The sequence below is a fragment of the Ambystoma mexicanum genome, chromosome 11 (assembly GCF_040938575.1).
Source record: "Ambystoma mexicanum isolate Mex_15411 chromosome 11, UKY_AmexF1_1, whole genome shotgun sequence".
In the NCBI taxonomy this organism is placed as follows: Eukaryota; Metazoa; Chordata; class Amphibia; order Caudata; family Ambystomatidae; genus Ambystoma; species Ambystoma mexicanum.
Window position 1 is genome coordinate 843,129,175 of NC_090934.1, and position 288,358 is coordinate 843,417,532.

The 288,358-nt window shown below is 44.3% G+C and overlaps 1 protein-coding gene across 1 annotated transcript; it reads left to right on the plus strand.

Moving 5' to 3' along the window:
* Positions 1-63,878: 63,878 nt before the first annotated feature.
* LOC138503802 (3-galactosyl-N-acetylglucosaminide 4-alpha-L-fucosyltransferase FUT3-like) lies at positions 63,879-221,599 on the plus strand. The gene is made up of 2 exons (XM_069623804.1): positions 63,879-63,991; positions 212,321-221,599. Exon 2 carries the CDS (start codon positions 212,329-212,331, stop codon positions 213,382-213,384), a length of 1,056 nt encoding a protein of 351 aa, XP_069479905.1. The 5' UTR covers positions 63,879-63,991; positions 212,321-212,328; the 3' UTR covers positions 213,385-221,599.
* Positions 221,600-288,358: the final 66,759 nt, after the last annotated feature.

The following is a 288,358-nucleotide window of genomic DNA, read 5'->3' on the forward strand; positions in this document are numbered from 1 at the left end:
CTGTATGTAATTTTAATGTGATGCTGAATCTTCTTTATATTCAAAATCTATGGTTTGTATGGCTGCCTGGTGTTCAATGATGGTATACAGCGTGCGGACATCCCAGGTTGCTAGTGGGTATGAAGGTTTCCAAAGTATTTTGTCAACTGCCTTTATTGTGTCAGTAGTATCCTTGATAAAGGCTTTCAATTTTGATACTTGTGGTCTTAGCACGTTATCGATATATTCCGAAATTCTCTCTGTTAGCTAGCCAATACCACTTAGTATTGGCCGACCTTCAGGAATTTTGTCTAATTTTTTGTGTATCTTCGGCAGAAATGACATGGTCGGAAGAATTGGATATTTGTTCACTAACGCAGATTTTTCATCACCTGTAATCAGACCCTTTCTGTGCCATCCATTAATTTGTTCTTCCACGTATGTATGATTTCATTTTTGGGGTTTCCCGGTAGCTCCAAGTAACACGAAGGTGTTGATATGTGGTTGTATGCCAGCTTTATATGATCTTGTCTGTCCATTACAATGATATTTCATCCCTTATCCGCCTCCTTTATAACAATTGTTTTGTCCTTCTCCAGATTTTTCAATGCTATTCTTTCGCCCTTGGTCAAGTTCTGTTTATTTGATTCAGGTCTTATTTCATCATACATGTTATATATGTCCCTAGTTGTTGCTTTATAAAATACCTCAATCATATTCTCATTGGAGAGTTGTGGTGTAAATTTAGATTTTGGTTTGAGTTCCTTATACACGAGGCATATGGATCTGATTTTTAATTCATTTAATGTACTTTGTATTCCACTTTCTTCTTGATCTCCTAATGTTTTTAGAAGGTGAATATTCTCTATGTCTTCCATAGTAAATGCAATTTTAGTGTATCTTTCCTCTGTTTATACAACTCTATTCTTTTGCGTTGTTGCGAAAACCTTTCTTAGCCTTAGTTTGCGCACAAATTTAAACAGATCAATCTGTGTATTGATAAGATCCAACTTGCTCGTCGGGGCAAATGATAATCCTTTATTTAAAACAGATAGCTTGTCCTTAGTTAGAGTACGAATTGATAGGTTAATTACCAAATTTGTTATTGCTTCTTCCTGGCTGCCTCCCGGCGGCCAACTGCATTAGATGTCGGAAATCCTCCAGCGCATCTGGGTTGCCTGTGTCTACAACCCCCTCTCCCTCCTCTCCTCCTTCGGTATGAGTATTCTTGGTCTGTGCGTTTGGTAATTGAAAACTGACTTGTTTCTGGTTTCCCAATCTGGTTCCTTTCTTGTAACTTCTTATCTGATTTAGAAAACCAGCACTTTTTTGACTAATATCTTTAGACTTGTCATTTTGCAGTTCCTCTCCTTCCGCTCCCTCTTTATCTGATTCCGAGTCCACCTCTGAGCTGCCAGAGAATTTATTTGGTGTGCTGGCTTTTGATAATGGTTTCGTGAATTTGTCAAATTTCTCCTGGAACGTATAAACACAGTCTTCCTGATAATCCCTTTCATCCCTGAAGAATTTAGGAAGGTTCCTCAATTTTATATCATCCTGATAATTTTTTTGTATTTCATACATTTTTTTATAGTTTTTGTCCTTGGTTGATTCTAAAGCTTGAGGTTCCGTAATTTCCTGAGTAATTGTTTCAATTTGTTCCATTGCACGTTCATGTTCCCTATCAGCATGTTGAATTAATATTCTTAGTATATTATCAGAACTTACGTTTAGATTTTGTTCCCATTCATTTGCCAGGTCTTGATCCTCATCCTTTGAAAAATCCGGAAATATGAGCATTCTTAATCCTCTCAGTATTTGTTTTTTACTTAGGTAATTCTTGAGCGATATTAGTTCCCAATACTTATCAATGTCTTTTCTGGATGCTCGTTCTAATTTTATAAATTTGTATCTTAAATCTTCTGTTGTTTTTATGCCCGGGTTTGAGAATATGTGTTCCATACTTCCTTTTGGAGTAAATAGCTTACTAGCATCCTCTTCTCAATTTTGCATATATTCTGCCATCCTCAAACTTCCCTGTCTGGGTCGGTAAACTGTTGTACCTATGTATACGTATAAATAGAGAGTTTTTTTGGGGATAAGTGTGGGTACAACTTCTTCTATTGGTGACCTTAATTTATTTTGACGCTTCTCAGCAGCGTCGCATCAGTGTGGCAGTTTTTGGAGGATCCAATCCCCTACCTCCTTGGTTTGAAAACAGATCAAGTGGTTTGCCACACAATGATTGCGCGACACACAAGTTTAATAAAAGACACGTTTCTTCATATTCTGTGAGTTTGATCAAATGAAACAACTCAATGTGCAACTTAAAGAGTTTTCCCTTTGAAATCACAAAGCCCTCTGGTTTACACGTGTTTCGGCTGCTCAAGAGCCTTTCTCAAAACAGTTAGGGCAATAAAGCAACCCATTCCTAATCAGATTCAGATTCTTACTCTGATTTCAGGTTAGTATACATTTTTGTTAATCACATTCATGTACTGACCACAAAGGAGAACAAAAAAGATGAGGGGTTGGGTTTAGAATTCGTTACACATTGTTCAAAATTGGACAAAATCAAATAATTAAAATCAAAAGATCATCCCCAATGCAATAACGGATAGTAGTGTCATATGGTACAGATAGACATGAAACACAAACAAGAGAAAAGACAAAAAGAAAAGAAAAAAGAAAAAAGATTGTTTTAGCATAATTTGTCATGTACGTAGTGTAATTCAAATAATTCACTTCTTTAGCTATTTGTTCCTAAAGTTCCAATATTAACCTCATTTCAGCTTCACATTATACCATATTCCATATACTGATATTTATAGTGTGTAACCAATTTATATGTTAATGATGTAGATTTACAGCATCTCACATCTGACACTGTCTCAGACAAAACGATAAAGAAACAAGATAATTCATCTTAACCATCGTTTTTCACAAAAAATCCCGGGTAAATCCCTACAGTCCAAAAAATATAGGATAGGTTTTCAGACTAATTTCAAACTAATCACAGTATTGTTTAAATATATTGATTAAATCGTCCTTATTTGTGCACTTTTAGTGTAAATCTCATTCTAATTCCAAAAGCATAGCGTAAAGTGTGAATAAATGTTTAACATATTTTGTTATTCTGGTTAAAAGTGGGAAGGGCTAACTACATGCTGATGAACCCAAACCAATTAATTATCAAGGTGGCCTAATTAGTATAGTCAGAATTATAGTGTTTGGTAATTTATTTATTTATTACCCAGACACCCCCGCAAAGTCCGAAATGTGGGAAAAAAATGCATTTTCCGCACATTTAGCTCGGCTCACCTATCGAAACACACCCCCAACAACACATGGCCTACTGTCCCGCGTTCCCAAATGTGTTCTGATGAAAACGGTACCTCACATGTGTGGGTGCACCTACCTGGGCGCCAAGGGGAAAGCCGAAAACACAAGTAACCCCAAGTCTGTTTTCACACCTGAATTTCAGACTCTCTGCCGACCGGCACACCATACAGATATGGGCTTTGGATGTCCAAGCGACCAAGGAAAACAGGAAACCCCATGCATTTCCGAAAAGAGGAAACCCGTGGGAATCTGCAGAGGTATGATTTGCGCAAATCGTCCCAGAATCTATTACCCAGACACCTCCGCAAAGTCTGAAATGTGGGGAAAAAAATGCACTTTCCGCACATTTTGCTCCGCTCACCCATCGAAACACACCCCCAACAACACATGGCCTACTGTCCCGCATTCCCGCAGGTGTCCCGATGAAAACAGTACCTCACATGTGTGGGTTCACCGACCCGGGCGCCAAGGGGAAAGCCTAAAACACAAGTAACCCCAAGTCTGTTTTCACACCTGAATTTCAGACTCTCTGCTGACCGGCACGCCATACAGATATGGGCCTCGGGTGTCCAAGCCACCAAGGAAAACAGGGAACCCCATGCATTTCCGAAAAGAGGACAGGCGTGGGAATCCGCAGAGGTATGATTTGCGCAAATCGGCCCAGAATGTATTACCCAGACACCCCTGCAAAGTCCGAAATGTGGGGAAAAAATGCATTTTCTGCAGATTTCGCTCGGCTCACCCATCGCAACATGCCCCCAACAACATGGCCGACCATCCCGTGTTCCCACAGGTGTCCCGATGAAAACGGTACCTCACATGTGTGTGTGTGTGCACCTACCTGGGCGCCAAGAGGAAAGCCTAAAACACAAGTAACTCAAAGTCTGTTTTCACACCTGAATTTCAGACTCATTTCCGAAAAGAGGACACCCGTGGGAATCCGCAGAGGTATGATTTGTGCAAATCGGCCCAGAATTTATTACCCAGACACCCCGGCAAAGTCTGAAATGTGGGAAAAAATGCATTTTCCGCACATTTCGCTCGGCTCACCGATCGAAACAGGCCCCCAACATCATGGCCTACCGTCCAATGTTCCCATAGGTGTCCCGATGAAAACGGTACCTCACATGTATGGGTGCACCTACCTGGGCGCCAAGGGGAAAGCCTAAAACACAAGTAACCCTAAGTCTGTTTTCACACCTGAATTTCAGACTCTCTGCCGACTGGCACACCATACAGATATGGGCCTCGCGTGTCCAAGCCACCTTGGAAAACAGGGAACCCCATGCATTTCCGAAAAGAGGACACCCGTGGGAATCCACAGAGGTATGATTTGCGCGAATAGGCCCAAGAATTTATTACCCAGACACCCCTGCAAAGTCCGAAATGTGGGAAAAAAACGAATTTTCTGCACATTTCGCTCGGCTCACCCATCGAAACACGCTCCCAACAACACATGGCCTACCGTGCCGTGTTCCCGTGGGAATCCGTAGAAGTATGATTTGCGCAAATCGGCCCAGAATTTATTACCCAGACACCCCGCAAAGTCCGAAATGTGGGGGAAAAAACGCATTTTCCGCACATTTCGCTCAGCTCACCCATCGAAACACGCCCCCAACAACATGGCCTACCGTCCCGTGTTCTCACAGGTGTCCCGATGAAAACGGTACCTCACATGTATTTGTGTGCACCTACCTGGGCGCCAATGGGAAAGCCTAAAACACAAGTAACCCAAAGTCTGTTTTCATACCTGAATTTCAGACTCATTTCCGAAACGAGGACACCCGTGGGAATCCGCAGAGGTATGATTTGCACAAATCGGCCCAGAATTTATTACCCAGAAACCCCCGCAAAGTCCGAAATGTGGGGGAAAAAACGCATTTTCCGCACATTTTGCTCTGCTCACCCATCGAAACACGCCCCCAACAACATGGCCTACCGTCCCGTGTTCCCACAGGTGTCCCGATCAAAACGGTACCTCACATGTGTGGGTGCACCTACCTGGGCGCCAAGGGGAAAGCCTAAAACACAAGTAACCCAAAGTCTGTTTTCACACCTGAATTTCAGACTCTCTGCCGACCGGCACACCATACAGATATGGGCCTCGGGTGTCCAAGCCACCAAGGAAAACAGGGAACCCCATGCATTTCCGAAAAGAGGACACCCGTGGGAATCCGCAGAGGTATTATTTGCGCAAATCAGCCCAGAAATTATTACCTAGAAGCCCCGGCAAAGTCTGAAATGTGCCGAAAAAACCAACATTTTTCACTTTGTCGGGGGTTCTGGGTAAAACATTCTGGTCCGCTTCACGCAAGTTGGACCTCTGTGGATTCCTACTGGTGCCCTCTTTTCAGAAATGCATGGGTTTCCCAGTTTTCCTTGGTGACTTGGACACCCTATGCCCATATCTGTAGGTTATCTCCCCAAACCCTTTATTGGTTACCAGTGGGTTAGCCTTTTCCCTTTGTGGCTAGATTGGTGAACCCACACATGTGAGGTCCCGTTTTTGTTGGGACATCTGTGGCAACACGGGAAGATATGATATCTGTTGTTGGCGGTGTGTTTCGGTGTTTGAGCAGAGTGAAATGTCTGGAAATTGTGTTTTTTACCCCCAAATTTGGACTTTTCCAGGGGTTCTGGGTAGTAGATTCTGGGCTGATTTGCACAAGTCGGACCTCTGTGGATTCCCACCTGTGTCCTCTTTTCAGAAATGCATGGGGTTCCCTGTTTTCCTTGCTGGCTTCAACGCCCTATGCCCAAATCTGTAGGTTGTCCACATGAACAAAATGGGCAGTGGCGAAAGGCTTGGTGTTACCAGCGGGTTACCCTTTTCCTTTTGCGCCCCCGGTAGGTGCACCCACACATGTGAGGTACCGTTTTTATCGGGACAGTGTGGGGACGCAGGAAGGTAGGCCATGTGTTGTTGGCGGTGTGTTCAGCCGTCCCTGGAAGCAGATAAGAGGGGGGCATCTCATGCAGCCCTCCCTGGGGTCAGATGCCCCTTCCTAGGAGCAGATATCTGCCCCATGGAGGGCTACAAGGGGTGCCCCCATTTCCCCTTGGGGTGAGGGGGGAGGGCCACCCCCCTTTTCTGTAAAATATACCCCTGGTGGCTAGTGGCCCCCCACTCCCACCCAAAATTCCCTTTAGTTTTTTTGTTTTTGTTTTTATTTTTTATTTTGCCCCCTTCCCTGGGGGCCAATGATCAGCCATCTGCCCCCAGGGGGGCCCTAACCTGCAGGCCCCATCCTTTGGGGGGCCTGCACACTTATTCCTGGTGGCCATCCCCCCCACACCCCAATTGAATGGGGAGCCACCTCATGTACTCCTGCCTGGGGGCATAAATCTGCCCCCAGGGAGCTCTACAAGGGGTGCCCCCCCTTTCCACTTGGTGTGGGAGGGGGAGGGCCACCGCAATTTCAGTGGGCAAAACAATCCCAGCCCCCCACCCCCATTGCTTTCTGTTTTTTGTATTTTTCTCATTTTTTGCCCCCTTCCCTGGGGGCAGATGATCAGCCATCTGCCCTCAGGGTTGTACACATATGTGCCCCCATGCTTTGGGGGCCGGGCGAGGGCTGCTTACTGTAAGCAGCCCCCACCTTTCCCCCGCATTCAAAGACATCCCTGGTGTCTAGTGGGCATTGCTGCCCACGATCCGCAGGCAGCAATGCTGTCACAATGGGTGTCAATGGAAAGGGGATAATCTCCCCTTTTCAATGACACCATTTCCGAAACAATCCCTGGTGGATAGGGCCCCCAAGCCCCCTCCCCCTTCCCATCACGTATTTTGCATTTTTTTGTTTATTTTTTTATGCCCCCATCCCTGGGGGCAGATGGTCACCTGTCTGCCCCCAGGGGTCTTTATATATGTGCCCCCATGCTTTAGGGGCTGGGGAGGAGAGGGCTGCTTACTGTAAGTAGCCCCCGTCTCCCTCACGTCACAAACGTTTCCCTGGAGTTTAGTGGGCATTGCTGCCCGCGCATCGAGTGCTCTGCGCCCGATCCGCAGGTAGCAATGCCGTCACACAGGGTGTCATTGGAAAGGGGAGAATCTCCCCTTTCCAATGACACCTCCCCTTTCCAACAACGCCTCCCCCGATCTCTGGCTTGAAATACAGCTGGAGATCGAGGGGGAGAAAGGTGAACACTCACCTTTTATTTTCACCGCCGCACCCGAAATGGCTGCTGCAGTGAAAATTACTTTCACTTTCACGTCGGCGTGCTCTACGCACGCCGACATGATACTGAAGGTAATCCGGCCACCTGGCAGTGATGGGGGACCTCCCCCCTCACATAGCCCGGGGGTTGGATTACAGTTTTGTGTGATCCCTGCTTTTCAGGGATCACACAAAACAAAGTGCCAAAAAGGCAACAGGGAGGGAATTCCAAGGGCGAGAGACCTCATCCTTGGCACTAATGAGGTTAACCAAGGGGGATTAATTAGGCGGTCTCCCCCTGTATGTTGGACTTGTGGGATGACAGGGCAAATTGTGCGTACATGTGGGAGTCAAGGGATATACAGAATGGCCAATTCTCATGAGGGCAGACAGCTTACCCTCCATCATATAGCGCACAATCTAGGGAAGGGGTCACCCAAGATCAGACTATGTATCAGGCACAAGCGCCACAAATAATAGAGGCACAGAACCACAGCAAGCATAAATGAATCCACCACAAGGGCAGTCACAACACGCCCCCCCATGCAAACACAGCAGTATGCAACACAGGACAAGTACTGACACCCAGAATAGGAGATGTCACTGAAGTGGGAGGGAATCCTTTCACAGGTACAGGGGTATGCATGTACCCACAATAGGACAGCTCACAGGGTGACTTGGTGTGTTCATTACTATTGGTGACACCAGACCCCCAATAGGAACCAAGGGTCAATGAGACTTTAAGAGGCACGTGTTTTTTCTTTTTTAGTAGACACTGGGGCTACTAGCTCATGTATATGAGAGGGAAAATATCCAATGTCAGGATGAATGCTGAAGGGTTCTCTCTAGCTACAAGTTGAGTTCCTTTTACTGATGAATTACCAGTCTCCATAGGAGTGTGTGACATTCTGCTCCATTATGAACTCACAGCAGACACCATTTTGGGAAGTGACTTAATGACAAAACTTAACATGACTATTTCATTTACTGACAAAGGTATTGTATGTTTCTCTCCTGGCATACGTTATTTAAATGTGGGTGAATTTACCTTGACGTTCACAGGGCTAGTGGCTCTGCAAGGTCTTCCAATAGAGCCAGAAGTTGATGGAGATTCAAGGTAGTGAACTGCAGGAAGAGCAGGAGCTATGGAAACGAAAGGGGTGCTCCTTATCCCCCACAGAAGCATTATGGTGACAGGATAGCACTGGAAAGCCGGTCATGCAGTAGCATTGATGAAAGTAGCGCTTGAGCAGCTGCACTACCATGCACATTTAACTAGGGAGTCTTGCAGCAATGATTGAAGAAGACTGGGTTATTCCAAATGTGTTAGAGCACGTTGAAGTCTTTCTAAGATGGGGTATTTGTGAAGTGCTGAGATCCGATAAGGGAACACATTTTGTCATTGAAGTGTTTGAACAGATAGGATTATTGTTGAGTATTAAGCACAAGCTTTGTTCTGCTTATCACCCACAAGTGATGGGAGTATGTGAGAGACTCAATGGCCTCCTTAAAGGAAGGATTGCCAAGCTTAAGCTTATGTTGAAGAAGGGATGGCTATATTGCCTACCCTTAGCTTCATATGCCCTAAGGAATCAGCCTGGTTCGGACCACCACTTCACACCCATGAACTAGTGACTGGAAGGTGAATGAGAACGCCTCTTACACCTCCATTGAGGAGTATAAGTGATGCCCAGAGTACAGCAGAAATGTTAGGAAATTAGTTACGTGTGTATTTAACATGTATAATGTGTAGCATCGCTCTCATTTCAGATCAACTCAAGCGCCAGGGAGGTTGCACTCCAGAATTACTATCAACACCTAGATTATTTGTTGTTGACACTGTGCTGATTAGAAGCTTCACTAGGAAGTGGCACAAGCCAAGATTTAACTGACCTTTTACAGTAGAAAATGTTACTCCCTCAGCAGTGAAAGTCCAAAGTAGATGAGCCTGGATTTAAATGACACAAAGTTGTATGGTGGCGAGACCGAGCTTCCCACAGTTGTCGGCCCAGAAGCAAGGCAAGAAGAAGTTCAGCGTGTGCAGACTCTATCGATGACAAAGAGGAAGGACGATAAATCTACTGGTTGACTAAAAATGCAAATTGCATTTGGACTGTGACTCCCCTTGGACACTAGTTATAGATATTATAGCAGCAGTGCAATCTCTGCCAAGAGTTACAGGAATCTTTTGAAAATGAACTTTAGAAAAGCATTGATGTCCCACAAATATGGCTGATCTAGATTTCGAATTTGATGATTGGAAGCGAGAGCAGTACCCCGATTAATTTCTCACTGAATATTTGTTTGGTTGATTCCATGGTCTTAACTGACGGGGATGCTCATAGACTTATTCTTGCTGTTTTTGTATTTATCCTTTAAGCTTATCATGCTCTTGTCAGAAGAAATTTTGGCATTTACACTTTTTTACAGGATCCTAAGAATGACCATGTAATTCGAAGACTGTTAATTGCAATAGTAGAGGAGGTGATGCATTTTCAGCAATAAAAGTGCTTTTTTCCTTACTTAAACAATCGGAGTAACATGAGGAATGTTGAAGCTAATGTGGTTTTAGAGAATGAGCAAGCTCAACAAATTCCATAATGGCATAAGTGGTGGGGACTCATGTGTCGGTTTGTGATATACATATGTACAATTATGCTTTGTGTCTTTATCTTTCTCCTGATTTGCTTTTTCTAGGTCATTGATTTCAATAAGGCAGGTGTTCCTTTGATCCTCCCTACTCCAGGAACTGTAGTTTATCTGCCTATTACTGATGAGCCAAAACCCTTTGTGTTATCTCCTCACAGCAGAGCTATGATAGAAATATTTCCATGAGCTGCTAACCTTTTGAGAGGGAGATACAGAAGGAATGTGGAGGAAGACAATGATGGGCTAAATGCATATCTAGATAGTACAGCACACCTGGGTAATAGCATGTGGTATCAGCACATGAAAAAGGTGGGGGAGAGAACATCTAATGAGAGTTGCTATGTCTGCGGCCTCAGACCTTATGCCAGGGAAACTTCCAAATTATTCATAGCTACAGAAGAACCAGTGAAAGAAAGCCAATTGCCTGATGCATCTTGCACTCTGCCTGACCAGAAGACAGTTCCAGGGTTGAACAGCATCCATGGTGTGGATGAATAAAGCAACAAATCAAAGAGAAGACAGTATGTGCAAGATTTGAAAATGAGAGAAGCCAGAAACAAGGCACCAAAAAATAAAGTATGAACAGTCTGGAATGAACAAAGCAGGAATCAGGTTTGAAGAAAACAATATGTTAAATTGCCAGGCAAGAATTAGGACGAGATGCAGAGATGTTGGGAAAGAGGACAATTGAAAATTAAAGGAACAGTGCTGACTCCAGAAGGATGGGCTGATGGATTGGTTGTGTGCAGAGCAGCTGCAGTAACGGGACAGTGCAAAGACGTTGTGTTAAATGCAGAAAAGGAATGCAAGGATCAGTGGCCAAAGACCGTAAAGTTGTTGACTTGACATGGGTCAATGATAAGGGAGGCCCATTGCAGATAGTACCCCTAAAGAGCATGTCCTTGCGCTTCAGAAATAATGGTACGAGGAAAGTTGGAGAGACTGTTCAGTGTGGCCGAATTTTCTATTTACCAGGCATGAAAATAGGAACACGGGTCTTGATGGATCATTATTGGGCTTGTGGGGTCCAGAGCCTACAAGAAGCTGCCCAAGGATTGGGGAGGGATATGTTCCTTGGTGCTGATTCATGTTCCAGTGCTAGTGATTCCTCAGAGTGATCTGAACATTGAAGAATTTCCAAAAGCGGATGCCCATTTGAGGTAAAGAAGGGGACTTGAATTCATCAGTCGAACCAGAAGAGAGAACTATTTCTCAGCAACATCAATAGAAGCCTTTGATGCTATTCCATATGAGCAGAGGTTGTTCAGCCAGACTTCAGCAAGATTCACAAATATCATGATTCCTAGGATCCAGACGATGGCCAATGTGAAGTGGTTGCAAATCAATCGCTGGGAGCTTCTACAGACGATCAACACCACCATAAAAGGATTAAATGCTATCAGAGAAGAGTTGAGAGCCATACAGCTGATGACTCTTCAGAACAGATATGTCCTGGACATAATCACAGCAATGGATGGAGGAGATTACACCAAAAAGGGCCATCATGTTGCATGTGCATAACTTCTCACGAGAATGGGACCTTGACAGAGGCCATAACGTTGTTGACAAGCCTACACAACAAGATGGAAGACGAGACAGAAGATATTGCTGATGACAGTTGCTTTGCATCGATCTTCCCATGAGTTCCACAGTGGATGGCACACATCTTCAAGCTTCTTGGAGCAGTGCCGGTGATGATAATGTTTGGATTCTGTGTGATAAGGATTATAATCGCACAGTACAAGAAGACAGCAAAGAAAGCAGAAGGAATGAAGATCATGAATGATCTCGAATCAGGATTTGAACCCAAAGAATTGACTGATGAAGAAATCACAGGATACATGGAGGCTAGCATTGTAGCACCTCAGGGAACAAGGTTTTGGTATCCAAAGAACCACAAGAAGTATATGGGACAATGGGTCTTTTGTAATCTGAATGGACAGTGCAGTTACATGAACTGGAGTGTTGATGAACATATCAAATCAGCCGGTTCTAAGAAGTGAGTGATGAAGATCTGGACTCCAAAGAAACACTTCTTCAAGGGAAAATGCCAAGATGTAGATGTCGATGAAGGTGTGGTTGATGAATCAACCAGAAGGGGGAGTGTAGAGTAGCAGCCAAATGCCTCTGCAGGAAGACCCGCCCCCCTGCTGCATGCATGTTGAAAGCCTGAAATGGAGCCAAGCATGACACTAGTAATTGTGACCATACCGCGACGAGTGTTCGAAAAAAGGTATCCTCTAAGAGAGCCATATCAGATGTATGATTGAAGAGATGATAATCTCTTGGAAGAAGTTCCCGAAGGAATATGAGAATGAGAAAAAGAGGAGCCGGTTAGGTCACAGAAGATGAGCATGACACACGGAGAAGATTGGCTGAAGAAGAGGATGTACAGATCTTATGGAATCTGATGATGAAAATAAGGAGTTGAGTAATCGTTCATATGTGAAAGAAAAATGCGAAGAGCACTGCAGAAAATGCCAGCCGTTTAATAACTGTACAGACACAGCAACGCAAGTAGACTAAGTAATCATAAATGCTGGCTATACATAGTGAATAGACTACAGGCGGCGACACCATTATATAGAAACTGGACGTTGGTGTCACATACTTTAGTAAGCTCTAACCCACAGAGAAAGAAGGATGAAGAGATGTACTTGTCACAGCAGAGAATTAGTTGAAGATCACAGACTTGAAGAGTGAAGCTGTTTGGCTGATGTCAAAGGCTGAAGCAGCCAACAACTGGTTATCTATTCTTAAAGGTAGCAACCGTGAGAAGCAGAATTGTTCTTTGTTAAGTTGCAAAGAGAACACCATGAATGGCAAGTTTATTAATTTGAGACAATTAAATGCTGCAAACCAGGCCAATTTGCGGTCTTCTGTCACGTGAGTCAAGCATGAAAATAGAAGATGGGCATGCAAACCGGAGTCTTGATAAGAGTGTACCCACACTCGCTTATATTCCCAGAGAAGAGAAACTATTGCAAGGCCAAGTTCACAGACAATTGCATGGTAGGAGGCAAGATTGATGAGAGATATGGGGCTAATTGGAAAGAGAGACATGGTCACATCCACCTCCTAGCACCTAGGGTCTGGGCTTACATACTGCTAGTGAATCAAATGTTCCAGAAGGATACAAGCGTGCAAACCAATTGTAGAACGCCATATAACAAAGGGCCTTATAGTTTGAAGAGCCAATGGCACACTGTATATCTAATAACTGTCAAAGATGACTTGCACTAGGGGTGGGCATGAGTTGTCCATCTGACTGTAGAGACCCAATCACAAACCGTTCCTGTATAGAAAGTATACTTGGATGTTCCCTTCAATCCAATCCCGATTCCCCATAGGTTTGTCTTTTTTGCAACGTAGTATGATGCCACGTATGACACATTTTTAGTAAAAAAAAATGTTTTCTATGTGAAATGTTTGAGAGCTTGAGCGAACATCCGTTGATGTCCGTTGTAACTCTCTGTTCTAGAAAATTGATAATAAAACAGTCATATAAGACTTTGCCAGCTTCCTGAGTCGGTCTTATTATTTGGTGTAAGAGTTATTCTGATCCCATCCATCACATGACTTCTTACTGAATTAAGGACTTTATGTTCAATATGTCATAAATCGCCCTTGGAAGTGCTGGCAAAGATGGAGATACACATAACATGGCTGTATATGATCCCAGTTTGACGGTCTTGTCTTTCTCCAATATGGCCGCCAACCCTTTAACACCAGGAGAAGTGCATAGTTTCCCTGCGTTGTATCCGTCTCTTGGACTACGCTGCTGGAGCATGTTTTCGTACAGTTTTCTTCTGTTCCTCTTTTCTACCCTCCGCTTTTGTGTTCTTGTCTTGCCAGTTCTTGTCACCATGGTGGTGGTTTCTTTCCATCTCAGGTATTTTTTGTGGTTTCCGTAATTTCTTGCTCACTTTTCTCTCTCTTGTGTTTACTTTTTCTTCTTCCTTGACTATTGTTTACTTTCACACTTTTCGCCTCGATATCTCTCGGCTTTCTGTCTACTTACCTATCTTTTGTTTCTTGTCTTTCCCATCTGTATCTGGTAGTTCATTTACTATATTTCATTTTCTCCTACTTTTCCACTCTCCCGCTCGCGGCTACCGGTAGCACCTTGCCTCCGGTGGCCGCGATCAGCTTACCTGCCTGTTCTTTATGGGTCGCGTCTGCCAGTGTTACTTTTCCTTGTCTTCTGACGACCGACAACACATTATTGCCGGCTTCCTCTTATCCATACTATCTTCCGTCTTATTTCTTGCAATTTGCTACCGGGACTTACATTTCTTCTGTAGTTCGGTCTGCAGCCCTTTTCCTATTTTTCTGTTTCCTCCCTCCTCTAATCTATCCCCAGTCCATAGGCTGTCTTCTGTGGTACGCTTGCTAAAGGAGCTCATCCTTACTTTCAAGGAAGATCACAAGTCCAGGGTCCTACCATAGACTTTCAGTTCTTATTTCTCCACTTCGGATACAGATCTATCACCTTGCTGTATCATCATGAAAATTCATCCTTTCTCAGTTACCATCTTGAGTACAGCATTTTTGGGCAAACAGTATCAACACCAATCAGGTTTTTTTTCTGCCAGAAGGTTTTTTCCCTGATCTTTTGAGGCCTTGCTCCTTGAGGATCCCCTGGATTGGATTCTATGTCTGGTCAAGGTGGCCTCCGAGGGAGCTCGCCCCTGTCTCCGTCAGAAGAAGAAGAGGAAACCTAAGGAACTCAAAAGACCATACAAGAAGAAGGACTCTGAAACTCCAGACAGCTCTATAGAATATACAGGTGAGGAGGAGTGTCGGGAGTTACCCCCACGGTTTGACACAATATGATTATTCTAGACTGGCTCCCATTGACTATTAGGCTGTTATCAGCATAGGACACAAACGCTGTCAAGTTACGTTGTAGTCCCACGGGAGTCAAGTCAAAGAACAATAGATCATTGGCAAAGGCCAACCAGTTTATTTTTGCCGAGCCTACTCGGGAAAGTGTTTGAAGTCTCCCACAGGCTTGCTTTGTCAGAAAGGTAGATGTTAAAAAGAAGGGGCACCAAAAGACACCCTTGTCTGAATCCCACTGAAGCTTTTATGGGCCTAGAAAGGGAACCATCCTTCGAGATTCTAATCTGAACATAAGTGTTGTGATTGAATAAGGAAATCAGCTTAACTAATGCTGGGGACAACCCCTCCCCCCCTGGCAAGAGTGTATGTGACTGTTTAGATCGATTCACTATGTCAAATGCACTTGCTAAGTCCAAAGAGGCCATATAGGCCATGGCAAGAGTATCCTTGGAAACCAAAGCTCTAACATTTGATAGAATAGTTGTATTACGTGTGGTACCGACTTGTTTGCAAAAGTCGATTTGGCTATATGCTAGAATGTTCAGTTTGTTTACCCACAAACCCCATTCCTTCAAAACTATGGTGGTGAATATTTTACTAATAGCACATAAAAGAGCAACATGTCTCTTGTTTGATGGATTAGACTGATCACCGTTTTCTTGTATATTGGAATTATATTTACTATACTCAATAAAGCAGGGAAAACACTTGTATCCATAATTTCTCTAAAAAGATGACATAAGAAGGATTCCCATGAATCAGGATCATGTTTCAAGGTTATGGGGGCCAAGCTATTGGGACTGGGCACTCTCGACCCCTTGCTTTTCCGAATCATCTGCCCAATGTCTATTGGATCAAAAGAGGTCCAAGACACTGCATTCGATAGATCATTTGTTAGATTGAGCATCCCAATTTTATTGGGTTCCCTAAAAACACTTGCAAAATACGATGCCCATTTATCTTCGCTTATTACACATGATACTACAATCAACTCTCCTCTACTTGCTTGTTTGTCAGTTTCCAGAACTGAGACACAACTTGTTTTAACAAATATTAAATCCAGAACTGAGACACATCTTACCTGGCTGTCTTTCACAGCAAGGCACAGTTTCATACCCTTAGTGAAATTCTGATAATAATGTTTAATTTTCCTTTTCTTTTTTGATCATTATACTTTCAGATAGCTCTTGGCCGTAGCCAGTCTAGAGTTGTCAACCTGTGTTTTAAGACACTCTGCAAAGCATCTTCAATCTTCACACAGGAGAAGAGATTAACCTTGTAATCCTGAGAGAGCACCCGCTAAGTGCATTGGTGCATTTATTTAGTAGAAACGTATTCCATCTTATCCTCAATCATTTTTTATAGGGCTCTATAAAGGGTAAACATCTACAGATTTGCAATGTAATAAGGGGAAGGGTCACAGAAAAGGTTAATGGGAAGTGGTCTCACATATAGTTTCTGTATCATTAGTGGAGAACAACAAAAGTATGAAGTGGTGGAAACAAAGATGTGGTCAATCCACGAGACGGCATGCCGGTGAGATTATGTAAAAACATGCTCCTCATTCTCCAAATTGACAGGGCGCAGGAGAGAGAGGTCCCATATCTTAAAGAAATGGCACCATGCACCACCCCAAAGCCTAGCCCTAGAATTCCTGATTACTGGAGGCCTTATATCCAAGTGGCAGAGGTCACCCGCACAATCAGAATTAAAATCTCCCGACTACAATATTGGCTGCATGACCAGTAACCAACCAGGCTTCCATTACGTTGTCCATCACCTCTTGCAATTCTGCTAGTGGTGTCTTGTCAAAATAAAAGGGTCTAAACTAATAAACCTATTACCAATCCTTACATCTATATACAGATAGTGTGGGAAACAATGTTATGCAAAAGAAAAATGTTGCCAAGTCAGGATATTCAAGCCATTGGCTTCCCTTCCCTATGTTTTCAGCATGGGACACTCGATCTTAGCACAGTCTCTGGCTTCTCTAGCATGAGGGTGTGGTTCAAAACTTCAACATCATGGCCTTCTGTGCTTACGTCTCTTTGCCATTCAAAGTCTCTTTTTCAGAGGACCTGATGTAACACAAAAAACATCAAAGTTCCTTTTTCTGCATGATTTCACATGTACAAATTTTCCCAAAATTCAGTTTGGTCTCCCTTGTTCGGGCTCAGACCGGGGTTCCCCCTTCTTTTGGCTTGGACCCTTTTTTCACAATGTTCACAATTCGGCCTCCCTCGTTCGGGCTCGGACCGTGGATCCCTCTCCTTCTGGCTCAAATCAACTTTATCTACTTTATTATAAACTTTCTTTACTGAATCAACATCGAAGACTTTCGATTGTGCACAGGATTTTGCTTGACCCGTCTCAGGGCCACTTCGATTCACAATCCTTTGCCACTCTTTCACCTTTGTCAACTCTCAGCTGGATACCTTACACAGACCTTCAATTGAGTACCCACGCAGTGCCGGACCACTCTGTCAAAGGTATCGTATCTTGGTTTCAAATGTCAATCACTCATTTGCAGTTCAACTTTACTCACGTTGTTTATCACACGCGTTTCATACAATGTTCCTTCCAATGCTCACCGTACAATGTTGCTGCTTGCAACCTTTGCTTCAACACAGACTGGTCTTGTATCCTTCTCCCCAAATCACTGGCTGTGTTGATTTCACTTACGCTGCATTGTTGTTGGAGCCAAGGACAATACCATGGCAGCTGGCGATTCTCCCCTCCTTGTTTATCGACGCAGAGGGCTCCGAGGAACTCCGGCACACAAGGCAGGATTCCTCAGCCTGGTTTCCTGGTCTTAACGCTTTCTACTCTCGAGGCTTCATGAAAGTAACGGTTCTTTGTCGAAAATATCAAGGGAACTTCCCAACTTGCGATTCCCTTCTGTTTTGACGTCTTTCTCCTCTTGTTAAACTGGCATCTTGGAACTGCTGTTTCCTTGTGTGCTTTGGCTCACTCAAAGTGTGCTCTTGTGCTCCGCCTTTTATCCATGTGGAGAAGTTTAATGGAAGTCAGGTGTGTGTGCTTGTCATTAATTGGCCGACCTTGCCTGACTATTGTATTGGGACATGTTGCGTTTACGGCTCAGGTGTTAGTTTGTTTTCTCTTATAGCGGGCTGTCTGTGAAAAAGTGTTTGTGTTGTAAAAAGGGGGGGAGGTTCAGTTCCTAAATATTCTACCTGGTAGGATGGGGTAAAGGTGTTACAGGGAAGGGGATACCGTGTCTCACCATCCGTTGTCCCACTCCCCGAAGACCCCACATCTAGGGGATCCTCCTGCACTGGTCCACCCCCAGGAACTGGACCCAAAAGCTATGGCCGTGTCCTGGCCACCTGGTTGACCGATCCCCGGGGACTAGTGGGTGAGACACATTCTGGTTTCTCAGTCTCCCCTGGAGTGCCCCATCAGCTGCTTGAGGGGGAAAAAACCTGAAAACCGCTCATGGAAAGGATAGAAGAGTACATAGTCTCTTGGAACAATGACATATCGTACTCCCCTACCAAATGCTTACAATGTGTCCGCTCTAACGAGTTATTGAAGCCAGAGCAGTTCTAGGAAAATAACCTAAGGACACTGTTGCACCGTGTTGTGCCAATTATAGGGTTAAGACCCCAAGATAATTAATGGCAGCGGTAAAAGGCCTTTGCCAAAGTGCCCCCTTCAGATTTTTTGTGTATCATACCCCATACTTTCACAACCATTATGCACACAACAATCTATTTGTTCTTGATTAGCAAAGTGGATCACGTCAAAGTCCATGGCTCTCATGGTATCAGACTGTTCCCAAATGAGTTTCGCTACCAGTCTTGAATGAAAGTATCCAATTAATCTATTAAGGCCAGAATGAGGAATTACAATATTATCTATATCTCCAGAATGAATTTATCTCAATGCTGGAATCACTGTGAAGATGCACAATAGCTTGGAGCTATTCAACTGTAGCAGTCTGTTAACTTGTGTCAGGTTCTGCAGTCTAAAAATTTAAATATTGTGATCTAATGGCTTATTTGGAATCTTTGCACCAATTCCCTCTCTCTGGGTACCTTCAGGCATGCATTTCCAAGTTATTACCGAAGTAGACTGGGTGGCAGAATTAGAAGAGGACCTCTCCAAGTGAGTTGAAACAGTTTTCTCACACACCTGAATAGAATCACCCTCCCGTGGACGTTCATCTCCAACCACCTCTCCTTCTACTATAGTAGGAACCGCTGACGTGTCTACTTATTTAGCCATAGATATAACATTCGTTATTTCTGGCTGAATTAGCAATGATGGGACAAGGTTAAAAGAAAGAAAACAGTGTGTTTTGAGTGTGACATGTGTGAATAGAATGGAGAATAAGTCTATGTGTGTGTGGGCAAGAGAGAATGTATTTCTATGTGCGCATGCATGGAAGAAAGCATGCCATGTGAGTGAGAAAGAGTGTGCCGTAGCCAACCATTCTGTCCTGAAGTTGACGCAAAAGAAGGGCAGTTGCCTCAGTACTGGTAGCAACTAGCAAAGCTCTATTGTTTATTAAACGTCGAACCCAACGTTAAATAGTAGATCACCAAATTTATTTGTCCGGAATGGTGGGGCAGCACACCCCTCTCCCCTATAACTGGACCATGCAAGCATGTCTACTGCCACATACATCCTTTTCTTCAAAGCAGCCTCAAGTTTTTTGTCTATAGAACACCTTTCAAAGTCCTTGTACTTCCTGGATAGTTTTCTTACTCAAGCCAGTCTTGTGTACACTGCTTTACTGTTGGTCAGTTCAGGACACCCTAGATAAGACTGGGACGTTCACTAAAACCTCTGTTTCTTCTTTGTGTCACATAGTGGAGTTGTTTAAATCACAGTATGCTTTTCTTTTCTTAGGCTAGTTTGATTGTCTCTTTAATTTCCAGCACTGGAGCCTGGGAGCTGCTGGTGGGGGGGGAGGGGTTGTGGATGGGGTTGTGCCACTCTCCCAGCTGGAGTTAAATATACAGCCCTCTAAAATTAACTTCTGAGTCTTAGGCCCAATGAGGACCCCGAGTGCGGTGTGCCAATCTGACAGTTTGGCCAGGGTGGCAAAATTCCTTACACCAGCCATGTTTACATGCTGCAGCGTTTTTATACACTGGGAAAAGATACACTGAATAGAAATATAAATGCTATCTCAGAGCTGACACACACAAGATGTAAGAATAGCACTGCCAGGCACGTCCAATCATTCCAGACTGGCACTCGTGAAAATACTGCTTTAATTCAGATGGAACAACCCAATGAAGGGCACTCTCTATATCACATCTCTACATTACAGAGGAGCTGGTTGTTAGGTATGGAAGCCCTGTTATTACATCTAACCATACTGTAATGGAAGAAACCGCAATGTATCAAGCAGCATGTACAGCTACGAAATAAGTAGCAATGTATTGTTTGCAGAGCAAATCTTAATTGAGTTGTTCATTTATTGAAAATATCCCAATCCTAGGACATTTCCAATTTGCAGGAAAATTAATCCTTTCCCCAAGTTATTTAATGAATTTCATAAGAGTATTGCGCTTGAATTTTTTACAAACGTTTATTTTTTCACTATAAATATTGAGCACAATTCCGGGGAATGCCCATAAAGAATATGGCCTAAACATGCCCATCCTTAGTTAAAATATTAATAAGAAAAAAAACACTTTTTGGTATAGCACTTTCTGCCATATTCCACCCATGTTAGTGTTGATGGTAATAATGTATTGACCCCGTAAGGATGAGGGACTGGGCCCGGTCTGCCAAGATTCAGACCGGTATCCTGCGGGTTGAAAACGGGTATCTGGGGCAAGTGCATAATTCTCTGAATGTTAACAATGAACAGCCTTAACGTGCAGACCACTGGCAAAGCCGTTTAGACATTTCATTCAAGGCACAGAAGTGGAAATGTTAAGAAAATAAAAATATATAGAAAGGCTTGCGCTTTGCATGAGCATTTCTATACTGAGCATAACAATACAGGAAGGGGGGGCGTGGCTTAGCGGCTGATGTAGTGAGACGCGCCGCCGAGGAGCTCCGGAGCGATCCTGACAAAATCCGAGGAAATCTAGCATACATTGATTCCAGAAGACTGCCAAAGTCTCCCCGCAGAGACAGAAACACCTGCTGCCCACTCGGCGAAGCCCCCGGAGGAAACCGGGCAGTGGAAAAGGAGTTAGACGGCCAGAGGTAAATCGGCCAGCGAAATCAAAATGGCGGGCATGCGAGCTGTCGGAGGACCCCGGCCGCGTAATACAGAATGAACTGGTGAATCCACAGGAGAAGGACACATCACGTGCATACCAAAAAGTGTGCGGTGGACCCAAGCCTGAATCAACCCCGCAACGGAGATCGGCGCAGCCGGTGGAAGTGAAACGTGAAGGCGGGAAGCCCCTGAATAGGTGAGGTGACATACGCAGCAGGCACGAGAAGGCCCAAACCCAAAGCGACACCCGCGAGAGCCTAACGAATACACCCGCCGGAAGATCCGAAAAACACCGGGAGCAGGGAGGTGGACAAGCTACGGCACGTGGAGTGTAGGCAAGACCGTTACTGGCGACGCACGCTGAGGACAGCTCCCCCGCGATGCCGAACAAGAAAGCAGAGGGGAAAACCAAGCAAGTAAGCATGGAGACTTTTACGACGGCGTCGCCGACACAAAATGTCGCCCCCCGGTGGATGACACGTCGTGCCCTGTGGAACCCGCCAACGAAGGCACGATACTGGAAGCAATCACCTCCATGAAAGAATCGCTTGAAAACAAAATGGACACAGCAATCGGGGCCCTGAAAGCATCTCTAGAAAATTAATTGGATACAGTAATGGTAGATGTGGGCCTTCTCCGCCAAGATGCGAGGAACCTAACAGAGAGAGTGACGGCGACGGAACAGCAGGTGCAGCAAAATACGACGGGGCTTGCAGTAATGCAGACACAGATGTCGGAGGTACTACAGAGAATTAAGGTTCTAGAAAGGAGAGCAGAAGATGCAAAGAGGAGGGTACGGAGGAACAACATCCGCATAATTGGTATTCCGGAAGGTGAGGAGGGCAAAGACCCCACTAAATACGTCGAGAACATGCTCCTCCAGGAGTTCGAAGTAGGTGCACTATCCCAGGGCTTTGTGGTAGGGAGGGCACACAGAGCCCTGACTGGAAGACCCCAACCGGGCACCCCCCCGAGAGCGATGATTGCTAGGATCATGAATTACAAGGACAGGGAGAAAATCCTAGCGTTCTCAAGGAAGGGGGGGGGGAATCATCAGGAACTTTTCCAAGATCACAATGTATCCGGACTATACGGCCATGGTACAGAGGCAACGAGCACAGTTCGGTCCGACAAAATAACGCCTCAGGACCGCGGGGGTGAGATACATGCTCCTGTTCCCCGCTAAACTCAAGGTGATACACCAAGGCAAAACATGTTTTTTCGACTCCACTGAAGAAGCACACAGCTGGATGGACGCACAAGGCTTCCCCCAGTTGAGGCAGAGAAACGCTAATAATCCTGGAAATAGACCCCGATGAGAAGCAACAAAGGCAATCTGGAACAAGAAAACAAGCATTATATAAGTTAAATGGAGCTAGCAGTAAGCATGGAGGAGCAACCGGCCCCACTTTAGCTGCATTGGCTGAGAAAGGCGGCGCCCTCGAGAAGAATGAACTATCAGTTTGGAAGTCAGTTTTAAGGCATCACGCTGCGGCGAGTCTGCGCCCATTACAGGAGCATGGCGAGAGAAGCAGCGGAGCCCGAGCAGGGGGAGGGTGGCTGGGCGTTAGTTTTTCAGTTTTTGTTAAAGTTATGGACGTTGGATGGAGTGAATGGGCAGTACAAGGCACAAACTACGAAAGAACCATTGTAGAGAACACTGAAATAATACAGACAATTAGCGACCGGAGCAACATGGGACAGGACCCATGTGGCAGCAACAGTCGCTGCACTGAGAGGCATAGATCCGTGACCAGGACACCGAGGGAGATGCGAATAAAGCGTAGGGTGCAAGGACATGGCAGTGGGACACGGAAGCCGAGCGAACAAAGGAGATCATGGAACCGGATGAACTGACGATAGCCACCTGGAATGTGAGAGGACTCAATGCGTATGTCAAGAGACTTAGGGTTTATGCCTGGCTAAACCGGATGAAAATCAAGATAGCGATGTTGCAGGAGACACACCTCACAAGGGACAGGCAGGCCAAGGAGGACAAGAAATGGGGAGGACAGATTTACAGTGCCACATACTCAAGCTACGCACAAGGTGTACTAATATGTATTGCACCGGGGGTCCCATTTCAGCTACTCAAGCAAGAGACCGACACAGAGGGACGGCTGGTATTGGTGCATGGCATACTAGAAAACAAGGAGGTGTGTCTGGTCAACACCTACGCACCGAATACTGATGCAAGGGACTTCTTCAGGAACATAGCGCCCAAGTTAGCGCAATATAGGGAAGCGACGTTGATCTGGGCCGGCGACTTCAACTGCACCTTGAATCCCCTCCTCGACAGATCTGATAATAAACACAAGAAGCCGGCACCTCCAGCCAAAGAACTGTGTGGGATCCTGGAACAGCTACAGCCAGAAGACGTATGGAGGCAGGTACACGGGGAAGGGAGGGGTTATACGCACTACAGCGCACCAAATGGAACATTTACACGTATAGACTACATATTCGCGGGCAGGGAATCACTACAAGATATCACGGGAATCACTATTAAAGCACGCACACTCTCTGATCATGCCCCAATAGTGGCGACATGGGCGCACACCAATAGGAAAGCCCCTATCCCAACGTGGCGACTTCGAGCAGAGGCCCTGAGGGAGGGCGAGTTTGAGGAACACCTCCGCGAGGTGATCGATGATTATTTCGAGCAAAACGAGGGCAGTGTGGAGAGTGGTGCTGTATTATGGGACGCATTCAAGGTGGTACTTAGGGAAGCGGCAATAGGCAAGACAGGAGGATTGACGGGGGCGGCAATGAGGGAATTGAATGAACTCGAGAGGGTGATTGAATTGAGAGAACACCGAGCGGGACTATAGGGGGAGGAACCTGGAGAGCTGATAGAGCTGCGGACCAAATGTATGTTACTCTGGGAAAAACTAGGGAGGCTAAATTATGGGAGGTACCTACAGCGGTTACACACGGAAGGGGACACACCTAGCAGGCTCCTGGTCTGGCTTACAAGGCAAAAGAATAAAAAAGATCCCATAACGGTGTTAGAAGATCACACTGGGGCAGAGGTCAGGGACCAAGGGCACATTAACGCAATGTTTGCGCGTTTTTATGAGCAACTGTACGCCCCGAATCCGGAAATAGACCCGGAGGACATAACAGATGCACTGGTAGAAATAGGGTTGCCGAAGCTGAAGGAGGAACAGGCTCAGCTGCTGGACGCACCCCTCACGGTGGAGGAAATAGTGATGGTGATCGCAGAGCATCCCACCGGTAAAACCCCGGGCCCGGATGGGCTTCCGGGGGAAATCTACAAGACGTACAAGAGCGCCATTGCCCCGAAATTGCTTGAGACATTCCAAGACGCATACGAGACCATGCGTCTCCCAACGAGCCTGTCGGAATCGATAATTGTCCCGATTCTCAAACCAGGGAAGCCCTCTAGGAAATGCGCCTCTTATAGGCCAATATCCCTTATTAATCAGGATGCCAAAATATTAACGGCGGTCCTAGCCAACCGCTTAAAACAGGCAATATCCATGCTGATCCACCCGGACCAAACGGGCTACGTTCCGGGAAGGAACACGTCCTGGAACCTCCGCAGACTTCACCATGTGATAGATGAGACGAATCGACTGCCAGATGACAGTGTAATAGTGTCCTTGGACGCTGTCAAAGCTTTCGATTCTGTGCGCTGGGAATGGCTGATGGGTGTACTCGCCCACTTTGGTATCGGGGAGGGGTATCTCCGGTGGATCAAGTTACTATACAGGGAACCCAGAGCAAGGGTGAAAACGGGGCGATTCATCTCCAAGGAGTGGAAGATACACAGGGGAACCAAGCAGGGGTGTCCGCTATCGCCAGTGTTATATATTCTGGCTCTAGGGCCATTTGCGGTATTCCTTAGAGCAGAATATAGAGATACCGGCCTGGACATACATGGGGTGCTCCACCAAATCTCGCTATACGCAGACGATATGCTCCTATTCGTACGCAAACCAGCCACTAACCTCCCCTGCCTCCTAGAGGCGATCGGGGCGTACACTAGGCTCTCGGGCATAGCGATCAATAAGGAGAAGTCTCTCCTCTTCCCTTTGGCAGGACCGTAACACGTCCCCACCCATTGTTTGCCGGACCTGGGTCTGACGTGTGCGCTCCGCACCTTTAAATATTTGGGTATAGGGATACATCATAATACCGTTGATACCCATGCATTCAACACGCTTGCCGCTCTAGATAAAACGCAGCGGTCAATGACCTTCTGGGGGACACTACCACTGGGAATGATGGGAAGAGCAGCCCTCCTGAAAATGGTGGTGCTGCCCCGCCTACTATACTTCCTCACGAACATCCCATACAACATACCCAGGGCCTTTTTCACCAAACTAAATACAATAGCGCGTTCATTCCTATTGGGAGGAAGGAGAAATAGAATCGCAATAAGGACCCTGCAGAAGGACTATGGAGAAGAGGGCATCAGACTACCGGACTTTGAGAGGTACTATTTAGCGGGGCAGCTGCAATTTGCAGTAAAATGGCTGAGGGAAGACGAAACAATAGACACTCGTATTTTCCAACCTGCATTGAAACAGTATTACCTAAGGGAAATACTATGGCTCGATAGACCCCGGCTCAGAACCCTGCCGAATATGCTTAACATCGCAGCGAACTTATGGAAAAGAGTGTGGAAACTTCAAGGGGTAAAGGATCCGCAGTCAACGCAAATCCCACTAGCGGGTTTCCTGGGGGGGAACACAAATACATTAGCAACATACCGAGCACACTGGGAGGCTAAAGGGGTAGCACAAATTGGAGACCTGAGAAGGGAGGGAAGGTGGGCGGACTTCCACGAAATGGTAGATGAATATGAAGTACATACGGGTCAATTTATCCTATACACCGGCATGCTGAGAAACATCACGGGAAGATGGCCAGATTGGGAAGACCAGGACGAGGAAACACCATTAGATGTATGGTATGACATTGCAGAGGGAACACATACGACCTCTGGGTTGTACGAACAACTATTGAAGGCCAAGGGCCCACAGGAACAACACACGAGGCAGTGTTGGGAGGAGGAGTTGGGGAGGCCCCTCAGCGATCAAGAATGGACTAGGGCCTTACGATACCCAAAAAAGGTATCCAGAAATGCGAGGTTCAGGCAGGCACAGCTATACGTCACGCATAGAGCGTATCTCACACCCAAGAGGATGAATAAAGTCCATACAGGTGCTCAAAGCGGGTGCCCCCGTTGCTCGGCGGAAGAAGCAGACATGGTACACATGTTCTGGTCCTGCCCAGTGATAGAGGAGTTCTGGGATGGGATCAGGCTCAAGATAGCAGGAAGTGGACTTCGAATCCAGACGGAACACCCGGAAAAGTACCTGCTGGGCCTCTTCTCGAGAGGGGGTAGGCACGATTCACATTTGGCAAAGATGAAAGATTTGATAAGCATACTGGCCAAGAGACGGATAGCGATGACATGGAAGTCAAAGGAGGGCCCGCGTGTGGAAGCATGGTGGTCAGACCTTCAGAAGTGGGCGCAGGCAGAGACAGTGGTGTAGGCAAGAGCAGTGATAAGAGGGGAAGGGGAAACTGCGCACAAGCTGTCTGCATGGAACACACTAATGCAAGACCTTTTTGGCCACTCGGAGGAGGGAAGCTCTGAAGACCCCTTGGAAACCGAAGACCCCTAGGTGAAATAATAAGGCCAGCACCAAGCCCAAGAATGGAACATTGTTCATACTAGACCTGGTGCTCGACTCCACGGGGGGTCCAGACCGAACTGACATGGTCGCTGGGGAAACTATGAAACCACAATGGAAAGACAAGTTCCGCATGAAGTGCCAATAAGCCATCTACGTTAAAGTTGTTTGTATGTTATGTGTTTGTTGTTGTTCAAAAAACCAATAAAGACATTTTTTAAAAAAACAATACAGGTAGGGGACTGAAAAGAAAAAGCTGTCTGGCTTGCGTTTTCCCCTGCACCAGGCTTATGAAAGGGTCGGCACGGTGTAAAAGGCAGCCGACAAAGCGCATATCAGATCTTAAACCTTTGCAAAGGAAGACTGTGCTCTGGGATTCATTGATTGTTTATTTATTATGCGCTTATACACAAGTGTTTCAAAGCACAACCTTGAAATACTTGTTTATAGGCGCGTTATAAATGCCATATCAGATCATAACCATGCATGGGAGGGGAAGACTTAGGGAAGACAAGACAAATGATCTTTCTAGGAATCGTACATTCAGATTATGCAGGTGAACAGAAAAGGAAGTGCATGGGCGGGGGCAATGGGGACCAAGTGCGCTAAGTCTGTCAGAACATGGGTTAAGTGTAGAGAGATACCACTCTCATGGGCTGTAACCGATGTGCAGTAGTGCTGTGGCAAGTGCGAGTTCAGGGGGCAAGTGCATGAGACTGGCGAGGAAAGCTTGGGACATGTGAGGCTCTGAAGGTACACTAGGCAGCCAGTCAGCGAAACTGAGCAGAAGTAGAGGAGAGGAAGAGAGAGAGAGCAGAAAGAGGTGGTTAGCAAGGGGAGAGGAAAAGAGAAGAGGAGGCGAAGAGGAAAGTCTTGAGGAGTTTCCAGAATTTAAGGAGATCCGCCTCAAGACAGAGAGAGGCCAGGAGGCAACTACTATACCCCCACACACTCCAGCAGAGAACACTTCGGGACAGATTCAAAATCATTTTTGAATCTGTCCCAAAGTCATTATTGTGCAATTATTAGATGAGCAACAAATAGACGTGCATGATTCTCAAAAGGGTGCATCTCAGAGATGTGCTAAGGCAAACAAAATGCACAACCATTGGTCAAAAGATTCTTAAAGTGGGTAGAACGCATGTGAAGCAGCTACATAAAGCATTCAAGAGGGAAGTGACCAGCAAAGGTGGGCACACATGCTGAAATAAGTCAATTCACAAAGAACATTATTTGCACCCAAAAAACTCCCACCACAAATTCTTAAAAAAAGTGGAGTAAGTGGTCCAGGAAAGTATGCAAGTCAATCTGCAACAGAATCCCCCCAGATGACAGTGGACATCAGAACACAGGGATACCTGTGATTGGGTGACACATCTTGCCACCTGTGACTTACCCACATGAACCCCTGACCCATTTAAAGCATGCCTGACTAAAAAAGAGATTCTGACAGGATAACTTGAAAAAGTATTTCTTAAAAACACACCAGAATATAAACAAGCATTGGCAAAGCCAATAGTTGTGGCTTGTGTACAATTCTTAGGCATTTGCCAGGCACCGCTATTAGATGCCCATGTGCTTGCACCAGTTTGCAACTACTACTGTCAATGGCCAGTTAATACCATTACGGCAGTTCCTTGCAAGTGCCTTTCCAATGTTTACTCGAAAGCCCAAACTGTACCAATGCGTGTATTTATTGTCTTCAATCTAACCACATCATCACGTGAGTAACACAACTCCATGTAGGGGAGTTTCTAGCCAACTTGGTGCCCGGGGCAAAACGCTAGACTGCGCACCCCAAACCCCCGACCGGCACACATCACTCTGAAACTAAACCTCTGTGTTGTATGACAAACCCTTCAATATCAATATATAATTGCGATACAAATGAAGCTGGTTTCATTACATTGTAATTCAAGTACTTTACAGAAGAAATCTAATGTGAAAACCCAACTGTTGCTGCCCAAGTAAATGTTTTTCTGTCATCTGCTCCTAGGGAAGGCCTTGCCTGAATGCAGTTTCAAACTGTTCATACTGGGACACTGCAGTGTGACCAGCCTGCCGGGATCTGAGGGCCCACTGACCACTGGCCCTGTGTTGGAGGTGTTCTGTTCGTACCCCCTCACTTGCATGTTGCAAGGGGCAATGCTAGAATAAGCATATTAATTATTTTCTGATATTCCAAGATGGACAGTCTGGTACACTCTTATTGCACTCTTTCAAAATACCTCTATGAGAGTGGGAAAGGGGACAAATAGCACCAATGAGGGTTCCTGTATGCTTTGCATTAAATCACAGAGCATTTCAGGACTATAACAGTGATCAGAGATCTCTGTTTGATAAACCAGTCTGTGATAAAAGGGCTGTATATATGAATCTCTAAATTCATAACAGACGCATGGCTTGGTGCTCACATCACGGTTCACAACACTCACCCTAACATTAACATGTTTGTAACCATGAACCATACATACCTAAAAAGCTTAAGTTTTTGGATGTGAGAATAAAAATGCTGGAACATCAGCCACTCAAATGGGGTACAAAGGCTCTTTTGCTTCTTGTAATGAGACTATTCAAGTGCAGCTTCAATGTTACAAGCAGTTAACCCTCTCCTTTAAGTCTGAAAAATGCACTTAAGGAGTGCTGTGACAATGAGCTGTCTCCTGTCCTCCCTACCCTCCCAATCACTCTCCGAACCCCACATCACGATTTGAATTGCCTAAAAATGTATGCATATGAATGCAGGTGCTAAAAATGAAATTCTTTACGTAACCAAGGTTTCCACAAAGCACTTCAAGGGATCAGACCTCGGGTTCTCAACATTTCATCACATATCCCTAAACCCATTGCACAAGATCATCACTCAAGACTCGGATGCTTCTGTCCTGCACTCGCCTGTCAGCACAGTCACTCCTGACGCACATCACAATGCCTTTAAATTCCATTCAAAGCTTACATTAGATTGCAAAATCACACCTTCTTCGAACAAGAACAGTTTGCAAGTAACTACATTTAGTCTGCTATACTAGAATCTCTGGTGCACTGACTGGCTGGTGAGACTATGTCTGCCTGTCAAATCAAGTGATACGAGACTGGGGGAGGACCAGTGCAGCAATAATGCAATTCTATGTGACAGTATTGGAGCCACTAGCAGACGAGCACCGGGGTACACCATTTTGTCCCTACACTTATTAAAACTGTCCTATTGTAAGGGTGTAAATGTAATCACTTATAAGCACTCCAACTTTTGCAGTTGATGTCAGGATGAGATTACATTATTTGCACAGGATCCCACACTTACGCTATACGCTAAACAGCGAAGCCACCCACTCTGCAATTTAGGCATGGCCACCTTCTTCCATGCTTTACTTGGAAAACATATTTAAGTTTTGGGTGTCAAGGCCTACAACAATACTGTTGTATATGGTTTGCTTGCAAAATACATACATTGAATAGTAAAGCATCATGACAACATGTAAATCCCTCTAGCAGCATGTTGAGCCAAATTAATATGTACCTACATTTTCCACATCGTGAATGGAAAACTATAAGATGCAACATATCTATTTACCCACTTTATTTTCAGCGCTTTTAGACACACAATAAAAAAAGTTGTGTAATAAACTCACTTAGGTTTGGAGAGTTATCACAAACCTCCAGCATGTAGTTATGTATGGTTTTAAGAACATGTTACTAAGGACATCAAAGCAAACTTTAGTTTTTAGCATAGGAAGCTATTTGTCATGCGCCGGCAGTGGAACTGCTGGAGACGGTGGAGAATGTGTTAGTACAGTTGGGATTGGAACCTTAATTGTGGTCTAGTCTGCCCCTAAAATGGCCACCGCCTCCATTTCTACAGCCATTTCCTGTCGCTCAGCGCGTTGTATCCGTCTCTTGGAAACTAGCGCTTTGCTTGTACTTCATTCCCTGTTGTAGCAGCCTTATTTGTAGCTCGCTTTCTTACTACAGTGTTGCGTTGTCTCTCTGTCTTTCTCCGTGTCTATCTATCTTTTCTGCCTTCTTGGTCATTCTATGGGTTTGAGATTCATTGTATCATTTGTTTACTTTTGGTTTCTCTCTTTCTTGTTGTTCCGCTCTTCGGGGGTTATCTGTTTGCCTTCCCGCACCATGCAGTTATCTTATTCCTCCTTACCTTAAATCTGCCTTGTTGTCTCCTCTGTTCGCTCCATCACTCGTAACTACGTTACGAGTCTTCTGACTATACTCGGCACCTTCTCCGGTCTCTCTTGATGGTACACCTTTTCCTTACCGTCATCTTCCATCCTTCTTACGCTCACTCTTTCCTTGCTCTTCTACTCACTATCTGTGCTTTATTCTATCAACTGATCTTCTAATTTCTTACAGCTTCCTTCTATCAATCTGCCTTTTGTTTTCTTGGTGCTTTGGCTGGGGTGTATTTACCTTTCTATTCTGTCTACTCTGTCTGTATCGCTATTCTTTAGTAGAAACTAAGATTTTGGATTCTACACTTACCTGGAGTTAATTTGGATTACAAGGTCCATTTCTCTGTTGACACTCGCAGTTGTAATCTGTTCCAATTGAATCAAGAGTCGTTCGATCATCATGATCTGCAGTTTTGTGGTATCCTTGGGCTGTTCTCAACTTCCTTCAAGATTAAGAGGACTACTACTTACCAAGTTCTACTGCCACGCTTAACCTTAACAACCACAACAGGGTTTTTTTTGCCATCAAGGCTTTTTCCCTGGACTTTTGGGGGCTTGCTCCTCGGGGTTCCCCGCAACCTGTGAACCCAAGCAGGTCAAGGTGGCCTCTGAAGGAGCTCGCCCTTATTTACATCAAAAGAAGGATACGAGGTTCAAGGAGACTAAGATGCCTAAAAAAAAGAAGGATTCCGAGACCCACGAAAGCGCCTTGGAAGAGACAGGGGAGGAAGGGGAATGGGTAGAATTATCTAGTCCTGACACTATTAGACATTATGGGTCTGAACAATATTTTAAAGGGTGCTTTATTTTGTTGCTCTCTTTAACTGTCACATATTTGCAAGGTGACTGGTGGTCTTTCTGATGACAAAAGAAACATGTTGTCGAGTTCATTATGGCACTGGCTGCGGAGGGACATGTTTCAGGGGGGCTGCGACTCGGGGGAAATGGGCAGTGCCTGATCATCCGAGCAGATTGTAGATTTGCCTCAGAAGAAACAAAATGCACCCAGGACCATGTTTGATTTAGTAACATTAGAATGTTATGAACTCAGAGCAGGTGACGGCATTGGGACTCCCAATGCCACCTCCCGCTCTTAGTTTGTTTTAGCAATGTTAACACATTAATAAAAATGAAGTCAGAGACGGTGGCAGCATTGGAATACTGAATTAGTTTTATTAGCAGTATAACATTACTAAAACAAACCCAGAGCTGCCTCCTGATCTGAGTTTGTTTTAGTAACGTCACCACGTTACTAAAACGAATTCAGACCCGGCATCCTTACCTAATGTGCATGCTGTCGAAGATGTCTGCTGTGCATAAAGAAACACAGACTGGAAAACCACTGACATCACTCACTACACAGCCAATAAGGTGTTCCTCACAAGAAAACCTTGACCAATCCCCCACAAGTCACTAGATGTACATTTGCAAAGCCATTTTAATCCCAAACATAACTCTTACAATACCTGGCCCCATTTTATTTACAAACTCTGTAAAATATGTAACATTGGGGGTATATGGACAGTGCTATCTGAAGCAAAATATAGGTTCACGGCGAGCGCATGATCCCCCAAGCCAGTGGGAAACATCCCAAAACATTGTGGAAACTAGACAGATAGGAAGATCATTTAATTGATTTTGGACACCAGTCCACAAGTAAATTGTTCAAGTACTGTATGGGAGAAAAGTGATATATTGGTCCTGAAGAAGACTGCTGTTCTAAAAGGTCAAAACACGTGTTGGCAGGATTAGGCTAATCACAAATAGAAATTAAATAAGGATTTGAAAGCAGAAAAGTTTACCGAGATCTCATATGGAAGAACCAGAAAAGATTACATGTATTAATTAACAGTGACCTGATATTTGGAAGGAACTGAACATTTGTCTATTCGCAGTGGATAAACCAAGACGTTGTTGACTTATACTGTGTGTTAGACTCATTAGAGGACCGTGAGTCTGGATTGGCAATCCTTGCAGCAAGGATATGTAATTGAGTGGCTACAACCCCTAACTAATTCAGTATTTAGGTTTACTGGTTTGCGCATCAGAGTAGAAGTCCCCCCTCCTTCAGTCCATTGAGGGTGTACCTGTTTTAACTTTAAACATGCTGTAAATATTTTCAAAAGCACCAATCAAGTGAAATAACTTTATTGTAACATTAAAATATGGCGGCCATCATTTTGGATGGAAAAATGGCCCACAAATCCACTACACAGTAGAAATTCAGCTAAAGAGTCCAAAAAATGGCGTGTCATGGGCAGGGATGGGTGGGAATGGGAGGAAAAGCCCATTGATTTCACTTCGCAATTGCTGTTAAATGGGTCGGACACACAGTCAAACTACCATGTATCCATCCTCATATGCCAACCTGCATTGAGACGCATTACAACAAACCTGCATCCAAAGCCCCTGTTTCAAGCTCTCATGTTTAAGCTTTTTTTTAAGACCTTAATGACAATAGTTTCAGCTTTATAGGTAGCACTTTCAGCGCCACCCAATAGCCAAAACTAAAAATGAAAGGCAAAGCACCCTAACCCCAACTGTCAATGAACACCCAAGTGCAAACCAAAGATGACAAACAATTGAAGTATATACAAAGGTGCTAGCAGTCATGCCGCTAGCTGTGGTTGAGGGCTGGCCAATTCCTGAGCCTCCTTCCCCTCCATCAGAAGCCCCTGCAGGTGTGACCTCATGGGCTGGCAGAGTCAGTTGACTGATGGAAATCCTGCTTGGCGAGGAGCTGCCACTAGATGGAGCAATCATTGCAGCTACATATCCCTCAAGTGCAGTGGTATTCAAACCTTTTTATGCTGAGACCCACCTTGAGTAAAAATATTGATGCTAAGCCTCCCCTTAAGTAAAAATATTGCTGCTGCCCCGCCCCTGCCTCATATGCCATTACTGCTATATTTTCTCTTATAAGCAGTCACTGTAATCCCTTTTTGAAGAGCCTCACGCCACCCGCCCTCCCTTGGGAATTCTTCAGGCCACCCCCACAGTTTGAAGACCACTGCTCTAGGGCAACTGTGATGCTGAGACTGCATGGGCTGTGTGCTGACTGAGAGTTGGTGTTGGCGCGTCTCTTCCTCCCAATTCGAGTACAGGTGTCGGGTAGAGCAATGTGGGTTTCCCTGTCTGGCAACAAGTCTTGAGGGTGTCCAAGCAGGCAGGTGCTGGACTTTTGGCCTCATCTTCCTTGACATGTGAATTGCACCATTAAATGTGAACATTTTTGCACTACTGTTGCACAACGATTTGTACTGTTTGGCCTACCAGGCATTTTTGGGGTGTTTCCGTTGAGATTTCATGCATCACAAAATGATGCACAATGCCGCAAGCACATCTGTGCCTTTGCCCATCTCATTGAGATGCACATGATGTTGAGAAGCTGCCCCTTTGGGTGCGTAATGTCATGTGCAAAAGGATTGGCACAGGCTACTTTTGTTTTGAGAATTAATACACACAAACAATTCTTATTTTGTTCTCACTTGCGTGTTCTTGTCATGCAAAGTGAATAATTATTTTGTGAATTGGGTGCTAATTTAACATTCAGCACACTGCAATTTGTGAATGATTTTAGTACAATTAACTCACAACACGATACAATTTGTACATTTTAGAGGTATGGGTACACAATAGGGTTAACGGGCCTTCATACACTGTGAGAATCCCAATGACAGTTATCGGAAACTCAGAAATTGGTGCACTATGTTAATGCTGAACATATAGACCACCCAAATTATAGAGGAATATGCCACTAACGTGTTAAAGTGTGCTTAAAGCTAAGTGCCATATCTGAAGAATAAAGGTGGGGATTATTTACAGCACAGAAGAATTTGTGAATTCTGCTGCTCTAGCGAACTTGCAGAAAAGTGCATTGTCTGTGCACAGTAAGGAATGCTCTAAGATTGCGAATCACATGGATAACAAACACCCCTGTGGTATTCTGTCATATCAAGAAATGCTTTACACAATCACAGACCTCAGAGGTGACTTTATGTTCTGAGAATGTACTCGATGTGTGTACCTTTTTCTGTATAGCACCAGACAAAGCAGCATTTTGTGAATTTTAACCGTTCAATGAAAAATTATTGTTGGGATATAATTTTAATGCCATGAGACCCATCGAACAAGTTGAGATATATTTTTAATTGTAAGAAAGAAATGACTATTTAAGAAATTAACATGTATCTTCTGTGAAAAAAGAAATTGAGTTTATTGTAAGCACATGAAATGTTTAGTTGAAGGCCTACCGTGTTCGAAATATGTTTTATCAATTTTTAGCATGGGTGGGCCTCACATTATAAATTATATTTTTGGAAGCAAAGCATCTGCTGCACAAATGTGATTATTGACCCCCCCATACCTTTGATTAGATCGGATGGGTATGCATGAAGGAAGGATGAATGCATGAATATTCAAAGTAATACGACGGGAAATAGGATATGTTGGACAGAAACCAGCCTGGTCCAATCTGACAAAATGTTTAACATCTTACCCATAAGTGGACAAGAGATAGCTCTCAATGGATTCAAGGTTATTGGAAATCTCTTTGGGATGATTCAGATGAAAGAAAGCAGATTGATTATAAACAAAAGGACAGGTAAAAACATAAAAATATTTATGACTGCTAGACAGATATTAAGAAAAGAGGTAAAGGACGAAATCAAATGCATTAAGAGTGATGCGAGAATTAATGAATTGGAAAGAAAACAAAATATTGCGAAGTCACGTATGAAATATAAGAATTGTCTGAAGGGATATAAGAACAATTTACAGAATGCCAATTGGAAAATAGTATTCAAACTTTGTAGGACTCATGATGCAAAAAGAAAAATGTTGGTACCTTTATAGACAGTATATTATAGAAGAGAATAATACTGATGTTAATATAATCTCAATTGAAGCTTGGTCTGAATATATCTCTTTATTATACTTTGAGGAACAGAGGTTCAAAAATATAAGCAAGATTAGATGGAAGCCTGAAGATATGGTATTTCCTTTTGGGTTAGAGAATGTTTTAAGATTATTAAAAAACTGAAATCCTCTAGGGCTCCGAGGCCAGATGGATTGGCAAACATTGTGATTAAACAATACCCAGCAAAATGGGCAACAATCTTATATACTGGAGTATGGAGGAGTGGTAAGATACCGGACAGTTGGAGGGAGGCCATATTCATCCCAATTTATATTTATAAAAAAGGGGGCAGAATGTGCCCTAATAACTATAGGCTGTTATGGCAGACTCCAGCTGCAAGATTTTCTGCTTATTATTGTTAAAAATGATTAATAGGTGGCCTGCTGCAAATAATCTTATCTCACCTCTGCAAACAGGCTTGACATCAGGCTTCAAAACGATAGATAATATGATGACGTTGAACTATGTTGTGGCTGAAGCAATAAAGAAAAAAGTACAATTATATGCCTGTTTTATAGATTTCTCTAGAGTGTTCAATTATGTGAACAAAGAAAGATTGTGGGGAAAATTAGAAAAATGGAAAATGTGCCCCATAGCTCTGCACTTCCTTAAAGAAATGTATAGAGAGAGAACTGTAACCATATGTGTGAATAAAGGAAAGGAAAGTTCATCCCCTATTGGAACTAATATGGGACTCAAACCGCTCAAACAGGGCTGTGTGACATCGCCGGCTCTATATAATTCATGTGTCTGATGTGGGCGAAAGTGTTGATGGGATAAATAACTTTCCACCAAAGATTGGAGAATTGGCTATAAGTTGGATGTCATATGCGGACGACACCATCCTGCTGGATAAGATACATATAGGACTCCTGTTAGGCAGAATTATATGCAGTACCCTTTGGGAACACCACACACAATTAAGACTACAAGTGACAGTACAAATTCACCTTTGGTACAAGCCTGTACTACACAGTAAAGTGGTAGCGAGGGCTGAGCTGCCAGACTTATCTCAAGAGTAAGTGAGCAGTATCAATAGTTACAAAAAGGACAGTAATTACTATGATTCAAAAAAACACTGACTCGAGGTTTCTGAGTAAAAGCATATACATTTATTTACACATCGGTTGTAAAACATTTCACTAAAGTAAAGCAGTTGAAAAAAATCATACTCTTAATACACTACACCACACCCAATAGATTCTGGACAAGGTAGGCTCAAAATGAAGTGTGAGCAAAATGGCACTCCAGCAATTTAAAAGGGAGGGAAATACAGAGTTAGGCAGAAATTGAGTAACACCAACAAGTAAGTAAGCAGGGCAATCTAGAAAAAGGAACTACAGTGATGAAATCAGATTCAAACAGGGCCTGGCCCAAAGTCAATGGGTCAGAGTCTTTTTCTCAAGATCACACCGTTCAGGGTAGTTCGCGGTTAAGTCTTTGCCAAGAGTTCAAGAAGAAGTTGGTCGGCAGAAAAGGTATTTTAAAGAATGGAGAAGGACAAGCCCTCGGATTGGCAAAAGGTTTAACACACTTTCACTGCGGCTGAACGAAACGGACAACCGGATTTGAACAGCACCTTAAATGGAGAAGAAGGCTGTAGCTGAGGCGGACGTTCCTGGCAGGTCCTGCAGGCTCACGGTTCCTAAAGTGACTGTCGGACTGACACGAAGTAGGAAGACTGGAGGGTCCTGCACTGCCCATGGAAGAAACCAGCAGCAGATCGAAGCAACGAATGAAAGGTGCGCTCCTTAAAACGCAAGCAGGGTCCGTTCCTCCTGGCTATGCGGTTCACTGTAGCTCTGCACAGCAAATTCGACCAGAGAAGGGAGACCTGACGAGCAGTTTGGTAGATTAGTTGTTCCCACCAGATCAAGGGGAGAAGATTCCTTGAAGATCTTCCCCTTCATTGGAGTATGAAGATTCAGACCTGCAGCAGGGCTTCAGCGGGCGGTTCAGTCGTTGTAAGGATCCTCTTCTGTCAGCTCCTCTTCGGTTCTTTCGTTACAGTGGTGACTCTGCCTTCCCAGATCCAGAGACCTGCTTTTTATGCAGCTTTCCCCGATTCACAGAGCCTGACTTTCAATCACAAAGCAGGGTGACTGTCCCGCCGGGACAGTCACCACAGCCAATCAGTTCAGAATGCGACATGGGTCTCCAAGGAGACCCTGTGCAGGGAGTCCTAAACCCATCCCTCACATCCTGTCCCCCCAAGACATGCAGGCGCCTAAGGAGGGCTTCTGTGTAGAAGCCCGCGTAAGGACGGTGAACAAAGGAACCAAACCTGGTTTGGCGCGCAGAGAAAAACACGAGAAAGACTTTTACAAAAAGAAATGGCGACTAAACCCAGCCAGAACTGTATAAAAATGTATATGGTCTAGCGGGTTTAAGTTCGAAGCTACCAACATAGCCTAAAACAATACCAGGGTTATTTAAAATAACCGCTGTAGGGAAAATAGGGTAGTTAACACTGCCACCAGCCAAGTCTTAAAGAAAATTGAGCAAAACAATGCTCGAAGATAAATAGACAAAAGGGGATACGTATTAACCGTTTCCAGAACTCTACTTAAGATAGTTTGCACTGGGTCTGTGCGTTTTAAAAGAGACTAATAAAGTCAATGGCAACTTTACATGTTCTGGGAGACAGAAGTCAGTCCCAGAAAATGGAGTTGGAGTTGGGAAGCCAAAAAGACAATCCTGTGTCACTGCACTGAAGGTGCTGTATAACACACAGTAAAAGGATGATGCCTATGGAGTAGGTGAGGATCCACAGTCTATGAACACAAGAAAATGTTAAATACACATAGCAAAACACATGTAAGAGTGGGAAAAAAAGGCTCACACTCTTACCAGGTGAAAAAAATAAATCTTAGAAATCCAGCAAAGCTGCCGAGGGACTCAGTAGGTAAGGGAAATTAGCCAATCTTGAGAATTCTCCCTAACAACTCCAAAGGATGCTAAGTGGACTAAATCGGTACGCCAAAGAAAATAACCTTAACATGAATGTGAGTAAAACTAAGATCCTCATATTCAGGGAAAAAAGGTGGTATGAATAAAAGGGGCAAATTCTGATGGAAAGTTGACTCACAAGAGATTGAGGTAGTGGAGACTTATCCATATCTGGGAATGCCAATAAAAGATAATCGCCCTAGACAATACTTTGAGGACATGATAGAGAGAAAGGTGTTAAACATATTTAATGTTATCAGAGCCTATATGTCTTCAAAGGGAGGCCATTCAATTGAGGGATCATTGGAAATATATAAGACTTTTTCCCCAGTGCATTGTATACATTACAAATGGTGATGTCTAGATTTACAAGGGATTTAAGTAAAATTGAAGGCAAACTTTGGAGACCAGCACTGAAATTAGCTAATTCCACTCCAATAGAAGCCATCAGGTGTGAGTTAGGCCTGACTCCTTTAATAACCTTATGGAAAATTAGATGCTGTAAATTATATATACAAATAACTCTGGAAGAAAAAGAATATGACAGTATGTTGAAGAGGACAGGCACCATTTTGAATAAACAAGTCAAAATTAATACAGCAATGAAAGATCTGGAAATGACTGCTCTCACTTTTATGAATATGATAAATATGCAATTGTCAAATGAAATAGATAATTTGAATTCCCTGTATAAAATATTGAAGAAAAAAGCTTTACGATGGGATTTAATTAAGTATTTGGATAGGTTAGCTAAGAAGAGCAGGTTCTCTACATACTGCCTACAGGGAATGTTATGTAATAAATCAAAGAACTACCTGTGGAAGGTTGGCAATAGAGAATTTTCCAGATATATTATGTTGCTGAGATTACATATGTTACCTAGTTATGAATCTGTGGGAGCTTGGAGCAGTGGTCCCATTGAAAAAAGGATCTGTACGTTTTGCAAATCGGAGATTGAGACGTCTAGGCACTTGTTCACTGCCAGTAAAAATAATGGAGGGATGGTATTACAATGGTTACAAGGACCTCACATGTGATGATAGAATGATTATGTCAGATCAATTTTGGTCCAATATTTACATGGCCGAGCCTTTGGTGTATGTGGGAGCAGCATTTTATATTTGGAAAATAATAAAGTTAGAAGGGGATAAATTAAGATTAGAGTTTCAGACAGTAGAGAAATATTATAGGGTCAAATATGAGTAAGTACGCATTACACGTACTATATGGAATTATCACTCAAGTAGGTGGATGTTAGATAGTGGTAATAAGAAGAGAACAACACACTGTAATATACTATTTTGGAGAAATGTCTTTTAATAGGACCTAAAAGTCAATGAATTAATAGGAATAGTAATTTTATTAGTATAAGGATGGTTGTAATAGTAATTGCAAGTTTGTATCTGAAATGCAGTAATATTGCAATGTTTTTATTAAGGTTTTTATGAAGAATCTTATTAATAGTGTAACATGTGGTATTTGGAATTATAATGAATTACTATTATTATTGTGATGTATTCTAATATGATGGATTGTTATCAATTGCTATCAAGTGTTTAAGGTTGTAATTAACCAAACACACTATAATAAAAAAAAAAAAAATTAAGCCGTGCAGTCAATTATGCCTGCTTTTGCACTGATTTGTGCACTCTGTAGTGAAAATGGCTAAAACTACATGCATGGGACCTGTTGCCACATAACAAGTCAACTTTGTGCAATTTACACTTTTAAATGAAGGGACCCCCCCTGTGCTGTACAATAGAGGATTTTTCAGGCTAACATTATTTTGCATTCTATGACTTATAGTTTTGCATTCAAGATTTGGAAAAACAAATGCACAAAGAAATATATTTGGCTTAACATATTTCTTTAAGTATTGATAATTTGCTTTACTATGAGATTTGTGTATTTTTCCATAAAACACTATACGACTGTATTATTGTAATTCTTAGAAGCCAAAACTCAAATAATTGTACCAAGGACAGCTTAGAAGATATGTCAAGTGCAGAAATTGCAGAGTAGGTTAAAATTCCAGTTACACTGCTTAACCAAGTTGTGTGATCATTTAATCTCTTTGTGACTTCACTGCAAAAAAAAACATTATTAAAAAAGACTGCTTTACAATGGGGCCGATTTCATGATTTTAGGCATAAAGTGGTGTCTGCTTATGTTGCTCTATTTCTGGCCAACGAGGCCATCACTCAGAGTTGTGTTATTGTTGAAGTGACCCTCTCTCAGTTCCCATATCAATAAATTGACAGCAGGCATATATATATATATATATATATATATATATATATATATATATATATATATATATATATATAGTTTCCCCATCTAGTTACTGCAGCAGAGATCATAGCAAAACGGACTGGCATTCATTTCCTGCCCTGCTGCTATCAGTAATAGAAGTGCCTGGACCATTCAGAGTACTACCCTAGATGAAAACAAGCACTGGCAATTCCAAGAGTTATGGCTTTTGTGCAAGCAGAGGAAAGGCATTTGCCAGGTAGCAGCTGCCAAATGATGTGTGTTCCTGGGCATATAATAGCAGTGTCTAGCAAATGTCTACCTAATATCGATACACATGCCAAAACTGTGATTTGCCAATGCTTGTTTTTACAGGAATTTGGTGAAGGACATGCATGGTGTTTATAAAGCAAGTGGCTCAATACACACTTGGTTATAAATACTTTAATTATACTGGTAGCACATTAAAAGCTCTGATAAAGCCATTACCACTTAGAAAACTGCTTTGAAATAACACAGCAGGCACGTCAACTGTGAAGTTTGATGTTACAGCTTGACAGAGCTAGCTCAAAGAGATCCAAAGATAATGCATTTTGGGCAGGGAGAGGCAGGAATGGGGTCAGAATAGCCATGTGGATTAGGATTAGCCTGGCTATGGACAATCAATGCGTGGGCAAATAAACAAACACAGAAGCTCTAATATGTCATGTCTCCCCTGCCTCTACTCAATGCAATAAATGAGTCTTATATATGGTGCTTTAGTGCCACCTAATAGCCATAACTAATGAGTGAAGCTCTTTGCTGTATTGGGCTATGCTCTGTCTTGCCCTTCTCCTTTTTTCACATTTTCTTGGAGATTTAGGATCTGTAAGTGGTGGTGTAGGGGACCATCACAGGAGCAGGGCAAAGATTATTTGTTGCAGGTCAGATCTGAAAAGATAAGGCTGTCTATAGTGTGTAAGATTTATATATTTTGTGACTTGTCTAGAGCAGCGGTTAATGTGTGCTCCAAGTTGCTAAAGTGAACTAACGTGTGGTTGTCTGGAGTATCTGATTGTTGCTTCAGGAGTGTGTGAGAAATGTGTCAGTTTATCTGTGGTGGGTTAGTGAGGTGTATATTTTTATTTTCATTTTATTTGTATTTTTTTATTGTGCATTTGGTTAATCAAAAACAACCTTAAGCACTATCAACAACCTTAAATTCTATCTACAATCAACCTTAAAAAGTTACATTACAACAATGAATCACTTTATCCTAAATACAATCAAACTTAAAAAGTTACATAACAACAATTAGTACCCGGCGAGGGCGCAATCAGAACGAAAGAGCCATTCTGATTGGCCCTCGCTGAGTCATTACCAGGCCGGGAATCCCCCTGTCGGAATTCCACAGCCTTTGTCCTTGGCGGGGGGCATGGCAACCCCTCAGCCAATGAGGATGCTCGAAGCGGGGCTATCCCCGCTCCTAGCCTCCCCACAGCTGAGAGGCTGCCTTGGCCCCTCGCCGGGGACTCAGGTAAAGCTTTGACTTTTTTTTTCCTCTCCCTCCCTCATCCAACCTCCCTTCCCTTCCCACCCCACTTACCTTTTATCCTTTGTCCCCGGACGATGGCAGCCTCCTGCCGTGTGGAGACTCGGAGCGGGGCCATCCCGCCCGAGCTCCACACGGCTGGCGGCTTCTATCATCCCCCGCCGGGGACCCAGGTACGTTTTTTTTTTCTCCCTTCCCCTCCCTCCTGCCCTCACAACCGCACTTACATTCTTTTGTTTTCAGGAGCGGGCGTGCTGGAAACGCTTCCGTTTCCAGCGTATCCGCTCCCGATGGCCGCCATTGAAAGGGAAAATGGACTCAGTTTTCCCTTTCCATGGCGGCCATTTTCTTTGACGTCTTTTTTTTTTCTCCCGAAACGCTGCAGCTTTTAGTGCCCAGGTCACAAAGTCTTTGCGGGCCGGGGTACTAATAGCTATATGCCCCTCAAGGCGGGGGCATTACTGACTCTGGTAATGCCCCCGCCGCTCGGGGCATATTGCTTAATTAATCACTTCATCCTTAATTAAATCACAGTTCTTAGTTTAAAAAGAAGACCATTAAAATTGGGAATGGCACGGTTTAGTACACAGTACAAGCAAGTCAGGGATCTCCTTCCCCTACAATGAATGCGGTGCACAAAAAAAAACGCTTTTTATTTCTACAACACAGATTCTTCTTGAGAAGGCCTCCAACCCGTCTCGCACCCAACCTCCACACATACCCCATGTCACAATGGACTAGGAACCAGGCCAGTGTGTATCAATAAGACATTTACTAATTTGAACAAATTACAACAGGCACCAAAATCGGATTTGGGATCTAATTCATAGAAACTATATGGGGAGCAAGCAAAGAATGGGAAAAATCTGTTTTAGCACACAATGGAAAAACTGGGTTTTAAATTAGTTATCACAGCTGCTATTGGAAAGCACAGAAAGACAGGCAGGGCTTTAGAGAATACTATTCAGCACCCAAGGGGAAACAACGGATTTAGGATATTCAACACATGGGCAAGGGGAAAGAAAGGCAAATGGAAATTCGTTTTTTTTCTCACAATGAGGAAAGAGGAACAGAATGGGAAAATCGGTTTTTGGGGATGTTAAACACTATTTCAATGGGACAGAAAATGCAAATGGGAATTTGTTTTCACTGATGCTTAAAAAGACAGGCAAGCTATAGAAAACGAGGTAGCTCACTAAAGGAAATTAGGTTTTGGGTTAGGGTGACAGATGCAATAGGAAAATGCAGTTTTAGATGGAAATTCGTTTAGCAGGGCACAATTTAAACACATGGACACATTTGTTTCTCTGATCACAATAGGATTAATTCTTTTGGGCAACACTTTGTAACTATAACAATTCACAAAACACTGGGAAAGGATGGTCGGTTTTGATTTCCAATCATTCGCATCCCGTGAAATGAATGGGGAAATGATTTAAAAAATATACTAAGGATTTACACAGGCAAATGGGGATTCCTCAATGGGAAATTGCTAAAGTACACATGCAAATAAGGGGTTCTTCAATGGGAAAATGACTGCAATAAACTGATACACAAGGAATTCTTTAATGGGAAAATGATTGAAATACACAGGCAAAGAAGGAATTCTTCAATGGGATAATGACTGAAATACACAGGCCAAGAAGGGAGGGCCTTTTTCCATGGGGGAATCTTTATGGCAATGCTGAAAGAATATAGGGCTTATGCAATCTATGGCTTGGGCTATATATACTTGCAGGAGAGGTCTGGACTGGACAACAGGTAGTGTCAGGACACTGCTGGGGCAGCCAACGGGTCAGTCAAGGATTCCCTCTTTCCTCCAAGGGGTCCCAAAGCAACATCCTGACTCCACTGCAAGTTAGGCCTCACTGTGCTGGGATGGTTCTGCAGGTTTCGCCATCCCGTCGCCTCAGGATTTAGTGGGGGAAAGCCCTGATTTGATGCAGGGATATCTAGGTATAGGGCAAGTTATATCACTGATATCTCATGGATCCCACGGAAGCAATTGGTTAATGTCCAATCCTCCACACTCACCTGTGTGTTGATAGGTCCAGCAAATGTGGGAATGCTTTGGACTGGCTAGGGGAGGAGACCCCTCCATCATCTTTCTTTGACAAGGATATTAGTCTGGTTCAGGGACATAGAAATCTCACTGCATGACAAGTGCCCTTAATTTTCATACTTTGGCACATATGAAGGACTTTGTTAACACAATATTTTACTGCAAGTCAAATGACACTACTCAGAAGTTGGTATGTCATTCCTATGCAGAGCTACAGTTTTCCTCATTTACTCCAGAACTATATCCATGAAAAATATGGCGCTCGGTCAACGTTATTTGAATCATATTTTACATGTTTCCTCAACTTGCCATAACTCTCAACTACACAAAGAAGGCCCCATGATTTTTTCATAAATTACTTGAGTTGTGTAGGTCCTGCAAAAATGTTTTTTGGGTGACCAGCAAGGCCTTTTTTACACCCTTTTCGAAATCCTACAACGGCTCTTGTGGGATAAATATTCTTGATTTTATATGATAGAAACCATTTCTCCCATTTTACACAATTGGCAGTGAACTACCTCCTTGACTTCTGGCCACCACCCTTGCAGTCCCTGTCCTTTGCTGTGACGTCAAGAGGGGCTCTGTGTTGAGATTAGATTGTATATTCCAAGCGCTAATAGGCAGCTAATGCAAGTTTTTATGGCAGCTTGTGCGGCTTAGGGTCATAAAACTGGAGAGCAGAACCGTCCTTATCTCGCCACACTGCAAATGAGATTTCTACATGTATTTAAACTGTATATTTAAGGGAAACACTCCTGTTTGAAGTTTACAGGTCCCTTTTGGTCTCCAGGACAACCTAAGGGGAAGAATTCAGAGTCACACCTGAGGAAATTTCAAGCAGGCAAGCAGGCCAAAGCCTTTCCCCCTCATCTGAATTTGACTTTTTACTCGCATTTGAAATAGACATGAACTTTTGAAAGGCACACAATTAATCTGTTGAAGTATCACTGCCAAATTGTTCCCTGCATAAGGTGGTTAAAGGATGACAACCTAATTACACTTTTAGAGGCTTTACTGCACATCTAACTGTGCAGAGTGTCACTCTAGAGACAGAATCGAAATGTCACTTTGTTAGTTTCAGCAGTGAAAAAGCCTTCATTTTACTGCAGCAGTTTAAACCCAGTTCAGCCTCCCAGCATAACAGAAACCAAGTTCATATTTTAAAAATCTTGCATACATTTTGTTGAGCATATCTTTAGTGTAAAGCGAAAAACGGAATTCATAATTTTATTTAATGGTCATGAGAGAAGGCAATCTGCTTCACTGCAAGTGCTGCTTACAATGCTGACATCCCATTGAGGGTTCTGTGGACTGTAGTTTCTGAGAATGTTACTTCAGCTCTCCATGCATTTTGGCAAACCTTGCAATGAGTCTTTCCCTTATGCCATGTAATTGCCATTTGTATGCCTCTTTATGTTTTGAGGCCCAATTTCATTCCTTTTTGCTTTGAAAGTGCAGGGCCTCATTTCCACATTATTTCGGTCCAGGGTTGGGAATTTGGGGAGTCCTCATAACTTGCTCTGGCCTTTTTATTTCTTGCATCCAGGGGCCATTTCACGCCACAGGAACCAACTATGACAACACGCAGATCTCTAATAATTAAGTTTATCCAATTAATACAGGCTTTCCATACTAATTCATCATTCAAATAATCCTTTAAATAATACATAATTGAAACATTTAAAAAACATTCTCTATCTTGTTTCTTGCCTTTTTCCACACGCCAAAGGCTGCATTGGACATTACCAAAGAACTAGCTCCTATAAGTAAGCTCCAGAATTGATCTTCTTATTTTTTTTCTTTATTTGTTTAGTTGAAATATACAACTTTCAAATTATTCATCAATTATTTTTTTTGTTTCCTTTAATACAAAACAAGCAAGAAAAAAAACAAACATAAAATACACAAAAGGCCGGCATAAAGCATGGAAGTGACAATAAAACAGATATAAAGCACAAAAATTACAATATGTAATCATCAATACCTTTGACTTGATCTGATACCTTCATAGAATATACACATAATATACATGAGTGCATTCCGCCCAGCCTATGATAGTAGTAAAACGCAATATATTGTTACACAAAAATATTATTGCATTAAAAGAAGCAAACTGTCGAACATTACAAAAGAGAAAAAAAAGGAGAAAATAGGCTAGCTAATCCTTAATTGTTCCCAGGTGCATTCGTTGGTGGCACAATATGAAGAAATTGGACTATTGCTATTTGTATAGTGACTCAAGGATTTGTAAAAAGGAGATGCCACAGTTGATCCCCATCCACATGTCTCTGTACAAGTAGCTTTTTGTCAAAACATCTGCGTCTTACATCATTTAATGCAATACATTCAATTATCAAATGCTGCAATGTTTCTTTCTGATAAACATGTAGACAATAGCGACAAAAGTTTGATTTTGTGGTTATTAGATTCCTCCTACACATTATATCTCTGGTGTACCACAGATTCAATCTAAATTCTCAGGAAGCTATTCCGAAAGTGCTGGGAAGGGCCTTTTATTAAATAACTCGCCAGGGTACCATATCTTTTAGAGCCAAATGCCTGCAAATTGAAATCTTTATGGTCACCGCATTTAGCTAAAGTTTCGGACCAATCATGCTGAAATATCTTGACCTTTGCTCTATCAGGGTTAGTTATTAAAAGGTCTATAGTCACCGCAGCATCAGCTGCTGCATTCAGAACATGATTCTGCCACCTCATGGCAAAGGTTTTTTGGGAGGTTAGAAGGTTGTTTGCTAAAGCCACCAAGATGGTTGATTTCTTTAGACCGTCTAACATTTTGCAAAGGAGGGCACATTGCTTCCACGTCACCTGTGAATAGAGCGATAAAGCACCCAACTCGTATCGTAGTATCGCAGATGGTGTACTACGAAGTAAATGTAGGAGGGTTTTCCAATAAGTGGCCTCAATACGATCCCAAAACAACCGCCCTTGAGGAAGAGCAGCTTCCACCCCATACAAAATGATAGGTGTAACTTTCATTTTGTAAAAGCTAAAGATGTGGCATAGCGAAAATTTACCAAACCTTGCTGTATTATTTTAGATTGTAATATTAAGGGTCATAATTTACTTTCAATTTCACACATTAATTTTTCATTAGTTTTCTTGTGTTGTATAGTAACACCGAGATACCTATATTGTTTCACATTTAGGAGATCACATTGCTGTAGTTGCCATTTGTGTATAGTTTTCCGCCTCAATGCTTTCCCATTGCAAACCATAACTTGGGTTTTTTGTGTATCGATGACTAAATTGCAGTCTAATGCATAGGCTCCAACCTGTTTGAGCATGTTTTGGAGACCCCTAGGTGTTTTGGACAGCAATATCAAGTCATCCGCATGAAGTAAATAAGGTATTTGTAGGCCCCCCAATAATGGCGGGTTACCCACACAGTTCTTAATCGATATCCCAATATCCAGGATGAAGAAATTAAATAAGAAAGAGGCTAAAGCACAACCTTACTTCAGTCCTCTTTGAGTTACTATAGTTGGGGATAAACTACCATTAAGGTCTGTTCTTACCAGCATAGTTGTGTCGGTATGTAACAACATTATTAAAGCTAGTAGAGAGTGAGGACAATGATGTCTACGCAATTTCGCAAATAGCAGCGTCCTGTCTACAGAGACAAAAACAGCTTTAAAACTGATAAAGGCCAAGTATAACAATTGGCCACCCGCTGCTAGGTGCGCTTGCATCACATTAAGGGCAAGAATATTAGGTATTGTTCCCAGTCCTTTTACAAAGCCCGATTGTAAAGGGTTTTATAATTGACTTATATCCTCCCATGCATTAAGTTCACTCAAAATTAACCTGGAGAAGATTTTTCCAGGGGCATCCAACAATGAAATAGGTCGATAATTTACAGGCAATGCACGGTCACCTTTTTTATAAATGGGGACCGTGATCTATTGTGTCTATGTTTTCGGCAATTTTTGATATTGATTAATGGCCGAAAAAATGTAAGCCAGTATGGAAGCCCAGATCTCTGGATGAGACTTCATGGCATAATTTGAGATACCGTCAGGGCCTACAGCCCGTGAGTTACTGGCTGTTTTTATTAGCCTCAAAATAGCACTTTCATCAATCTAAAAAAAACTCTGTTACATATGTAAATGTCTCAAGGGCCCTATACCCAACTGGAAGTGAGTATAAGCATTCAAAGTAGGAGACCCACTGATCGGTATCTACTTGAGTGGTTTGAAGATCAAATTGATGCGTACCAGGGGCTTGATTTCGTACGGTCCACATTTTAGCAGTGTTTTTTTCTGCTTGTGTTTTCAACATATTTTCACCCTCATTCTGATATAGCAACGCCCTATGCCCATGCATCCAATTTTTATGGGTTGTTCTAATTTTTTGAGAGAGAATTGCTCTGAGGGGAGGAGGTAGCCTTGCAAGCTTTCTCAACTCAAAAAAGATTTTTTCCTGAGTTGGACTAATTTATCGAAGGTGTGAAGATGACTCACATATCCACCCGCCGCTACCCTCCGACGGCTGAAAGCTTGAATTGTGTCACTGTAAATGAGCCCCATCTCGGAGCCTTGATCATCATTTTTAACATTTGCTTGTGTTAATAATTTGTTAAAATGAATCAAGGCATCCTCTGTCCATCAGAGCCGATTCTTACCCGAATTTGCTACTAGACAGCCCTTCTCTTTTGAAAGCTTAACAGATTGATCCTCACCATTGACAAGCCATTCAGCACAAAGCATGTTGTGATCGCTTACATCATTAGTGCAGATGTGAAAAGCTTTCAATATTGACCACAAGGCTACATTTACATAAATGTAATCAATTATCGATGAAGAGTTGCCTTTGTGCCAAGTTGAGGCCGGCGGGATATCAGATGCAAAAGCACCATTCAACATGAAAAGACTCCTCTGTTTTACAAGACAAGTGTGAGTGTCTCACACAGGGTCGCTTACCCTTGTCCATAAAGCAATTTAAGTTCAAATCACCCGACAAGATTACATAGGAGATGTGCTCATCTCGAGATATCAAATTCAGCAAGCAATTCAAATCTCTTAAAAAAAGATCATCAGAAATCCCAGCTACATTCCAGTACACATTGAGAATTGCATATGCAGCATTAAGATTTTTCGCTTTAATCAACAACATGTACTTGTTGGGAGCAGCCCAAAAACTTGAACACAACCCATTTTTGGTTTTAACGGCTATCAAATGGCCAGAAGAGGGTCGGCCCAAGGAGGCTTTTGATGCAGAATTTAAATGTATCTCATGTCCAACCCAGAGGGGCAGGTCAATCAACCAATCAACCAAGTCTCCTGTAATAGGATAATATCATACTGACTCAGATTGTATTGGTCATTATTCAAGAGATGTTTAAAGCCACTTGTGTTCCAGCTCAAGAGAGCTATTGTGTGCTGCGAGACAACTGGAGCTAGTTAACTCAACTTTGTACTGCACACACATCCACACGTTGGAACCGATGATTGCGACTTCTCTAACCCTCTGGCCTCATGGGATTTATTTTTTTAGAGTTTTATCTAGCACTTTTACACCAGGTAATGGAATGGTCCCATGGTCATCAATACAGAGCATAAAGCCTAAATCATGTAAAGAATCCTTAGACTGCTAAATTACGTTTTGGACCAACCTCAACTGTATCCACAGCCTTATAGCGTTAAGGTTTACTTTATCGACAAACTCAGCTAATGTTAGGTCAGAGGACACTATGTCTTCCAATGAGTGAATATCAGAAAAGATCACCAATGCAGCGCTACGATTCAAATCAAATTAGGGTACACGGGCTAGGCATACACTTCAAAATTAAGGAGTATGGAGCAGGCCTCTTCTTAGCCTCCAAAGTATCCCAGTTAGCCTCGTTATTATGACTTTTTTTTCAAATTAACCACATTGGGGGCCATTTCTTTAGGAGACTCAGCAGAATTGAACTTAGGCAAGGCATTTTCAATAAGAGTCAAAATGGCACCAGAGAGCTCCGAAGGGAGCAAAGGGGAAGTTAGGGACACAGGGGCACTACTCAAATTAGAACATGAGTCCACAGGAGGCAGAGGGTTTGTAACAGATCCCTGAGGGGAGACAAATGATACCGCTACTTGTTTAGTGACAGGTAGCCTGGTGTCCTGAATCTGGTTGGCTGCTGTCTGTGCTAACATACAGGGAACAGGTTTCACAAGTCTATCTAGATGTGGGGGAGTATGGCCAGCCATATATGCATCTATAGCTCTCCGAATTTCAGCTCTATGCCTCACCACTTCACTCGTCACAATACCCTTCGAGCCCTTGTTTATATCCATACCTTTTTGTTTCTTTATATTAGTGGTCAGAGCACTAGACAATGGAATGGAGTCCACAGAAGTCGGGAGAGAAATTTCCCTTACCAAATCATCAAGAGGTTGATAAGCAGAGGCCTGCACTGGTTTGAATCCAAATAGGTTGATTTTCGATTTGGCCTGATGCATTAACATATACTTCCTCTTGATAGTTTTGGATACAGACATTTTGTTCTTACACAGCATTGTAATGGCATTAAAGAATTGTTTTGCTCCAGTCTTCCTAGTGTTTTTAAGCAGAGGTTGATTTTTGGATAATTTGGTAGCAGCAATATGGCCATTGCTCGAATCACCACAAGATTTTATGGGTGCCAAAGGTATGTCAGGCTCCTTAGTTCCTCCCTTCGATTGGGTAAAAATCGAAAAGAGCTTTTTGGGCTCATTATTCAAATTAGCTACCAAAGGGACCTGGGTGGAGGGAGCCGGGAGCGAAGAGTCATACATAAAGGAAGGATCACTCCTACCATCATAAATAATTGCTTCAAAACAAGGTAGAACACCAGCAGAAAGAGGAGGTTTGTTGGCACATACCTCATTTGTTTGACAGGCAATGGATGAAACAAATATTTTTGGAGGAGTAGGATGGGCACATGTCATAAGCAATTGTTTATTTGTGTCAGCCCTCTCTTCTTGCAAAGATAGGATTTTTTAAAATATTTCTTCTTGCACCAATAGCCTTCGATCAAGAACATTATATAAATTACCTAAAGCGAACAACGCCAAATTCATTGCTGATAATTTGACCTCAGTCGGAATATCAGTATTGCACCGCTGTACAGATGTATTAGTATTATGTGTGAGTGAGCCGGCAATATTGGTCTGGGAATGTGTTGACATGCTGACAGATTTAATAGAGATGTGTGAGACTTCAGAAAACATCATAGGAGAGCCTGAGAGGTTTTCGGACAAGCACTTGTCTGAAAATACAGAATCCTCCGGGTCAAGATCAATGATGGCAACATCCTCAGAAGGAAGGACAGAATCGAGCATAGAGGTCAAGGCTCCAGAAACTCCTCCTAAGTGAACCAAATCACTATTGGAATGTGCAACACCAGGGGCAACATCAGGTGCCTTAAAAGCTAAGTCTAAAGACTTAAGAATGGCAGTGTCGGTTAAAGACATGTCATTTACATGAGGTTGTTTAGACTGCGCCAAAGTGGAACAACCTCCAGTAGTGTTCACCGACACCAAACATTTAGGTAATTCAAAGGCAGGAAAAGGTATGATATGCTTAATGCTCCCACTCGAAGAAAAAGTAAGGGCGGTATTCTCTACTGCTATGTTTCTGGCTCTATGGGCCGATAGAGAGCCCTTACAAAACAACCGAATATCAGCATTAACCAAAACAGGGCCATCACTTTTGCCTCCAACAGGAGTAGAGTATTCATGGTTAGAGGTTTTAGAATGTCGCCAGGTCTCAAACCAGACAAAAAGGAATCAAGTCTCTGCAGCATGCCAGTTTTAAGTGACGACCTCATTCTTTTTAGTGAATTACCAAGCAGTTATCAAAGATCTCAGGCCACCACAACAGAGACAAAACAAATGCCAGAACAGAGCCCCAGGCCATCATGCGCCGTGCACCATGAACAGTAAACAGTACTTTGCTGTACTTTCACGGTGCGCTCGAGTGCAATGACTTCTGGGTATGGGTATAAGTAGGAGGGGCCCGAGGAGGAAGGGAGTGACTGCCTTCAAGGGGTGGAGCCACCAGTTGAATGGAGACTTTAAAGCAAAAAACAAAACAAAAAAAACAAAGATAAGACTTAGCGTCTACAATGCAAAAATGAAAGCACAGCCTCGAGTGTTTAAAAAGACTCGAGCATTAAACAAAGACTCGAGCATCAAAGTCCACAAAGTCTCTGTGATTTCACCTTGCTATTAAAGGGCCAAGTACCCTTTGGTGCCACTGCGAAATGTACAGTACTTTGGTGTACTTTCACTGTGCACGCGCAAGTGCGCTGACTTCTTGGTATAAGTAGAAGGGGGCCGAGGAGGAAGGGAGTGACTGCCTTCAAGGGGCGGAGCCACCAGTTGAATGGAGACCTTGCTATTAAAGGGCCAATTACCCTTTGGTGCCACTGCGAAATGTATCCTCCAGGGTGCAGTCGAGCGTGCTACCCAGCACAATGTCCAGTCCACAGGAGCACATGAGCCAGAAAGTCAGCGCCCGCAAAGCACCACAACACAGTAAACAGTACTTTGCTGTACTTTCACGGTGCACTTCTTATATGTTCTGGATATCTTGGGCAAGTAAATTATATCCTTTGTGGTATTGCTCAGCTAGCTGGTTGAACTGCATTAGAATGTGTCTGGCAGTTTCTATCTTTATCTTGCAAAGTCTGCATAACCTTATGTCACTAGGAATTCCGCACGGGGCCCCTGTATATTCGTATTTGGGTAATATGTTAAAGTGAAGGTAACTCCCATATCTGCGGAATTCTATACTACAGATCTTAGCAACATATGTATAAGTTTTATTGTGTAAAAAGCCCTGCCTACTATACTGGGAATATCTATTTTTACTACTGAGCTGAGCTATCGAGTTGGCCTTGTCACCGACTTGCATTTTATGTTTTTAGTTTAATGTCTACTTCAGGGCCAATTTTGTTAGGGGGCAAATCTATACAGGCCTCAATCTCTAAATTGATGTTATCAAGATGGTCATATACCATTTTCCTTAAAGCACCTAGGAAAAGATTTGGATTTGGAGATTGTAGGTCTCCCGAAAAAAGGCCAGCTAGGGTCAGGCCAGTGTTTGGGGCAGTGATCAAGATTAGGTATAATCTACAGCATTTTACATACCACTTTGCTCTTAAGGACTGTTCTCCCAGTTCTAGGGGAAGAGCCTCCACTGGAACTGACCTAGGTACTCCCAATATTGTTCTAAGTATTTCCAATCCTTCCAACCATCCTATATGATGTTCTGCAAGGAGTTCCAGCCCATATAGAAGGCCCGGTATTGTACTGGTGGTATAGACCGTAAGTAGCCCTTCAATGTTATTCCCTCCAAATATGTCTAGATACCTTTTAATGCCCCTCCCCCCATTTCTTCAAAGCTTTACCTCTGATATGTTCCCTATAAGCCACATGACGGGAAACTATGTATATGGGAAAACACAAATATATATATTTCTCCATTACCTCAACTCAGGTGTCACCCAATTTCCATACAAAGGGAAATGTCCTCCTAGTTTGTGTCCGCAGTACCATTACTTTGGTCTTGCCGGCATTAATGGCTAGGTGATTAGAGGTGGCATGGCTCTGAAAGGCATTGATGAGTCGTTGGAGCCCAATTTTCATTTTATCCACAAGGACTGTATCGTTAGCATATATCAGCCGTGGAGCTGGCATGATTCCAATTCTGGGTGGGAAGTTGTGAATCGCTCTAAGGGTTTCATCTAGATGAGAGATGTAGAGGTTGTATAACAATGGTGCCAGTCCACGGCCTTGTTTAAGTCTGATATTTACTTTTAATTCGGCTGAGGTATCCCCCTCTTGATTTGACCGAATAGACATGCTTGTATCATGATATAGTGCCATGATAAAGCATAGCAAAGATGAATCAAGGCCCCATTTCCTGAGTTTTTCTCAGAGCAAGGGCTGAGACATTGTGTCAAAGGCTCTGGAGGAATACACATAGCAAAGATACAAATTCCTCTTTGTCAAGGTCATCTCTGATGCAAAGTATTGCAAAATGCACGTCCTTAGTACTGTGCTATGGGATTTCCTAAATCCGGTCTGAAATGTGTTTATTCAATTATTTGTGTCTGCCCAAGACTGTAATCTCTTCAATAGTAGTGAGGCGAATATCTTTGAGCAGGAATCTATCATTGCTAGTAGCCTAAACTTAGAGGGTTCAAGCCGGTCACCTTTTTTGTGAATAGGTATCGCCATAAACTTTGTCCAGCTTTTGCGTAGACTGCATGTTCATATCATTTCTCAGAAACCACATTCCAGGACTTGGGCCCAATAATCCGGGTTTGTTTTGTATACAGTGTTGGGAACACCATCGGGACCCGGGGCTCTGGATGAATGCATGCGCTTAAGGACCAGTTTTATGTCCAGGATATCAAATGTCAATTTCAGTGTGCCATCCGCCGGTTTAATCAGTGCCACTATCTGCAGATTATCATCAGAGAAGTAGAATTTGATGTATGTTAGCCATATCTTTTCAGCATTGGGATTTAGTTCTTCCATCCCCTGATCAGCCATGCCTCTACGATAATATGCCCATAATGTACCACTATCATTAGCATGCAGTAATTTAAACATATTTTTCCAACTTGCACCATGCATGCTAGCCTTATGCTGGCAAATCCAATATTTAAACATCATTGTCAGCAGAATCCACGCAGCTCTTTGTTCAATAGTCAACAGATTTGAGTTTCTCTTTATAGTGGCCCGGTCTCTATGTAATTGTTTTTTCTTATCATACATGGCCACATCAAACGGGCCTCTTGTGGGGTGATTCCTAGGCATCGTCGTTCACCGTAATTTCTCTGAGCTTAGTATGAGTGTCAGGACTCTGTGTCATGACCCTGGCGTCTCCCGCACTTTGGGACTGTTTTTTGTATCCCTACAGCCCCCTACCAGCACTTGACACCTGATGTCTGCACTTACCCTTGCACTTGCCACCAGCTGGCCGCACTTTTACTTTTGCTTTATTTATCTATTTATGTTACTGTCATTCCCATGTACTGTACTGCTCCTCCCCCTTCTCCTTCCCCTGCATTTGTGCGATTTCAATGTCACCTGGCCTAGTAAGATCGTTGTCTCTGTCTTCCCTCTGTTCCCCTCCCTTGCCTCGTCGCGCCTTGAAGCACTTCTGTATAGGCGTGTTATAAATGCCATATCATATCATATCATATCATATCATATCATATCATATCATATCATGTCCCAATCATAGTCAGTACATTTACCATCCATTCGTGGCCAAGTAGCACATGTGACTCCAATCTATCCATGTTTGCATTGGACCATAAGAGTCTATGATATGATATGATAGGTTATTTATAACACGCTTAATACCCAGAGGTTTCTAAGCGCGGACCCGGGGATCGAACCTGTGTTACTCTTTGTCGTCTTGCTTCCAAGGAGAGCACGTTGCTGCTGAGCTATCCTCCCGAGACAATTCCTATTACCTTGGTGGTTAACACAAATACCTCGGCATACAAGACTTTTCCCAGAATTAGCAATTTCCATGTTGTAAGACAAGTTCAATAAACTATGCTCACTGGGTGTATTACAGACATAAGAAACAACACTACATGAGTGCCAGAGATCATAACTCACATACACATAATCCAAGCAAGATGACAAAAACACTGATCTGGCTCCAATTGCTAAACCTCCCGTTGGCCCCCCGCCTCAATCCACTGGAAAATACACAGAACATTATAACCATCAAAAGCAAAACAATCAAGTAACCAGGTCTCTTGTAGAAGGAAAATGTCACTAGACAATAGCAGTGAGAGACCAGCTGGGTTGGACAAAAAAGAATTAAAGCCACGGGTGTTCCACGAGACCCATTTGGTGCTTTGAGAGGTAACCTTAGTATCAGGTCACAGTCCTTTTTCAAGAATCCATTTATATATGGCTTTACAAGCAGGCATCTTGGGCCTAGTCGTTGTCATTGTAGCCAATAAACTGGACCTTTGATTTGATTAATTAGACTTGAGTTTGTTCATTTGGTTACCTACATGGCGGGTCGGTCTTATCTCTTCATAATCTACATATGTAGTCCGTTTCCTGCATAAAGTGAGCTGGAATTCCATTCTTTGAAGGGCTGAGTGATGGGTGCTCAATAGGGTTGTCACCGCTGACGAAACAAATTCATGGATCTTATCTATTGAGGGATAATCAATAAGGATATTAATGATACCAAATGTGAATGCAAATTGAATTTAATTCACTATTTAGGCTAGAATAAAAAATGTCTTCACAGCTTTTTGGATCGCTACGTATGTATACTTTAGACCCCCACCATAGCTGTATCAACAGGGGCAAACCCCTTTTTTGTTATTAGAAACACATTCAATGACAGCCCAATTCATTGGGCTATCAATTTTAGGGAATTCCATGTGCACAATGTCCTCTCTTTGAATGCTTCTAAGTTCCGGGATGGTATGAAGAAGATTCGTGACAAAGCCACGATTCATAAATGGACTCTGTGCGCTAGAGTTCAGTTCTTCTGTGTGTATCCATTTCCCTAGTGGGAGAGTTGCATAGTCATTACAATTTGATCTTGATTTATCCTCTTGAAATCCTATCTGTGTGTTGGTGTCCCAGTCGTTTATTAGGTTTCCATTAATAGCATGCCTTTGGGTCATTTGATGTATAATAATGTCCTTGCAAACTGCCATAGTTTGAGATGGTGTATGCCAGTGCATGGTAGGCTTGCCGTTCATGGGTAAGCAATTGCTTATTTCAGCCAAAGGGATAACTACAGTTGACTCTTGTGATCGTTTTATGGGGTTCAGACCTTCTTGGGCCACTAGGACATTTACTTCCAGAGCTGTTGGGGTTACACCTGTGTTTATAAATGGGCCATGAGAAAGTGTAACATATTCTGCAGACTCGTTGAAGCTTGGCAAATGTGTTTCTAAAGTTGTTGTTTTTGCAGGGCCATTTCTTTCCAGCCATCTATCAAGAGGGCCACGTAGGTTCACTTCTCTCAGCGAGCCATCTTCTTGTGTGCGGCTGATCCTGGTGAGACTGGATTTCACACTCTGTGCTCTAGTTAAAACTGTGGAAAGGCTTTTTGGTGGTCCATGTATTTGTAGCCATCTGCCAAGGGGACCGTGTGAATGGTCATTTCTCTGGAGGTCTGCTTTGTGAACAGAAGGGGCACCAATGTGAGTTTTCAGTGTGGTCTCAGCGATGTTAGATACGTCACTTGATAATGTGATGCTGCCAAAGTGGGTAACTTCTGGTTGAGTAGTGGAGGCAACTTCAAGTGGCTTATTTGGAACCCACCTTACATTAGGAAATAATAAAAGGGATTTGTTTGTACGAGGGCACAAGGAAAGGATTCTCTGTTTTAGTCGGCTCTTTTGTCTTTTAGTTGTATGCCGTGGCGGATTCGCATTGTCATTATGCGTTGTCTTTAGAGCCATATTATTAGCAATAGCAAATTATACGTTTTGTGAGGCATTAGAACTAATATCACAGGGGATCAAAAAGTTAGTAATCTCTTGGTGCTTGGAGCTTGGTCTTTTGTCTCTCTCCGCTAAATGGAATTGGCGCCTAGTGAATAATCATTCAAAAATAATCGAGCCGCCCCAAAATTCCATGTATGAGGATCTGCACATTATGTACATTGATGCAAAAATGCCCTCAATCATAAAGATTACTAAAAAAATCAATCTGATCTTTGAGGATATTCTGGTGGCAAAAGAAGATTTATGTGCTAGATTGCCTTCCTGTAAACGTACATTTCAAAAGCATGAATGGTGTAGACTGATAGACAAAGTCTATGGTTATACGTCTTACGCCGAATATGGCAAATATCTTAGAAAATGGGGGGAGAGACCAATGTACATCATGAAATTCCCGTGCTTTAAAGTAAGAAAAATGGACATGGGCTTCAGATTCAATCAACTGCCCACTTATGCAAGAACTCAATATTGGGACAACAAAATGGGCAATGGCGGTGCAGGAAATTGTCGTTTTGTGGTAGAATGCAAGAAAGGGAAACATTAAAATATCTTGTTATGTACTGTAACCATTTCGAGGACATTAGTATCAGAATAGTTGATCATTAACTCGTAACCCGATCAGAGCTGTCAAGGAAGTCTCCATGGAATAGATGCATGTGGGGTAATAATCAAATTCTGATTCTTAAATTAGCAATGATCCTGGGTATTGTTGGAAAGAACCTTGATGGAAAAAAAGGACCCTACGGGATCTGGTTTCTCAAACTCAGGTACTTAACAGATTGACTATTCGTTGTATATATAAAGAAATAATCAAATGTTATTAGTGCAATTTTAGCGACTTTATATTTCACATTTCTATGATGTAAATAAAATCATCAGTGTATCATGAACATTGTAAACTGGTAATAGAAATTATAGAGACGTCGTTACACGTGACCACCCAGAAAATAGTAGGGATGTACTACTGAGAATATTCTTCATGAGTTAGATCCTATACGTATGTTTGCACATATATACGTTTTATGTTGTAATTTAAACTGTGTGTCATTTTAGGTAATTGTTTAGTTTTATATAATTCTTTAACTTATTATTATGATGCAAACATAGATGATGTGATTGATTATTGATTGTACTAAACATGAATCATGTATTTATAATATTAAGGTTTGGTCCATCTGTTAGGCATTTAATTATAAATGCTAATGATATTGGACGCAATTTTATGTTTGATTTGGAACCGTTTTGTAAATGTGAGAGAAAAACCCTTATTTGGTCGAAAATAATTCTTTCTTCACTCTTCTTAACGATTTTTAATGTTTTATGTATCTTAATGTTTTTTAATCTAATTGATTACTTCTAATGTATTATATTTCTATATCTTTGTCCTAATTGTAATCCATGAGAAGAAGTGTATTTATAAAGTAAACCAAACATAATTATAAAATAATTTAAAAAATAATCTCTTGGTTTCTGTGCATGGGCTGTGATACTAAATCAGTCGTCGATGGTGTAATAGATAAAGCCGGGTTCACCTCAGCATTAGTCATCTTGAATGTAGGTTCTATTTCTGGTCTCACATTTGGACTCTGCTGACCCTCATATGTAATGTGGTGTTTAGGGAAATTTGGTGTTGATATTTGTCTTCAGGTGGTGGACCTTCCTTGTGTGATCTGCATTGTTCTGCTGCTGAAGATGTGTGTGTCGATATGCTTTATAAATTTAGCGGAGGCAGAAATGTAGGGCCCACAGCATCTAGTCATTGTACTAGGACTTCCTATCTGACTTTCCACTGACACCTCAAAAACACTACAGACATAGAGCCACTGAGTTAGGTTGACCAGAGGTCCTGGTATTCGGGCCTCTGTCCCCTTTTTTCATTTAAAACCCTGTCCCGGTTTTGTGAAAAGGCAGCGTGACCATTGACAGAGTCTCGGGTGTGACTGTAAAAGTCCATTTATAGAACAATTATAAGCCAATAGTTTATCTACTTTATATTATGCTGTCCAGAGGCAGCTTCGAACTCACAACCATGCTACAGAGACTGTGTGTAAGAACTTCATTAGCAAGACCTCAAATAGTAATCAGAGCAAACATTGCTTTGTTTTCAGCTGGCTTACAGTCACAACCAAATCTTGAAAGTTTATTTCCAGGGGAGTGACTGGACCCAAACACCTCTTCTCCCACCCCTTCATTATCCCACTACTGATGGGTATTCAAAGTAGTCCCTTTCAAACTGAACTCCTATTTGTATGGCCATTTGATGTCCCGGATTTTTATAATCTGATCAACACTATACAACTAATAATGGGTATTCAAGGTAGTCCCTTTCAAGTCCTGTTATTATGTCAATGTCCAATCCGATTTTCCCTACACTGAGTCTTACTGGGATTACGATACAATTAAGCTGGCTATGCACCATGAGCAACTATCAAGTGACACATACAACCATGCACTGCATCGTAGAGTGGCCAACTGTCCCGGATTTATTTCGCAGGATTGTCCCGCAATTAGGGACTCTGTCCCGCTGTTTGCAGAGTGCCTGTGGGGGACGAAGGTTGTCTCTACTTGAGTCAGGACAACCTGCCTCCAGCCCAGCCACTCTGCAAACTGAAGTTGCCATTTACACAGCACAGCACTGCCGCCCACTGCTTTCTTTCTCTGGGCGGCTCTGCAGTCCTGGCTCCTTTTGAGCCTGCAGGTCGAGCTCTGACACCTGGCTTAATTCAAATGCTAATGCTTTGTTCCTGGGGTTGTGATGGTCCTGTTTGCAGTTAAAAATCGTGAGCCGCACCTCCCAAGGACAAAACAGTTGTATTTCAATTAAGCCAGGAAATAAGAGCCATTAAAAAAAAATTATTAAAAAAAGGGGCGGGCCAAACGTGAATGATGTTGTGACGTCATCACCGCCTTGTGGGCAAGTGTCCCGCCAAAGACTATCAAAGAGTTGGCCACCCTACTGCATCGTAGTCGTAGAATTACCATGCTTGCAGGTAGTTTTAAAATGTTCATTTTGCATTTAAAACCCATCATATTTCTGGCACGATTTACCCGACCCACACTAAAGACTTTGAAGGTATCACCACCACCACCACCCCGATCCACCCCCCATACCCCCAGCTGTTATGTCGTAAGGTAAATATACGCATGCGCGAGCCTCGTTCTCGGCCGTGCATGCGCACTGTGAATATAGACGGTCCGTGCGGCAGTTGCCGCCAGGACCTTGTGAGCCACTGACGTGTGTCCAGATCAGGCACTGGCACACTCCCACTGCCGAGTCTGAGATAGTGGTTGATGCCAGCCCGGTGGGGTTGGGAGCCGTTCTCATGCAAGCTGATGCCAGAGCAAACATGCGCCCCATTGCCTATGCGAGCAAAGCGCTAACGGACACTGAAAGACGTTATTCACAGATCGAAAGGGAAGCGCTTGCGATCCTGTGGGGGTGCAGACATTTTCGCCTCTACATATTGGGGAAACCAGTAGTGGTAGTGACAGATCATAAGCCGCTGATACCAATTCTGGCAGGTATATCATCGAAGCCCCCGTCCCGCATTGAACGATGGATGCTAGCACTCATTGAGTATGGGGTGAAACTGGTGTACAGACCCGGGACAAACAACCCCGCCGACTACCTGTCCCACCACCCGAATGGTGAAAGGGCGCCGGGTCCGGGTGAACTGGTGGAGTGCCAGGAGTTCGTCCACAATATCGATGAAGGAGCTATGCCAGTTGCGCTATCACGAGAAGTCGTGGCCAAAGAATCAACCAACGATGAGGTATTCAAGATCATACAGTTGGCCATACGGAGTGGTGAATGGAGAGAGGTGCTCAACAACAACACCAGGCGAGAGGACAGGGCACAAAGAGATCTACAAGCACTGTGGAAGGTACGTGATGAACTTTCCATCTCTGATGCTGGCCTAGTACTGCGAGGATGACATATCGTCACCCCACACTTGCTAATATCCCAGGTCCTGGAGCTGGCGCACACCGGTCACCAAGGGGTCGCGAGAACAAAAGCACGGCTGAGACCCAAGGTGTGGTTTTCTGGACCTAGAGAGCCAGGTGGAAGAACACGTACGGAGATGCCTGCCATGACAAGCCGCAAGCTTAGCAGAGAGGGCCCCGCCCATAAGCTCCATGGAGAGCAGTGAGAGTCCCTGGGGCACAGTTCATGCGGACTTTGGGTCAACGGGGAGGGGCATGTATTTCTTGGTCGTAATTGACCAATGGCCGAGATACCCTGAAGTGGAGTTAGTGGACTCGACAGCGAGGGACCACACCATCTTAGCTCTTGAAATGATGTTCGCAACTCATGGGTTCCCAAGGGTTCTGTGCTCTGACAATGGGCCACCATTCACGGGGAACCAGTTTGCACAATACATGAAGGAGAAGGGGATTCAACATTAAATAATATTTTCTGCATCTCAGCAAATGGAGGAGGTGAGCTGAAGAAGAACATTTGAGTTCTTACGTGAATACAGGACGACTCCCCACCAGTCAACTGGAGTCGGCCCGGCCGAGGCCATGTTTTGACGCTGCCCCGGGGAACTCATCCAAGAAATAGAGGGCCGCGAGCCAGGTGTGATTGACGACGATAAAGTTCGACAGGAACGAGCGCCCAGAAATGAGAGGGAGAGCACGAGGAGAGGCCTACGGGAAAAGGAAGTAGCAGTAGGGGACTCGGTACTTGTCCGGAATCGCAGGCCAGAGGGCAAACTATCACTCACGTACGAGCCACAGCCTTGGACAGTCACCCATGTAAAAGGGACAATGGTGACCGCAGCCAGCAAAAGAGGGACCGTGACTCGCAACAAGTCCTTCTTCAAGAAGGTAGAGGCACATCGCAGGAAGGAAGAGCAGGTGGATGCTCCCCCATCTGAAGAAAGCGCAGAAGCCCCGGAAGCGGATATGCCAGCGGGCATAACACCCCTTGATGTCACCCTGCTGCCGACCCCAAGGAGTAGCAGCCGGTACCCTATGAGACAGGTCGCCAACCACTGGTGCATTTTAAGGACTACGTCCTGGACTCAGGAAACTGAGCCAACAGAATATCTGGATCCGTGACTCACGTTGAGTCAGTTTAAAGTTATATTGTTAACGTTGTTTCTGTTTAAAGAAAAGAGGGATGTTATGTCGTAAGGTAAATATACGCATGCGCACTGTCAATAAAGACGGTCCATGCGGCACCTTGTGAGCCACAGACGTGTGTCCAGATCTCTCTGTGTGAATGCGTGGATGTGTGTGCGCAAGGAGGCCCGAGGCACGGGCGCGGCCCCAACGCCAGCCTTTGACTGGTTGACCGCCCTCTGCTTTTTAGTCTAGTTGCGCCTCTGCAGCACATGATGGCAGTGCTGCTGCACCGCACTCCTCGAGTATGTGCCTGTTGGCAGCCAGACGTGTGGACAGTCTGGGAACATCTGTTATTGCAACAGAGATGAGCTGTGTGTGCTTTAAGCCATTTGTCTGCAATCTCCGAGCAGTGAGTCCTCCTGGAGTCGACTATGCTAGGGGGAGTCGACTATGCTAGGGGGAGTCGACTATGCTAGGGCGTGTGCACCTGTGACGGTACACTGGGGGAGTAACAGCTTGATGTTGATTAGGGTGTGGATGACTGGCATTGATAAAAGGGCACGCCCTCCTGGAAATCTAGTAGATTGTGGGTGCGCCTCAGGTTTCACAGACGCTTCCGGTACGTGACTGGAGATACTGACTAGCACAGCGGGCACTTTCACTGCTGCAAGAGCAAGACGAAGGTATGGGCGGGGGTATTACAGAGAAGCAGGGTCCAGAGTAGGGAGGGCCGTCCCCGGCATTATCCTTTCGCAGCCCTGCGCTTGCTTACTGCTAAACCGCGGCGAGTATTTAATGGAGGCACTTGGACTGCAACTACAAGAAGCAACAACTGTCATGCTGCGCTCCGCTTGCTGGTGCATGGCATCTGCGAACTGAAAACGCATTGTCCCGGTTCTGGGAAGACTCGACATTCTACAGTTAGCAAATACAATGCTACCAATATCTATTCGACTCATTTTTAAAACAGCGTTTCTCAATGCATTGTTTAAATGTTTCACCTGTGAGTCCTTGACACTTTTTCTTTCTCTTGAGCCATTTATAGAATCGCCTCAGGCAGTACATTCGAGCACGACCAGTCTCAGCGAGGCAGGTGCACACACGGCTTTGTGGCACTGCAGGTCGTGAAAGTGCTCAGGTTGCAAACATTTCTTTTATCAGTGGCAGTCCGAGCCTTTCATGTGCATGCTGGAACATTTCCAACTCAAAGAGCTCGCAAAGCACTGGTTACCTTGCACATCTGTGCTAGTTAAAGTGTGCTACACAAAGCGTCCATTTAAAAACAATAAAGTTGCTTTAAGCCACTAATTAAATGTTCTTCAACATCATGAATAACCTACGAAAAAAGGACCACACCCTGAAGGATGCATGTGTGTGATGTGTTAAGGCTATTGTGTAAGTGTATTGTGATGATTTTATTCACTGCTGTCACTGTCCTACTCTACTAGAGAAAGGGACATCACAAGGCCACCTTCAAGGATGCATGTGTATTGTGTCAAGGCGATTGTGTAAGTGTGTTGTGATGATTTTATTCTCTGCTGTCACTGCCCTACTCTACTAGAGAAAGGGACATCACAAGGCCAACTTGAAGGATGCTTGTGTGTGATGTTTTAAGGCAATTGTGTAAGTGTGTTGTGATGCTTTTATTCACTGCTGTCACACTGTCATGTGCCTCCTGGGATGTGGCCTCATCACAAATTGGGCAGTAGCCCCGGCGCTATTACCGCCAGGGCTATTAGCGCTACCGCCAACCCCCCGGCGCTATTAGCGCCGGATCGCGGATCTGGTGGAACTGTTGGTTCCCATTCCCCATTGGGCCATTCGAGAATTCCTCATCCCCCATTGGGCCCAATGGGAAATTTTCATGCTATTACCGCTGGCGGATTTCCTGCCGGCGGTAATAGCGCAGAAAATCTGCAAATTTGCGGTGGATTTGCCCCAGCTCAGAGCTGGGGGTAAATCCGCCAAGCCCATGATCTGGCGGACCCTTAAATGCGGCGGTAATAGTACTACCGCCGCATTTAAGGGTTACCACCAGACTTGTGATGAGGCCCACAGTGTGGTCATGGTGCGGCAGAAGAGGTGAAACATGTGCTTCTGCATGTAGGAAGCCAGGAGAGGGGTGAAGGACGTGCTCTCCCAGACTCTTCGGCTCAGGCGGCCGGAATACAGTAAGGTGCAAGCATGTTTTTCTTTCAGTTTTTAATTATTTGTTTTAAATAAGTGTGGTCGAGCACCCATTGGGGCTCGTGGCCACTCTGCTTTGGGCAGCCACTGGCCTGAGAGGGGAGGGTTCAGGTCAAAGCCCTAGGTGGGGCTCGGGCCAGCTCTAAGCACTAGGTCCATATATCCCAAAACAAAGACAGGGCAAGAGGGCAGGCAGGGATGTCATTTAGGGATCACCAGGGGTCGCAGCTGCGACCCCTGAAGTCTCCCTTGCTATCCCTGTGGTCTCCCCTGCTACCCCTAAAAAAATAACATGTGGCTCCTGGGATGTGGCCAGCAGCATGTGGCTCTTTGTTTCTGGAGTGGCTGGTTTTCTGGTAGCTATAGCCCATAAAATAGCTCAGTGGGTTGAGCGGTCACTGCTGCAATGTGTGTGTGTGATACGCAAGGTCAACTCAGCCTTTCATCCTACTAAGGTTGATAAATGAGTACCAACAAAGGTTGGGTAATGTTGTATGTATATTTTGTCTCTATATAGATGAGGAGGGATAGCCCAGGGGCAAAACGTTTGTCTTGGAAGAAAGACAATGCAGGGCCACACAGGTTTGAATCCTGATCCTGCGCTTAAAAACTCACAACGCTATTAAGCGTGTTATAAGTAAATAAAATATATGAAGCGCTAAATCGTAAGTGCTATATAATAACACATTATTATCGGTTGGCCTTGGACATCTGATTGCATTCAGTCATTTGGTAATATGAGCCTATATGCAGTGATATTAAAGGTACATATGGTGTTCTTGTATGCAATGTATATCACTTTACAGTGATACCATAACCATATTGTTCGTAGTGTACTTAGAAACATGCTGTGATGCCACTTCCTGTTTTGTCAAGGGGTGAAAGGTTGTGTTCCATAGCTTCCAGTGATGTCACTTTGGGGCAGGCTCAGATGAGATCACTTCCTGTGATGTCATCAGAGGTCAAGGGTCGTGTGATGTCACTTCCGCGTCCCCTAACATTTTGGTGAAATGTTATCCCTGAGGGCAGGGAGGCGAAAGAAAGACTTGACAGGGCAGTGAAGAGAGATAAAAGAAGAGGGCACAGTAGAGGACACATGGAGAATAATTAAACTTTTTTTTAATATATTTTGTTTGAAACCAGAACAACAAAAGGCTGAGCTGGCCTTGCTACAGAATGGGTGCCACTGCAGGGTGAACAGGAGTCTCTGGAGTGGACGCTAGACCGTCTGAGCTAAATGCCGAGTTCCTCCTCATCACACTGGAGTATCCAACATTTGGGGACCCCGCCATTGCTCCAGCAAACTCCAGATTCCCCAATAAAACACCTAACCTCTTGGTAGGAAAGAGCCCTTACACTTTTCTAAGGTGTTAAAGGAATGACTGGTATTTTAAAATAAATATGATGTTGCATTTCATCGTGTTCATATATTCAGGGTCAGTGAAAGTGTGTACTGCAGTACTATGCCGTGGTCTAGTGTACTTGCTGTGCTTGGCTTACTCCTCTAGTCAGTGCTTTAAGTGGGGATAGAAATCGCTGGTGTGTGGCCTAAATGGTGTGCATGGCCTAAAGCGTGCAATGCGTGCTGGTGTGGAACTCGAACAAGATTGTTAAACATGTTATAATGAACGTATTTAGGGGCAAATAGGTGGCTAAAAGCACGAGCCAGGCACATTAATAAGTAGTGTGAAAACAAGTTTCTTTTACTGATTGCAAACCATCCTCTTTTGTGCTCTCAAAATCCGGCGTGCACGGGCACATTTCCTGGGATGATTGGGTGGTGGGAGCCAAGAGAGCCCCTGCACTTGGCTGAAGTTTTGGGAGACTGCCAGAGCTCTGCTACAGCTAGCCCTGGCCCACTTAAATCCATGCTTCTAGTCTTACTTTGAAAGATATATTTATTTTAAAAATGTCAACTAGTAAGGTAGCTCAGTGGGCTAAACGTGTGCACAGGAACGTGCAGACCACCAGTTTAAAATCACCCTTCAATCCTTCAGAGTACTTATGAGACATAATAGCCCCTTGGTGTATTTGCACTGTATGAAGTTTATTTGCAGGACACACGTTCGCCCTCAAGGAGTAGTGCCTTACCACTTCAGCCAGATAACAGAGATGTATCTTTACCCCACTCCCTGCCCCTCCGTTTATCGACCTCAGAGTGGACGCTTTGACCTCAAGGTCATACAAAAAGCACTACAAAAAGCTAATAGCGCCATGACTAGCACCACTCCCGGAATGAGGGCCATGGTATCGATACCAGGAAGTTGTAGCCCTTGCATCTGTACCAAGTGCCTCCTGAGCCCGTTTTCCCGGCCACTGGGGCCCCTACTAGCCCAAACCCAGCCGGAGGTGCTGGTCTGACAACCCCACCATCGGACTGTTAGGAAAAATTTCTCTTTACTGCTCCTTTTATTCCATTTCTATGGAACCCCAAACTTGTCGCTTTTATTGTTCGATTCTGACCTACTCTTTTGAAGTGCAGTGAAGCCTTAAGCTTCACTTTTTTTTTGCTCATCTGTCATGGGGAAAGGATAGCTCGCGGGCAACACACTTACATTGGAAGCAATACGATGAAGAGCAACATAGGCTCAATTCCCCCAGGTTCGTGCTTCGAAATCTCTGGGTATTAAGCGCGACATAAATAACCAATTATAATAATAACTGTGGCTAGTGGTCATCTTGTCTTTTACCCTTCGGCCGGGCCTCTGAGGCAAGGAAAATACTTATATGGACTTCCAGTGCCCAGGAAACAGAGGCTACTGGAGGGCTGTGGGTGATTGGACCACTGCTGCGGTGTGTGTGTGTGAGTGTGTGGGTCAGATCTGTCATTGGCTAATCAGAGTTGCAGCTGTTACCTGGCTTTTAGGTTAAGAAGATTACCCCTGCACCCATTCTGGAGAGATCCTGGAAGAAACCAAGAATCCTGTACAGCTGCAAGACCCACGAGGAGACCAGAGACAAGTTGGATGAAGGCCTGCAGACCAACTTCCGATGCTTTCCTGGCACAGCCCTGTCTTGTAGGTGATCTTCAGCAGCCCTGTGAAGGAGTTGCATACCTTAAAGTGGAGGGAACATCCATTCTCGATGTCAGCTCAGAGTCCTACGAAGAAGAGCCTTTGGAAGGGTCCCTGGACCACCCAGTGGCTGACCAGGTCAGAGTTTGGGCTACCGCGCTGTAGACATCAGCGTTCTGAGTTGAGGACTGGAACCTGCGGATCTTCAGATTGTGCCACAAGACTTACCTCTGCAAAATGTCATGGTCTTAGCATCAAGGGGACCCCAGATAGAAGGCGAAGTCTGGCTGTTGCAATTAAATCCCTTTGCATTGCCGTGCATCATTGGCCGTCGTACGTAACTGCTTACCTGTGTCCAGTCCTTTCCTGATGGGGGCCCTGCATCGGGTTCTTATGCATTTCTCAACTGGAAGACATTGCACCAGCATTAGTCCCTGACTGGATGAGTACTTGAACCTGCAGCAAGAGCTGAGGCTGACGGCAGGAAAAACAACCTCAGACCTGCCAAGTCCTGCGAAGAATCAGAGTATGAGGGGTGAGCTGTAATAACATTTACCTGAACCGCCAACTACCTCTTAAAGTTTTGATAACTTTTAAACATTTGTATTAGTTTGGCTTTACCATTGCTTGTTCAGACAAGCACTCTGAAAGTTGGGGACACGTTTCTCAGATTCATTTGTCTACTAACCCTTGGAATGGTTCATTGGACCCCAGAGACCCTACCTTCAATTATTCCAGCTTCACAAAACTGTAAGGGTGAGTGGGGAAATCCTTCTTGGGGGGCCTGGCATCAGTGGTGCAAGCAGATGATGGGGTCATGACAGGAAAAGGGAAGAAACCATCCTCTCTCCATGGGTGGGCTTATATCTACCTGTTCCTGCCGACCTCGCCCACCCGGGATCCGGAACAAAGGCGATTCCCTGAAACAGTTCTTTGACCTGCCTTGAGGGGCCAAGGACATGGCAAGCAGGAATGGTCTGGGAATCGAAGCAGCTGCAGAGTGTAGAAGGGTTCCATGTGTTAATATCCCCGTAAAAATATTGCAATACAAAAATATCACAATATTTTTGTGGCGATATTGAGCCATGGACCCTGTGGGGGACTCCCCCGCAACCCCAGCTCCCACAAATTATCCCCCGCAAAAATATTGCGTATGGCGTTCCAGACGACCATATATACAGCAATATTTTTGGTGGGGGATAATATGTAGGCATACCTGTATGAGTTGGCAGTTGGAGACCCCTCAGGCAGACTGAACTCGAGGTGGCAGTTGGTGGAGACAGCAGGTAAAGGTAGGGAATGCCTTGTGACATGGAATGGTGCTGGGCCATGTAGCTGGAGGGCACAGGGGGTTAAGAGGAGTGAAGCGGGTAGGTGACAGTGGGGGAGGTAGGCACCTGCCAGGCGCCCCTCCACGCTCTGTCAGCAGCTTGGCAAAGACCTTGTTTAAGTGGTCCATGGTGCCTTTACACCTTCAGTTCAAAGGGGTGATGGTATGAAAGTTAAGATAAAGGAGTCCAAGACAGAGGGCCTCATTCCGAGGTTAGAGGTAGCCATGGTGCTATTAGGACCATGGCTACCCCCTTACCACATACCGGGTCCGGGTTCCCTAAATGGGGAATTACCAGGCTATTCCAACCTTGGAAGCCTCGGTAATTCCTCATTCAAGGAACCCGGACCCGGTACTTCCCCATTCCCATTTGAGCCCCCATAGGGCTCAATGGGAGTGGGGAGCATGCTAATAACGGGCCCGTTAATAATAGGCCCGTTATTAGCATGCTGGTCCTTTAGCGTCTCCCACTAAGAGCGCCTGGAAAAACCAGCCGCCCTTAGCGGGACCCTCTAAAGGACCTCATAATGCAGCGGTAAGGGGTTAACGGCAGCAGCACCATTCGCCGTTAACCCCTTACCGCCAACCTCAGAATGAGGCCCAGGGACCGGAAAGGGGCAGGCTGTGAGAGTAAGTACACCATTTGGACAGTCAGGGCTAAACCAACCCTTTGATCCTGCTGCTCGGTGCCCCCGAGGTTCATAGATTTTGCCCTATAACTATCTGGGGCTGGAGGGCTGCAGGGACGTAGGTGTCTCAACCGAGCTCTGCATGGAGGATGGTTGACAGAAGCCTTTTGGAAAATCAATTTTGTTATGTTGTGCTCTGCACGCAGCACGACTTTGCGCGGGCTGTAAAAGCCAATTTCTTTACTGCTGACCAAGAGTAAGTATTCGTGTCAGGCCCAAATTCCTTGGACTCGGTGAGCTACATTGACATGTGCAAAGTTGCAGAGAAAAAGCTGATCGCCGTTCTGCATTTGAGTGACTGGGAGGTGAGTCGTTCCACGTGCCAGAACCGTTGAACAGCCAGCCAGTCTCAGGTTAAGGAAAAGAAGGTACAGTAAAGGTTAAGCCCGGGGATGCGCCGAACGCAGCGAGGGCTAAAGCAGACGCGAACATAGCTGACCCACCCCTGGGGCCAAGGATCCCACCCCCCTACAACTATAGATCAGGCAGGGTGAGAAGGGGGGTTCCTTGCAGACTAGCTGGCCCCAGGAAGAAAGGAGGGACAGGACAAAAAGGTGCAAAAAAGGGGTCTATGGGGGGGCAAGCTAGACCATCCCTGATTGTTGGGCTTATAAGCAGGGTAAAGTGGGGGAAGCAGCCTCATTGTTTCTGCCCTCAGAAGGAAGAAAGATTCCTCCTGTGTATCCAGTGAGTCCGGTGTTCCAGTCCAGTGAGTCCAGAGGGTACAGTGTTCCAGCCAGTAAGTCGGAGGAAGTCCTGGTAAGCAGAGGTAGGTTCAGAATAAGCGAACCGTCGAGCATTACCGGGATGCTTGGCAGGGATGTTGTCCAGAGCACAGTGAAGTTGGTAGAAGAGGAGCAGTATTGCAAGCCATAGAGGTTGGTTTGTATGGCTAGAGCAAATTGGGGTCCATGCAGAGAAACGGCATAATATTGAGCATCATGCGTAGGAAGGGGAAGGAGGTTGACTTGTATGAAGGCTCTTGAAGGGGCTGTAAGGGTTTAGCGTGGATGGGGAGGGTATGTTGGCAGGCGATGGAGGAGTGTAGATGGAAGTGTGGGGCGGGGGGGCAGGGAACAGGCCTGTTCCCGCTAATGTTGGCTTGTGGATAAATTATATATATATATATATATATATATATATATATATATATATATATATATATAAAATATAGATATGATAGTAAAGGTGCGGTGTTGTTATGGCATGTGTAACAAACACTCGGCATACTTGTTAACTAAATTCTCAGTGTATGTGGTTTCCGTACCGCTGTGTTGCATTGTGATGTTACTTCAACTTGAAGTCTCTTCCTGTCTTACTGCCATTAAAAGTTGGATGCCATCCCGCTTCCTTTCCCTCAACACTGATAAGACTGAAATCTTATTCTTTCCCTCCAACACTCTTCCCCTCCCTCTCCTCCACCTTTTATCCACTTTCCCCCTCTAATCTCCCTATTTCTTCCCACGCTTGCAACCTAAGCATTCACTTTGACTCCTCCCTCTCTTTTTCCCACCACATTTCTCTTACCTCTCGCGCCTGTCGCTGCCACCTCTTCAACATTCGTAAAGTCTGCTCATCTCTCACCTTCCATGCCCCTAAACTTTTAATCTCCTCCCTCATCTTCTCTCACCTCTTCTATTGCTCCTCTGTCGTCTTTGGACTCCCTGCATCTCATCTCGCCCCCCTCAAAACCCTCTACCACTCTAGCCATCCGTACCCAATTTCTCCTTGTTTCTCACAACTCCATTTCCTCCTCGCTTTCTTACCTTGGTTGGCTTCCCTTTCACTCCCAACTTAAATTTAATTTCCTCTGTCTCGTCTTTAAATCTCTTCATGACCTCGCTCCCCCTTATCTCGCTTCTCTCCTTTCTTTCAACACCCATTCCCGCTTCCTTTCGATCCGCTGATCTCTGCCTTCTCACTGTCCCCCCTTCCCCATGCACCTCTTCCTGTTTCCGCTCCTTTCAGCTCCTAGTCCCTCTGCACTGGAACTCCCTCCCTCTCTCTATCCGCTCCATCACCACCTTTTCTTCCTTCCATTCTTCCTTGAAATCTCTCCTTCTACATTCCCCGCCCTGATACCCTTACCCCCTCTCACTTCTTTCTCTCCTCCTTCACATCTTCCCCTACTCACCTTCCCTACCCACTCCTTTCCCTTACCCTTACCTCTCCCTCCTTACATCCTCACCCTAATGCCCTTTCTGTCTCCCCCCTCCTTCCCTTTCTCATCCCCCTCCTTCCCTTACTTACCCTCACAGGTTAATTGCTCTCTCTAGTGTTTTATTGGATTGATTCACGTCTTGTAAATTGCTTCTACTGTTATATTTTTCTATGTAACTTGTTATAATGTAAAGCGCTTTGGATTAAAGCGCTATATAAACACAATAAATACAAATACTGAGGCTGGATTATACATAGGCAAGGCTAAATAGCGGTAGAGAGAGGTACAGGATGTGGGAGATGCGGTATGCAGGACTTTGTATATAAATGGGGTTTCAACTCAGGAAAGAGCAGCAAACAATTACTATAAGGGGTACCGAGGGTTATGAGGAAAAACAATTTAGCGTATTTCAAACATAGGCAGAAGGGACAATGTATTGGGTGCTTTGAGGACTGTTAGATTGGTGGGCGCCGCATGGTGAGGGAAAAGGGGGGGTCGTACGTTTAAGTGTTATGGTGCAAGAGTTAGAGCAAATCACTCAGCAGGTGCTTGGATGGCAGAGCCTGGCTGGAGGAATTACGGTGGGGCCGGTGGGCATAATGGTGAATGTGGCAGTAGGCTGCCTTGTTTAGGGCCATGGACTAGCCAGAAGGCCGTTGGCTTGTTATTAATTAGAGGGCGCCATATGTAAGGAGCGCGAACCCAGGTCCAGGGAGAGCGTAGTGGGCACGTGCAATAGGAACATGAGTAGATGGTGGGGGAATTTGTGGTAGGAGAAACGCGGCACAGCACATCACGGCCGGAAGCAGTGCAGGGGGGGTGCAAAGTGGGGCTCCGCGAACATTATGGGTGAATCTGGGGGGCCGTAATAGGGGGATAGTTTGGTGCATTTCAGCTTCCCGAGGATGTATAATCGGAAGTGCCGGCAACCCCACAAAATCGCTAGCGCTTCTCTCTCAATCTGTGAGTAGCGTCTTTTGGTGTCTGTGAGGGCCTTACTCGCATAGGCGATAGGGCGCATGTCACCTGTGGCGTCTGATTGCATAAGCACAGCTCCCAGTCTCACCGGGCTGTCATCTACAACGATCTCTGACTCCGCAGTGTGGTCAAAATATGCCATGGTGTCTTGGTCAGAGAGTGCCCTCTTGATTTCCAGGAACGCCTCCTGCTCTTTCTTGTCCCAAACCCATGCAGTATCGTTTTTTGCCAGCGCTCGGAGTGGTTCAGACAGGGACGCTAGGCTTTCAATAAAACGTCCACAATAATTGACCATCCCCAGAAAACTGCGCACTTCAGTGGGGGTTTGGGGTGCCGCGGCCTCACGGATGTCCTTGATCTTCTCTGGGTCTGGCGATACCCCACCTGCATGGAAAATGAATCCAAAAAATCCTATGCGATCCTTAAAGAATTTGCACTTCCCACGGTGCAGGGTGATGCCCAGCTCTTTCAGTCTCTGCAAGGTTGACTCCAGTCGCTTCATGTGTTCGGCCTGGGACGCTGCGAATACTAAAATGTCATTGCTCATATTGAGCACTCCCTTCAGGCCAGCTAGCGCTCCTCTTATGGCATTTTGAAACACTTCAGCAGCGGAGGACACGCTGAAGCTGAGACATTTGAACTGGTAGAGGCCCTTCTGAGTGGTAAAGGTAGTTATATACCTCGAGCTCGGGTGAAGTTCTAGCTGGTGATAACCTGATCTTAGATCCAGCTTGGAGAAGACCTTGGCCCCCTGTAGCTCGCCCACGATGTCGTCCAGCGTGGGTGTTATGTGCCGTTCCCGTTTGATGGCAGCGTTCGGGAGACGCATGTCCACACAGATGCAGACAGCACCAGGCTGTTTCGGTTTTGGCACCACGACAATAGGCGAGACCCAGGGAGTTGGCCCCTCAACCCTTTCGATAATGTCCATCTCGATGAGCGATTGAAGCTCCTTCTCGACTTGTGACCGGAGGTGGAAGGGTATTCTCCGATGTTATAGCGCTGTGGGCCGAATTGTTTCATCGATGTGGAGGCACTCTAGGGCTGCTTTCAGTTTGCCCACTCCCTGGAAAATGCTGGAGAACCTGTCCAGAAGTTGGTCGGCGTCCACTTGGTATACCTCTAGTGCGAAGTGCACTATGTCCAAATCTTCCGATGCGGCGCAGCTAAGCAGTGAATGTGGGCTGACGTCGGTGATGAAAAATATTGCTTTAATGGCTTTGGTCCCACAGGTCATGGGTGCCACGAACACACCCTTAATCGGCAGGGGTGTGTTGCCCCCAAAAGTGAATATTTTGGCCTTTGATTTGTCCAGTGGGGGCGGGCCCGGGATGGCTTCGTAGGGTTCTGTGGCTAGCACACATACCGAGGCCCCTGTGTCAATCAATACTTGTGTAGGGGCACCTTGAATGTCTACGACCCATGTGGGCTGCCTCCTTTTCTGTGCTCCCGTGGCCAGATTCGAGATAAAGAAGATCTCTTCCTCCTCTTCTTCTTCCTCCGCAATATTGAGCTTTTGGGTGTCCTGCTCCAGCGTGGCGATGCTTCGTTGTCTCCTGAAACCGCCTCCACCAGCTCTCGCTGGCCCTGTGTGTGTGGTTACTGGGGCAGCTGCTCGACACATCCTGGCATAGTGTCCGGGCGTCTTACACCTCCCGCAGTCTCTGGTCTTTGCCGGACAGTCCTCCATGTGTGGCAAGTCATACCCACAGTACTGGCATACCACCGGGTGCCATTTGTAGGTGTTGCTTCTTGGCGTTTTTGGCTCCAGCGATATTTTGATGGGGCTGGTCTCCCCACTGCGAACGCTTCCTCACTTTTACACAGGCGCACTGCGGCATCCATTTTCACGCCTCTAATCTCGGCGAGCTCATACACCCTCCCATTGTCCAATATCTGAGTCAATGTCATGCCTGGCTCTCGCAGAATCTGCCTCCCAGTTTACTGGAGCTACAACCCTGGATCACTTGATTATGAATCAATACCTCTGCATTGTCCCACCTGCAGGTGCTTGCTAACTGCCGCAGAAGTGCACAAATCTGATCCAGAGATTTGTCCTCGTGTTGTCTCTCCCCACACATGACAAATCGGTCAAAGTCAACATTTGATAACGGAATGAAATGTTTATGGAGTGCCGTCTTCACAGCTTCATACGTCACCACCTGTAGGTTCAACGATTCATAGATCCGCAGAACTTCCGTACCTGCTGAGTAGAGCAATGTCGCTACTTTCGCGTTGTCATCAGTCTCCCCGGGCGCTGTAACAAACATTTCTAATTTCTTTATCCACAGGAGCCATTTGGAGCCCAGTTTCGAGGGTGGGCCTGAGGTGTCAAACTCCTGCATTGGCTGTAACTAGACATGTTGCCGTCGTGTCACTCTTGCCGGCGTGGGTGCTTCACCGTCACTGTCTGCCATCTTCCCAGGTCGCACAGGCACCTCCCTTTATCCGGAGGCCGCAAACCTGACTCCACATGGACACAGACGTAACTTGCTGCATAGACTGCAACACTGTGTTGGGTGTCAGCCTTAGCACCTGCCACCAGCTGTGACTTGGGGTCTGAATGGCCTTTTCAGCGCTCTGCTGTGAAGAAATGTCACCCCACTGGCTGTGTCTGCAGTCCAACGGGTCAGAGGACTGCAGGGGTTCCAAAAATTGAAGAAGGTGTCTTCCTCAGCACGTGGGCAGCGCACGAGCACCCTCGCGGGCCGCTACTGCCTCACGTGTTGAAAATGAAAGATGTCCGCCATCACTCGTGTCAGGTCCGGGTTGCATAAAAGGGAAAGATACGTGATTGACACGCTCGCGCGTGTCACAGTGCTCCCCTCTTCGCATATGTCCTCGTCACCAATGTGATGGGCGAGCCCGTGCCTCGGGCCGCCCCGTTCACTCACACGCATACACTCGCACAATGAGACACGGCACACACGTCTGGAGCTCACGGGGTCCCAGACGTAACAGTGGCAGGGGGAGCGAAGTTAGGCATCGGTGGGGAGGAGTTGGTAACATGGAGATTGACGTTAATGTCGGGTTGTGAAGCAGGGCGCAAAGGTGGGTGGGCTAATACAAAGGAACAAAGGTCACCAGATGGAGCAGGATGGATCACTTACAATTCTAACCTAAGTGCCAGGCGCAGAGCTGGAGCCAGAGGGACAGGTGGGGGAAGGGGTGCAAAGTTTACATATGGGTTTTAGACAAATTAAGATGGTGGGGGTGCGTGCCTCCGAACGTGAATGTACATAGACAGGACGTGCAGCCTCTGAGCACAACACAACACCATAAAGCATATTTACAGGTCTAAGGAGTCGCTTAATGTAAGGGCAGGCAACGCTACAGAATCTTGTGTGCGGTTGACCGCCGCAGCAAGAATTCACATGTGGCACAATGAACGGGGAGATGGCAGGGATCTCCATAGGCCTAATTAGTGTCTGCCGGAAGGAAGGAAGGGGAAGTAGTGGGGGGAGCAATCCTGGCACACGGTTGTCAACAATTTTTGAGGCGGGGGCGTCCCGCTTATTGCACTATGCGGACCACGTGTTGAATGGGGCACCAGCATCAGGAGGCCATGTGCCTCTAGGGGTGGCAGGCTAAAGCCCCCCAGCTCATGCGGACCCAAACTGCCTTCCTGGCAGAGGGCCCCATGGCACCCTGGCCTGCAGGCCCTGATCAGACAGGGTGGGCCTGCAGGCCGCAATGAGAGACGAACTCAGTTTGTTTCTGTAATGGAGTCTGCAGTTGTTCTCCTGTAAGTGCGCTTGTTCTTCTTCTTGCTGATAGATTATTATCCATCAGCAGTGATTTTTGGATACCGAGGCTTGAGCCTCATTACTACATCTTCTCAGGTTGAGTCTGTAGTCGTGGGTTTGTATTCTTCTTTGTCTGTGTGGTCTTGTCACAGTAGGGCTGGTTTCACAGGGTCTTCGCAGTGATGGGCCGCGGGTAGCGGTCGAAGGGGTTTGCAGCGGTGGCAGTGAGTCTTCTGATCAGAGGATTCGGGTTCTGATCCAGTCCTTGGCAGAAGTTCTTACTCAGCTTCGCTAGATGGGGCGGGAAAAGAAAACATTATATATATATCCTTCTGCAAATGTCAATCTATAAAAGATAAACTAGTGAGTAGCTTTATGCCGTCAGACGCCATCTCCCGTCAGCAAACCTGGTTAAGTAGTAGAAAAGATGGCTTTTACAAATGCAGAAAATGCAAGATATGCCAATATGCAGAGGAATGGAGCACGTTTTTACATCCGGTACTCAAGAGAACTGTCTCCATCATGGACAGAATAACCTGTGACTCAGAGTACATTGTTTATGCACTCAAATGCACTTGCAACAAATGGTATATAGGGAGTACCAAGTGCAAACTAAAGACACGCATACAGCAACATATCAGAGCCATCAAAAATCAGGACTATACATATCCTATAGCGAAACATTTTTGGGAGAAACATGAAGGGAAAGTTGACGACCTCACGTTCATAGGGTTACAACAAGTAAAGATCAGACCCAGGGGAGGAGACAGAGAAAAGCTGTTAAGACAAAGAGAAACGAGATGTATCATTGACTTCGAGAGCAAGTTTCCATTGGGGCACAATATTGATGAGGAAGTTTATACTTTCCTAGGTGTTTAATATATTGGGTTATCTCTTAGCCTCCAAAACTCACTGTCCAAAATACAATATTGATCATTCAATGAAAATGTGTTTACTTTTTTCCTTAGAACTCTCTACTCTAAGAGGTTTTCTCCCATCCAGGGATTCCGGTTGGGAGATTGTTTTTAATGTAATTCTTAGACACACGTTATCTAACCTATAACAAAAAATCCTTTTGTCCCCAACAAAATCGTTTTAGGGCTAACCCGTCTGAAATGAATGGAGTGATAAAAAACTGAGCCTAGTACCGCTCTGATCTTGACTTTACAAGATTGTGCTTAGTACCTTAAGCTGTAATGCACTGTACATTAAGAGAAAGAAAGGTCCATGAAATAAACATACAGGTCCCACTATTGGGTTATCAGTGAGATAAGACACTTTAACCCGGGGCTCCTTACCTTAGGTGGTCTACAAGCACTAGTCGCGGCAAGACATTTTAGGAAATACTGTGGGTCATGTGAATTGAGAGACCTTTTACGTTTCATGGGATCAATCAGCCCTAATCACGTCATGGCAATTTACAACTACCATAGCTGCAATGTACTTGATGGTAGTGATATGGGTAACAATCATGCATTTTATACTGTGGACTTAAATGCACTATGCACTTTACATCGTGGACTGAAGACATATACTATTGATATGTGTTGAAATATTGGAATTAGGTCAGCTTATTGTAGAAAAAATAATGCAATATCCATGTATGCTAAACGTTTGCACTATGCAAATTTAAAACTTACAATTATCTCTTATGCAATCAAATGTAATGATATGGGGTATTGTACATCAAATGCACTTTATATTGCGGACCTAATATTTACATTCCACTTGTGCTGCAATATTGGAATTAAGTCAGTATATATTATCCCAGAAAGATAACTGATAATATTGGGACAAACAGCATCTTTTAAACCTTAATATTAATGCTATGCATACTCACTCAAACAGGGTAAAATGAAATTTTGTCATTGCACAGTCGAATATAACATTTTTATAACAAAATCATTCCAAGATGGCGGGCGGGCTGTACAGGCATTGTGTATTGCACATATGGTCGTAGTCCTTTGTTGGTTTTAACTGCTTCTTAGTGGGAAAAGATTCAAAAGCTGTGTCTAATCGAGTAGAACTCATGTGATCAAGCTACAAGTCGTAGCGAAACGCGTCATCGCCAGGGTTTTTCCTTTTGTTGCTGGGCGAGGGCGGGAGGTTTCCACATGGAATTTTAATTTTTGTAACTAATAAAAAAGAAATTTTAATCACAAGATGTTGCAGCCAGTTTTGTGAGAACACGAACACTTACTCGAATTTTGGCACACAACTCCAGGAGTGCGGCTCAGAACTGCACCGTGTACACGGTGCGGAGAAAAAACAAAGATGAGAGAACAGGTTTTACGTGAATGGGGGAGGTGGCAAATGGCAAGGGAACAGCGTGGGCGGTGGTACGGTCAAATTTATCTCAAGAGGGGTAAAGGTGCTCTTCAGAGCTGTGGCATGAAATCTACTAACATAAGTACACAATAGATATGTCCTGGCTAATGAGACACAGGTAGGAAAGCGCTAACCTTGGAGCATAATGTGTGAATTAGCTGGGCAAGTAGAGAAATAACATTGGGGCATGGAAGCATTGGTGTATTTGGGCCCTAGAAGTGGACGACAGGTGTTCTATCACTGTTTATGTGCTGCAATGCTTAAAGGTACCTCAGCTGGGACACCTGACAATGGTATCAGGAAGCCAGAACCTTTGAATACACATTTAGCATAGGTCACACATGTACAGGGGGAAAAAGAAAACAATGGTGCATCCACATTACACAGAGCAATGCATGGCCTACCAGTTGTACAGTGACTCTTAAACACAAATCAAATAATCAATCAACTGGACAATATACATAAAGTGAATAGGGGAACCCTTTTGCGCACTCAGGTGGTGGCAAGGGGAGCCACGGAGGGGGAGATGCAAAGGGAGGCCTCTTTGGCTTATGGTTGGCACAACTTACAGGGGGGGTGCGTGCCACCCCTCGCACTCTGGGGGCTTCGTGGTCATGGGGAGCCGGCACGTACACAATGTGTTTACTGCCTCATAGTGGCTGGCATAACAAGGGGGGGCAAGAGAGGTATCTGGGGAAAGGGCAAGGAACAACACAGAGTGTTAAGGGGCTGGGAAGGACCGTGGTTCGGAAGAGTAGTGAACAGAAGGGGGAGTTGTAGGGGGGTCAATGCTAAATAATGATGGAAGGATGCGATTGTCCTTCCCTGCAAGATTAAGTCTTGCTCAGGGATGTAGACTAGTAAAGGAGAAGAGGGTTAAAAAACTAAAAATACAATTTTTAAAAAGGTATAAAGTGAAAATAAGCTAATAAATGTAAAGTCAAACTAGAGCACACAAGTTAGATCCCCTTCTCCCTAAGGCAAGAATTTGTGAGGGAGAGGGGTGCTCTGGCGGGCACAACTGGGGGGGTAAAGGGGTATGTGGAAAATGGCAACAATGAGGATTCCTGAATGCTTGACTAGGGCAGAACATCTCAGGATGATAACTGGGAGCGATAACCCACACGATGGACCAAGGAAGTATAGGTGGGAGCAAGAGAGGTGGAACATAAAGGAAACGGCAAGGGACGTTCACCAACAAAATACAACTAGAGTTAAAAGTAATGTGTAAGCGATTAGTAAGCGAATGCAAGAGAAGTTAAATTTAAACACTTAAAGGAGAAGTGGGTTAAGGAAGTAAGGTTAAAGAAAATGTTTAAGAAGTAAAATGTAAAAAAATAAGGCAACCAGAAAGCTCAGGTAGGGCGTGCAAGCTGGATCCCCCTCCTCCCCAAGACAAGGATTTGCAGGGAGTGGGGTGCTCTGGTTTGCATAACTAGGGGTGCATATGGGGGAATAGGGGAAGGGGCAAATGGGGGATATAAGGGGTCAATGTTAAACAAAGAAAAAGCAAGTAAAGTCAAAATAAGCAAAATATAAAATAAAGTTGAAAGTTTAAGTAGGGCATGCAAGTTGGATCCCCCCTCCCTAGGGCAAGGTTTTGCCAGGGAGAGGGTTTGCTCTGGCTGGCGTAAAGAGGGTGGGGAGCTTTGGAGGCTTCACATGGATATGGAAAAGGTACAGCCATGGTGATGGTGGTGGGGGGGTGGGCAAGCGACAGGGGTGAAAAGATGTTTAACAATCCTACACCTCAGAAAGGTAGTAAAGTGGCATCAGCTCAAAGTGGACCCATTGCCGAAATAGGGAGTAATGGCGTCAGTTCCGCTTAACCAATGCTCTTCGCCATCAAGTTTGAGTTCATGCTAAGTTAAAGTGGAAAAGTAACGGCGTCAGTTCCGCTCAACGGATGCTGCTCGCCATCAAGTATGAGGGCATGCTAAATTATAAAGGAAAAGTAACTGCGTCAGTTCTGCTCAACGGATGCTGCTCGCCAACAAGTGGGGAGTGTAAGGGTTTGCTGTTCAGAGGAGAATAACCTGAAGCAGTACTACCCTATTTGAGTAAAGGAGCACCTGTAAGCTACCTCCTGCTTAATAAAGAAACTGCAGCCTATACATCCACACGCAAACGAATCAGTGTATTATTTCAGGTGGGGGTTGGTGGAGGGCAGGGGAGAGGGGAATGTGTGGTGGGCTGCAGAGTAAACAAAGTCGATTCAGGAATCGGGTAACACAATGCAGGACCCGGGAAGGCGGTGTGGGGTGTGGCGGCTAAGTAGATCAAGCAATTCTGGCCGATCGACACCTTTGAGAGGAGAGAGAAGAGGGGTGCGAGGAAAGGGAAACAACCCTGCTCAAAATACAAGGGGAAGTGGGATGAAAGGACAGAACAGGGTCTGGCAGCTCTCCATCCCCGCTGACCGAGAACCCTTCAGATGCAGCAGCTCAGGCTCCAGCAGCTCTGGGAATGAAGCAAGGTGCTGACCATGTTCAGGGAGGCTAGGTTTGTCACCACCAAAGGAAGAGTTGCAGCATCCCTAGGGAGAGGGCGGGGGGACCAGCACTGTGATAAGAAGGGAAGGCCAATTCGATCAGAATTCGATGATACCAGCGAAGACCTGAACAGTCTTCTTCTAGCCACGAGAGCCGGGCACGGAATAGAAGGGGCCGGTCTACTGCAAGCAGAACTAGAGGGGCGGCATGGGTGGGGCCACCCGGGCGACCCCCTGGGGCGTACTGCCATTAGCCCCCCACCACGCCAGCTCGGGGAGTCTTTCAAGGTCTCCCCCAAGCTGGTGGGAGAATGCACAGCAGGCGCCCTGTTGAAATTAAATGCGCTGCGCTTTTATCAGCACTTATTGAAACATTTGCCCCCCCCACCGCTCTCATGACCAGGGGCGCCGTTGAGGGATGGGGGTGCCACATTTTGTTTTGCTGCCCAGGGTGATAGGGCTGTCCTGCGAGGCCAGAAAGAGGGGGAACAGTTCCTCCGGCTCTAACAGCTCGGGTGGCAAGCGAGCCCGGAATGAGAAGAGGTGGACCCAGGCGTCCTCACCAGAGTTCAGCTACCGGTGTAAGAACGGTGCAGAGGACCTGAACAAAATGGGCGAGGGTGATTATCAGTCTGACCTGCCTACAGTTGAAAATTAAAAGATTGCTGCCACCTGCGTTAGATACATATGCACAAGTCTCTGTGGCACAGGCAGTAAATGCAGGCGAAGGTTGGTGGTTCAAGCCCAGCTTGAGATGTCAGAATTGTAAAAATATTAGATTCCCACTCATGGCAAAAGAATATTTGGTGTTAGGAACCTAAAACCAAAATAAGCAGTAATTGCATCTTACTATCAGCGTCGCTAGTTTGTCATCTGGGTACATTTTATTCATAAAATGGTAGTCAAAACCACGGTTTGTAGCTCACATATTGAGAGAAAATGATGTGCCTAGGTTTGCACACTTTAGCCAAGTGATGATTGGAGGCCAGTCTGTGATGGAGCGCTTCACGGCATTTCCTCTTAGGTGTAGGTGTTATTGTTTGGCTTTCAAGGAAGTATTGGTTTATTCAAAATGGCCAGCAGAACCGAAATCCTAATAATACAGCATAACAAATATACATCTTTATAGAAATATATGTTAAGCGAAAACAGTATAATTGTAGCTTGCTTAGCAGTCCAGTGGTCTTGTGGACCAGCCTCTTGGCTTGGGTGCCAATAACATGAGTTTGAATTCCGGTTTCGGCGGGTAAAGCAAATGGAAAACACTGAGACCAACGAAAGGGCACCTGGAATTCCTGAGTCGGAGATCTAGGGGGAGACTTGTCGACCCACCCCCTCTCTTCACCCTCCCCCCACACTGTTACAAGGAATGCAAATTTCAGAATTAAAAGTAATGCCCACTTTAAAAATGAGTAAAGGACATTGTGGTAAGTTTGCCTGCTTCTGTGTTAACCCAGGCAACCTCATTAATGTGCAGTGGGTGAAAATGTTAAATGCCACATAAATGCAAACCCTCCTTTGAATGTCAAACTAGGAAAGCATAATGGAAACGAGAGACGGTTTAAATGTTCTGTCTTCAAATACAGCCCAGACTGGGAGATTTATTTGGCCTTTATGATGCAAAATACTTAATGCCAGCCTATGTTTGTACCACTGGCTGTTGACACAGAGGGTTAATTGTGTAAACACCCCAGTGGGAGCCCTGTGGACTTTGCCTCCCAAGCAGCACAGTGCTGTATACCCTGCCTCTTGCAGGCATCCGCCAATCACTGAAAAGGAAGGTGGCCTTTGCGCCGCATTTTATTACTACCCCATAAATGCCCAGGTTAGGCAGGCCTGGTATGAGTTTCATGTAAGGGTGGGGAGAGAAAGTGCTGCTTCCCTGGGTCTCAGCTGTGGCGTTCAGTGGCCAAACACAGTTGACTGGTTGAACAGGCCCCTTTAGGGGGCAATCTGGGATTATGGAAGGACTTAAGAAACGCGAGTGGAGTTGACTTAATGTTCAAAATATGAAATTAATAAAGGAGCTTAAGTGATCAGTTAAGTACGCTGGATGGTGTGGCATGACAATGTACGGTTGGCAATGGAATAAATGAAGCGAAAATATGAATAAAGAATTCTAAAAACGTGCGCTGTTAGGCGCGCTGGATGGTGTGGCAAGAGAAATTCATGTTTTTAAAGTGGAATAAATAAGGAGCTTAAAATAGTGCTCTGGTAAACACACGGAACAGTGTCTCATTATAAAGGTTTGGCGCATGGTGATTTGCCTCTTTTATGACTAACGTTGGGCACGAGCAGGGGATATTGCTGGAATTGGCGGATACTGCGGATACAGTATCTGGTTCAAAAGCGACAAAGTTACAAGAGTCTGGAAACGGAAGTAGAGCAAAGGAAACTGGTAACATGAAGCATTTGGTAGTGGAACACCACTCCCGACCGTTCCTGCTCACTTCGACCACTGTATAAACAACTAGGAAACATGAAAGATGCTGGTGGGACTGACCTCTCTCATCCTGACCTTGATGCTAAAAAAACACCCACACTGAGGGTTGTTCATTGTAAATAATAAGCCTACTGCCAAATAATGTTCCATCCAAGTTTTTCTCTCAGTGTAATCATTTAATATTGTGTCTATTGCCTTTGAAGGATGCAGTGTCGGCAGGGGTGGATGACTGGACCACAGCAGGAAGAGGGAAGAGACCATCCTCCCTCCATGGATGGCCTCCTATCTACCCGTTACAGCCATGGCGCCTGCCGTGCCCCAGGGCAGGCCTTGGGACAGGATGGCTATGGCAACCGCCCAGGGCGCCATTAGGCCCCCAGGGTGCCATTAGCCCCACCCCTCTTTATGCCAACTCGGAATCTTTCAAGTGCTCCCACCCGAGCTGGCGTAGTGGGAGAAGGTGCCCTTTTGTTATTAAAAGGATCAGCACCCTACTGAGATGATAACCCACCCACTCCGACGCGGGAGCAAGGTGGATTTAATGCATGATCACCCTATTGACTCCCTGCTCAGGCGCTGGAGTGGGAGTTAAAAAATGTTTCATAAACCGCCCGGAGTGCTACCGCCGGCTAAGACCGCTGTGTCCCCGCAACCAAATGTGGACCCCTCCCAGGTGTCCAGTCCTTCCCTCCGCTGGGGCCGTCCATCTGCGTCATCAATGTGGCACCGGATGTCTGTTTGCCATGGGGAGGGAGAGGGAGGCATGGGCTACGGCCCAGTCTCCTTGCTGCTGGCCCAGACCCACCCCCAAATCTGGCCACCTTGGCGAGTCCGCCGGTCTTGCTGCCAGTGCATTTGGCTTTTTAGGTCTGTGGTGGCACCTCTTGAAGGCAGGGCACAGCGTGTGAACGGTGTCCGTCCACTTCTTTGAGAGGGCAGATGCTGCCGCCCCTGTGTTTCTAAGACCACTTTTTTTTTTTTTTTTTTTAAATGTTTTAATAGATGTCTTTCCTTCACAACCCTTTCTTCCTTATCCTGCTGCTGGGTCTCGAACCCAGGCCAAGGGCGACGCTGTTAGGCTAAGATCAGATGAAGTGTACATCAAGACACAGTAAAATGTCTCCAATGTTCCCTTCATGTGATGTCACTTTCCAATGCTTGTGTCACAGTCCCCCCACTTATTTGTTTAAAACTCGAGCCCTTCAGTTCATGGGTATCCTGGAATGGCGTATGTATCTACTGGAAGTGCGGATCTGTGCTCTGCTTTATTCCACTTCAGAATATCTAGTAGCAAAAGAATTCGACCAATAAATTGCATCAGTGGGCTAAGGGCTTGAACAGGGCTTTTCAGGTCATGTGATTGAATCCTGGCAGGGGGTACTCGGGCTCTTATCCGTGCATGGGCGGGGCAAGGGGTCACCTCGGAGTTAGACAGATCAGTAATATTTATGGTTATGCACCATAATTGGGCTCATTTGATCAACCTCAGAATGGTGAAGGGCTGAGTGAACGAACCAATCAATGACTATTACACTAAATGGATGTCCTTGCAGTGGGCGCATTAGCCCACTGAGCCACACAGACCCGGCTCCGCAAAAGATGATCAGTGTGCCGTGTCGTGACAAAAAAAAAAAACACTCATTGTGAACTTGTTCTATTATGCAAGTCTATGCCAGGGGTGTGTGCGTGGTTTGTCTCACCCTTTCCAGTGCGGAGCCCAGACCGGTTTTTCAGGCTCTGTAAAGACTTGTGTGTGAGATCACGTTAGAGATTGGCCATGACTTCTGTTGTCTGTTAAGTGCTGCTCAAGAGATATCAACAAACAGGAAATTCCTGCAAGGTCAAGCAAGTACATGTTCAGTGCCTCTGTAACCTGTTAAATTCCCAAACTTCCAGGGGAGAGTTCATTGTCACCGCGTGAGGGGGCCTCTGCATTTTAAAATAAAATGCCTATAAAACCCTGCAGTTGACCGAAGGGAAAGGAAATGATTGCGTAACGTAGCTTTCTACCAGCTAAAAGAAAAAAATAGTATTACCTTCTGGAACTGCACACTTTATTCACAAAATGTGCAACAGTAACCCTAAAAAAAGCTTCAAACAATATTTTATATTACACTTAATACCAGAAGCCAGTCTCTGAGCGCAGGACTAGGATATGGACCTTTGTTGCTCTGAGTTGTCTTGCTTCCAAGGCAAACATGTTGCCCCTGACCAACAACACGGAGCTGTTAACAGACACCTCAAGTATCACGGGGCTACGTGTAGATGGTACATCTAGCCCTGACACCTTTCCCTTCAGTCTGCACTTATTTATTTATTGGACATTTGTATGGCGCCTACACACAAGTCTTTCCAGGCGCCACAAGGCAAGAAGGGGGGTGTAGGGATGGGGGACATGGGAAAAACAACAAGAACAAAATGAACGGCTATATTGGCCTTGTGTCAATCCTAAAAAAAAAATGCATGACAAGATGATAACTGTTGAACCCATATGCAGCAGACTTACCTTAGTTGTTGTGGGGTGTGTACGTCATGTTTTACGGCCCTTGCCTTCCCCATGAATTATTACACCACAACAATATGGTCAAGTGTTGGCAATAAAAGGCCGTAGGATTTTATTGTTACAGATATGGCTATGGGAACATAAACAATAATCGCATATCATAACAATATCATACTTTTGGGCACCAGGTCCAGAGGTTACCCCCTCTGGCCCGTGCCGCCACAACCTGGATGGGTTACCGGCTGTCCAGGTCTCCCCCAAAAGTGGTTGCTTGTTCTTTCCTAGCTGCGTAGTCTGTCCCCCTTAGTTTGGCTATTCCCTTGATCGTGCCCGGCGTTAGCCCCTGTAGCGGTCTGGTTTGTAGTTATGTGTGAGCCGGCACCTTGTGCTGGCCATAGATTTGCCAGCTGCTTTCTGGCCCCGGCCTTTGTGGCGTTGGCCTGATTATCTATCCCCATTTCTGTTTGTCTGTGCTGTGTGTTTTTTAACTCACCTGGAGTGAATTTGCGAACAGGGGTGGGGTAGCCTCATGTGCAGTTGCTCAAATCGGACCCTGGAAAATGAAACCAACGACCCAGGCACCTTTGTCTTTTATGGGTGGGTAACTCCCCCCTGTGCCCCAAGCATCGGTAACCCTTGTGGAATGTACCGGATCTTCGAAGGGATGGCCACCCCTGTTATCTCCTGTTTGTTAACAAATTATTGTATTGTACCTGCCTTTTTGGTTCCGAGCTATGTTGTAGCTCCCTCCTCACCCTGCTTACCAATTTTGTTGAACCGGTTTCCCGATTCCGTGCTACTTGTAGCACTCTGGCCGCCGCCCTCGGGCGTTGGCCTGTTGTGCTGTGTGGTTGTATTCCGCACTGCTTTTACTTATGTTGGGACCGTATTTAGGTTTGGTGCTTATTAAACCACCCTGGCCCCGGCCTTCTGGTGTCTTTTGCTGCCTCGAGGGCCGTGTCGCCCTAGACTCTGGCATCTTGCTGGACTGGCTGCCTGCTTGGGATGTTACCTGTGTGTTATTGGTCTTTCCTTGTGTTTTAAAACATATACCTTATTATCTAATATTTTCCGGTACCTCTTTTGATTTCCTTCTCTATTCTGTTCTGCAAACGCATGTATTGCATGTTCTGTTTTTGCTATTTTTATGGCACTAACGGCCTCTTCAGGCAAAATGCTTCTAAATACCCACAGTGTGTGGTGTTCCTTTATCGACCCTGGAGAAATGACAGGCTGGGCTAGGCCTTGCCAGGGATTGAAATCGCGTCAGCAGGCTCAGCCCTGGAGTCAAAATGAGCTCTCCGTTTGCTTCGCTATCCGACTAGCTGTACCGTTACTGGAGGTGTTGACTATGCTTTGGAAATATCTCCTCTATCTGGTACCGTAGCTGGCCTGCGGCAAGCTTGGGCTTTATTCTGGCCCCGGTTGCATTTGTTTTGGACTGTGGGGTGTTATTTCTTCTCCTGCCTCGGCCACCTCGTAACGCTGGAAGCTGATAATCCACCCGAGTATTACCTGCCTGCGGGTGGTCCTGATGGTCTGGAACACTTCTCGTTTGCGGGCGCCATAGTCTCTGGGTTTGTTGTTAAACTTCGCTCGCACTTTGCTTATGTGTACAATTGTCGCCCCTGAACTATGGCACTGGTTTTTCTGCCCTTGTGAGAGGTGAAGGCTGAAGTTTTGCCCGGTCGGGTTTTGAAACTGTGTGGCCGGGTGGGGCCGATGTTAAGGGGAGGGCTCAGATAATTGCGCTAACCGACCCGGCTCTGTCTTTCTTTGAGGGTTTGACATGTGCGGTGGATGCGTCTTTGAACCTATGCAGCAGTTGAGCTGTGTTTGTTATGCCTAGACTGAGCCCTGGAACCACCCTCTAGTGTGGTTTGCAAGCTGCAAACACGCTCTGTTTGCTGTGTAGACCTTCTGGTGTCCTGTGGGGGTTCTCTCCTACTTACCTTGCCGTGGTGACTTTGGTGTCATCGCCCCCTCTTCACCTGGCTCCCTATAGCTAGTCCCTGAATGTCCTGCATGCGTCATTACCTCAGTAACGTTGTTGCAACTAGGTGGTAATTGCTTATCTTGGTGTCTTGTGGGTAGTGAGCCTCACGCTTATGAGTACCTGTGGTTTTCGTTTGGGAGCCATTTGTCTTATCTGTTCGTGGCATAGAAACAAAAACTTTTTATTTTTGTACTTTTAGGCAAGCCTGAGATTGGTGGTAGCCTTAAATGCAGTTAAACTCCATGCTGAGATTTGGTTTGTCACCCGTTTTGGGTAACTGCCTGGCTCTGTGACCCATTTAAAGTAACAGTTTGCCTTGGAAGGCTGTTAGAAAATTATTTGCGGTCAATGGGAGTTTGTATTTTGATACTTATTAGCTGGCATAGGTGTTCGTGCCAGTTCTAAGCTTCATAACTTACTCAAAAGCCTTTGTCTGCCCCTGTCATGGGCATGACTAACATCCCCACTGGCGTGAGACTTGTGGGGCTGCAAGTGTTTGTCTTTTGTTTATTCGAAATTGTGTCGTATCTATGCATGATATCGCGTATAATTAAAATTTTGCCTTGGTAGGTTGTTAGAGAATTTGCGGTATAAGTATAAGGGTTTGAATTTAGACACTTGCAATATGAGCTAGCATAGGTGTTCGTGCACGTTCTGCGATTTATACCATGTTTAACTATTGTTTGCCCTTGTCATGCATATGCCTGCTATTCCCAGTGCTGTGGGACTCTTGGAACTGCAGTATTTTGTCTTTTGCATTCGACATTGCATTCTAACTATGTACGATATGTCAATGTGTCAGAAAAAGGACCAAACATGTTTGCAAAAGCGGTTTGCTGCACAAACGTTGTGTTTCAAATGAAACCCCCTCCAGTGTTTGTTAAACCTAGCAAAGTATGTGATAAAAAGGGACAAACAGTGCTTTATGTTCGAGGACTCTTTGTGACTCCACTTTCTTGTTTCCCGTCTTGGGAAACTGCCTAATGCTGCGCCTGTATAATTTACACGTTTGACCTGGCCAGTTGTAAAAATGTTTTCTTGCTGTAGATGATATTTTGAAATTTGACTTGTTTTGTAAAAATAGTTGTAATCAGTGCTTGTTAGTTCAAAATGGTGCTATATAACACAAATGCGCTATCTAACACTACGTTTACCCAAGCCCTGTTGACACAGTGTTACCCATACCCTGTTCTCTGGTCAGTCTGTAATCAGCACCTTAACAGGCTCGTTCCCCGAAACCTGCTTGAAACCGTGGCTTGCATCAACTCCCCCACATAATGGCCGCCTCCGCTCAAGGGCAGAACTTTCTCCACATATATTGACCTCCTAACATTCCCCCTTCGTGATGTTACTGTGGCTTTAAATGACACGGAGGCTTATGTGGTGCCCTCTTTCCATGTTTCAATAAAACGGTATGCTGTGAACTGCTTACTAAAATTAATAAACAAAACTACGTGCTCCCGTATACAAACAATTTAAAAATGCACGTTTTCTTGTTTGAAACCCCACTGGGCTCTTCAAAACTTGTTTCATTAGCCGTAGATAAAATTCTCCACATTGCTTCCCAGAACTACATGTTGGCCCCGGTGTCGTTGCTTCGTGTTGACTTGCTTCCAATTCTAAGCTGGTCAGTCTCATTTGGTTTGCACAGTCATAGCGGGGAGATCCCCACTGGACACCCCCACCTCCTTTGGTCAGAATAATAGCACATTGAAATGAATACACAGACAACTTTTTAAAGTTCTTTGGAAAAACACAAGGTCACAGTTTATTTGGAGCAAGACAACTTGGGACGGTCCCAGCCACATCACAAAAAACAGTCAGATACGGGTGAACCATGTCACCTCTTTAGCCACTGGCCAAACTGACAAAAACTGCTGGTTATTTTCCAGCTACATTGGTACTACCAGCAGGACAATCAGGGGCACTGACCAGGAAGATTGTTGGCCTAAAGGCCTAAGTAAGGGAGTCAGTGCCCGTCGAGGGATCGGCTCGAGCCCGGCCAATCCCGAGCCGCTGCAGCGTGAAGTCCCTCATTGGCTAGGACCGCCCCGATACTCCGCCTGTAACAAGAGAAGAGAAATTAGGAACAACTCATACAACACACTAAACGTATCTCATCACTAGTTAACTCTGTTCACCTATTACTCCTATTGATGATGCGAAAGCCTCACCCTGATCCTACTCTTCTACCGCTCTGCACGTATTAACTCCCAGTTACACCAAGAGAACACTGGTTAATACCAGTAGGACACTGTCCCATATATGCCACTGACCCAAGCTGACAATGCTTTTGGTAACCACCAGGAGAACACTGGTTACTACCAGTAAGACACTGTCCCATATATGCCGCTGGCACAAGCTGACAGCGCTTTTGGTTATACTCAAAATCTTACCGACCTTCAACTTGTATGCCCTAAGACTTTACTTATCAGGCAGTGGGTGGGTGGGGATTAACACCAGGCGGGAGCTGCAGGGCAAAGAGACCGATGGCCTGCCGCTCCCGCCCTTATAAGTGTCCCCGGGGAGACCTGACCGGAAGCCAGGTCCCCGGGGACGCCTCTTCCGCCTCGCTGAGGTGGGAGGAAGAGAGGCATGACCAGCAACCGGAAGGGGGTGGCCAGAGGGGACAGCCCGCTATGTAGGCTGTCCCTCTAGCGCCCCCTGCGGGGGCCGGTCAGCCTCTTAGCGGGGAGATCCCCACTGGACACCCCCACCTCCTTTGGTCAGAATAATAGCACATTGAAATGAATACACAGACAACTTTTTAAAGTTCTTTGGAAAAACACAAGGTCACAGTTTATTTGGAGCAAGACAACTTGGGACGGTCCCAGCCACATCACAAAAAACAGTCAGATACGGGTGAACCATGTCACCTCTTTAGCCACTGGCCAAACTGACAAAAACTGCTGGTTATTTTCCAGCTACACTGGTACTACCAGCAGGACAATCAGGGGCACTGACCAGGAAGATTGTTGGCCTAAAGGCCTAAGTAAGGGAGTCAGTGCCCGTCGAGGGATCGGCTCGAGCCCGGCCAATCCCGAGCCGCTGCAGCTGCAGCGTGAAGTCCCTCATTGGCTAGGACCGCCCCGATACTCCGCCACGCTTTGATGGTGGCTCACGCTGCCATCAATGCCCCCAAACCCTAGGACCTTACTTCTCTTTAAAACTTTCCTAAACATCTACATTGTTACCATACTGACCATTGGTTTATCTGCAACCAGCTCTCCTTAGCTCACCCAGGCGGTTACTACCAGGTGAACACTGGTTACTACCAGTAGGACACTGTCCCATATATGCCACTGGCACAAGCTGACACCGCTTCTGGTTACTACCAGGAGAACACTGGTTACTACCAGTAGGACACTGTCCCATATATGCCACTGGCACAACAACGCTTCTGGTTACTACCAGGATAACACTGGATACAACCAGTAGGACACTGTCCCATATATGCCACTGGCACAAGGTTACACTCAAAATCTTACCGACCTTCGACTTGTATGCCCCAAGACTTTACTTATCAGGCGTGGGTGGTTGGGGGTTCACACCAGGTAACTCGTGCACCATGATGCGCAATGTCACCTGTATTTGTGCGGGAGCGTCTGCGACCTAACTTGGCTAGATCGTTGACCCCCACATGAATCAATAACCGCCTTGATGCCCGCCTCCCCTGGAGTTGCCAGTGAATGGCAGGCAGCAAGGAATGCCACCCCATTCCAGGAGTGGCCGATCAACCACCCTGCATTGTCGGTAACGGGCCGACTCCCACCTCCCCACCTTCATGATCGCCCGGGGAGACATGCCCCGCTGAAAGCCTGTGGTCTAACCTAAAACTATGCGTGGACCGTCCTTCACCCTGGATGCCCACGGCCCTCAAAGCCATTGCCAGCACTTTGCGGAATTGGAATCCAGAAAAGGGGGGGGGTGTCGGCATGAGTTAGCAGGGGGCCAGCACTCGTGGCTCTTAATTGTATAAAGAGTTTAACAAGGTGAACCGGGCAGCATTCCGCAAGGGGAGGGCCCATGTAAGACTATGTTATACCCTTTTTCTTGCTGGTCCGATTTGCTTTCCCTTAATAATATACTGACACCTTCACCTCCGTCTTTGTGGAACAGCGATACATCCCCAAAAGCAATGGCCCTCCCAGATATGTCATTCTTGGATGCAGAAACTAGCTCACTAATCCTAAATGCCCGCAAAATTGTTCATGCGAATCCCCACCTGTATGCTAGGTAAAGCGGCCAACAATTACCTTTCCCAACGGGGCAGTTATGGGATGTTCCTGGCGGTGCCTTTTATTTGCACATGAGCTACCCTTTCACTTATCCCGTAGCTTACTCCATTCTCCAGATATATATGCACATTTTGGGAAATCCCCATCTTACCGACCTTTACCTGGTCCCAGTGCGGTGAAAATGGCTAGTCCCTTAACTTGCCCCTAAACCAGAGTTTGAATTGTCAGGTAACACACACCACCATCAATCTTACATGGCATGTGCCTTGTGGGAGTGCCCCGCTGCTTACCAAGCCGCAGTCTCATTGTGTGGCGCTCCTGGCCCTCTTCGAGGAACCAGACATGGCGGTCCTTGACTTCCTCTATTATCTCAAATACCTGTATTAATAAATACTCAACACCTCGTACATGAAGGTCAAATGTTACACCAACCTCCCTAAATGCTGGGACTCCGTGACCCCCCCCCCAACATAAATTAAGCAAATTACAACGCGGAAGTCCATTATGAGTGGCGCGTCGGCCGTGCAACTTTTTTGAAATCTACCAAACCATCCGATAAACTAACAATATTAGCATATTATCGCGGAAGTCAAATGCCGGACCCGCTCATGAATCAAGGTATCAAATAAGCCTTACATCAACCTCTGAAAAATTCATCTTGCGTTAAGTTAGAAACAACGTTGCGACCCAAAGGCCCAATATACCGCATCGGCAGCGACCGAAGAGAAACGTTGCTTTCCAAGAAAGATCGTCTTCATGTAAAAACATGCATAATCAACTGCAGCGGCACGGCGGCCGTTCGACCTGGGGTCGTCCCAATTCTGGGACACTGCGTGCCTAGTCACGGTACATTCTATGAACGCGACGGCATGGCGCCCCTCAAAAAATGCACACCCCATGTGCAACAGTAATACTGTCGGCCGTCACCCGGGGGTAGGGACATTCTAAGCGCGTTCACAACATTGCAAACCTAAACCTTGCACCCCTCGCAATCCATATAAAACCGGGGCGGGGGGCTGTTGCCGCAATTAACGACAGGACATCAACTGCACGTGTAAGCCATAAACGAACCCGACAATCAGTATGAACCTGTGCTGCCGCTGAAACCAACTCGTGGTAAACCCAACTCGCGGCATTGCTGCACTACTGTTATTGCGGCCAGACAACCTGCATTACAGATGGCGCGGCGGCCCGGAAACCAATGTTAACATGTGCCGACGTAAGGGCAGCAATCCATTTACTGGCTAGGCAACGAGATCACTCCCATCCAACGGATTCTATAAGCCAATGGAAACGCTCGCGGGTTTTGTAAAGAACCCCATCATGGCGAAAACATTGGACCAGCACGGTCCGTCAACAAGGAAACGGTCGCGGGATTTGCCCCACCAGTGCACCTGCGGCGTGGCGGCAGTACCTGGAGCAATGTGAAACAAAGCGAGGGCACACCGTGGAAATCGCCCTTGCCCTACACAAGCCCTATCCCACTGCAGTATTGATGGGACTACCACCTATAACGTTCATGACTTTAAAGGCACCCCCGTGGCAGACCCAGTAAGAGGAACAGTGTCACTAGCTGTGTGGCTCAACGAACACAAATCCACCCATATACCTTAATTGCGCGACGAGCTTACCAACTTTTGTTAATAGTGAGGGCCTGTTCAACGGCCTGCCTTCTTTCGGGTACACAAATACCTGGTCGTAAACATAACAACTGCAACTTAACCCAGCAAACAGAAAATGTGATGCGCCGAGGGCACGAACGACCTATCCGTGATTCCCAGTATATGCTGAATTGAAGCCTGCGACGCACCTTATGAACATTATGGTGAAAGTGCAAGCGCTGCTGAGATCGAACTCAGGATCTCCTGTTCATTAGACAGGTGCTTTAACTAACTAAGCAACAGCACCCCATAATAGTTCAACAGAAGAACACCTGTTCTGAACACACCGCCCCAAAATATGCACCTAAACCTGCTGGAATGGCCATGTTTCTTGAAAATGGTGCTAGTAATGGACAATAAAGAAAAACGTGAGTGGCAAGGGCAACAAAGCGAGCCCCGTGCAAAGACAATTTACAACCATACAAGTGTAAATCACACCAACACCTCCCTCACAAGCTGTGGCCCCACACGTACCTCCCAGCTGCGGCACCACAAGCTGCGTGTGCGAGGGGAAAGGAACCCATGGAGCACCAACCAATCCTGACACTGAAAAACAAACGCGCGGGGGAAATTAACTGTGGGATGCCTGCAAGTTTGTTAAATCCAGACCTGATATTGCACTCCCCTTCTGTGGCGCTTGAACGATGTGTCTGTAATGAGCAGCTAAGACACGCTTCTCATGGAACTCAATGCAGGAACAGTGTCATCAGCCGATGCAGCATGTGGGCGAGAAAACAACCCTTCACCCTTATGGAATGATTGACATATGCTGATGGAGTGCATTTGCTTAATTCTAAAAATTGTTTCCAAGGAAACAAAACGTGGCGCAAACGTTGCGTGGAGGCCCCTTATCGTACCTCATCAAGCACTTCTTACCGCCCAAATGTGTGCCCATCCCAAAACACAAAACCATACAAATCAGTACGTGCAATACTCTTCTAACCCGAACCCCAGCCTGACAAGCACGTTAACATCAGCGTCCAAATAAATGTTTTCTTGAAAAGCACCGTGGTCCGGGGAGAATGACAAAGTGGCCAATCCAAGGGTCAAAACCACGACCTTGGTTTAAACAACAAATTCCTCCATCCTTCAGCAGTAATACAATCCTTACTTGCACCTGGACAAACGCACCCAAATGCGAGTGAAATTAACATAGCGGACCAACCGAGCTGTAACCAGTGGAGCGCACACCTTGCACAAACCAAAGGACATTGGATGACACTCTTTTCCCCCTGTACTCGAAGCCCAAACACTTATTCATATTACATTTTTCTTTTATCTAGCACTCCTCATCTGTGCGCTGCTTATTATTCCCTGCAGTGTGCGTTTCTCCTCTATCGAGCTAATCTGGCCTGATTCGAAGACCATGTGCCAACACAGGCTGTAATGAGCAAACATTATAAATAGAAATTTAAAAATACACCCGGCCTTTCCACCCCGGAGACAATGAGGCAAATTGGCACCCACGACCCCGCCAGCTGAAAGGCATTAGCCAACAAAGTGTCAAATCAAACCAAGCTGGCGAAGGCAGCGGGCCATAATCCCAAATCCTACTCTTGGTGCAACCAAACCGTGCGAGAGCCTGTTTTCCACATTCAGTACGGTGCAAAGAGACCGACTAGGATGAGACACATACAGATCGAGTCGGGCCTTCCAGTGGCCCGTGGAATGGCCATATACTTTAGAAGCTCGTCACCGGGTCGATCATAACGGCGCGACGGCCGAAAACATGCCCTGAGATTCGGATATTAGATTCGAACTCGGGTCTCCTGCATTCCACGACCCCGCACCTACCACTTGAGCCACTGGTGGCCGTGCTGGCACTGTTCCTAAACATGTACATTATTTGGATTACAAAAACACATGCAAAGCCACTGACGCGTTAGCACCGTGATCATTAATAGTGACAGAAATGCCAAAGCAATACCAGATTATAAAGCGCAATCAGAGTATAAATACCTTCGTTTGTCAAAGGCAAGCACGTTCCCTGTGGCACTGCGGCCAAGGAAGCATTCCTCCCCTTTGCGGCCTATTTGTTCTACAACGCGTTAACCTCAGACCATACTACCTGAGTCAGTACATTGCCATCTTTGAAAGCTACCAAAACGTGGCCGGTGCCCATCAAAATTCTAAACAACATGCTGCATTGCTTTCTTACATTAAAGACAAAGATGCTGCCCATACTAGCAACCTATAAAACGTCGCACGGCGGCCGATCAAATTAAAGAAAACGTGGAAACATCGGAATACTTAATGTATTTTACATTGAGTCCCTCTGACATCCCACAGTGGGCACGAACACCCAATCTTCCAGGTACAAACCACATGCAGTACCCGATTGTGCCACAAAGACTGGTTACCACCCATACTCGTAATTACTACGCGTGGCACGGCGGCCGTCACATTAGAGAAAAACATGATGGTTATACCTGCAATAATCTATTGTTGCGTGGCGGCCCTTAAAACAGAGAAAACGTGCTGTATTTAACAAACCCACACAGCCTAATCCTGATATTGTGCTGTTAATTTATGTCCCGCGGTTTGCAGGCCATATACCTCGCCACTGCCGATCTCCCGGATTACGGGACCTGGCCCTACCGCCTGCCCCCTTGGTTGCCAGAAAAAACACAAACTTTGTATTGCCGCCAAACTACTTGCTCTCAACCCTTTGTACCACGGCGGCTGATAAATGCCATACACATACTGCCGTTAACTCGGAAACCCAAAAATGTCAGCCTCTTGGCGGGAGAACGTAGCACACGTGGCGCGGCAGCCACACAGTTCAAGTAAAAACATGCAGGATGAACAAAACCCCCGCCGGGTGGCAATTTCCTTTTGGGATACCATGCTGCCGGGCTACTCGAAATGACTGATGGTGGCGCGGCGGCCAATTGGTTTTAGAAACACACGCTACCGTAATTTTAACCAACCTACTGCTAAAGACATGGCACGGCAGCCTTCGACTTTAGAAAAACATGTAGCCTACAAAATTCGGCCGAACTGTGTGCGGCAGCCATCGTATAAAGAAGAAGCTTTGGCACCAGCATTACGTATCTAACAACGTGGCGCCATGGGCCACCCAAAACATAACAATGGGCATTCTCGCGCCGTGGGTGGAGCACGGCCACACAGAGTCGCAAAAGAAGGTTACAACCATAACATGGGTCAGCTCGAGCCAGCGGGCGGCCCCACCCATACTTATCAACTCTTTTCGTTCTCGCGACGCTCCTGATGCCCCCGATTCCATATCATCACACGGCGGGAGCTGCAGGGCAAAGAGGATTAACACCAGGCGGGAGCTGCAGGGCAAAGAGACCGATGGCCTGCCGCTCCCGCCCTTATAAGTGTCCCCGGGGAGACCTGACCGCAAGCCAGGTCCCCGGGGACGCCTCTTCCGCCTCGCTGAGGTGGGAGGAAGAGAGGCATGACCAGCAACCGGAAGGGGGTGGCCAGAGGGGACAGCCCGCTATGTAGGCTGTCCCTCTAGCGCCCCCTGCGGGGGCCGGTCTGCCTCTAAGCGGGCGCTTTATTCGCTGTGCTATGTCTGCAGCATTAAACAGAGGGATTTATGCGGTGCCTTCTACCTTTGGTCCTGTACGCAGTGTGCTGCAACATTTTTACCAACATCAGCACGGCAACCGCGCTTATTGAAATCACTAACTAGTCTGTTATAACGTGCACCTAAACTTTTAATAATTTATAAAAACACGCTTACAGTGTAGGAGCTGGAAAACAGGCTCGAACCCCCTCAACCTCAAGGTACAAGACAGAACTCTTCCTGACTGTGCTAATGAGCCTGGCTCATGCAGATCGGCACCCCACTGCCCCGCAACATGCTTCCGTCGGCGTGGTGCATGTAGTTAAAGGCTTGGTTTTCGCCTCCTAAACGTTAGCCCAGCTTCGTGTTAATTTGTTTTCTAGCGTCAGTTTCAGCTCGTGCAGAGCATTGGGCTCTAGCCCTGCTTCTTGGTACTTTGTTATTTAACGAAGCGTCAGTTTCTGCTCTTTCAGGGCCTTGGGCTGTGCATGGCCGGCGCCGGGGCTGAAACTTACTTGCAAATGTTGCAAAGTCGCCGCGGCGCCGGGTTTCTTCCTTGGAGCACTTCACTCCCCGGGGGCTTGGCGGGTACTTCACACCTTCCCAGGCCTGCACAACCGCTAGTCTTCGCTTGAGGGCACAACCAGGTCTCCTCAAGCAAAGCGTAGGGGAAGTTTTGTGTGTTTCCTTTTTGCCCAAAGCAAAGTGAAGTTCTCAGAACAGGCCGATGTTCTGTCTTAGAGTTTTAGTCGTGACGCCGTGTGTACGACGAATACCACTCGCAGAATACCAATGATGCTGAGTGCACAGCAAACAAAAGAAAAAGAGCAGGAAGACGCTGAGTAGCACAGCGAACTTCCCTATCCTGTATGGGTCCCCGTGCAGGGTCCACAAACAGTTTGTGCTTTTGGAGCTGCAAGCAGCTCATTATATAGGACCCAGGGAACCCCTTGGGTCTTTGTAGTATGTGTGGGGGGGGGGGGCTGTGCACCAACCCCCCAGGCCAGCCATGCAGCTGACTAATGGAGCCCCCTCCGCCCCACGGGGCGGGGGAGGGGGGGCATCCTTTTGTAGTTCCCTGCCTGGTTCTCATGTGTGCAAGGCACACATATATTCTCGTGGAAGGGTGAGGTATTTTTATTACCCCACCCTTCCTGCGCGTTGATGCGCCAGACACTGCTGTCTCCCTTATCTGTGTGGAGGAGAGGGGCGCCGACCCTGTAGGAGGGCTGCTGCCCCTCTCCTAACCCTGCTGCCATGTAACAACAGTTACCTGTCCTTGCCTTGGGCGGCCCGGCGGCATTGCCCATAAATGCGAGGGGGTGTTGGCAAGAGGGAAAAGAGCAATAGTGGGGGAGCCCTACAGGTGGGGGCTGATAAGTGCAATTAAGGCTAGGGAAGCAAGTGCCCAGGGAAAGAGGGGAAAGTGGAGGTAAAGTTCAGTGGACAGGAGGGCTGGGTTGGGTTAGTCAGAGAAAGGGTGCTTGAGGGCAAGAGTTGGCAAAGGAAATAGGCAGGGACTGGCATTGGGGTGGTCTGGATCCTGTATGACTCTGAAGAGACCAGGCCCCAGTCGCTGCAGCGGGAGGAGAGCTTGACATGGGAGGGGGAGAGGGAAGGATGAAGCAAAAAGGGAAGTCTTGAAAAGGGTTCAGAACTTGACGATACGGCTCAAGTCTGAGGGAGGGAGGGAGGGTGTTCCAGATGGAGGTGCCAGCCGAAGAGAGGGTTCTACCTCCCACTCTCGGCTTAGAGAAACGTTGGACCAGTAGAGAGTTGGAGTCAGAGGAGCAAAGGATTCTGGCTGGGTGGTATTTCAGGAGGACAAGCTTTATTTAGAGAGATTCAAGCACCAGAGAGCCTTGTGGATGATGCAAAGGGTTTTTAATTTGATCCTTTCAGTTACCGGAAGCCAGTGGAGAATTTCTAGGGCTGGAGAGATGCAGTTCCTGCACTTGAGGCCAAGGATAAGTCTTGCAGTCCTATTCTGGATTATTTGGAGGGGATGAAGGGAGGAAAGAGGAAGGTTTAGGAATAGGCTTTTGCAGTAGTCAAGCATAGAGAGAACCAGGGCTCTGGAGATATTGAGCTTCTGGGGGAAGGTGAGGAAAGGTAGAATGCCCCTGAGGAGATGAAGTTGGACTTCTTGGAAAGGTCTGTGATGCGTGGAAAGGAGAGGGAGCAGTCAAAGATGATGCCAAGGTTATTTTGCCTCACAAGTGGATGAGGGGGATGGGATCCAGGGGGTCTGGCAGAGACGGAGGGAGTAACTAGGAGCAGGCATCCCAATAAGTAGGATCTCTGTCTTGCTGGCGTTGAGGCAGAGATCATTGGCAGAGCACTGTGTCTGAATAGCAGTCACAGTCAGGTATAAGGTAGGGGATAACCAGAAGTGTTATCACCTCATTCTCTTCTAACACGGGTTCCTCCACATCAGCCACTTGCTGATGAAGAAGGATTTAGAGCTCTTCAGTGTTTAAACTCCCTGCTGGCTGGCCATCCCGTGACAATCCACTGCCATCAACCTTTTCCTTGTTGCCATTGCAATGTATGCACCCTACGGGTGCCTCAGGCTATTTTCGGTCTAAGCAGGGAGCCTCTAACCATCATGTTGAAAGGGTCCACACTTGCCCATCTTCAGCCAGGTCTGAGCTGAGCGCTGCAGGACAGCGTGGGTAAAGAGCTTCCCTCTTGCTTCCCAATGTCGGTGTGCCCACCCCAGCAAAGAATCAAATGTGTGGCTCAAAGCAAGCGGCTCTAGCAGTGAGTCTGCCTCCCTCGCTGTGTATTTCCCAGGGACTTGTGAAGCCCTCTCTTGCTTCCCAAAGCTAGATCAATGCACAATAAATACCCTAATGATAATAATAATTTGGAACTTAGTCTTCATTGGCAGGGGTGTAGACTTGATCTAAGAAGGCATAACCTTGCTTATGGGCACACATACCAATTAGAAATCCTTTTTGGCAAACCATTGAATTCATGCAAAATATTTGTACTCGACTAAAACCGGGAAACTATACGTGGGACCAACATTACATTAGACATTTTATGGCCTAGGAAAACATTGGATGACTTACCAAAAGTGTGATATATGATTTATGTAAGTTTTCAATGACATGGTTCCATATATGGCCCATTGGAAAGACCTTTTCAGACACCATTTTGGTTCATTATCCACCACTGCCAAAAACATATCGCAAAAAAAAGGAGCAAGTGTATTTGTTTGTTCAATGTGTATAATAGACAGGGTCTGTCGTCAGAGCCATAGAGCGAATACGCAACCCGGTAATGGGAGATGAATGGCTCGATCAGCCAAACTCATGTATGATGGCGGGGTAGATTTTAATGTGCAGGTGGAACCCATTGTCGATTTAGTTGGCTTATCGGGGGACCAGGACACTGCCTGGGACATCTCTTCCCTGGTGGCCAACAAACAGAGAAGTGCCCACTGTAAGGCAATCGACATTGGTACAAATTCTGTACAGCATGGAAGTGAGGAGTTTTACTGGTCGTGTTCTTTCAACCGACCAACCAGCTAGCAGTACTTATTCTGGGCCCACTCGCTCATCTACAATCGGCTATATACTAGCTTCAGCCTGAAATTGGAGTAGCATATGTGGCTTCCAAGTCATCAGCAGACATGAGGGTGACCATAGGCCACTGGGAATCACTTTTAGACTTGACAAGGATCCCTCTTCAAGACGCCGCCCCGGGCGGGTGCTATTGTGGTGAGCGGGTATGCTCGCAAAACAGTGAAATGGCTGAAGATCATAGACAGGACCACCTGAAGCCACTCTTCTATAATGCTGCCCTGGCTAATATAGGCAACATTTGTAGAGATGAGGTAGCTAATGAGGTGAATCATTTAGCGTATGCCAAACTCATTGATAATATTTCACCTACTACAACTAGGCCAGCACGGAAGGTAAAAAGGAGCGCTATAATGAAAGCTGGTACGAAATAGAATGCTGAGGAGCAAAATATAAAGATGTGTTTAGCTATGGGCCACGCTGGAGAAAAGGTCTCACTTCGCTTTCTGAGACACGATTATTAAAAACTAAAATGTTAAAAGGAGTTCCATGTTAAAGCTTAGTGGACACAAGATGGTGATGCTGTCACATATTGGAAAATAATTGCTGGGAAAGAAGTAAATGGGGGAAACTAGCCTGCATTGTTGTATCCCAGCATTGAAATGGGAGGACCATTTTGCGGGGCTGTACAGTGGGCTCCCAGATAATCGAATAAACCAGTACTATTAAGATAGCCAGACCTGTGAAGAGCTCTTTTTGGAGGGTCCATTTCAGCTTGCTATTGAAGAGGTTTGTAAAGCCATAGGATCCCAATAAAAGTGATAAGGCTCCAGGAGCATATGGGATACCAATCGATTTGTATAAAGATGAGCAAGGCATCTGGGTACCAATTTTATGTAAACATTTTAATTCAGTTATAAAGCTTAAAGTATTACAGAGTACATGGCATCATGCCGTAATAGTCCCTTTCTACAAGAAAGGGGGTCACGGACTCACCCGTCAACTACAGGCCAATCTCACTCTTGAATAGTGCTGGGAAGATATTCGCTAAAGCTATCCCTCACCACCTGCACATTTGGGCAGATGGAAACATCATAAGTAATTTACTACAGAGTTTTAGGCTTTTCCTTCTGATCCAAAAGTACACTGTACTTAACCAGATGCATTTGTATGCTGTATTTGTGGACCTTGGGACAGCCTTTGATGCAGTGCCAAGAGATGCCCTCTGGCAAGTCTTGCGAAAAGAAGTTCCTCCCCATTTAATTGATATGATATGATGAGTTATTTATAACACACTTAATACCCAGACGTTTCTAAGTGCAGACGCAGGGATCAAACCTGTTTTGCCCTGTGTCGTCTTGTATGCTAGGCGAGCACATTGCCCCTGAGTTATCCTCCCAAGTCTATCCCGGAGATTTACCAAAGCAATAAAGCTGTGGTATGTTGTGATTTTGCAGATGAGACAACTGTCCCTTACACAGAAAAAAGCCTCTATGGAAACCAATTTAAGCTCCCAGAAAGGTATATAACTCCTCGTCAACATTGTGACCATTTGGTGTCTTGGTGTCAAAATCCAATATATATTTGGTTTCGAGCTGTCGTAATTTTAAGACACGGTCGCCACCTCTGGGGTCCTTGGTCACATGTGCCACTGCAAAGAAGGTGAGCAACCAAAAATCATTATCATGTTTCTCTTTGAAATGCTTGGCCATTGGGTAGGCTGGGTCCGAATACTTTATGGCCCTTAAGTGTTGCAATACTCTCAGCTTTAATTTACAGCTGGTGCTGCCCACATACCATTTCTGGCAAGGGCAACAAAGGACATATACCACAAATGATGTATCACAGGTCATAAGGGGAGGATATCGTGTGGAATTGAGGTCACTGGGTGAATGAAACATTTCTGTCTGATGGCATGTACACAATTTTTACATTTCAAACATTTTGTAAACCCCATCGGGGGAGCAGCAAATCAGCTAGGAGTCTTGGAAGTACTCGGTAAGGGTGATAGAAAACTGGATACAAGTATATAGTCACTGAAAAAAAGGTTGTTAAAGGGACGTTATGGTTAAGTTGAACTAATAAAAACCTATGAAATTCAACGAAAAAACGTTGTTAAGAGAATGCTAGGGTTACAAGTAAAACCGAAACCCCCCAGAAATTCGCAAGCTATGGAAAGCTAAGCAAGCATAACTTCCGCCATCACCGTGCACTGATCAGGCTGATACCCAGGACATGAAAGATGACATCACAAATGTCATTGATTGCATCACTGATGGCATCACATATCTGGGCCACTTGTTTTTGTTTACTGACCTGATTAGGCTGGTTGTTTGTTTTTGCATTAACTCCTTAACTGCAAATGGTTTAGACCCCAGTGACAAGCCCTTATTTGGTGATTTCGGTATGTCGCCATTCAATCCCTTGTAATGTTTTTGTTGCATGTGATATCTTGGCCAAATTTGGCCTCTTTTCTTCCCCATATGTAGGCGGTCATAACACTACCAAGGAATCCTAGCTTGCTTTATGGGGGTGAGAGAAAATAACCAAAAAGGGAGCAAATATTGTGTTTTTTCAGAAAATGCCAATACACTGATGTTCAAAGAAGCCTGTTTTTTGTCCTTGTAAGAGCTAGGAACAAATGGCTTGCTGTGCTGAATTCTCTGATTTCCAGGCTTTCAGGAACAGGTTGAGTGGAAACCAAAATAAATATTTGTATACGGTTACCATTAATTTTGTGAGAGGTAGGCGATTTTACTCTTTTTTTCCTATAGGACATGCATGGATGGAATAGAAGAGGAGGGTAGCAAAGCTGAATGGGAAGACAGAAAGGCATACATTTCTGAAAAGTTGACAAAATTCAAAGTTTAGGAAGGGGTGATTTGCACAGGTCAGGCAACAACTATGTAGGGTAAATGTCCATAGTTTGGAGAAAAATTGGATAAATGACAGATATATAAGGTATGTGCTGGACATGGTTGGACCAGTAAGGTAATGACGTATGTGAATATTGTGAAAAGCAATACCCCGCTACATTCCCCCGACTCTTCCAGTTAGTAAAATAACACATTGTTCGTAATGTTTCACAAAACAAGCATTACCACAAGCCAAAAATGGCGCCATGGTACACAGGATTTTTATGCTGATGGCCTAAAAAGACATACTTTGCATGTGTAAATAATGTGCCGAGGAATGGCAAACATACATCTTTTGAAAGAGCACAAGCAGACCTCTTGAAGGTCACAAAGTGTACAGTGCCTAAAGCAGCGACTAAATGTAGGTCACATTTGGGGAAGGAAAGGGTTGTGTAACAAAGTGCAGCAGCAAATGTATGAAAAATTCTATGAAAACCAAGAGAAAACAACAAATGTCCTGACGAAAACGGTACGTCATACTTGGGGGCGCACCTACCTGGATGCAAAGGGAAAAGGCTAAACCAATGGTAACCCCAAGAGTATGGGCAGAGCAGATTTTGTGGAAATTTGATCTTGTGGACAACATACAATTTGGGTATGGGGTGTCGCATCCACCAAGGAAAACGGGGAACCCCAAGCATTTCCGAAAATAAGACACCCGTGGGAATCCACAGAGGTCTGACTTGCATGAAACACCCCTGAATTTATTACCCACAGGCCCCAGCAAAGTCTGAAATTTATGAAAATAAACACACTTTTCAGATATTACCCGCCTACAAACCACTGAAACACGCCGCCAACACATGTCCTAACTTCCTATGTTTCTACATATGTCCCAATGAAAGCCAGACCTCGAATGCATGGGTGTCCTTACCTGGGTGAGAATGGGTAAGTCATCCGTATGCCAAGTGCTCTGGGAATACAAGAATCACTGGGTACTACCCACCTCCACCCTGTTTCTCCTCTTCAAACCCATTCACCGGCACCTTTGCTCACTCTCCTCATACATAGAGTTCACAGTGTAACAGGAGATGCATGGTTGGATTTGGCACAGTGAACAAAGTTCCTCTGACGCAGTAAAGCCGCGTCAAGGCGCCAACCATTTTACTGGCCATTCATATACCTTTCATGTCTGCAGTCAGTAGGCATCCATTTCAGCAGTCACACTAAATCGCTAGCTGCACTGCAACCACATTTGCACACTTACAGCAAGTGGACATCTCCTCACATGGGAACCTCAACTACAGGCGATGTCTTTCACACCATTTCCCCGTACTTGCTTATGAACTCTGCCTGTATTAAACGGTCATGCCTCATCAAACCGTATCTGCACACTCATAGCAAGTGGACATCTGCTGACTTGCTTCTTGGCCTCTAGGCGATGTCTTTCACACCATCTTCAAGTACGCCCATAGCAAGTATACCAGCATTCACCAGTCAGTTGAACCATTCATATATGCAATCATACACACACTAAACACACATCCACTAACATGCTAATCATTTCTGCAGTGATGGCAAAGTTCATTCACAGAGATTTCATCTGCATGTACAACGTAGCTTTACCTCACTCACACACCAATCATATCCAAGTCATTCCAACAGAAGACATTTCAGTCACACAAAACATGACCATTACTTTAGGTTACAAAAAAATGGCAGGGTGGTACGAGTTTTTTACCACAACATAAATGGTTCTGCGAGAGAAAAGATTAATATAGACTGTGCTGTCACATAGTTCAAGGAGAGCAAAGGCAAATAATGTCCTGACTTTCCCTACTAGAAGAACACCCTGACCCTGCCAGGAGTGCCTTTCCCTATGTCAAGAATGGTGCACCGCCTATCTAACAGGGATAGTGGAAGAGGAAACTGTCCCTCAACACTGCCAATTGAGTCGATAGTACCAACATTTATTAGATTTAAAAACAAGCGAGAGACGAACAACTATTGGTTCAAACGGGACTCTTTATTAGATCCTGTCAGAATAGCCGATTGACTGGCCAAGCTACTTCTAGCCTTGGGATTTCTATAACTACCATTCATCCACAGGTATCAAAGTATACCAAACATGATTGGTTGTGCTTGAAAGTAAGTGCATAAAACAGATCCCATGTGAGTGGGACACCTTAAAAGGCTTACTATACGTGAGTATAGTTATGGTTTTTATAACGTATCCCTCCTTGTTGGCTGGTATATCGCAATGGTCATGAGATCGCACATGACCAGGTGTTCGACCGGTTTCAATGGTGTGTAAGATATTGTGCCATCTTCTTCAGGACCATTATTTTTAAGTGGTGATTCAGGTTCCAGCATGCTTCGGTATGTAACGGTGCAGGCGAGCACCTCCGTCCCCTGTGGGGAGACAAAAATCCAGAAAACTGAGTGTAAGTGACCCAATAGGGGGGGGTATGAGTTATGAGTTACACCAGACACTGCCGGCATATAGGTGGTGTCCAGGTACCATTTTCATGACAGCCCTCATGGGAGGGAGCCAAAGTGGTGTTTACACATTATGAGAGACACACCTTGAGCGGAGGGAACCGCAATGGTGTTCCAGTCTTGTCCAACACACCCCTCGAGTAGAGGGAGCGGGACTGGCGTTTCTTTGTAAGGCAAGCCTCTGGTGCAAGGAGCCAGAGTTGCATTCCTTTCCAATGTACTCCTCGAGTGGAGGGAGCTGGAGTGGCATTTCTTTACAAGATACGCCTCAAGTGGAAGAAGCCTGAATCGTGTTCCTTTTCAAGTCACACCTCGAGCAGAGGGAGCTAGACTGACCTTTCCTTCTAAGGCCGTTCTCAAGTGAAAGGTGCTGGGTCGCGTACCTTTCTAAGGCCGGCCTGTAGTGGAGGGAGCAGGACTACCATTGCTTGCCAAGGCACGCCAAAGGGGAGTGAACCAGAATAGTGTTCCTTTCTTGTCCAAGGCACACCTCGAGTGGAGGGAGCTGGAGTGGCATTCCTTTCTACGATACGCCTCAAGAGGAGGGAACAGGAATGGTGTTTCCTTCTTGTCTAAGGCACACCCCAAGTGGAAGGAGCCTGAATCACGTTGCTCTGCAAGTTACATCTTGAGCAGGGGAGCTAGAATGACGTTTCTTTCAAAGGCCTCAAGAGAAAGGTGCCGGAGTGACTTGCCTTTCCAATGCAGGCCCAAGTGGAGGGAGCAGGACTAGCAATGTTCGTGAAGGCACGCTAAAGTGAAGTGAGTCCGAATAGTGTTGCCTTTTTATTGAAAGCACGCTCCTAGTGCAGGGAGCAGGAGTGCTGTTCCTTTGTAAGGCATGCACAAATTGAGAGTCTATGGGTCCCTTTCAAGGAATGATGGCCATTCCAGGAAATCAGTCGATCTCCAATACTTTTCTTTGTATGATACAAAAGAAAACAAGGCTGTAGGCAGAGGGCTGGCATGGAAGGGCATTGGGGACAGTACACCCTGAGTATCCCTCCTCCTTCCTTGGCTTGTAGACACCTTAGCAGGAAGCAGGAACATAATCAACAAAGTGTCATCCTTTCAACCTGGCCAGATCTTCTACCTCTGGAAAGGAGGGAGTTTGCACATGGACAATGGTCAGAGATTGTACAACTTCTTTTCAAAGTTCATAAATAGCAGTTTGTTTTGTGGAGCAGCTGCACGGTATACAACATAAGCACTGTATGCAGCTACATGCATAATGTGTACGGCCACCTTCTTGTACCACATGCAAGGCTTGCGTGCAACCTGGTATGGCTCAAGCAATTTGTCTCCTTTATCTACTCCACCATTTACTTGTTGTAGTCCAGAATGCAGTTGGGCTTCTGCACTTGCTGAGCCTGCTCGTGCACAGTGACTAGTGAAGTACTTTCATCATGAATAGTATATAGCATGTGCACATCCTTTCTGTCGCAGAGTTTTACTGCCATCAGTTCATCCCGCCGCAATGCCATACATGCTCCCTTGTCCAGCTTCTTACACACAAGTTGGGTAAGCCTTTGCGGTTACTGCGGATTGTACTGCATGCCAGTGTGCCCACATTGTACAATTCCTTGAAGAGTGGAATTCCTGTGTAGAAATTGGCCACGTACAAATGGTGACCCTTATGGAGCAATGGTGTGACAAGATCCCAAACAATCTTCTCACTTATCCCTAAATGGGCTGGGCAGCCCGGAGGGTTTATGCTTGAGTCTTTTCCAGTGTAGACCCTCATGGTTTAGGCATACCCAGTGGTACTTTCGCACAACATATACACCTTGATCCCATATTGTGCTCTCTTACTCAGAATATACTGCTTGAACAGTAGCCAACCTTTGAACAATAGCAATGATTCATCAATGGATATGTTCTGGCTAGGAACATACACCTCCGAGAATCGCTGGGTAAAGTGCTTCAGAAATGGCTGAATTTTAAATAGCCTACCACAATTTGGGTCAGTTCTAGGTAATGCTGCTGAGCTACCATTGAAATGCAACATACGTTGCATTGCTTGGAAACAATTTCTACTCATTGTTGCTGGAAAAAAAGGGGTTGTAAATACAGCTTCAGTAGACCAGAACATTGAGATAGACGGCTTCGGTGATATTCCCATTAACAGAATGAGACCCCAACATTTTCTCATCTCAACATTGGTAGTTGGAACCCAATATTGTGCTCTGGAATGGGGTTTGAGAGTGGGACCCCGCGACCTCAAGAACGGTTTAGCATACACACTGGTTTGCTCAACCACATCTGCAATTAACCCATCATCCACAAAAAGGTTCAAAAAGTCAATAGGCTGAAAACCATCTGTATTCTCTGTTCACCCTGATATTCCAGTGAAAGGTGGCACAGCAGGATGAGCCATTGCTGAAGGCACCCACAGCAACTCATCAGCCATGTAATGATCTGGCATATTCCTTGCACATATTGCTTGTTCCCTCAATCTTGCAGGTAACATGTGTGTGGGAAGTGTCAGAAGCGGTGTATGTACTCCTGCATGCTCTTTGTCATCAGATGAGGAGGTGAAACCAGCCTCAATCGAAAACTCACTTCCCGAATCAACTGCCTGCTCGCCCTCAGAAGCAGATTATGTTTGATTCCACATCCGGCTCTGTGCCTTGCTCCGAGTCTGAATACATCAGTAAGGCCAAAGCCTCCCCACTAGACATCACACGAGAAGCATGACTACTGTCTAGATGTAACCCCTTACTGCCCAAACAGACTGATAAGTATCTATGCTTCTCAAAGTACGGAACCTAGTAGAGTAAGTGTTATTGAATTCCACAGACCAAGACCACACAATTATGCCAAAATGTCCAGAGACTGCTCACAAATTGTAGTAGCCCTCTGCAATGTGATGTACTCTCAGAACGCTAAATAAAACAGAGTACTAATTTGCTAAAACTCACGTAAAATGCAAAGGACCAGCTCACTGCTTGCTTACAAGTGGGTAGACTGCTACAACACACCTGCACCTACAACAAAACATCTAAGCAAGATGTCATCTTCAGCTATAGTGTGGGACAATGATGGCACCCACAGTACCAATTCAAATACAGCCACCATGCGTTGCACCCTCCCATCGCCCATGGGGTGCAGGTGGATGGGAAATACAGGTGAGAAGCAATCTTGTAATGTATTAGTGATTGGGTGAGGTGAAAAGGCAGAGGCGGTCTAGACGCAGACAGTGAAGATGAGGAAAGTACATGGCAGGCCCTTCAAGAAAACTACTGGCACACTTTCCACAAAACCCCCTGCTCATTAACATAGGGTCGTGTGTGAAGGGTGAAGGTCACAAGCACGGAACGACTGCAAGGGCCAGCAAGTGGAATTAAGCTGCTAAATGTGGTGATGCTTTGCAAAGAAATAGGTATCCCTGACATATTGAATACATTGATATTCCACCAACAGAAAGTACTATGCAATTGCTAGGAAGTCAGAGTCTCACTGTCAACAGATTTAGTCGCCATTTTATTACCATGCCCCACAACCCAGTAAGTCCATCAATTATTGGGATCCCCCAACATAACGTCTGGGCAAAGTTTGTATTGTCCTCAATGAAAATGTACATGCCTCTCTTAGAAAGGTGCACTCGCTCTAGGTGCAACATCAGTTCACCTTTGATGAAGCCATGGTGAAATGTCTGAATTCTGTCATTATCCTTGTTCAGTCTTGCAAGCTCGCCATTGAGTTTCCTCACCAAGGAGTTGATGGCCTTTTCCTTCCCAGGAGTTCTCCAATCCCTCCTGGGAAGCATCTGGGACCATGCCACCACAGTGTTTGGGAGCATTAATGAAATCCACTGTAGCTCAGACATCCGTAGCTCCCGTACCCCTATCCATCCCATAGAAGCCATATCATTTCCTCCCAGAAGCACCACTATGAGGACAGTAGGGGGAACATCTAGTTTTGCCTGGGCATCGCAGATGGCTACTCTGAGCTGGTAAAGGTGCATTTCCCTGACACCAAACCAGTGGACCAACAGATCATCCCTCTGAGACCCAGATATGCTTGGCCCTCTGAAATGTGCCGCAGCCCTTCCGATGAAAGAGTGCCCGACAATTCATACAGCCCTCATCCTCACTTGGAAATGGAAGACTAAGGCTCACTGAAGTCTCCATGCCTAGCATTGCTTAGAGCACTGTACAATTTGCGTAATTCTCATGAACACATCGACTTGCCTTCTTTACATCACACACAGCACTCCTTAACACCATACACTTCACACAGTGCCCCAAGATCTTCCACACATCCTCCAACAGCGGATCACACCAGCCCAACTTGCCTCCAACCTTCCCACTACAGTCCAAGCACAAACAATCAAACTGTTCAATACTTTGCACACATTTTGGCAGCGTCAATATTCTGACAGAGAAAATAAACTCCATAGCAAGTGTGCATTGTATGCTCTGTCAATATAGGCACCCTGACATAATGCATGCCAATCATCACAAATTGACACCATTTTGGACAGTTTCATTGTGAGAGCTTTGGCCAAAGCTCAAGGACGGCCGGGGATTCTGTCCCTGGCCTTGGGCGCCTCTATCCCATGTTGGTGAACCACCTCCGAGTTCAGCAGCAGTTCCATGGAGCTCCAGCAGAGACAACATCCCACCTCAGAGGGAGAAACTGTAATTTTGCTGCACTTGAGGATGGTCTACCAACAAAGGAGACAGACTCCCAAGCCTGGGGCCATCACCCCAACCACCCTGAAGTTCTGGCTGGCCTGCGTTACAGGTTTATCCTCCAGGGAGGGATGGGCACCATGCCGGGCGTCCCTGGGACCGCCACTACACTTGGGGACTGTTGTCCAACAAGGAAAACAGGCAGCCAAAGGCAGGACCATAACCCCCAACCATCCTGAAGATCTGGCTAGGCTGTCTTACAGCTCTACACTCGGAGAAGAGATGGGGACCCTGTCAGGGCTCCCTGGGATCGCTGGTGAACTTGTGGGTGGTCAACCAACAAGGGAGACAAGTACACTGACTTGGTAGTACCCCACTAGTAGAATATCATTCTCAAGAATAAACAATCTCACATGCAACCACTCTTGCATTTACTGCAGAGGAAGCCAAACAAATCTTATCCTTGATTAAAGACACAGATAAATCACTTGACAGCTAAGAGGACCCCAATAAACTTGTCCTTCGACTGGAAAGGCTTATCAGACATGAAATTGCACAAAATCTGCACACCACTACTCTGGTGTAGAACAAATCCCTTTGGGACTGAGAGTCTACTTAAGATCGACTCTCTGTAGAGATAGTAAGGACTTTATCACTAAATGGGATCAAATCTTGAACAAATGTTCATTGGATTTGATCCTACTGATGATAGAAGAGCTATCCAAGTCCCTTATGACTATTGATACTGACATCACTGCCTTAAAGACCCAGCTGGCGGCATTTAAATCTGAACAGGAACTTAACTCTTTTAGAAGAGGTTAACGCTAAATTGGCCTCGTATAAATCTGAAAGCAAACAAAGAAAATGGAGGACGTTCAAACGTAACACGTTTGACTATTTAAATGATAGTCTATAAATGGCAAGAATTCTATACTCACAAAAATCAAAATAAGACACAATTTCCACAACCAGCTCAGCCTAGATCTGACAGCAGCAGTAAAAGCAGTGTGGCAGATCCCGTTGTGCCTGATAGCGCAGGTCAGACTAGTAATACTAATATCCACTCTGACGGTTTGAGTATTGGAGTAGTGGGTAGAACTAGAGTTGAAACTAGGCCAGTCCTAATAGAGTCCAGCATTTTTTTAGGCCTAAGCGGAAAACTAGGAGAGGCGGGGGGGACTGACAAAACAATGAAACAAGTAGAGTGTGAGAATTTAGTTATCAATATCTCCAGTAAAACCCTCACTAGTGGTGAACTTGACATCTTCAATCGTGGCTTGTCCTTTGTACCCACACGCAACATGACCCTCTTTGAGGAAAATATTTGCCGACACAGATTACTACGGAAATTAGATTAAAAATCTTTTTTGATACCCAGCCACCTACGGAGGTTCCTTCATCAATGCGTGCGAAAAGTAAATTTGACCCACATATCCAGAATGTGCTTCTCAATATGTTCGAGAAAACAGTACTAACAGAATTGGCAAAAGTTAATTATCAAAGATCTACCCCTCTCAATACAAAAAATGACCAATTAGATCATATTGAATCTTTAGCAGGGGACGAGGATCTTACAATTAAACCAGTCGACAAAGGGGGTGCCATCATTGTTATGGATACAGCTTATTACACCAACTGCTGTTTGGCATTACTACATGATGAGTCCACATATATTATGCTGAATAGTGACCCTATTGAAGAGATTAAAACCCTTCTTGAGAAGATGGTGGAAAAAGCATTGAATAATGATTGGATTAGTGCTAAAACCAAACAGTACCTAATTAACCGGTTCCCGAGTGTTTCAATTTTTTACGGGTTTGCTAAGATCCACAAGAACCGTATGTATCCTCTGATTAGAACAAATGTGGCTGGCTCTGACAGCATATTTGATCCCTTGGAAATTTGCGTTGACAAGCTATTTCAACCTTGTAATAGCATTATACCTTGTAATTACAATTGTCCCGGGAGGATAGCTCAGCTGCAACGTGCTCTCCTTGACAGCAAGACGACATGGAGCAACACAGGTTCGATCCCCGGGGCAGCGCTTAGAAATCTCTGGGTATTAATTGCGTTATAAATAACCTAGCATATCATTTAGTGCAGGCAATCTCCACCTATCTAAGGGATACTACAGATTTCCTCAATGCTCTGAGATATACCATGTTGTGTATATCAGCTAGCACAAAGTTACCAATGTGTATTACAATGATAGTTAGCAGCATGTTATTTATACACAGTGCTACTTTCATATGTTTAAATTCCCCCCAAAAGTTGTTTGCTTCTGTTCTGAAGCATTTCCGCTTTATTTTCCCTAAAACGCTGTACCTATCAATATAGGTGTTATATAGTAAGCATCTGGTAACACATTAACGAGCCAACTGGATGTTGACAGTTTTTTTTTTATTTTTACACATTAGGCGGTTATTTTTGTTTATTTGCTCTGTATCGATTCCGGTATATTAGATTATTACTATCTATCGTGTGTTTTGCACTCCGTGTATTTGCACGTTACTACTTTTTGATAAGATTGGGGAGCTTATGCGTTGATGTAGAAGAAGGCGATCAGCATATAGAGAGGTAACACGGGTTTCACTCCCATCGCAAGATGGATGGTTGAATTTTAGAGCTAGCTGTTAGAATCGTTAATTATACGGAACTCCACATTTAACTATGGGGTGTTGCTGAGGCTCTTCATGAGCTCTGTGGCGCTTGTCACGGATGCGTGTGATGTTCCTCTACTCTGTTGAGACATCGGGCCACTGCACCCATAGGCTGAGTGCCTGTCTATTATATTGTTCTTCCACTATTATACCCGAGAGAGGGATATTGGATTTATGACATGCTGTGTTTCAAACAATGCTCTAATTTGGTCCCTGTGGTGTTCACAGAATTCATCCCTGATTTCTCACGTGTAGTGGTATGACTATGAGTCTCCCAGTTGGAATGTAACAGCCTTCGTGTCCACGCTAGAGTGTAGCTACTTATTGAATATCTTTGGACTCTTTTCCCTTGGATGGGGTGAGCTTTTCCCAATTTCGATTTTTGTATTTTGAGCTACCCGATGTAGTGAACAGTGGTTTAATTAGTTAGGTTATTATATTTGGGATGCTATGCGCCTAACATGGCTTTCTTTCACTATTTCTGTTGCAGGAATGTTATTGGTTTTTATGAACATTGGTTAGCTATAATTTCAAAGTCTACACGGTGTTCCGTTGCCAGGATTGACTCCTTGTGCCTTAGTGGATGATTAGGAATTCCTCCAGGTGTGTACCCTTGTGCCCCTCAAATGAGAGTCAATAGACAGGATTATCCTAATGACCAATGGTATGGTTTGTTTTCTGCCGTTCTGGATTACTTATAGGACTCGGGTCTTGGTTATAGTTTCTTCTTCATTGTATCTAGCATACTACGTCTGGTGCTTAGGTAAGCCCCCTTTTTACTTTGTTTGGGCCAACTTTGTGTGAATCGCAAGAACATGCATGATTTTGACATATTATGCCAGGATGAAACCCTCTTTTACTATGTGGGTCACTATAGCATGACTCATTGCCTGATTATTTAAAAAAAGAAAATGTTTTATTTGATCGCATGGACACATCCAGCTGGCTCTTAGTGGTGGATGCCTTATTTCTAATATGGTAAATGCTCTGCACCTGCTATACACCCCAATAAGCATGTTTGCCTTTTGATTCTTAGATAATTGAATGTGAACTCAATCAATGAGATACACTAGTCTGATATTGTTGTGTTTGTTATGTCTCTTCCAGTCTGTACTGCTTTTGAAGAAGGGGTGTAGACCCTGAAACGCACCCGCTCCTTTCGGACTACTAATGATCTTGGAAACATTGATGTTATTAAACTATTCTTGTTTTAGATTAAAAACCTTTTTGCTTCAAATTTTGTCTCTAATGGTATTAATCCCTACTGCATAAATAGATTAAATCCTAACAAGTACTGGCTCATTACTCAGCATTATATAGTGTGCAGGGGACGGGTGGGTCCTACACATGGACCTTTTTGTCTTCTAGACAAGCCCCCAAGGTCAGGCATGTCACCACTGACCATACTAGACCTCTGGCTGGACAGCTTTACAGGTTTCCCTTCCAGGAAAGAATGGGGACCCTGCCAGGCCACCCTGGGACCGCCTTGGACTTGGGGATGGTCACCCTACATGGGAGACGGGCACCAAAGGTCGGGGACATCACACTCAACTATCCTGAAGTTCTGGCAGGCCTGAGTTGCAGGTTTTACCCGCAGGGAGGGGTGGGCACCCTGCTGGGGGTCCCTGGGAATGCCGCTGCACTTGGGGACTGTCATTTAACAAGGAAAACAGGCGGCCAAGGGCAGGAACATAACCCTTGACCATCCCAAAGCTCTGCCTAGGCTGTGTTACAGCTCTACACTCGGAGAAGGGATGTGGACCCTTCTGGGGCTCCCTGGGACCACTGGTGAACTTGGGGGCAGTCGAGCAACATGGGAGATAGGCTCCAAAGGCCGGGAACATCACCCCATGACCATCCTGAACCTCTTGCTAGGCTGCATACTCAGAGAAGGGATGGGGAATCTGCTGGACCTGTTTGTGAGATCACTCTAGCAAAAGTGATCGTACTCTGTGCACACTTTTAGGCATAATTCATGCAAAACAAATTTTCTTAATACAGATTAGTACAGAACGTATTTTTTCTTTAATCAAAAAATAAATAAATGAAGAGTATCTAAATACACATTATCGATATCTCTGTTCGATTTAGTTGATTTTTCAAAATACCCATCATTTCAACAATTTCTGTTAATGTAATCTTATAATCACAAATTACATACAGTTTTTTGACATACAAAGAATATGAATATTTTCACAACTTGTTTTTAACAACGATAACTTGTTGTTTCCCTTTGGCCGTTCTTTCCCTATTATTGGATAGGGATTTTATGGTTCAAAGTTCTTCCAAGTAGTAAAGAGACTGTTTGTTGAATGGTCTCTTTTTATTTATCTTTAATGCACAACACATTTCGGGCTCTCTATGCCCTTCATCAGGTGCGACCAAATTCTATAGTTCAATGTGTTGTATCTGCAAATTAAACATATGTTTCTATTTAGATCTTGTGTCCTTATTGTTCATATTATTTGTAACTTGACAGATTCCTTTTTAAGTTTTTAAGTTAAAAAGACCATTGTACCTGAAATACTGTGGATCCCTCCAATCTTCTACTCTCTAATGCTTGTCAACTTGGCTTCACTGTTATTGCCTCGTCAGTTCTTATGTGCTCCGTGCCTGTTTTGCCCAATCTGCAACAAACGAATTAACATCCGTTTTTCATGTGGACTTCTGAATATAGGGGGGTGGGTTTTGTGCTGGGAACAGTCGCTACGGAATAGCGCTGTGTCCCAGTCACAAAACCCTTGTTCAATGTCTTGATTAGCTTGTATAATGTTGCGCATCATATTGCCTCACGTGTGTCAAAAGACTGCTGCGGGCAACGGACCCTGGCGTGCTGTGCGTGCGGACGCGTTATTTCGGGGGAATAGCACTGCTGCTGGTATGGGGGCAATTTGTGGCCTGACCCTGCAAGAGTGTCCCAGCCCACCTCAATAACTCCCCCGAGCACCCAATCCTGTTCACACCACCAACAATCCCGCCCCAGTACCACCCAACCCACTAACAATCTGCCCCCCCTGCATAATATACGATGTTGAAAAAACACAAATTCAATACTTAAATAACAAAGGAGAAGCTTGAACTGTGTTAAACCTCTAAACGGAAAAAACACATTTATTATCAGTGTCAGCCCAGCAAAAACCAACCCACACTGCCATGCTCCCATTTTCAGCTTGTGCTACTGAGCAACGGGGTGTAGTTACAATGTTCATTCCTTCAAAACGCCCAATGCAAGCTTACTATGGGGCTCACTTACCCCTATCTGAATACTGTGCACAGGAAGTAGGCACCACACCAATGTGCCATTGCTAGGTGCTGATCCAGCAATCCTCACCCAGCAATGCACTTGGTTTTCTTGCAAAGCAGCCAGCACCCTTCTATTCCTGGCCACTCTCATCCCTGGTGGTCTAACAACCCCCCACCCCCAGTAATCACAAATGTACCCCTTCCTAGGGGCAGATTGCAGATTACGCCACCAATCCGCCCCAAGGCAATGCTACATTACATGCCCTATCCATTTGGGGCAGGAGTGCCACCCCCACCCCTTTCCTACAAGCCATCCCTGGTGATCTAGTGACTCGCACACCCCATGGAAAACACTGACTAAATGACATTACCCATCCATTTGGAGTGGGGGGAGAGGGCTGCCCCCCGTTCAAATAACTCATCCCTGGTGGTTTAGTGCCGCCACACCCCCAGTTAAAATAAAATGATTCCTAACCTCGGGGCAGATTGGCAGCCTACCCTACCAAACTGCCCCCAGAGAGGGCTACTTGGCATGCCCTCCCATTTTGTGTGGGGGGAAGAGGGCCAGACCCCTTCCATTCATCATAATCCCTGGTGTCTAGCATACCCCCCCAAGCACCAACATAAAAACACTTTTTGTTTGCCCCTTCCCTAGGGGAAGATGGGCACAATAGTGTGCCCACCTGCCCCCAGGGTGGCCAAAATGTGCTGCCCCATGCTATGGAGGACATAGTAAGCAGCCCCAGCACCTCCCGCTTCAAAAACAGATCCCTGGTGGTCTAATGGGATTGCTGGGCGCGGATCGACTGAACTGCGCCCAGCAATGCTTCAAGGAAAGTGTTATTGGAAAGGGGAGAGTCTGACCCCTCCTCGATCAAAACGGCACAAAAATGCCTAAGATCGAGGGAAGGAACAGGTTTACCTTCTCCTTCACCGTTGCAGCCGAAAAATGGCTGCGGCAGTGAAATTTATTTCTGTTTCACGTCAGCGCACATTACGCACGCTGACGTCAAACTGAAGGAATTCTAACCCCTGGTCCGTGAGGAGGAACCTCCTCCTTACATAACCCGGTGGTTGGATTTCAATTTTGTGCGATTGCTGCAAAGTGAAGTGCCAAAAAGGATGAGGTATCTCATCCTTGGCACTGCAAACATGATGCCAAGGACGAGATTTCTTGGCACTTAAGGGATTAAAAGGTTAAAGTACTTACCTTGGAGTTTAATCTGCGCTCATAGTGCACATACATGGGGCAATAAGTACGCCTCAAACACACTTAATTTGTGTACATGATGATGAACTCTAATGTTAATGTCATGTTATGGTGCTGTTTCTTCCTTAATTTAGTTTCTCTGTATGTGCCTCTAATTTGTATGCAGTGTGCATTTTTTAATATGTATTTTTTTCTACTAACACAAGTGTTTTCAATTTTTACCTATTTATTCCATGTTTAATATTACTCAAAACTCTCATAAGGTAGTATTTATTATTTTACTATCGGAAAGTACCAGATAAAAAATATTGTACTTCTATGGTGCATGTTGCAACCATATATGTATGAATGATTAGGTTCCTCTACAAACAACAACACTAGAATATGATATGATTTCTTTACATGAGTACATTGTTTAATACATTAGTTATTTCATGATTGGTCTCCCAATCACCCGTAACATCTCGTTTCCAACATTATGAACTCAACCCCTTGTAGGAACTGTTTATTCAAATTAATTTAATATGTGATGTCGGTGGTATAAATTACATTTGTGATGTCCTCTTTCATGTCCTGGGTGTTAGTTTTAGCAGTGCACGGTCTTGGCGCAAGTTATGGTTGCATAGCTTACCATAACTGGTGAATATCCGTGGGTTTTCAGTTTTACTAGAAATCATACCGTTCCTTCAACAGTTTTATTTTATTGAATTTCATAGGTTTGTTTAGTGCAACTTATCCATAACGTCCCTTTAACAATTATGTCAGTGAATTGCATGGGTTTTTACCAGTGCATGCTAATTTCATAAAGCTTACTCCTCCAATATAGCAACATGTGTGTCCAATTTACAAAAGTTTCACCTTAAAACGCTGCCATTCCCAGCATCATTTTTAACACTTCTATACACCTTTTGAAACTTTTTACAAGGTTTTTTTTCGTTGATGTTCACTAACGTCTGACGTCATCGCAGACTTTCCAGACAGTGCCACGTGACCATACGCTTGCGCGCAGCATGGTGACTTGTTCACGAACGTGTCCATGCTTCGTGAACAGTTCAGAACTGCATTTTCAGCTCCTCTAGAAACTTTGAAGCTCAAAATGTACCCTTGCATAGCTCCTACACCTGTTCTTACTCATTATCCATTAAAAACCTATCACATAGCATATACTTGGAAGAATATTAGCTAAACTGCTATATATCTTTAAAATGGCATCAACTGTTGCCATCCCTCCTCCCCATGAGCCACCACCACCAGCTGGAGGATCTACACAACAACAAAAGCACAGTACTTCAGAATATGAGGTAGAGGAAGTGCCCACCTACCTCTAGCACCCAGAAAGAATCATGGGTGTGGCAGTTCTTTACCACTGTTGGGAATGTACCTAAAGCTGAAGCTACCAAAGTGAACTGCACAGAGTGCAACGTTGTACTCGGTCACAGACTACCTGGACAGTACTCCTACGGGGTCACCTCCATGCACCACCACACCAAACCCAACCACTGCAATGCCCTCAGAAAGGTTGTTCCTTTCTTAGCAAGTTGTAGGCTGTCTTCCTCCACCTCATCTTCCTCAACCAATACTGTAACCATACAGCTGACCTCTGTGGGACACAAACTCCCACCAGCTACCTTGCAAGTGATAAAAGAGGCTGTTGATCCATATATTTTGAAGACAACAGTACCGTGTACATACTGCAACACACCACTCTGGAGGAGAGAGCAATTCCGAAGTGCTTTTGAAGCTGTAATTAAGGAGCATGATAAACTATGCACCCTACCTTAGATAATACACGCACAACATGTTCCCTTGTCCACCTGCCCCTCCATATATGTGTTTGGTTCCTCTTCTTATTTCCCTACCCACCTTACTTTATGACCTCTCCTACAAAAAAAATAAAAAACACAAAAAATGTTCATTAAGGAAACACCTTTCACAGTTAAAAAAAGAGTTTTTTTTATCTTAGACTACATCTACTTTACATTTCACAGAAAAGTAGGTAGATAGAGTCAATAAGATTCTCCAAGATGTCCATTAGCCTTTTGTGTTATGCCAATGGGAACAATGGGCAATTGTATACTAGAGAAAAATATAAAAGGACAATTTTCTGTCGCACATACTTTTCTCTAGCATACAATCGATGGACCTGTATAACTATCCGTGGTCTCCACAGTGCACCTTTCCAGGCTATGGATCATTAAAAGACCCAGATGGCACGTGCATATCATCGCACAGGGCAGCCATCTTCCCTTTTTTATTTTATATTTGTAACACTCCCTCAATGCCTGCTTTCAAACAGTCACACATCCACCAATCACTTCCAAAAACTATACATATAAATCTATGACCATATTAAGCTTACACACACCAACTGCCAATCAACAATCTTCTACAAATCTCAAATCTTTTGTATCTGCATTTCCCTTATACAAAAAGATTGTACAGAGTACACTATAAATTCACATGTGCATTGTAAAGTGAGAGAAGTACATAAATAGAAGGGGCAGTGCAGATAGGCAAGTCATCATGAGAACCCAGGAAGGAAATGCCAAAGTGGGATGCCACTGGCTTACTACTGGAGCAGAGGAGTCCCAAGGGTGAGATGCATCTTAACCGTATCATCCCTTTAAAAATGTTTTTGTTCTGTCAATTTAATGTTTCGTGGTGTTACATCACTGTATATAAGTTATTAACAATTCCTCTTTTAATATATATGAGAAATATCTGTTTCCAAAATATACTTATGTGTGTCGTTATCGGCAGCACATGCTGGAGGTGAAAATCATCATACAATTGCCTGCGGCAGAAGGCTCAACCATGACTCCTGGCCAACCAAACCACCCCTATTATTCACTGCACCTACCCAGCATCCTAGGTCTGTGTCCACTATGCTCTAATAATGTAACCAATGGCCAGTGCTCATGGCTTGACGCGACGGCCAGTTACCAAATCCATGGGGCAAGGGCTTCGGCCATGCTGCATTCCCCAATAAGCAAATCAGAATACACATTTGCGTTCGCCAAGGGCCAGGCTCACTACCCAGACACCAAATGCATATCACTAGTTTTTCTACTTGCATCCTTACATTTTTGAAAAATAAAACCAGACATATTTTCAAAAACATGCTTTCAGGTCCTTGCTAATGCTCATTGTGCAAGTTTGTTGTAATCTAGTCCACCACTTCAGGCTGTAACCGCAAGCAGAATACACCAATAAGTTTATCTCATTACGTCCTATATGATACGATATTTTATTTGTATCGCACCCATGCACAAGTGTTACACAGCGCAAACGAGGCAGGGGAGAGGAACAAGGGAGGACAAAACATTTTGTGTTAACTGAATTAACAGTTTTTTACAAAAAGAAGAAGAAAATAATTTTTCTTTTCTTCCAAGTTAGATTTCCAGTTGCTTATCAAAGGGCTAAGTCTTTTCCAGGTCTTTCTGATCATTGACAAATAACGTCCAAGCTCAAACTGTGCAAAGAGTTTACCACAGTGATTACTGGTCTTCGATTTAGCCCATTCATCAAGTATGACCACCAGTAATCCTCATCCAGTCTTGAGAATTTTGAATAGAGGTGACCCAGATGGGTTTCTCTGTTGCCAGTGGTTCCTGGGCAATGGAGAATCAGGTGTTTTAGGCTCTCCTTTGATTTTTGATTCAGGCAGAAACGGCAGGAGTCAGACACGGATTTGCCTTGGGTTTTCAAGACCTCATTAGTTTTTAGGATGTTCAGTCTTGCTCTCAAGAAAGTCGAGCGAAAGGTCTTATTCGGAAATTTCAATAGGTAGCTGATGGGCTCGTTTATTTTTGGGCAAAAGGTGGAAGATGAGCCGCAGATTTGTAATTCAGACCTTTCTGTTGGGTCTCGCACCAGTCTGCTTCTTTCAATTTTTTAGCCGTTTTTACCGGATTGCCCAGCAGCTCGTTCTCTGAACTACCTATTGATTATAGGAGAGTTTGGTTTTTATCTATCCAGGTTTTGAGCGTTTTGTTTGAACCTTTCTCGATTTCTTCTTGGATCAGTGTGTAGATTTTCTCCACAGATGATCTCACTTCTCTGTAGAACATCAAGCTGTTGAGGGATACTGTGCTTTCGAGAGAGGTCAGACCGAGTTCACGTCTTATCAGAGTTATTGGGGTAGAGGTAGTTAGTCGGAGGACTTTTTTCCAAAGGGAACCCTCCAATTTCGACCAAATAGAATCTGAAATGCCAAACATGGCCACCACGCCATAAGTAAGCGCTGGAACCACTTTCGTCCTGTAAAGGTTGGTTGCCGCCTTAACTGAAAAGCGACCACATTTTTTGTCCATAATGATCAGTTGATTTGTCAAGGTTTTGTTTTTGTTGATCAGGAGGTCTAGCATTGGTTGCTCATTCATTTTGTTGCTAAACATGGTTCCCAGGTATCTAAAAGATTCCACCTCTTCGAGGCAGATGTTATTGAAGAACCATGCCTCTGGAGCTTTTCGTTTGGCTGTTTTTGTCAGTCGCATCACTTTAGTTTTCGAGGCGTTGCTTTCCAGGTCGTTGGTTTGCAGGTATTCCATCAAATTGTCCAGTTTTCGCTGGAGCCCTATCTTCGTTTGGTCGATTAAGATGATATCGTCTGCATAAAGCAGCCTGCTGACTTTTTCAGACCCTAAAGAAGGGGGGAAGGCTTTTACGTTCCTTTCGGCGTGTTGGTAGTCGCCAGTGTAGGCATTGTAAAGTGCCGGTGCCAGAGGGCATCCCTGCTTTACTCCACAGGTTGTACCAATTGAAGAGGAGAGTAGCCCTGTGCCATTAAGTCGCACTCTCATGGATGTTTCAGAGTAAAGTTCTTGAATAGGGTCCAGCAAGGAGGGGGGACAGTTCCAGTTAGTAGGTTTTGTCCATAGCTTCTCTCTGTTTACATTATCGAATGTTTTGGACAAGTCGATAAAAGCCAGGCACAGGGGGGTGCCCCTTCCTGGACTCTGGCCTTGAGGATGTTGATGGTGAATATGTTTGCCATGGTACTGAGGTTTTTTCTGAAGCCAGTTTGGAAATTGTCCCACCCTTCTGAAGATGACACCCAGGTTTTGAAGCTGTCGAGTAGGAAGGATCCAAAAAGTTTTCCGATGCAGTCAAGGAGTGCTATCGGGCGATAGTTGTTCGGATCGCATCTGTCACCTGACTTGTAAATTGGCACGACGTTTGCTGTCTTCCACGACATTGGAATGGATCTAGTTGCCGTGCACAATTCAAAGATTTCAGCTATCAAGATAGACCAGCTTGCCGGATTTGATATTAAGTCCATGTTTGACAGGCCATCTCAGCCGGGTGCTTGTGGTGATTTTAATTTCTTGATTTTGGATTCGATGAAAGCTGGGTCAGGATCCATGTCCCAATGGGTACTTCGGTGTTTGCCAGGTTCCATCCAATTGTCTGGTGGGCCGAAGAGGGCGGAAAAGTGAACGATCCAGGCTTCTTCTGGAACGCTAGATGATAAAGCGTCCTCACTTGATGAATTTTTTGCGTCAATCAATGACCAAAAAGCCTTTGTTTGCTTGCCAGCCAGTACTCGCAGCATTTGCTCAGAGTCATCTTGATATAGCTGGAGTTTAAAGCCTTTTAACCAGTTTTTGTAAGCGTTTGTGACGGTCCGAGCTGTTTCTCTGTTAGTGGATGAAGGAAAACATCTGGCCTTTCTTGTGGCTCGTCTCATCTCCAGCCGTTTTTCGCTGTGTCAAGTTGTTGTGGTGGTGAGTCTTCACTTTATTTCGGTTACCCGTTTTTCGAATCTGGTATGGTTGTAATAGCAGGCAGTAGTCCGTGAGGCTGCCTGCTTCTTTTGCGTTGTCCAGAGCTTTTTCTTGACGGTAATTTGTGATTAGTGTTGTAATGAGTGAACCTTTCAGCCTTAAACGTGTGGAGTTGGCGTAGGTCTCAATGTTGGTCATTCTCAGGGCGCTCGAACTTTCATGGACGTCGAGGCTGGGAGCTGTCCACGTCATTTTCAGGAGATTATGGTCACTGTTGCGTGTTCTAATGATCTCGAAACCTGTGACCTGTGGCAGGAGGTTTCTAGAAAGATAGACGCGGTCTAGGGTAGCGTGCCTTCCTGCTAACTCCCAAGTGGGGAGGACCGGGTGAGGAGCTTTGCCCAAGAAGAGGGCGTTATGAAGGTCAAAGGAGTCCATCAGGTTTGCCCATTTCTTTTCTCTTTCTAGGGAGTTTTCTGGCAATTGTAAGATGTTTGGTTTTGATTGGGAGTTTTCGGATTCCTTGTCGATGATCTTGACGTTTAAGTCGCCACAAATGATTGTGCTGTCAATTTGGTCGTTTGATAGAGCATCCTTCCGAATATTTTCGATTTTCAATAAAAATTGCTCTGTTGCACATTCTTTGGGGTTCCAGTACAGATTTACTAGTAAGTAAGTAGTTTTCATTTGTTTGCTTGAGTCTTGTTGGTAGTAGCCTCATTGGATCAATGCTGCCAAGATGTGCGGCTCCTCCTTTATTACTTTGAGGAACTGAAAGTTGGATCCAATGCGCAGAGCGATCAGTAATCGGGCCCTTGGTCTGCCTGAGGCTCCTCTCAGGGCTGAGGAAGAAATGATTGCATAGCCCTCTATCGTTGGTTTGTTTTGGATCCAAGTTCCTTGAAAACACCAGATGTCGGATGATCCGAGGTTTACATCAGAAGAGTACGTCAGGTGAGTAAAACCTCGGGTGTTCCAGGAACCCAAGGTTAGGTTGGTAGTCGGTTCCATGTTTGGTGACTGACCAGAGGCATCCTTGTTAAATTGCCTTATGTTTGATTGCTAGGATCTTTGTTTTATTGACAGGGCTTTGGGCAACCAGGCCCAACGGTTTGGGTCTTCCTTGGGGCTAGGTTGCTTCTGGTCATCGGTTGACTTCTCTTTTCCTTTAGTTGGGATTTCTTGTTCGATGGTGATGTTCCAGTTTTTCTGGGTGCCAGGCAGGACTCTTTCCAATTCTAAGGAGCTTGGACGGTGGCCCTCGTCCTGTTTACGCGAGGTGGATCTTGGATAGCGCCTGTTTGAGGATGACGAGGCCCGATCGTTCAAGTATGTGGATCCGTTAGTGCCATGATCTTTCCTCTTTTTGGCTCGAGAGCGTCTCTCCGAGTGATCTAATGAGTGTTCTTTGAGTTTGCGGCCTTCATTGCTTATGTAATCTGTGAGATCGTATCCTAGAGCTCTCAGTTTGGTTTTAGCCTTTGTTAAAGCGCTTTTTATGATTTCGGATTGTATGTGTAAATAAACACTGTCAACTCTCTTTTTGTCCTGAAATTCCACAATTGTAAAATCTTCTGTGGATAATGTTTTTAGTGCTGGAACCAGGTGCAAGATTTTTAGGATGGTTTTTCTGTTGAGGATGAAAGAGGCGTCTTCTTTCCAGATGCTTTTCAAAATGAAAGTACGGGTCTTAGTAGACCTGGCAGAGCGTCTTATGAGTTCTCTTTTAGATTGTCGGTCTTTGCTTTTGGCACTGGGTGTGGTCGCGTGCTTTGACTTTCGGGGCCCTCTGGAGTCTGACGTCCATTGGTATCTTGATGTGAACGAGGGTCTAGTTGTCTGATCTGATTTTTAGTGCCTTTTTGGGCTCCGGTTTCTAGAAGTTGCGCGCTCCTCCCTGTGGCAACTTCTGTGAACTCTAGAGCGCCAGTGAGTTGAAGTTTCTGTTGGTCGTTCCTGTTTTGGTTTTTGGGAATCACCTCTCGTTGGTTGTGTCCTGTTAGAAGGGTGGGACCTGGACTTGGCCTGCTCCAGGGGCTTTTCCGTTTTCTTAGCCGGTGGGTACTGGAACAATTTTCTGTCTTTGTTTTTAGCCAAGAGGTTTAGTTTCTTCTCTTCTAGTGTCAAGAAGATTGGGCTTGTTTGCTCCTGAGAGGGCACTTTTTTTCATGTTTTTGTTTGTGGTCAAGACATTTCGCCGGTGGCGCAGGGGATTGGCTGTTTGCTTTTCTCTTCCTTTTTTGAGGTGGCTTCCGATCGACCTCGTCCCAATCCTCCCAGGTTTCTGTCTCGTTCAAAGCGGCCTCCATCAGCTCACTTTCTGTGATTGAGCAGATGGTATCGCCCATGTCCTTCTTTTCTTTGGTGATAGTGCATGAGGGCTTTGGTTGGAAAGGAAGAGTAGGGTCACTGGATTTAAACTCGAAAGGTAGGCAGGATTGTTTTAATGAGGAAGTCAAACTATCCTCGTTGATTTTAAATCTGGTAGGAGGTCTGCTAGTCTTTGCCTTCAGGGGCCCTCTCAGTGTGAAGTCATCTTTTTGGATGGATTGGTCAAGGGACCAGGTTGCACATCCATTCTTCAGTTGAGGTTTGGTCACAGTTTTCAGGTTGATTTTTCCCAAGTTAATTGGGGGTGACTGCGAGGGTTTAGTACTTAAAGATTTTGTTTTTTCTTTTGGTTTCTGTGTGGTCAAACTGGCTGGAAGGACTTCCGTTGTTATTACTGCGTTCCGACCAGGTGGCACACTTTTTACTTGGTTAGTGGTGACTGCTGTGGCTTCTTTGGCCGAGTTACCTGTAAATTGGAAGGTTTTGATTACTGGCTCGTCGGTTTGGGTGAACCTCGAGCACTTTGTGCAGACGACGAGGTGACCAGATTGCGATAGAACTTCTCCCATGGGTGGTTTGTTAAGTTCCTTTGCTGTGATATATCCTTCGATGAAGGAAAGTCGCGTTTGCATATGGGCCAGTAGAGTTACTTGGTCTTTTGCCGAATCGTTGAGCGCTTCGTATAGCTTGGTGAAGGGCTCGAGAGCTATGGTCAAGGACTACATGAGGGCCAGGAGGTCTGTTTTTCTTTTTGGTGATGAAGAGGGAGAGCCCGACACTGCTCTAGTATCGGGCATTGGGTTTGAGCCTCGTCTTTTCGGCGATGGTTGCCGTGAGTTGGCGAGACTTTCACTTGCAGGGTTCTCTTGGGTGGGTCTGCCAGGAAGTGGGGCTTTTTTCTTCACTTCCTGGTCGGTTGAGTTTGTTAAGTCTTTGCCCAGGAGTTCCATCTGGCGTTTGCTCTTCATAGGAGTTGCAGGACCTCTTGGTACCAGGTCCTCGACCGACTTGCTTGTGGCAGGGTCGTTGGTGTTTTGCGCTTGGTCAGTGAGATTTAAGGTGGTCTTTTGTGTCAAGTTGGGTTCCGACACGTTCAAAGTGGTTACAAGACCGGGTGTCTCCACTTTTAGGTGCCATCTTTTCAGGAAAGCAAGTTTGCGCAGGGAGTCCTTGTCGTTTTCATGATTCAGGTTTTGGTGGGTTCCTTCCAGTAGTTCAGCGTCCGATATCTCAGCTCTGTCTTCATCATGCTGAGGTTTGCTTTTTGTTGCGAAGAAGTCAGCTATGGATCCCATCGCTGATGTTTTTTGCGCCTTACAAAGCCATGATGGTGTTTTTTCTTTCGTCAAACGTTTTTTATACGACTGCTGCGTGGTAAGCTTAGAAGAAGTCGTTGTACGTAGTTGAGACTGGCGCTTGGTGTAGCTTGCAACCATGGGGTTGGGGCGACTTGAAAGTGCTGCTTCTGTCGGCGTGGAATGTGGATCAGAGAAATTGAGTCTTTGGGGAATAGCTGTGGGTTTGATTTCCTCCCCTGAAACATCCAGGTCGTCTTCAGAGTACTCAATTGTAGAGTACGAGCAGTCTTCAGTACTTTTGCCAGCCACTCTGTTTTTAACTGGACTAGGACAGTCCTCATGTTTAAGTGGTTGGTGGATTTCCACTTCAGTTACTTCTTTATTCTGGGGGTCAGCTAATTTGGCTGACGAGGTGGTGATTACCAGTGGCTTGGGTAGGCTTGGTGCTTTTAGGGGGGTGACGGTTGATTGATGAACCCCCAATTCAGATGTCTCCTTTATTTTCAAGTCCTCCTGATTTTCTGCAGGAGGAAAGCCCGGTTCTAGGTTCCCTAACAGAGTCGGGCTCCAAAGACCCTCATGGCCTTGCGTTGAGGCCGACTGATCCTCTGCTAGCATCTGTTCGTCCGAGTGCAGTAAGGGCTGCGTGTTCTGCGGGGGCGCCTGTGCCGCGTTGCCGATCCGTCCTGTGTTTTCCAGCTCACTCTGCACTGTTCGCAGCTCGTCGGCAGCGAGGCTCGTCGCCTCCGCAACAAGCTCCCGGCCGGCGGCGGCGCCCAGCTTGAGAGGAGGAGGACCACAGTCGGGCCCTGCTTGCAGGTCCCAGGGAACGGAGCAATGCACCCCGTCCACAAGGTCATCTTCAGCAGCTTCCTTCTCGGCGACAGCGCTGGTGGCAGGGTGAGTTGCGAGGTCTTCCTCGAGCAGATCTTGAGTGCTGGTAAGTCCCGATAGACCGCTTTCCGGAAAGCGGGGGAGGAGGGGTAAGGTCTTGTTATCCGCCGGCGGGGCATGGTTGGAGATTGCCCCCGCCAGCGCTGTCGATGCAGGTAGGTCATTCCCCTCCCCGTAGGGAAGCAGTTCCGCTGGCATTGGGACTGCATGCCCGTCTTCCGAACCGGATAAGGCTTTTGAATAGTCTTCTTTGTGTTTGGTGGAGTCCAGTAACGCCTGGCCTTCGAATGATTTAAGTATTTGCTGGGCTGAGGACGCCTTCAAGGGGGGCAGTTTTCTAACGCGGTTGAGCGGCTTCAGAGGGCTCCGCCACTCCAGGCCGCTGTCCTCGCTTCGGGTCCGCTGGCTCCGAAGCCAGTGCCCCTCACTGCCTGTTTCACAGGCTTGCATCTCAGGGCCAGCAGGACCGCGGAGCGGCCGCGGACTGCCGTAGACTGTGAGCACCTCAGCGAGCAGCTCCGCGGCTCAAATGAGTTTATGAAGGCTGTGTGGGTCACTCCTCCCACCACAGCAATGGAAAGCAGACTGCCGGAGAGCGGGAGGAAGCCGGGACTGCCGTAGACTGCGAGCACCTCAGCGAGCAGCTCCGCGGCCGCTCCGCGGCTCAAATGAGTTTATGAAGGCTGTGTGGGTCCCTCCTCCCACCACAGCAACGGAAAGCAGACTGCAGGAGAGTGGGAGAAAGCCGGGACTGCCGTAGACTGCGAGCACCTCAGCAAGCAGCTCCGCGGCCGCTCCGCGGCTCAAATGAGTTTATGAAGGCTGTGCGGGTCACTCCTCCCACCACAGCAACGGAAAGCAGACTGCAGGAGAGCGGGAGAAAGCCGGGACTGCCGTAGACTGCGTGCACCTCAGTGAGCAGCTCCGCGGCCGCTCCGTGGCTCAAATGAGTTTATGAAGGCTGTGTGGGTCACTCCTCCCACCACAGCAACGGAAAGCAGACTGCAGGAGAGCAGGAGAAAGCCGGGACTGCCGTAGACTGCGAGCACCTCAGCGAGCAGCTCCGCGGCCGCTCCGCGGCTCAAATGAGTTTATGAAGGCTGTGCGGGTCACTCCTCCCACCACAGTAACGGAAAGCAGACTGCAGGAGAGCAGGAGAAAGCCGGGACTGCCATAGACTGCGAGCACCTCAGCGAGCAGCTCCGCGGCCGCTCCGCGGCTCAAATGAGTTTATGAAGGCTGTGCGGGTCACTCCTCCCACCGCAGCAACGGAAAGCAGACTGCAGGAGAGCGGGAGAAAGCCAGAACTGCCGTAGACTGCGAGCACCCCAAAACAATTATCTTAATAGGCCCAGTGACATGGAGAACATGCAAGTGCACTATCCAAGCAAGTAGCTGGTTGTAATGATGTGGAAGGATCCTCACCAGCACAAGGTGACGGCATGGTCCTGTGAGTGTATAATGTTGTCGAAGGTGGAGCAGTCATTAAAGAAAGCATTAGGCATGCTTCCTTGATTCAATTAATGCTTCCTCTGATAAGTCAAACTAATTAGTGATAATCATGTGATCATGTTATAAGCTAGGTGCATTGATTCATTGGGAATTGATTTTTACTGTAACAAACACTGTTACATGTACCATATTGCCCGATGGACTAGTCACTCTGTAGTCACTGTGATCTATAAATGCTGATGCTGCAACAAATTATGTAGAGGTTGATTGGCTTTTAAATATCAATGCTGCTGTGTTGTTGACTTCTTTGTGGTTGTAGTCTGTATTAGTTTATTGTAAACTGTTTTGTATGATTGACTTGCAGTTGGAATTTCCATGGATTGTGTGTGTGTGTGTGTGTGTGTTTGTGTGTGTTTGTGTGATTGTGCGCGCACGCGCCCAGCGTTTGGGTGTTTGGAGCTGGCTGATCGCACAGATGATGCCCAACAAGGCTGAAACACGTGTATGATGTTGCTGTTGGTACTCTTGTTCAGAGGAGCATTGCCTAGCATTTCGGTGCTGGACTGCCCCCTGGGCAGGACAAAAACTGATATGCAGGGACATTTCTCCTCTGTGAAAGGGACAGAGAGCTAAAGACTTGGTTGAGACGCTCCCAGGGGCCATCCACCCAAGAACAGGTCAATGGGCCATGTTCGTGCTGTTAGAGAGACTGCCAGACCCCCCGTTTGTTTTACTCTTTTCTATACATGTTAGATCACTTATTTACTTGCATCTGATTCTCCTTCTCTTCGAATGCTTACCTGCTGGTCTGTATTGAGGAGTCTCTCTCACGCCACTCGAAAAAGCCGGCGTCTGCCTTGGACTGCATTGTATACAGAGACACTCAGCGTTGCTAGGCAACGCAATGCTCAGCGTCCCCGAGCATGCTTGCGTTACAACTATCGCAGATCCCTGTTGCCAGGGCCTGCGGGATGTAGAATTTCATGGTGTTCTGTTATCCATGTGTGTGATCTTGTCAAAAATTACACATTTATGATGTTCGCTGTTCTCAAGGCGTCTGGCTTAGTGTATTACTTGAGACCTGGCGTTGCTAGGCAATGCAACGCAACATGTTTAGGATGCATTGACGTAGCTATTGCCTCACGTCCCGCAGGTACCTGGTGGTAGGGCCTACGGGATGCCAGGTCTCTGTAAATATAACACAGAGAGTCGGTACTGTAACATTAACCTCTCAAATTCTAGCTCTTTGTGTGGTATTTTTCAAAAGTTTCACATATATATATCGCGGTTAATTTCACTATAGGAGGAGTCTGTTCCTCTAAGTATCAATGACCATGTTGTGTAACATCTTCCTAGTGGTCAGATAATGCGTCATTGACATACTGCATGGTCTTTGTTTGCTGTTCCCATGTCTCTTCCTTGTTGTTAACTTCTTGCATAATTAGCATTATTGTAAGTCAATGAACATAAAGCATAAAACCACATGTTAAGCATTTTCTGAGGCAATTTCATGCTGTGGTGATAGCTGCTGATCAACATTGGATTGACATAAAATTATCCATGCCTACCATTGATTTCTTCAGAATAATTCATTTTCCCATTAACATACATTATATGTGGGCTTGTTTGTAGATATGTAACATAGGATGATCCCCCTACTGTTATAGATTGGTTGAATAACAAGGTAATACACTTCTATCAATTAATTACATATATCTCAAGGAACCTCAACAGTTCAACAGTCATAGTTTATATGGCTTATCTTGTTACTATTGTCCACACCCTATCACAGTAGTTGGTTCACAGGGAACACATAGTTTATTTCCTCATTGATTCTCATACCCCAAACTCCTCCGTGGTGTAAGCGAGTCAATCCGGTCAAACCAGTACATCCCTTTTTGATCTAGACGTCTGCTTAGATTTCCGTGTGTATTATGCTGTTTCACCACCTCAACCACCTGGGAACGTATCTGGTTGATGTTGTGCTTTTTGTCACTCCAATTTCTCACAACTGCTGAGTTGATATTATTAGTTCTAACACACGACCTGTGCTCATTCCACCACACTTTGCCTTGTCATTTAGAGTGACCTACATAGTAGATGCCACATGGCCACCTAATGCCGTAAATGTTTGGTGTATCGCAAGTAGCATAGCTGTTAATCTTATTTTTTCTCCTGTTCGTGGGTAGTTCATTGTGTCTCCTTCATTTATAAAACCACAGTTACTGCAATGTAGACAGGGAAAAGTTCCTTTTCTTGATGTGGTTGCTGGTTTGATTGCTGGTCTGGTCTTGACCAATCTTGTCTCTGAAGTTCGCAGTCCTCTTGTGGGCAAATATTGGATTGTCTTTAAACAAATGTTCAACTCTCGATCACTTGTTAGGGTGCGCCAATTTTTAATGTTTCAATGTTGTGATGCTGTCTTTTGCAGCCTGTATCTCTTCTGTTGTGTAGCTACATGCTTCAAATGTGTTGCCCATGTTATCTATTTCTCTTTCATATGACGCTGGGTCATTTACAATTAATTTCACCTGCATCATTTGGCTGAACGGTAAGTTGTTTTTTAGACTTGGCTGATGAAAACTTAGACGATGTAAAAGGTTGTTCCGGTCCGTCTCCTTTCGAAAAATATTAGTCAGGTATTTATCCTGATGTACTCCTATGGATACATCCCAAAAGTGTATATCTGTTGTAGAGCTTATGTCATGAACTTCAGAACACGCCCCTTTTGGACCTCCTGGTCCTTGTCTCAACAGGGCTTGCATTCTCTAATACTCCCAACATGGTCACCCAGCGCTAAGACCCTTTCTCTCTCCATGCGCTGGACGTAACATACTCTATTTATAGACCACGCATTCTACAGCTCCGCGCGTCTCAATGCTATTGCAAGAAGCCATCAGACGTGTGATCCATAGCTCGCGGTATTCTTTCTCTGTCCTTGTGCACCTACCCGCTCCTTACCCCTTCCTTTCTTCCTGTTTCCTGGACTCGTGTGCTAGTTGCACTCATCCTAGATCCTTGGATTCCTGTATTCCGCATCCCCGGAACTGAATGCGCCCTGGAGTCGGAAGAGACTCAAGCAGCCTTAGTTAAAACCAGGACCGTCCGCAAGAAGCCAGCGACCAAGGACTCCATCAAAGAACGGACCCAGGTGAGAAGGGGAGAACTCCTTGACAGCTTATACTATTCAAAAAGGTCTTGCAGGTTTTCTGATGAGCCTATCAAGATACCAAAAATGTTGTCAATGAAGCGGACCCAAAGGGATATTGCGCCATACTGCGTGGTCTAAAATATGTTCTCTCTCGAACCTATGCATAAATCAATTGGCATATATGGTGCCATAGTGTCCCCCATAGATGTCCTGAAGTCTGTAGAAAAAAATGGTTCTTGTATTGAAAATACAAATTTTCGGATATAAACTGGAGGAGAACCAAAATAATTTCTTTAAGTGCTCTCATTTCTCCTTCGTTCAGCAAGTACCATTCAAATGTCATGTGGGATGGACATATACAGACTCTTGATGTCGATGGTGAATTAAATTGAGTTCTTAATGTATCCAGTATTGTTAAAACATTCCAAAAAATGGGTAGTGTCTTTAATAGACATGCTAGTCTTTTGAGTTAGGGGCTGAAGAAAATAATCAATATACATCCCCAATGGTTGCAATAGGCTGTCCATTCTGGAAACTATTGGCCTACCTGGTGGTTGAGTCGGATGTTTGTGCACTTTTGTTAAAATATAGAAGTTAGGAATCCTGGGGTATTTGTTGATCAAAAAGGCTTTAGTGCCGTCATTGATCCTGCCCTACTGAGCAATATCTCTAGGTTGTGTAGAATTACAGCAGTTGGATCTCCCTCAAGTTTGGCATAAGTGGTAACCTCATTCAGCTGTCTCTCCCATCATGTCTCTCCCAATCCTTGTGGTGGTCTACACTATTCATGATGACTAAAGCACCCCATTTATCAGCTGGTCATATCGTTATACTGTCGTCACCATAGAGGTTTTTTAACAAAGCAAATTCTGTTGGTTTCTAAAGGCGTTTATATGAGATCTTTTTTATGTCACGCAAAGTCTGCTTGTGAAAGATTTTGATTGATGGAATACTAATAGGAGGCATGAAATTGCTTCTTCTAAATTCTTGTAATATATCGTCGTCCGTCGGTTGACTGCTAGTAGGCTCCAGCCCATTGAAAAAGTCTAAGCTTCAGTTTTCTGACAAACTTGAAAAGATCCACTTTAGATTCAAAAAGTGATGTACTGTGTGTGGGGATGAAACTCAAACCTTTCTGCAGTCAATCTGTTTCTGCTTTATTCGAAATTCTAGATGAAAGGTTGATGACTAGACTTTCTTTTGTTTGCTGTAGTCTGGTTACTCTCCCTTCTATCCTTGTGTTTCGTCTTCCCCCGCTTGATCCTCTTTCTTCTGTGGTGTGTCCTAAAAATGTGGTGCCATACGATGTTGTTGGTCTAAAGTTGGTGTCTTCGCCTGTCGCTGTTTTATCTCAGGGGGGGGTTGGTCGTTTGTCACTAGTGGTTTCACAGTCTGTACTAGAAGAGTTATCCAAACTCCTTGGTTGTAGTCTTCTCTGTGGTTGAGCTGTGTACTTTTCCATCCATGTATAAACCTCCACATTTAGGTAGTCATAAGTGTCTCTATGAAGTGTTCTAACCTTCTTTGCCTCAGAGTTTCTAGGGCTTTGATTGGCCAGTTGAACATATCTTAGAGGTTTGGCAATTTGGAGTGGGCTCTTGAGCTTTAGTCAAACTGCTGTACTCTAATAATAATTTGCTAGAAAATTTAGTGCACATGAGAATTTCATGAGAACTCATAAGTCCACTGAATCCTGAATATGGGACTCAGTTTCACTCACGAGTTTAACAGGGCTGCAGTTCACTCAATTTGTAATGAGTCACAGAGCCTCAGTGGACCATTGTTCCCTTGCTTTGGGGACATCAGGACATTAGTTTGGACAGAGATGCTGCCTTTTCCTTGCTGGCCTACTCTCATGTAATTTTTCTCTCATATGTGTGCTATTGTTTTCTTCTAAAGGTTGCTTTTAAAAGAGCGATGTTGCATAGTGCCGCCAGGTAAAGGCCACCCCCAGCAAGGTTGCTCTTTATCCTCTCATCTCCTCCAGATAACTGTCAGGAGGCAGAATTCACAGTTACTGGCAGGAGGCTGTTTTATGTGTCTACTACTGTTGTCATCAGAAGGAGCAGCCATCATAAACCTGCCGAACTCGCGGAGTGAAGCAGAGTTTGAGACAGAGTTTGTCGTTACTGGCAGTTAGCGGCATTAGCTGGCATTAGTCAGGGACCCTGTACATTTCATCATCCCAGCCTGCCCGGGGCTTGAACACGTGTGACTATGCTGGGTCTCCTCCCTTTTTCAAATTGGATGGTTACGAACTGAATGGTCTCCTGTTGGTAGGTCTGTTACGAAATACTTTTTCGCCGAAGTTTATTGGTGTATTTGACTGTTCTTGTCTAAGGCTCAAGATGAACAAAGGACATCAAAGATTGAACTGTAGCCATTGCATTGTTTGATTTATTACGATTGTGGGGACTGTAGGGAGCTGCCTTAGGGCTTAACCCTTTGATCCACGTTTCTTTTGCCAGAAATAAGCTGCAGAAAAGACAAGTCTCCAGAGACTGCAGGGCTTCCCAATCAGGGCTGCCCTTGTATCTGGTTCCTGCTTTAAGTCTGTTCCATTCCGCCTGACTGGCAGCATGCACTAGGACCTCAATATTAAGCAAGCTATTATTATGAGGTCTGAACTAAGACGCCAAATGGGGAAAGATAGCTCAGCGGCAGCGTGCGCGTCTTGGAAGCAACAACAGGTTCGATCCCCGGGTCCGCGCTTAGAAACCTTTGAGTGTTTAAGCGCGTTATAAATACGTAACTAAGAAAAAAAAAAAAAAAAAACCACGCAACTAAGAAAAATAAAAAAGACAATTCCTGTAACAGCGCCTCGATGCCTGCGGGCTGTGTGAGCGCTTTATAAATGTGAAATAAATCTATTGGAGGGGACTTGTAATGCTATGGTTTTAGAGAATCTGCCTGGGGGTCCTGCTTCCCAGAACTCTATAATTTAGAGCTCATCCCAGGTGTCCATTTCTCTTTGTATATTCCCGCCAGATTGCTCTGCTGGGAGAAGCAGGGCCAGTTGGAGGGTACTGTTAAGGCTCTTGTACATCCAATTTCACAGCTGTCATTAAACTTGGATGATTAATTCAATTGAGGACCACTACCCTCAACCTTATTGGCTCAAACTAACATCCATCCCCCTAATGGGCCAACTATAGTAAGTGCCCCTATTAAGACCCCTTGGGCTCACTATAAAAAACCTAGATCAATCTTGGGATCTAAACCAATCCCGGGACAACGGGTCATGGATCACTTTGTTATCAAGGTTGTCGCATACCAGTACGGAATTGAAATCTTGCTCAATAATGAAAGGAAATGCGATGTTAGATCATTCCGTTAGCAACTTACATGCCCATTTCTGCGGAATAAATGACCTGACTGATCTTAGTACCATAGAGCTCGCTAACCAGGAAGTGGAACTAGAGGCGAATAATGAGTTCATTGAAGGTAATCACTCTGTAAACGTGGAGCAACAAACCTGTGATGCATATTTACAAGACTCACTGATTGCACTTACGAACCTAATAGACAAGTGTAACTCTGGACATGACCAAGAATGCCATTCCCAATCCCAATATGATGTATCAGGGGCAATTGGCACTCAGTTATTCCCCAAAACTTCACCATACTTTGAGGGAAGTCGATGAGCGGATACGCCTGACCCACCCGACTGTCTCCGCTGTGAACATGATCCTGAGCTCTTTTGTTTCCCTGTATGACAATATCTGGGTGGAGTTAAAAACCACTAATTTAATGCTGGTGGATAAATTGGAAGATCTTGGACTTGAATTACAATGTGGGCCAGTTGGTGCGGGATTAAGGAAAGGGTGGAGGCGGAAAAGTGGGTGGACAATCACTAAACCCTATTGTTACCGCAGGCTCTGTGGAAATCATTGAAATCTCTGATGACAACTTGGTGGTGGAATTGTCAAATTGCTGCACTATCCTGGCAGGGCATGGGGGGAGCAGATTCCAACAAGCTCCCTCGGAAAGGGCCCAAATGAGCCTTGCCCTAATACAGATCATAGTAATGATCGTGATGCAGGTGGGAGTGGCCCATCTCACCTGGGAGGTGATGTGCTGGCTGAGGTGGTACTTGATGATGATACACCTCCATCTAAAAATAATACTAAGAGATTGAAATTGTTAAAACTGAAATTGCTGCCACAGAGAAGCCGTATTGTTAGCATTAGAGCGGTGCATACATCTTTATTCCGCTTAAGGTTTGTCTCCTCTTATTGACAATGGTAACTCAACTATGGAGGGGTTAATTAAAACTCTGCCTGCTGTCTCTGAAGTACAAATTGAAATTAATCCTCTGCCTCTCCAAAATGAAGTATTAGAGCACAGTGATCCTGCTCCCCCAACCGAACCCAAAGTGAACATAGGTAATGGCGGGGGTGAAGCTCCACTGGGTCTTGGAATGGTAAATATGGGGGGTACATGGGGTGGCTCAGGGGATGGTGGCCACAGCACAATGCCCATTCTGCTTATGAGAGGGGGTCTCGGGTTGTGTGCTCAGAGGCTGCCATGTTTGGCCAGATTGAATTTATCTGGGGCCCATGTAAGTGAGCATCTTCCTCGGATGCTCCGGTAGTAAAAATTGGGGGTGGACCCCTTGTGTCCTTGGGGTGGGGTGGACTGGGAGGGAAGACCCTCTGTGATTTTTGGTGGAAATGGAAACAGAGCAGTTGGATCACCTTGTGGAACTGTGGTGTATTTTGACTCTGGGGAGAGGTGGCTTGGGAAAATAACCTCTACAGTAACTATTTGTGTGGGACCTCTCTTTCTTGGGGCAAAGGTAAATTTCAGCTATTGCCTGAACCTGTAGAAGTGCCAGCACCGTCCAATTACCTTAGAGTGGCTTCAGGAGTCAAGGACCTGCTTCAACTCTTACTTCTGCCCTCCAGATATGTATCGAGGGTGGGCATGAATGAGCAGCGATCAACAGGAGGGGTCTCTTATACTGCATTACTGAACTCACGAATGGGTGATACCTGAAGTGCAAAAATGAGGGATACATTTGGTATAAAGTTGAGGAATTATGGTGCTAGTGGGGGTATCAAAAAACGAATCTCAGAATGAGCAGTGTATTGGGCCCGGATTATCCGGTATGCCTGAATAGGTCTAACATCTTGTCCATTTATTTTCCAGAAATACCATCACTGGCTCTCGTCAGTTCATCTGATATTAAGAGTTGCTTTCCCCAAAAGATCAGCCGGACTCCTAGATTGCATATTTGAACTATTCGCTAGTAAAGGAATTGATTTTCACACATAGTGAGGGGCTATTATGGCCTACGGTTTGAAGTTAAGCAGGAGGAAACTGGGAAGGGGGGACACCCATATACAAAAAATGATCTGCAGAGAATTGTGCTCCCTCAAGGGGGGGGGGAATGGAAAAACTGAAGACAAAGAAATAGATTGTGCTACAATTATCTCCTCCTTGTGGCAGACATTGGTCCCTTAATGAATATAAATGCCTGGGCACTGAGTGGAAAAATGTTTTGCTATGTATAAAATCTTGGAACAGTCGTGGAAATGTACATCTTTACACCAATACTATCTGTCTGGCCAATTTACATGAGGCCAACTGGAGACATGGCTGAGCTCTACACCTACCTTGGATAGCTATAAGATATTTAGCCAATTAGCAAAAGCAAACAAATGGGGGAGGCCCTCTGGAGGCTTGCTGATTGCTATAGAATATACTATAGGCCCAAATGGGTCAATTATTGAGAATCTGCCTTTTGGCTTACTGAGGGTGGATCTTACTTCTGGGGATGGGGCTTGGAAGATCCTGATCATTAACATATACTGGCACAAAGGTATCTCATTGGTGGACACCTTTGAGAGAGTGTGCCAAGTTATTGATGAGTGGTTGGGGAAGTTCACAAATGGCAGAGGTTTAATGGTAGTGGACCTAAATGCTGATTGTCGTACACAGTGCAATCCATGGGAACTAGACTTAGACATTATTGGACACTCTGGGAAGCAACAACTGGGGAGAACTTGGCATGTAGGATTGGATTACAACCACTGGTGGGGAGTATGTGTCGAAATAATAAGGAGTCTGATTGGCACACCCGGCATAAGGGTAATAGCTCCTCCATATTGGATTGCATCTATCTGGATAATTTCCTGATTAACAGATGTGTGTCATTAAGGTGCTAGGATAGAATGGTCACTCCAATCATTCCTTAACCACTATCTTTGCTCTGACTGTGAATACCAGAGAATTTAGAGTGCAACTGCATGTTGCCGCGACTGTGCCAGGAAATGCAATACGATGGACAGAGACTAATATCTGTACCCTAAACTATAATTTGAGGGATTACCTCAATAAATCTACTCTAGATTGGAAACATAACAATTTTAATTCAGATATGTTCCCGAGTATCATTGGGGACGCAGTCTCTGGTATTTTACCCAGGATTAATAGTAAGAATGCTAGTCATGGCAGACACACACATTGTTATAATGGGATTTGGCCTCTGCAAAAATATCTATGAGGCGGGATTATTAGAGGGGCCCTTTGGCAAAGTATGGATGAGGGCACTAGACATGAATATTTCGGGAAAATCAAGCCGTCCTATAAAAATGACTACAAGTTAATACAAAATATCATATTGCAACAGGATGCTGAGACAAAGCTGGGTGTTCCGATTATGGCTCAGCTTAGTGCTTTTTGGCACCTTATTAATGGTCAGGATCCACATTTTGTAGTCTCCCAATTAAACACTATCTCAGAGCCTCAGTGGGTTGTGTTTTTGGCAAAAAGGTTTGGTACCCCAACGACTTATCCTGCTTTATGGATAGGAACATCTGGGATTCTACTTTGGATATTAGTGACATTAACTCCCTGATAGCCAAATGCAAAAAACCCAGAGCACCGGGTCCAAATGGCCTTCCAAACAATACCTTAAGGCTGATAGTAATATGTGGGCAAATCTTCTACTCCTGGAATTTAAGGACATCATTCGAACAGGGGTAACCCAGGTTTCTTGGAGTAAAGCCCATGTGTTACTAATATACAGGTGCGGCAGTAGGGCTGACTCAACTAATTATCAGCCAATCTCTTATAGATGTCAACTGTAAAATCTTCTCTGCCTTTCTTCTTTCTCACCTGGAAGAATGGGATAAAAAATCTCAGCCCCAGGATTGCTTTCAGGAAGGGCCACTCGGCTAACATCAATGGGCTGGTACTTTAATGTCTCCAGGAACATGTTTGGAGGATGCCTAAGGGCTGCACATATATGGCCTCTATCGATTTATCTGCCGCATTGAGTATAGCGTGGCAAACTCTGGGCAAAACTGGCTAAATGGGTGTTACTGGGGGGATTGCAGAGGCCTAACAGGGGAGTCTGAGAATTCTGGGATCCAAGTCTGCCTCAGTCAAAAGAGGGATGTATCTCAGAGAATAAAATCTAATCGGGGGTCAAGGAGGGTTGTGTCATGGCTCCCTGGCTATTTAATCAGTATATGTCGGATGTTGTGTATGCCCTGTCTAAGGAAGTATTGATTGCACCTAAAATCGGACAGGGAAAAATCACATGGCTTGCATATGCAGAGATCTTACTAGGGTCGGTCTGCAACGGCATCTCAAAAAAAAATGTGCATAATAAGCAAGAGATAATGGGCTTATTATTAATCCTAATAAAACAAAAATACTGCCATTAATCAACCTGCGGGGTATGTTGAAGGGAGGGCCCTGAAATTCCCTGAAGCTGTCAGGTATCTAGACTTCAACTTTGGAGTTTATAGGAGATCTAAAATTGGCCTTGAAGCATTGCTTTGTAAGGCCAAGCATTTGGAGTCTCAGATTATAAAAATCGATTGTAAATTCGGTTGATTTTACTATCAAACTGGCAATAATGTTTTTTGAAGGAAAGATTGTACCAAAGCTAACATATGGCGTTTTAAGGACTTGGCTATTTTTATGCTTTTTTGGGTTTCGACTTCTGTTTGAATTTGTTTTGTTTAATTGAATATAATAATGGATGCTTGTTTTTACTACTATTAATGTGTGTATATTTATTTTAAAAAACATGTTGTAAAGGCTTATTTAAACCAAATACAATAAAGAAAAAATAAATACATTGTTAGGAGGATGGTCCCACTTGGGCACCCTCTCCTCCGCTAGTGTGGCCTGCCTCCTGCTTCGCCCTGCACTCTGGCTGCATGTTCCCATGTCCCCCGCTCATCCCCTCCATCCTAACCTGAAAGGCCTGGCTCAATTGACAATTGCTGTCTATGGCCCACTGGGCTGAAGAGCAATGTAGCGTGCATAAACCTAAGCACAAAGCTCTTTTGTGTGTTATGCTTCAGCCCAGAGGTCTGTAATCTTCAAATGATGCATTATTTGTTTGTTCTTCCTTCTTTGATTGCATTGTCCACTGGCTCAGCAGCAGCGCAGGAGCAGTTTGCTGGTGTGGTAGTAGTGGCAGGTTAAGTTGTAAGGCGATTTGCCTCGGCATATCCGTTCGTTAGTTCTCCAGGAGTATACAGAGTTCAAGCTCAAGCACAAGTTCTCGGCCTCACTCTCGTGCTATGTAGATGACAATTTTCAGTGTTCTTGTGAAACTCTCTGCATCACAATTGGCTTTAGGCCAGCATGAAGTAATGTAGGTGCATTTGACCCAGTAGATCCAGTCAGTTCTGGAATTCACAGCCTTGTGGCCTAAGATCATTTACAGTTTTAGAATGATAGCTTTGGCACTGGTGGACACTACAAACCACAGACTAGTACCTCTGGGTACATGGGGTGGTAGCCTAGGATGGATCTATGGTGGTATTTATGACTACTGGAACATGTATGCACCTTGGTAGGGAAGAGATGTCTCCTCTGACTTTCGGCCATCACTGCATTCCTTGCTCTGAACGTGCATAGATGGGGATGATCTGAGGAGCCTCTGGTCTGGGATGGGAAGTATGATCTATTTCACCAGTTGGTTGATTCTGCAGAACTATCTCTCGTTAACATGCCTTGGTGTTTACAACCCCTTGATATCCCTCCTGGTCCAGGATATTCTTTGTTTTGATGTGCCGTTCGGGGGAACAATGCTTAGTGCTGTTGGCAGCCAGCCCTCTTCCAACTAGATGTCTCTTTGAGTAGTGTCCATCACAGCAAGCACTGCTCTGACCTCTTGAAATTAATGGTCTTCACAAGGATCTGGAGACCCTCAATTTTTGTGTCCTTCAATATTTTGTCCAAATGTGGCTCTTTTGCTCCGAGCTGGGGGTAAATGCGCTGTGAATTTGCTGATTTTCACGCAATTACCATTTGTATTTGTTTATTTGTATAGCGCACCAAACCCAAGGGGATCTGGGTGCATTTCTTCAAGGTTACAGTTACATGTCTACAAAATCACGTTGCAGTTACAGTTAATGATGTACATATAATCCAATGGATAGCAGGAGGGGAAATATATACATAGCCATGTAACACCGATATGAGGCAAAGAGATACATTAATTACAGGTAGTACATATCTATGCTAGGCATAGGACCAAGGATGTGATTGAGGAATGCAGGGTGGATAAATAGGGTGTCTAAAACTCATGGCTAGTGGTCTTGTGAGCCACATTTTAGTTTTACTTTTGAAGGAATTGAGGGAAGGTTCGGTTCTGAGAGAGATGGGTAGAGAGTTCCATAACTTAGTCCATAACTTAGTTGAAAGCACAGGGAAGCTGCTGCCAATCTTTATTTTGGTAAGTTGAGACAATGTGTTTGAGCCGCTCTGCTGTGCAGGTCAGAAGTGTTGCAAGTAAGTCGATTTGATAGGTAGCTAGGTGCCGTGTTTGAGAGGCACATATGCGTGAGTGACACTGATTTGAGGGCGATTCTTTGGTTGACTGATAGCCAGTGTAGACTACGTCTGGAGTCAGAGATATGATGAGATCTATGGATATTCAGAGCTGCCCTAATGGCATTGTTTTGGGTTAATTGTAGTTCGTTAATATTCCGTTGGCTAGTTCCTAAAGAAAGCACATTACAAATGTTCTAGTTAGGGTAGTGCAGTTAAAAATGGTCAGAAAGGGTCGGCAAGCGATGATGAATTTGCAAGCATAGGCCGCTGAGGAAGTTATAGCGTTAGTTTGTCTGGTTAATGATAGTGTGGAGTCTAGATAGATTCCAAGGGTTTTTACAGCTTTGGAGACCTTGATGGTATTGCCATCAATGATAAAGGAATTAAAGTCAGAGTTTAACTTGTTGAGTCTAGGTTGTGATCCAAGGAGGAGGAGCTCCGTCTTATCATCAAGACAGAGCCTGTGTTGTGCCAACCAGGCTTGGATGACAAGGTAGATGTTTTTCAAGGCTCTAGAGTCTGTTTTGTGGTCTCCTGTGATGGGTATGAGTATTTGGGTGTCATCTGCATAATTAGTGTAGGAGACACCCAAATGATAAAGGATATCGAAGAGGGGCTTTGCAAACACATTGTAAAGTGTTGGGGATACACAAGATCCCTTGGGGACTCCAAGTAGGACAGGCACAGGTTTGGCAGAGGCTAAAGGAGAGAAGACCCTCATGATCTGTTCTCCAGGAAGGATCTAATCCAGGTGGTGGCTTTATCTGAAAAATGAGCAGCGGAAATGAGATGGTTACATAATATTTGGTGATTGACCAAATGAAATGCAGCCGATAAGTCAAGCATGAGGAGGAGGGCCAACTTGCCATTATCTTTTAGGTCTTCGATTTGTGACTTCAGATCTATTAAGGCCCTCTCAGTCTCATGCCTAGGTCTGAAGCCAGATTGCCTAAGGCCAAGGTGGTTGTTAGATTCTAAGTGATCCTAAATCTGCAGGTAGGCTGCTGTATCCAGGATTTTAAGTAGAAAGGGGACTGTAGTGATGGGCCTATAGTTAGTGGGGATACTCTGGTCAAATGAAGGCTTTTTAAGTAATGGGAGAACCCAGGCGTCTTTAATGTTGTTTGATACAGTGCCAGTGTTGAATGAGGCGTTTATTAGGGAGGTAATGAATGGTGCTAGTTCTTTTGTGGCTTCCTTAATGATGGGGGGGCGATGTCTCCCTGACATTTCGAGGGTTTAAGTTTGGTGAGAAATTGAATAACTTGTAGGCATGCTATGGGGAGGCTGACAGGGTGTTTTGTTGTGTGTCGATTGATAGTGATTGAGTCCATTTTGTTTTGTACCATGGTGATTTTATCTAGTAGTGCTTTTTGAATGTTGGCGCACCAAGTGATGTCTTTTGTGCCTGTGTTGGGGGGAGCTGCTGAGGATTCTAATTCTGAGTATCTGAAAGAGTTCTTTAGTACTCGCTTTAGCTTGGGTGATTCTGTTGTTATACGTGTCTTTTTTTAGCTTGGAGGATCGCCTCTTTGTAGATGAGGGAAGCTAATGTAAAGCTGTTCTTGTTAGGTACAGTGGGTAGGCTCTTCCATAGGGCCTCTGCATTTCTTTTTTCCTTGCGTAGTGCTCTGAGGGATGGATTAAACCAAGAGTTGAGCTGTGTGCATGGTTTAGACTTCTGTGATTTAAGTGGAGCAATGGTATTGATGGCCTTAAGGATGGTTTGGCTGTAAATATCAACTAACACCGTAGGGTCTGTCTACGCCTCAGTGGCGTTATTTAGGATAGGTAGTATAAGTGGAAGCAATTTCTCACTGGTTAAGGCCTTTTCATTTCTAGTGAACATAGGTGGTTTTGATGTTCTGCTTAGTATGTAGGTTGTCAGAATTGATGGTAAATGACATCAGGTAATGATTTAACCAGGCACATAGAGTATTGGAAGTTGAGATCTGAGAGCCAATCAAGGATACTGCCTTTGATATGGGTGGGTTCCTGGATACAGTGGATGAATCCTAATTCTGTTACAGTATTAGCTATGTCTAGAGCTTTGTGATCCTTAGCGTCTTGGAAGCCGAGATTGTGGTCACAGAGTACGAGCTAGGCATGGTGTTGGTGGAGAGAAGGGTAGTAATGTCGTCATCAAATGTGGATATAGGCCCAGGTGGCCTGAGGTGCATGGTGAGTGTTTGCATAGCTGAGACAGGGCGCTTGACGGATAGTAACTCAGCTGAGGGGAAAGGCTGATTCGATATAGGTCTGAGGCCTAAAGAAGTTCTGCATATGAAGCCAACTCCCCAGCCTTTCGATCGATTGGCATCTCTATCGCATCTGGTGATGGTGTAGTCATTGGGAATGGCGAGCGAAAGAGGTACCTGCTGCAGTGTGTAACCAGGTCTCAGTGATTGCTAGGAAATCAAGGTCTTGCACTGTGATATAATCTACGATATCTAAGGCATGTGTGGGAGTGACCTAGCGTTGATTAGTGCACCCTTAACAGGGGTGATCGTTTTATCATGGGTGTGTTTGGTGTTGATAGAGAGTTCCTTAGGCAGGAAACACTTCGTGGTCTTCGTGATGTCTGCTGTTTTGATAGGTATGTTATAAGTTTTAGGTGTGGTAGTGGACTTGGGTGCCGATGGGACTGTAGAGAATCTGGCGCCTAATCTGGAATTTCTAGAATTCAGTGCGCAGGGTCATTTCGGTGTCGGTTTAGTGGCAAGGTGATCTAGCATTGAGGCTGGTGAATTCCAGTAGGAGGAGGTGGTGTAATTATATACATGTGGGGCTGGTAGGAATCTAGTGCCTAGTCTGGAGTTCCTATAATTCAGGGTGCATGGTTGATTCGGTGTAGGTTTAGTGGCAAAATGTTCCAGCCAGAAGGCTGGTGAGTTCAGGTAGAGGTTGTGCAGTGGTGTAGTAGTGAGGGTTTGTTGGCAGGAGGGTAGGATTGGCTGATGCTGGAATATTACCAGCTGGAGGAAGCCTACTGTTCAAAGTCGGGGTTGCGCAGGTTGTTTTATTCATGTTGTTGCGTATGCCAGTGGATTGGGTTGATGAGTAGCTGGTGGTGGGCAAGGCATTGGATAGAAGACGTAGATTACCAAATAGTGGTATAAAGCATAATATGTTGGCCAAGTACATAGTGAGGTTAGAGTTAAGGTGTTCCGCCAATTGGGGTGGCATGCTTAGACTGATGGCCTGGTGCACTAATATTGCTGGTCTAGCGGGGAATGCGTTTTGCAAGTTGTCTAGGCATAAATGCATGTGGGCATGATGGTCAAGGATGCACTTTCATAGGAATGCAATGGGGAGGAGACAATTTTGGCAAGATATGCAAATTGGACGAATAAGTCCCTTGGATCTGTAAATGTGTGCGTAAACAAGATCAGGCAATTTAATAGTCAAATGGGCACATAGGGCTAGGGTGAAATCAATGGCAAATCAGGACAAATGCATACAGGCACGTTACAGGCAAAGTGCAAACATGAGCAAAGCAGGCAATTTGAGGCTGAGTGGGGAACTTGCAGGTTATGATGCGGCAGGATGCAATTATGGATTATAGTCGGGTAAGGCATCATCCGGTTAATAAGTACATAAATACAACTGAATCAGAGGTGCTGGCTAGGCGGTGGGGCTCACAACAGAGAGTGTTACAGTGGGTAAAAGGGATTGCTGAGGGTCATATAGTATAATCTTACCATATGGCGGCATTTGTTTTTGGCAGGTGCGTTCTGGACACTTATATCCGGGGAGAGTCAAGGTGTGATGCCCTGTATGTTATGTTACTTGGCATTTATATAGTGCTTATGTATCATTGGTATGATCTCAAAGCGCTGGTAGGTTGAACGCCCTCGGGAACCGCAGTTCAAGTCAGTAGAGAGAGAGAGAGTGTAGTATGGTGCGTGGGCGCACTGGATATGTGTGCAGCTGGTGTGGTTGTTGCATGATGTATTTGTACATCTGGTGTGGTTGTTGCGCTTTATTTTGTAAAAAACCAGGGCTCTAGGCCTTGTGTGCCTGCATCCCCTCGCAGCATCTCCCTTCCTGCTTTCCTTCTCCCTCCCGCCTCCCGATCCTCGCACCGGCTCTGATTGGGCCCCAACCCTTTTTACCCAAGACATAACTAACCCTTCCAGGGCAGACCTCTGCCCGTGCAGCCCTGCAACGAAGGGCCCAAGACAAAGGACGGCACCAACAGAGGTGGCTCCAGACCGTATCAGCAGGTATCCGCAGGAGAAGCAAGAAGCCGACAATAAGTAAGTGTGGCAAGGGCAGGGTCAGAAGCAATTACTTCCCACCATACTACCCTTCCGCTCAACATAGAAACTAAACCATTGTAAAATCTTCATATTGTGGTAGCATTACATTTAGAAGTTTGCATTTACAAACATGTCTGTGATAGAGTTGCATTCATAAAGCATGAAACTAACCGTTGAAGCTAGAAGTGTGCCCAATAGCCTCTCTGTGAAAAGTTGAATTTAGAATTGTGCCCAATAGCCCCTCTGTAAAAGTTGAATTTAGAAGTGCGCCCAATAGCTTCTATGTGAAAGGTGAATTTAGAGTTGTGCCCAATAGCCTCTCTGTGAAAGTTGCATTTAGAAGTGTGCCCATTATCCTCTGTGAATAGAAGTGTGCCCAATATCCTCTCTGTGAAAAGTTGAATTTAGAGTTGTGCCCAATAGCCTCTCTGTGAAAGTTGAATTTAGAAGTGCGCCCAATAGCCTCTCTGTGAAAGTTGAATTTAGAAGTGCGCCCAATAGCTTCTATGTGAAAGTTGAATTTAGAGTTTTGCCCAATAGCCTCTTTGTGAAAGTTGAATTTAGAAGTGCGCCCAATAGCCTCTCTGTGAAAAGTTGAATTTAGAAGTGTGCCCAATATCCTCTCTATGAAAGTTTTATTTAGAAGTGTGCCCAAACGCTTCTCTGTGAAAGTTGAATTTAGATGTGCGCCCAATAGCCTCTCTGTGAAAAGTTGAATTTAGAAGTGCGCCCAATAGCCCCTCTGTGAAAGTTGAAATTAGAAGTGCGCCCAATAGCTTCTATGTGAAAGTTGAATTTAGAGTTTTGCCCAATAGCCTCTTTGTGAAAGTTGAATTTAGAAGTGCGCCCAATAGCCTCTCTGTGAAAAGTTGAATTTAGAAGTGTGCCCAATATCCTCTCTATGAAAGTTTTATTTAGAAGTGTGCCCAAACGCTTCTATGTGAAAGTTGAATTTAGAAGTGTGCCCAATATATTCTCTGTGAAAAGTTGAATTTAAAGTGTGCCCATTATCCTCTGTGAATAGAAGTGTGCCCAATATCCTCTCTGTGAAAGGTGAATTTAGAAGTGTGCCCAATAGCTCCTATGTGAAAGTTGGATTTAGAAGTGTGCCCAATATCCTCTCTGTGAGAAGTTGAATTTAGAGGTGTGCCCAATATCCTCTCTGTGAAAGTTGAATTTAGAAGTGTGCCCAATAGCCTCTCTGTGAAAGTTGAATTTAGAAGTGTGCCCAATATCCTCTCTGTGAAAAGTTGAAAATAGAAGTGTGCCCAATATCCTCTCTGTGAAAAGGTGAATTTAGAAGTGTGCCCAATAGCTTCTATGTGAAAGTTGAAAATAGAAGTGTGCCCAATATCCTCTCTGTGAAAGTTGAATTTAGAAGTGCGCCCGATATCCTCTCTGTGAAAGGTGAATTTAGAAGTGCGCCCGATATCTTCTCTGTGAAAGTTGAATTTAGAAGTGCGCCCAATATCCTCTCTGTGAAAAGTTGAATTTAGAAGTGTGCCCAATAGCTTCTATGTGAAAGTTGAATTTAGAAGTGTGCCCAATATCCTATCTGTGAAAAGTTGAATTTAGAAGTGTGCCCAATATCGTCTCTGTGAAAAGCTGAATTTAGAAATGTGCCCATTATCCTCTGTGAATAGAAGTGTGCCCAATACCCTCTCTGCAAAAAGTGAATTTAGAAGTGTGTCCAATATCCTCTCTGTGAAAGTTGAATTTAAAAGTGTGCCCAATAGCCTCTCTGTGAAAGTTGAATTTAGAAGTGTGCCCAATAGCTTCTATGTGAAAGTTGAATTTAGAGTTGTGCCCAATAGCCTCTCTGTGAAAGTTGAATTTAGAGGTGCGCCCAATAGCCTCTCCGTGAAAGTTGAATTTAGAAGTGTGCCAAATAACCTCCGTGAATAAAAGTGTGCACAATATCCTCTCTGTGAAAAGTTGAATTTAGAAGTGTGCCCAATATCCTCTGTGAATAGAAGTGTGCACAATATCCTCTCTGTGAAAGTTGAATTTAGAAGTGTGCCCAATAGCTTCTATGTGAAAGTTGAATTTAGAAGTGTGCTCAATAGCCTCCCTGTGAAGTTGAATTTAGAAGTGTGCCCAATAGCCTCTCTGTGAAAGTTGAATTTAGAAGTGTGCCCAACATCCTCTCTGTGAAAAGTTGAATTTAGAAGTGTGCCCAATAGCTTCTATGTGAAAGTTGAATTTAGAAGTGTGCCCAATATCCTCTCTGTGAAAAATTGAATCTAGAAGTATACCCAATATCCCTCCCGTGCAAAGCTGAACTTAGAACTGTGCAAAGTTTAACTCAGAAGTTTGTCTAATTGCCTGCCCTGGTTGAATCTAGAACTGTACCTAATAGCCTCTCTGTGCAAGACTTGAATTTAGAATTGTGCCCAATAGCCTCGCTGTGCAAAGTTGACTTTAGGATTGTGCCTAATAGCCTCTCTGTGTAACGTTGAATGTAGAACGGTGCCTAATAGAGTGCCTAATTGACTTTAGGATTGTGCCTAATAGCCTCTCTATGTAAAGTTGAATGTAGAACCGGGCCTAAATAGAATGCCGGTTTGAACCGACTAGTCTCCCTAAAAACCTCTCTGTGCAAAGTTGATTTTAGAATTATGCCTAATACCTGCCTAATACCCGCTCTGTATAAAGTTGATTTGAGAAGTGTGCCTAATAGCGTGCCCTAGTTGAACTGACTAGTGTCCCTAATAGTCTCTCTGCGCGTAGTTCAATTTAGAAGTGTACCTATTAGCGTGCCCCGGTGAAGTTAGAAGTGTGCAAGACTTGAACTTCGAAGTGCGCCTAAATACCCCCTCCGTGCAAAACTGAATTTAGAAGTGCCCTTAATATCATCTCTGTGTAAAGCAGAATTTAGAACTGTGCTTAATTTCCTCTTTGTGTAAAGTTGAATTTAGAAGTGTGCCTATTAACCTCTCCGTACAAAGTTGAAGCTAGAACTGTGCCTAATAGCATTCCCTTGTCGAACTGACTTGTGCCCCTAATAGTCTACCTGTTCAAAGTTGAAATTAGAAATGTGCCTAATAGCGTGCCCTGGTTGAATTTAGAAGGGCGCCCAATAGTCCACCCTGGTTGACTTTGGAACAGTGCCCAATTTTTGCTCTGTGTAAAGTTGAAATTAAAAGTGTACCTAATAGCCTCACCGTGCAAAACCTGAAGTTAGAAGTGTGCCTAAATATCCCTTCTGTGCAAAGTTTAACTTAGAAGTGTGCCTAATATCATCTCTGTGCAATGTAGAATTTAGAAGTGTGCCTAATAGTCTAATATCCCCTCTGTACAAAATTGAATTTAGAAGTAGGCCTAATACCATCTCTGTGTACAGTTGAATTTAGAAGTGTACCGAATAGTCTAATATCATCTTTGTGTACAGTTGAATTTAGAAGTGAACGTAATAATCTTGTATCATCGCTGTGTAAAGTAGAATCTAGAAGTTTGCCTAAAAGCGTCTCTGTGCAAAACTTGAATTTAGAAGTGTGCCTAAATATCCCCTCTGCCCAAAGTTGAATTGAGAAGTGTCCCTAAATATCCTCTCTGTGCAAAGCTAACTCTAGAAGTGCATCTGATAGCGCACCTTGCCCGAATTTAGAAGTGTGCCTACTAATGTGCCCTAGTTGAATTCAGAAGTATCCCTAATACCCTCTCTGTGCAAATTGAACTTGGAAGTGTGCCTAATATCCTCTCTGTGTACATTGAACTTGGAAGTGTGCCTAATACCCTCATTGTGTACATAATATCCCTCTCTGTGCAATAGTGTTCCCAGTAGCATTGAGTTATTAGCTGAATATAGAAGCATCCCTAATATCCTATCTGTACAAAACTCAAATTTACAAGTGGGCCTAATAGCGCCCTGATTGAATCTAGAAGTGTGCCTAATAGCGTGCCCCCATCGAATTTAGAATAAACAATTAGAAAGCCCTCCTAAACTGCACTTAAACGTCCACCTAAAACCATACCTCTGGTGCTGCTACATTCAACTTCCCCCTAATAGCTTACCTGTATTCCAGCTTGCTAGAAGAAAGCCTACCCAACAGTGTAACTTTGCTGTAGTTGCAACTAAATAGGCCACCTAATCAGCATATCCTAAGGTCTAGCTACACTTCAACCGGCCTAATATCTGCAGCCTAGTTACAACTAGTACACTAAAACCTATAATAAGTGAATAATATCACCCAGATTAGTGGAACCCTGAAACCAAGACTAATCTCACCCAGTGATATAGCCGAACTTATAAAGTCCAATAAAGTGTAAGTTGCACTTGAAACTACACCTAATAGCTTGTACTAACCATGAGTACACCCACTCCACCAGGGTGTGCCGGAAACGACCACCGTGGACCGCCTCCACTCTCCTGTCTGCCTTCCCTCCCGTCCCCCCTTCCCAAATCATCGCACCCTCCTTCACATCCCCTATCCTTCCCCTTTCAAAACACAAAGCCAGAGGGACATGATGGCGAGCCAACCACCCTAAGACCACTCCTACCCCGAACCCCACCACCGACCAGCCTATATTGATCATGCCCTTTCCCCTCCCTATCATACCGGGCACATTCCACGCAGCAATCATCCTCCCCCCACCTTTCACACAAACCACCACCATCTTCCCGCCCGACCACACCCTTTCCCCCTCCATAAATATTGCACGCCTAGCCCTAGCAAGAACAGCAGCCTCATCCCTCTCCCCCTCTGAGCCCCCTACCCTCTCTCACACACCAGTTGCAACAAAGACACTAAAGAGGAAACGTACCTGGTCCCCCTCAATCCCTCAGAACTCTTCGCCTCCCCTGTCTCGACCCACCACCTCTTACCCCAATCACCTCCCTCCCCCCTCGCTTCACCCTTCCTGAAACCCCTCTCCCTCGATTTCTCACCGACTGAAACTGAAACTCCTAACCGCCCACACCCCACCATCAAATCCCCCGGGCCAAACCCAATCACCCTAACAAACGCATCCATCCACTCCCACCCGAAACCCACCAACTTTTCTGCTCGCCCACTTTTCCCATCGATCATCAACCACCCTACCCCTCTCCCTCTCCAGTTTCCACTCTCTCCCCCCCACCCCCTTCCGCTCCAGCCCCGACACCAACCTCACCTACCGAAGTGAACTGCATCCTATTTAATGCCCGATCCGTAGCAAAAAACAGACACTGCATCTTTGACCTCCTTGCCTCTGACAAACCAGACCTGGTTTTCATCACCGAAACTTGGTTCTCTGACGACTTCACCCCAATCTCCAATGAAGCCTTCCCCCCTGACTACTTCCTCATCCCACTGAACGGTTCATCTAGAGGTGGGGGAATAGCATTTGTCTTCAAGTCTCACTTTCACGCCTCAATCATCGACAACCAACCTTCCATTCCGTCCTGCGAATCACTCATCGTTAAACTATCCCTCGCCCCGTCATTCTCACACAGCTTCCTAATAATCTACAGACCCCCTGGCTACGATAGACAATTCTCAAACAACCTCTGCGACTCTATTGCCACCATTCAACTAAACCATCCCAACCTCACCCTTCTTGCAGACTTCAACATATGGCTCGACATCCCCACTAACCCTATGACACACTCTCTGGTTGACGGCCTAGGCGCAATTAACCTCCAACCCCACCTAAACGGCCTGACTCACTATAAAGGACACACTCTTGATGCTATCTTTAGCTCCCACAACCGAATACATCTAAACCCCCCGACTCCTATCATCTGGTCGATCACAACCTTGTTTCTTTCGCCGTTCGCTCAACCGACCCCCTCCCCGTACTGGAATCGGAACCTCTGAATCTGCGCAAATGCTGGAAAAAATAGTAATCGTTCCTGACCTAGCCGATGCACTACTCCAGTCTCCTCCACCTACCTGCCAACTCAAACAAATAACGCCCCACGCCTTTGACTCTTGGCTCAACACCTCACTAATGCGTCTCACACCCTCTTGCAAACCATCAGCCCGCCGTGTCCTGTTCCCTAGATGGTTCACACCTGATTTGACAGCCACTAAACAACTATATAAATACCTAGAACGTAAATGGCAGAAAGACAAAACCCAGGAGAGCAGAGCCACCTTAGCCCGACACCTTCATCAGTACAAGGCCGAAATCCGGAAAGCAAAAAAAGCCCACTACAACTCGGGAATCCTAAACTGCAAAAACCCCAGCAGAGAACTTCACAAAATCATCTCCGAATTCACCAAACCGGCATGCACTACGACCGTCCCGACCCCCTCACAATCACTGTGTGACTCACTCTCTCTGCACTTTTACGACACACTCTTGAAAGAACAAATGCTCTAACCACCAAACAGGCTCTCTTACATCCACCAGGCAACCCTCCCCCCATACCGGCCAACCCACTCTCTGCGACCACTACGCAACCAACGTCCGACTCCTTTAGTCCATTATCACCAGACCAATTTCTCAAACTCCTCTCTGCCCGCAAACCATCCTGCTCTCCGCTAGACCCTTACCCGGACACAACCCTCAAAGAAATTTTCGCTTCCACCTGCACAGGAGAACACGCAAGATCCATCATAAATGACTCCCTTTCCTCAGGTATCTTTCCAGACACATTAAAAACCGTTCATGTCAAACCTCTAATAAAAAAACCTTCCCTCGACTCTCTCGAGCCCAAAAACTACCGCCCCATCTCAAATACCAGGTTCCTTGCCAAACTCATTGACCGAACCGTCTACTCCCAACTAAATGCCTTTGTCGAAGCCAACAATCTCCTAGACCCGGCACAATCAGGTTTCAGAGCCCGTCACAGAACTGAAACCACCCTAACCTCAATCTGGGATGACCTTAAAATGACGGACGACTCTGCGAGATGCGCTGCATTAATCCTTCTTGACCTATTCGCCACCTTCGACACAATCAATCACTCAATCCTCCTTGACTGACTGCACTCCCTAGGAATTTGTGGAACCGCTCTCAAACGGATAGCTTCATTCCTCAAAGATAGGTACCAAATAACGATACTCTCCACCTATTCCTCCCAAGCCCGATCAGTCGACACGGGAGTACCACATGGAGCATCCCTATCCGCCCTCCTGTTCAATCTCTACTTGATCACCCTCCCACCAATAATTTGTTCACACAACATCCTGTGTTACAACTACGCTGATGACACTCAACTAATTCTAAAACTCGGGAACTCAAAACCTCGCCTCCTGCCTCCTTGACATAGAGCTCTGGATGACCCAAAGCCATCTCTTATTAGACCCCTCCAAAACTGAAATCATGGTATGTGGCAACTCCGAACTTCTTCCACACCCTCTACCCCGGCCATCCGCCATGGGCAATGCACCGACCCCCTCTAACTCAGTGAAAAACCTTGGATGCACCCTTGACTCTGACCTAACACTCTCGCGCCAAGTCAACAACGTCTCAAAGTCCTGCCACTACCACCTTAAAACCCTTAGGTGCATCTTTCCATATCTCTCCTTTCCCAACAGACTCTCCGCGGTCCAATCAATTGTTATATCAAAAATGGACTATGCAAACGCCCTCTACCTCGGAGTCCGCGCTTACCAACTGAATAAACTTGAAAGGGCACAAAAGCTGCAGCCAAACTGCTACTTGCGCCCGGCCCGAGAGACCACATCTCCCCAGCCCTTAAGACTCTGCAGTGGCTTCCAGTGGCCCGAAGAGTGACTTTCAAAACCTTATGCATCTCTCATCGAGCATTGCATAAAACCAGACCTCAATATCTTCAAGACAAGCTAAAACCATATCACCCTCCACATACTCTAAGATCAAGCTCAGTCTGCCTCCTAGTCATACTTAAGACAAACTCAGTCAGGTTAGGTGGATCATCATTCTCAGCCTTGGCCCCCACGCTGTGGAACGCACTCCCACCCCACATCCGCCTAACTGAAGATCTAATGTCTTTCTGCAAATTACTGAAAACCTGGCTCTTCCCCTAAAACCAACCCATATGCAAACTGTCCGGAACAGAATAACAGTACTTCAATGACACCGATCCAACAAACTACTAGATCTTGAATAACAATAAGAGAAAAACAATACAACATCAAGATCCATGCGAGAAATCGACATCGAATAACCGCTAATATAAACTAAAAGGACAAACAGAATTGAACGAGTAAAGTAGATCAGAGCAGTGTAGTGGATAATAAGAATAAATCATATGAGAACAGTAACGAGAGTTAAATTAATGAAATGGATGTAATGCATGATGAATGAACGAAGTGAATGGAGTGGATGAAATCGTTAGAATGGATGAAGCGGGTGGAATGAATGCGTTGAGCGGATGAGTGTGTAGAGCGGATGAGTGTGTAGATTGGCTGAGTGTGTAAGTGCAGAGGAGTGTGTAGAACGCAGGAGTGCGTAGAGCAGATGAGTGTGTAGAGCGGATGAATGTGTAGAGCGGATGAGTGTATAGCGCGGATGAGTGTATAGCGCGGATGAGTGTATAGCGCGGATGACTGCGTATGAGCGAACGACTTTGTAGAGCTGATGAGTGCATATAGCAGATGAGTGTGTTGAAAGAACGAGTGCATAGAGCGGATGAGTGCGGGGAGCGGATGAGTGCGGGGAGCAGATGAGTGCAGGGAGCGGATGAGTGCGGAGCGAATGGGTAAGCAGAGCAGAAGAGTGCGCAGAGTGGAAGAGTGTGCAGAGCAGAAGAGTGCGCAGAGCGGAAGAGGGCGTAAAAACAGGAGTGTGTAAGAATGGAGGAGTGTGTATAGTGGCTGATTGCGTAGAACAGACTAGTTGGTAGAGCCGACGAGTGTATGGAGCAGACGAGTGCGTATGAGCCAATAAGTTTGTAAGAGAGGAAGGGTGCGTTACAGCGAGTGAGTGCGTTGAGCGGGTGAGTGCATAGAGTGGGTGAGTGTGTAGAGCAGGTGAATGCGTAGAGCATGCAAGGGCATAAAATGGATGAATGCCTAGAGAGTGCAAGGGAATAAAGCGGAAGAGTGCTGAGAGCAGATGAGTGCGTAGGGCAGATAAATGCTTAGAACGGATGACTGCCTAGAGCGGACGGATGAGTGCGTAGAGCGGATGAGTGCATAGAGCGGGTGAGTGCGTAGAGCGGGTGAGTGCGTAGAGCGGATGAGCGGGTGAGTGCGTAGAGCGGAAGAGTGCGCAGAGGGGAAGAGCATGCAGAACCAAAGAGCGCGCAGAGTGGAGGAATGCATAAAAACAGAGGAGTGTGCAAGAATGGAGGAGTGTGTAGAGTGGATGATTGCCTAGAACAGACTAGTGGGTAGAGTCGACGAGTGTATGAAGCAGACGAGTGTGTATGAGCAAATGAGTTCATAAAAGAGGAGGGGTGAGTGCGTAGAGCGGGTGAGTGCGTAAAGCAGGTGAGTGCATAGAGCAGGTGAATGCATAGAGCGTGCAAGGGCATAAAGCGAGCGAGTGCCCAGTGCGGACGAGAGCCCAGAGCAGACGAGTGCATAGGGCGGACAAATGCGTAGAGCGGATGACTGCCTAGAGTGGATGAGTTGCGTAGTGCGGATGAGTTGCGAAGAGCAGATGAGTGCCTGGAGTGAAAGGGCGCATAGAACGGATGATTGCATAGAGCGGACGGAACAGGTGAAGTATGTGATGGAATGGGTGACGTATAAGGATAGAACGAGTGATGTATGTGAATAGAACGTATGTCGATGGAATGGGTGATGTATGTGGATGGAACGGGTGACGTATGTGGATGGAACAGGTGACGTATGTGGATGAAGGGCGCATGTGGATGGAACGGGTGACGTATGTGGATGAAATGGGTGATGTATGTGTATGGATGACGCATGTCAATGGAACAGGTGACGTATGTGGATGGATCGAGTGACGTATGTGGATGGATCGAGTGACGTATGTGGATTGAACGGACGACGTATGTGGATCGAACGGGCTACATATGTAGATCGAACGGGCGACATATGTGGATGGAACGTGTGAAATATGTTGATGGAACGGATGAAGTATGTAGATGGTATGGGTGAAATACATGGATGAAGTGCATAAAACAACTTAGAATACACAGAACGGATCAGAGTACATGGAACAGATTCAAATACATGAAACGGATTGAGTGCATGGAACGGATTGGAGTGCGTGGAACGGATTGGAGTGCATGGGGCGGACTGGAGTGCATGGGGCGGACTGGAGTGCATGGGGCGGACTGGAGTGCGTGGAGCGGACTGGAATGCGTGGAGCGGACTGGAATGCGTGGAACAGATTGGAGCACATGGAATTGCGTGACTTACATGGAATGGTTTGGAGTGCATGGAACGTTTGAAAGAGCATGTCACCCATCATATCACATCACCATGCTTACTCTCGTCTCTACATCACCACTCAACTAGAACACAGAGATACTCTGACACCATTCGGTATAACTGTTCTCATATCAACATCTGCCGCATACTCCACATCACTCTAAGTAAACACTGCTGGTACCACACCCCCCAGCTAGGCGTTCTCCTCAGGCCTAACGCAGCCACATTCAGTCTGGATAAATCCTGCCAGAACGAACACATACTCCAGATCTCTCAACCACCACACATACCGCTAAGAAGCAGCTATTACACGAATGCCACACCAGCTGCACACATATCCGGTGCTCACACGCACCTTTCACTCTCTCTACTCCCTCTACTGACTTGAACTCCGGTTCCCAAGGGCGTTCAACCTACCAGCACCTTCAGACAATACCAATGGTACATAAGGCGCTATATAAATGCAAAGTAACATAGCATAACATAACATGATAGCCGCTTCTTACCAGTAGGTGTGGTGCTGAGGAAATCAGTTGGATGTGTTCAGTCTGGAGGGTGGACATCCAGACTGAGTTCTGGCTGCGTTAGGCCTGAGGAGACACCTAAACTAGCTGATATGTGCTCGGCTAGCTGTGTTTTATTAGGATGATGAGGTGTTCATGGGGTCATGTTGGTATGAGAACAGCTAGGCCGAATGTGTCATAGTACAGCTGTGTTCTAATTGAATTATGGTGTATAGGAGAGAGTAAGCGTAGTAGTGTGATATGGTGGTTATCATTAAAGAGCCTGCGACCAAGCACGAGAGCAGGACGGGTGGCGTACATAGCGGCATACGTATATAAAGCCACAGGGTGGATAGGGTAAACATATGATACAGATAACCTGGGGGTACAGGTACATAGCATATTCATAGCATCAATAGGAGATACAGAGATATATCCACTCCATCCACTCACCTTAAGCGCAGTGATGTTATTAGGAACACTTTCTACATTCAACTATACTACAGTGATGCTATTAGGCACACTTTCTAGATTCAACTATACCACAGTGACGCTATTAGGCACACTTTCTAGATTCAACCTCAGCACAGTGACGCTATTAGGCAGACTTTTTAAATTCAACTATACCACAGTGACGCTATTAGGCACACTTTCTAAATTCAACTTTAACACAGTGACGCTATTAGGCACACTTTAACAATTCAACTTTAACACAGTGACGCTATTAGGCACACTCAATGATGCTGGGAATACCTTCTAAATTCAACTTTAACACATCCTGCGTCTGGGCGGCCTGGACAGGCACAGACAGGCAAGGGCCTTTAATGGTGGGCCTTGTGTGGAGGGCCGGCTAACGCCTTCCGGTAATACCATGAGGTAATATCGCTGACAGTAGTTGGGCTGAAAATTCCCCATTGGGTCAAATGGGGAATGTGGAATTCTCCAATGGGCCCAATGTAGAATGGGGAATTACTGTTCCACCAAACCCGTGTTCCGGTGCTAATAGCACCTGGGGGTTTGGCGGTAACGCTATTAGCCCCAGTGGTAATACCGCCGGGATACCGCCCAACTCATGAAGAGGCCCTAAGCCTGGCTGCTTGTCCATTGATACAGAACCTTTTACGTAGTACTGACCAAACCAAACAGTTGGAACCCTGTACACCTGTTAGTCGTCTACAGCCCTACCACAGGTGGACTTTAGTAAAAAGCCCTATAAACTGGCAACCCTTTGCGCATTTTGAACTTGATGGCATTGACAGGGCCACTTTGATGTTACTCACTTTCAGAGTCAGGTTTGATAACTTTGAAAATGAACTTGAAGAAATCAAGTGAATCTTTGAGAAGTTAACAATTTTATTGTTGTAGGGTTTGGCCAGTCTTTCCACTCACTCCTATATCGCTGGTGTCACTTGAGAGAAATATTCTTCTTCTGTCAGGCGACCAGGTGTTCGAGCAGTGTATGATGTACTAGAAGACATATACAGCAGACAGAATATGCTAAGGTTACTGTACTTATACCTGCAAAGTCCTAGATAATGAGGTATGTGATTATGGTGTGCAATTCACTGTTTAACTTTATCTGGTAATATCCAAATTTCAAATCTAGTTTGGAAAGCTCTCTGCACCCATCTGGGCTACGATCAGGTGATTGGTTGAGGGCGTGATGTTTCTTTGCTTGCAGATTGCTTGGTTGGGGTAGGAGCCTGGATACACAGATGTTTACTGCATCTGGTTGCTGGGTTTTCGTTGTGAGTACAATTGCTGATGTCCATGGTGCAGGGCCTGGCCATGTCCGTGCCACAACGCTTGGGTGAAGACACCCAGCAGAGGAGTCAGTGTGACACATCTAAAAGCAAAGATCTGGACCTTTGTTTTATATAACATTGCAAGATGTACCAGGGTTGATATATTGCCACCATCAATGGGAATATGGCATGCATGTTTTTCTTTTTTGACAGCATAGACCTATTTATTTATTGGGTATTTACAATGTGCCTATACAGCTAAAGGTGTTTCTAGGTGCAACAAGACAAGAGGGTGGGGGTGGGACAGGGAAGACAAATAACAAAAGAAAACGGTCCTACTAGACCTTGTCATTCGGATCGTGTAAGTGCAGTAACAAGAAGTTCAGGGGAATGGGAATGAGGAGGAAGTGCTGGTCAGAGAGGAATGCGCTAGTGCTAAGGAGGGAAAGGAAGTGCAGAGTGTGCAAGTGCTGGGAGGGGGAGGAGCAGAGGGCAAGAGGGCCCCTGGGCTAGGCGAGTGCTAAAGGGAGGCCAGGAGGAAAGGAGCCAGTGGAATGCAGGGAATACAGGGATTGTAGGAGAAAGTAGGTCCACATGCTAAGTTAGAGGACAGGGCTGACGGGCTCAAAGGGGTGCAGGCAAAGCCATGCTAGTGCAGGAGGAGGGAACCTAGTAGGGCAAATGCAGGTTAGGGTTGTGGGGTTGTCAAGAGAGACTGAAGAGCTGGGGTAGACTTGGCGTAGAGGGCCTGTGTGAATCAGAATGAACCAGACAGCAAGTCAAATGCATCAGAGGAGGATATTAGCAAGTGAGAGGGAAGGAAGAAGAGAATACGAGGGTTTTAGTAACTTAAGGACATCCGACTCAAGACTGAGAGGGGCGGGGATCCCATTCCAGAGGGAGGCTTCTGCGGAATAGTGATCTATCCCCACTCTATGCTTATAAAACGTTCTGGTCTGCAGAGACTTGGAACTAGAGAACCGAAGGATAGAGAGAGAGGAGTCGAAGATGACACCAGGGGTTTTTACGTGTTGATTGATTCCTATTCCTCCATACGAATGCAAACTATCTGAATGCACAATTTGCCAAAGATCAAAAATGCTACTTGCAATAATTAAGAATGGCCCACTCCCCCTGATACCCTCTTTGTATAGCACTGCCATACTGTGTGTTCAAAGCAATACCAAATGACACTTTACTTTTCATTGTAAACATCGTTTTTAAAATAGGAGTACTGTCCTCATGTGCAATTCAACTATTAGTATAAATATTGTTTGGTATGCAGTGAATATGTCGAATAGAAAATAACCAACAAAATTACGAGTACAAAAACAATGAAAACGAAAACATTTAGTTTGTGAAAGAACAAAAAAAGGTTTTGGGAGGGGGTCTAGTGGTTTTGGGGGTGTGGGAAAAGTATTAACAAAAAAGAAATTTGTTATTTTGGTATTAGTTCTGTATGCGTTGAACTTTTATTAGTTATTTTGGGATTTGATTAAATCACATGTAACAAATTGATTATATTTTTGATTTTTGGGAGATTTTATAAATTGAGAGCGTAGTTCAAGTTAACAAATACCGTCTTCCATGTCAACTATGTGGAATGCATTTTCAGAATGAGAACATCAAAAGTAAGTTCCAATTTGTTGAACTGTTTTTGTATCTAGGGAATTGGTTGGTGCCCCTTAGATTGAGTTTTTTATGATGCAATTGAAGTATTGCTATGGCTAAGAAATTGTTTTGTATATTTTTGTTTGGTGATCTTTACGTATGGAAACAAATACATAAAGAAGGAAGATGCGTCATCCTGTTTTGATTGATGTCTTGATTTGTTAACTCTCTAAAGTTCGGAAATCCAACAACTATAATCCACTGTTAAACTCCATTGAATTGATGGGCAATATACCATGCCCTGAAGGGATGCATCTCACCTACTGAGGTGATATTACACAAGGTGACGGGCCGACCCTGTCGTAAATGCCCACCACCCAAGTTAAAGGCCAGAGCAAAGTGAGTTTAGTTAGTTACCTACGTGGGATAAAGGTAAGTTTCTTTTTTTTGCCCAAAATAAAAACCAGATTAGCACCCGTGTTAGGAGCTACACGGGTGCTAAGATGAAGGGGAGGAGGGAAGGGAAGGACCCGACACCAATGAAAATTCTCACAATGCTAGTTTTCCTTAGTGAATACAGCCCGCCTTCAGAGCACTCTCATTGGTTGACAGTGCCGTGCAGTGTGCTAATGAGCCGTATGTTGTGCACCTGCTGAATTACACTGTCTTGCAAAAGGAAAAATGTTCTCCTAAAGTACTATGCAGGGATTCATTCACTATAATGTACCTTTACATGCTGAGCCGGGGCTACCACTAGGCAAGATTAGGCACTTTCCTATAATGAGAAAATGTTAGAGCAGCAAATGCTGCTGAATCCAATAACCACTTACATATATGTATACAAAAAATGTATATTATTCTCTCTCTAGTCTCGACTACTTGAAGATGACACTGTCTGTAGCAGCAGGCACCGTGAGGTTCGTGTCGGGTGTGGGTGTGGCATGGCGCTGTGCTATGCACAGGGCCCAAAGGCCGAACCTGCGCATTAGCACCACACATTCCCTTGTGAGGCTTGAGCAAATGTTCTTCTGGACCGTCCGTGGCCTGCCCTACACTTGCTGCAGCCTTGGTGGGGGCCCTGTCTGAGAGAGACTTGGACACATTCACAGGCAGGTGAGGTGCCCTATTCTTTTCTAATTGTTCTGCCTCTCGGCCTTTGCAATAGACACATTGGAATAGAGTAAAGAAAGAGCAAATTGGAGCCAGTGGAAGTCTGTGTATTCAGGCTGACAGTGCTCATTTCCAGCCTATTCTGTCCTGCTTACGTCCACTTAAGTCCAAAACCCCAGAACACATTTTAGTTTCATTGAATTAGTGTGTAGCACACACAACTAGAACAGTGCAGTGCCATGGAGTTGCTTACCTTGGCCTTCTATCTATGATCGGGTGAGTATGAGAAAGATGTTTACCCTTCTACATGCAACGTCCCTCACTTCCTCACCCACATGCCTTCAATGACTGTGCACATATTTCCTCTGCTTTAGGCCCTCTGTAAATAAGTATTCTCTCTGCCAGGGTTCCACTTCCCTACAACATGCCCAAACAAGGCTGTCAGTGTATACAGGTTTTCTGTGTAAATGGCATTGGCACCTGGGTTGTAACTGTCAATCAGCTGGTTTACACTTCAGATGAGTGCAGCTTCCCCTGTATCTTCCTCAATAAGGAGTCTGTAATGGAAATGCAACCGCTGACCGTTACAATTAATGTTTATATTAGTTATATGGTTTAATACAAAACCTTTCCACTTTACAAAAAACAAACTAATGAAAATACCCGTGCATAATAACAATATCACTGAATTTTCAAAAAAATATAAAAACAGCAAAGGGGAATGGAGAAAAGAAATGATTTACAAACATTCATAGCTTGCACTTAGATGCTTTTAAAATGTGGCATAGTAATTTGAATGTGAGATACTAACATCATCCAATACAAATATCATTTCTAAGGACCGTTTCCCTCCATCAGGTTAGACCAGAGAATATTATCGTCATCCAAGGAAGAAAAATGTTCTTTCTGTCTAAAGTGATATTGCTTGACGTGTCGAGTGGCCTCACAAGAGAGTATCAAATGCTTAATAGTCTCCTTATGCTCATCATTTACCAACACATCCTCTTATTCTTCTTCAACCGGATCCTAGGACCCATACATTCTAAAGTAGGGAGAAGAATGAACTTAAATCGCAAATAGACTGATGGCGCTTTTGAAATATGAAATATATTTTGAAAGATTCCTTAATTTCCTTGGAAAGTGGCTGTATTCCTTATAGAAGGAGTACAGGCTTAACCCCGTGGCAGTCACACACTAATCTTGATCAAAAAGCTTCCACTTAACCAATTCTGGTTTCTCCATTAGATTTTTCACATTTAGGCCAAACATATTAAGTATGTTTAACATTTTGGACAAAAACTTGTTTAATGAGAAGGTGGACTTCTCTTTCCACACATTAAGCGTCTCAAAAACAGATTATGGGGTACTGCTAAGAACAAGCACATTTTTGCCCAAGAAAACCTAGCTGCCAGTGATACTAAGCCAAACTGGTGGCGGATAACGCAGATCGGGACAGAGACCCAAACCCAATTTCCAAATGGACCCCTCCTGAGAGCTAGAAAGAAACTGCATTCATGCAAAGAGAATTCCAACCCATATATTAAACATGGAACCAATTTGGCTAGGTAGAACCTTCAAAAAGGAAGTAAAGTGAAATTACAGATTGATACCCGTAGTCTCTTTAACGGAGTGATATAAACTTTAGACTTGCCTCTCAAATCCCCTTCCAAGGCTATACGTGACTCTTTGTATGTAAGATTAAAGCCAAGGTATCGAACAGAGTGACTAGTTCCAGACGTGCACTACCAATACCACAACCCATAACCTTCTGCTTCCTTTTCTGTGAAAATATGATTATTCTAGACTTGCTCCCATTGACTAGTAGGCTGTTATCATCAGCATAGGACGCAAATGCTGTCAACGTTCGTTGTAGTCCCACAGGAGTCAAGTCAAAGAACAATAGATCATTGGCAAAGGCCAACCAATTTATTTTGGCTAAGCCTAATTGGGAAAGAGTTTGAAGTCTCCCACGGGTGCTCTTTGTCAGAAACGTAGATGTTAAAAAGAATGGATATCAAAAGACACCCTGTCTAATCCCACCAAAGGTTTTATGGGCCTAGAAAGGGAACCATCCTTCGAGATTCTAATCTGAACATAAGTGTTGTGAATGAATAAGGAAATCAGCTTAACTAATGCTGAGGACACCCCCCCTGAGAGTTTATGTGACAGTTTGGATCAATTCCCTTTGTCGCATGCACTTGTTAAGTCCAAAGAGCCCATATAGGCCGTGGCCAGAGTGCCCGTGGAAACCGAAGTCCTAACATTAGATAGAATATTTGCATCAAGTGTGGTACCGACTTGTTTGTGAAAGCCGATTTGGCTGTAGTCTAGAATTTTCAGTTTGTTTACCCACAAATCCAGTTCCTTCAAGACTATGGTGGTGAATATTTTACTAATAGCATCTAAAAGAGCCTTGTACATTGGAATTATATATGCTGTACTCCATGAAGCAGGGAAAACACTTGTATCCATGATTTCTCTAAAAAGATGACATAAGGATGCCTTGAATCAGGATCATGTTTCAAGGTTATGGGGGCCAAGCTATTGGGACGGGGCGTTATCGGCCTGTTGCCTTTCCGAATCATTTGCCCTATGATTCTGTCTACTGGATCAAAAGAGGTCCAAGAAACTGCGTTCAATAGATCATTTGAAAGGTTGAGCATCCCATTTTCATTGGGTTCCCTAAACACACTTCCGTAATACAATGTCTATGTATCTTTGCTTATTACACATGATTCTGCAATCAAATCTCCCTCTACTTGCTTGTTTGTCAGTTTCCAGAACTGAGACACATCTTGTCTTAACAAATATTCAAAAGCCGATTGGCTGTCTTTCATAGCAAGTCACAGTTTCATACCTTTAGGGAAATTCTGATACTACACTCTAATTTTCCTTTTTTGATTATATATATATATATAAATATATATATATATATATATATATATATATATATATATATATATATATATATATATATATATATATATATATATATTTTTTTTTTTTTTTTTTGGGCTGTAGCCAGTCTATCTAGAGTTGTCAACCTGTGCTGATGATCTGCCTAACTGAAAAGAACCCCCTTTGCATAGTTGTTTAATACACTCCACAAAAGTATCTTGAATCCTTACAAAAGAGAAGAGATTAACCTTTTCATCCTGAGACTGCACCCCCTACGTGCATTGGAACATTTATTTAGTAGAAAGGTATTCCATTTTACCCTACATTTTTTACAGGACTCTATAAATGGTAACCATCTACAGATTTGCAATGTAATAAGGGGAAGGGTTGCAGAAAAGGTTAATGGGAAGTGATCTCTCACATTCAGCTTCTGTATCATTAGTGGAGAACAGCAAAATGCTAAAGAGGTGGAAACAAAGATGTGGTCAGTCCACAAGACGACGTGCCGGCGAGACCATATAAAATGTGCTCCTCTTTCTCCAAATCCCGAGGACGAGAGAGAGGTCCCACATCATAAAGAAACCACACCATGCACCACCCCAAAGCCTAGCCCAGAATTCCTAATTACTGGAGGCTTTATATCCGAGTGGCAGAGGTCCCCTGCAAAATCAGAATTAAAAATCTCGGGGGCGCTGTTGCGCGATAGGTAGATTGGACACCATTGGGTACGATCTGTGTGTGTGGCGAGATCACTGGTGCTGAAGCAGTAAATGGTGAGGGCTTGGCGTGAAATGAGCTGAGGAGAGTTACACAAGGTGCGGGCACAACCAGTCAAGAAAGTAGACGAATTGCTGCAATTATGGCAAAGATATTCCTTGCGAGGTTCGGCAGGCCCAGGCTGGGCGCGTCTGTACAGCAGGCAGCAGGTTGCTGGAGGGATATCTGACAAGGGTGAATTTGATGGCTACCAGCAGAGGTGACGCACAGCAGTCGAGGAGATCAAGTGTGGAGGCCACGTATATGAGCAAGGGAGCTATCTACTGGACAGCCGCCCTAGCTCCCGAAATCCGTGACAGGCTGTGCCAATGCCCACTGCTTCCCTTTAATAATACCGGTGTGAGGACCATGGAGTGCCGACTGCAGCGGTGGCAGAGGCGGTCTAGCTCCTGCTGCTGCCTGGAGGTAGTGGGAGCAGTTTGCGAAGCAGCCGGGAGGTTGTGCGGGGGAGAATTGTGTGATCAACTCGTTTATGGGCAGCAGAGCTTTAATGTGCACACAAGCCCACAAGCCGCCGAATTGGTGAATCCATTATTCTCGCTCCATCTGTGGAAAATCAGTCATAGAACCCCCAGACTCAACAAGTACGTGAAGGTATACCAACCTCAGCCAGCAACGTGTAGGTCCCAATGCTCTCAATGTGACCACACTTTTTTCGGAGTACGCGTCCTTCACCAGCACATGTACATGTACTTTGGGGTAAGCTGTTGCGCCAGTGACAAGGACGGGCCCTAGTCAGCAGGCAAGGTCTCAGTGACTTTTTGGGCGCCATTTGCTGATCCGGACCAAATGAAGCTCTTAACCATATTGCACCTAGCAGCTGGAGAGCGCCGGAGCGCTCCAATTCTCTGAGCTGCTGCTGGGGACGGATACATTGGGACGGATGGAACCTGCTGGAGCACACTTACAGGCACTGCAATATGGCTGCCACCCTCCTCCTTGCTGCCCCTAACTAACGCCACTCCCTTCCCCGCCATTGGGCACTCCCTGGCCTGGGAGCCCTGTCTAAGAAGGAGAAAACACGTGAGGATCTGCCCCTAGTTACTGGGCAGGGGGCCCAATTCAGCAGACTAGAGGAGAGCTTTTGGTTGCACTTTGGGGTCAGGGCTGATAGCGGTGATCTACAGTGCAGGTGACTTGTCATACTGCAGCCTGCATACAATCTCAAAGATTGCCTCCCTGTTCAAGGGACGCTTTGTTTTTGCTACAACGGGTGGGGCCTTCCTTTCCCTGCACCAGAGGTGCAAACCTTGTGGGACAGCATGACTGGTGCATCCAGGTGGCTCTGCATCTCTGTTCTTTACCCCTCTGCCCCCCCTGATTGGATTAGGCATTTGACACATGGCATAGGTGGCTGTGGTTGAGGACAGGCGGAATCACTACAACCTGATCTATTCGCTGCATATAGCCCCTTATATTGCACACTGCAGGGTGTACCAAAGGGTGCAACATTATGCCTAAGGAAGCCACCCCCAAAAAGAGTGGTAAATGGCTAAGTTTGCTAAGCCTACCCATAAGCGGGTAGACCCTCGAAGCAAAGGGGCAACCAGCCAGGAATCAACAGAATCACCTTACTGTCGCCTCCCGTCGACCTGCAGGGCGTCATGGCCATTATGCAGCAGGGATTTGCCGCCATTAATAACAAGCTGGATGGTATCACTGTATCACTATCAATGCCACCACGATCTGGGCCCAGCAGGAAAATGCTATGCAATGAATCACAGAGACTGAGATGCGGATTGGCACAGCAGAGGATGCAATAACGGCATTGCAGGGAATAGTGACATCCATGGTCTTGGCAATATTAAGATGAAATACGAGGATTTGGAGGACTGGTCGCGATGGAACAATGCCTGCATCATAAGGGTGCCGGAGGATGCCTGAAGGGCCCCTGGAGACAGGGGTGAATGGGTTATTGAAAGACCTATTGGGGGACCCTGGTTGGTCGCAAATGTTTTCCTATGCCAGGTGGGTTCTGCTGGCCAATAATTGCACGCCTGATGAATTACAGAGATTTGGTTTTGAAGGCTGCACAAGAGAAGCAGGATGGGATCCAGTGTTGTCTGTATTTTCCCAGACTATATGCTGATGGTACAGCAGGAGAGGTGCACATTTGTGGGGGTGAAAAAGCTTCAGAGCGAGCGTAAAATACCCTACGCTATGCTATACCCAGCTAGGCTGTGTATACAATTCAAGAGCAAGACTTACTTTTTTGCATTCCCAGAGGAGGTGCTATAATTTGTGGAGGCTAACATACCCCTACCGAGAAGTAGACACCCGAAGCTGGATGTGTTTGAAAGGGCTGTGTATTGCACCTGTAATTGCGCAAAATTTGTAGAATGTTCTGAATCGTACTAGTAACTATGTAACTTATAATGGGTTCTTGGCAACGTTTGTTTAAATTTGCATTATGGTTCAAGCCCCGCTAAAGTTTAAATATTACACAAACTGGGATCTCTAGACACCATGGTAACAGTCGCCCAAAATGCGGGTGCTTATTTTTGTTGGGCAGGGTAGGGTGGGGGGGAAGGGTAACGGTATGGGGTGGAACATAGTCACAGTTTGCGGTACTTTGAGGGGGGAAGAGGCGTTTGGGGGAAGTTGGGGTGAAAATGTTATACAAGTTGAGCAGTGCATATTATGGCACAGTTGAGAGATGGCACAGAGTTGAAGGGAATGTTCGGATGCATAGGAGAGATGATGGCTAGAAGCTGGCCGACTGACGTGAAGTTATTGAGTTGGAATGTGAGGGTCTTTGGTATCCCCATGAAGATGCGTAAGTTGCTGGCATATGTTAATAAGCAATGGACCAAGCTTCTGTTTCTGCAAGAAACACAGCTGTTGGAACACCAGGCGCATAAGGTTGCCCCAGGTTGGGGAGATCAGCGCTATTACACTTCTTACTCTACCAGAGGGTGGGGGGGGTCATGATCCTGGTGCATAGGTCACTGTGATTCTCACATTATGCAACAGAAAGTGATGATTGCAGTAGATTTGTGATTGTACATGGGAAATTGGGAAATGTGGAAGTCCTCCTGATGAACATATATGGCCCAAATGGGGACGATTTGGAGTTTTATGATATATTCCAACAATTTGCTAAGTACCTGTTAGGGAGAATTCTCAAATGTGCCTATTCCCTCTATCGTAGAGACCCCCAGCAACTTTGCTGGATTTTGAGGACTTGATTTTATTGACCTGGAGAGAGTGAGACCCTTTTTCCCACTCTCTCATGTAATTTAATGGGATTTCTTTTGTACTCTTTGTTTCTTTTGGTTGCGGAGTTTGACAAGCTCCATAGGCATCATCTTTTACATTGTCTCACACAGCACCTTTAGTGCAGTGACACAGGGATGTCTCTTAGATTCCCCCAGGTTTAAATACTTTCTCTGGGATAAACTACTGTTTCACAGAGCAGTAAAGTGAAATTGACTTTACTTACATCTGTAACTTTCTAGACCCAGCACACACTATCTTACAATAGGGTGCTGAAGGGGTTAAATAGTATCCCCTTTGTGTAGCTTCTCATGTATCATGTTTATGTTATCCTTTCCTCACTGAATGGCTGGTGGCAGTGGTTTAATTTCATTCGCAACTGCAGTAAAGCACCCAAGGGTGCCAAGGGTGCCATTTTTGTCAAAATCGCCTGGTCTTCTTTTTTCACCATTTCTTTGTGGAAAGGTCTTTCTTGAGATTTACTCTGTGCACCAAACCAAGTTTGGTCCCTTTGTTCATTTTTCCTTTGGTGGGATTCACAAGTGAAGCCCGCCTCTGGCTCCAGGGTGTTTGGGGTAGGCAGGAAGTGAGGGTGGTGCCGACCTGTGCTTAGTCTCCTAGGAGACCCAAAATCACTCTGTGATGATTGGTTGGCTGACTGTCCAGCAAGGACAGCCACCCGGATGGGTGAGTGACAGCTAGGCTGGAATGAAAGGGAGCGAACTGTATAAAAGGCAAGTCTTTTGCGTTGGTAGGCAGAGTCGACCACTGGACAAAGGAACCTGAAGAAGAACTTGAAGAGGATGCCTGCTGCAACTACTGGACCATTGGTTTGCCCGGTGAAGCCCTGCTGCAGTGCCGAAATGGCAAGTTCGCATCGACAGAGAAGCCCCTGCAAGGACGACTTCTCCCATTGAGTTGGTGAGACCAATCCACTCCAAAGTAAGCCACGTGGCCATTCATCTCGGAGCTGGTTGAATTTCCACAGAGTTGTTGCTGGAAACCTTAGTGCCAGGGAGAGGAACACCAGTTGTTGCGGTTTGATTTTAAGTTGGCCAAGAGCTCCTGGAATATCCTCCGGACTCTCAGGAAGCAGGAATGACCGAGCCTGAGCCCCCTCAACAGAGTGCGGGACCCCAGAAGCAAGGAAAGTCTCGACAGCCAGGAACCACAGTGTTGCCATTTGCGGTAGATGCAAGGAGCTGAAACACTGAACAGTCACTGAAATTGAAGTTTTCCTGTTGTGAGTTTTGACCATCGCAGTGCAGTGCAGGAGTCCCCCGACGTCCTCCCTCTTGTCCCCATGACTGAGGCCCAGGAACAGTGAGATCTACAGAGCTGCACAGGAACAGGAGTCCTCTGCTGCATCTTTTTGTCATTTTAAAGGTACTGTACAAAGTCTAAGAGAACTTACCTCTTGCTGTAGAGTTGCTTGTATCTTCATCTACTCACAAGTCTAACAGCTTGTGGCCCTACATTGATTCATCTTTTTCTTCAAAGACTTCTGAAACATTGTGCAAAGTGTTTTCTACCCATCTTCAAAGAAGTGCTTCAGCCCATATAGACTCTTGCCTATTGACCTTGGCTTAGCCTGTTTTAACTGAATGACTCTTATTGGGGGATCTGAAAGTATTTGCCTACTTAAATATTTGTGGTATCTTGTTTGCTTTAATAATCTTGACCTTTTTACTTGCTCTTAACTAATTATGAATGCCAACAGTAATACATGAATGTCAACAACACCCTAGCAATTGAAACCACCTGAGGGTGTAGGTCTCTGCTGCATGCCATCCCAAATGGTTATTTACCGATTCTGAACTGAGGTTGTGTAATTATGAAGTATATTTGTGTGTGTTTTACAGTGCTCCCTTCTAAAGAAGGCTTAAATTAACTGACTGGTAAATAAATTAATAATTATTTTATCAAGAAACCCTGTGTGTAAGTGTCTGTTTGAGTACTTGTCACTGTGAACCTCTGTAACTCCCCTACAGCTCACATTGACCCCTCTTAAGATAAGCCTGGCTAAGTGTCCACACTACCAACCTGTGTAGTACAGACTTATAGCAAGGGTTGGGTTACTACTGCCAGGAGGTCAGGGTTGTTGTAGTGCACCCTAAGGGTACTGCATACAATCCTGCCTAACAGTAACCTACAGCATTAGTAATTTTCAGAGGTGATTTTAACACAGTGCTGGATGTAGAACTAGACCGCACATCCATCACATCTAGAACCCTGACAAGCGCAGCACACACAATACACACGCACATTGAAGAGCTGGGTTTGAGAGACATTTGGCGCACACTACATGGTACACAAACGGCTTTCACTTTTTATTCATCAGTGCGTCACGTATAGACCTTTCGTTGACATCACAGAGGGTGGTGAGCTGGGTGTCCGAGAGCCATATACTACCTAGAACACTATCTGATCATTCTCCCGTGCTGCTCTTGCTGAGTATCCCGTAGGGAGTGCCCCAGCTGTGCTTCAAAGCTACATCCCTGCTGGACCTGGTATTTTGAACAAGCATGGCACAGCATATAACGGTTCCATGTGTTATATCCCCGCAAAAATATTGCGATACAAAAATATCACAATATTTCTGCGCCGATATTGACCCATGGACCATACGGGGGACACCCCCGCAACCAATGCTCCCACAAATTATCCCCCCCAAAAATATCGCCTATGGCGGACAAACAATCATATGTACGGCAATATTTTTTGTGGGGATAATATGTAGGGATACCCATATAACTGACTTCTTTGAGAATAACGAAGAGTCAGTGGCCGCGTAGGCTGTTCTTTGGCAGGCGTTTAAAGTGTATATGAGGGGGTATTGCGATGGTGATTGAATTTGGGGTACTGTGCGATACCAGGAGATATTTACAGATGCGTGAAAACTTGCTGGCGCAATTACAAGCAGAATATGCTGAGAACCCGCTACCACACATTAGCAAGGACATAAACATGCAATTAGACAAATATCGTCATGCAGCAGACGGAGATCTGTGTTACTTGGATAGGCCTGCTGTGGCACAAAGGTATGGGGAGCAAGAGAGACCGGTGAAGCTCCTTGCACAGACCGTCCATACAGAGAAGGGCAACACAACCATCCCATGTATAACATAAAAGGACGGAGTGGTGGTCAATCGAAAGTATGCAAGGTGTTTTATGACTTCTATGAGACCCTCTACTCACCTCAGAGTGTGGCTACAAGTGACAAGATTGATGAATATTTAGCGAAGATACCTATGGCATTGCTGTCGGCAGATGCTTGTGATGCACTGGAGGTACCCATAACGTTAAGTGAGATAAGGGAAGCGATCAAGAGCTTACTGGGAGGGAAGACCTCGGGCTTGGACAGATTGCAGGCAGAGTTCTATAAGGAATTTGCAGATGCGTTGCCTCCCCGTCTCTTATCAGTGTGGGTGGAGGCACTTGGACTTGGCACCCTGCCGGAATCAATGCGTGAAGCAGTCATCACCCTGTTATTGAAACCTGGAAAGTCACCAGAAGATTGTGTGTCGAATAGACCACTATACCTTATCAATACAGGCGCAAAAGTATTTGCGAAGATACTTGCTTCCCAACTTAATCTGCTGATACCTTACATGGTGCATGAAGATCAGGCGGGATTCGTGCAGGGGAGATCAACAGCATCCAACATTCGGAGGCTATATAATATAATGGTGAGGATACCACAAGACACAGAGGGGGTTGCTGTGTCCTTGGATATGCAGAAAACATTCAAAACGGTATATTGGCCTTTTCTGTTTAGGGTACTACATAGGTATGGGTTTGGTCTGAACTTCATAAAATGGGTGCACATTTTGAATACAAAACTGTATGCCAGGGTGCACGTGAATGGGGAGTTCTCAGCAATATTAACGCTAGCGAGGGGCACCAGGCAGTGATGCCCGCTTTCGCCTTTGCGGTTTGCACTGGTGATGGAACCCCTGGCAGATTTTTATGAGGGCTCGGCATTCCCAGGCTGGTATCGACATCGCTGGGCAGGTAGAATTATTAACACTATATGCAGACGATATTATGATGTACTTAAGAAATCAGGAATACTCAGGTCTCTGGTTGAATAGCAATAAATCTGAGATTTTCCCGTTGACTGACAATACGCTTGAACCTAGTAACTTGTTTGGACTGTGATGGACACCCCAGCATGTAAAATACCTTTGAGTCGAGATTGCTTGTTCTGGGATTCTTACATGTTCCCTTAATTATGTCCCAGTGGTCAAAGCAATGTTTGTTAAACTAGAACGGTGGAATCAGCTCCCTATTTCGTTGATGGGAAGAGTGGTGCTAATGAAAATGATTGTTTTGCCCAAGCTGTTTTACCTCTTTAGCAATATACCGGTGGGGCCTGGAGGAGCTATTTGCACAAAAACAACCGGAGCATGCTCTGAATTTATATGGAAATGGCAGGAAAGGGTCAGTTGTAATGACCTCATATTACTGTATGAGCGAGGGGGGGCTGGCAGCCCCTGACTTTGAGGCATATTTCATGGCTGCTCAGGCATACTATGCGGTGCACTGGATGGAGGGTGGACCACAAACATAGTATGTGGGACGGAAGAGGTGCCTCGCTGCACGGGTGGCTGTAGGAAACAGGGGGAATGGGAACCAGTTGGATCCTGTGCTTGTGTCACAACAGGCATGGTCGGGGATTGTCAACCACACCAGGAATACTTGAATGTACAGTCCAAAATGTCAATTTGGGGGGCGCCTTACCTGGATCCATCAAGAGATGCAGTGCTGGCAGCACACTGGCGTGGGGTGGGCATTCTTAACCTGGGTGACTTATTTCATGAAGGCCCATTTGTAACCTGGGACGTGATTAAGATACGCATGGGAGGCATCACACTTCAGAAACCTCAATACTTCCAACTCTGCTCAGCTGTGGCATCAGTGTGGCCTGGGTTCCCACAAGAGCCGACTCCTTATCACTGTCTTAATTATATTATATCCCCTGGTGCAACAAATAAATCTGCTTCAGTATTGTATAAACTAGCTCAGACAGCGGGGGGGTACAAACACCAGACATCAAAGGGGACAGGGAAGAGGATGCTGATATAATGATATGATATGGCATTTATAACCCACCTATACACAAGTGCTCCAAGGCGTGACGAGGCAAGGGAGGGGGAACAGAGGCAAGACAGACAGCGAGCTTACTATGCTAGGTGTCATAGATCGCGCAAGTGCAAGGGAGGGGGGGGAGGAAAGCGCAGTGCTGGGGGCGGCGGGGGCAGAGTGCAGTACATGGCATAGTAAAATAACAAGATAAATTAAAGAACGGCCAGCTGGTGGCAAGTACAGGCTGAGTGCAGACATAAGTGCTGGTGGGGGGACTATAGGGATACAGAAAACAGTCCCCAGATGCAGGGGTCACTAGGGAGGCAGTGCAAGCGTGCAACTGGCAGGGCTAGGGCCCGAGGTCAGATGGGTGGCCAGGTAACCAGTGCAGTATCAGTATCAGTCAGGACTTCAGCAGGGGAGAAGGGGAGAGAAAGCAGAAGCAGAGAGGAAGGTTTTAGGGTGTTTCCAGAACCGAAGATGGTTCTCCTCAAGTTTCAGGGAGGCAGGGAGGCTGTTCCAGAGGGAGGCCCCAGCAGAAAAGAGCGATCTATCACCAACTCGTTGCTTGTAGAAACGACTGACCCTGAGGAAGTTGGAGGTGGATGAGCGGAGAGCTCGAGAGGGAAGATGTGTAGGAAGAGAGAGTTGAAGGTATTGAGGCCCCAGGCCCCAGAAGGACTTGTGGACAATGCATAGGGTTTTGAACTTAATCCTTGCAGCCACTGGGAGCCAGTGCAGGGATTTCAGTCCTGGAGAGATACAATCCCTGGGTTTGAGGCCAAGGACAAATCTTGCAGTCCTGTTCTGGATGAGTTGCAGAGGGGGTAGAATAGAAGGAGGACGATTTAGAAAGAGGCTGTTGCAATAGTCCATCCTAGAGAGAACCAGAGCTCTGGAGACAGTGAGCTTCTGGGGGAAGGAGAGGGAGGGAAGAATACCTTTGAGGAGGTGCAGCTGGTAGTGTGACTTCTTACAGATGTCAGAGATGTGAGGAGAGAAAGAGTGTGAAGTTTAAGATGACCCGAGATTTTTGGCCTTGCAGGTGGGAGCAGGAAGAGGGCCAAGAGAGGCAGGCCAGAGAACTACAGGAAAGGAGGGAGTGGGTGTGCAGATGAGAATCTCAGTCTTACTGGCATTAAGGCAGAGGTCATTGGCTGCACACCACTCCTGTATAGCAGACAGTCAGAGATGAGGGACGGAGAAGAGGTGGCCGAAGGTAGCCTGAAAATGAGCTGAGTCATCCGCATAGCACTGAAAGTTGGGGCAGAGAGCATCAATGCAGTGGACAAGGAGTATTGGTTGAACAGCCAGGGAGAGAGGTTAGACCCCTGAGGGACACCACAGGTAGAGAAAAATATAGCAGAGAGGAAGGACCCAAGTTGGACCTGGGAGGGTTGGTCAGAGAGGAAGGAAGTCTGCCATGCCAGGGCCTGACCAGTGATACCTAGGTTATCACAGAGACCATTAATCAGGATGACATGGTTGACAGTGTCAAAGGCTGAAGAAAGATCAAGCAAGATGAGGACACAGGGGGTGTTAGAGTCAAGGGTGGAGAGCAGGTCTTCACAGATGTTCAGGAGAGCAGTTTCCGTGACTCTGGCAGCACTGAAGCCAGACTGATGGTCATGAAGACAACCAACAGATTCTGTGTGGAGATTAAGCTGGGAGATGGGCAGTTTCTCTAGCAGCTTGCCCAGGAAGGGAGTGATGGAGATTGGGTGATAGTTAGCCGGGCAGAAGGGATCGGCAGAGGGTTTCTTAATGCATATGTTGCAGTCATGTGAGGCACTGTTGGAGTATTGGGACAAGGTATGTGGCTTACTGGACGAGATGGCGGACCAGCCCATGAAATGGGAACACACAATGTGCTTATTGGGCTATGTGTATATTGGGCTATGTGCTAAAATGCATCCACTGAAACGTAAACTGATGAAATTGGACTGTTACCTAAAAGGGCTATATTCATGAGGTGGAAGAGTAAAGAAGTCCCCAAAATTGAGGACTGGATAAGTGATATGACCTGGGCGACTGATGAGGAGGAATTGTATACCAGTTTGATGCACCCGTTGGGACGGCCAAGGGACATTTGGGAAGGCTTCCAACAGTACTTGATGAATAGAGGTGAGGGGGAGGATGGTGAAGTAATTGTATGGTGAATATATATACTAAGCTGTTTTGGAATAATGATGTTGGAAATAACTCTCTGTGCAATGTAATGTTTGGAGATTTATGATTATACTTTGCTGTGCTCTTGTGCAAAGTTAAAGTTTTGAAAAAAAGAATGAAAAATCTCCCCAGTCTACAATATGGCTGCATGACCGGTATCCAACCAGACTTCCATTACGATGTCCACTACCTCTTGGAATTCACTAAGTTGGCTTTTAGCCGGGTTCTTATATAGATTTAAAATCAATATTTCCAAGTTGTCTGGAAATATTAGACAAGTCACTATTATTTCTGCAAAGCTGTTATCAAACATAAAGGTCTGAGTTTACCCTAACATCAATAGCTGTTGCCAGCCCTCCACTAGGTCTTGTAAGGAAGGCATGGTATCAACAGTAAGACAGACAAACAGTTCAAGGAAAACAATGTTATGCAAACGAAAAGTGTTCAAGAAACGATATATCAGGATATTCAAGCTGTTGGCTTCCCTTCCCCACGTTTTCAGCATGGGACAAGGCAGCACACTCCAGCTTAGCACAGTCTCTGGCTTCTCTTGCATGAGGGTGTGGTTCAAAACTTCAACATCATACCCTTCTCTGCTAAAGTCTCTTTGCCATTCAAAGTCTCTTTTTCAGAGGACCTGATGTAATACGCAAAACATAAAAGTTCAATTTTCCTCATGATTTCACATGTACAAATTCTCACAATATTCAGTTTGGTCTCCCTCGTTCGGGCTCGGACCATGGATTCCCTCCGGCTCAGACCCCTTTTTCCACAATGTTCACAATTCAGTCTCCCTCATTAGGGCTCGGACCAGGGATCCCCCTCCTTTGGGCTCAGATCTACTTTGTTAAAAACTTTCTTTTCTGAATAAACATCAAGAACTTTTGATTGTGTGTGGGATTTTGCTTGACCTGTCGCAAGACCACTTCGATTCACAATCCTTTGCCACTCTTTCACTTTTGTCAACTCTCAGCTGGATACCTTGCTTTGACCTTTGATTGAGCACTTACCCGGAGCTTGACCACTCTGTCAAATGTATTGTATCATGGTTTCAAAGTTAAATCACTCATCTGCAGTTCAACTTTACTCGCATTGGTTATCACATGCGTTTCATACAATGTTCGTTCCAACCTTCACCATACAATGTTGCTGCTTGCCACCTTGGCTTCAACACATACTGGTCTTGCATCTGTCGCCTAAACTCACTGGCTGTGTTGATTTTACTGATGCTGCTTTGTTGTTGGAGTCAAGGACAATACCACAGCAGCTGGCGATTCTCCCCTCCTTGATTATTGATGCGGAGGGCCCCGGGTACCACCGATACAAAAGGCAGGATTCCTCAGCCTGGTTTCCTGGTCTTAATGCTTTCTACTCTCGGGGCTTTGTGAAAGTAACGGTTCATTGTTGAAGGTCAAGTGAATTTCCCTTCTTGGGATCCCCATCTGTTTTGCCATCTTGCTCCTTATTAAACTGCCATCTTGGAGCTGCTGTTTCTTCATGAGCTTTGCCTCGCTCAAAGTGTGCTCCCATGCTCTGCCTTTTATCCATGTAGGGAAATGTAATGGAAGTCAGATGTGTGTGCGCTGGTCATTTATTGTCCGGTCTTGCCTGACTATTTTATTGGGACATGTTGGGTGTACGGCTCGGGTGTTAGTCCGTTTTCTCTCACAGCGTGCTGTCTGTGAACGTTTTTGTTGTAAAAAGGGGGCATGTGGTTGAGATCCTATCCTACCTGGTAGGATGGGGTAAAGGAGTTACAGGGAAGGGGATACCGTGTCTCACCACCCAGTATCCCACTCCCCGAAGACCCCTCATCCAGGTGATCCTCGTACACTTGTCCACCACCCCCCCAGGAACTGGATCCAAAAGCGATGGCCGTGTCCTGGCCACCTGGATGACAGATCCCCGGGGACCAGTGGGTGAGACATCTTCTGGTTTCTCAGTCTTCCCTAGAGTGCCCCAACAGCCGCTTTGGGGGTGTGGGTATAGAAAGGGTAGAAGAGTACATATCCTACTCCCCTACTTTGTCAGCTCTAAAAGGTTATTGAAGCCACAGCAGTTCCAGGACAAACACCTAAGGACACTGTTGCACCGTTTTGTGCCATTTATAGGGTTAAGACCCCCAAGAGAAATAATGGCAGTGGTAAAAGGTAAGGCCTTTGCCGAAGAGCCCACTAGAGATTTTTGTGTATCATGCCCCATATTTTCACAACCATTATGCACACAACAGTCTATTTGTTCTTGATTAGCAAAGTGGATCACATCAAAGCCCATGGCTGTCATGGTATCATACTGTTCTCAAATGAGTTTCGTTACCAGTCTTGAATGAAAATATTCAATAAATCTGTTATGACCAGAATTAGGAATTACAATAACATCTATATCTTCAGAATGAAGTGATCCCAATGCTGGAATCTCTTTGCAAAGATACACCAATAGCTTGCAGCGATTCAACTGTAGCAGTCTGTTCAATTGAGTCAGGTTCTGCAGTCCAAAAATGTGACTATCGTGATCTAATCGCTAATTTGGATTCTTTGCACCAGTTTCCTCTATCGGGGTGCTTCAGGCATGCATTTCGAAGTTATTTCTGAAGTAAACTGGGTGGTAGAGAGGGCCTGTCCTAGGGAGGTAATACAGTTTTGACACAAACCTGAATAGAATCACCAACCCGTGGATGTTCAACCCCAACCATCTCTCCTTCTACTATAATAGGTACCACTGACATGTCTACTTCTTTAGCCGTAGATATAATACTTGTGATTTTTGGCTGAATTATCAATTTAGCATTTTTCGTTTTACATACATTTGGAAATTAACTTGGATAGGTTTGTGGGAGCCTGCTCTCACCCCCAAGGGCTTTTCTTTCACCTGTGCATATCATTAGCTTTAGAGGGCAGTGATTACATGCTACGCTTTATAACTTTCGCTAGACAATAAGGAGTGGTCTAGTATTCTGTTGGTAATTATGGCTTTTTGCAAGTCTTCTTACTCTCCCAGCATTGTGCAGCACTAGCAAATGCAACCTTTTCTATCAAGGATGTAAGCAGCCACCAGCAGCAGGTGAGGATAGTCAGTTAAAAAATGTCATTGTGCATATTATGCACCATCAGCGCGTGATGGGGCAAGGTTAAAAGAAATAAAAAAGTGTGTGCATGTGTGTTTTGAGTGTGATGTGTGTATGGAATGGAGTATGAGTATACACGTGTGTGTGCGCAAGAGAGAATGTGTGTGTTTGTGTGCATGCATGGAAGAAAGCATGCCATGTGATGTGCCTTAGCTAACCGTTCTGTCCTGAAGTTGACACAAAAGAAGGGCAGTTGCCTCAGTACTCGTAGCATCTAGCAAAGCTTTATTGTTTATTCGATTTTGAATACAACGTTAAATGGCAGATGACAAAACTGGAAGAATTTATATTTGTCAGGAATGGTGGGGCAGAACGCCCCTCTCCCCTGTCCCTAACCATGCAAGCATGCCAGCTGCCACATACATCCTTTTCTTCAAAGCAGTCTCAAGCCCTTTGTCTATAGAACACCTTTCTAAGTCCTTGTACTTGCTGAATAGTTTTCTTACTCAAACCAGTCTTGTGTACACTGCTTTACTGTTGGTCAGTTCAGGACACCCTAGATAAGGCTAGGATGTTCACTGAAACCTCTGTTTCTTCTTTATGTGACATGGTGGAGTTGTTTAAATCACAGTATGCGTTTCTCAGACTGATTTGATTGTCTCTTTAAATTCCAGGGGTGGAGCTTGGGAGCTGCGGGGGGAGTGTGGGTGGGGTTGTGCCACTCTCCCGGCGGGAGTTAATATACGGCCCTCTAAAATTAACTGATCAGTCTTGAGCCGATGGAGGACCCGGAGTGAGGTGTGCCAATCTGACAGTTTGCCTAGGGTGGCAAAATTCCTTACACCAGCCCTGTTTACATGCTGCAGCATTTTTATACAAAGGGAAAAGATAGGAGGATAGCTCGGGAATCTGCTTAGTGGCAACGTGTTCGTCTTGGAAGCAAGACGACACACAGAGCAACACAGGTTTGATCCCCGGCTCCGCAATCAAAAACCTCAGGGAATAAAGCACGTTATAAATAACCTATCAAATCATATCATACACTGAATAGAAATAGAATTGCTATCTCAGAGCTGACGCGCACAAGTCGTAGGAATAACACTGCCAGGCACGTCCAATCAATATACACTGGCACTCATGAAAATACTGCTTTAATTCAGATGGAAAAACCCAATGAAGGGCACTCTCTATATCACATCTCTGTATCACAGAGCAGCTGGTTGTTAGGTATGGAAGCCCCGTTATTATTTTTAACCATACTGAAATGGAAGAAACAGCAATGTATCAAACAGCATGTACAGCTATGAAATAGGTAGGAATAACTTTTTTTGCAGGGAAATCTTAATTGAGTTGGCCATTTATTGAATATATCCCAATCCTAGCAAATGTCCAATTTGCAGGAAAAAATCCTTTTCCCCAAGTCATTTAAGCGATTTCATAATGTGCTTTAATTTTTTACAAATGTTTCTTTTTTCCCTATATATATTGAGTACAATTCCGGGGAATGCCCATAAAGAATATGGCCTAGCCATGCCCATCCTTAGTTAGTACATCAGGCAGCCAGTCAGCGAAACTGAGCAGAAGTAGAGGAGAAGGAGAGCGAGAGAGCAGAAAGAGGTGGTTAGCAGCAGAGAGGGAAAGAGGAGGATGAAACGATGAGAAGTCTTGAAGAGTTTCCAGAATTTAGGGAGATCTGGCTCAAGATGGAGAGAGGCAAGGAATCAACTACTATACCCCCACACGCTCCAGCAGAAACCACTTTAGGACAGATTCAAAATCATTTTTGAATCTGTCCCAAAGTCATTTTTGTGCAATTATTAGATGAGCAAAAACTGGCTGTGCATGATTCTCAAAAGGATGCAACTCAGATGTGCTAATGCAACCAAAATGCACAACCTTTGGTCAAAAGATTCTTACAGTGGGTGGAACACATGTGTATTAGCTACATAAAGCATGCATGAGGGGAGTGACCAGCAAAGGTAGGCACACATGCTGGTAAAAGCCATCCACAAAGAACATTATTTGAACCCAAACATTCATACCACATTTGCCTAAAAAGAAAAGTGGAGGTGGTCCAGGAAAGTGTGCAAGTCAATTGGCAACAAAATCCCCCAGATGACAGTGGACATCAGAACACAGGGGTACCCTTCATTGGGTGACACATTTTGCCACCTGTGACCTACTCACATGAACCCATGACCCATTTAAAGGATGCCTGAAAGAGACTCTGCACAGGTTAACTTGAAAAAGTATTTTTTACAAACACACCAGAATATAACAGGCATTGGCAAAGACAACTGTTTTGGCTTGTGTACAATTTACTATTAGTTGCCCAGGTGTTTGCAACATTTTGCAAACACGACCCTCAATGGCCAGTTAATACCACTACAGCGGTTCCTTGCAAGTTCCTTTCCAATGCCTACTCGAAAGCCCAAGTTGTACCAATGCTTGTTGTATTTATTGTCTTCAATCTAACCACATCATCACGTGAGTAGCACACCTCCTTGCAGGGCAGTTTCTAGACAACTTGGTGCCCGGGGTGAAATGCTCCTCCCAACCCCCGACTGGCACACATCACCCTCAAACTACACCTCTGTGTCATGCGACAAAACCCCTCAATATTAATAAATAATTGCTATATAAATAAAGCTGGTTTCATTACATTGTAATTCAAGTACTTCACAGAAGAAGTCTAATGTGAAAACACAACTGTTGCTGCCCAAGTAAATGTTTTTTCTGTCATCTGCTCTTAGGAAGGCTTTGCCTGAATGCAATTTCAAACTGTTTGTACTGGCACACTGCAGTGTGACCTTGCCTGGATGCAGTTTCAAACTGTTCGTACTGGCACAACGCGGTGTGGCCACCCTGCCGTGGTCAGAGGGCCCACTGACCACTGGCCCTATGTTGCTGGTGTTGTTCGTACCACCTCACTTGTATTTCGCAAGGAGCAATACTTGACTGACCATATTAATTATTTTCTTCAGTCTGGACAATCTGGTACAGTCTGGTACAATCTTATTGCATTCTTTCAAAATACCTCTGACAGTGGGAAAGGGAACATATAGCACCAATGAGGGTTCCTGTATGCTTTGTGTTAAATCACATAGCATTTCAGGAATATAACAGTGATCAGAGATATCTATATTTGATAAACAAGTCTGTGATAAAAGGATTGTATATGTGAATCACTAAATTCATAAGAGAGGTATGGTGCTCAACGTTCACAACACTCACCCTAACATTAAAATGTTTGTAACCATGAACGTACATACCTATTCAAACAGCTTAAGTTTTGAGATGTGAGAATACAATTGCTGGAAGATCAGACACTCAAATGGGGTACAAAGCCTCTTTTGCTTCTTGTAATGAGACTATTCTAAGGCAGCTTCAACGTTACAAGCAGTTAACTCTCTCCTTTAAGTCTGAAAAACTCACTTAAGGACTGTTGTGAGAATGATCTGTGTACTGTCCCCCCTACCATTCCAATCACTCTCCTAAGCCCACATCACGATTTAAGTTGCCTAAAAATGCATGAAGGTGATAACAGTGAAATGCTTTACGCAACCAAGGTTTCCACAAAGCACTTCAAGGACTTCAAGGGATCAGACCTTAGGTTGTCAGCATTTCATCACATATCCCCAAACCCATTGAAGTTCATCACTCAAGAATCGGGTACTTCTGTCCTGCACCCACCTGTCAGCACAGTCACAATGGCTTTATATTCCATACAAAGCTTACATTAGATTGCAAAACTGCCTAGCAGCTCTGGTGCACTGACTGGGTGGTGAGACTGTCTGCCTGTCAAAGCAAGTGATACGAGACTGGGGGAGGGCCAGTGCAGCAATAATGCAATTCTATGTGTCAGTATTGGAGCCACTAGCAGAGGAGCAGCAAGGTAAACCAATGTATCCCTACACTTATTCTATTGTAAGGGTGTAAACCTAATCACTTATAAGCACTCCAATGTTTGCAGTTCATGTCGGGGTGAGATTACATGATTTGCCCAGGATCACACTTGCGCTAAACAGAGAAGCAGGGATTTTAACCCACTGTGCAATTTAGGCATGGCCACCTTCTTCCATGCTTTACTTGGAACAAATATTTAAGTTTTGGCAGTCAATGCCTACAATAATACTGTCCTACAGAGTGTACTTACAAAATACACAAATTGCATAGCAAAACATCATGAAAACATGTAAATCCTCCTAGCTGCATGTTGAGCCAAAATAATTTTCCACATCCTGAATGGAAAACTATAAGATGCAAAATATCTACTTACCCACTTTATTTTCAGTGCTTTAAGACCCACAATAAAATAAGTTGTGTAATGAACTCACTTATGTTTGTAGATTCATCATGTATAGTTTTAAGAACATGCCACTAAGGACATCAAAGCAAACTTTACTTTTTAGCATATGAAGCTATTAGACATTATGGGTATGAACAAATATTTCAAAGGGTGCTTTACTTTGTTGCTCGCTTCAACTGTCACAGATTTGCAAGGTGACTGGGGGTCTTTCTGATGACAAAAGAAACATGTCAAGTTCATTAGGGAATTGGCTGCATGGGATGCAGCATGTGTCTCAGGGAGCGACTGTGACTCTGGGAAACAGGCAGTGCTTGATTATCCGAGCAGATTGTAGATTTGCCTCGGAAGAAACAAAATGTGCCCAGGATCATGTTTGTTTTAGTAATGTTAGTACGTTAATAAAACAAATTCAGAGTCAGGCGACTCTTTAGCAGTCTAACATTACTAAAACAAACTCGGAGCAGGTGACGTAATCAGGACTCCCAATGCCGCCATCAGCTCTGAGTTTGCTTTAGTAACATTAGAACGTTACAAACCCATAGCGCGTAATGGCATCGGGGCAGCCAATGCTGCCTCTAGCTCTGAGTTTGTTTTAGTAATGTCAGAACGCTACTAAAAGAATTCAGACCCAGTATCCTTACCTAACGTACATGCTGAAGAAAATGTCTGCCATGCATAAAGCAATGCAGACTGGAGAACCACTGACATCACTCACTACATAGCCAATAAGGTGTTTTTTTACACCGAAAACACTTGACCAATCCCCCACAAGTCATTAGATGTAACAATACCTTGCTAAATTCGATTCAAAAACACTGTAGAATATGTAACCTTACTTAGAATATGCTGTAAATATTTTTAAAAGCATCAATCAAGTCAAATTACTTTATTATAACATTAAAACATGGTGGCTGCCATTTTGGAAGGAAAAATGGCCGACAAATCCAAGACATAGTAGAAATTCAGCCAAAGAGTGCAAAAAGAGGAGTGGCGTGGGCAGAGATGGGTGGGAATGGGAGGAAAAGACCATTGATTTCACTTAGCAATGGGCGTTAAATGGGTGGGAAACATAGTCAAACTATATGTAGCCATCCTCATATGCCAAACTGCATTGAAAAGCATTACAACCAACCTGCATCCAAAGCCCCTGTTTCAAGCTCTCATGTTAAAGCTCTTATTTTAATGACAATAGTTTTGGCTTTATAGGTAGTGCTTTCAGTGCCACCCAATAGCCAAAACTAAAAATAAAAGGCCAAGCACCCACACTGTCAATGAACACCCAAGTGCAAAACCAAAGATGACAAAGTATATAAAAAGGTTATAGCGGTCATGCCGCTTGCTGTGGTTGAGGGTTGGCCAATTACCTGAGCCTCCTTCCCCTCCATCAAGAGCCCTTGCAAGTGTGACCTCCTGGGTTGGCAGAGTCAGTCAACTGATGGAAGCCCCGCTTGGCGAGGAGTGGTCACTAGATGGAGCCATGATTGCAGCTATATATCCCTCGAGGGCAGTGGTATTCAGACTTTTTTATGCTGAGCCACCCCTTGAGTACAAATATTGTTGCTGAGCATCCCCTTAAGTAAATACATTGGTGTTGCCCCTGCCCCTGCCTCATATGCCATATCTGCTATATATTTTCTGTTATAAGCAGTGACCATTTTGAAGAGCTGCATCCCCCCCCCACCTTCTCTTGGGCATCCTTCGAGCCACCCTGCGGGGGGACAGCCCCACAGTTTGAAGAACACTGCTCTAGGGCAACTGTGATACAGAGACTGCATGTGGGCTGTGTGCTGATTGAGAGTTGGTGCTGGCGCATCTCTGCCTCCCAATCCAAGTACATGTGTCAGGTAGAGCAATCTGTATTTCCTTGTCTGGCGACAAGTCTTGACGTATACGGATCGGAGGTTAGTGTGTTGAAGCAGGCAGGTGCATGGTGTTCCTTGACATGTGACATTAAATGGGTACATTTTTGCACTACTGTTGCCCAACAATTTACACTGCTTGGCATTGCAGGCATTTTTTGGGGCGTTTCCTTTAAGATTTCATGCATCACAAAAAGATGCACAATGCCGCAAGCCCATCTGTGTCATTGCCCATCTCATTGAGATGCACATGATGTTGAGAAGCTGCCCCTTTTTGTGCAAAATGTCATGTGCAAATGGATTGGCACAGGCTACTTTTGTTTTGAGAATTAATACACACAAACAATTGTTATTTTGTTCTCACTTGTGTGTTCTTGTCGTGCCAATTGAATCATTTTTAGTGAATTGGGTGCCAATATAACATTCAGCGCAGTGCAATTTGTGAATGATTTTAATACAATAACTCACTTTCTTTTAAAGATCAATCTATTGACAAAACCAACTCATTCATTAAAGAATGTTTTTGAATAACCTTCCCCAACATGTGTCGATACATAACATTTGGGATGTATTATTTACTGCTATCAAAAAGGAACAGTCTGAAACTGTACACAACTCCCTCTTAACTTCAATAAAAGAACTTGAAAACTAATATAATGCAAAACCAAATCCAATCATTTTTAAAACTCTTATAAAAAACGCTTTGAATTTAAGAACATGTATACAGACAAAGCTGCCAATTCCATACTCAGATCAAAAACAAAACTTTATAATAATTCTAGCAAAGCTAGCAAAATGTTAGCTTCATGTCTCAAAGAAAAATCGATTATCACTCAACCTCTCCTGAAGGTAACAGATTATCTAATCCTAAAGATAGCTGCAACACATTTTATCAGTTCTACTCCAATTTATATTCAAACGATTCCTTTATTAAATCTGACAATATAAATTCTCTCCTCCAAAAATAATAAAAATAAGCTGATATACATAATACAGTAGACACTTCTCTCCTTGATTCACCAATCTCTATTTCGGAAATTAAACAAGCCATACATGATCTTAAACCTAACATAGCCCCGGGTCCTGATGATTTTACTCTATATTTTTAGAAATCCTTTGTGGATTGCATTGCTCGGAACTCTTAGCGTTATACTCCCATCTTAATAGTATTGGACAAAGTGCTGGATCTTTTAGTGAAGCCTTTCTTCTTTTTCCTAAACCCGACCAAGATCCCTCGAATGTCAAAAATTGTTTTCCCATCCCTCTCATTAATTCGGACGCTAAAATGTACACTAAAATTCTTGCTAAACGTTTAAAAACTCTTCTTCCTAATCTCATTTTTTACGATCAATCAGGATTTATTAATGGACGTCATGCTTCTTCTAATTCAAGATTATTATTTAACATTTTAGCTCATTATCAAAACTCAAGCATTCCTTCGGTTCTTATTGCTCTCGATGCAGAAAAAACATTTCATCAAGTTTCTTGGTCGTTTGTTTTTCACTCTCTAACTTGGCATGGACTCCCTCCCAATGTCATCAACTTGGTTAACATTTTATATTCCTCACCATCCATTCATATCCTCATCAATAATTCTCTCTCATCCCCATTTGAAATTGAAAAAGGTACTCGTCCATGTTACCCTCTTTCGCCCTTATTATTTAACCTTGCTCTAGAGCCCCTTCTTCAAATTCTTAAATTTAACCCAGACATCAAAGGTATTTATATATACAATAAAGAGACCAAACTTTCAGCATATGCGATCGATATCTTAATATATCTTTTTGAGCCCACTTCTTCTATGCTACACTTAATCTCCACTATTAATGATTATTCAGCTGTTTCAAGCTACAAATTAAATTTGGATAAATCAGAAGTATTACACCTTACTCTTACATGTAATAGATCTAAAACTCTTCTTTCTGCTCTATCATATCAAATGCTAAGGACTTTTAGTGGCCAAAGATATGTATACCACTATTAATCTTAATACTAAATACATAATAGAAAAAGTCACTGAAATGACTGAAAGATGGTTGCCTTTTTTTCTCTTTTGGTGGGGACGTTTAGACACCATCAAGGTGATGATTACCCCAATGCTTGTATATTTTCTCTCCATGATCCCCACCGCAATCCATTCTTGATTTTTCAAAAAACTTGACTCATTACTTCTGAATGTCTTTGGACCCACAAAACCCCTCGCATTGCAGTAAGCAAATAAAAACGCCCTAAATCATTAGGGGGGATTTAAATTCCTGAATTTTCAACTCTTTATCATAAAGCTTTTATTCTAAAACAAATGACAGTCTTTACTCATCATGAATCCCACTTAAATAAAGCACCTCTATGGATTGTCATTGAAGCTAATATTATTTCCCCACTTACTCTTATTTCTTAATTACATCCTCTTGGCCTAATGTTACTTCTTAACCATCACTTCACTTCTTCAAGATCGTTTGGCTTCGTCTTCCTCCTAATTCATTTAATACAATTAAGCCTGAATACTATCTTTTATGGTGCAACAAACACAACCCTACTAAATCTAATCTATCAACTTTATATAGATGTTATACTTCAGGAATTAATCAGACAACTTATTCAAAATAGTTATCCCATTTTCGACAATTTGTACACAATATAATATTCCAACGCCAGAACTCTCCTTTCATACTTCAATCAGTTACTAAATATATATCTACTTTTAAGCAGAAATCTCCTTCTCCTTTTCTAAATTTCTTAGTGAACACTCCCTTGATCAAAGCAGCTAAAATATATGTTTTTGAATGATCCTCCCTTTCCTAATTCACTTAATCTCAGTACTAGTCTAGGGAGGATAGCTCAGGGGCAATGTGCTCGCCTTGGAAGCAAGACGACATGGAGCAACACAGGTTAGATCCCAGGGTCCGCGCTTAGAAACCTCTGTGTATTAAGCGCATTTTGAATAACCAATCATGTATCATATCATATGCTATTAGAGTTTGGGAAACAGATTGGAACCTACAATAGTCCCCGGACATTTGGACTAAAATATGGAAGATCTGTAATTCCACTTCTTCTGCAGCCAATCTCACCCAAACTTATTTTTTTTATTTTTCATAGGGCTTATTTTACTCCATCTCATATTGCTAAGAGCTTAGTAGGCACTTCCAATAAATGTTGGTCATGTAATGAACCCAATACTGATTTTACACATTTAATTTTCAACTGTACATAGGTTTTTACCTTTTGGTCTAAAGTTTTGCTTCAAATCCAGTCAATTTTTCACTTTTCAGAACCTTTAACACTTGCTAATTTAATGATTGGTTCGTTAACCAACGTGATTATTAGTCAAATAGAATCTCTGTCCTTGTTTAACTTCTTTATTAACATTGCTTTTCATAATATTACATGCAATTGGAAAAATGCTACCAATCTTTCATACAATAGTTGGTGGAATTCAATCTGCTCAACTCATCGAATTGAACAATGTCATGCTCTATTATTTGATAATTTTTATAATTTCAATAAGAAATCGAATAGATTAATTCAATACTTAAATGCTAATATATAATAGATATACTTTTCTAATTATTTCCTCTCACCCTTCTTTCCCATTCTGTCTCTTGTCTGGTCTGTATGTTTAAATCCCCCTTAATTATGTTATCATAGGAAGTCCATCTTTGATTCATTTATTTTACTGAATTATTCATAACATCTAATATCAATTATATTTATTTGTTGCACACATCCTTTAAATGTAATATGTTATGTAATTTCCGAAAACCTCATTAACTTTGTAACTTTTGACATTAAATATCATTAATAAAAATATTTAAACAAAAAAATTAAATAACTCATATGACGGTACAATTTGTACATTTTAGAGGTATGGGTACACAATAGGGATAACGGGCCTTCATACACAGTGAAAATTGCAATTACAGTTATGGAATACTCAGAAATTGGTGCACTATGTTAATGCCGAACATATAGACCACTCAAAGCATAGAGGAATATGCCACAAATGTGTTTAAGTGTGCTTAAAGCTAAGTGCCATATCTGAAGAATAAATGAGGGGATTATTTACAGCTCAGAAGAATTTGAATTCTGCTGCTCTAGCGAACTTACAGGAAAAGTGCATTGTCTGTGCACAGTACAGAATGCTCTAAGTCTCGGGAATATAGCTCAGGGGCAACATGCTCGCCTTGGAAGCAAGACGACACGGAGCAACAGAGGTTCATATCCCGGGTCCGGGCTTAGAAACTTCTGGGTATTAAGTGAGTTATAAATAACTTGTCAGATCATTGCGAATCTTATGAATAATAAACACACATGGGGTAGTCTGTCATATCAAGAAATGCTTTGTACAATCACAGACCTCAGAGGTGACTATGATCTGAAAATGTACTTGATGTGTGTACCCTTTTCTGTAAAGCACCAGACAAAGCAGAATTTTGTGAATTTTAACAGTTAAATGAAAAATTATTGTTGGGATAACCTTTTAATGGCATGAGACCCATCGAACAAGTTGATATATTATATGGCCTGCGGTAGCGGCCATGTAGTTATGGTTAAGTTGCTTCTCTCATAGGAAGAGCACTTTTTGGGCGGCTTATAACTTTGCTCCCCCTGGACGAATCCTCACCAAACTTTGCAAAAAATGTATATGGCCCACTCTGAATCCAAAGTTTGATGAGCTTTGGTCCAGGAGGGGCAAAGTTATAGTGGGGTCCCAATTTTATTTTTTCATAGACATAATGGGAAAAAACTTTGCTCACGCCTACAGCCCAAACCGCTGGACCGATTTGCACCAAATTCGTGGCAGGAGCGGCGTGCATTTTTAAATTTGGTGTAAATCCATCCGGTAGTTTCTTTTTAAATGACCAAAATGTAAGCCAAACAAATGTGTGATATCTATGTCCGCTCCGCGGACACATTTCCCTGGACAGGCCACCGATTAGTTAATCGGCTTGCGTCATGTCCGCGGACATGCAACGTGTTCGCTGATTGGTTGGCGTGAAGCGTGAGGTGCATCAGATTTTTGGAAACGCACACCATCTTGGATTCGCGGACATTGGCCGGTGTCCGCGGGCCATCACGGTAAAATCATATTAAAAACAACAGTGCACTTGTCAAACTTATCAAATAATCTCTGGGGAGGTGAGGGGTGATGAGGATGGGATGGAATATGGCTGCAAGAAGCAAAAAAACTGGTGTTTTTGCCGTGAAAGTCCGCAAACAGTTCGGATGTTCGCAAACAGTCCTGTGAAGTTCGGGGACACTTCAGATGTTTGGGGGCAGTTTTTGGATGGCATATAACTTTGGCACCACTCAATGAAACCGCATGAAATTCTGCAATTATATTCCCATCCTGATTCCGTATGTGTTTGCAAGTTTGGTGGGATTCTGTCAAGAGGGGACGAAATTAGACGGGGTCTCAAAATAATGTAAAGGCTTACAAAGGAGGTGCCATTTGATGAATGTACACTTAATTTGGCAAACCGATAATTGAACTAGATATTAATGTTTTTGCGAAGTGTAGTGGGATTTTGTCAAGGGGGCAAAATTAGGGGGGTCCCAATAGATTGTAAAGGCTTATAAATGTGGTTTCATTTGACAAATCTACACAAAGGTTTGCAAAAGGATTATAGATCTAGATATAAATGTCTGAATGGATTTTGTTTTTTTGACAACTGTCATAATGTAGGTACAAAAAATAGTGATTTATCGTTGGTGACTGACGTGTAGCCTGTGGCCATGGGCAGTGGCCAGATTGTCCGGGTCATGGAATTAGATCATGGTCCGGACAATCAGGCTACTTACCATGACCACGAAAGACAACACATGGGGTTAAAGTTGGGATAGGTTTGAAAGGAAAGAAAAATGTTCTTGTGGTAATATGGTCATAGGGTTCCCTTTTCGCCTTCTGGCGGCTGCCTTGGAAAGCAAAGAGGGGCCCGGTAATGAACAGCGCCTTCCCTTTCCATGGTAGCCATTTTGGAAAATGATTTGTGCTGATGGTGACCGGGTGCGCCTGCGGACATGAGCTCGGTGCGCGGCTGTCCAGGATGTCCTTAAATACCCAAAATGGGAGCGTCCTAAGGACGCTATACCTGTCCGTACTGTCTGTAATTAAAATGGAGGTGTCCTTAGAACACACAAGATGTCCGCCTGTCTGTACTTAACCAAAATGGGGGTGTCCTAAGGACAATATACCTGTTCGTAATTGAAATGCCGATGTCCTCAGAACACACAAGATGTCCGTTTGTCCGCAGTTAACCCAAATAAGGGTGTCCTAAGGACAACATACCTATTTGTACTGTTCTTAATTAAAATGGAAGTGTCCTTAGAACACACAAGATGTCCGCCTGTAAGCAATCACCCAAAATAGGGGTGTCCTAATAACACCCCTGCTGTTCGTAGTGTCCGCAACCAGAATTAATATATCTGTAGAACACATATCCCATCCACCCGTCCGCAAAGTTTTGACACACATTTATTTTATTCGGGGAGTTCAACATTGTTCGTAGAACACCCACGCCATGCGCATCATACACTTGCATCCTACAAACATTGTGCCTCTTCGCAACTGTCTGCCACACGTGTGTTGCACTTTTAATTAGTTCGGGGACCCGAACACTGTCCACAGAACACCCGCGCGCATGCGCACAACCGGTACTGTGCATTTGGTGTCCTGTAGACAACCGTCCCATTTCCGAATGTGTCCGCAATGTCATCATGCGACCGCACCCACGCTGAGCATTTGTCTTTATTTCCAGACACTGTCCGGGCCCCAGAACATTTAAAAAGTGCTTTTTTGAGAAATCCAAGGTATTTCACAGTAAAAGTTCACCATTGCACATGTCCCAGGGAATGTCCCTGCCGATCTACATACGTTTTGGAACTTTTTGAGCCCTTTCTTGGTGTTCGAAGTGTTCGGGCACGGCGCGTGTCTGTGAAGCGCACCCCTATAAAAGGCCACATCCCAGAGCTGATCCTCATTCTGCTTTTGGATTTCCAAGATTTACAAAAAGGACAATTGTGCAAGTTGCTATTCTGGGTTCCTGGTCCCTAGTTTCTGGTTATTAACCTTCCAGATGGCATCCTAAATTGCTTCTACTGCTACTGCCTCCACATCGGCACCCCTACCCCTTCCACCACCACCACATCCCCAAGGGCCTGCAGAGGGGAACAGGCATGAGGATGGAGAGGACACAGATGAAGAGGATTATTTAGTGGAAGTCCCTACTACTAGCACTCATCGTGAGTCTTGGGTGTGATGGTTATTTACCACCATTGATGGAAAGTCAAAAGCTCATGAGAACATAGCTGATGTGCACTCAGTGCCGTATGGTGCTGAGTTGCAGCAGCCCTGGTTCGTAAAGCTTTGGTACTACATCAATGAAGCGACACCTAAAGTCACTCCACAATGGTGTTATTCATATGGTTGTACCGATAAACGTAGTAGGTTGATTTCCTCTACAGCATCCTCCGTTTCCGCTCCTGCCACCACAAGAGACACTCCTGTGGGACAGTGCATCCTTCCAGCTGCCTCACAGGCCCATCATGATGCTGTTGACCCTTCGAGGGTCATAATATTGTGCATGTACTGTGACGCAGTACTGTGCAGGGGGAAGAACCTTCAGAGTGCTTTCAAGACTGCGTTCAAGGAGCACCAGAAGAACTGCTACCTACCTGAGTAAGGCCCACCCTACATCTTCCTCTCTCCGCCTGCCCTTTCTTATCCCCATGGTCGGTGTCCCTTCCTTACCCTCCTTTCCCCTCCTTTCCTTCTGTGTTGTGTTTAAAAACCCCCCAAAAATATAAAACAACAAAAAAAACAAAGGCTCTTTTCAGAGCACCCTTTCACAGTTTAAAAATAGAAGTCACAAATAAATAATTCAGGACCCTGTGCATTTTTAGATGCTTGCGGACAGTGCGCGGACATCTAAAATCTGTGCAGTGCTGCCCTGTCACAACCATTCACTTTCCTCTGGGAGGAAGTGGTGGCTCTGAAAAGAGCCTTGTTGTGGTGTTTTTTTTGTTTTTCGTAAACTTCAAATGGTCAACACCTACTGCAAAATGGATTGGTCTAATTCCAAAACAGGTTGCAATGCATTTTGTATATTTCGCAGAAAAATCTGATTGCCGACATAAGTAAGATGTACTCCATCTCTGCGAAAAATCTGTGTGCTACAAAACAATGTTTTCATTCTGAAAAGAGGACATACCAACATCTCTCAAAAAGGCACAAACAGCCTTGTTAACATTGCGCCTTGCTTTCTAAATTTGTGGACCAAATGAAAAAAAACACAGCCACATTTGTCTCTGCGCAATACGGGAAAAAATTACCCTGGAGTTTGGATACATGTCCATGACTTTCCCAAGACCTTCTTTCATTGCAAATTGCAAAGAGATTCCAGACACATGTCCTAAACTGTTCCCTCCACAATGAATAATAATAATAATGTCTGGATGACGCTGTGTCACCAAAGAAGCACAGAGAGGTACCAAATCCACCCACTTCATTCCATGCACTCCATGCCAGTGCACTTCCACATGAGAGAATCCAAGATGTGCAGCCACTCCACAGCGATCTGCATGCACCTCCAATTAATTTATCCACGAATCTCCCAAAATCCCAAGAATCGCCTTTCTGAAACACAAAGCCATAGCTATCTCCTCTTCTATCAGAAAAATACCTACTGACAAACTCTCCCCTTACACAACACACCCAGTAAACCTTATTGACCAATCACTTGCTCTGCTCAGTTTCATTTGCATGCCACTCAACCCCAAAATCCCTGTATGTAATACTCGCTGTCCTCAGACAACCGCGCTGTCCACGGACAAATAAAAAAATCTGAGCGTAGGGGATGAAAAATTAGTGTGCCCCATTTCCCCTTTGAGGTTGGCTCTGAAAAGAGCCTTTTCTTTTTTTTGCAGATGCTTCAAAAACACCTTTTATTTTCTATTTTTTTGTTTCTTATTTTCGTACAAAAATCTTAACATTAGCTTCTCCAAAGCAACCCTTACCTTCCAAAACAGCATGGCATTTCCCATAATAGATAAAGAAATGCCATCTTCCTTAAAGTAATCAACATTACCAGAGTCAATGTTCTAATTGTCGCAAAACAACATGCCCGATCTAGTCATAAAACCAAACATGCCTCGGTTGACTAAACACCTAGCACCATTTTGCTGAGGACAAAAAACAGATTTATTGTCCCATTTTGCCCTAGGTGTCAACCCAGAAAAAATAAACTTGGCATTTGGAAGGACTTTCATGATTGCCTGAACCAAATTTTGCAAATCTTGTAATAAAGTAGGGCCACTAACATAGCCCAAATGCACAGCACCACAGTGTAGGACAACTACATGTGGACTATGAAACCTAGCCACATCCTGACAAACTAATTGAACTGCCTGCAAATTCAAATCAGGCGCAGTGCTCCACACCACATCCACTCCCCGCCATCTTCACTATACACAGCCTCTCTCAATATGAAGCAGAACCTCAGCACCTGATTGGCTAATCCTCAAAATTCACTCCCACTTCATGCTTGGAAACCCCAGATGTAGCATGTCCTGTCTCTGAACAGCCGCACTGTCTGCGAAGCGTGTAAGTAACACTAAGGCAGGCCTTCTTCCCTTTGCACTGCACACTCTGCACCATTTCCTCATTGGCTACTGTTAAGCAGTCACACAATCATCCACCAGTCACACCCAAGAACTCTACATCGAACTCTGTCATCATAGATCAGCACTTTAGATGTACTATTGATCAGTCTCAGTACAATTTGGCTGTCACTGCAAAGGACCTACAGCAGCAACAACTACTATAAAATGTACTAAGATTTCCACTTGCAGATTCATGCACATCAACATGCATGAACACAGACTACAGGTATGAATATTTTCTACACAGTATGTGTACACCTCTTCTAGAAATACAATACATCCCGAGAGCATAATCAGCGGCAATGTGTGCGCCTTGAAAGCAAAACGACACGAAGCAACACAGATTTGATCCCTGAGTCTGCGCTTACAAACCTCTCGGTATTTAAACGTGTTATAAATACTCAACTATGACAAAATAATTATGCAACTAAAAAACAAACCATTCCTGTATCAGCCCCTCAATGCCCGTGGGCTGTGTAAGTGCTTTAAAAATATAAATCAAAATAAATAAAAATATGAACAGAGTAAATGCCACTGACCCTGTATACACTGTAAAATGAACTTACTGTCATTTCTCCCATCTGCTATGATGACGTATCACTTGCAAAGGTTTCAGCTCTCCAAATTTTTTACACGCACGCCTATCTAAAAAATATTGTTTCATATTATAAGATGTGAAAAATAAAAGTATAATTATGAAAGAGACTGCCCAGTGTGTTATAAAATTCCACACAGGCAGGATGAGTACATACATCTTCATTCAAGCGCACACACACAGACAATATCATTAGGCAGGCTCCCAGATCAAACAACACCACTGCCTCTATATCAAATTCTTCTGCTTTATTACCCACACCTTCACAAAGGCATACATTGAATGCTTCTATGTACAATCTCTGCCATTTACCCTGTAAAAATAGCACAACATGCATATAATTATTTTTTCTATCTTCTAACATCCATTAACATAACATTAAAAAACAAGTGTGCTCTATACTTTTACTGTTGACTCATTCGAAAAACATATTCAACTAACAGATTCTACATAAAATATACAGGATGCACATAGGCAAAGAATAGTGCAAAACAATGTCTACATTAACAAAACTGCTATAAACACACATATGCACTAACTTCTTTCTTTTGCACTTTCAGTGAACACCACTCTACTGAAAAGCAGAAGCGTCTGAAGTACGAACAAGGACTTAGAAGAAACCGACTCTTTCTATACAAAAAAGTACAAAACTAACATAATGTTCTAACTGTTACTCAAACACACTAGCGTTTTACTGTTGTAGAAGAAACAAATATATTAACCCTTTACCATTAGATGTAGTATTATTGCTTCCCTTTACCAGTTGCATACTTTATATTGTCATCTGAAGCCCAGTATACTAACACACAAATACAAGAATAGCCTTCCAAACGTGATGTACCTGCTCATTGCACAATCACACACCTCCACAATCAGACTTACCATCATACTCAGGCACTCATATACAAAGCATGCATACACTGCACAACAGCCCAACCCACACTTTCTTTTTTTTCTCCAACAGACCCCAAAGAATGCCTACCAAAAAGCAACTCTGTGAAAGCAACACAGAAGTAGAGGAAATCAAAATAAAAGTGTCCAAAATAAGCATCCATGTCTAGCAGCTTTTGAACAAAAAGTTTAAACAAAACAGCTAAAACAGTCATTAAGCGAAACAAAACAAGCTTCCGGTGCAGAAACTTTCCCTCCTCTATCAAAATGTAAAACCAAACAGAAAGTGAGTAACAAGACTTTAGCTACCACTACTGCTAACACTGGACCTATAATATAAATCTTGATGTAGTGGCAAGTAAGCATAGCAGAAAAAATGTTTTACAAAAAATGATCGGCCACAGAGTGCTTCAGAACCTTTTAAAAACAGGATAGAAATCATGCACAACCCTTAAAACCTACCGTAGAAAATTAAGCCTAGAAGCTCTCGTAGACAGTGCAATCCTTCTCAAAAGGAAGTTATTTATTTTAGTTGTAAACAGGATGAAACCACTAACAAAACTAACTACTAAACTACAAAAAGACTTCTCAATAAATGGAATATCACCAAAAATAGCCTCATAAACATCTGTGGAGGTGAATGGAGTCATACCATGACCACAGAACCATATTTTAATGAAGAACATATAAACAAAAGCAAACAAACCCAATTGTCACACATAGAAGTGGACAAGGGTATGAAAAACTTAACACCATTATGGAACAAGAAACTCAGCTCACAACAATATGCCCAGAAAACTCAGTATCACCTCCCCAATCTACTGAACCAAAATGTCCAGTCTACAACTTGGCCGTGCACATCTATGTGAAACATGGCCAAAAAATCTTTCAAATCTTTACGCCAGTTCCTCAATCAGTATGTAAAAAGCAAAGATAAATTCAAAATGAAACTACTACAAAATATGGATGTCTGTTCAGTGCACAAATACACACGACTACAAGGAAATTCATTAGCCTGCATATCAGGACCTATTTATAAAAGCACCTTCCATCATATCAAAATGATATGAACTGATCATTCAGCTATAAGAAATCTAGTACAAAATCTCTACTATGCTAAAAGTCCTGCTTTAGCACTAGCCAACGTAAATAACAATCCTCTACATGGTACAGCCAAACAACTACTCGAAGAAATAGACCATATCCAGAGAAAATATTTTGGAATTGAAAGCCACTTATAAAATGAAATAGATGTACAACAAACTTGCAACTACTGTACAAATAGCAACCTTCTTTTAAACACATACAAAAAAAAAATGCTAAAGTTTAAAAGTACCTCCGCTGAAGTACCAAACCATGTGTGCGTGTGTTGCCGTAGGGCTTCTTATAAAAGTACCACAAAAACTATAGACATAACATACAAAATAGAAGACAATGAAGATTCAAAATGGTTCCAATTAGCTCTCTACCTTATAGCAGGAATCAAATATGACATTACTGACCCCTTAATACTTTGCAATTACTGCACTGCAAAACTTGACAACAACCAAACGCATTCACCTGCAATCACAAATAACTTGAACTATTCCCACTACCAAAACCCCTGCAACAACTAAATTTATATGAGAGCATCATAATTCAAACAGTGTACCCATTTCAAGCATTAAAGAGCCTCCAACCAAAAAAACAGGAAAATGACCTCCCTCTGAATTAGTCAAAGGCGTTCATGGCAAAGTAGTTTATTTACCATTAGATCTCACAGAAAATGTACACACTCTAGGAGTGCAACGGCCAATAGATCAATCTTTAATTGTCTTAGTAAATGGCGTACCTACAAAAGACAAAAAAATGTGTCAGCAACTCGTAGACTTACATAAAGTTAGACAAGCCCTGCAATATCTAAAAAAACAACAATGAATACTACAAAGAAATTAATATTAAAGAAGACCTGAGAGAAACCATTGAAATAATTCAAGTCATCAGAAACTGGTCAATTTGAATTTCTAAATCCTACTATAGAATCCAACATTTTGGACCATTATACAATTCATCCTTTATACTCTAAAAACACTATAGATGGTTCACTTGAAACAAACATAATGTGACAAGCCAAAGGATCTCCAATCAGCATATGGGCAAAAAGTATAGAAGCACGGGCCTTTCCGCTACTCTTTCCTACTGGAAAAGGAGGAAGGTACAGTTATAGAACCACACAGATAACAGCAACAGAATATCGCTCTCTACAAATGTATTCTGATGACCCCAGATTCAGACAAAACATGGCATACATATTCCCCCTTCCCTTTGAAAGTGAACTAGCAACTCTATGCAACAGAGTTGCACACACATTAAAATCAGGTACCCATTTTCAAAATGTGTCAGCTACACAATTATTACAAAAAAAGCAAGAAAAAGATGAGGTTTCACAGTCAAGTATTACAAATCTTTTAGCAAACATGTGTGGTACAAAAGATACTGGTTCCGATGTCACCGAAAATTGTGTGCGGTATGATAAACCTTGGTCGACCCACTTGGTTTGTAACATTAAGTTGTGCAGAATATGCATGGGAAGATTTACACGATTTCCTACACATAGCAAACAAAAATAAAACAACCATAGATATAAAAACACCAGGAGAACTCTGCTCTCTACATCCTGTAAATGTATCAAGATATTTCCATCATGGCTTCATTGCTATGCTACACTTTATTTGTAATAAGACTGGTCCTCCCCTTGGAGAAGTTCAACACTTCTTTTGGAGAAAAGAATACCAAGCCAGAGGAGCGCCACACATTCACATGTTTTTGTGGAATAAAGATGCTCCTAAATTTGGTCAGGACAGTGATGCCACTGTTTTGTAGTTCATCAAAAAATATGTTACTTGTGAAATCCCTTCTCAAACAACACATAGTGACCTTCATGCACATATTTTACAATTTCAAAGACACAAATGTGGGAAATATTGTCGTCGTAAATATTTTAAAAAAAGGGAAATACTACACCAGATGCCGCTTTGGTTTCCCTAGACCAGTTTCAACAACAGGTCAAGTAAACAACTTCATGTCTTTACATCAATGATTACAATGCAATCATTGCCCTCATATGGTATGCAAACATAGATGTGCAGTACATTGCAGACAATTCCACTGCAGTTGCACGATATGTCACAGCCTACTTACCCAAAGCAGAGAAAAAAGAGCTTCAGGACCTCTGGGATGACATATCATCTGATAAAACACTATCACAGAAATGTTATTGCTTAGGCATAAAAATGCTCTCTCATAGAGAATGTGGCTGCCATGAAGCTTCAGACCGTGTAACCGGTACTGCCTTGTATGGAAAATTTGACAATATAGTATGGATAAGTCTTGGTCCTGCTAAATCCAGAAAAAGAGTTCTCAAATCATATGAGGACATAGAAGAATAGCCAAAAATGATCCCAACAGCCAAGACATTTTGAAAAACAATTTACTAGACACATACTACCCAAACAGCAGTACCACTTTGGAAACCATGCGTCTCTACCACGTAGCCCAAAACTTCACATACAAAAATAATGTTAAACCAAATTAAAAGAAAGGTAGATACAGAGTGGTAAATTGTGAAGGCAGCTTAGTGAAACTTACCAAATGCAGCTTAATTAATCATATCAAATTGTCATTAAAAACTCCTCAACATAAAGAGCTGTATTACATGTCCCTGCTAAAACTTTTTAAACCATGGAGAAAAGAATAGTTACAGGATACGTATGACTCCTATGAAGACGCTTTCAAAGCAAATAAAAGCACTATAACAGACATAAACTTTACACAGTATCAAACAATGTTGCACAATGAACAGCAACACAAAGTACTCCGAACAGTAGTCAACCTTCTATAACAGGAAACCAAGAACCATTTGGACAGGCAATAATAACAAATACGGCAGAATTTGCCATGACAGAAGTAGAAAACACCATGTGTCAGTATGAGCAAGCTACAGAAGACTTTGCTGTACTGAAATCATGACTGAACAATGAACAGCGTAGCATTTTCCAAGAAATAACAAAACAAATTGAACATGGTGTGGAACATGAAAATGAAAACTGTACCTGCCAAGACTACAAACCTATACTGCTATACATGAGTGGTGAAGCTTGTTCAGGCAAAACATTCTTAATCAAAATCATCAGCAAGTTCCTTCAACAATTGACAAACAACAAACTGTCAACTGTTGTAACTGCCCCACAGGTTTAGCTGCCTACAACATAGGGAGTGTCACTTTACACTGATTACTACTCCTTCCAGTAGAACACCAAAACAAATTAGACTATTACAAACTTTCCACAGAAGCTGCAATGGAACTATGCAGAGTTTTCAAACAAATTAAAATGCTGCTAATAGATGAGGTGAGCATGGTCTCCAACCTAATGTTGGCTTTGATTCACCTCAGATTACAAGAGGTCCGCAAAACAGACTACGACCAGCTCTTTGGAGGATAACACATTATTGTTTTTGGAGATCTTCTTCAATTGATACCAGTGAAAGCTGAACCTATTTTTAAAACCTTAGGGCACAAACTATGCCGTAAAACTCTTGGCAGCATAGGAAATGTAAACCTTTGGCAACATTTCCAATACAGAGAATTAACTGAAAGAATCTGCCAGTCTGCAGACCTCACATGCGCCAACATTTTAAAAAGTATTAGAGTTTGTGTACTATCTCAAGAAGCACAATCAATATTAAAAACCAGGCACATCCATGCACTCTATGGCCATAACTCATGTGCTACTGATGTCATGCAACAATTAGCACACAAAAATGTGAATTGTATGTCCTTGATGCCAACTCTTGCAAGCTGTTCCAAATTCAATGAAACAATTTTGAGAAAAGAAATACAACCAATAATTGAAATTTGCTCAATAGATAAACTGGACGTACATGGTCTGACACTACCCATGTGTCCACAAGCCACAACAAGACTAAATATCCTAGAAAACTCGATCTCAACACAGCTGGTTTGAAGAAAATATTAAAATTATCTTTAAAATGTAGAGTAATGCTTAAACGTAACCTTGACATGGAGCAAGGACTAGTTAATGGAGCACTTGGTACAGTTGTTCGCTTTCAAACATACCCACGTGACAACAACATTCAATTTGTCAATATTCTCTTTGACAAACTATCAGAGGTTAAAAGGATAGGACGCTCAACAGCTACACTTCTTTCTTTTCAAAGACCTGTATGTACGCAGAGAACAATTTTCACTAACTCTAGCATACGCAGTGAGCATTCACAAATCACAAGGTCTCACCCTAGATGAAGCATTAATAGATATTGGTAGCACAGTCTTTAAAGAAGGCATGAGCTACGAAGCTTTATCACGCTTACATCCACTTGATGGGTATTTGTAATCAACTTTGGTGCAAGTAAAGTAAATGCTGATATTCTTTGCATTCTAGAATACAATAGACTATGTTAACTCTACACCCCCATCTAAAAACCTATCCTGTTCTACAAGAAGCAAAACGTTGTAAAAGAGAACTACTTCAAACTGAAACGATATTGGATATCACTACAATTTCTCCAATAAAAAAAGAAACTAATACTTCATCAAGTACCACAATCAAACAAGTATCTAGTGGTCAAAGTAACTCAACTACTTCTTCAAAGAAGCAACACAAACTCCAAACTAATGACTTCCACCCAGTACTGTCTGGGCCATTCAAATTTTCAAATGTAACTCCTTTAAATTGCTATGCAAATGTAGCAATAAATATTATATTCCAATTGCCATCAAATATTGAGAACATTTACTTACACAGTACAAACCAATTGTGTTTGCAAATGTTAGTCCTTCATAGAAATGCAACCAACAATCCTGACAACACTTACAGTGTTCATGGAATAAGACAAGAATTGGACTACTGTGTTGGAATTGTCAAATTCACTATAAACTCACAAGAAGATCCACAAGAATTTCTAATGTACTTTCTACAAGTACTGGAAAACAAAAAGATACCTATAAATGAAATCTTTTAGATTTCATACATGTGGAAACATACATGCACTCTCTGCAACCATGTGGCACATGTAGAAGTCCCTAATGAATGCTTTGTGTATGTATCCAGATCTAACTGTGAATCCATTCCATTTCAGCAACTTGTACAAAATGCAAACCATGGCAGATTATGCACTACCTGCAATTCAGATAACCGCTCCACCATACAAATACAGACACAAAGTAAATACTTAATAGTAATGCTTTTACGTTACAATGCAGATGGTACCAAAAACAACTGTAAGCTGACTGGATTCACACATGGTCAAATATCACTTGGCAAGAAAACCTTCACAACAATAGGTATAATCTACCACGCAGGAGTCACAACCAATGCAGGTCACTACACTGCATATATAAGAAAGAATTGTGGATGGTTTGAATGTAATGATAGTACCATTCCTCTAAAGCAGAGATTGCCAGCAAATCTTGTAAACGCTTACTTAATATTCTTAAAACCAATATTTAATACGTAATCTGTGTATGAACATAAACAAAACTTCAACTTCAAAACTGTGCACTGTTAGAGTACACCAACATGCATCTAACTGCCCCAAGATTCTGCAACAAGCAAACAGATAAATAAATACCACTAAAATGTAACAAGAAATACAGTTAGAATATGCCAACAGGTATTTAACTGCCCCAAGACTCTGCAACAAGCAAACACATAAATAAATACCACTTGAATCAAACAAAAAATATTCAGTTAGAATAAGCCAAGAGGTATCTAACTGCCCCAAAAATCTGCAACAAGCAAACAGATAAAACAGATAAACAAATACTACTGAAATCAAACAAGAAATATACAGTTAGACTACGCCAACAGCTATCTAATTGCCCCACAAATCTGCAACAAGTCAAAGGTAGAAGATTAGCAAGAAACTAGAAATAAACAGTAAAACAATGAAAAATGTATTGTACCACACCATAGAAGGTTTTTTTTTTTATCCAGCATGGATTCTTTTTTTCCCACAGACCCAATGATTTAGAAAACAAACACAGAAACTGAGCAAATTGCACAGTACACTGGTTTGAACTATAGTACTCGTAAAGTACTAAATATGAGGGTAATAAAATACAGAAATGTCTATTATGCAATGCAATAACATATTATGAACTACCTGCTCTAACATATGATATTTTCTTTTATCACAGAGATTGAAAAAATATGTCTGGTCCAGTTACCCATGTCGTGAAAAAACTGCATTCAACCACAAAAAAACTCAACCAGTAAGTATCCAATAAATAAACTCAGAAACACTGGACTCCTTGTTACAAACTCTACAATCTCAACTGCACAACCTAGCCAAAACTTCACATGCAAACTCTACAAATTAAACAGTTCGCAAACATTTGGGTTGTGGATATTTGATGGGTGTTTGATTCTATGGGTGTGTTATACTGCGGTGGTTGTGGCCAGGGCCTACAGTCTTGGGTGCACTTCACCATGCACCCAAGACTCTAGGTCCTGGCCACAACCACCGCAGCATAACACACCTATAATAACAAACATTTTGACTGTTGAATGTGAGCAGCTTATGGATGATATTAATTATAATCAGTGCTGTACTAACAACCCAAAACCAACATCATACTAAAGTAAATTAGCTAGTAGTGCATTCATTATGTCCGCAGACAGCCGCTATGACTGCGGGCATGGCAAACACATCAAGGGCACCTGCCACCTAAACAAATACAATATTTGACCCATCTCTTACTCCGCAACCCTCCCCAAGCACTCCTGCACACCAACAGACTCCCCAAAATGACATTTTGCCTCTGTTCGCCGCTGCGCTGTCGGCAGATCCAAGATGGCGGGCGCATCGAAACAATGAGACGCGCCTCACGGTTCACTCCAGCCAATCGGCGAACACGTTGCATGTCCGCAGACATGACGCAAGCTGAACAACCAATCGGTGTCCGGTCTGCGGCGTGAACAGGGAAGTGTGTCCGCGGAGTAGACCTAGATATCACTACTTTTTTTGCCTTATGTTTTAGTCATTTAAAAAAAAATACTGGATGGATTTACACCAAATTAACAAAAGCACGCTTTCGGGACTAAGCCGCCTCTCCTCGCACAAATTCGGTGGAAATCCATCCAGCGGTTTGAGCTGTAGCCGTGGGCAACATTTTTTCCCACTATGGGCCTCATTACGTTACCGCCTGGGTTGTACCTTTACCACCATGGCGTAAACTATATTTACGCCATGGTGGTTGGCGGACTTACCGCCCCATTCCGAGGTGAGTGGGGCGGTAAGTCCCCATTAACCCATTTACCCTTCCCCATTCCCATTTTTGCCCCATAGGGCATAATGGGAGTGGGGAAGGCGTTAATTACGCCACCGTAAATTACGGTGGTGTAATTAACAACAAGGTCCCTTAGCCTCCATGGCGCTAAGGGATCTCGGAATCAGGCTGTAAGGGTCGGCGCTGTTTACGCCGCCGTAAACCCCTTACCGCCTGGGTCCTAATGAAGCCCTATGTCCATGGGAAAAAAACATTTTTTAGACCCCCCTATAACTTTGCCCCCCCTGAACCAAACCTCCCAAACATTTGCAAATCAATTCATAGTGGGCCATAGACATTTTTTGAAAAGTTTGGTGAGGATTCCTCCAGGGGGAGAGATTTTATAAGCCACCCAAAAAGTGCTCTTCCTATGGGATTAGCAACTTAACCATAACTACACTAGCGTGGCTGTGTGATATATATATATATATATATATATATATATATATATATACACACACACGTATATATATTTTTTTATGTATTTATTGTGATCTTCAAGAGTATAACAAGTACATTGCATTACACTGGAATGCAAAAATGGTTCAACACAAGATCAACAAGGCAAAATTTTGACAATTTTCGAGATAAATCAACCCCCTCGCCCCCAAAGGAAAGAGAAAAGTAAAAGGAGGAAAAACTCAAAGCCGGAAAGGAAACAAAAGAAGCACCCCCCGACGTGCCCATCCCTCTAGGGTCCAATCCGCCTGGGTCGTTTGTTGTCTTGGTAGAGATGAGAGCTTGTATTATAAAAAAGCGACGTGTGAGCTATGAGAGAGATCTTTTGAGTCTATAGGTGAAATGAAAAGAAAAGTGAGGATACGCTTAATGATTGATAGAAACATGTCGCCTCCTGACAGGTGTGGGTTCTGTTTTAGTGGGAAGAGAGTTGGCTTTCCACTTTATCGTAACGCAGATGCCTGCTGCTAATAGCAAATTCCTGGGCATGTGTGGGAGGACCAGGTACTGCTACTCTATTTGTTGAACCCCAAAGAGGACAAAGAGAGGTGGCAACTCCCTATGAATGCCCTCTATCTGGTGAATCCACCCCAGGACTTCCTTCCAGTACAATTGTATGTGGGGGCAGTCACACCATTGGTGCCAGTATGTGCAAACCTGCGCACACCGGCTCCAACAATAGGGGGTAATGCCCGCATACATTTTACTAAATGTTGGGGGGGGGGTCAAGTGCCACTGTGTTAGGATTATGCAGTTATGCATTTTGTATTGTGCAGCAATAGAGGATTTCCAGGCTGCTCTGTAAATGGCTTCCCAGCCCTCTTGGTTATCGATCCAGCCCAGCGCTTCATCCCATTTTGTTTTGGTGTTCAGTGGTGGTAGGTGGCCTCCATCTATGAGTGCTCTGTACACACTGGTTATGAGTCCTTTAGTACCCAGATGAGTGCTTTATATTTTCTTAAAGGGGGTAAAGTGGCGTTACAACTGGCCCTTCCTTTTCAGGTCTGTGAGGATGCCTTTCAGCTGCAGGTATGGGAAAGGTTTAATGCTCAGGCCCTGCTGTGCATTTTCAAGTTCCTCCTTGGTCAGGAAAGTCCTGTCTTTCCACATTTGGCCGGCCCTAACCAAGCCCTGTTCATACTGGGGCTGGAACCGAAGTGGTTCCGAAATGGAGTCTTTATTGGGGGTGGGGGCAGATACAGCTGAGGGGAGAGGGCCAGGTTGTAACTCCAACCATGCCTGGGTTCCCTTTATTCCATATGGCCCACAGCGCTTCCAGTACTGGGTGTTCTCGTACTCTACGCAGGATTGAATTGGGGGGGGCACAGCCATTCTCCCAGAGTCACCGGGGCAAAGAGTCGATTCTCCAGATGAACCCATTGCTTACTTTTAGACTCCCAAATGTGGTCCACAAGAATTTGCAGCTGTGTTACTCTGTGGTATACGTGGAGATCTGGATATGCAGGGCTTCCTTTCTCTTTCGGGAGAATTAGTGTGTTATGAGATTCATAGTTTTTTCCCTTCCCACAGGAACACCAACTGGGATCCTTTGGCTGTGTGCAAAAATGCGTTTGGGAGCACAACCGGGAGGGATTGGAACAAGATGAGGAGTCATGGCAGGATGTTCATTTTTATTGTGGTTAGCCTACCCGCCCATGAGAGATTTAGCTTACTCCAGTTTTGTAAATCCTGCCGAATCTAAGCCCAGAGGGGTTTACGGTTGGCCTGATCCAAGTCACACAGGCTCTTTGTTATCGTAATCCCCAAATAACATATGCTGGAATACAAGGCTCTGAGGCCCGAGTCAGGGGGGATTGCATTTGGCTGCGGGTCAACGTCTTTGAGGGTGAAGACTACTGTCTTGCTTCAATTTGTACGGAACCCAGATTGGGCCCCATATTCCTCAATCACATTCAAGAGAGGAGGGATCATTTGCGAGGGATGAGTGACATAGGCCAGCACATCGTCTGCAAACAGAGCTAGTTTATACTCTCTGCCATATCTAACAAACCCTTTTATCCTGTCGTCATTTCTAATATTTAGGGCGAGGGGTTCTTTGACCAAAAGGAAAACCAGAGTTCAGAGGGAGCATCCTTGCCTGGTACCCCTAGTTAGTGTAAACTGTGGCGATGCAACCCCATTCACTATGACCCTGGCGTGAGTGTTTTTGTATAAGGCTTGCGCACCCCTCACCCATTCAGTACCCAGGCCCGCTTTGTGCAAAATGTGTCATGAAGCTCCACTCCACCCGGTCGAAGGCTTTTTCGGCAACGACCGAGACCAGTGTGGGCTCCATGTCTTGCACTTCGATCAATGCCATTAGGTCCAGGGTCTTGCGGACATTGTCAGCCCCCTGCCTCTCTATGATGTAATCTACCTGGTCATTGTGGACCAGCCGAGAGAGGACTTTACTCAATGTTTTCGCTAGAATCCCATTGTTTTACATACCGTAGGTGGGCTAGCGCCTTCTCTTGCCAGATCTCATTCAGCTCTTGCCTGAGGCCCCTGATCTCTGCTCTGGTTTCGGACGTAACTCCCTCCTCCCCCACAAGGGCTTTTTCCCGGCTCTCTATTGCCAGCTTAATTTGAGCTTCCCTGAGGAATTTTCATCTTTTAACTGAGGCTCCCTGGGCTATTATCAGGCCCCTTATTGTTGCTTTTGCAGCCTCCCATACCGTAGGGAGGGGGATTTCCCCTGTGTTATTTCTTTTAAAGAAATCACGTGTTTCCTCATCCAACGACTCCCGGAAGAGCGTGTCGTTGCACGTCCACCGTATCTTTTGGTTTGCCTGGGCCCAGTTCAAGGTCTACTGTGACTATATTGTGGTCCGACCACCCTACCACCTCTATTGCTGCATTTCACATTAGATGTTCAAGGTCCCCTTCTAGGAAGAAATAATCTATATGAGAATGAGTTTGATGTGGAGGTGAGTAGAATGTGTATGTTTTGCTTAGTGGGTGCTGGGATCTCCATGCATTGATTAGTAAGTGCTCTTCGATTAGGTTTTGAAAAGCTTTTTTGTCTAGCGGGGGAAGAGCGCCCTTTCTGTAAGATTTCCAATCCAAATTTGGGTCCATAATCCGATTAAAGTCCACTCCCACCCCCCACAGAAAAGTGAGCCTGTCCTCTCTCGGTCTAATCTCACAAAAAGATCTCTGCAGAAAGATAGCTGCTGGGTATTTGGGGTGTATGCAGATCTGATGGTGCCCGGCACTATGAGGAATCGTCCCCCTGGGTCCCTGCATGTTTGTGATATTTGGAGCTCTAGGGAAGAGCGATACAGGATGCCTACCCCACCTTTCTACTCCAGCCCTGATGCCCACAGAACTCCTCCCAAATTTCTCCCTTTTAGGGTGAATTCCTCGTGGTGCCTAAATTTGGTTTCCTGAAAAAAGAGAATGTCTAAATTGGCCTGCCGGAACGCTCGGACCAGCATGGATCTTTTCTGTGGCGAGTTGAGGCTCATGACGTTTAGGGACCCCATTCGAATGGTGTCATACACCATGGTTGTTGTACGGAATGTGCGCTGTCTGAGGCCTGATGTGTTGTGTTTTACACCCTGTAGGTTCACTTTACTCAGGAGTGGAAGAAGCTTGTGATGATGCAACTTCCATGTTGGAGTGCAAAAGCCCTGTGCGTACTGCAGGAGTGGGATAGAAGGATTGATCACTCGAGTTTGTAGCTTCACGTCTTTTCCTACGGTACCCTGAAAGGATCCCGGTATACCCTCCCCTGCCACCCTGATGGAAAAGAAAGAGAAGAGCCTTTATCTTCTTCTATCTCCCTGCAACTTTGGAGACACCCTAGGTGCAAACATAGGGCCACACAACAAGTGTTGCCCAGAGAACTCTCCAAACTAAGATTACTGCTTCTACCAATGATTCATGCAAAAGCTTGATGGTGACTTCATGAAGTGCCCAGCCCGGCTGCTGTGTATGGTGAGGCCGAGAGGTGGAGGGGGAATCAAAGAGGGAGGGCGAGATGAGCATTGGTACAAGGTTCTCTTGGTAGGTAGTACTCTTTTAGTGATTACGAGGAATGTCCTTTTGAACCTCATCTGCAGTGTGCCTCGCATGCCCACTCTCGACTTGCTTTGGTGAGTTTCTCTTCCCCATCTACTTTAATCATGGGGTGTTCAGTCTTTTGAACTTTCTTCTGTTGAGGATGGCATTTCTTTTCCGTCCATCGTACCTTCTCCTTTTTGCAAGCCTCTGAGTGCGCCTCTGGCATCCTCTCCCAAGGTCACTCTATAATCCTCATTGGCGTCGGCATCTCCCTGAGGGCTCTCAGGGAGGTGAGCACTCCGGCGTCCATGCTGACTGCACCCATTGTGGTCTCTGATACATATTAATTGTAAGAAAGAAATTACTATTTGAGAAATTCCAATTTTTCTTTTGTGAAAAAAGAAATTGAGTTTATTGCAAGCACATGCAAAGTTTTAGTTGACGGCCTGACCGTGTTTCGAAATATGTTTAATTCATTTTTAGCAGGGGTGGGCCTCACATTATACATTATATTTTTGGAAGCAAAGCACCTGCTGCAGGAAACGTGATTATTGACCCCCCGTACCCCAAACAAAATGACTCATGTGAGCATCAATAAGATGCAGAAAACCTACATCACTGTGCAATGTATAAATAATGGAGAACTTGTGGCATAGTGCCTATCAGGACAGGTTTGAATATCTGGGCTGCTAGAACATTCACTGTGGCATATGTGGACAATATGCATATAGAATGCCTGCTACTTAGTGCAATGTGCAAATACTGGCTATGAAAGGAATTCACAACACTGATGTAGAACTATTAGAAAGCCAGATAGTCTACAATACAATAGGCTTCATTACAAGTTTGGCGGTACAATGCAATGAAATGACTCCAAACGGAACTACCATTACTGCCATTTGGTAACGTAGATTTACCATGGGATTACAAGTGCTGGTACATGGTGTACATCCCAATTTGTGGGAGTTAATAGGATTCATGGGGATTTTGGCAGAATTACCACCAGCGGTAATACCAACAATTTTGCCAATTTTTGGCAGTAAGGTGGAGGATTTACCTACAGCATTTTGCTGGAGGAAAATCCTCCACCTTACCAACAAAGTTGCAGTATGGATTTGCGGTAATGCGGCAGTAATAGAGACACCACTGTATTAGAACCTTTTTTTCCCTGCACTGCCGTACCGTTAATGAGGCCAAATGAATGACTACAGAGATTCGATTAACATACAATGTTGTAGAACGGCTCTGTAAAGATCTTGCTGCATATTGCTCTATTTATGTTTATAATATTTATCTGGAGAAATTAGAGGACATTAGCATGAGTGTATAAGGTACTGTAGATGGAGAGAACTTCCAGCGATATTTGAGAGGTAAAGATACAGATAGCGAACCGCGTAGTGGAATGGGTAAACATTGGTTATGTAGAGAACTAATAACATCAGGCAAGGTGAACTCCTAGAGAATCAGATATGGACAACCTAGTACAATATCATGACTGTAGAAACAATTGCCTTTCAGCACAATGTTTGTGATCATTCTGCTATGTAGTGAAATAACATGTGAAGGGCTTTTAAAACATTTTGTTAATTGCTCCCTTTTTTCTTCTTCCTCAGATCCCGATATGATTGTCCGTTTGACTGTACCCTGTAAGAAGCTGTGTTGCTTGTTCCTTTCCCAAGTTTTCGTTGCTTCGTTCTTGATGTTCTGCATACAACGGATGTGGTACAACAAGCAAGATGATTTGTGCCGCTTTTGGAATAAAGAAGTGCCATTGGAAACGCGTAAGGTGATCATCCTGCTCTGGACGCTGCCTTTTAAAGGGGGGTTCAACCTAAACCAATGTGCAGCACTGTTTGGGATCACAGGCTGTGCCTTCACATCTGACCGAACGTTTTACAAGAATGCAGATGCTGTCATCTTCCACCACTCAGACCTCATGGGCACCCCATATGATTTGCCTCGGCAACCAAGGCCAGTTAAACAACGCTGGATCTGGTTCAACTTAGAGCCTCCAAGTAAAAATTTCAATCTGCATACGATGGACCAACTGATGAACCTCAGCATGACATACAGACATGACTCTGACATTTTCACCCCCTATGGGTGGACTTTGTTGAATGAGAAGCCACAGAGCTTCAGCATTCCAACCAAGTCCAGGCTGGTGGCCTGGGCCACCATTAATTGGGATCCAAACTTCAGGAGGGTGCATTATTATAAGGAGCTGAAGAAACATCTCCATGTTGATGTATTCGGACCCGGGAACCTGCGCCTGGGAAGGGATGAGCAAACATTAGTTCTGTCCAAGTACAAGTTCTACTTGGCCTTTGAGAACTCTGAAAACCAGGACTACATCACAGAGCAGCTTTGGAAGAATGCTTTGCTCTCGCGGACAGTGCCGGTGGTACTCGGCCCTACCCGGGAAAGCTATGAGCGTTTCCTCCCAGCTGAAGCCTTTATCCACGTGGATGACTTTCCCAGTGCCAAGGAGCTGGCCGAGTACCTTCTGGCTCTAGATAAGGATGATGAGAGATACCGGAAGTATTTTACCTGGCGGTCTCACTATGACGTTGTGGGACAGATGAGTTGGCCCGCACACTACTGCAAGGCATGTTATCACCTGCGAAAACCCCCAATATACAGGACCATTCCTAGTGTAGTGAAATGGTTCACATCATAAATATCTAAGGGGGACTAGGACTTTAAAATATGATCTGCTCTAGGATAATCAGAATGGTAAATCTACACTAAATAAAGGGAGAGAGACCATTATTGATTACAAGAAAAGAAACTCAAAAGCGAATGTCTGAATGAATGTTCAGGTTCCTCTCCTTCCCCCCTAGAAGCTTTCTGTCTCCAGAGCTCTGGTTCTATCAAGGCTGGACTACTGCAACAGCCTCTTTTAAAGCTGCCTGCCTATACTCTCCGTCCTCTCAAACTCATCCAGAACAGTACTGCGAGACTTGTCCTTGGCCTCGAGCCCAGGGATCGTATCACTCCAGCCCTGAAATCTTTCCATTGGCTCTTAGTGGCAACAAGGATCAAGTTTAGGACCCTTTGCATTGTCCACAAGGCCTTCTGGGGCCTGGGACCGCAATAACTCCAACTCTCTTCAGAAATATCTTCCTGGTCGAGCACTTTGCTCCGCCAACTCCTTGAGGGATTGGCACTTCTCCAAGCAACGCGCCAGGGGGTGGTCTTGTTTCTGCTGGTGCCTGCCTCTAGAACAGCCACTCTGAAACTTGAGCAGAAACATCTCCGGGTCTGGAAGCATCTCTAGACTTTCCTCTTTGCTTCTGACTTCTCTGGTCCTCTTCCCTGCTGATCTCCTGTCTGTTACTGCACTACTGGTCACCTGGCTACCTTCTGAACTTCGGGCCCAGATCCCTGCCCGTCCAGTTGCACACCTGCACTGCCTCCTGGCAACCCTTCCACTTAGGTCTGTATCTGCAACCCTACAGCCCCTTTAACTGCACTTATCAGACACATGTTGTCTGGACTTAACCCTTGCACTGCCACCTGCACTACTTGTTTTTGATCCTATGTCCTGAATCTGCCCTTTCTCCCCTTCCCCTGGCACTTTGCCCCTCCCCTCTCCCCTGCACTTGCGTGCGATCTATTGTAACTACGCCTAGTAACATTGTTGTCTTTGTCCTCCCTTTGTTTACCCTCCCTTGCCTCATTGCGCCTTGAAATAATTGTGTATAGGCGCGTTATAAATGTCTTCTCACATCATATTATATCATGAAAGAAAGATTGCGATGGCCATCAGCAGTGCCAGGAATACAGAAGTAGATAAAGAAGTGAAAAGGTGTAGCAATAAGACGGGTCCAAACGGAATGTTGGAAGTATATAAAGGGATATGGAAAAATAAGAAAGTAGAAGTGTTAAAGAAAAGTAGGATTTCAAGAAATGGCTATATAAGGGATGGGCTGCCCCTCTGTTATCAGCTGGAAAGGATATATCGGGGTGCCCCTCCAATATTCTGATGGGTGTTGCTCAAACGTGGGTGGGTGCTGATAATGATAGGATGCTAGTGTTAAGCTCACTGTGCCAGCCTATTAATTTGAACGTCACCGTGACAATTTTCACATTGGCAAGCCAGTTTCAAAATAACCTAAATAATATGCTATCATGCCAGTACCAGCGAACCCCTCCTAGTTCCCCTACAGTTAACCACAATGTCACGTTGGTTTATACATTATCTTCTTTAAAAAGATCATGATGTTTGGATGATACCTTACTGTTGTTGCTGCAGTTAAGCTCCTTGTAATGCTATTTTCTACATTAAACCTAGAAAACCACAATGCCATTTGCCAATTGCCTCCAGACATACAATAGGCCAACTTTACATTTCATTACATTGCAAGTTTTACACAAACTGTTCATGTCCACCACCTCAGCGTTGCCTCCTTTATTAAATGGTTATGCTAGTTTCCACATTGCCCCGAGAACAATGCAAAAGGCCACTTTCACAATGCCTCCAGAATATTGCACAGTGTCTCATTTCAGGCTTGTCTGCAGAGAATTGGTCCATGACCCTTCAGCCTTGCCCCAGAGGATCGCCCCATGCTCCATAAACGATTGTCCAATGCCAATTTCACATTGCCTTCAGACAATTTGCCTACAACCATCCATTTTGCATTGCCCTAAATGACAGTCCATTCCGATATTCACTTTTTTCAAAGAAGTTTGCCACATGGCTCATGGCACTTACTTCATGCCACTTTAACGTTGCTCCCAGCACTTTCTCATTGCTCAAAACGAAAATGGCCAGAGCCGTTTACATTGCCCCATGAACATTTCACATTGCCATAAGAAGATTGCCCTGTGCCAGTTTCAAATTGCCCCAGAACATTTCCCCATGCTGCACCACTTTAACATTCCCCAGAGGCCATTGGCTCGTGACACTTCAATATTGGTCACAATAGTGTCTGTATATTGTCCCCATTTGCGTTGTCTCATAACACTTTTACGTTATTAGCATAGTAGACTTCTGTAACCAACCTCCATCTCACTACCCCACCCACACTCCATATTTTCTACTTACACTACACACACCAGCCAGTCAAACACATACTGCACTTTTGGCAGCTGTCACTTCAACATCCCTTCTGCCACTGAACCAAAACCCAGAAAACCAGTCATTCACCAGCCCACTCTCTGGCATCCTCCTCCTGGCCCATTCATGCTTTCAAACCAGAACCCATTAGCAGGAGATCAAGCAGGGTTACAACAGCCGGACTTCCCCTCTGGCAACAAAAAACTCATGCAACATCACCTAGCTCACTTGCAATCATATTTGCACAAAGAAAATGGAGGCTCCAGTTCTGCAACTATTAACAGAACAGATATCCCATCTTTCCCATCCTTCTCCATTCTTCCCTATCTTTTATGGCACCAAACGTCAAGAGCCTACCCATATGGTAGCTGTTCCACTGTACAGCACCCAGCTAAATTACATAACTTTATTTGTCTCTTATAACTTTAATTGTCTCCTATTTAATCTTATTTTACAATAGTATTCGCCGTCAAGGCCCTTGAAACTTAGTGTGGAACTGTAGCAGCTGGGGTCTGACTGGAGCTTTCTTCCCATGAGAAAAATTTCCCTGGGCAACACATGATTAGCTTCTGTGGGCTCCTTTGTCCCTCAACCTTGGTGAGCGTATTCACTGTTTCTTCATGTCAGCAGACATTCCATTTTACTGTGTGCTCTGGCCTTCCAAACACTTAAGAATAATGGCTTCTATCAACTCTGCCCTGAGCCGCCTAAAGCATGGCTAAACTGTGGTTCGTTAATATACCCAACACAACCTCATTATGCTCCTAATACAACCACTAGCTGTTTAAATATAATAATACAAATATGGTTACCTCCATTTGTCAAAAACAATAAGAGATATATGTTGATACAACCTAGGAGCAACAGTCCAGCTTCACCTATGCTAATAAAATGAATGACTATGTGCTGACGTAACAAAATCATGCATATTTGTGCTCTGTATTGTGCATCGTGATGTTACCCTCCAAGTTACTCTTTAGCGTTACTGTGTTACTTCTTTAGCTTGCACATGTGCCCCCCTTGGGCACAGTGGAATCTACCTCTCCACATTTCCCCCTTCGATCGATATTAGTGAGCGCCACTTCTTTGAACTTGCTGTCCTTTCCCTCTATACACCTATGCTTGCTCCTAGAGGACCAATAGCATCTTGAAACATGTGGTGTTCTGGTGTTTGTGTATGTAAGCTTTTCCACCGAAGATCAATGGCCAGCATATCTCATGGATCATCTACGCATATGATCTGGTCCTTCTTGACCAGGCACAAATTGGGCTTCAACATAAACTAAATTACTCGAAAGAATAGATGTGTAACAACGATTTAGCAATAAACATCAAGATATCCAAAATCATAAGGTTTAGACATACCAGTGGTAATCACCATATATTGTTTAAATGGAAGGTAGGGTGTGAAAAATAGATTCTAGCCGATATCTTGGCATCCGATTTAACAAAAGCATCAGTGACCACCACTGGATGCTAGACCTACAATCAAAAACTAAAATGCTAGCAACACAAGGTGCAATCTTACATGTCGAATACGGAAAATTCACCATTCCCAATAATCACATTTGACAAACAGCGTCATATCCACTTTAACGTATGAGGAGAAGCTGGCCTAAATCTATCCCGGAGATTATGGAATGCCCTTGAGGTGCACTTCTGGGAATAAATCTTACGACTACTGAGAAGCCTGCCAGTTGTTGCAATCAGATTTGACCTGGGGCTGCAGTCCTTACACTCAGTCCTGCTATGGAAAGCTCTATCGCTCCTAAGGAAAACATACATGTCAGATGCCGCAGGCCCCTATAAAATATTAAAACTACCACAATCCAAAAATCAATCCTGGCTATTAAATGGATTGCCTGACAAATGCCTGGCCCATTTGCAATCTTTAGATACGTCCTTGAAGACCTTGATCATCAACCCGTGTGCAGTTAAACGTAAATTGAGAGCACAAGATTGGATTGAGTCTCAGCACCTCTAAGCACAATACAAATGGGTTCTAGATTTGGCCTCTGATCCCCGTTCAGTAAATAAAACATTGAAATTTCTAATGAAGTTTTTGAGTGGCTATCAGTGCAACCAGTTCTTGAGATTAAGATAAAACCTATACCCCACAAAAGACATTTTGTATGCTCGAAAACAAGATGGCTGGCATGACAATCTATACCAATTTTGCAACAAATCCTGATATTATGGAATCAACCAAACATCTGATAATGTCTTGTCCAGCTTTAACTCAAGAAAGAACACTTTATTTGAAAGTAAACGTTACCTATGTAAATACTTTGTCACAATATGAATGGTGATTATTTTTGTTAGGAGAAAAGTCGGAACGTGTATCTGCAGGCATACACTTCCTAGATAAAGTATTACATTTAAATACATGGACTTAACCACGTAAAGATGGAATGTGTAGACAGATAGTTTGTGGACATCTCACTAACTGTAAACGCGAAGAATGAACTAAAATGATTAGATGTTTTTACGTGTTAAAAGTTTGTAATAAACAAATTCACTAATAAAAGAAAATTTAAAAGTACGGATACTTCTTGTCAGAGGTATGGCATAATTGGCAATTTTTACAAAAAGTTTCATATACTTTTGATTTTTCCCACCCGCTTACCTATTGGAAACCCCAGTTGAAATGCGTAAGGTGTGATAAGTGCCACAATGAGAATCAGGATTTAGTTTCAATGACATTAGACAACAATGTGGGGACCCAAGCAAAACGGTATGAAACCAAGTCTTGGTACCCACTTGCTCACTTCTGGTATCACAGTCACATCAATCTTGAAGAGTGGTTAACCTGAAGTGATATGCTCGTTACTTCACCCTAAAACACTTAGTCATCTCCTTGTCCCATTCACCAGCTGCCTGGATGCTAGTTGCAATAATCAAGGTAAAACCGGCGTCCACTTTGCTGATACTGTTGGAATCACTGTCAGCCCGCTGCTCTTTCTTCTCAGCATCCTCATTGCAAGCTCAGGGACCTCTTGATATGTGTGTGACCCAACTTCGAAAGGCTGGATCTTGAAGAGCAAGATGGCCGGTCAAAGGGACAATGTCAGAGTGAAGGACACAAGGGCGGGAGAGTACACAGGGCACAGTCCGCACCAGTTTGGTGAGGGGGGGAGGGAGGCATGCGCCCCACAGGCATGCTGATACTTTTGTTGGGGCCACCATCCCTGCTCACAGGATCGGATGCATGGTCACTCTGTGCATCCACTGTAGCTGTCTAGGTTGACATTCCCCTTCCATCTAAAGCATAATGAAAATGGGGTGAGTGTATTGATGTGTTTCCTTTAATCATTACTCAAGGTCAGGGCCTGGACATCATTACTTCAATTTTTTTAATGTTCATGAGCACTCCTACCTCCTCAGTAAACTCTTCTAGCCCATCGTCTTTCCACCCAATTACCCCCTCGACCCATTCGTTGTTATAAACACTGAACCTTCAATCCGCCTTTGTCGCCTACCTTTGCACCATGGTAATGCATGCCTTTACTTCTTTTTGCATGACATGTGCTCTGTGGTAAATGGTTGTTCCATGCTTCTGGCTCCCTCTCCTACTTATTTCAGGATCACCTTTTCATCTGCACTGTGCTTGGGTGTGCCTGTGACATGTGGGATGAGGGAGCGCACAGACAATGATTCATTACATGATCATTTGCCCCACTTTCTTCACATACTCACAGCACACGTTGTCTTACTCTGCACTGTGCTGACCTTGAATGCCATCTCTAAACAATTAAACAAATTATGGCCCTCATTACAACACAGGAGTTAAGGGGTTAACGGCGCCGTAAAAGGTGGCGGCGCCGTTAAACCCTTAACGCCTGATTACGAGGTCCCTTTGCGGGTGGCACTTTAACGCCTGCTTTTAGCAGGTGTTAAAAAACCAACCCGCAAAGGGACCTAGGAGCTAATTACGGCACCGTATGGGAATGGAATGGGGATGGGCCATGGCGGCATGGGGAATTACCGCCCCGCCAACCTTGGAATGGGGCGGTAATTCCCCATTCCGCCATGGCGGAGTCGGTAAGTTACCGGCATGGACCATGGTGCTATTAGCACCATGATCCAACGCCTGGGTCATAATGAGGGCCATAAAAACCTCTGTTTTGTTTCTTGTCAAATCTTTATAACTTATTACAATATTAATACTACTGTGGATGAAATGTCCCCAGTGGTCACGTGTATTCTGGGTGGACACAGCCTACAGGCACAGTCTTCCTGTCCTATTCAGTTGGAATGTGACAACCACGGGTGCATCAAAGCATCCCTGGAAGGGGGAAGGCAACACCTTCCTCCTTTCATGACAAGCCTAATTAAATATCAAAGGCTCCATGGATCCACCCTGTCTATTGTCAATGTTCTGCTGGTGGCAGCGCATACTAATGAGTTAATTGAATTAGGCTTGCGAGAGGCCTGATCGCAGAACTGACAAAAGGGGACAGGACACCAACACCTCTCTAATATGCAATGTGTCAACAAGAGGCTAGCTCCTACCCCTTTGTATGTAGGGCAGTGAGTGTCTTGTCTGGGACAAATGTTTACAGTGGGCAGCCCCTGTAGGGAAGACCCCTTTCAGAGGGAAGAAACGTGTGATTTGATGGAGACAGAAAGTTTATTCTCACCACAAACTTCAAGGGAGACCTGCACTTTGATCATGAGCAACAGAGAGCTCAATTAACCAGAGAGACACTTTGATCCACAACAGGCAGGAAGATGCATGGGACTTAATAATACATGTTGTCCCCCTTACCTTTCCTGTTGCAAAGCACTCTGGTTATGACCTCACGCATAACAGGACACAGGATTGGTTCATTAAGGTAGCCTTAGCCTGCACCAATCACTGGGGCCCATTTGGCTTTAAAAGAGGGTTGAGCCCCTTTTTGAGAGATCATCTGAAGACTTCTCAAGGAGTAACAAGAAGAGCTCATTTGGACCCTGGCTGAAGGAACAGTGCCTTACAGCTGCCGCCAGTGAAGGAAGGGCATGATATGCAGGGGGGAAGCAAGATCCCTCCGCTAAACATCTCCCAGGGAACAGAGGGAGACACCGACCTCAGAGGAACCATCCAGCAGCTCCAGAACCGGTACCCAGCTGGCACACAACGTACTCTGCTAGGTTCTGCCAGCAAGCTTCTTGGGTAGGAATGCCACAGAGTCTCTGACCAAACGACAAGGCTGTTGCATGTAAACACTCTCCTCAGCTTTGGGCCCTACAACTTAAACACAACACATGCCCAGTAAAGAAGCTAGGAGGAGTGCCGCAACTACAGCGTCCATCTTTTAAGGACATTTTTGAGAAGTCGAGCCCACGACCAGCTGCACCACTGACTGTTGTCATGCTGCAGTCACTCAAGCCATCTGAGATACCTCGACCAGCGTTCCAGATCCGCCAACCAGCATGGAGACGATTCTTTAACCCAGCCTGCAATCGCCCATCCAGCCTTGTATGCTGAACTGCCTGCCACATGATACCCGCAGCTGTCTCCTGCCTTGAAATCTGTCACAAGAGCTGCAAGGCGTCCTGCAACCGACTCCACTCTACCAAGCATCAAGAAAATCTCAAGCATCAGGTACATTGTGTTTCCGTGCCCCGGTCCTTCTCCGAAGGCTCCTAGTGACATTTACGACCCCTTGCTCCCTTGGTGCTGAAACCAAATAATCTTGAACATTACGATTGTTTACTTTACCGGCTATCATCCAGAGTGCATCCCCTTTCCTTCTTGAAACTCCTCTCTACTTCTTTACAGGGTGGGTTGCATTTTGTAGTGTGCTAGAACTGTCTGTTGTAATAATAAAAAAGTAGATATTTGTATTTATCATAGGGTAATAATTGTGTTTTCGCTGTGTTGCAACTAACCAAAAATCCATGACCTTGTAAAGATAAGCCTGCTGTTCCATCTATGTTACCAAAATTGGACAAGTTGGTTTATTATTGATTTGTGTTTCCAGTCAGTTCGGGTCCCTTCTGGTGTACTAGAGGTGTGGGGGTGATTGATGGTTTAGAAACCGATATTCATCCCTGAACCACTGGTGCCACTGGTGCCTGGAAGGTGATTCGTCACACCACCACTGTAGCCACCCCATTCTATGACATTATTTCAGTTTGGAAGCACACATTCTATTGCGAAGTGTCTCATAATTCAACCATCGACAATCCCTGTTGGTTCTCAGCTTCCGAATTGTTTTCCAGTACATTTTGGGGAAAAGGCAGATTTTAAGCCACAGGTTTAAAACGTTATAAAGATTGCAACATACAATCTTTTGGGGACATTTAAGAAAGACCCAGCACCTATAGAGTATACACTCTTTCTGATGTCCAACTCCTGTCTTTGACATGAACGACAATTCATGTTAGTCATGCCGCACCTCTCTGCCTCCATCTGAGAGAAGATGACAGGTTTGTTTCCAATTTATGACGCTGTGCTTTTTTCACTCTGAGCCTAGATAGGTCTCTCTGATTCGAGCATCAGAATGGAAGTTCCCTTCAAGATCCCCTTGAGGCATCCATCCTGCCTGACTGCATGCATTCCCATGCTCGCACATTAAATGGCATGTTGACTTATGCTGCCTCTATATGAAACCCATACATATGTATTCTCCACAATCAAGTGGAGGTTGAGGGGGACTTATTAGCCCCTACACTTTAGGTTGTGGTGCCATCCATTCCACAATAAATCCTGTTGAAAGGCCCTTGGTCAACAATATCTACACACACCCAAAGAAGTTCACACCACCATCATCACCTACATCTCTTTCATAGAAATCAACCCCCCCCCCCCGTCCCCACAGACTTCCAAACAGGGATCCCCCTCTTTGCTCTCCAAGCTGGACTGTATCAAGGTGCGCTCTGGATGGATGCCCTCTAAAAAGAAATCACGTGGTAGCAAATTGTTTAGGGTGGCATGGTAAAGCTGATTCCGAGTGTGCGCCCGGGGCTAACCCATTCCTATGTGGTCTACATTGGGTTCTGGTTCATCACCTTCAAAATGCTGCTCCAAATGTCAGGACTATCCATTGGCTGGGACTGGCTGATGACCTTCACCGGCAAAACCAAATCATCATCATCCACCAGCAAACTATGCAGACCTACGACAAGTACACGGGTCACACTGGGCCCAAGTCAACTACCTCTGGAGGGAGTGAAATAACTACATAAGCGTGACTTGAACTGCCTTGCACGTACCTTATGTAAGATAAGCTCCAGCACTTATTGGGCCAGATTCTGAAAATGGCCATTGATAAAAGTAATGAGATGCACTAGCGCATTTCCTTCACTTGCGCAAAAATGTTGTTTCATATCAACAAAGGGCATTTGAATGTGCGCATCTATTCAGGTGCCCTTTTCAATTGTTTGTAAAATAGCACAAAGCAGGGAGCGTTGCTGCGCATTTTAAAGAGCATCTCTAATTCATAAGCAGGGATGCTCTTTAACATGTACAGAAAACAAACACATTCCCATGCTCAGTTATGGAGAAAGGGAAATATACAGTTCATAACATGCTAATTTCTGACCCTTTCTTTCATTTATTTTTTAGGGTAGCAACAGCATTATGAACTGGTAAGAACCGCTGTTGTCAACCTTGCACTTCTACCCAGCAAACAGGGATAGAAACGTTTTATTTTCCTTTTCACCATGAAAGGCCCTATACAGTGAAATGTTCTCCCGGTAGCCACGTGACTTCTTCTGACTATTAGAGGAAAGGGGGCAAGGTCCGTTCATTCTTTGGCCTGGCTTAAAGCCACCTACAAATACTCAAGTGACCCTTGAGACAAGCAAAAAAAAAATACACATAATCCGCCCCTTCATGTGTAGAGTGATTAAGAGGTACGTCTTGTAGCGTCTATGTCATTTTCTATTAGCATTTTGTTTCCCATTGCTCAACCTACTGCTTAATGATTCGTTATCTGGCAATTGTAAACTACACCCTCTTTTGCCCTCTTCTTCCTTTGTGAACCCCCTCGTGGTTGCCCTTCCTTTCCCCTTCAACTATGCTCTTGTAAAATACTTAATTTTGCGTTTAAAAGAAAATCTACTAAATAAAAAAAAACGCGTGCCCACTTTATGACTGCACAAATGAAACCCTTAACCACCCCTACGGTCTTGACCATCAAAAAATGCCACCAACTCTATTTGGCTTTGATGACCATGTCCAACCTGGCACACCTGGTCATCCTGTGCACGGTCAGACACTGCTAGGAATCTGCTGTATTGTGTCTGCTCCTGGTTATGTACATGTACGCTAATGATTCTCCTATTTGCCAGGGCCGCACAGTCTGGTTTTCTTGGGGATAGTGCCGGTCCAAGAGTGTGAATGCTGCGTGGCCGCATCATTTTCTTTCTCTTTCTAGAGAGATGCCCCGCCCACATTTCCCAGAAGCCATTAAAAATACGTGCCCGCATGCTTCTGCGCATGCGCTTCCGAGTGAGTGCTATCTGGCGAGTGCTGTTCAGTTGAGCAGCCGGGCTACCTCCCACGCACTTTACAGGATTTCACTTGCCATATACTGTGGTAAGTCTATAGTTTAGGAAGCTTCAGTGAATACCTTTTGGCGTTTAGTCTGCTGCTTTTGCTGCTATGGCGTTGTATGCTTTAAAGTCAGGCATGCTGCCAACATAACCGCCCCTCCAGTAATTTCCATTTCCAACCTTTGCACCATGGCTCTTCCTAATTGCAGCAGTAAAGGCGCACGGACGGCATGTTATCAAAAGTCAACTCGATCAAAATCAGCAGGTTCAGATATTCGCGCCTGTTATGCCCCGTAACCCTGTTAAGCAATTCTGATACGTTGCCAGCAGAAGCAAATCTGCAAACACCGTGGCCTGTTCAGGAAAGTGTTGTTGCCGTCTCCACCTGCATATTAGACACGGATTTGCTCGCCCAGCTGTCTCAAACTGTGGACACAGGCGGAGGGCGCTTGTTAAAGTTGTTACACCTGAGAATCCTGAACTAAACGATTTACCCCTCTGCCCGCTTGTACAAGTGCATAAGGGGGCTGGTTTGGATATAAAACTCTTTTATTCACAGGTAGAGAAAACGCAAACCAATCTACTAAGTACTACACAGCCAAATGCCCTTGTGCAAGAAGAAAAAGACTCTTGCCGGCTTCAAGTCAGCGTTCTCCCCAGACAAACTAGTGTGTTAATGGCATACTTAATCCACCTTTCCAAACATCTAGCACAGACATTGTATCAGAGCCCTATGTGATTCCTGACCAATTGCCTCAGTCTATGGTGATTACTATTCCAGAGACTCAATCATGTCAGCCTACGACATCGCGGGAACTTAATCTCTCGCAGTCACCTATTTTATATCCTGCCTCTCCGAGATCTTCTGCTAATTTGTCTGCTGCAATTAGTTTATGCTTCTCGAAGCCCACTCTTCGCCCATCCTTTGGGTCCAATCAACCTGAAACCATAACTCATGAGCCTATACTTACGGCTCTGAATAATAGTGTATGCACCCTAATCATGCTATATGAACCTCGTTTGAAAAAAAGCTGATAATCAACAAATCGGTCTATTGAATATTGACACAAACGTGGATATGCTAGTCAGTTCAACCAAATCCCGGCATACAGAAGAAAAATTGGACGTTCTAATAGCATCTTTTAAAAGTTCCAACCATTGTTCATCTATTTCAAATGGGTGTGCCACAGTGCCTCATATTCCTTGTATGGCCCTGCAGGATGACATTTGAGTGGGTTCCGTAGGGAATGTGACCGGTTTTGTTTGCACCAATGAAAATTCTGTTATCAAGTGTAATGAATCGGATCTGATCTTGGTGGAAAACACATTCAACATACATAAACAGGCATAGGAGTTAGCTGCTTCTCCCCAAGACTGTGTCTTTGAAGTATTTCAAACTACTCATAGGAAAAAAGGGCATGACGCAGCAAATCAGTGAGACCAGATCAACAAAAAAGCCAAACAGACAAAAAAGAATCTAAAAACCAAGAACTGACTGGAAAAATACCCAAAACCCATACTAAAACATTAATTAATGCGTTAACTACGACACTTAAAACAAATATAAATCAAAATAAAAACAAAAAAATCAACGAAGAATGATAGTAGTGAATTGGAACAGGATGTCCTTCAAAATCCTGTGGCAGATCAAATTGTTGAACCTATTGACCAAATAGATAGTCTGGATTGCTCGACATACTCCATTTCTACACCACCTTGCTGCAGTGAGGATTTGCCATGTCGATATCTTAAGCAGAGAAACTGTGGAATGGAAAAATAGAAATAAGGACTGGTTTATGACAATGGAACAAAAAAGAACAGTTCCTCTTAACATTGGCAAATGGGGACTTGTCGTGCCCATCATAATGAAGCCTGATATTGCCAAAGACCTGGACAGGGTTTTGGCTATACACCGAAAATCACTATTAGATGATGAATCTAGATGTGTAGAAACCCCTGTCAGGACATCTAGGGATGTATATAAGAGCAAATCATCTAATAGCACATATTTGCCACAATTTCCCTCAGATGATATGAATATAATTGCGGAACAAGAATACTTTACATTGCAGATGAAGGATAGAAAGAGAAGAGACCCATATCCGATTTGGACCACAATCCTCACAGTATTCAAATAAATAGGCTAAATAAAGTGGAAGATAGTGACATTGAATCTATACAATACTATGGATCTCGAAAATTGGATACTATATTTATGAGAATACCATCATTAATAGTCAGGGAATGCATCTGGAACGAAAGAGGTGAGCTGGAAAATAAAGGAGTAATATTGTCTGCATCACAATCACTCCAAACTTCTAACCCCCTGAATAAGGCAAATTCCAGCTGTCCTGAGGAAAAAGCCACATATATAACTGAGCTTTAAAGATGATCGTTTCTATCATCTATATAACAAAAAAGAGGGAGCGGTTTGTGCTCATGTCGTTCCTCAATTACTCAGTATAGAAACCAGGCTCGATAAAGTAAACTATCAAGCATCGTAGGCAGGCTCAGAAATACCCTCAAAGAGAAAAAAAATGCTCCCCAACATTAAAGCCAGGCAAATTGTGGCCCCACGAATATGATTGCAGCAAGGAACATTAGAGGGCCCTCTCACCTCACAGATATTAATTACTCACACCACTTATCAAAATATGACATAATAATCCTTCAGGAAACCTGGATCACTGTTTATCCTGTTTGGCAGAATTACGACATTGCTTGGTTACCTGCTATTAAACAGGTGAAGGGACGTCCGATAACGAGGCTCCTTATTGCTGTGAAAAAATAAAAAAAAATCGAATCCCTTGGGTTTCACCCCACCCATGTTTGCAGCTTGCTAAACTAATCTTAAGTGATGCATGCAATGAGACGATCTCCCGAATGGCTATACTAAATATCTACGGGAATCCTGCAGCGTTAAATGACGACAAACTCTTTAAGTATGTAATACCATTATTTGACTTGGTTGCGTGTGAGCGTGAGAGTTATACAATTCTGATTGCTGGTGATCTAAACATGACGTGTTTTGATCAAAAGGGAGACAGGGCTAAATCAAAAACGATAGGATGGTTGAACTTAATAGAAGCACGAAACTTAACAATGCTGAATGGTAGTTTTAAAGATGATGCTCCAGCAAAACCAACATGGCACAGGGACCTCTCCTCAGCCATATTAGTTTATGTATTTATTTCTGAGCAGACTTTGCCTCAGGTGAGAAACTTTAAAGTTATATGCACTAGCCTAAGTGATCATAATATACTCGAAAGCTTCAGTAGTAGCATCTCAGTATTATAGCCACCAGCTCTCTGTCTCTCACGGGGAAAAATAGGATTAATTGGACAGCCCCCAATGCTTGACTGACTCATAGAAAATCTAAACATGGAGGAAAATTGTTGTCTAAATGCGGATGCTCCTAATTACACTCATGCATTTAAATTATTTATAGCTACAGGAAAAAAAGGTATGCGTCTGCATTATAAAAAACAAGCATGTGTTAGATCAGACTATATGCAAGGCTAAAGAGAAGCTGAAAAAAGACATGAGACAATACAAAGCAAATCCGAACAATGACCTAAAGAACACAGTCAAAAACGTGCGCACAAAATACAGAAACTTTGTTGTGCAGCACAAGATATAGAAGAATCAAGCTGATAATGAACGCATGCTGACCACGCTGGCAACAAAATCCAGTAAGATAATTTGGAAAATGTTGAATGCTGATCCTATTAAGAGCAATGAGACCATTTTAAATTCCATATCTGAAGAGGTTTGGACATCATACTATAAGGAAATCTATGCTGACCATGACCTTATGCCTATGTCCACCTCATTAAGAGATGACAAAGTTTGATTACTTGGACATTAAATTTTACTCATTAAGAAAAAGTACATGACAATAAAGGGCAATCCTGACGAATGGACCAACATCTTACATATAGTGTTCACTAGAATCAGAAGAAATGGTTGGATCCCAATCACATGGAAACTATCCATTTTAGTATCCATTTTCAAAAAAGGCGATAGGATTTTGCCCTCAAACTATCGACCCCTCGCACTTTTGGACACACCAGAATAACTTTATGCGAGATTAATCTTGCGAGATTTAAATAAGTGGCTGACAACATCAAAATTGACTGATCCTCATCAATCTGGGTTTGTCCCAGAACTTGGCACTTCAATAAATCTCATAATCTCATCTGCATTTAAAAAACAAGTCCAAACTCATAACTACCCCATTTATCTAGGGTTCATCAACTTTAGAGTCGCTTTCGACTCTATATCAAGGAAAACTCTATGGGAAAAACTGTGAAGCAGGTTGCTTTACCTACATTTTACATACTGTACAACAGAAATATGCAGATACCTTGATTCAAATCAAACTAACTCAACAAGGACTCCTTGCACAGCCAATTCCAACCAATAAAGGCCCGAAACAAGGCTGTTTATTCGTAGTGACATTATTTAATTGCTTTATTAAAGATATGAACTCCTCGTTTCACAACTCTCGCACCTTCCCACCAAAATTAGGAACAGATTCAATACCACATCTATTTTACGCAGATGACCTGGTTATTATAGATCATACTTCCATTGGCCTCCAAAGGCAATTGCAAAGCTAAACCAAATATGCTGAAAAAATAAGTTGGCTATTAATGTAAGTAAATCAAACATAATGAAATGGCAATGCAACAGGAACAATCCGAGGCAAGCATATAAGTGGATAGTCAGCGCGACTCTAGTGGAGATAATACACAAGTATAAACACTTAGGCACAGTTGTGTGTGATTCTAAAAATTAAGTTCCTTATGTCAATGATTTGCGAAATAAAATACATGCATTGGTATTGCATGCAAAATTGATACAATCAAGATATGGGAAAGTCTCTTATATCCGAGTATTGACATTTTATAAAGGAAAAGTTGTACTGGTGGTGACATACGGTGGGCATACCAAGCTACTGGAGAACCAACCCGATTGGAATATGATTGAGGGCAATTTTTGGAAAGCCCTATTGCCTATTCTTAGATCTTTCCCGATACAGATTGCGAGATACAAGCTGGGTCTGCTTTCTCTGAAGGCAATAGTCAACTGGAATGCTATGATGTCATATGCCAAATGTAAATCTAAAGAGCGTTATCTAACTTTTTTATTGACAGCCATAGATTCTGGGATGAATTCCACCAAAACCCTAGCGGCTTGGAGTAGCTTCTGCTGTGAGATTATGAGAAAAGCTGACATAGATCTAGACTTGCTAATATCTAATCCACTCAAAGCAAAACTGAAATGGTGGCATGCTGACTGTAATAACACTTGGGCTGAATGTCAAAAGTATAAGATATTTACTGCTGGAGCCTTTTCGGCCAAGAAATTGAATGCTGTTCCTCTATATTTAACAAAATGTCCTTATCAAATATATAGAGCAGATATAATGAGACTTAGGTTTAATTTGTAGCCTACGAAGTCATTGCTAGCCTCGAGATCGAAACTTACTACTGACCAATCGTGTAGATTTTGCAATAACCTAGAACATAGAGAGACACTGAAACATTTACTAGTAGAATGTTCAAGCTTGAAAGATCTGAGACATTAATATTTTATAAAATTCTCTGTGATTTTCAGATTTTATTGCAGCAGGACATGTGGGAACGGATCTTTAATGCGCAAAGAATATCCCTAAACTTAGCTAAATAAGGTATTTAAAAAATGTAGATCTATAGATCCCCCGCTTAGTGAAACTATCTTGTGCAGACGAATGAACTGTGCAATTTGTATGTTTTGTTTTTTTGTTATAGAACATATTGTTTCATGTAATAATGTTTCATGTCTAAAATCCTTCAGTGTAAATGAGGAAACTAGAAATTGAAGTGCACATTTTATGTTGAAAAAGTTGTATTACAACTAAAACAACACAGTTGCATAACACTAAATGTGGGGGCCCCCCTCCGAGCCCTACTGAGGGTGCCCCCTCCAACTCGGCAACAAATCACGGATCGTGCCACACTGTGGGCCAGCCTAGATTATCACGCTTGCACAATACGCACAAACATGCTGCTGAAGGGGTATGCTGCACACTATACCAGGAGAATGATATACATATGCGTTTTAATGCAATATACAGCACACTTTCTGAGAAAAATTGGCTAAAAAGCCAGTGTTTACAATTGTTTTGTAAGTTAACACCAATTCAATACATGCATGTCATCAACAGTGCACAGGAACATTAATGCTTTGCTATTAAACATTTCATGCCACATTGACAACATGTTTCACTGGCTGCACAATGTAGACCAGTGTAGACAGGTAATAACATTACAGAAAAGCATGCCAGACCACATTTAAACATACCTAGACTGCTTGCACCAAAATGCCAGCCAAAGCAATAACACTCCTCAAGAAGAGAGCACACTTTCAAGCCTGGGCCTCTGCGGCCTCTAACAACACGGCCAAACTCTTTCAAATCTGCAAGGAACTGGTGAATCCTGTAGCAGTCTCTACCTCTCCTGTTCCCTCCCAGTCCCTCTGTATGGCTCTGGCCTCTCATTTCTCCACTAAAACTCAGGACATCATGTCCTCTATCTCCTCTTTCTCTCTCGGCCCTCGTTGGCCATCTCTACCTCTCCACCTCCTTTCTCTTATTTCTCTCTGACAACACTTGACGAGGTTTCTAGACAAGTCTGATCTATGAAAGTGTAATCCAAACAGGTGCTCACCTGCTCTTCCAGAACCATCAGAAACCATATTGACACCCTTGCTCCAGCCTTGGCCGATTTCTGTGATCACACTTTCGCCACTGGAACGTGCCCCTCTCCCCTTAAGCACTCCCTTGTGCACCCAATCCTCAAGAAGCCCTCTACCGATCCTACCTGCCTGGAAAACTATCGCCCAATCGCCATCACCCCTTTCCTGAGCACACTCTTGGAAAAGCTGGCCATCTCCCAGCTTACTCTCCACACTGAATCTGTTGTCTCCATGACCATCAGTCTAGCTTCAGAGCTGCCAGAGGCACGGAAACTGCTCTCCCGAACACCCATGAAGATCTGCTCTCTAACCTTGATTCCAGCATTCCTTCTGTCCTAATCCTCCTTGATCTTTCCTCTACTTTCGACACAGTCAAACGTGCCATTCTGATCAATCGACTATGCGAGAACCTGGGCATCACAGATCAGGCCCTGGAGTGGCTGCCCTCCATCCTCTTGGACTGACCCTCCTAGGCCCAACTTGGTCCCTTTCTCTCCACCACCTCTCTCTCTCTCTCTATACATTTGGTGTTCCCCAGAGCTGTATCCTCTCACCCTGGTTTTTCAACCTCTACTTGGCCCCTTTGGCCCACTTGATCTCTACCTTCTCTTCTAACTTTCAGTTTTATGCGGATGACCATCCGCTTTCCTTTAGGCTCCTCTCTCGCTCATTCCTGACTGTCTATCTATTTATATTTTTTTTATTTTTTTAGTCGTATAACAACTTTTCAAATTATTTACACAATGTATACCAACATTCATCTCCAGTTCATAATACAAATCATTTTCTATCAACATTGTCTATGATAGAAAACGAACATAAAATGAAATATCACATAATCACCAATTAGAACAATAAAAGAACAGTTACTGATAATAATGACACTTCCTGATAAATCAACCAAATTAAAAAGAAGGTCATAGAATAAAAAAAGCAAAAGGAATGAAATACTACATCACCAGCATTACAGTTTACTCCCTTATCCCTGGAATAAAATTGAATTATATTTGTCATTGTTTTATGATTTACAAAACAGGATTTTCATCCTCACTTAGGAGGGTATCCGGCAATACCAGGTCTAAAAATTGGACAATTGCTATTTGTATTGAAGTTCTAGGGTTGGAGAAAAGTGTTTGCCATTTTTGAAATTGGGTTAGATGATTCTGAAACATCAATTTATCCTTGAAGCATCTGCTTCTTGCCTCACTTACTGCTTCGCAATCTGTCAGCAAATGTTGCACAGTTTCCATCTGATTTGTGTTCTCACAATACCGGCAATAGTATTGCTCATTTGTAATAATTTTTCTCCTACATAATATGTCACGAGTGATGTATAAATTCAACCTAAATTTCATGTACTTCCTCCTGAGTTGAGGGCACGGAAATTTTCCAAGATAAGTTGCCATTATCCCATGCTTCTTCACTCCAAACAGGAGAACATTGAAGTCTTTATATGTTGTACATTTTGTTATGTTTTCTGCCCAGTCATACTGAAATATTTTAACTTTTGCTCGATTGGGATTCGATATGAGTAAATCAATGGATATGGCTGCATCACTAAGAGCATTTAAAACATGATTACGCCATTTCCATGGAAAGAGGTTGTTTGACGTAAGTAAATTGTGAGCTACAACCTTCAGAATAGTTGGAATCTCTAGACCAGTAAGCGCTTTTCGAAGGAAAGCGCATTGTTTCCACAACACCTGTGAATAAAGAGATGTGAGACCCAGCTCAAAGCGAATCAGCGCTATGGGTGTACATGTCGGGAGTTGTATTACTTGCTTCCAATAGGAGGACTCTATTCCATCCCAGAATATACGATCTTTAGGGAGGCAAGCTTCAACACCATATAATAAAATGGGTGTTACCTTCATCTTATAGAACATAATGATGTGTTTCATTGAAAACTTCCCAAACTTGCGAAGAAGTATTCGCGATTGAGATACCAATGACTGTAGCTTATTTCTTACTTCGCACTTGTATTGTGATAGTGTCTTTTTATGTTGTATAATTACACCTAGATATCGATACTGGTCAACAATATGAATTTTGCACTGCTGCAATTGCCATTTATGATCGCTTGCCTTAAAATGTCTCTTCGGGTTACAGATAACTATTTGACTTTTTTGTGTATTGATATTAAGGTTGTTGGCCTGAGCATAACTGCCAAGTTGTTCTAGCATGTTTTGCAATCCCTGTGGGGTCTGTGATAGTAGAACTAAGTCGTCCGCATATAACAAATACGGGACTTTTTTCTTACCTATCTTAGGTGGATCTCCCACACAATTGGTCAAAAATTCACCGATTTCTAATATATAGAAATTGAACAGGAAGGAAGCCATGGCACATCCCTGCTTTAAACCCCTTTGAGTTACTATCCTTGGTGATAGTATCCCATCAAGGGTTATACGCACTTGCATGGATGTGTTTGAGTGGATCAGTATAATTAAGGATAACAGGGTGTGAGGACAATCGTGTTCTCTGAGTTTAAGAAAGAGTCACTCATGATCAATTGAGTCAAAAGCGACTCTAAAATCAATAAATCCCAGATATAACGGTTGTCTTTGCACTAGTTGTTGGGCTTGCACCATAGTAAGAGCGAAAATATTTGGAATGGTCCCCAAACCTCTCGCAAAACCTGACTGGAACGGATCTCGCAATGATTTCATTTCAACCCACTCATTCAGTTCTCTCAGTAAGATTCTACAGAAGATTTTTCCTGGGGCGTCCAATAATGAGATCGGGCGATAACTATCCAGAGACAGTCGGTTGCCCTTTTTATAAACTGATACCGTTATTGCTTGAGTCCATGTAGGTGGTAATTTTTGATGATAATTGACAGCTGTGAAGATGTGGAAGAGAATGGAAGCCCATAATTTAGGGTGACTTTGCATGGCAAAATTGGACAAACCATCCGGGCCAACTGCCTTGGACTTACTGGCCGTAGTTATGAGTTGCAGTATCTCCGACTCATCGAACGAAAGGTTGAAGGGTGCTAAGATGCCAGATGTGTGTGAGGGGGAACTATTAATTGATGCTGCATAGAGTTCACTAAAATGCTTAACCCATGTGTGTGTATCAACTGCAGAGGACTGAATACAGACCTGATGCTGTCCAAGGGATTGATTCAAAGCCGCCCACATCTTAGAAATGTTTTTTACTAGCAAGCGTTTTTAACATTTCAGCTCCGTCTTTCTGATAAAGCAATCTTCGATGACACTTAACCCAATTCTTAAAGCTGTTACGCAGCTTCTTTACCATTTTCGTTCTGATGGCAGGGGGATGCCTGGCGAGCTTCCTTACCTCTGCCCGATAGGCAGTTTTTCTCATACGCACCAAGTTGTCAAATGTGTGTAAGTGACTCTGTTGCGAATTAGTAAGACTTTTTGTCTGCTGAAATATTTGAAGCATATTGCTGTACACAATGCCAGAGTTATCTGAGTTATCACCCTTGCTCATATTTGACTCTTTAAGGAGCTCGCAGAAATACATTAAGGCATCCTCCGACCATCAGAGACGACACCTGCCTGAGTTTGTTACTAAACATCCCTTAGTTGTTTTCTTTTCACCATGATCACCTTGCATTTGAACATTCAATTCGGTGGTCAACATATTATGGTCACTGGCTTCTGAGGTTATAACAGTGAAATCTTGAACATTTGGCCACAGAGTCGCAGAGACTGTGCCAAGTCGGAGCAGCTGGTATGTCAGATGTAAAAGCTCCATTCAGAACATGCAGACCTCTATATTGTACTAGTGCTCTCCAGCGTACATTTCTTTGATTAGTTTGCTCGTTCACGCTTTCCAAGCCTCTTAAGTTTAGATCGCCAGCAAGAATAAGAAATCTAGTTTGCCGATCACCAGTCACAATGTCTAATAGACCATTCAGATCTCTGAAGAAACAGTCATCACTTATTGCCGCCGAGTTCCAGTACAAATTTAACACGGCAAAGTTATCAGCAGGAGTGCAGACTTTGATCAATATCATAAATTCATTGGGTATAGCCCACAGTTGTGAGGATAGGCCAGTTTTTTTCCTAACAGCTGTAAGGAGTCCAGACATTGGCCTACCCATTGTCGTTCTAATGGCTGGATTTAAAAACACCTCATAACGGTCCCAGATTGGAGGTGCAGACAGCCAAGTTTCTTGCAAAAGCACCAAATCATAGATGTTTAACTGATGTTGATCATTATTGGCAAGATGCTTGTGGCCCCTAGTATTCCAACTGACCAGGGTAAGCTTTTGCGAACTTTTTTGGCTTAGCTATCTTCGCTCAGTATTGTGCGAGCAAGAGCAAGGTATATTGAAAGTGACATTACCTTTTGTTTTCTTGGGCATTGGTTGTTCTGTCTGATTTAAATTAGATTGTTGTCTCTGGGGTACGGACACATGGGACAATTGGCCGCCTTTCATTAAATCTCCTTGCAAGATAGAATGATCGATAGTGAGATCAAAGCCCAGTGCAGCCAGGGAATCTTTCGACTGCCAAATAAGATTTTGCACTACCCTGGATTGTATACAGAGCCTCACTGTATTCAAGTTCTTATTCTCCACAAACTCCACCAATGCTAAATCGGCAGATACAATGTCTTCCAACTGCAGGATGTCTGAAAATATCGCCATCACCGCTCTCCGATTTAAATCGTATTGAGTGATTGGGGGTGGTTTACAGGCCAAGATTAATGAATGAGGGGCTGGTTTCACCTTTAGGGGAGTGCTTCTATCAGCCAGAGTTCTTTTGTTGGTTTTTTTAGTTTCAATTCTTTCCTTGCCTATTATGGGAGTAGATTGTAAGTTCCCTAATGCAGCCTCAATTAGTCGTATGATAGCAGACGACAAATCATTCAAGGGAAGTGTGTCATTCTCTCGTGCATCGACCATGAGACATTCATCTGAATAGACATTTCCTTTTTTAGAGGACTCAAGAACTGTTTTTTTGGGATCTGAGGGTAAGTTCATTTTTTCTAACCTTGATTGTGCTGCCTGTTCTAGTACTGAATTCAAACCACACTGACTCTGATTATCCATTCTCTCAATGCATTCATAGGCTCTCTTAGGTATTTCAATCTGAGGTTGAACATGACTATACATGTAAGCATCAACCGCTTTCCTAATTTCAGATCTGTCATGATCAACACTTGACATAATTTTACTATTAGAGTTCTTACTCACATTTGGTTTAGGAATATTAGAATTTTCTAGTTCACAAGGTGGAGGGGGGCTAGCAGTGTTTTGAGATCCTAACTCCTGTAAGAGCTCATCCAAAGGAGGATAGTTCATTGCTTGAACAGGCTGAAAATTTAATTTCTCCATTTTCTTTTTGATGAGCATTTGCTGAGCATACCTTTTCTTAATGGCCTGGGAGGTGAGTATTTGATTCTTTCTAGGGAGCGTAATAGCTTTTAAAAATTGTTTGGTGGCAGAGACTCCTGTGTGTTTAAAAGAGCATTCATTTTTTGATAACTTTAAATCCACTTTCTTGGCCTTCTTGATTCCCTTATTCACTACTTGAGGTATTGACTCCTCACTGGAAGTCATTGCTTTCAAGTTTTCCTTATTTTTTTGTTTGTATACATCTGGGATTCCCGGCATAAACATCGGGTATAGTGCACCTTTTGAAACCACAGCTGATTTAATCAGTGGATCTGTGTATATGTCATTAGACAAATTTGAAATACATGCTAATGGGTCATATATGATTGAGGCAATGTATGGTAACGCACTAGTTGTCCTTCCACTTTCACCAAGCTCCACAGCGGTCACATTAGAATTGTCTTGCTCAGAGACCTTATCATTCTGGCATGCTATAGAATTTATAGAATTGGTAACTGTCTTTAGTGACAAATTCTTATAGTAAGAAACCATCTGTAATTGAGATTCACTATTAGATGATTCATATAGTGCTAACATTTTCTGCATAAGTGTTTCTTGCATTATCATTCGATTGTCTATGGTTTGATATATTTTCCCTAGTGCCTGGATAGCTAAATTCATAGCCTGTAATGAGATATTTATAGATGAATCGCTTTTTTCCGAACAAAATGATGTATTCATTCCCTGTGAGTTGGTCTGTACGACACTTGCCTCTGATATAGAGATAGAGGAAGCAGTTTATATGGAGGTGTGAGTCACCTCAGAAAACATTATAGGGGATTTAGATAGATTTTCAGACATCATTTTGTTTGAAAATACCGAGTCATTAAGATCCAGGTCAATTACCGCTACATCATTAGCGCTTGGGGTCAGATAAATGGGAGCAATAGGTTGGACAGTCGCAGGTATATTCTTGAGTAAAGCAGTGTCTGATATAGATTGACACGACAGAGTTTTCAAAAGTTGCACTCTTGGTGTGCATTCCAAGGCATCTGGTAACATGACCATTTTTTTAAGCACAAGACCGGAAGAGGCAGCACTAGGAACCTTCTTTTCCTCTATAAGCTGTTCTTTCTCCGATCTAGACTTTATTCTATGCGCTGATAGAGAACCACTACAAAATGACTGTATGTCCATATTGGGCAGCCCCCCCTTTAATACCTTTGGGTCTGATATGTGTTGAATTCATGTTCGAGGAGGTTTGCTGCAGATCTCCATGATTTTCCGTTGCCGTTGCCAACCTAATAGATGGAGGCATTCCAGTTTTTAAACTGAATGCTCTCATTATGGCAAACGTGTTAATAGGGTACTAGACCACGCCCCTCATGCTTATTTATCCCCAAATAACACTGAGGATTTGAGAACCACAAGATAAACCTCCCTCCTCAACGATGAGGCGAAGAGGCAAAGAGGTACTTGTGGTACTTGCTTGGTGCGCGCGCTGGTGCGCGCGCATGTCTGTATTTGAGGACGCCGTTTTAGGGGGCGGTGCTTCACACACGTCAATCCAATAGCAGTCGCACGTAGAAAGCTGCAACAAAAATATGCAGCAGCTGATCCAGGATCCACAAACAGCGTCCCGAGGCAAAGAGGTACTTGTGGTACTTGCTTGGTGCACGCGCCATAGACTGTCTATCTATGATTCAGGATTGGTGTGCCTCCAACAATCTCTGCCTTAATGCTAGTAAGATGAGATCCTTGTCATTGGGACCTCTGCCCCTGCTTTTCCTCTCTCACTCTGGCCAACCACCTTGGGCCCTCTTCCTTCGTCTTCCTGCAAGGCAAAAAACCTTGGTGTCATTTTCGACTCCACTCTCCCTTTCTCTCCTCACATCTCAGACATCGCCAAAAAGTACCACTACCAGCTTCTCTTCCTCAAAGGGGATCTTCCCTTGTTCACTTTCCACCAGAAGCTCACTGTCTCCAGAGCCCTGTTTCTCTCTAGGTAGGACTACTGCAACAGCCTCTTTCTCAATCTAGCTTCCTCTACTCTCCGCCCTTTGCACCTACTCCAGAACAGGAGTGCAAGGCTTTTCCTTGGCCTCAAGCCCAGGGATTGTAAATCACCAGCCTGAAATCTCTCCACTTTCTCCTGGGGGCTGCAAGGATCATGTTCAAGACCCTTTGCATTGTCCACAAGGCTTTTTGGGGTCGGGGTCCACACTAGATCTAATGCTGTCTTCCAAAATACCTTCCTTCTCGACCCCTTGCCCCAGCTAGCTGCAACTCTCCAAGGGTTAGACGCTTCTCCAGGCAGCGTCAGGTGTAGATCTCTCTTCTCTTCAGGGGCCTCCTTCTGGAATGGCCTCCCTGCCCCTCTCAACTTGAGCGAACCACCTGACGTTCTGGAAGCAGCTCCAAACTTTGCTCTTCTCCTGTGCTTTCTCTCTCTCCCTTCTCTGCTGACCTACCTGTCTGCTGTACCAACTGGTTGCATGTCTACCCTCAGTAGACACGCAACCTAGTCTCACTGAGTCCAGGCTCTTTCTTGATCAGTCACCCTTGCACTGTCCCGCCTACCACGCACTTGGGGGCTGTAACTGTAACCCTACATTCCCTTGTTCTCCTTGCACTACCCAGAGCCGCGTTGCCCTGGCTGCACTTAATCTGGGCATTACTGCCCTGTTGTCATGCATACACCCTCCAAACCACCATCTGCTTCACGTCAGGTACACCCTGTCTCCACATTCCACAATGCACGTTTGCCCACAGCATGGCGGCAGGGGTAGCACAGGTTCCCCCCATGGTCTTGTAGCAGAATGTTGTATGGAAGGAGTCATCCACATCATCATCTCACCGTACAGCGTTGGCCGTTGCCATGGCAACTGTACACTCGCCCTCAGCGCCGTCTGTTCCATTCCCTTCGCGTTATGTGGCATGCCGGTCACGTAACCTGACTGCCGTGACAACGCTATAAACAGACAATGCATGTACCAAACGTTGCTTCTCAGCTGTGATTCTCCAGCGTTTGGCGTCTTCGTTTTGCTTCAATCGACTCACCTTCTTGGATCACGACTTTGGATTTGTCTTTGGACTTCTTCTTGCTTCCCTTCGGTTACGGCGTTTGGCTCGGAACTCCGTTTCATGTACTGCTACAACTCGGAACACTCACCAAGGACTGCCTCTCCCTTGCTACTGCGCTCTCGTACAACTCACCTGGCAACTGACGCGGATCACGTTTTCTTCTGGACTGCCTCTGGATTTGCCCCTTGTTGTTCTCTCAGTCTGGTTTCCGGCTCATGTCCTGTTTTCTTGAAGTTTCATCTGCAGGAGCTACCCTGTGAACCTTCTGCTGCTGTTAGCATACACTGGGGTAACACTTACACATCAGTTAGTGGAGCACTGCTGCAAAAGTCCTGCTCTTTTTTCTTGTAGCCTCGCCTTTGCTGCCTGATTGGTAGGTGTCGGTACATACAGTGTTTCAGAGTATTTGTTCTTTACCATCCTTTTTGTTTCCTTGTTGTCATAACCCAGTTTTCTTTCCATACTGCAGACACCTGGGAATCCCGTGCTCCAGTTCCTGTTCGGGCCACCTGTGGCTCCAATAACTGAACAGCGAGTATTACAGAAAACTCCCTGTTTGGTGCTTGGGGACAGAGGTATATCTAATCTACGCAGCCTCAAGTCTTGACAGACTGAGAAGCCTTATCCCGCCTAGATTATGGATACCTCCACTGGAGACGCAGTGGCTGCATTAGTCCAAGCTATCACAGTATTGCCGGTTGACATGGCGGCCGCTACCACCACAATCCATCAGTGGTTGGATACCATACAAAGCGAGCGCCATGCCCTGCTCGCAGACCCTGAATTCGGGGACCCCCCAGCACCTCCTAACTCTCCTGGGAGCTCAGCATCACCAACCCCTGCTTATGGACCACTCTCTTTCCTCTGGCTGCCCCCGAAAAGTTCCAGGGGGACCCCGAAAGGTCCGCACTTTCTTAAACCAGAATTTTCTTTGCCACCCTCAAGCATTTCCAAACCCCCCTACCAAGGCTGCATTCACCCTTTCGCATCTAAGCGGTATCGCAGCCACTTGGCCAACCCCCTTCTTGAAGGTGACAGTCCAGTCCTTTATGACTTTGACCTCCTGACCACAGAAATGACTAGGGTGTTTGACACCCATCATAAAGCACAGTCACTTGACTTGGAATTGCTTGACTTGACCCAGGGTAAGGGCACTCTGATAGAGTACATCACACATTTTAACCAGTTGTCAGTTGAAACAGCTTGGCCAGTTCTATAGGGGATTGACTAATACTATGAAGGATGCCTTATCTGTGGTCCCAGCCCTGCCTATCCAATACCTGGATCTTGTGGATTTAGTGTTACAGGTAGATGCACGATGGGCCGAGCGAAAGACCAAGATCAGTCATTCCATCACACAATCTTTTCCCCCCTCCACTGAGATCCCTGGTGAACCCATGCAGATAGGGGGGGAAGTAGCCCAAGTACTGCCACGGAAAGAGAACACTGCAGGTCTGCACTTTGATGTTTTTACTGTAGTTTGAACGGCCATTATGTTAAGGAGTGTCCTAGACGCCCTAGATCCAAAACACTGGGTTTTCCCAAGGCTTGCCCATAGAGTCCTGTGTGCGGACGGGCCCAGACACAACCTCCTCGGCAACCACACCTTCATTTGGACACATTAAGCCCATATTCCGACAGGCTCTGTTCATTCTCACTGACAACATGCAACACACAGTCCATTTAGTGGTTGATTCCGGTGCCATGGGCAACTATATTGAAATCTCCCTGGCGGCTGCTCTCAATCTCCTGCTACAAAACAAGAGACACCCCGAACCCATGTAGGCAGTTGACGGCACCTCCCTTGTATCAGGCCCCATCAGACAACAGACACCGCCTTTGACATTGGTCATACAGGACACACATAGGGAGACAATATCATTCAACCTCATTACCACACCTCAGTTCGGTTTTATTTTGGGTATCACCTGGTTACGGGTTCGCAACCCAGTCATAGATTGGATCTTGGGTTCCGTCTACTTTGAATCACCACACTGCCAAAGCACGTCTCTCTTTTCCTGATGCTTTGCACTCTTCCTCACAAGCGTTAGGTGCATAAGCTCAGTTGACATTAGACGATCCTCAACCCATGGATCTTGACTCCCCAGGACATCTGGTGGGGGCTACGGCACCTGGAATCCCTGTGGTATATCAGGAGTATGCACAGGTGTTTGACAAGGGATGCGCCAAACACCTTCCACCCCATACGCGGTATGATTGCCCCATTGATCTGCTCCCCAATGCAGAAATTCCATCTGGTCGGATCTACTCTTTGTCTCCATCCGAGGACCAGGTGCTAAAGGAGCATCTGCAGTCTGCCCTTCGTTTAGGTCACAGACGGCCTTCTAGGTCTCCTGCTGCCAGTCTGATATTTTTTGTTCCGAAGAGGGAGGGGGGCTTACATCCATGTATCGATTACCGGCGGCTGAACCACATTACTGTAAAAAAACGGTATCCCATTGCTCTTATCGGCTCGTTGCTCGATCGACTAACTCACACCTCCATCTTTACCAAATTGGACCTTAAGGGGCTATAACATGGTCCGAGTGTGGAAAGGCGATGAGTGGAAGACCGCTTTTTGTACCCGACACGGACTATATGAATATCTGGTCATGCCATTTGGGCTGTGTAACGCCCCTGCAACATTCCAACATTTTATGAATGATGTTTTCCATGACATACTAGGTTCTTTTGTTATTGTCTATCTAGACGACATATTGAGATTCTCCCCGACCCTACAGAAACACGTTACGCATGTCTGTGAAGTACTTGACAGACTGCAGATTCATGCCCTCTATGCAAAACCAGAGAAATGTTTGTTTCATGTCCACGAGGTCGGCTTTCTGGGGTTCCACATTTCGACTGAAGGTCTCTCCATGAACACCTCAAAAGTTTGTTAAGTACTGGACTGGCCGGTCCTGACCTCGGTCAAAGCCCTCCAATCCTTTCTCGGTTCTCGCAAATGTTTATAGACGGTTCCTTCCTGGTTTCTCATCCATCGCATCCTCACTTACCAGACTCACCAGTCCCAAGGTTCCGTTTCTCTGGTCGACCGATCAGCAACAGACCTTTGAGACCTTGAAGGCCGCCTTTACCTCTGCACCCATCCTGCAACATCTGAATCCTGAGATCCCGTTTACTGTTGGGGCTGATGTCTCATCCTACGCCTTAGGGGCAGTCCTATCACAAACGTGCCCCACAACAGGATTATTGCATCCGGTTGCCTATTACTCATGAAAGTTCACACCAACAGAGACCCACTATACAGTCACTGAGAAGGAACTGTTAGCTATTAAGGACTCTTTTTAGGGTTGGAGACACTATCTCTTGGGGCCAAATACCAAATCACAGTGTACATGGATCATCGTAACTTGCAAGATCTTGCCACCCTGAAATGCGCTAATAGTAGACAAGTGCGGTGGCACCTGTCTTTTTCTGCCTAAGACTTCCTGATCAAACACCGTCCCAGGAACACACATGGGAATACGGATGCATTGTCTCGCATGTCAGGTGGGGTCTCACTCCCAGTCTTTCCTGAGACCATACTAGATAGAAAAACATGTGGTTTGTCTGTGTACACCCCCACCTTGTTGGTTATCCTCAGTCCCAGCAATGGGCGGTCCTACATCCAGATTCCCTCTCGGATTGGCATCCTGTTTTCCATGAGGGCTTACCCTTTGTAAAGGCAAACTATTCCTCCCCACACCAGATACATGCAGTCAAGCACTAGAGTGGTGTCATGATGCCCCCATTAACGGTCATCCCGGCCAGAAACACACCTTGGCTCTGCTGCTTTGTTGGAGTTGGTGGCCTTCGATGCAAAAAGACATATGTTCTTATGTTGACACCTTTTCCGGATGTGCACAGTGTAAGACCCAGAAAGGCCGTCCACTAGGTTTACTACAGCCTCTACAGGTCCCTCCCAGGCCCTGGCATTCTGTCACCATGGACTTTGTAACGGATCTCCCCAGGGTACAAGGTTTTGACACAGTAGGGGTGGTCGAGGACTCATTCACGAAAATGGCCCGTTTTATACCCTGTTCGGGTATACCTTCAGCTCCTGTGTTGGCCAGACTTTTCTTTCGTTCCATTTTATGTCTCTTTGGTCTTCCTTCCTTTCTCATTTCTGACCGGGGTTTTCAATTCACTTCTCGTTTCTGGAGGGGCCTCACGGGGTTGCTTGGGATCGATGCACAGTTCTCTTCCTCGTACCATCCGGAAACGGATGGTCAGACCGAAAGGGTCAATCAGTCTATGGAGCAGTATCTACGCTATCTATCTCTACAGAGCCAGAAATCTTGGTACCAGTTGCTTCATATAGCAGAATTTGCATACAACAATGCCCCCCATACTTCCACTGGTTTCTCTCCCTTTTATTCCCTTTATGGCCAACACCCACATACTCTACCTTTCCCTGATCTGGCGGCTTCTCGATCTCCCGCTGCGGCCGGTTGCATCAGGGATTTGTCCTCTGTTCATGCCCAGACCCTCACACATCTCCACGATTCCCAAGCTTCTATGTGCCGTGCTGCAGACAAGAGAAAGTCCCCTGCACCACAGTACGTCCCGGGGGATAGGGTTTGGCTTTCTACCCACCATCTCCTCTTACCTGGTTGCCGCAAGCTTCTTCCACGCTTTATCACCAGGGTTGTTAATCCGGTGGCTTATCGGCTTTCCCTGCCTTCCTCATGGCGCATACATCCAGTCTTCCATACCTCCCTTCTCAAGCCTTGTCCAGCTGCCTCCCAGGTGGTTTTGCCTCCTACTCCCATCCTGCAGGGTTCTCCTGATGAATACGAGGTTGCTGCCATTCTGGGTTCCAAACTTAGCAGAGGTGTTTTGTACTATGTGGTTGATTGGTTGGGGTACGGCCCAGAGGAGCAGCCTTTGGAACCCACTGATGCAGTTCATGCTCTCTTGCTGGTGGCCCGTTTCACAGGGACAACCCTAACTGCCCACAGGGTTGTGGGCCTTTGGGGGGGCTCTGTCATGCATACACCCTCCAACCAACATCTGCTTCACGTCAGGTTCACCCTGTCTACACATTCCACAATGCATGTTTGCTCACAACACGGCGATAGGGGTCGCACCGGTTCCCCCCATTGTCTTGTAGCAGAATGTCATATGGAAGGAGTCATCCACATCATCATCTCCCCGTACAGCGTTGGCAGTTGCCATGGTGACTGTACACTCGCCCTCAGCAACGTCTTTTCCATTCCCGTCGCGTTACAAAGCACGCCGGTCACGTGACTTAATTGCCGTTTCAACGCTATAAACAGATGCTGCACGCACCAGACATTGCCTCTCAGCTGTGATTCTCCAGCATTTGGCATCTTCGTTTTGCTTCGTTCGACTCACCTTCTTGGATCACGACTTTGGATTTGCCTTTGGACTTCCTCTTGCTTCCCCTCAGTTACGGCGTTTGGCTCTGAACTCCGTTTCATGTACTGCTACAACTCGGAACACTCACCAAGGACTGCCTCTGCCTCTCACTTGCTACGGCGCTTCAGTACAACTCACCTGGCAACTGACACTGATCACGTTTTCTTCTGGACTGCCTCTACATTTGCCCCTTGTTGTTCTCTCAGTCTGGTTTCTGGCTCACGTCCTGTTTTCTTATTATTTCATCTGCAGGAGCTACCCTGTGAACCTTCTACTGCTGCTGCTGTTGGCATACACTGGGGTAACACACATCAGTTAGTGGAGCACTGCTGTAAAGGTCTTGCTCTTTTTTCTTGGCGCTTTGCCTTTGCTGCCTGATTGGTAGGTGTCAGTACATACAGTGTTTCAGAGTGTTTGTTCTTTACCATCCTTTTCGTTTCTTTGTTGTCATAACCCGGGTTTTCTTTCCATACTGCAGACACCTGGGAATCCAGTGCTCCCGCTCCTGTTCCGGTCACCTGTGGCTCCAATAACTGAACAGCGAGTATTACAGAAAACTCCCTGTTTGGTGCTTGGGGACGGAGGTATATCTAATCTACGCGGCCTCAAGTCTTGACACCTGTTTTCCCCTCCCCTCTTTCTTGCACTTTCCCCCACCGTTTCCCCTTGCATTTCTCGTTCTCACACTTGCACGATCTGAATGACACAAGGCCGGCCTAGTAAGATCGCTTGTCTTGTCCTCCCTCCATCTTCCCTCCCTTGTCTTGTCACGCTTAGAAACACTTGTGTACGGGTGTGTTATAAATGACATACCATATAATTTTATCACAGATGCCTAGAAAAATATACAATGCCGCAGTAAGAAACGGCTAGACTGGCAGCATCCAAATGCCAGTCTAGCCAGGTAATTACACTTAGAAGGAGTGCTTTATCAGAAATGCCCAGTTAAAAAAAGTCATACCAAACTGAGAAATGACTAGACTGTCTGTACCAAAATGCCTCTCTAGCCACTAATACCATATATCATGCCTGCCTAGCCTGGACATGGACAACCAATATGATTTATCACACAATCCCGCCCCCTGCCCCAACCTCCAAAATCAGCTCCTGGCCCAGAATTACCTTCACATCCCTCTTCCTTGTCCCAAAGCTTATGTATGAGGCTCCTTGCCTTATAGGAATGTTTTGGGATGAGGAAGAGTGGGACTAGGATATACTTTGCAGAAAGTTTACAACATAAGTTATTATAATGTGAAGACAGTTTGAATCATCTAATGAAGTCTAGGTAAGCCTTTCATATCAGTAAAGTGTTCAACAAATTACTGCCACCAGCCATTAATGGTAAGTTTGTCCTTGTAACATAAATGTTAAATTTTTTTAAAATGAGAAAGGGGATACTCAGTATCTCCCTAGCACTCCACATAAGGTGGGGACTGCTGGTCTCACTTAATAAAATGTAAAAGGGATTCAAAATCCTTTCTACCCTTAGGAACTGTAGTTCTCTCAAGTTTAGCCAGAGAAAGTTAAAAGTGGAGTCACTTGGGGAACCCAGAAACAACAGTCACTTATTGCCAAAAAGTTGTCAAGAGGATACATTTTAAAAGGCACTATGGACAGCCCAAAAACTCACACCCATAAAAAGAGTAAAATATTCAGTGAGTGAGGAAAAAGGTTCCCACTCACAAAGGTATAAGAAAAATTAATCCACCAGTAAAGATAAAAGTGCTTGGGTTGAAACAGGTTAGGAAAATGTATCATTACTATGAAAATCTTACCTAACAGAGGCCATCAGCACAAGTGCCATGGATGGCATGTGTGCATGGGGTTTGGCTCCAGCAGAGGGTTGGACAGGCACCAAGCCTCGGTGTAACTTTCACAGATGGGAAATATCCATTTGCATATCAGTCTTTCTCCAAAGCAAATGGGCAGTCCAACACCAAAGAAATAGGGCAATTCTCTTCTGAACAATAGTACCAATAGAAACCTCAGCCATGTGTCTTCTAGGCAGAGGATAAGCAATATAAATGAAGGAAAGGTAAAAGAAATACATTAATGCATCATAAACCTGATTATATCGGCAAAATAAATACTTTGTAATACATTATTTAGCATTGAAATTGCAAGTGTAATAGCATTACATTTTTTCTGTACAATGTCTAAACATTGGGGAACATATCTAAAATGTTATTGTGACCAGATTTTGAACATAGTTACAAATCATTAAAATCTGGAAGGCAACCTTTCAACAAGTTCTGATTTTGGAGGACAAGGCTTGTTTGCAATGTATGTGTCCCTGGAACATAATCAGGATCCATTCCACGAGTATGCAAGGCCAACACAGTCAATGTCAGATCTTTCACAAATTCAAAATCCTTTTCCTAGTAGATTGGTTTGGCCACCCATTGTTTGCTTCGTTTTGTAAAGTCCATGAGGTAACAAAGCATCCAGAATGTTCCTGCAGTTTTTGCTTGTTCCCTCCCAACGTTCTTGTTGTGCACAAGTACAGCTAGTCTCATTCTGGCCTCTATGCCGTCTATGCCGAAATGCAACGTTTTGGGCATGTACTTTAGGCACATATTATGGAACACCTCCAAATCTCCAGTATGACAGAATTCGGTGAGTCCGGTCAGGTCTCTTGAGTGTTTGATCATACACAATCTTCTCAAGTGCTTTGTCTGGAGGGGAACATGACACCAACCACTTCTTCTTGTGTTACTGCACCATCGAAAAAGGTCCATGTGCACATTCATGGAAATGTTGGTTTTCTGTCCATAAGTGTATGTTGGAACAATGGTGCATCCATGTACACCATTTTCCAAATAGAATTTCTAAAGATCCATCACAAGTTTTGGAGCTCCACCAAAGATGGTTGCTGATAGACTGAGACCACTTTAAAATGTTTTCCGAACACTTTTTTGATTTGGCAATGTGTCAGACATCAAATTGATGCCGAATATGTGTAAACTGCTCTCGCATGGCCTTGGCTATTGGTTATTGAAACGTGCCTGTCAGTGGCTATCAGGTCCATTTGCATTCCCGTGGATTCCAGATGTTTGATGGATTTAGCGAAACCATGATTCTCCATGGCCACAGGAGATTTACATTCAGGCACCTGCATGATGACCAAACATTTTTTTTACTTTCCATGTCTTGAAAGTGGTATGTGCAGTACTTGGTGGAAAATCATGGACTGTCACAATGACCATCGCCAACTAGCCTGATACGTTTGCCAGAGAATGTACTGTCCATTGACATCTGTTTTCAGGCATGACTAATAGCGGGAATAAGAATTCCCTCTGATATTTGTAGTACTGGGTTTTAACAAGGAACTCAAGTCCCACAAATTGACAGAAACTGGAAATCTTCTTACTGAAAGTCAATCCGCTGAACAGTAAAGCTGCTGAACAAAGTACATTTCCAACAGGTACTTTGCCAAGCATCGGTTGAGCAGCCCATGAAAATGTAACAGCTGCCACAGTTATTGCATATATGTGAAATAGAGTGGTCCCATTATTAAAAGATACAAAAGTCACTCCCCATGTTAAAGGGGTTGTTAATTATTTGGGAGTTAATTTCAGATACCTTCTCTGTCAAGCAAACATTAGAGTACCCCTGATTTGTTAATTTCATTTCAAAACAATATAGGTATTTTCATTAGTGATAAATGGGACATTTTGAAAGTACATAGATCACAAGACATGCATGGGCCAATCACGCAGATGAGGAAAATAGGGAAAATGCTTTGCTAAGAGGTTTCAGTGCACTACCAAAAGGAAGAGCAGATGCATACAGTCATATAAATTGAAACAGAAGGCAAGGAAGGAAGTCAGCAGAAGGAAAGGGACGCAGGATGATTGGGAGAGCAAGGGAGAGGTATAGATTGCAAATAAAAGCATAGGAGAGTGCTATAAGTAATGAGAACAGTGAGAATATTGGTAAGAAAGGACAGAGAGAGGATTCATGGGTTATGCACCATAATACAATGCAGAGTCATGGGGATGTTATACGTGCAGACTCAGGCATGAGCACCAGGTCCACAGCAGATTGGCCAGGCTTCAGGAGGGGGGATAGCATTTCCCCCAATGAACAGTATAAATGCACAGTAAAGAGGCATTGAAAAAAAGAAAAAATGCATGTGTCTAAGATCACACACATTTTGAAAGCATGTCGCTGAGAATAAAAATGTAACTATGACTGCAAATTACATTAAAAAGTAGATTCATGCAATAATGAATGATATTAAATTAAACACAGGTAAGTTTATGGACAATAGTAAGAGTTACAGAAATAAAACACCTTTTTTAGCAACAATGTTAAAAGTGCATGTATTGATGCAAACATTTGTATTTAGAATGGGAAGCAATAAGTAATGAGAGAAAGTACTCTCAAATGCACCAAGGCTAAGGTCACACACAATGTAGAGAAATAAGCATGACATGATATATTTAACAGTTGTACTGAAGAAGACATTAGGTCAAAATAGTATTTTCTATAGAGCATGCACCATGATTAATATGATTTTCAAGTATAAGGAGTGCATAGATTTTGCAGGGTTTGTTTAAATTAAATATATTTATGAATAAGTACAAACAGGCTGGGCACTGACAAGGAAAAACAAGGAAGGCTTGGCACAATAATTGAGCACAATGTGGATTACTATTATGCATGATGAATTGATTTAGGTCAGAGTCCTTTCATGGTATGTTTATAAGGAGAGAGGGAGTGACACATGTACACACCTACACACACATGCACACACACATGCACACACACATAAACACACATACACATGCAAACATGCACACACAAACATGCACACTCACATACACGCACATGTAAACACATGCACACATACACACATATACATACACACGCACACATGATCTTGTGGAAGTACAGGCAATTAAGGGAGGCTTAATTCACATAAAAACACATATAGGTAGTCAGAGAAGGAATTTAATAATGCAGTGACAACACACCCACGTATAGGCTTACGATTTACATTAGGAATACCATTTAGGGTCATTATGTTTTGGCTGATGAATTATTAGTCTCCATAAGAGAGTGTGATGTCTGTTCATTTTTCTATTCATGAAAGACACCAGTTAACATTCTGGGAAGAGATTTAGTGACAGCACTTAACATGGTGATTTCATTTACTGACCAAGGAATCGTGTGTTCCACTCCAGGACAAACTTATACTGGCATGTACATGGCAAATGGCTCTGTGGGGCGTTCCAGTAGAGCCAGAGGTTTTTTGTATGGGGTGAGCATTTTACTGACATTGCTACCTGGCTTGGTGAGAAAAACTGTGAGAATATCTGATGAGTTTTTGTTCAGACCATAGATGCATATGGACGAAGAGGGGGACAGAAAATCCCTCTAGAGTTAGAAACAGCCATAGTACGAAGGGAAATGGTGATGCTCAAAGGAATGGATGATGAGGGTAGACCATGGAGGACAGTGACAGCTCTCGAGAGTCCAGTTTAACTGACATTACTGATGATGACATGTTTAGAGAAGACTCAACAGGTAAGGAAGTAGTGTTTTCTATCAACATTAGATATTGGATAAAAATAGAGAAGAGGGGAATCTCACAGCGTATAGCAATAATGTGACAGCACCCAGCATAATTTCAGGAAAATATGGAGAAGGTGCCAAATGTCTGGTGGGCCACAGGCCCTTATGATGTGGGTCTATTGAAAGGAATAGGGGAACAAAATAAAATTATACACATATAAGGGATTATAATATGTAACATATGAGAGTTTGAGTTGTGATTAGACTAATTAATATAATAATAAACATTTAAAACTGCTGATGTAACAAGTGCTTGTCAGAATGATTGACGTGAATCCAGGGGGTGAAACAAATAAATAAGTAGAACATAATGAATGAATGAATGAATGAATGAATGAATGAATGAATGTATATTAAAGCAGGAAAAACACAAGTTGATAGAAGGTGTAGATGAAGGAACAAAGAAGAACATCGTGAGACAAGGGGGATGGAGGAAGGTGTGGATAAGATATCCAGATTTGCAAACAATGAGCACACTAGATGGTGTTTGTTTTAATTGATTAATCTAATATATTTGATGAAAATAAAATGCAATTAATGAAAGGCCAAGAATGTATGGATGGCCAAGATTGATCTAACAGTATGAGGAAACGTTTGGTAGAATTGCACAAAACAACATCTGAGAGCAAGTAACAAAACATTGTTTATGTTTAAATGAAGATGTTGATGTATTTATTACAAATGAAAAATATTATCACTTTTGGAGCACGGGAGGAATGTCTTTATGGCCTTAGTGGAGCATAGCAATATAATTGCAAGAACACATTATGACAAAATTAAGTACTAGTGTACAAGAAGAGAGAAAAGGTAACAACCAGTTGACACAGTAAGTGTGTGAACAACTTTATTGATCATTATTAGGAGTAAGAAGACAGACAAATGATAGTCAGGGATACAGTCCTTTTAAATAGGTAGTATTTTCCCAAGAAAGGTGCAAACAGGTGTGAACGGAGAATAGCATATATCTGTGAGTATGGCCATATCTAATGATGAGAAAGAAGAAGACATTTGGATAGGAGGTGGAGTAACCTTTTTGTAATTCTGGTGATAAGGAGATGCTAAATATGTACATTAAACTATAAGGATAGGCAAAACAATGTATTTTTATATTCCACACTTGTATGCACATAATAGAATCAGTGCTGAGTTCAAATAACATGGGTAGGCAAGATAAGTGTAGGAAGGACAACGAAAAATGTTAATTTTGTCTCAACTGAATAAATACAGCAAAGAAAGAAGAGACTGTGGTCCCACTCCATCAGGAAGAGGACTTCAAAAGTACACAGAATATTTCAGCATAGTAGAAGAGACAAAAAAACAGGCCTGTTACTAGACTTATGACAATTCAACTAAAAGTGCACCTACGATTTTATTTTTCAGAAAAAAAACAGAACCTGCATTTTTAGTGGGCTGAAAATGCCAAGAGATGACCTCTGCAACATAATGTTGAAAGAAAAAACAAAGGCCTACTTTAAGGAAGTAACTGATCGCTTTGCCAACATTTCATGACTTTGCCTCTATTTTGGTTTCTACAGGGAGCAAGCAAACAAATCGCCTACAGAAGCACCAAGAAGAAAGAAAAGTGAGCAGCTGAATACCACATCCTTTTTTCTAAAAAATGCTTTGAATTTATTATGTTTGTTTTGTCTTTTATTATTTTTCTCATAAAGGAGGAGACTGAGTAAACTCTAATGGTGTGAAGAATGACAACCACAGAGAAAATGTTTCCTCTGTTATTTAGAATATAAGTACACTATAAAATGTTTGGAATAAAAGCCTCTGAAAAATAAGGCAATTGAAGGAAAACGCAAATGTCTATGTGGTTTATGGTCTCATGTCATAGCCACACCCCGGTATCAGCCAGCATACATGAAGCATAGGTGACACCAAGATATCCCGAAAAGGGAGAAGGAAGCAGCCATCCTATCATATTAGAAAAAGAGAAAATGCAGTAGCAATTGTTTTTAGGAGGTAGAAATGTTTAAAAGTTGGACGTGGTTATTCCAAGGTTTGGGTTTGAGGAGGCAGTACGGATGATAAAAATACACTTATACTTCAAGAAACTCTTTCAGTTTTTATATTACAGATGGATGGGAGGTACCTGCATACTCAGTGATTGACGGCAACTGATCCTGTGAGCAGGGAGAAAAAACCATTGTGAAAAGGGTTTTGAGGGACCCAGCCAGATGCCCAGTTTCAACCAAGATGAGAATTTGAGTTCTCTGTGGTGTAAAAATAGTGAACCCAAAAGAACTGGCCTATGAGCTAAGGGGCCCTTGAACTTGCTGCAAAACAGCCCACAAAGGACAAATAAAAACAAACATAAATGAACTAAGTTGAGAAAGTCCTTGGACTTGGAATAAGGAAAATAAGATGGATTGGGTGGAAGATGAATAAAATGAAGATGAAATTAAATGTATATGGGGAAAGGGCAGGAAACAAGGATGTGTTGTGGGGTGGGAGGAAGGAAAAAGTGTAAATGAAACAGTGAAATGTTGCACATGGACGGAACAGTAGAACATGGGCTGGTGGGTTCCCTCAACAATCTCTCCCGATTCTTGTGGTGGCTGAAATCAGTTGTTGTGCATGTTATTTTATATTTAATTGGGTAACAGGGGTGGGAAACAGACAGAAGCAAAACAAAGTTATTTTTTGGGATGCGTACATACAAAGATTAAAAGAGGGCAAAACATATGCCATGGTCTTTTGACAGAATAAAGATGTCTTAGATTAAGAGAATAAGATTAAGAGAATACAATATGATTGAAGACACAGTTTATTGTTTAGAAGTGTCATTTATGATACCTTCCATGTTGAGATAGAGCACTATATTGAAGGGGGTGACTGAGCTAGGGATGCATACCTACACTGTATATAGGAGAGGGTGGACACTGGGTGTAGTGGTCATATATTAAACAGTGGCTGAATATGAACAGGAGGGGGTTGTGTATAGGGGTGTTGACCCATCCCCCCTCAACTGAGTACAGATAACATAATAGGCAGATCAATTTTTTCATTATTGCAGAAATCCAGATTATTGTGCCTTTTTTTAAAGGTAAAAAGTGCATATGGCACTGTGCATATTTGGGTTAAAATTACTCAGGAACTGAAGGGTGTTAGAATATCACAAACACATCATAGGTGTATAAGGAGATATTATGAATATAGGATACAAAGTGAGATATGCTTAAATAATTAAATAATGGCTCCCTGTAGGATTAATACAGTAGGCAGAAAGAGATATACTTTAAAATGGATCCCTCAAGTACAAAATGTCTAACGTTAAGGACAGGTGTGGAAAACCCTAACTCACGCTGATAACCGACATATGAAATTATCTTTTGCAGCATCTCACTGTGAGATAATTGAGTCTGGGAGGTTGAATTTGGAACTTGGCAGGAAAAGCAGACAAAATTGATAATGAAGTTAGACAAGGCAAGGGAAACTATATCAATTTGAGCAGACCAGCTGCATTACTTGCCTTCATTTAATTGAGCGTATTCATTTCTCCACAGTGTAAGGGCTAACTGCATTTTTCAGGACCTTGAAAAGTAGATAAGAATTGACAATGATGTGATGAAATTGTTTTTGGCAGAAGTTAAGAAATGTTATAATGTGTCTAGCTGGGTTTAAAATAAGCTTATTAGTTTAATGCCAAATGACTAATGTGGGTTTGGGGTGAACCAGATAAGTCATCTAATCACAGTGAAGTACATTTATTTCCTCTGACCAAGAGAACCTATATCTGAAGCATACTTTGACCAAGTAGTCATTTGCATGAGGATGTTGCAACATCCAAATAAGCCTATATCAACAGGTCGAAGGCAAAATGTGCTGAGTGCTTTTCCAGAGTGTCTTGAACTTACATCTAATAAAGACTGCTGTGTAAACCTACTGGGCGTCTGCTTTTTCCTTGCCTCCTGTCTCTAAAAAATGATCATAGATGCCAGAAGCTTGATGGGAAGAAGACTCCATGTTCACTTGGCACTCCGAAAGTCGGCGGAGGCAGCTTCGGCCAGGGAAGCCAAGGTCATACCAATAGAAGCTATGAACAGTAGCTACTTTTAATTGAAACTAAGAACAGAACATCCTGCCTCTGAAGGATCGAGATAAGAAGGTGAAGGCAGGTGGCGGGTGAAACGAAAATCAAATACACAAATTGAGAGAAACGAGGCAAATTCATGGTGCAGGCAGCACGTGACCAGCCGAGCGAGAAGAGGCACGGGTTCCCACCTACGCTTGGCATCCACCCAGACAGCGATATTAGAGCCCTTCCAAACAAGAAGATGCAGTTTCGAGGCACACTACAGTGAACTAATTGACACATATCCCATAAAGTGATGATTGATTGAAAGAAGGCTGGGTGAATTGGCGGACACCCTGCACCTGGCTGACCGTTCTGCATGCTGCTAAACAAAGTGGACATTTATGCATGGGGTTGATGCAAACCCAATCACAATGGACTAAATAATCTAGGATCCTATAGTTAGTAGAGCCAATGGGACGTCATACTGTTAGGGATGTCCACAGCAGTCATTTTTGAAGGAAGGGCTTAGTTGCCCACCTGATAGTGTTTACCCAATCCCTCACTCCGTTACCATATACAGATATAGCACCTATATTAAAGTTACCTTTTCCTAACCAATAGAATTGCATGTTAACTTTTGAGTGTTACACGTCAGATTATGATGTGTTTTGAGTATAAAAGTTGTGTTTTGTATGAAGGTCATTGGAGTTGAAGCGAGACGGACTATCGCATCACTGCTGATTTCTATGACTCCCCGTCTTTTGTACTTGTCATTAAACAGACTCCCTTTGCCAAACTATTGAGTTGTCCTTATTGATTGGTGTTGGAGTAATAAATCTGCACCCCCATCCATCTCAAAGGTGCAGCTATCTCGTCTTAAAGTACTTTGAAGCAAACCCTGACTCTATGGGCCGGCCGGGGGTCTCCCCAGTACACTTGGTAGCAGAGGATGGTTTATCAAATATCGATTATTGATTAGAATAAGACACCTATTGACCGTCGACATAAAGTAACTCTAGGTCTTCGGCAATATCACAAGTCCTTTGCCATTCGGCTGAGTAGACTGTGAAGCTCCCCGTAGACAGTGGTAGTTTAGAAGAACCTGCAGGAAGGGCCTGAAGGGACCCTTGTTCCTCACACTTCCCTTCCCACTCCTGCAGGCAGCTGAGCGGGTGAAAAGCTGAAGAAGACGGTAACAAAGGCGGTGATCCCACGGATCCAGAGAAGAACCATGCGAACGGTGAGTGAAACAAAAAATGTAATGCTTTGGCAAACAGTGCATGCCTTAGAACAAGTAGAGGGAAAAGGTAAGGAAGGGAGGAGGGAAAACAAAATATAGTTAGAAGTAGAAAAGACTGTGTATATATAAGGGGATAATGACTCGAGAATAATTAAATAAATAAAGGGTTACCGGGGAAGACACACGAGAAGAGAGAGGATAACGGGGCAGATACCTGAGAAGTGAGAGGATTCGCCTTATTCCTACGCTAATATAGCGGCTAGAAGAAACATGTACTCAGAGTCCCACATAATGGGGAACGATTAGACTACCACGACGTTTAAAGACGTCGTGAAAGGGGTATGTCTACACTCCATGAAGGGGTAATGATTAGAGGCAGAGATTTTTGTATCCAGGTGGTGTCTGTCTAGTCTGTCAAATGTCTGTCATATGTTTTGCTGGTGTGATGTCATATATATTGAAAATGTTCTTTGAAAAAACTGATTCCAAATTTGCGCAATTCAATAGCTGAGATAGAATCGCATACAAATTAATGTTTATTTGAGTAATTTAGAATATATAACATTTTGTGAAGATTTGGATTGGAGCTTGCAGTGTTTGGTGCTTGCTCATATTGTTGGAACTGTTCAAACCACACAAAAGCATTTCCAGGTGTTGTATAAAAGGAAAGGGAACAGATTTAAGCATGGAAGACATAACTCCATTGGCACACTTATGCAAACAGTAGCCAAAACACGCACCCAAGCTAAAGAAATATAGTACCCAGTGGGTTAAAGGCACTGCCCTCAAGATGTTTATGCCATGGCCACAAAATGGGTCTTTATCTAAAACCGTCTTACAACACATGTCGACGTATTTGCATGCCACATATACAGGCAAGAAGTTAGAAAAATGCCTTGCTGTTCTCGAGTTGTGAAAAATGTATGAACAGGGAAAGGAAGAGGAGCCGCCAACAGATTGGATACTTAATGTATGCACAGAGGGGGGTGAGATGCCCACAGCGCCACCTGCCCCACCCGAAACAAAAATTGAAGAAAGTGAGGACGAGGGGTTATACCCATTGAGAGAACTTAAAGCAGCCACGGGGGTATAGCAAGCTTGCATATGAGTCACCTACACAGAGAAGTGACGAAAATCAAGGGAAAGATAAGGACAAGAATATTACCTCCGCAGTCTCAAGGGACAAGGGGAGACGTGATGACAAAAGAAGAGATCAGGCACAGACAAGTGCAACTCTGGACAAGGAGAGAGAAGGGAAGAGATGGAAAGGAAGCAAAGACAGAACTGATGAGATAGCATTCACAAAGGATGAATGGATGGTAGGGCAAATTTTATTGAAATTCGATGGCAAAGGCATTGATGACGTGAAACAAAAGGAAAGGTTCGATGAAACACAGAGAAAGGGGAAAGAGAAGGAGTTGAGAGACGAAAGGATAAGAAGGAAAGACAGACAAAGGCGAAAACAGCTATATCGCGAAGAGCAAGAAAGTCAGCTCAATCGCAACGCAAGAGCAGCCAATGATTAAGACAGAAACAGCAAAGGTTGGAAGAAGAGCAAAGAATACGTGAGAAAAGAATAGGGAGTCGAAAAGATGTGGAAATTCAAAGGGCGGATGAACGTAGCAATGAAAAGAGAAAGGAAGAAGATAAGGTCAGAGAAGAGGCGAGAAAGCGCAAAGAATTTGATGATGATATAGAACATAAGCGAAGACAGAGAGCACGCGATCTTGAATATTTGGAGAAGTTAAAAAACCTGATCCAGTTGTAGACTGGGAAGACATTGAAGAATTCTTTCCTGCGTAGGATTCAGTACCAGGCACGTCTAGGGAAAATATGGAAGAAGACTTTGACACCAGAAGATTTGGAGAAATGATCGATAGATTATATGATGAAAGGGGCTAGAACAAATACCCCAAGGAGAGGGGGAAGACTAGTGCCTGGAGAACACTCAGTTGTATGACACTGAGGATGTCACCCGAAGTAGTGGGAATAGAGAGCTATACCTGGATAGATTAGAAATAAGTAGGAACAAAGAGGATACGAGAAGTCGCTCTAGTTGGGGACAGACAATGTCCGACTCCAAAAGGGAGGAGCGTGAGGAAAATGAGGAGAGATGGAGCGAAAGGTGAATCCCAAGGGAAAAAGGAATAAGATGGTCAGACACCAGCGAGTCTGTACCGAGGGCATCAGAGTCAGCCACACAGTCTGACCGACATGACAGAGTATCTCATGGTCAGAGGGGGGTGACTACACCGCCCTATGTAGACAGGTTAAGGGCATTGCCAGGTAGACAGTGATGCGGGAACATTACCCCTGCAATAGACAGGAGAACAATGAGAGAAGAGAGAGGGCTACACATTCCAATTTCTGTTGCTCGAGAAGGGGGGGAATAAGACCACAATATATTCCATGGCCACACATGGATCGTGAAAATCTGAAAAACGAACTTCCAATGTTGACATTGGGAGCCGGAAAGTGGATACTTGAGTTAGAAAAAATGAGAGGAGGCAACACGGTAGCCATAGGGGACATCAAAGGTCTCCTAATCGCCATACTTGGTGAGAGAGCAGTCGACATGTGTGCATGAGCAGGCTTCCCTGGTATAAACATAATTAATAACTCGCATTACGGAGCTCCATTTAACAATTGTAGAGCCGCAGTATGGAAAGCGACCAAGTGCTATACACAGATACTTCCTTTGTTTGTTTGTTTGTTTCCGATATGGGAGCTATAATGACTTGAAAAATTAAGGATTCTGAGGATCTGTTAATTTATATACAGAATTTCCAAGACGCATAGGTGCTCGAGACTCATGAATCATGGACAAAATCTATACCTGTATTCTACCATACATTGTGCCAAGGGCTGCCAGAGCCGGTGCAGAAACAACTCAAGAAATTGGTGAGGATTGAAGCCAAGCCTTGGGCTGAAATACAGTTGACCATTGCACATTATTGTAGACTGTTGCAGGAAAAGAATCGCAAAAAGGAAGCAACTCGAAAAGGTGAGGAAGCGAAATTGGTGCAGAAGAAATGATCAAAGTACGCTCTTGAAGGAGCCATGATAACTAGCACACTTGAATCAGCATGCCGCAGGTGGCTAGTCCACAACAGAATAATCAGGGTAACGCAGGGTTTAAACCAAAGGGAAGAGGATTTAGAGGAAGAGTATGGCAGAGTAATCGGGGAGGTTTCCAAAATAATCAAGGAGGTTTTCAAAATATGCAAAATGGTAACCAAGACATGTTACATGGGCAAATGGTCCGACCACCGCCAGTTTGTTGGCTGTGTGGAATGACAGGGCATCTGGCACACACATGCAAAAATCAAGGCATGATGAAGAACGGCCAAGGAATAGGAGCAGGCATGGGAAATCCACCTGTAGATTTACAGCAGGGTGTTGCACAGAATCACACAGTGCAGCAACAAGCGCCAGGAATGCAACCTCATAGCATGAAGAATTTTCCACAAGGCACTGTTGCAAGTGTCACAGACAATGAGCACAGGGCAGACTCCGAACCCTGGAAGGGGAAGTGACAATGGGAATGGGGGAATTCCAAAAGCGTACAGTGGCCAAATTTGTATGTAAACTAGGACAGCTCACTGCGAACCCTGATGTGTTCTATCCTATCAGTGACACCAGACCCTCACAGGGAACCTAGGGTGGATGTTGTTATATGGGGTAAAGAATATTCCTTCCTAGTTCACACGGGTGCAATACACTCGTGCATACGTGAAGGCAAGTTTTCCTTGCCGGCGAGGCCATAGATACTCAGAATTTTACAGGAGCTACCAGTCGAGTTCCCTTTAGAATTGCACTTCCAGTCTCTATAGGAGAATGCAAAATGAATGTGCCTTTACTATATTCTCGTCAGACACCAGTAAACATTTTGGGTCGAGATTTAATGACGGAGTTAAACAATCAGACAATCTCATTCACGGAGGAGGGCATAGTATGTTCCACTCCAGGAATGCACTACTCAGATGTATGCGAAATTATTAGAGCATACTCAGGACACATAGCCATGAGGGCCATACCATTAGAGCCAGAAATGTTCGCATATGGTATGCGTGTGCTCATGGCAGGATTGGCAGGCCTTGCAGGCAAAACCATGAGAACCCCTGATGAGTTCTTATTCAGACCCAGAATACTGATGCATGAGGAGGAGGAACAAGTATTTCCCTTGATGATACACACAGCCGCAGTGCGAGGGAGAGTGGCCTTGATTGATAGTTATGATGACGAGGCCCGACAATGGTGCACAGTAATCACCATAGAAGAAGGATATCGATTGACTGACATCACCGATGACGATATGTTTGAAGAACAAGCAGATATAGGAGAGATAATGGTGGAAGTGAGTCTCACCTTCTGGGTGAATGTAATTAAGAGAGAGGTACCGCAGAGAATGATGTGGCACTAAATCGTCCTGAATATTTTGATGACGACATAGCCGAAGTGCCTGTCTCAGTGTGGACTACAGGAACCTATGACATAGGCCTCTTGAAGGGGGTTGGAGAAGTGAAGATTAAACTGAAACCAAGAGTAATTCTATCAAGGTCCCGACAATATCCCATATCCAGAGAGGCAGATGAGGGGATTTTTAAGACAATTTCTGCCATGATGGACCAGGGCATCTTAGTGACGTCAGAGTCACCATGTAATACGTCAGTGTATCCTGTGAAAAAAGTAAAGGGGGGTTTTGGAGGCTAGTGCAAGACCTGAGGCCAATAAATGATATTGTTGAGGCCGAGTTACCTCTAGTCCTTAACCCGTCTACAATTCTATGTAACATACCCATTGAGGCAAAATATTTCACAGTGATTGACTTGAAAAATGCATTTTTCTCAATCCCGTTGCACCGTGACTCACAAGATCTGATGTCATTTAAGTTCAGAAAAATGCGTCTGAAAAGCACAAGGCTGCCACAGGGGTACTGTGAGTCTCCTATTTTCAACAGAGTCCTGCAGATGGACCTAAGGAATATAGCATTAAAACGTGTTGTCCTGCAGTACGTGGATGACATCTTAATTTGCAGCACAACAGAAGAGCAATGCAGGCACGATTATGTTCAGCTATTGACTGTACTGGCTGAGAAAGGATATAAAGTTGACAAAGAAAAGTTACAATATTGTCAACAAGAAGTGCTGTACATAGGCCAGCTAATCTCATACGAAGGAAAGAAAGTGACCGCAGAAAGGGCTGATGCCATATTGGACATGGCTAAGCCACACACGATAAAGCAGATGCAGAGCTTTTTAGGCCTATGCAACTATGTCAGGGCATGGGTCTTCGACTACAGCTCTTATACTAAGCCTTTACTTCAGGCCCTAAAAAAGGCTCAAGTGATGAAAGAAAAGATTGAATGGTCTGAAACCATGGAGAAAGGGTTTGCTTAACTTAAAAGAGCTATTTGCACAGCTCAGGTTCTCGGGATTCCCAATTATGCAGAGGAATGCTACCTATTTTCGCACACAAATGGCAGCGTTATGACAGCAGTACTCACACAGAGAACCACATTGGAGTACAAAACGTTGGCATACTACAGTGGGAATTTGGATCCAGTAATGAGAGGTCATTTCCTGTGTGAACAAAGTTTATCTGCCGCAGCGTTCGCCATAGAGAAGGCTACAACCATTGTGATTGGATGCTCAATGACGTTGTGTGTCGAGCACTCACTATTTGCCATTCTAGAGAAACCAAAGAGCACACGGACATCTCAGAGAGCTTCTGCTTATGAAGTGATCATATCAAATCCATCAATTAAAATAGTCCGAAGTAAGATAGTGAAACCAGCTATGTTTATAGCTGAGCCAGTCACTGAAGGAGAACCGATACATGGCTGCGCAAATTATGAAAAATTCTATGATGAAATCCCCAGGGTAAAAGAAAATGCCTTGGCAGGAGGAGAGATCGTCTTTATTGACGGATCGTCAAGGATCGATCAAGTGGACGGACAAAGATACACAGGCGTTGCTGTAAAGAAGCACACAGCAAATGGAGAATTTCAAGTGCTTGTTTGCGCACGAATACCATCTCATTATTCAGCGCAGGCTGCAGAATTATTGGCGTTGATACGCGCCATTGAGAATCATGCAGACCAGGAAGTAACAGTGTACAGTGACTCTGCCTATGTGACGTTGACAGTGCCTGCAGCCTTAGCGTGCTGGAAAAGGAGGGGCTATCTCCGAACAGACGGCACACCAGTGCGGCACACAGCCTTGGATAGGCTGATCAAGGCACTACAGCTCCCAGTGGACATAGCGGTCGTGAAATGCGCCGCGCCGGGACAGATTTTATCTCACTCGGAAATCAAGCAGCAGACACAGAAGCCAAACGTATGGCATCAAAAGGTGAAACAATCATGGCAGTGGAAGTTATCCATGCCAACGAACGAATGATGGTCACACGAACCGTACCTGAGAGTTATAGAAATTGGGGGCAAACACAGCTGATGGAACTCCAAGGGGAAGCACCACAGGAAGAGAAGAACATGTGGAAACGTCGAGGGGGTTCTTTAAATGCCTCCGACAGCTTGTGGCGACAAGACAGATCTGGTAAACCAGTAATGCATGTGGCCCTATTAAAAATAGCACTGGAGCAATTACATCACCCAGCCCATATAACAAAAGAGAATCTAGCAGCAACGCTTGCAGAAGACTGGTTCATACCGAATTTAGCTGAGCACGTTGCATTCTTTATAGTGAACTGCATGATCTACTAGCAATTCACGGCCGGGTACACATTAAAAGTGATGAGAGGAGTCATCCCCAGGCCAAATGGGCCTTTTCAGCACTTGCATGTCGATTACGTCGACATGATTCAAGTATGTAACGGGTACAGATATTTAATTGTTGTAGTGTGTCTATTCTCTAGATGGATAGAGGCAGGTCCATGTACACACCCAGACTCTACCTGTGCGGCCAAATTCTTAGTGAGGGAAGTGTTCTCGAGTTGGGGAGTGTGCGAAGTCATGAGATCAGATAATGGCCCTCACTTTGTTAATTCAATATTTGAGCAGATTAGCTTGCTGCTTGGTATAAAGCACAAGTTCTCGTCAGCATATCATCCGCATGGTAATGGGATCTGTGAGAAGCTCAATGGCTTGTTAAAGGAAAGGATAGCCAAGTTGAAGCTTACTCTAAGGAAGGGATGGCTGCACTGCCTTCCACTGGCACTGTATGCACTTCGGAACCAACCAGATTCCGACCATCATCTTACGCCACACGAGATAGCCATAGGAAGAAGAATGAGAACTCCCCTGAAACACCGAGATAGAGCTAGATGTGATGCCCAGTCAACAGGAGAGATTTTAGGGTCTGTAATGCAAAACTATCTGAACTGCATGACATCTTGTCATACTGTAATTTCAGACCAGCTGCAGCGATGATGAAAAGGGTGCAGCGCAGCACAGAACACAGAAGGAAATACTACGGCAGACCAAGTTCAAGGTCTACGTGTTCCACCCGTCTTCCCTGGAGACGCCGTCGTCGTGAGGAACCACACGAGGAAAAAGTGGGATGAGCCTAGATTTAATGGTCCATTCACAGAAGAGGACTGCACTCCATCTGCAGTGAAACTACAAGGCAGGAGAGCCTGGATTTTTCTCAGCAATATCAAACCTTACATCGGAGAAGGCCCCGTGCCTGCACCAAAACGAGAGGAATCGACGAGCGACGGGGAAGAACCACAGCACGTGCAGACAAGATCCATGATGAGGAAGAAGGACACATGACCAGCAAGACAAAGACAAAGAACCTTTTGCAAATTGTGGGTTAAATTGGACACTTCCTCTAAGCAAAAAAGGGGATAAGGACATAAGAACGGACACTCTGTGCATCCTAGTTGCAGGGAGAAGAAAAATGACACGTATAAGCCACATCACAGTCTGTTGACTACTGAACCTTGAACTGAGGCATACTTAAGCCTTGATGAGAGAAGAATATGCCGAATTTTGACCGAGGCCATTTAAATTGAAAGCAAATACAGTATCCCGACTCATTCCATACCGAGACCCTATTCGGAATCATTTATGGTGTCCCACAGTAGAGACATCACAAAGGACCTAATCACCTATTTTCATCTAGTGCTAAGATCATACCCGTCACTGGTAGGGAGACTCACCAGTGTTAGACTTTCTTCAAGATCCTGAAAACGAAAAGACAATAAGACAACTGCTTACTGTCATTGCCGAACAATTTATCCTACTCCCTTATTACAGCGAGAAAGAATCAAATGTTTACAACCCAGGTGGAAATAGATGAGCTTATCAATACACTATTCCTTCGCATTATCGAAGACTGTCCAACTCTTACCGGGAGAACAACAGATACACTCACGTTTCTTCGAGATCCAGCAAACACAGAGACCTAAGTCGTCTCCTAAATAACATAGTATTTCTAGTCGAACTCCATGTGACCGGACAATGCAGACCTTGTTCACATTTAGGAAAAAACATATGATCGTGAACCTCAGCAAAGACAGGACGGATGTCCCTGTCACCAGAAGACAGCAGGTTGGCATACAACGTCTTCTTTCACCTCATTGAGGACTTTCCAGAGCTAGTGGGAAGACCAATCGTTGTTGACATACTTACATTTCTCAGAGATCCAGTAAAGCATACCCAGCTAAGCATGCTCCTGCATGGTATTGTAGCACAAATTAAACTCTCCAATCTCCAGCAAAGTCTCCGGAGGAGACAGTGAAGCTTTCCGCCGAGGGACAGATCGAGGAAGTAGAGTCAAGAACTTCACTTGTTATACCTGTTGTTATTTTTTCCCAATTTCTCCATAACTGATCAGTGTCCAATATGTCCTCAGGACTGAAGAAAATCTGCGGAGTGGACTGGGAGTTTACCTACTTTGAACATGCACAGTAAAGGGACTCACTGAAGTGCTCCTTAAATTGATTTTCCCATAGTCTAGCAAAGGAACTGTATCCTGGAAAAAGAGACGATTGTCACTCGCAAGAGGGGGGACACTTGTGAAGCACCTGACACTCTAAACACATAAACTGAAAGACGATATTGGGTAAAGGAATACTAACATTTACACTTGCTGAATGATCGAGATGGGGGTCTAGAGCAGCAATCTGGTCCGCCCACAAAAAGAGAGACGCCCCTGCTTAGCTAGAAGAAAATGCTGCCGCCTAACGTATAGAACTATAATGTACCTATGTATCATATTCATCATTATATTACTGTCATTAATTATCAGAACTGCATTCATTATTGGTGTACAAAGCGTTCCAATTTCAGTGCACCCACCTAATGATAAACGCATGAAACCCACAAAAGCCCCCAGACCTTACATAGTTATTCCAGTCCCTAGAAGTTCTGATGGTGGGGTGAATGAACTTGAAATGGATGTAATTAGCAACGATACGCACACACTTATGGTAATGAATGAGAAGAAAAGCCGGAGACAGGGTCGGCAAGAGATGAATGGAGTAAAACCATTGACAACTACACGCACGCAAACACTGAATGTCCACAAAACATGCCTAGTGTCAATGACTGCAGAAACACAAACCAAAGAAGTAGAATAGAAAAGACTGCCTGCCACAAGAAACTTCACAGAAGATGTTGTGAGAAAAGAAGAACAGTTAAGAGGAAAGCCAACAGAAGCAGTCATATCAGAGACTCTCAAGAAACTAAGGGCCAACTCAGAAAAACTCTCTGCAAGGACACAACTAATAGTAGACTCATTATTCCCACACCTAGCCAGAGCGAGGAAAGCTGCATGAGGAGCTGAAGAACAAAACTGCAGAGACTGTATTGCCAAGCACATACGTTCCCACGCAAGGGACAAGTACCAGTTCCACAATACAGCCATACACCAGGCCAGCATAAGGCTGGTTGGCATGGGAATTTGCATCCAGCAGGGAAAAGATGTATGAAGAAAAAGAAAGAGCTGCCAGACTCTTGTCCACTCAAATGGCACAGATGAGGAGGCCTGCACCATGGACAGAGACACCTGAAAATCCCCCAGCAAGAAAAAGCCATACAGATGCATTCAGAGATGTAGTAATAGCAAACTACATGAAAACATTAAGGATCAAGAGAAACATGCATGGAGATGACAATGAACTGAACAACTACCTGGATAGCACAGCACATCTGGCAAACAACATTTGGTACCAGCATATGAAGGTAGTTGGAAGACGAAAGTCCGAAGGGGAATGCTTCGTTTGCGTACTCCTACCGTATAGCATGGGAAAATCCAAGATCTTCGTGGCTGTAAAAATGGATGTCCCGAGAGCACACTGTCTCTCACACATAGCAATGTGCAACACCAGAGGCCAGTTCATGGGAAGTGATGCCTCACTCATTTGGGCAACTGAAACAGCTTACCCCGATGGAGATGATTACGTCCAAGACATTAAGACAAGAAACATAGCTCATTCTATGAATCATGTGATCAGGTACGAGGAGCCTGGAGTTAAAGGAGCAGGAATAAGATGGGAAGTAAATCCGAGACTAAATGTTCAGGGGAAAACTCAAGAGGAGGCTCTAATCTGGAAAACAGAGGTCAAATGCAGATTTGGGGAACAGTTCTTTCACCAGACAGATGGGAGAAGGGAGTATTGATCTGCAGAGCATGGATGGTCCTCGGAGCCTGCAAGGGAGCAATTGAAAACTCACAAAGACTGTGCAAGCCATTATGGCCGAAACCTGCAAGACTGCTAACATGGGTCGAAGACAGAGGAGGACCCTTGCAGATAGTGCCACTAGAAAGCCCAAAATTGTGCTTCAGAAACAATGGCACAAGAGAAATGTGTGAGAATCAGAACTGCGGACACATTTTTGATGCTCCAGGAATGGTACATGGAACTGCAGTGATCATATATTATTATTGGGCATGTGGATCCAAAGCATACATCAGACTGCCGAAAAACTGGGGAGGCACATGCACATACGCATATGCACAATAGTGAATGTCCACGTTCCAGCATTGGTGATCCCGAAAAGTGACCTGAATATTGACAGTTTCCCAAAAGCAGATGCTCACCTAAGGAAGAAGAGATCTGTGGAACTGATAACTCGAATGAAGAGAGAAAATTACTTCTCTGCTAAGTCAGAAGAAGCATTCCATGCAATCCCATATGAATACAAGCTGTTTATCCCCACCTCATCAGTGTTCACGACGCTCTTCGTGCCAAGAATCCAAGTTGGAGTAAATACTAAATGGTTACAGATAACTAGATGGGAGTTACTACAGACAATCAATACGACTATAAAAGGATTCAATGCTATCAAGGAAGAGTTAAGAGCAATCCGAGTGATGACTCTCCAGAACAGATATGTCCTCAAACGAAGCACAGTATTATAAGTGCGTGTCCACTTTGCACTAAAAGCAGAGCCAACCCAGGTTACTATAGGCCAAGCGCTAGAAGATTCATATTCTAGCAACACGAGGAAAGAAGGCTGAATAGAAACTCAGCAGAGGCAGCTTGTGCCAGGGAAGCCATGGTCATACCAATAGAAGCTATGAACAGTAGCTACTTTTAATTGAAACTAAGGACAAAATATCCTGCCGCTGAAGGATTGAGATAAGAAGGTGGCGGATGAAACGAAAGACAAATACACAAATTGTGAGAAATGAGGCAAATTCATGGTGCAGGCAGCACGTGACCAGTCGAGCGAGAAGAGGCACGGGTTCACACCTATGCTTGGCATCCTCCCAGACAGAGATAACAGAACCCTTCCAGACAAGAAAATTCAGTTTCGAGGAAAACCACAGTGAACAAATTGACACAAAGCCCATAAAGCGATGATTGATCAAAAGAAAGCCGGGTGAATTGGGGGACACCCTGCACCTGGCTGACTGTTCTGCATGCTGCTAAGCAAAGTGGAAATGTATGCATGGGGTTGATGCCAACCAAATCACAATGGACTAATTAATCTAGGGTCCTCTAGTTAGTAGAGCCAATGGGACGTTGTACTTTTAGTGACGTCTACAGTAGTCATTTTTGAAGGAAGGGCTTAGTTGCCCACCTGATAGTGTTTACCCAATCCCCTCACTCCGTTACCATATACAGATATAGCACCTATATTAAAGTTACCTTTTCCTAACCAATAGAATTGCATGTTAACTTTTGAGTGTTACATGTCAGATTGTGACGCGTTTTGAGTATAAAAGTTATGTTTTCTATGAAGTTCATTGGAGTTAAAGCTAGACGGACTATCGCATCACTGTTGATTACTAATACTCCCCGTTTTTTGGACTTGTCATTAAATGCACTCCCTTTGCCAAACCATTGAGTTGTCCTTATTGATTGGTGTTGGAGTGATAAATCTGCACCCCATCCATCTCAAAGGTGCAGCTATCTCGTCTTAAAGTACTTCAGAGCAAACCCTGACTCTATGGGCTGGCCAGGGGTCTCCCCAGTACAAGATTGATGCAAACCAGCTGTCATCTGCAATGTCTTCCACTTCATCTTCCATCTTGATGTTTAATTTCATCAGCATCGTTATGGCCTCTGTCAAGGTCCCATTCTCTTCATCGTGAGAAGGTATGAATGTGCAACATGATTCTCTGATTTTGCCACAAACATCTCCATCCATAGCTGTAATCATGTCCAGGACATATCTGTTCGGAAGAGTCATCAGTTGTATGGCTTTCAGCTCTTCCTTGATAGCATTAAATCCCTTTAAGGTAGTGTTGACCATCTGCAGGAGCTCCCATCTGGTTATCTGTAACCATCTGGCATTCGCCATCGTCTGAATCCATGGCATGAAGATTGTCGTGAATATCGCTGAAGTCAGCTGAACAACCTGTGTTTGTACGGAAGGTCATTAAAAGCTTCTATCGATTTAGCTGAAAAGTAGTTATTTCTTTTTGTTCAATTGAGGAATCCAACTGACCTTCTGTTTCTCAGGTTGCATCTGCTTTTGAAAACTCTCCAATGTTCAAGTAACTCTTCAGAATCACCAACGCTGGAACATGGACAAGTACTATAGAACAAAGCCCTCTCCAGTCCCTGGGCAGCTTCATATATGCTCTCGATCCACAGGCCCAGTAGTGGTCCATTGTCACTACTGTGCCATCCTTCATTCCTGGTACATCGAAGATTCGACCACACTTCTTGTTCTATCCAATGTTTCTTGTGCCATTGTTTCTGAAACATAGCTCTGCACTAGCCAGAGGCACCATCTGCAATGGGCCTCCTTTGTCTTCAACCCATGTCAACAATTTTGCAAGCTTTGGCCACAGAGGTTTGCATCCTTTTTCCACATGACATATAACTGGGTTGTGATGTCCTGTCACTCCTACAGCTCTGCATACAACTATGCCTTCTTCCCAGTCATCTGGAGAAAGTACTGTTCCCCAGATCTGCATCTGGCTTCTCGCCTTGCATCTTCATATTTCTTCAACAGTCTTTCCTTGGCAGTTCAGCTTTTTATTTATTTCCCATCTGATTCCTGCTCCCTTTATTCCAGGTTGTTCGTATCTCATCCCATGATATCAGGTGTCTGCTATTGCTCCTGTCTTCAGAGCTTGATCATAATCATTTTTTTCTGGAGTTGACCACTCGGTCACCCATACCAAGGATGCTGTTCGACCCTGGAACTGACCTCTTGTATGGCAGAGTGTAAGGTGAGTCAAGCAATGAGCTGTCCGGACTGCTATTTCTATAGCTATGAATATCTTGGATTTCTCCATAGCGTAAGGTAGGAGAGCACACAACTAGCAGCCCTCCTCAGAGGTCTTTTTCCTACCTCTTTCATGTGCTGATACCACATGTTATTCCCCAAATGTGCTGTTCTGTCTAAATAATTATTTAACTCATAATCATCTTCCCTTGCACTTCTATTAGGGCTCTTTCTTGTCAAATGAACTTGTGCATATTGGTCATGGAGTCTATAAAAAATGAACCATGCTACAGGGGGAATCATAGGAATATTTGTTAAAACAGAGGGTGACTTCACTAGTGTAGGGACAATCACTTATGGACTGGGTCTCTTTGCAACAAATAATTCTGCATAAGTCACTTGAGTTGGAAGAATCAAGGGGACTCCTAGCTTTTTGGGACCAATCAAGTAGACATTGTGGATTAGCAAAAACAGAAGAAACTATAATAAATGCTGAGCATGCATATATTATGCACCAATACATGAGACCCCAACATTGGCGTCCCTCCACACGTCGTCAAGTCTTCTCACTTTCTGGTACTGCATTATTCTCAACAGTCCACATTGTGCCTGTGTACTACTTTTAAGGAAGTAAAAAAGCGTTTTAATCTGGCAGCCTCGTTAAATGCTAGCTGCCAAATCTGCACAATTATATCCATAAGTAACCTTCTAATTGCAAGGCGATTCTTAGAATCTTGCAGAAACACATGAATGTTAGTATTACGCCAAACAGGATAAGGATGGGTGTGGAGTATGTATACAAAGATAGCGATAAGTAGTCTATGGGCAGCGACATTAGATAGAACCATGAGTCTAACCAAAGAGAAACTCAGTGAGGAATGAATCGGGAAAATGCTCCCTTTTCCAGCCATCATACTCAAAGTTGAGATCTGGCATTTTTAGCACTTCAGCACTTTCTAGAGTCCAAATAGAAGATTCCTGCGGCTCAAGAACATTTGCTTTTGCACTCCTGCTAAATATCTATAAAGAGTGTCTGGGGTATGCCACAGTCCAAATGCATTTATATAATCCGAAATCATAGCGTCCTTCTTCCTCATTATTGACTGAGTCTGCACCGGCTGAACTACTTCTTCTTGTCTTGCTTTCAGATCAACGGGTGGGGGTGCATCAGTCTCACCAGCATACGGTTTCACATCGCCCAAGTGTATCCAGGCGCACCTTTCTTGGACTTTTACTGCTGAGGGAGGGATATTTTCGACTAGAAAGTGTCCATTAACGCAGGCCTCGTTCCACTTCCTTATGAAGGTGTGCACTAGGACTGTGTCTCCAATTAATATTTTGAGCACAGGTAATAGTTCTTTCCCTCCGGTTGCTCAATGGTCTTCATCTGTGTCCTGGGACCGAAACCCCTTATGCTTGAGTTGATCTGAAATGACAGAGATATAGTGGTCATACATATCAAATATGCATGTAACTCATTCCTAACAATTCTGTAGTCATCAGGGCACCACTTGTGCTCCTTGATGGAGGAGACAGAGGTGTTCTCAATTGCCTCCTTGTAACTAATTCGTGGGGTGTGAGGTGGAAGTCCGACCCGGGCTGATTCCTTAATGCAAACAAGCCAAGGGGCAGGCAATACAGCCATCCCTTCTTCAGTGTCAATTTGAGTTTAGTGATTCTTTCTTTAAGAAGACTGTTGAGTCTCTCACATATCCTGTTCATTTGCGGATGATATGCATAGGAAAGCTTGTGTTTGATGCTAATGTCATGATCTCTGCTTCCAAAAGGTCAGGGTTTTCCCAACTCCTTTGGAAGCAGATTCATAACCCAGGTTCCGAGTGCCAACCAGTCCCAATTGGGACCTTTTGGACCCAGTCCTGGCGCCAGTGGCACCAGGCTCATAAATATGCCCAGTCCCAGCGCTGGAAGCGCCGGGCTCATAATGCTTGGGTGGACTTACCTGCAGCAGACCATGCTGCTTACTTGCCTGCCAGTTGAGCCTCTGATCCTCTTCTGTTTGGAACTACTTTTCCTGTTGGGTGGGGCAGGAGCCACTCCCTAGGTTCAGAACACTGGAACTCTTCTGGAAAGCAGGAACTCTTTTCTTACCTAGGCGTGGCTGTGGAAGGAGACACCTAAGCACTACAGGAGGCTATTTAAACCACACCCGATGGATGAATCTTGCTTTGCATTATTCTGCATCCTCTGCAGCAGAACGCTCATCGTGTCTTCTGCATCTGATCCTGGGCCTAAGGAAAAAGGCTTACCATCCTGAATCCAGTCTTCAGCAACACCTATAAAGACAAGAAAGAACAGGTTAGCATTACGGTCTTCAGTGACAGCTCTTCACTTACCCGGGCCATCGGCTGTCACCAACGCCTCGCGCTGCATTCTGAAAGACAAAGGCTTACCTACTCTTCGTGCGCTCCGGAGGTCTTCACACTGCATTCTGGCATCTGAAAGACAAAAGCTTACCAACTCTTCGCACGCTCCGGAGGCCTTCGGCGCTGCATCCCGCATCTGAAAGACAAAACAAGGTGCGTTTAAAGACATTGGGGAACCTTAATACTCACGTGCCATTACTCCTTTCCACATCTAACCCAGTGGGTATTCCGGCACCCTGCAGCCGCTCCGAACTTGTACCTGCAAAATAAAAAGACAGTTAGAGCGCATCGTGAAGCAGGCAACAAGCGCTTACTTACGTGCTTCCAGGCGCTTCTATTCATCACACAGGCTCCATCTTCAACTCACTTCAGCCCTTCATCCACCATCGCCGGAACCCTGCAAAACAAGAGACATCATTACTAAAGACTTTAAAGACATTAGAATTACTCGAAACTTACCGTTCGTGCAGTAAACGACGGACAGCAGTCCTCTGAAGTCAAGAGGCCTGCTCCCCTTATCCAGTGAAGAAACTGGTTACAGCACCCTGCCCCGAGGCAGATGGAGAGCACGGCGTTCACTTACCTAAGACATCTTACCCTTCGAGTCAAACATACAGTGCACAGAGGTCCAGCCCAAAGAGCCAGCCGTGTGTTACACATCACCTTTGAAGATACGGTATACGCCCAGTCAAGACCGGCGCCTCTACAGGAATCAGGTGAGCGTTACAGAATGCAAAGCCTACCACAAAACTCCGGTCCAGGCGCTATGGAAACCTCGGATACCGACCAACTAGCCCAGTTACTTGGGGAACTAAGGGCAGAAGTGCATGCAGCCCGTCAGGAAACGAACGCTCTAAGAAGGGAACTGATTATTTTCAAGGAGCGAACAGATGATCTCGCTAGACAATTGCTACAGTCACAAGCCGGACAGACCCCGTTACCCGCATCTGGGGGAAATCTTCCTTCTACATCCTCTATGAATCCAGTGCAGATCAACCTACCTGGGAATGTACCTCTGGCTCCGCCCGAACGATTTTCTGGTGACCCAGAGAGGTTTGCAGTATTTATCAATCAGTGCCGGTTGCATTTCTTATGCCGGCCAGCAGCCTTTCCAACTGATCAAGCTAAAGTAGCTTTCGTGCTTTCGTACCTTAGTGGCAATGCAGCAGACTGGTCGATCCCTCTAGTAAATCAAGATGATCCGGTCCTCCATGATTTTCAAGCTTTTCAGCTCAGTATGGAAAAACTGTTCACAAGACATTCACAGGGGCAGGCCTTGGACAATGAGCTTCTTTCGTTGCGACAAGGTAATCAAGACCTTTTGGCTTATATTGCGTCTTTCAACAGACTGATAGTGGAAACTCAATGGCCTGAGGACAAAAGGATTACGCTGTTTTATAGAGGTCTACGTGGAGAGCTCAAAGATGTGTTAGCCCAAGTAGTGAATCCCCCACAAGATTGTTCGGACTATATAGACTTAGTCGTTCAAATAGATCACAGACTGCAGAACAGGAAGGCCGATCATTCCAAGTTTGATGCTCGAGTATTTTCCAAACCGCCAACTCCTTCCAAAGGAGTAGACTCCGGGGAACCCATGCAAATAGGGGGTCTGAAAGGTCCTCTAACACAAAAGGAGCGGGAAAGGAGAAAACAGTTGCAATTATGCCTCTATTGCGGAAACTCAGGGCACTTTCTTCGAGACTGTCCGGTGAAACCTGCTAAGAAGGCAGTAGGAGCTGCAGTTACCAAAGTTACAAACTCTGAGCAGGGAAACGACCTCGCCCGACAAGAATAGAGGTCCTCTTGCCGAGCGTGAAAACCATTTCCGTGACCTCGCATTTCGTGATACCTATGGTCCTCATTAGCCCTGATAATCCAGATCGATTACATGCAATTGAAGCTTACGTCGACAGCGGTGCCATCGGCAATTATGTGGATCATGAAATGGTTTTGAGGATGAATCTAACTCTTTGTCCCAAGGCTGTAAAGGACGTCATTACTACGGTGGATGGTACGGAGATAGCCTCCGGGCCAGTAACGCATACCACTCAAGAAGTGACGCTAATAAGTCAAGATGGACACCATGAGAAGATCGTGTTCGATGTGATCAAGGCCCCTCAGTTTCAGATTATTCTAGGAATACCTTGGTTAGAGAAACACAATCCTCTGATCGATTGGCGAGCAAGAACGGTCCAGTTTCCAGAATGTGTCTCTACTTGTCACCCTCCACCTGGTGTTGCACTGGCAGCAATTTCTTCAGAGACTCCCCAGTTACCTCCCGAATACCTAGAATACCAAGATGTTTTCCGGAAGGATCAGGCTAACTCTCTACCTCCTCATAGGTCTTATGACTGCCAGATAGACCTGATACCTGGATCTACTCCTCCTTGTAGTAGAATTTATGCCCTCACCGAGCCTGAGAACCTTCACCTTCGACAATACCTGGATCAATACCTGGCAAATGGGTTTATTCGTCCTTCCAAGTCCCCTGCTTCTTCAGCTTTGTTCTTCGTTCCAAAAAAGGAGACCTTAGAACTTGTATAGATTATCGCTCCCTGAACCAGATCACCGTTAAGAATAGATATCCGTTACCTTTGATCCCAGAACTCCTGGACCAAGTCAGAAAAGCATGCATATATACAAAGCTGGATCTTAGAGGAGCTTACCACTTGGTACGAGTAAAAGAGGGCGATGAATGGAAGACGGCCTTCCGCACCAAGTATGGGCTATTTGAATATCAGGTGATGCCCTTCGGACTTTGCAATGCCCCGGCCGCCTTTCAATATTTTATGAACGATGTCCTCGGAGAGCTCATAGATGTGTATGTTGTTGTTTACATTGACGACATCCTCGTTTATTCTTCATCGGAATCTGAACATCGGAAACACGTGAAAATGGTTCTCGAAAGATTGCGTCAACACAAACTTTTCGCTAAGTTGGAAAAATGTGTTTTCAACGTGACTGAAGTTGAATTCTTGGGATTCATATTATCACCTGGCGGAGTGCGTATGGATTCAAAGAAGGTCGATGCAGTTCTCAAATGGCCATCACCATCCTCCGTAAAAGGTGTGCAAAGCATGTTAGGCTTCGCTAACTCTTACCGCAGGTTTATCCCCGAATTCTCTCGAATAGTCCAGCCCATCACTGCCTTGTTAAAGAAAAACAAACGTTTTGAATGGTCTACCGAGGCGGAACAAGCTTTCCAGGATTTGAAGACTAAATTTATCTCTGCACCAATCTTAAAACACCCTCGCCCCGAACTCCCCTACATCGTGGAAACTGATGCTTCAAGCCTTGCCATGGGGGCAGTTCTATCACAAAAGGACCCGGTAACCAATCAGTTGCATCCCGTGGCATTTTGGTCCCGCAAATTCTCGCCTCCTGAAATCAATTACACGATTACTGACAAGGAACTTCTGGCTATCAAGTCTGCCTTTAAGGCTTGGCGGCATTATCTGCTGGGGGCCCGACACACCGTTACTGTGATTACGGATCACCGAAACCTGCAATATTTGAAAACCGCAAAAGCCCAATCCTCTAGACAACTCCGTTGGGCATTATTCTTTGCCGAGTTTGACTTCATAATTACCTATCGACCTGGTACAAAAAACGGTAAAGCTGATGCCCTTTCTCGGATGGGAGTGGAAGAACACTTGATCAACCCTAAACCTGTACCAATCATTCCCGAACAAAGAATTCTGGGTTTAATCGCCACACAATCCATAGAGGAAGTTAAGGATAAAGCCAGGCAACTTGTAACTCCAGCAGACATACAGAATTGGCATCTGCAAGGAAAGGACTTTGCAGTAAAGGACAACTTATTGTATTTCCAAGAACGATTATACCTACCCAGCACAGATTTACAGAAAGAAGTAATCTCTTGTTATCACGATTCTTTAATGGAAGGACATCCCGGTATAGCCAAGACCTCAGAAAAGATCAAGCGCTACTTCTGGTGGCCGTCTTGTAAAAAAGATATCAGGGACTTTATAATGTCCTGTGGAGTATGCGCCCAAAACAAGAGTCAAAAGGAAAGACCAGCAGGCCTCTTACGCCCTATTGACATCCCACCTCGCCCTTGGCATACGCTTTCTATGGACTTCATCACCGATCTACCTCCATGCTCCGGATACAATACGATTCTAGTAATCGTGGACTTATTCTCCAAGATGGCGCATTTCATTCCGCTCAAAGGCTTGCCAACAGCAGCAACTCTGGCCCGAGAATTTCTCGAAAACATCGTCCGACTGCACGGTTTTCCTTCGGTTCTAATTTCGGATCGAGGTAGTCAATTTATTTCTCAGTTTTGGCGAAGTTGCTGTCGGTCGGCTCAAATTGATGTGAGACTATCGACCAGTCACCACCCTCAGACCGACGGACAAACCGAGAGGACCAATCAAACTCTGGAACAGTATTTACGCTGCATGCTGCAACAAACTGAAAAAACTTGGAAAGACATCCTTTGGATAGCCGAATATGCCTACAATAACTCTGTCCATTCGGGAACTGAGAAAACCCCGTTTTTTCTTTTGTACGGCAGTCACCCTCGAACCTCGGAGTTGGATCCCCTCCAAGATCTTGAAACACCAGCAGTAGACTACCTGCATTCTACAATCACCCAAGCCTTTAAGGAAGCTGTTTCTCACCTTCAAAGGGCTAAAGAACAATACAAGAAAGGAGCAGATCAACATCGGAAGGAAGCCCCTCAATATCGAGTAGGGGATCAAGTCTGGTTATCCACCAAATATCTCCCTCTAAAAGGGCCACGCACATTCAACCCAAGATACCTTGGTCCCTATTCCATCACTACCATAGTAAACCCAGTAGCGGTCAAGTTGGACTTGCCCCCGCACATGAAGATACATCCGGTCTTCCACGTCTCTCTATTAAAACCCGTGCAACCTCAAACCCGACTAACTAAATCTCCAAAACCTATCTTAGTTGATGGGGAACTCGAGTTTGAAGTCAAAAGCATTCTGGACTCCAAGATCTCCAAATCTAAACTATTTTACCTAATTGACTGGAAAGGCTACGGCCCCCAAGAGAGATCCTGGGAACCTGCTGAATATGTCCACGCTCCTCGCCTAATCAAAAGATTTCACCGAACATTTCCTGACAAGCCAAAACCCCCGGAGAAGCCCGGTTTGGGAGGGGCCTTGAGGGGGGGTACTGTCATGATCTCTGCTTCCAAAAGGTCAGGGTTTTCCCAACTCCCTTGGAAGCAGATTCATAACCCAGGTTCCGAGTGCCAACCAGTCCCAATTGGGACCTTTTGGACCCAGTCCTGGCGCCAGTGGCACCAGGCTCATAAATATGCCCAGTCCCAGCGCTGGAAGCGCCGGGCTCATAATGCTTGGGTGGACTTACCTGCAGCAGACCATGCTTCTTACTTGCCTGCCAGTTGAGCCTCTGATCCTCTTCTGTTTGGAACTACTTTTCCTGTTGGGTGGGGCAGGAGCCACTCCCTAGGTTCAGAACACTGGAACTCTTCTGGAAAGCAGGAACTCTTTTCTTACCTAGGCGTGGCTGTGGAAGGAGACACCTAAGCACTACAGGAGGCTATTTAAACCACACCCGATGGATGAATCTTGCTTTGCATTATTCTGCATCCTCTGCAGCAGAACGCTCATCGTGTCTTCTGCATCTGATCCTGGGCCTAAGGAAAAAGGCTTACCATCCTAAATCCAGTCTTCAGCAACACCTATAAAGACAAGAAAGAACAGGTTAGCATTACGGTCTTCAGTGACAGCTCTTCACTTACCCGGGCCATCGGCTGTCACCAACGCCTCGCGCTGCATTCTGAAAGACAAAGGCTTACCTACTCTTCGTGCGCTCCGGAGGTCTTCACACTGCATTCCGGCATCTGAAAGACAAAAGCTTACCAACTCTTCGCACGCTCCGGAGGCCTTCGGCGCTGCATCCCGCATCTGAAAGACAAAACAAGGTGCGTTTAAAGACATTGGGGAACTTTAATACTCACGTGCCATTACTCCTTTCCACATCTAACCCAGTGGGTATTCCGGCACCCTGCAGCCGCTCCGAACTTGTACCTGCAAAATAAAAAGACAATTAGAGCGCATCGTGAAGCAGGCAACAAGCGCTTACTTACGTGCTTCCAGGCGCTTCTATTCATCATACGGGCTCCATCTTCAACTCACTTCAGCCCGTCATCCACCATCGCCGGAACCCTGCAAAACAAGAGACATCATTACTAAAGACTTTAAAGACATTAGAATTACTCGAAACTTACCGTTCGTGCAGTAAACGACGGACAGCAGTCCTCTGAAGTCAAGAGGCCTGCTCCCCTTATCCATTGAAGAAACTGGTTACAGCACCCTGCCCCGAGGCAGATGGAGAGCACGGCGTTCACTTACCTAAGACATCTTACCCTTCGAGTCAAACATACAGTGCACAGAGGTCCAGCCCAAAGAGCCAGCCGTGTGTTACACATCACCTTTGAAGATACGGTATACGCCCAGTCAAGACCGGCGCCTCTACGGGAATCAGGTGAGCGTTACAGCTAAGCAATAGGCTGATCTGTTCAAATACTTCATTAACAAAATGGGGCCCATTGTCGGATCTCAGCACCTCACATACTCCCCATCTAGAAAATACTTCTTGGACTAACAACTTTGCAGCGCAAGTGGCATCAGGGTGTGTACATGGACCAGCTTCAATCCACTTTGAAAAGGGGCACACTACCACTTTCATATACCTATATCCACTACATACTTGCAGCATATCAACATAGTCAATATGTAAATGCTGAAAAGGACCATTCGGTCATGGAATCTCTCATCTGATTGTTCACAGTTTTGCTCAGCGGTACATTTTTGACATACAATGCAATTTATTTTCTACATAAAAGGCAACATGTTCTAACAGGTTTGGTATGAACTAGTCCTCCACAATAGCTGTTGCAAGGCTTTCCCATGTTAAATGTACAGGGTAGTGCAGCTGTTCAAGTGCTACCCTTAATAAGGCCACAGACATCACCGGCTGTCCAGTGCTGTCCTGTCACCACAATGCTTCATAGGGGAATAATGCCTTTCCCCATCAGTTTGATCAATGTTTGAAGACCCATCAATAAAGATAACCTCCCCCCTGCTAGAGTATTTTCCTTCACCCTTGGGATATCATCGTAGAATTCCTCGTAACTTGAGCAATCATGCACTTGCTCACCCTCTGTTACAGGTTCAGCTATAAATGTGGCAGGGTTAACTATTTTACACCTGACTATTTTGATAGCTGGATTTGAGATAACTATCTCATATGCAGAAGCCCTCTGAGACAGTGGTGGCTGGTGACTTTGAAAGGTGGTGGGGCGTAAATTTGTCGGTGGGAAATTGGAAGCGAGCGAGCGCGCCCAACCCACAGCAAGAGCGGTGCAGGGGGCTTCTACCCCTGCACGAGAATTTTTTGAAAAATTGATTCCAAAATGTGAAATTTACTGTCCAAAACCACAGCAATATGATATAAAAAACATTAGGTTTTACATACTAATGGGGGTACATTATTCGTACATGTGCAAGTGTGATGGTGTATTTTACAGCAGCTTGTATTTGAGAATAGCTGGTCCATTTGCCTGACACTGCTATTAGAATCCCAGTTACTTGCACCATGTTGCACCTACTAACATCAACAGGCAGTTAATGCTACTATGAAAGTGCCTGGCAAGTGTCTTTCCCATGCCTACATAAAAGCCCAAACTGTTGGCATTGCCAATGTTTGCTTTCAAAAGAAATGGCGACCACTCATGATAAATTGCTCCCAGGTTACCAGGCTACAAGCAGATGTTGGCACTTGCAGCTTCACTCCATCAAATTGTGCCTCCCCTGACCCCACACAGTTTGATGTTCTCTCATGGTGAGAAGTGCCTTACTGGAGGACCCACTAGTGCACGGGCCGGCATCCTTTATAAGAATCAACAAATGAATACGAGCCAGCAGTGCACTCAAGGTAAAGCAGCTTCATCATGCTCATCATTTTCTTAATCAAGCAACCAAAACATAAAAAACAATAAATGCTCCCTTTACAATGCCTATAAGGCCTGTGGTGCCAAGGACAACTACCAAAAGGTAAGGTACTTACAGGAAATACTATATGCAAATAAGGGGTGCTTACTACGCCAAATTACCCCAGTAGTGGCCTACATGGACGAGACTGGTCAGCAAAGGGGTGTATTAAATTCTGCTTCAAGAAGTGAACACGATTTTGGAGCCAGGACGAAAGTGTCGCTTTCAATGAGCTTAGGTTACACACACAACCAAGAAGGTTGGCATGCAATGCATGGAGACTGCAAACGATTCTTTATTCCTTCCAGGGACCTGATGCTTTCACTTTGGCATTACCTCTGATGCCTTGTCAGGGCCAATAAAACACAAATGCGCTGAATTTATGGACAGGGGAAGAGAAGGTGGGGTAGCCACGGGGAGAGGTGGCCGTGGGACTCGTGGGAGAAGAGAAAAACAGAGGGAGGGAAGGAAAGAGTGCAATAAGCAATGATTAAGTACACAAGAAAGGGAGAGAAATCCCAGGAGGGGAGAAGGGATAGGAAGAGGAGCAAGAGACGGGGTAGACTGATGGATGGACTAGAAAGCAGGGGAAATGTTACCACAACTTTTTCCACTACTTTTTACTGCTCCTTAATACTTCATTGCCCTTTCACACACGCGCGTGCACGCACACACACACACACCCACACACACAGACACACTGCTTGCACAGATACTCAAGCATGCCCATACCTACCACACAAACGCACACAATTTGCATAACCCACAACACAGGGAGCGAGAGTTGCGAGCTAAGGCTGCTTCAGGCCAGCTATATGGCGTGTGCCGCACTGCACGGTTTTCAAAAAGCCATCTCATTTATTATAAACAATAAATGAGATGGCATTTAAAAAAATCGTGCATTGAAGCTTACGGTGTCGGTGACGCATGACGAACAGCGAGTTGCCATAACAGTTGTTCGACACCACATGGAGCGCTGCAGTAACCAGGGATTGTAGTTCAGTAGATGGTGCTGCCCACTACACTGCACAGAAACACATTTATGGTGGCCAGCATACCCCTCCACAAAAAAACAGTCACTCACATGCCATTCATGGTCATGCTGTCTGGCGCTAAACCCGTTTCTGTTTTCCATTGCCTTAAATCTGTGAACATGTGGCAATTGCAAATACATCTCTGGACCCCACATGGACTACTGGGTTCACCACTATTACAACAAGCTTATTCACACCTGAAGATACACGGACCAATGTTGCAGCTCAGGGTGTTGGGGCAGCACCTGAAAGTTCAGAACAGCCTACTTCATTGGTAACCTTCTCTCAATATACCCACTTGTGCTTGGCAAGATGAGTATAACTCACCAGAAGGTGAGCATCTGTGTGAGGAATAGTTGATCGCTGCTGGACTCACAAATTATTTATATTGAATAGTCTGGCAGAGCGAGCAATACATTATATTCCCCTGCTACTGTAAGCAGGGTCTAGACTCGAGGGGCATTCCATTCGCTCATGCTCCCATAGCAGGCCAGCCCGGGTAGGTCCTGCATCGATGCCCCGGCTGGGCTCTCCTCTCCGACTCTCACCCAACCCAAGTGCTAGCCAGGCTATGCAAGGCCTACCGAGCCTGAGCGCCTGGCCTAGAAACTGGGGCCAAAGGGTCTAGTTGGACGATTCGTCGGGACTACACCATGACGGCGTCATCTCCAGTCCTCCAACTAGGCCCTGTTCTGACCCTGCATTTCATTTCCCAGGGCAGGGCTCTGGACGATTCTGGAGCAGTCTGTCCTCCACCTTGGGAATAATTAAAGTTAACTTTTTACTTACCAGCGGTCCAGGGAGCCTGGAGTTGCCAAATGGCAGGCCTGCTGTTCTCCGGCTGGCCAGCTCTAACACCTCTGTCACCAATCGTTTCCCAGGAAAAAGTGAAGGCGGCAGTATGGCACGTACGCACCATCCGCCCATCACCCCACCCACATTGAAATGTCATTGGTAGGCAAACAGCCAATTACATTTCTGTTGCTATCTGACCTGCCTTGACTAACTGTAAGCAAGGTCAGAGATGATCAGGAGATGCGCTGTTTGCGCACATATTAATGCTGGCGGGGCCACCCATCTAGCGCCCCGCCAGCCTCCTAATTTGCTGCTGTTACGTAGAGTGCGTGGAGCTACGAGCTCCACGCACCTTACTGCAGATACAATCTGTGTAAAACGGGATGCGCCCCTGTGGCAGCCGCCTATGCCATGATGAAGAGACGCAGGTAGGGCATCACACACACAGTGTCAGAGAGTGTGTAGATATTTTTTTTTTCCGAATCGTTGCGCTGCAGTGCTCATTCACAAATTGAGCAGAGCAGATTCAGATGAGAAAATAACTTCTGAATCTATTGTGCTGCACAAAGCAAAACTTCTTGGGAAGTTAGAGGGGGCGGCACCCCCCACCCTATGAAAGTAGCTGCCACTGCTCTGAGATGTCAATTTAACCTTAGGTTTCTTTAAAACGGTAAACAATGCATGCTCAACAAACAATGTCATTGAACACCCCATCAAAATGCTGGTAGCCTTCTCAATGTTGAAAACAGCTGCTGCCGGCGATTGTTTGCAAGGAAAGTGTCCTCTCATAAATGGATCTAAAATCCAACTGTAATATGCCAGAAGTGTGTACCCTAGTGTAGTCCTCTGTTTAAGCACCACTGTTATAACTGTCCATTTTGTGTACAAATATAAGAAAAACTTCTCAGAATAGTTGGGAATTCCTATAACTGGAGCTGTACAAATTGATTTCTTTAATTCTTCAAACCCTCCCTCCATTTCCTCAGTCCATTCTATTTTTTCTTTATTCACTAGGGCTTTCTTCGGAGCCTGCAAAGGGGTCTTGTGCATGCACTATAGTCAAATATCCATGCTCTAACACAATCCCAAAAGCTGCTGCATTTGCTTTATCGCGTGCAGTTTTGCTCTTTTCATATTAGCCTCAGCTCTTTCAGGTGTAACTTTCTTCCCCTCATGTGAGATTAACTGACCTATGTACAACACTTCTTCTTGACAATATTGTAACTTCTCTTTGTCCACTTTATATCCCTTGTCTGCTAGAATGATCATTAGCTGAATCGAGTCTTACCTGCACTCATCTTCTGTCGTGCTACAAACTAAAATGTCATCAACATACTGCAGCACAACACTTTTCAAATCGATATTGCTTAGGTCCATCTGCAGGACCCTATTAAAGATCAATGGAGACTCACAATACCCTTGGGGCAAACGAGTGCTCTTTAGCTTAGTCTGACGAAATGTAAATGACATAAGGTCTTGGGAGTCCTTATGGAACAGGATTGAGAACAACGCATTTTTCAAGTCAATAACCATGAAATATTGTGCCTCTGCTGGGATACTACATAGTATCATCGCCAGATTCGTAACTAAAGGAAACTCTGCTTCTACAATCTGGTTAATTAGTCTCATATCTTTTATGAATCTCCACGACCATCCCTTTGATTTTATAATCAGATACACAGCAGTATTACACAGTGACTCTGACGTCACTAAGATACCCTGTTCCATCAGGGCTGATATAGCCTTAAAAATACCCTCTTCTTCCTCTCAAGACATGGAGTACTTTCTTGCTCGAGGTAAAATTGCTCCTGGCTTCAGATTAATCTTAACCTCTCCTACCCCCTTAAATAGGCCTATGTCATAGGGGCCTGTAGTCCATAAAGAGGTTGGCACTTTTTCCAAATCCTCAACAGAAAATACTGGCCACTGCCGCACTATCATCATTCGCTGTGGGACCTCTCTTTTCTCTATTCTGATCTAATATGTAATACTCATCTTGAATATTACTTCTTATCCTCGTCAGTGAAGTCAGTCAATCTATACCCTTCCCCAATGGCAAACACCGTTCTCCATGGCCTGCCCTCGTCATCGATTCCTTTGAGCATGGTCAATTTCCCTTGCACTATGGCTGCAGTTATCCCTAGGGGAATATTCTGTTCCCCCCTCCTCGTCCATAGGTATCTGTTTCCTGAACAAGAACTCATCAGGTAGTCTCATAATCTTCACCAGTAGGTCGAGGAGCCATGTCAACAAAATGCATACCCATAAAAAAAGACTTCTTGCTCTAATGATATCTCTTGCAGTACCATTTACCCTGTAAATGCCATTATAAACACGCCCACGTTTAGATAATCTATCCCTGTAGTAGAACACACTATACCTTCATCAGTGAAAGAAATTGTCATATTTAACTTTGCCATTCAATCTAGACCCAGAATATTAACCAGTGTCTGCCTTGAATACAATAATGGAACAGACATGTCACACTCTCCAATAGAGACTGGTAATTCATTAGTAAAATGAACTTTGCTTGTAACTCCAGAGAAGCCTTGAACATCAGCCCTTGGTTCCTCTTGGGGAGTCCGATAGTACTGAACACATCAAGTCACCCTGTGAGCTGACCTATTGTGGATACATGCTTATCCCTGTACCTGTAAAAGGACTTCCTCCCACCACAGTGACCCCCCTACTCTAGGTGTCGATAGCTGTCCCGTGTTTGCACTCTGATGCATCTGCAAAGGTGCGTGCTGTGACTGCCCTTGCTGCGGATTCAATAGTGCTACTTGTGGCTGCAATGCCTGTTACATTTGTGGCGCTTGTGCTTGATACACTATCTGATCTTGGGCAAACCCATCCCTATTTTGTGAGCTATATGCTGGAGGATAAGCGTTCCTCCCTCATGAGAATTACCCATTCTATACATACCCTTGGCTCCTACATGTTCACACTATGTGCCCTGTCATTTCACATGTCCAACATATAGGAGGAACTCTTCTAATTAGCCCCCCTTGGTTAAAACCTCCTTGCACATTTTGGTTATAATTCTGCATATTCTGAAACCCGCCTTGGTCCATCTGAAGTTGATTGTTCGCCTGCAATGTACCCACTGATTGCTGCATTCCTAGCCCTTCTCTGCTTGTCAGTACTGCCCCTTCTATGGCGTACTTTGCCAATTTCTGCTGAAATAACTTTTCTAGCATCTTCCTTCTTCTTATTTTTAGCTTGTAACAGCTGGCAGTGATGGGCTATAGTCAACTGTACCTCTGCCCATGGCTTCACTTCCATTCCCACTAGCTTCTTAAGCTGTCTCTGTACTGAAATGTGGTAAAATACTGGCACTGTTTCCCCCCACGGCTCCCTCATTTCCAAAGTCCAACGTTCCTGAATACTTTGAATGGAAGCTAGCAGATCTTTGTCATCTTTAATCTTATGTACCATAATTGCACCCATATCTGACATATCAGGATACTGTACCCTGAATGCCCTCCAGACATCTACTCTGCAATTATTAAATGGCGCTCTATCATGAGCTGTGCTCCGTGCCATGACACTTGAATAAAATCCTTGTGTCAAAATTTCATCAACCCTTACCCCAAAAATAGCTGCTAGAAGACCCATAATGTCCCCTATGTTATGTTATGTGTACCTATTCAGCACCCGGTCACCCAAAGGTACCATCTCGCTATAGCCAGAGTATTTCCTTCTTTCATCTTTTCTAGCTCATAAATCCATTTTACTGCTCCTGCCGTTAAACTAGGGAGTTTACATGTTAAATTATTCTTGTCTATTTGGGGCCAGCGGATATACTGTGGTCTGGCGCCTCCTTTCTCCAATAAAGGGAACTGTGTGAACCCAAATCCGCAATTGGCTCCCATTGTCTGCCTATCCATCCATAGTGGGGACAGTGGTTCTTGATTGCCTTCTACTCAGCCTGTTTACATATGGTGGTGACTCTCCCTTCTCACTATGCGATCGTCCTTTAGGTCACTCTGGGTAAGCCACAGGATCTGGCATCCTAACCTTAGGTTACTCTAGATCAGACCATCTCACTTCCTTGTCTTTCTACAGACGTCCCTCGGGACCGCATACACTTTCTCCCTCCTCCCCACAGAAGGTTTCTCTCTCTTCATCTGACATATCAAGTCCCTAATTAGTCTGACTCTTGTCTTTTTCTTCCTGTCTAAGGTCAGGCTGTCGAAGGACACGGCTTTATGCTCTTTTCCATCTGCTTCCAATTCGCTTCTTGCCCTCATATCTTGATAGGCTTTATCGATGTTTCCTATCTTGAAAATTCTAATCTAATGTAACTTTTAGATGGCCTTGACCTTACTCCCTGTGATGGGAGGAACGTATCTATGTGGCTCCATGATATCACTGAACTTGGTTCCATTAACTCTTTTTGAATGCAATCAATATCGCGTTCCCTTTGTTTCCTTTTTCCCTCCATTTCTTCATCTAATTCTCTTCGCTTTCTTGCTTCCCATCTAACCCTTTCCTCTTCCCTTCTTTCATTTGCTCTATGCACTTCTTCCCTTTGTCCTTGCATTCTTTTATCCAGTAATCTCTGAGCTCCCTCCTCTTCTCTCTTCCTTTCCTCCCGATTTCATTCTTCGATTGCTCTCTGCCCGTAGTCATATTTCCTTTGCTCCTCTGCCCTTTCTTCCTTCTTTTGCTGCCCTTTTTGATATATTTGTTTTCGCCTGTCTATCCTTTTTCTTCTGTTCGTCCTCTTTCAATCATTTCTCTCATTCCCTGTCCATTCTATCCTGTTCGTCTTGATCTTCCCTTTGCCTAACTTCCTTGATACTTTTCCCATCAAGCTTGAGCAATATCTGTCCACCCATCCATTTGTTTTTTACCAGTGTTATCTCGTCAACTTTATGCTTTTCTCCTTTCCATCTCTTAATCTCTTGTTCTATATCTAAGGTCACATTTGGTGGTTCACGTTTCTCCTCTTTGTCTTGTAAGACCTTAAAGATCTCCTCTTTTCTCTTACTTTCCTCTGGTCTGTCGTCACTACTAAAAGCAGGCCATTCATGTATCGTATTACTATATCCTGTCACTGCTTTTAATTCCCATAATGGATACAATCCTGCATCTTTTGTACTATCGCCATTTGCTTCAGGTGAGATAAGGGGAGCAGAAGGCTCAGCACCTTCCTCCCTGCACTGATTGAACATCCAATCCTCAGGAGGCAGGTCTTCCCATTCCTCCTGGTACATCTTGCAGAGCTCTAAACTAGCTAACCTTTTTTCCAATTTCTTCCCTGTGTACGCAGCATGCAAGTATGTGGTCATGTGTTACAAAACCGCCTTTGACAGTGATCCTTGTGGCCATGGCATGAACATTTTGTCTGCTGTACCCTTTACCCATTCCACACTATAGTGTTTGAGCTTAGGCAATTGTTTTGGCAGTGTCTTGCAGAGGTGCATTGGTGGAGTAACATCCCCTATTGTGACAAGTCATAATTGACGTTGATACTTTGCATTGATTTTCACAACGAATACGTTTAAGAAAAACATAAAATATGAGTGTGCAAACCCCCTGCACTCAAACCTTTACTTCTCAATTATTTCAATCTACCTGTTCAGTCAGCGCTGACAATGACTAAAAGATAGATAACATCGATTTATCTCTTCTTTAACCTCACAATTTTACTTTTGTCATTCATCAACACTTTTTTCAATTTCAAAATACACTGACAGACTAGTTGACTTTACACATATCTCATCATGATACTCCTTTTCTCTCAGCACCTAAAATACTCCAATTGGAGTTTGAGTCAAACCCTATCATAAAACCTGTTAATGTGCCGGCGAAGTACCCACCCGGGTTTTGAAATGACTCCTTCTGAAGCTCCTTAAGCAAGGACGCTGGGCTCTGACACTCCTCGTCATATATCTCTGACGCTCCTTGTCATATATTAATCAACCCCCGTTACTTTTCTTTTACAACAATCCCCATTCCCTTATTTTACCAGTCCCCTCAATCTACTCACCATTTGCTTTTCAACTCAAGATCCTAAGGATAGTCCCCTCCTCCAATCAGCCACTGTCGCCTTTGGTCTGCTCAGAGCCTGTGGAAACCAGGAGGGATACCGTGAAAGAGGGAACCGTCCCACCTATATCGATTTTCTTACAAGAGTTCTATATCGGCCGCTCTCCACAGGAAACCTTGCAATCCTGAGGCTAAATGGCAGAGGATGTCTGATTTTACAAAAATGCTAATATCCTACTAGCTGACAGACCTGAACCATCCTGTTTCTGCTACCAAGTGAACCCATAGGACCTTTAAGACGAGGTAACAGTATCTGAGATGGATGTGGATGCAGATCTTACTCATACATCAATAATCAGACAGACTCAGGAAGTTGGTCAAAACACGACCGTTTTAATTACAATTGTCTAAAACAGGGAGTACAACAGACATCAACGGACGTTGCACAAGCATTCTCTCAAACATGTTGCATAAAAAACACAGCTTTATACTAAAAATGTGTCGTCACTGAGGCCATACTACATGGCAAAATAAGAAAACCTACTAGGGGATGTGATAGGCTTAAAGGAAACATCTATGTATACTTTCTATGGGGGACTGAAACTGAAAGTTTTTTTTCAGAACTTCCAACCCAAGATAAAACAGGTGACACAGACGCTGAATTGTTGAATTCAGACATAATAGCACATTTGTGGCCCTATCAGCGTACCTGCCATAGACATATTCAAGAAGATGGTACTGGCAGACCTCAACTAAGTTCACTTTGGCAAAACAAAGAATAACAACTTGAGCCGAAGAAAATTGTCAATTATTAAAACATTGTACATAGACGCAAGCATCACTATCAGACCTGCTGATGAAGGAGGAGCCCTCGTCCTATTGAATATGGATGAATCGGACTACAAATATGAATGTAAGAGA

Bases quoted from the DNA above. Each gene is read 5' to 3' on its own strand.
- LOC138503802 (XM_069623804.1), top strand. From the start codon at position 212,329: ATGATTGTCCGTTTGACTGTACCCTGTAAGAAGCTGTGTTGCTTGTTC.